At 45.4% G+C, this 288,358-nt stretch overlaps 3 protein-coding genes, 2 long non-coding RNA genes and 1 pseudogene across 11 annotated transcripts; 2 read left to right on the top strand and 4 right to left on the bottom strand.

Annotated features, from left to right (window-relative positions):
* Positions 1–3,663: 3,663 nt before the first annotated feature.
* LOC122452529 lies at positions 3,664–8,267 on the bottom strand. Of its 2 annotated transcripts, XR_006272737.1 has the most exons (6): positions 8,138–8,267; positions 7,676–7,775; positions 7,301–7,542; positions 6,538–7,052; positions 6,234–6,392; positions 3,664–3,847 (listed from the first exon to the last, which is right to left on the bottom strand). It is a non-coding gene; the product is annotated as an uncharacterized LOC122452529 (long non-coding RNA). The 2 variants fall into 2 exon arrangements; XR_006272736.1 differs by having other exon boundaries at positions 7,301–7,775.
* A 131,550-nt stretch (positions 8,268–139,817) lies between these two features.
* NENF (neudesin neurotrophic factor) lies at positions 139,818–147,161 on the bottom strand. Its single transcript, XM_043485726.1, has 4 exons — positions 146,917–147,161; positions 142,250–142,310; positions 141,304–141,407; positions 139,818–140,358 (listed from the first exon to the last, which is right to left on the bottom strand). The coding sequence occupies exons 1-4, from the start codon at positions 147,082–147,084 to the stop codon at positions 140,182–140,184; spliced, it is 510 nt and encodes a 169-aa protein (XP_043341661.1). The 5' UTR covers positions 147,085–147,161; the 3' UTR covers positions 139,818–140,181.
* Positions 147,162–156,152: 8,991 nt separating this feature from the next.
* PACC1 (proton activated chloride channel 1) lies at positions 156,153–187,846 on the top strand. 5 transcript variants are annotated; one of them, XM_043486208.1, is made up of 10 exons: positions 156,331–156,345; positions 161,355–161,451; positions 163,534–163,623; positions 164,216–164,998; positions 177,142–177,351; positions 178,694–178,845; positions 181,194–181,336; positions 182,474–182,615; positions 185,187–185,294; positions 187,101–187,846. In XM_043486208.1, exons 5-10 carry the CDS (start codon positions 177,240–177,242, stop codon positions 187,260–187,262), a joined length of 819 nt encoding a protein of 272 aa, XP_043342143.1. In that variant the 5' UTR covers positions 156,331–156,345; positions 161,355–161,451; positions 163,534–163,623; positions 164,216–164,998; positions 177,142–177,239; the 3' UTR covers positions 187,263–187,846. The 5 variants fall into 5 exon arrangements, with proteins under 5 accessions (XP_043342139.1, XP_043342138.1, XP_043342143.1 ...); XM_043486206.1 differs by lacking the exon at positions 164,216–164,998; XM_043486203.1 differs by lacking the exons at positions 163,534–163,623; positions 164,216–164,998 and having other exon boundaries at positions 156,154–156,345.
* Positions 187,847–189,703: 1,857 nt separating this feature from the next.
* PPP2R5A (protein phosphatase 2 regulatory subunit B'alpha) lies at positions 189,704–287,669 on the bottom strand. Of its 2 annotated transcripts, none has more exons than XM_043486202.1 (13): positions 287,647–287,669; positions 227,127–227,323; positions 222,285–222,386; positions 206,189–206,281; positions 201,776–201,906; positions 201,202–201,261; positions 200,178–200,286; positions 199,327–199,380; positions 194,149–194,199; positions 193,734–193,853; positions 193,529–193,656; positions 192,628–192,729; positions 189,704–190,905 (listed from the first exon to the last, which is right to left on the bottom strand). In XM_043486202.1, the coding sequence occupies exons 2-13, from the start codon at positions 227,250–227,252 to the stop codon at positions 190,773–190,775; spliced, it is 1,209 nt and encodes a 402-aa protein (XP_043342137.1). In that variant the 5' UTR covers positions 227,253–227,323; positions 287,647–287,669; the 3' UTR covers positions 189,704–190,772. The 2 variants fall into 2 exon arrangements, with proteins under 2 accessions (XP_043342137.1, XP_043342136.1); XM_043486201.1 differs by lacking the exon at positions 287,647–287,669 and adding an exon at positions 249,524–250,422.
* On the bottom strand, positions 243,067–243,167 carry LOC122452619 (annotated as a pseudogene).
* On the top strand, positions 250,500–251,575 carry LOC122452517. The gene is made up of 2 exons (XR_006272718.1): positions 250,500–250,876; positions 251,372–251,575. It is a non-coding gene; the product is annotated as an uncharacterized LOC122452517 (long non-coding RNA).
* Positions 287,670–288,358: the final 689 nt, after the last annotated feature.

Raw genomic sequence — 288,358 nt, 5'->3', positions numbered from 1 at the left:
ACCTGCTATCACAATGCCTCTGACTAAGTTGGTGCCATTGGTGTTCTTATGCCTGCAGTGATGACCTCAGTTCAAGATTCAGCAGGTGAAATTAAACCCAACAGTTCTTCTGATGCACGTCTAATACAGAAACAAAATGACTGCCGCGTTTTTGAGAGAGCCTTTTCCAAAAGAGTTTCTGAGTGGAGTTGTTGTACTTCCATCTGATTTTAGTGGGTAGCCCCGAGGAAGTGAGCAGTTACTTTTCCTTATTAGTGCTGGTACCTCAGTAGACAAGTCTATTTGCTGAGCCCCCCCAGCCCTGGGCAGAAGGAACTAAAGGTAGGAAATCAAGGCAAGAAGACCAAATAAACAGAAGAGCAGAGCTCTCAAGTTGAAAGCTCTTATTCATTAATTCTGCAAACACTTACTGAGTACTTACTATGGGCAAGTTCCAGGTCAGACACCGGGTTGGGGGGGGGGGGTGGGCAGTACAGTAGACAGACTGTTCCTGCCCTCCCAGAGCTCAAGCTTCATCCTCTCCGGTAGGCAGAACAAGTGTTATTAACTTTCCCATTATGAGACCAGAAAACTGAGGCAGAGGCCAGACATATAGGTCTGGATCACAACTGGAGCTCAACTTTTCTCTCCGGAGGTCTAAACAGTCGGCTAACAGAACTCAACTGGCTGTCAAACTTTTCTCTTACTAACTACACAAAGCTGCTTTAAGAAAGTATTCACCTCACCACAGGCTTTTGCTCGGCATCTTTAATATTCAGGAAATGATTTGTGCCCCTATTCCTGTTTTAGAAGAACTAGCCTATTTTTCACACAACTTTAGAATTGTTATTATTATTAATGCTGGTAATTAAGCAGGTTTAAGAAATAATTTGCTGAAATCTTTAAATCCATCTTTCCTTAGAGTCGGTCATATGAAAACTAAGACTGTGAAAAAGCTTTAAGGAAAACTTTTAACACAAAATGATCAGGCATCCAGGTATTCAGCTAAAAAATGCTCCATCTGGACCCTTCTTCAGAGAAATCTGCGTTCACCTGCCTTTCAAGAAATCTGAATCCTTTCCAAGGAAGAGGAACCCAGAAAGGTTCTTTTTCCTGAGAGCATTTTCCTTATTCCTTTACTCCCTTCAGCTGTTAGCAGCAGCTGGTGCCCTCAGCGTGCTGAAGTGCTGCCTTGTAAACATTCTCTCTAATACCTCGCATTACTCATAGTTTGAAAATCACTTTGACTCCCGAAACGTAATTATGTTAATGTCAGATGAGTCAGCAGGGGGACCACACGCTGCTCCTATGGCAGTCACGCCTCCCGCCAGCCTCTCAGCTCCTGAGGCTTGGGGTGGGGGGGGGGCGCGGGCAGAGGGGCAGAATTTAAAAAGAGAGAAACCCCCTTTCGGGGAGGAGAGAAGAGAAATGAATGCTTACGGCTCAAAGAACAGCTTCAAAGAGCGGCTGATTTCATTTTAAATGCAACATGAAAGGGAGAGTCGGAATAAAATCGCTAACCCTAGGTTAATCCTTTTACGTGAAGAATAAACAAGAATTTGGCGAGTTTCCTCTAGATGAGCTGTAATTTTCCCGCCAGGATGGGTTGAGACAGGTCACTCTGGTGAATACACAGTCGTGATGGTATTTCCAGGGCTCCCCTGGACCTGTTTTCACACCCGTAGGAGGTGATGCCGGACAGCCCAGGAGGAGCACAGAGGACGAGGGACCATCATCCCGGGACAGCCAGAGGAAATCCGTGGCCCCGGACGCTGCCCGGCTCCCCTGGGCCTTTTAGCTTTGGCGCTGTGCCCACTGGGGAAGCGTGACCCGCCTCGGACTAGAGTCTGCAGCCACTCTCTTGGGCTGTGCTCAGCATCACTTACAAGCTCTGGATTGTTTCCCATCCCCTAGCTGCTGGGAAATGAAGAGGAACCGAGTAGCACCCGGTTGGAGGTTTTTTGGGGTCTCAGTAACCACACTGCCACGGCCCCCTGCTCTAGTCCTGGTCACAGCCCAGCCTGCCGGCAACCCCAGCGTCCCCTCTCAGCCTGCCTTCCCTCTCCGAACTCAGGAAATCATTTAAATACATGTTTACAGTGCCTCCCTCCCGAGAAGGCTTCCAGGTTCCTTATCTCACCCCTGTCTCATGATAATGCCTGTTTTATGAGTGGGGAAACAGAGGTTAGGGAAGGGGTGTCCTTGTGCAAGGTCACACAGTGAGGGGCAGAGCCGCACACTCAGACCGTGGGGCCCTTTCTGCTCTGCCAACAGAGAGCCGGGAGTCCATACCTAGAGGACTGGACAATGCCAGTTAGGGTTAAAGGACCCCAAGAGTATATATATTTTTACAGCTAAGTAAGATTCTTAGTTGGCTGTAATCTACAGAGAGGCAGTGACCTGCCCAAGGTCACAGGCTCAGAAAGTGACAGGAGAAGCTGCCAGACAGGGTCTCCTGACCCCTGATCCAGGGTTTTTTCCCTCTGGCCTCATTATTTCGTCACTCTGGACTTACCCCAGGTTAGACCTGGGAAGAGTCTGTTTTCCACAGTTAATCTAGACATCTACACTGCTGATAAAAAAAAAAAAAGCATTCTATTCCTAAAGCACAAGGCCCCACAGGAGGCAAAGATGTCAAGGAGGAGAATTCACTGGAAGGAAAGGGTTAACAGTATCCAGTGGCTTCCCCAGATGGTATGACTGATCAATACCCCAGATTAACTACGGCAATGATCGGTAGTACCCCCAAACAGTGGCTTCATCCAGGTTCATTTCAAAGGCATTTCAACATTGCCTTCATTTGACCCCACTGTAGTTACATAACCTATGAGGGGTAAAATGCCCAATCTAACCTAGAGATTCTTCAGCACCCTCACTCTAGGCCTTCTGATCCCCTACCCTTGGACCACTCCTTTGGGTGACGTAGAGGTATCATGGGGCTGGTGCATGGAACTCACTTTCCAACTTCTGTCCAGGGTGAGGTTGACCTTGGCCATGCTGGGTATGCCCCCCTAGCTAGAGGTTTCCTGACCAAACACCTTTCTGCCATGGCATTTCCCCTGCTTGGCCCCAAAGACAAAGAAAAGTCAAGACTCACATTTTGAGGTGGGTGCCGAAAATCCTTAGGGAGCTGCGGAACACCCTGTTTAGAGGAGGATTTCTCCTCGGCATGTCTCCCCTTCTGGTGCCATCCAATTTATCCTTGAGGCATGGTTGGTCGAGAAGAGCTGACTCCGCCCCCTGCCCCCCAAAGCAACCAACAGCTGTTACTATATTGAGTGGCAATATGATGTCATATCATAGGTGACTAACTCATCGAGCCTTCTCTGCGAGCCATCAGCTAAATATGATAGACTTCCATCATCCTGACCTTTTCATGGGAGAAAGCTGAGTGAGGGGCTTGAAGCTGCCTCTCAGGGCTCAAGTCCATGCCTGGCACTCTGTGGCCAGCATCTGTGACCGAGCATGTGAGCACACACATGTCCAGTCCCATACACAGGTGCCCTTCCTGGGAGAAGGTCACTTTCACCCCAGACTTTCCTCCACTGGCCTGACTTTGAAATTAGTAGCCATCACGATGTTTAACAATCAGAGTCATTAAGCAAGGAATTGGGGAGGGGTTTGTATATATTTACTTGTATAACCTAAGTACTGAGTTAGACATTTTACATATAGTTTTTTATTTAATTTTCCAAATGCTCTGAGGAAGACAACACAATCCTGTGGAGTTAGAGAAACTGAGGTCAGAGGGGTTAAGGACTTTCCCAAAGTTGCAGAGCTGATCGTGGTGGGGCTCAGACTCCAGCCCAAGTCTCTGTGACCCCAGGATGGACTGAACTCTACATACAGAGGAGTATCATCACCTTACCTGAATTTAAAAAAAAAAAAAAGACTTTATTTTGTATAGCAGTTATACATTTACAGCAAAACTGAGCAGAAAGTACAGAGTTTTTCCCATATGCCCCTTATCCACCCTCACCTACACTCTCAACTTAGATGGACCAGAATGGTATATTTGTTACAACTGATGAACCTACACTGACATATCATAATCCCCAAAGTCCAGTTTACATCACAGTTCACTCTTGGCGATGCACATTCTGTGGGTTTGGACAAATGTATGATGACATGTATACATCACTGGATATCATAGAGTAGGTTCACTGTCCTAAAAATCCTCTGTGCTCCCCCAATTCATCTCTCCCTCCCTTCTAACCCTTTGCAAGCACTCACATTTTTACTGTCTTCATAGCTTTGTCTTTTCCAGAATGTCATATAATTGGAATCACACAGTATGTAGCCTTTGCAGGTTGGCTCCTTTGACTTAGTGATGTGCATTTACTGTTCTTCTGTGTCTTTTCATGGCTCTCTCTATTTATTGTTGGTGCTGAATAATATTCCATTGTCTGGAAGTACCACCATTTATCTGTCCACTCACCCGTTGAATCACCTAGCTTTTAAAATTTCATTCTGTGTGTGCGTGCTCAGTCGCTCAAACTCTTTGCAACCCTTTGGACTATAGCCCGCCAGGCTCCTCTGTCCATGGGATTCTTCAGGCAAGAATACTGCAGAGGGTTGCCATTTCCTTCTCCACGGGATCATCCCGACCTAAAAATCAAACCCGAGTCTCCTGTGTCTCCTGCACTGCAGGCAGATTCTTTACCCGTTGAACCATTCATTCTGCTGTGGTTCACATTAAAGACAGAGACAGCCACAGGAACTGGCCTTGTCTCCCGGACCTCATACCTGCCTCCTCACTACTGCCACCCACATGCACCTGTCAGGGGGTGCCACTTTGGTCCCCCTTGCTATGCATCCTTTCGCAGCCTGGGAACCAGCTATTCCTCCAGAACAAGCACTAAGGCAATCTGAGGAGCACTCATACATGCACATGGCCAAACCATCTCACATTCCTTCTTCCTTCAGCCCAATGTTTATCCTCCAGCCCCCAAAACAGTCATTCCTAACATGTCTCACCAGTTACCAAACGGGTTTTCTTTTCTTTTTTTAATTCCAACCATCCAACCACTCAAAAGTATTTACTGAGCACCTCTTATATGTCGGTCTTAGATGGAAAGTCTCTAGAGGACACTGAACGTGTTTATGTAAATTTGCATGCAGTCACACCTATCACAGCACCCCGCTCCATGAACAAAGACTTTTTGCTGGGGTGCGTTTGTGTGTGTGAGTGTGGAGACAAAAACAAAAGCAAACACAGTGACTAAAAATAAGCCTGTGAGACCATCTGAATTAGCATCATCCAATTATAATATAATTATACTGATTACATTTGACATTATAATAAAAAAATTATTGTTATATTCATAATAAAAGCCCTTATATAGCACTTTCTATGTTTTGGTGTGTTTTTGTTGTTGTTTAGTCGCTAAGTCGTGGCCAATTCATTTGTGGCCCCCATGGACTGTAGCCCGCCAGGCAAATCCATGAGATTTCCCAGACAAGAGTACTGGAGTGGGTTGCCATTTCCTTCTCCAAGGGGTCTTCCCGACCCACAGATTGAACCCATGTCTCCTGCATTGGCAGGCAGATTCTTTACCACTGAACCACCAGGGAAGCCCTCTAGTGCTTTTACATAGATGGTAAACCTCCTTGTTGCCTGAAAACGCTGTACAAGCGGAAATAAAAATAGATTAAAGAAAGTTTCAAATAAATTCCTGGAGGGCAGATCTACAACACGTTAGTAAAGTGGAGTTAGGAATAACCAGATGCATCCTTAACCAAGGAGGATGACATCACGAAGGGCAAGTGCCATAATCCCGCCCAACCATCTTAGTGGCTCCACTGGAGGCTGGTGCCCAAGGGAGGCAGAGCTCAGGGTTAACCCTGCAGCCACTGCTAAGGGGTCATCGAGGACCCGGGTGTACCGAGCCCGCTGGGCTTCCGCTGTGCTGGGAGCCTGCCGGCGGCTCCCTACACCACTACCCCACTTCTGTGCCCTTCTCTGTTTCTCCCCCACAAAGAAGTGCTTTGCTTTGTATCATCCAGTGAGTCACCGGCACGGTTGGGAACAGACCCAGGACCCCTGCCCCTTTCTTTGCTGGGGCTGTCTGCTGGAGATCACACTCCTTCCAGGTTAGTGGCCAATTACACTGATGGTTCTTAACAACATATAATGGGGTTTTGGGGCATAGGAAAATGATGGGAAGTGAAGGCTGGGAGATAAAATAATCAAAACCTGAAATGACACACAACATCTCGATTACCGAAGATTTAAAAGTGGCAGTCCAACTCACTGTTGTTCTCATTCCACTGGGAATCGCGCCTAAGTTGGCTCCGATGGTAAAGAATCTGCCTGCAGTGCGGGAGACCCAGGTGTGATCCCTGGGTCCGGAAGGTCCCCATGGACATTTATGTTCACCGTTTCACCTGAGACTCCTAACAGAGGCGTGAACCTTGAAAGAAGCAGTAAGCTGCTTATCAAGTGACTAGGACTCTCTACATAACAGGCCATGTGGCCCCGGGCAGGTCACTTCACCCAGGCCTCAGTTCCCTAGCTGTAAAACAGGGGCTGGCCTGGTTGGCCTGAAGGTCCCCTACCGCTCTAAGCTTCCACATCTGCGTGTCCAGCCCCAGTACAGAGGGAGAGCCGCTGGCCACAGCTGAGGCTGCCTGAGGTTTTCTCCATCTTCTCCCAAGGCTGCCATGGGAGACACACAAGGTGTTCGGTCAGAGGCGCCAGAAAACCCGGAGAACAGGAAGAGCAGTGGGCAGTGACTTCATCAGTCTGATGGAGGGGCCAGGAGCAGGGCACTCAAAGAAGAGAGCTGGGTGGTGGGGGGAGACTGGGTATGAGGGGAGAGGGGTCAGTTCTAAACGTCTCTGGGGGGTGAGCCGGGGGAGGAAGGTACCCCTGACAGACCTGGCAGGTGTGCCCTGAGGATGGGCTTGTGACGCTCAGCCAACGACCAGTAACGACCGTCGGAAGAGACCAGTGACAGCGCTCGCCGCCCGCCTCCACTTCCAGTATACAGGCGCAGCGTTTTGCTCAAAACTGTACGAAGCTCTTGTCTCATTTCGTCTTGGCATGACGATGCTGTTTCAGTAGGAAATCGCTGCTTTACAGAGAGGAGATTATGATGCAAGAGAAACAAGGTATTTCTTCAGCACTGGGGCAGAACCGGACGCTGGCGTGCCAGACCAGGACGCATTAAGCGGGATGCCCTCTCTAGTTTCCAGAGAGAAGAACGAGCCAAGGGTAGGCGTGGCAGGGCTGGGACGCAGGTGTGGTGAGTGAGGTGCCCGCTCTCAGGGCCCCGCAAGTACAGGACGGACACCCGAGAGGAAGCGCCTCTTCACTCACCTACCCTCATCCGGGTCAGGCCCTGAGGTCTCGCCCTCCTGTATCCGCAGGCTGGGGTTACTTGTGGGTTACCTGTTCAGGGGCACTGGAATTGCGTTAAAGGGAAAAACTACTCTCCAGGACTCAGTACACCCAGAATAAAACATACGTATCACAGCCCACCTTCATCACCAAAAACACTGACTTGGAGTCCAGCTGACTTGGGAGTGGCTTTCAGGTTGCTGTTCCTTAAGCTGTGTAACCTAGGGAAACATGCTTAATCCTGTGCCCGGATTTCCTCCCTCATCCGTAAAATGGGGACAATAACCACCACCTCAGAGAGAAGAGAGAGTTAAAAAGAGCCGAGGGAGGATTACGAACAAACCTGCCACACACCTCAGTGGACTGTTAGTCCCCAGTGAGATTGTGATCGAGCTCAATGGCGAAGAACGGGACGGGGTTCCGGCCTCCGGGAACGTCCACAGGCAACATTAGCCTAAAAGGAGGGGTAGATACCAGTTCACAAAGTTCATATACAGTTTCTTGTTCCAGGTCACACACCTAGCAAGAGAATTTGGACACAGTCAAAAAATACTGATAAAAGAGCCAAGGTGGCCCAAGTTGATGAGTTACAGACAGACATTCAGACCACAGCCTTTCTCTGTCAGCAGAGGTGTAAGTGAAGGGGTAGGCAGTGACGAGCCATGGAAAGTTCCTGAGAGAACTTTCCTGCTCTTTGGGTCAAGAGCAGATTCTGGTTAATCAAGGAGGACTTCCAGGAGGAGGTTCTGGGGCTTCTGGGCGCCTCCAATGAGGCTCAGTTGCTTTCCTTTTTTTCATTCCTATCTCAGCAATCACCTTCTCTCCGGTCAAAGGGATATAAAACGGGCTCCGACTCTACAGGTGGGTGAGCGGGGTCACTGCCCCACATCTTTCACGATCCGAGGCCTGGTCCCTTTAAGGCATCGAAACTCAGTGAACATTCTAGGCCGGCCCCGCGGCCTTCCCGAGGCGCGCTGACGTCACCCTTCGGGGAAGCGGCTGACGTCAGCGCGTCCTCTGCGGGTGGGGGCGGGGCCGTGACTCACTCGGGCCGCGCCCCTGGCCCCCGTGCGCCGGGTGCACGTGAGCGCGCCCCGCGCTCGCCTAATTTTAGCTCCGGCAGCCCCCGTGGGGTCGGGTGAGGTTAAGGCCGGCAGAGGGGACGCGGGGGCTGGGGGCGCGGTTCTGTCGGTCCCTTGCTGGCCCGCCGTCGATTCTTCTGGAGGATGGGTCCCGGCCCGAGTTGCTGGAGTGCTGGCGATTGCAAGCCCAGTCCTGAGCTTGGCGTAGGCGCTCAATAAACAGAATCGGGGTTCCCTCCTGGATGCGACGCGGGACTTCCCAGAGAGGGCCAGGGTTCTGGAAGGTTACCTGGGGACTGAAGTCAGAGCAGGAGCAGGGCTCGGGCGTCAGCCCTCGGTGACCTCCCTGGGCGATCGCCTGGCCTCTCTGAGTGGACCCCGGGCTTGGCCGGTGTGGCCAACAGCTGGTGGCGGTGGTGGGGTGGGCAGGGTTCAGGAAAGGCGGCCGGGACCCTCAGGGAGCAGCCGCGCCGGAGTCAGTGACAGCGGTAGGGACGGTGCCCTCAGTGGTGTGGTGGCCATCCAGGGATCGGGCTAAGTACAGAGGCCTCAAGTTGAGGAGGCAGCGGAGATGCTCAAAAACCCAGATGATCCATCCCGAGCCCCGGGAGTACCCAGGTGACCTTGCTGGAATCAGGTGAAAGCTTCATTTTAAAGAAAGTGCCCGACACCTTGTGAAATTGATACTCTTGTGTTCTTTGGGAGGTGGGGGACCGACGTGAGGGACTTGAGTTTGAGTAAGTTCCAGGAGTTGGTGATGGACAGGGAAGCCTGGCGTGCTGCAGTCCATTGGGTTGCAAAGAGTCGGACACGATTGAGGGGCTGAACTGAACTGGGGGGTAGTTCTGGAAAGAGGCTCTGTCATCATAAAGTGAACAGCAATTTTGACTTTACCTGGTCTGCTGTTCCTCAGTGGACCTGCATTCTTGTTGGCGTGGCATCCTCAGATTTCACAGGGATTGTCTCTTGTTCAATCGCCAAGTTGTGTCTGACTCTTTGAGACCCTGTGGACTGCAGCACGCCAGGCTTCCCTGCGTCCTCACCATCTCCTGGAGTTTGTAGGTAGCTTGTAAAACTATTTAAGGTTCCTTTGACCTTGTTAGGTGAAGGATCTTAGATGTTACAAAAGAATATTAAATAGAATGATAAACTGAGAATGTCAAATGGTGGTAGGGGAACTTTTTCTAATTGTTGGATCATTCGAATTTACATATCAAGTTGTTAAATGCTATAACCTTAAAAACTTTGCATATGTCCTTTTCTTAGAAAGAAATGGTGGAAAGTTAGTTGTGGAATAAAAGTAGCCTTGAGGATTGTAACATGAATGAATGACAAATTTGTAAATCAGATACGTAATTTTCATTTTTTCCCCCAAGAAATACCACTTTGGCTTTGGTAAATTGGAGATTTTTTCAGATATAAATATGGAAACTGCAAGAGTGTTTATTCCCCATTCACTATCCATCTTAACAGTTTAGAAAGGACTAGCGGCTTACAGTCTTCACAACTGAATACATCCAGAGGTATGCATAGTGTTTTATATTGTTCTTCTAGCAACAGAAGGTTCTTTGTCCTAATTTTGGACGGTTGCTACCACATATTCCTCAATGGTGCCTGTTTGGGACTTCAATTGAGCAGGTGTCAGTGTTGATGAATCACGGTCTCAGACTGAGCTAATTTCCCTTTGTGTGAGGTTATTGTTGTGTGTGTATATAATATATAAGAACCTGAACGTCAAGTTTTTCACCTTCAGAAGTTAAGGTTTTTAGTCCAGAAACTTGAGTTCTTGCTTTAAAAATACTTCACCTTGAAATGGGCCATGTGCATCCTGAAGACGGGTTTAGCGTTTTTGTGAGGTCTTCCCTGCCCCCACGTGTCCCTGCTTTCTTTGAGTCATCTGCTCTTCAGGTGTTCCCTGTGCCCTGATTATTCACTTACTGGTTTGTTTCTCCTGCTAGACTAAACTCTTGGGTCCAATGAACTAGTGTCTCTTTGTATCTCTGGCATCTAGAATAGGGCTGGCATGTAGTAAGAGCCACATTGGTGGTGTTTTGTTTCATTGAATAAATGTGAGTTTTCCAAATCAAATCGCACATGTTGGGAGGTTTTGTTTTGTTTTGTTTTTAAATAGCTGAGAGGATGTGGCGATGGACCTTTATTGCTGTTGTAGGGCAATCAGTTCCTTTCTTTTCCAGGTCCGCTGTAACCTCTCCCCTAGCACCACCACCACCACCCACGAGCAAGAAGCCAAGGAAAATAAAACCAACAACCAGACTCTACATTATTTTGGGATCTCAATAGTATGCTGTACTTCTAGAGTCAAGATGATAGAACCTTGGCTCTCCCGGCCAGAACTAATCCACACACTGGCATTAGTCAGGTTCTTTTCACAGAGTTGACCAGTCTTTACCCTTAAAAAATTGGGAAATTTAGGACCTCTGCTGTGACTGTGGACAGCTAAGACTGGTTGGTGAATGGAATGTTTACATTTGAAACAGAATGGGTTCTGCACAATGATGCTTAATGCTTACCCTGAGAAAGGATTTAAGAATATAAAATGAAGATAATGTACTTATTCTCTTTCTAAGGTCAAAGGGAGGGGATTTTTACAGTAAAGTTTTACTAGCCAAAACTCTTAGCAAACTGGAATTGATGTCAGACACTGAATTTTATAGAAGGCTGACAGCAAAATAAGTTGCTATTGGAGATTTCGTTTTGAAAATACATACATGCTACATAACAGTGATTACTAATATTTTCTGTAATATACTCAGTACCTTTGCAACATTCGAAATCAGATGGTCCACATTTTTACACCCACTATGTTTAAGAAACAGTGATGTATATTTGGAAGATTTTCTAACAAGATTTTAATTAGGGTTTTAGAAAGTGGTTCAGCTGAATGCCATACAAAGAGTTACATTGGTGAGAGGGATGAAACAGAAAAGTAGCTTTTTGTTGAAAACAGAAGAGAAGAAGGGACTCTTTGCTGGTGACTAGGTAAAATTTTAACAATTCCTACTCACTTTCCTACCATCCTTCTCACTGAGAATACATCCTCAGGCCCTGTTTTACCTGTATTTTTTCCTCAAAAGAGAGTCTTCTCTAATAGTAATAAAATGGACAACAACTTTCAGTTACTGAGCACTGTGTGTCAGACACTGTGCTCAATGCTTCATGAAGTTACTTCAGCTTATCTTTGTTACAATCCTGTGCTAAACGGATGTTTAATTATTTCCATTTTATAGGCTCAGGGAGGTTAAAGGGCTTACTTAAGGTCATATAGCTATTAAACAGCTGTGATTTGAACTGAGGTGGTGTCAGGGTTCTCTGAAGAAACAGAACCAACAGGATTGTGTGTGTGTGTGTAATATATGTTGTTGGTCAGTCGGTAAGGCATGTCTAACTCTTTGCAGCCCCATGGACTGCAGCACACCAGGCTTCCCTGTCCTCCACTGTCTCCTGGAGTTTGCTCATATTCATGTCCATTGAGTTGGATGCTGTCTAACCATCTCATCCTCTGCCACTCCCTTCTCCTTTTGACTTCAATCTTTCCCAGCATCAGAGTCTTTTCAGTGAGTTGGCTCTTCGCATCAGGTGGCCAAAGTACTGGAGCTTCAGCATCAGTCCTTCCAATGAATATTCAGGGTTGATTTCCTTTAAAATTGACTGGTTTGAGCTCCTTGCAGTCCAAGGGACTCTCAAGAGTCTTCTCCAAACATACATGTATAATATATGTGCACGTGCAGAGTCACTTCAGTTATGTTTGACTCTTTGCGACCCTTTGGACTGTAGCCCACCAGGCTCCTCTGTCCATGGGATTCTCCAGGCAAGGATACTGGAGTGGGTTGCCATGCCCTCCTCCAGAGGATCTTCCCAAACCAAGGATCAAACCTGTGCCTCTTTATGTCTCCTGCATTGGCAGATGGATTCTTTACCACTAGTGCCTCCTGGGAAGCCCGAGTAATATATGTATATAACACATACATATGTTGAGAGATTTAGTATAAGGATACAAGGAATTGGCTGATGGCAAGTCCCCAAATCTGCAGGGTGTGTTGGCAATCTGGAGACCCAAGAGAGCCAAAAGTATCATTCCATTCTGGGTCCAAAAGGCAGGAAAAAGCTGATTTTCAGTTTGAAGGCCATGAGGCAGAAGAATTCCCTTTTACTTTGAGGAGAGTCAGCCTTTTTGTTTCTTCAGGCCTTCAACTGATTGAGGGCCATCTACATCACACAGGGCAATCTACTTTACTCGTCTACCAATTTAAGGGTTAATCTCTCCCCAAACCCCCTCAAAGAAACACCGAGGATAACATTTGATCAAATAGCTGGTTAATAAATTGTTATTCAGATCCATTTGATTTCCAAAGCCCTGGCTTTTAATGTTATTTCACAACATCTCCCTCCCACTCTAGATTTCACAAAGTTGCTTTAACCCTGAGTCTTTTCCCCCCTCACCTGGAATACCTGTCACAATCCCCGCCCCTCTTTACTAGATAAACACTCCTAATTAGTACAGGTGTTTGAATATCAGTCACCAACTCAAGAATCCTTTTCTGAAGAGCACACGCAACACAACCATTTGCTTCCTTAGAATAACTTCCCAGCCTTCGAATTATACTCCAAGCTTTCTGATTCTCTATGCATGTAACCTTTGAACTAACTCCCACCACACTAGCAAGTCTTACCTGACTCCGGGTTCATCCTCTTCCTTGGCGTCTTTGAGGATACCAAGCGCTGGTGGTAGAACCCAGCGAGCCCTTGAGCTTCCCTTCTCTCAGCCACCTCCTTTGGACCACCCTTTCTTATCGTTTACTTTTGACTGCCATCACTGTTACTGTCATTTTAGTTCTCTAACTTCTCTACCCCTCCCCCCAAAAGAAGGCACTATCTCTGCAGGGGTTTCACTTGGTCGAGTTCAGTCTTGTGAACCCACAGCCCACAGATTGGCTATTTAAAAGTATTTCCATAATCTATTATATGTACTTTAAATAAATACTGTTTATAAAATTTGTTGGTTATCATACTGAAAAGAATAAAAACATTAATTTTTGCCTGATTGGCACTATTCTGTTGCATCCTAGGACACTTTATACAGTTTTCATGGATATCATTATGCTAGTTCTCCATCATTTGTTCATGAACAGTCTTAGAGCATTTGTGTTTTGTTTTTTTTAGTTTTGCATCAGCTTTATTCAAATATAATTTGCATATCTTTCAAATTATCCACTTTCAAAGGGCAGGAGTTAATAGTTTTAGTACATTCATAGATTTGAGCAAGAGTCACTAGGATTCATTAATTTTAGTACATTTCCATCACTGTCTCAAAAAATCTTGCACCCATTCCCTCTAAACCTTCCAGCTGTGGGCAGCTGTTTTCTAAAGTGGCTCATATACCAGAAGTATATGAGGTTCTAATTTCTCCATGTCCTTACCAACACTTGCTAGTCTGAGCATTTGTTTTTAGCAAGTTAATTGTCCTTTAATATACAGAGCATGGTCATTCCTAAAAAGTAGTACTTTCTCTCTCAGAGAGATTTATGCTGTTTTTCATTGTTATTCAAGACAAAAATATTAGAAAACATTTTTAATGGAAAAAATCAGATTTTTATTGATATTATAGAGATATATTCAAGCCTGACAAGTTTTTAAAAACTGAACATTTTAAGATAGATTTTGGAAGATGAGCTTCTTTGAGAGAGGACAGTTGCTAACAGATAGTTGTCACATTTTCACTTAAGGGATATTTCATTCTTCCAAAAGTTAATTGACCAAGCACAATACATTTAAAGGGTATTTTTTATCAAAACTACAACTAAAAATATTGATACATCCTTCTCCCATATTAGAAAAAAATCAAGTATGTATTTTTTGATTGACAAATGACATCTGCCACAAGTATATTACTTTAATCAAGGCAAGAGAATTCCTCTTCCTGTTGCAGTCTGTACTAGGGTTTCCAGAACTTGGAATTACATTCAGTTCAGTTCAGTTCAGTCACTCAGTCGTGTCCGACTCTTTGTGATCCCATGAACCACAGCACGCCAGGCCTCCCTGTTCATCACCAACTCCTGGAGTTCACCCAAACCCATGTCCATCGAGTCGGTGATGCCATCCAACCATCTCATTCTCTGTCGTCCCCTTCTCCTCCTGCCCTCAATCTTTCCCAGCATCAGGGTCCTTTCAAATGAGTCAGCTTTTCCCATCAGGTGGCCAAAGTATTGGAGTTTCAGCTTCAACATCAGTCCCTCCAATGAACACCCAGGACTGATCTCCTTTAGGACGGACTGGCTCAATCTCCCTGCAGTCCAAGGGACTCTCAAGAGTCTTCTCCAACACCACAGTTCAAAAGCATCAATTCTTCGGCGCTCAGCCTTCTTTATAGTCCAACTCTCGCATCCATATATGACCACTGGAAAAATCATAGCCTTGACTAGATGGAACTTTGTTGGCAAAGTAATGTCTCTGCTTTTTAATATACTGTCTAGGTCATATTACATTACTCCTCTTAATTTAAATGGACTTGGTGGTCTTTGGTATGTCTGGGAGAATAAAAACAGAGGGTATTAAAGTAGGAATCATAAAACTCTGAAAAGTCTGATGTGCACTTTTGTACTATTTCACAAGCAAATTCCAGTGGCAAGGGAGTGATTTTGGTCTCTAAAACAATTCTGAGGCTGGGTCCTTTGTAAATGGTTTCTTGGGTATATTTGTTTCTACTGAAGCCTTAGTAAAGAAGAAACATCACTTATTTACCCTTTCTTGTGGATTTTTATTTTTAATATTTGTTTATTTAGTTGAGCCAAGTCTTAGTTATGGCACACAGGATCTTCAGTCTTCATTGCAGGATCTTCAGGTACAGCATGTGGGCTCTGGTTCCCTGACCAGGGATTGAACCCCGGTCCCCTGCCCTGGGAGCATACAGTCTTAGCCACTGGACCATCAGGGAAGTCCCTCCTGGGTTCTTAATAGTGTTTTGTTTTTGTGTTTTTCTTTTTAACCCAGTTTTGTTTGGAAATAATCATTTCTTTTTCTTTGACTTTCTTGGAAGCTGAGCTATCATTATGTTTTAGAATGCAATTGAATCTATCAAGGAATGAAGCTAGCTGATAATTCTTTGTCCTTAACTATTATATGAGGGGTTTCAGTATACTATGTAAGCAGAATTTATGGTAGTATTCTAGAAGTTTAAATCATTGAAATTTTTAACAGACTTAGATTGTTATTTTCTGAGATTTTTTTTAATAGCATTGCTTTAACAACATTATGGTTATAATAAATGTTTTGCAATCCAAATCCTTATTTTTTAAAATACAATATTTTAATATCCCATTTAAAAATATTGGTATATTTATTGAATTATATTGGATTATTAGCATTATAAATAAATACCAAAAAGTTACTAGCCCTCCTTCATTTATAAAACTAATTTTGTACCTATATTGTACATTGTACTTTAAATTTTATTTTATTTTAGCTGTCTAGTTAAGAGTTCAACCTTTTTAAAAAAAATCAGGCGTCCTGGGGTAATTTACATGCAGTAAAATTCATCCTTTTAGGTATAAAATTATAAGAATTTTGTAAAATACAGTCATTTAATCATTCCCACAATAAAGGCCTAACATTTCCACTACTCTAGAAAGCTCACTTATGCCTCTTTGTAGTCAATCCTTTCCCTGAAAATAGAATTTTATATTAAATTAATGAAACAATACTTAAAAAAAACAGACCTGATACACTGGTTTGAGGGCCATTATTATTGTAACTGGATAATAACTTTAGTGGGAAGGAAGATGTAATTGGAATAAACCAAATTTTGAATATATGACTCTAAAGTGATTGGCTAGAAATGTTCCAAACAAAACATAAAGCAAAAGATTGATTTTATTGTGTTTTATTCATTTCCCTGATGTATGTTTACTTTTTTCACCCTATGTCCATCTCCCCAAATGTCTCAATATGCCGAAATCCTTAAGACATTTTCTCTTGCTGGCTTGTGTTTTAGTCTATTCGGTGAATATTAGAAGTGGAATATTATTTCTGCTCTCCTGAAATAAATTATTGGCAAGGACCATGTCATCTTCATTTGTTTATTCCCATCTCTTCCATAGAAAAGAAGCTGAAATATTTGATAAATGGTGAATGAAATTTTCCTTTAACTTGGATGATTTCAAGCTGAGCAGAGAGTGATCTGAGAATGACTTGGATATTCTCAAGTAAATATTGAAAGTATTGTTAATACTAGGTTAAATGTAAAACTCAGCTAAAAACATAGGTGACAGAGTTGGATCTAAATTTGAATACTGCCTTTATCATTTAATTGTGGAACTTCAGGCAAATTCATTTCTCATAATATCAATTTTTCTGTCTACAAAAATCATAATAAAAAATGAAACAAAATACATATCTCATTAGAACTCTATGAGGAATAACTTGAGATTAAAACCCTTGGCACAGTGTCTTGCTCATAGCCCAAGTCTTTAAAAAAGTTTTTTATGTAAATCAACTATGAACTATACCTCATAGTTGATTTACAAAATCATGTCAGTTTCAGGTGTACAATGAGGGATTCAGCTCTCTCTCTTTCTCTTTCTCTCTCTCTCTATATATGTATAGATATAGCTTTCATATATATATATATATATATATGAAAAACTGAAAGACGCTCAGTCATGTCTGACTGCTTGCAAACACGTGGACTGTAGCCCGCCAGGCTCCTCTGTCCATGGAATTCCCCAGGTAAGAACACTGGAGTGGGTAGCTATTCCCTTCTTCAGGGTATCTTTCTGACTCAGGGATCACACCTGGGTCTCCTGCATTGCAGGTGGATTCTTTACCATCTGAGCCAGCAGGGAAGCCTATATATATATATATATACACTTTTCAGATTCGTTTTCAAATTCTTTTGCATATAGTTCCTCTGCTGTACAGTAGGTCTTTGTTGATTATCTATTTTATGTGTAGTAGTATCTGTTTGTCCCAGACTCCTCTAACTTATCCCTCACCTGCCTGTCCCTCTGTAACCATGTTTGTTTTCTGTGTGAGTCTATTTCTGTTTTTAAATAAGTTCGTTTGTATCCTATTTTAAATTCCACATGTAAGTGATATCATATGGTATTTGTCTCTGACTCACTTCACTTAGTATGATTATCTCTAGGTTCATCCATGTTGCTGCAAATGGCACTATTTCATTATTTTTACAGCTGAGTCATATTCCATTGTGTATATGTGCATACAGTGTTAGTCACTCAATCATGTCTGACTCTTTTTGATCCCATGGACAGTAGCCCGTCAGGCTCCTCTGTCCGTGGAATGTTCCAGGCAAGAATACTGGAGTGGGTAGTCATTCTCTTCTTCAGGGAATCTTCCCAACTCAGGGGTTGAGCCCAGGTCTCCCGCATTGCAGGCAGATTCTTCACCATCTGAGCCACCAGGGAAGCCCCTATGTGCATATGTGTGTGTGTATACATATATGTATGTATATATATATATATCATGTTTTCTTTATCTGTTCATCTGTTGATGGACATTTAGGTTGCTCCCATGTCTTGGCTATGGACATGGCTGCTATAAACATTGGGGGTGCATGTATCTTTTCAAATTAGAGTTTTTGTCTTTTCTGGATATATGCCCAGGAGTGGGATTGCTGGATCATATAGTAACTCTATTTTCAGTTTTTAAATTAATCTCCATTCTGTTTTCCATAGTGACTGCACCAATTTACATTCCCACCAACAGTGTAGGAGGGTCCCTTTTCCCCACACCCTCTCCAGGACTTACTGTTTGTAGACTTTTTGATGATGGCCATTCTGACTGGTGTGAGTGATACCACACATAGTTTTGACTTGCATTACTCTAATAATTAGCAATGTTGGGCCCACATGTAGAGGAGAGAATTGTCTTTAAGAACACAGATGCGGGTGGCTGGAGCTGGCCTATGGGCTTGAGGGAATAATTACTCGCCTAATTTGTCTTTTTCAAGCTTTAGGAGTTGGTGATGGACAGGGAAGCCTGGTGTCCTGTGGTCCACGGGGGTCACAAAGAGTCAGACACGACTGAGCAACTGAACTGAACTGACTGAATTTGTCTTTTGGTTAATTACAGGCCTTCATTCCCCCCCCCCCCCCCCCAGAGGGAGGAAAGCCAAAGGGAAAACGTGCTCAGCTGCAAGTTGCCTAATGTCTTTAAGATAAGAAAAAAGCAGTTGTTTCCCAAATGACTTGTTGCGGAGCTTATGAAAGAATCCTTTGCTCTTAATTTTGCAATAGAGTACTGTGTTTCATGTGACTGTTTCTTATAGCATACCTATGGCTTCAAACAGTTATTAAATAAAGACAATTCTGGAAGGACTAAATAATGCTTTTTGAGGTGAACCAAGGGCATGTGAATGGCTCGTCAGGTTACTATTTATTGGTTCCCCATTAAACTTCCTGGGAGGCTAGAAGGAAGTTGGCAGGTTAGTTCGTTAGCTCTTTTATCCTGAACAATTTAACTCTTGGCCTGCACTGCCTCCTCGGTGCAAAATACCCTCTTTTAACTTCACTTGCCCTCCTTCAGAGGCAGTTTAGCAAGTGTCTGGTTACTAGCGCACATTCATTTGGAGTTCATGTCCCACCTCAAATGGTTCTTCAAAGTATGCCTTCTACCTTATTTTCTTAGTGAAAATTTGGTGAATACAATTTTCTCTATTGCATCACATTTCCAATAATGTCTTAGAACCTTTAGACTGGATCTTCTGGCCTTCCCATCAATCTGACTCTAAAGACAATCTAGATAGAAAATTTTCTGATGGCCTTCTTCCTGCAACAGGTAATATTCAGGTTATTATATCTCTCAAACAATCTTCCATTTATTTATTTAAGCATTTATTTCCTGTAGCTGGGGCTTATATTAATAATTAAGATTGCATTTAGTTAGAAGCTACAAAGCTTGAACAGCTAACTAGGATTTTCAGTTATCTGTCACATATTATCCCCTAACCGCTGATGAGAATTTACTGTACCACCTGGATTGTTCTTGATTTGGAAAAATTTAACCCTTTATCTTTTCATTTGATATATTTTCCATTAATGACCATTCTTAATGAAAAATCAAGTGTAATTTTTATAATGCATTGAGTGATTGCCGGTATTTTTAAAAAATTATTTGTTTATTTTATTTTTGGTTGCACTGGGTCTTCTGTGCTCTGCCAGGGCTTTCTCTAGTTGTGGTGAGCGGGGGCTACTCTCTGTCGTGGTGCACAGGCTTCTCACTGCGGTGACGTCTCTTGTTGCAGAGCACAGACTCTAGGCGCGCAGGCTTCAGTTGTTGCGGCGCATGGGCTTAGTTGCTCCGTGGCACATGGAGTCTTCCTGGACCAGGGATCGAACAGTGTCCCCTATGTTGGCAGGCAGATTCTTTACCGCTGAGCCACCAATTTCTTCCAATCACTGGAAGATCCAGTGATTGCCTTTCTTTAACCTATAGTTCACTAGTTGTCAACAAAGCATTAGGAAGAAATATAGTTTTTATTTATTTTATTTTATCTTTGTGCTCAGTCGTGTCTGACTCTTTGCTACTCCATGGACTGTATCTCGCCAGGCTTCTGTGTCCGTGGAATTTTCCAGGCAAGCATATTGGATTGGTTTGCCATTTCTTACTCCAGGGGGATCTTCTTGACCCCGGGATCAAACCGGTGTCTCCTGCATTGGCAGGTGGATTCTTTACCACTGTGCCACCTGGGAAGGCCCTAAAGTGTAGTTAATTTACAATGTTGTGTTAGTTTCTGCTGCACGGCAAAGTGACTCAGTTAAATACACACACACACAAATATTCATATATATACATGTATGCATATTTTCTCTTTCATATTCTTTCCCCTTATAGTTTATTGTAAGATATTGAATATAGTTCCCTGTGTTTGTACAGTAGGACCTCGTTGTTTATTTTCACATAGTACTTTACATCTGCCCATCCCAAACTCCTAATTTATACCCCTCTTTGCCGATTGGTAACCATAAATTTACTTTTTATGTCTATAAGTCAATTTCTGTTTTATACAAGTTCATTTGTATCATATTTTAGATTTCCTGTTGTTATTGTTGTTCAGTCGCTCAGTCATGTCTGACTTTTTGCTACCGCATGGACTGCAGCCCGCCAGGATTCCCTGTCCTTCACTGTCTCTCAGAGTTTGTTCAAACTTATGTCCATTGAGTCAATGATGCCATCCAGTCATCTCATCCTCTCTCTCCCCCTTCTCCATCTGCCCTCAATCTTTCCCAGTATCAGGGTCTTTTCTAATGAGTCAGATCTTCACATCAGATGGCCAAAAACTGGAACTTCAACTTCAGCATCAGTTCTTTCAATGAATATTCAGGATTAATTTCCTTTAGGATTGACTGGTTTGCTCTCCTTGCTATCCAAGGGACTCTCAAAAGTCTCCAGCACAAAAGTGAGTGACTTTCACTTTTCTTTGAGATTAGAATGAAAACTGACTTTTCCAGTCCTGTGGTCACTGCTGAGTTTTCCAAATTTGCTGCCATATTGAGTGCAGCACTTTATCAGCATCATCTTTTAGGATTTGAAATAGCTCAGTTGGAATTCCATCACCTTGACTAGCTTTGTTCATAGTGATGTTTCCTAAGGCCCACTTGGCTTCACATTCTAGGATGTCTGATCTCGGTGAGTGATCACACCATTGTGGTTATCTAGGTCATTAGACCTTTTTTGTATAGGTCTTCTGTGTATTCTTGCCACCTCTTTTTAATCTCTTCTGCTTCTGTTAGGTCCTTACAGTTTCTGTCCTTTATTGTGCCCATCTTTGCATGAAATGTTCCCTTGGTATCTCTAATTTTCTTGAAAAGATTTCTAGTCTTTCCCCATTCTATTGTTTTCCACTATTTCTTTGCATTGTTCACCGAGGAAGGCTTTCTTATCCCTCCTTGCTATTCTTTTAGTTCAGCTCAGTCACTCAGTCGAGGCCAACTCTTTGTGACCCCATGGAATGCAGCATGCCAGGTTTCCCTGTCCATCACCAACTCCTGGAGCTTGTTCAAACTCATGTCCATTGAGTCAGTGATGCCATCAAGCCATCTCATCCTCTGTCGTCCCCTTCTCATCCCACCTTCAATCTTTCCCAGCATCAGGGTCTTTTCCAATGAGTCAGTTCTTCGCATCAGGTGGCAAAAGTATTGGAGTTTCAGCTTCAGCATCAGTCCTTCCAATGAATATTCAGGACTGATTTCCTTTAGGATAGACTGGTTGGATCTCCTTGCAGTCCAAGGGACTCTCAAGAGTCTTCTCCAACACCCAGTTCAAAAGCATCAATTCTTTGGTGCTCAGTTTTCTTTATAGCCCAACTCTCACATCCATACATGACTACTGGAAAAACCATAGCTTTGACTAGATGGACCTTTGCTGGCAAAGTAATGTCTCTGCTTTTTAACATGGGGCTTCCCTGGTGGCTCAGAGGTTAAAGCGTCTGCCTGCAATGCGGGAGACCTGGGTTCGATCCCTAGGTGGGGAAGATCCCCTGGAGAAGGAAATGGCAACCCACTCCAGTATTCTTGCCTGGAGAATCCCATGGACAGAGGAGCCTGGTGGGCTACAGTCCACGGGGTCACAAAGAGTCGGACAGGACTGAGTGACTTCACTTTCACTTTCAGGTTGGTTTTAACTTTTCTTCCAAGGAGCAAGCGTCTTAATTTCATGGCTGCAATCACCATTTGCAGTGACTTTGGAGCCCCCCAAAATAAAGTCAGTCACTGTTTCCACTGTTCCCCCATCTATTTGTCATGAAGTGAAGGGACTGGATGCCATGATCTTAGTTTTCTGAATGTTGAGTTTTAAGCCAACTTTTTTTTTTCTTTTGCTATTCTTTGGAACTCTGCATTCAGATGGGTATATCTTTCCCTTTTCTCCCTTGCCCTTTGCTTCTCTTTTTTTCCTCCACTATTTGTAAAGCCTCCTCAGACAACTGCTTTGTCTTCTTACATTTCTTTTTCTTTGAAGTGGTTTTGGTCACTACCTCCTATAGTTTTTCAAGCACTCTGCCTCTATAATGGCTCACTGCAAAACAAGTGCTGAATGATATTTTTACCTTTTATCTTCTTTTTTTTTTTTTTTGTAAAAATGAAAATGCCCTTTGGATTTCTTTAGGTTAGTAAAAAACAAGTACTAATGTAAGTCTTTAATAAAAGGAAAATTGCGTAAAGCAAACTTTCAAAAAGTGGGGGATACCAGTATGTGGAAATTAAACAACACATTTTTGAATATCCAATTGGCCAAAGAAGAAATCTAAAAAGGAAATTAGAAATACCTTAAGATACAGACTTCCCTGAGGGGTCCAGTGGTTAAGACACCATGCTCCCAATCCAGGGGGCACAGGTTTGATCCCTGGTTGGGGAGCTAACATGCTGCAGTCCATGGGGTTTCAGAGTTGGGTATGACTGAGTGACTGAACTGAGCTGAACTGAAGTGGGGAAGTAAGATCCCACATGCTTCACAGCATGGCCAAAAAAGAGAGAAAGAAATACCCTAAGATAAAAATGAAAATAATATACCAAATCTTAGGGGATGCAGCAAAATCAGTATTGAGAGAAATTCATAGCAACAAAGACTTATGTTAAAAAAAGCAGAAAGTCCTCAAATAAATGACCTAGCTTTACACTTCAAGGAGCTAGAAAGATAGCAGACTAAGCCAAAAGTTAACATAAAGAAGGGATTGACAAAAATTTTGACAGAAATAAACAAAATAGAAAATAGGGGAAAAGAGAAAAATCATGAAACTGAGGATTAAATTTTTTTGAAGATAAAACTGATGAATCCTTAGACCAAAGGGGAAAAAAAAAAGAAAGTGAAAGTTGCTCAGTCGTGTCTGACTCTTTGCAACTGCATGGACTATACAATCCATGAAATTCTTCAGGCCAGAATACTGGAGTGGGTAGCCATTCCCTTCTCCAGAGGATCTTCCAAATCCAGGGATTGAATGAGGTCTCCCACAATGCAAGCAGATTCTTTATCATCTGAGCCACCAGGGCACGGACAATATACCAAGACTACATCATGAAGAAGTAGAAAGTCTGAACAAACTTATGAATGGTATGGAGACTGAATCAATAATCAAAACTCTCCTAACAAGTTTGACTTCGCTGGTGAATTCTACCAAATATTGAAAGAAATGAATATCAATCCTTTTCAAACTCTCCCCAAAATTGAAGGTTAGGGAACAGTTCCAAACTCATTTTATGAGGTGACAATTACCCTGATGCCAAAGCCAGATGAAGACACCACAAGAAAAACAAAACTAAATGAAAATTTCCTCATAAATATAGATGCAAAAAGTCCTCAATAAAATACTAGCAAATCAGATCCAGCAGTGCAAAAGTATATCGATGCATATACAGTGAACTGAACTTTGACAAGAATGCCAAGAATAGACAGTAGCAAAGGGATAGTCCCTTCAATAAATGATGCTGGGGAAACTGGATATCCACACATGAAAGAATAAAACTGGACCTGTCACTTACCCCATACACATAAATCCACTCCAAGTTCAGTTCAGTTCAGTTCAGTCGCTCAGTCGTGTCCGACTCTTTGCGACCACATGAACAGCAGCATGCCAGGCCTCTCTGTCCATCACCAAGTCCCAGAGTTCACCCAAACTCATGTCCATCGAGTTGGTGATGCCATCCAACCATCTCATTCTCTGTCATCCCCTTCTTCTCCTGCCCTCAATCTTTCCCAACATCAGAGTCCTTTCAAATGAGTCAGCTCTTCGCATCACGTGGCCAAAGTATTGGAATTTCAGCTTCAAATTCAGTCCTTCCAATGAACACCCAGGACTGATCTTTAGGATGGACTGGTTGGATCTCCTTGCAGTTCAAGGGACTCTCAAGAGTCTTCTCCAACACCATAGTTCAAAAGCATCGATTCTTCAGCGCTCAGCTTTCTTTACAATTCAACTCTCACATTCATACATGACCACTGGAAAAACCATAGCCTTGACTAGATGGACCTTTGTTGGCAAAGTAATGTCTCTGCTTTTTAATATGCTGTCTAGGTTGGTCATAACTTTCCTTCCAAGGGGTAAACGTCTTTTAATTTCATGGCTGCAGTCACCATCTGCAGTGATTTTGGAGCCCCCCAAAATAAAGTCAGCCACTGTTTCCCCATCTATTTGCCATGAAGTGATGAGACCAGATGCCATGGTCTTAGTTTTCTGAATGTTGAGCTTTAAGCCAACTTTTTCACTCTCCTTTTTCACTTTCATCAAGAGGCTCTTTAGTTCTTCCTCACTTTCTGCCATAAGGGTGGTGTCATCTGCATATCTGAGGTTATTGATATTTCTCCCAGCAATCTTGATTCCAGCTTGTGCTTCCTCCAGCCCAGTGTTTCTCATGATGTATTCTGCATATAAGTTAAATAAGCAGGGTGACAATATACAGCCTTGATGTACTTCTTTCCTGATTTGGAACCAGTCTGTTGTTCCATATCCAGTTCTAACTGTTGCTTCCTGACCTGCATACAGATTTCTCTGGGGCAGGTCAGGTGGTCTGATAGTCCCATCTCTTTCAGGATTTTCCAGTTTATTGTGATCCACACAGTCAAAGACTTTGGCATAGTCAATAAAGCAGAAATAGATGTGTTTTTTTGGAATTCTCTTGCTTTTTTGATGATCCAATGGATGTTGGCAATTTGATTTCTGGTTCCTCTGCCTTTTCTAAAACCAGCTTGAACATCTGAAAGTTCATGGTTCACGTATTGCTGAAGCCTGTCTTGGAGAATTTTGAGCATTACTTTGCTAGCATGTGAGATGAGTGCAATTGTGCATTGGTTTGAGCATTCCTTGGCATTGCCTTTCTTTGGGATTGGAATGAAAACTGACATTTTTCAGTCCCGTGGCCACTGCTGAGTTTTCCAAATTTGCTGGCATGTTGAGTGCAGCATTTTCACAGCATCATCTTTTAGGATTTGAAATAGCTCAACGGCTGTGTGGCGCTGGAGTGGCAAGTGGCCGAGATGAGCTATCCCACATCAATTCCAAAGGAAATAAATATGTAAACCTAAGACCCTAAACTGTAAAACACCTAGAGGAAAACAGAGGGGGTAAGCTTCATGACATCAGTCTTGGCATTGATTTCATGGATATGACACCAGAAGCACAGGCAGCAAAAACATACATATATACAACTAAGTCCAACTAAAAAGCTTCTTCACAGGAAAGGAAACAATCAAGAGACTGAAAAGGCAACCTGAAGCATGGGGGAGAATATCTGCATACATCTGATAAGAGGTTAGTCTATAAAATATGTGTGATAGTTAATTGTGTCCACTTAACTGGGCTAAGAGATGCCTAGATAACTGGTATAACGTCATTTTCTGGGTGTGTCTGTGAGAGTGTTTCTGGGAGAAATTAGTGTTAGAATCAGTAGAGTGAGTAAAGAAAATTCACCCTTACCAATCTGGGCAGGGATCATTCAATCCATGGAGGGCCTGATTAGATAAAAATATGGAAGTGTGACTTCTCTCTCTTCTTGAGCTGAGACATTCATTTTCTCTGCCCTTCAACTTCAGACCTCCTGGTTCTCAGACCTTTGGACTCTGAGTGAATTATACACTAACTTTACTGGTTCTCCAACTTGCAGATGGCAGATTATGAGACTTCTTGGCTTCCATAACCATGTGAGTCAATTCGTATAATAGATCTCCTCTTATATACTTATCTTTATGTCTATTGGTGCTGTTTCCTTGGAGAATCCTAATACAACATATAAAGAATTCCTAAAACTCAATGTTAAAAAAACTAATAACCTGATTAAAAAGTAGGCTAAGGATTTGAATAAACGTTCTTCTAAAGACATAAAAATAGCCAACAGATATGAAAAAAATGCTCAATATCACTAACCATTAGGGAAATACAAATTGAAACTACAAAAAGCTATCCCCTCATGCCTTTCTGAATGGTTATTATTATTTTTTAAAAGGCAAATGTTGGTGAGAATGTGGGATAATTGGAACTTCTGCATACTGTTGGTAGGAATGCCAAATGGTACAGCTGCTGTGGAAAACAGCACAGAAGTTCCTCAAAAAATTCACAATAGAACTACCATATGATCCAGCAATCCCACCTCTGGGTCTCTTAAAAAATCAAAATCAGGATTTCAAAGAGATATTAGCACTCCTACGTTCACTGGAGAACTATTCACAGTAACCAAGATGTGGAAACAACCTAACTTTGCTCATAGACAGATGAATGGATAAAGAAAATATGACCCATATACACATGTAATGGAATACTGTTTAACCTTGAGAGAAACTTTCTGCAGTCTGCAACAGCATGGATGAAACTTAAAACACTATGCTGAGTGAAATGTCAGTCACAGAAAGACAAATACTGCATGACCTTCATTAATATGAGGTATCTAAAATAGTCATACTTACAGAATCAAAGAGTAGAGTGACGGTTGTCAGGAGTTGGGGAAAGGGAAAATGAGGAGTTATGTATCAACAGGCTTGAAGTTTGTTAAACAAGATGAATACATTCTGGATATCCGCTGTCCAATAAAAAGAACTGACTCATTGGAAAAGACCCCGATGCTGGGAAAGATTGAAGATGGGAGGAGAAGGGGACGACAGAGGATGAGATGGTTGGGTGGCATCACCGACTCAATGGACGTGATTTTGAGTAAACTCTGGGAGTTGGTGATGGGAAGCCTGGCATGCTGCAGTCCATGGGGTCGCAAAGAGTCAGACATGACTGAGCGACTGAACAGACTGACGGTACAGTATTGTACCTATAGTCACTAATAATGTATGCTTAGACTTTTGTTAAGAGCACAGGTTTCATGTTGTGTTCTGGCCGCAATAAAAATTGTAAATGACCTTTGTTAGGCTGTGCCAGATCTCTGTTGCTGCGTGAGGGCTTTCTCCAGTTGAGGTGAGAGGAGGCTCCTCTGCAGTTACAGTCTGAAGGCTGCTCACTGTGGTGGCGTCTCTTGTGGCTCTCGGGCTCTAGAGCACAAGCTCAACAGTTGTGGCGAATGGGCTGAGCTGCTCTGAGGCACACGGGATCCTCCTGACCCAGGGCTTGAACCCACATCTCTTGCACTGGCAGACAAATTCGTTACCACTGAGCCACCAGGGAAGCCCTAAATGACTTTTTAAAAGTAATTTTCAGTTGTTGGAATCTTGTGTTTTCTCCATCCAAAAGTTCTGAAGCTCTCTGCTATATAAGAATAGCACTTAAATCAATAGAAAAAGTAGTTAACTTGGATGTGAGGAGAAAATCTATAGCCATAGGAGCGTATAGCTAATAACTGTGACTCATTGCTCTCCACAATTCCATCAAATTCAAAAGCATATATTAGAACTTCAGTTAAACTAGCTAAAGGCTCTCCTGTGTGTCACCTACTTATGAGCAGAACCAATAATAGTCTTTGTTGAGCTGACTGAAGCTTCTCAGTGTTAAATTCATTTTGTGAATAGAGTAGAAATAAAATATTCTTAAACACTTTAGAAACTGACAAATAGGAAAGCTGTTCAAGTCCAATGCTTTTTTTTAGATCTTTGCTTTCTAAAAATCAACTGGCCAGCTAATCGAAATGTTAGCATGTGAAACCCATTCTGCTTGCTGCTTCTACTTCTCTTCCAGATCATGAGCTCCATCAGTGAGAAACTGTGTCATTTCCTATCTGATACCTTACAGCTTATGAAACAAAGACAGCACCCAGTAAATTCTTGAGTGAATTTGAATAGATACAAAAGTGAAGTATTATCAGCAGTATTTTGGAGTCAATCAGATAAGGTTGTCTACTCCTCTCTCCTACAATCTCTACTTCATACTCTTGAATAAGTATGGTTTGATTTTGCCTATATGCTTGGGGGGTGTGTGTGTGTGTATATTATGAATGTTTCCGTGGGGTACCCACCTTACAAACTCACCTTCTCTTCCATCTCTAGTTTAGGATCAGAAAGATGTAAAAGGCGGTCATAACTTTCCTGCACCTTCCATAAAAGTAGTGTTTTACATAATTTATATGTCCATTAAATATTTTCCTCAGGATATACAATTCCTTTATATTGAATTTATAATTTCATATAATTAATTAGTAGAGGGAAAAGATAAACATAAAAGTACTTTTTAAAGAGGGCATTGGTGGGACTCCCCTAGAGGTCCAGTGGTTAAGAATATATGTGCCAATGCAGGGGACACGGGTTTGATCCCTGGTCCAGGAAGATTCCACCTTCTGAAGGGCAGTTAAGCCTGTACGCCAGAACTACTGAGCGTCCACGCCCAGAGCCTATGCTCCACAGTGAGAAGCCATTGCAGTGAGAATCCCACGCACCGCAACCAGAGAGGAGCCCTTGCTCACCGCAGAAACTCTGCAGGCAGCAAAGAAGACCCAGCTCAGTCAGAAATAAAGAAATTAAAATGATTTCTTAAAAAAAGAGGGCAGTGACATAAGCTGGGCAAATATCAGGCCACGAGCAATAAACATTCTATAGGAGTCGAGGCAGGAACAGAACCTGAGCATGAACTTGGAAAACCTGGGTTCTAGGCCAGCTGCCCCTCTGACTAGCTGGGAGAACTATACTGGTCCCTGGGTCCTTGTTTGTGTCCTCATCTGGAAAATGAGGGGGCTCAGTGACCTTTAAGATTCCTTCCAATTCTGTGGTTCCATGTGTCACGTGACTTTTAAATAACAGAGTACTTGAATTGCCAAAACTTAAGCCTTTTCTGTTTTGTTCTATTGTTCCTTCACCACATCGTTGTGATGTAAACATGAGTTTTCAGAATTTCCATTTTTCAAATGGGAGTCTGAGCCGGGTGACTTTGGGTCATATGATAGATTGCCTAACCTCATTTTAGACAGCTTCCTTAGATCATCAGATGTTTAAGAGAAAAACAATCTAGTCTCTTCAAGACAAGAGAGCTTATTCTATACCACTGTTATGTTGGTCTCATCAGTTATCCCCTAGTTTTTCCAGTCACGTTAAATTGAGTAACCCCACTTTTCACAGTTCCTCCACCAGCCTCTGTTATTTGCAGTGATCTCTAGAACAACTGCCAAGTGAAAATCCCCGTGCATGTTTCATAGGATAAGTTCTTATCATAATCCCCCTTTTCACAAGGAACTCCCCAGTTTTGTCTCCTTGCCAATATTAGAGCACTCTTCTAGATTCTTAAAGTTTACCTACTTCTTCTCCACGCTGAATCCCCCTGCAATGCAGAAGACACTGGTTCAATTCCTGGGTCGGGAAGATCTGCTGGAGAAGGGATAGACAACCTATTCCAGTATTCTTGGGCTTCTCTTGTGGCTCAGCTGGTAAAGAATCCACCTCCAATGCAGGAGACCTGGGTTCCATCCCTGGATTGGGAAGATCCCCTGAAGAAGGGAAAGCCTACCCACTCCAGTATTCTGGCCTGGAGAATTCCATGGGATGTATAGACCATGGGTCACAAAGAGTCAGACACGACTGAGCAACTTTCACTTTCACTTTCTCCACCCTAAACACTGGATCACTACTCCTTCCATTAGCATTTTAAAAGTTTTGAGGGATGGACCATTCATGGGGTTCTCAAGGCAAGAATACTGAGTAGTTTGCCATTCCCTTCTCCAGTGGACCACATTTTGTCAGAACTCTCCACCATAACCTGTCTGTCTTGGACGGTCCTACATGGCATGGCTCATAGTTTCATTGAGTTAGACAAGGCTGTGGTCCATGTGATCAGATTGGTTAGTTCTCTGTGATTGTGGTTTTCATTCTGTCTGCCCTCTGATGGAGAAGGCTAAGAGGCTTATGGAAGCTTCCTGATGGGAGAGACTGACTGAGGGGGAAACTGGGTCTTGTTCTGACGGGCGGGGCCATGCTCAATAAATCTTTAATCCAATTTTCTGTTGATGGGTGGGGTTGTGTTCCCTCCCTGTTGTTTGACCTGAAGCCAAACTATGCTGGAGGTGATGAGGATAATGGCGACCTCCTTCAAAAGGTCCCATGCATGCACTGCTACACTCAGTGCTCCCAGCCGTGGAGCAGGCCACTGCCGACCTACGCCTCCCCAGAGACTCCTGGACACTCACGAGCAAGTCTGGGTCAGTCTCTTGTGGGGTCTCTGCTCCTTTCTCCTGGGTCCTGGTGCACACAAGCTTTTGTTTGTGCCCTCCAAGAGTCTGTTTCCCCAGTCTTGTGTAAGTTCTGGTGGCTCAATGGTGGGGTTAATGGCGACCTCCTCCAGGTCTTCTGCACCCAGAGCCCCTGCCCCCGCAGCAGTCCACTGCTCACCTGTACGTCCACAGAAGACACTCAAACACAGTTCTGGCTCAGTCCTTGTGGGGTCTCTGGGTCCTGGTGCGCAAAAGGTATGTTTGAGCCCTCTGAGCATCTCTGGCGGGTATGGGGTTTGATTCTAAATGCAATTTTGCCCCTCCTACCATCTTGCTGGGGCTTCTCCTTTGCTTTTTTTTTTTTTAAATTGTAGTGGTTTTTGCCATACATTGACATGAATCAGCCATGGATTTAAATGTGTTCCCCATCCCGATCCCCCCTCCCACCTCCCTCCCCACCCCATCCCTCTGGGTCTTCCCAGTGCACCAGCCCCGAGCACTTGTCTCATGCATCCAACCTGGACTGGTGATCTGTTTCACACTTGATAATATACATGTTTCGATGCTGTTCTCTCAGAACATCCCACCCTCACCTTCTCCCATAGAGTCCAAAAGTCTGTTCTATACATCTGTGTCTCTTTTTCTGTCTTGCATATAGGGTTATCTTTACCATCTTTCTAAATTCCATATATATGTGTTAATATACTGTACTGGTGTTTTTCTTTCTGGCTTACTTCACTCAGTATAATGGGCTCCAGTTTCATCCACCTCATTAGAACTGATTCAAATGAATTCTTTTTAATGGCTGAGTAATATTCTATTGTATATATGTACCACAGCTTTCTTATCCATTCGTCTGCTGATGGGCATCTAGGTTGCTTCCATGTCCTGGCTATTATAAACAGTGCTGCAATGAACATTGGGGTATGCGTGTCTCTTTTAGTTCTGCTTTCCTCGGTGTGTATGCCCAGGAGTGGGATTGCTGGGTCATATGGCAGTTCTATTTCCAGTTTTTTAAGGAATCTCCACACTGTTCTCCATAGTGGCTGTACTAGTTTGCATTCCCACCAATAGTGTAAGAGGGTTCTCTTTTCTCCACACCCTCTCCAGAATTTATTGTGTGTAGACTTTTGGATAGCAGCCATCCTGACTGGCCTGTAATGGTACCTCATTGAGGTTTTGATTTGCATTTCTCTGATAATGAGTGATGTTGAGCATCTTTTCATGTGCTTGTTAGCCATCTGTATGTCTTCTTTGGAGAAATGTCTGTTTAGATCTTTGGCCCATTTTTTGATTGGTTCATTGATTTTTCTGGAATTGAGTTGCAGGAGTTGCTTGTATATTTTTGAGATTAATCCTTTGTCTGTTTCTTCATTTGCTATTATTTTCTCCCATTCTGAAGGCTGTCTTTTCACCTTGCTTATAGTTTCCTTGGTTGTGCAGAAGCTTTTAATTTTAATTAGGTCCCATTTGTTTATTTTTGCTTTTATTTCCAATATTCTGGGAGGTGGGTCATAGAGGATATTTCTGTGATTTATGTCAGAGAGTGTTTTGCCTATGTTCTCCTCTAGGAGTTTTATAGTTTCTGGTCTTACATTTAGATCTTTAATCCATTTTGAGTTTATTTTTGTGTATGGTGTTAGAAAGTGTTCTAGTTTCATTCTTTTACAAGTGGTTGACCAGTTTTCCCAGCACCACTTATTAAAGAGGTTGTTTTTTTTTCATTGTATATCCTTGCCTCCTTTGTCGAAGATAAGGTGTCCATAGGTACGTGGATTTATCTCTGGGCTTTCTATTCTGTTCCATTGATCTATATTTCTGTCTTTGTGCCAGTACCATACTTTCCTTTGCTTTTGGACATGGGTATCTTTTTTTGGTGAGGTCCAACATTCTCCTGTCTATGGTTATTCAGCAGTGAGTTGTAATTTTGGAGTTCTCACAGGAGAAGATGAGTGCACATCCTTCTACTCTGCCATCTTGGAGTCAACCAAGTTGTGGCCAAATGTGGTCCACTGAAAGAGGGAATGGCAAACCACTTCAGTATTCTTGCCTTGAGAACCCCATGAACAGTATGAAAAGGCAAAAATGTAGGACACTGAAAGATGAACTCCCCAGGTCGGTAGGTACCCAATATGCTACTGGAAATCAGTGGAGAAATAACTCCAGAAAGAATGAAGAGACGGAGCCAAAGCAAAAACAACACCCAGTTGCGGATGTGACTGGTGATGGAAATAAAATCTGATGCTATAAAGAGCAATATTCCATAGGAACCTGGAATATTAGGCCCATAACTCAAGGCAAATTGGGAGTACCAAACAGAAGATGGCAAGAGTGAACATCGACATTTTAAGAATCAGTGAACTAAGATGGACTGGAATGGATGAATTTAACTCAGATGACCCTCATATCTACTACAGTGGGCAAGAATCCCTTAGAAGAAATGGAATAGCCATCATAGCCAACAAAAGAGTCCAAAATGCAGTATTTGGATGCAATCTCAAAAATGACAAAATGACCTCTGTTCATTTCCCAGGCAAACCATTCAATATCACATTAATCCAAGTCTATGCCCCAACCAATAATGCTGAAGAAGCTGAAGTTGAATGGTTCTATGAAGACCTTCTAGAACCAACACCCAAAAAGGATGTCCTTTTCATTATAGGGGACTGGAATGCAAAAGTAGGAAGTCAAGAGATACCTGGAGTAACAGGGAAATTTGGCCTTGGAGTACAAATTGAAGCAGGGCAAAGGCTAATAGAGTTTTGCCAAGAGAACACACTGGTCATAGCAAACACCTTCTTCCAACAACACAAGAGAAGACTCTACACATGGACATCGCCAGATGGTCAATACTGAAATTAGATTGATTATATTCTTTGCAGCCAAAGATGGAGAAGCTCTATACAGTCAGCAAAAACAAGACCAGGAGCTGACTGTGGCTCAGATCATGAACTCCTTATTGCCAAATTCAGACTTAAAATGAAGAAAGTAGAGAAAACCACTAGACCATTCAGGTATGACCTAAATCAAATCCCTTATGATTATACAGTGAAAGTGACAAATAGATTCAAGGGATTAGATCTGATAGACTGAGTGCCTGAAGAACTATGGGCAGAGATTCTTGACATTGTGCAGGAGGAGGTGATCAAGACTATCCCCAAGAAAAAGAAATGCAAAAAGACAAAATGGCTGTCTGAGAAGGCCTTGCAAACAGCTGAGAAAAGAAGAGAAGTGAAAGGCAAAGGAGAAAAGGAAAGATAAACCCATTTGAATGCAGAGTTCCAAAGAATAGCAAGGAGAGATAAGAAAGTCTTCCTCAGTGATCAATGCAAAGAAATAGAGGAAAGCAATAGAATGGGAAAGACTAGAGATCTCGTCAAGAAAATCAGAGATACCAAGGGAACATTTCATGCAAAGATGGGCTCAATAAAGGACAGAAATGGTAGGGATCTAACAGAAGCAGAAGATATTAAGAAGAGGTGGCAGCAATACACAGAAGAACTGTACAAAATAGACCTTCATGACCCAGATAATCATGATGGCGTGATCACTCACCTAGAGCCAGACATCCTGGAATGTGAAGTCAAGTGGGCCTTAGGAAGCATCACTACAAACAAAGCTAGTGGAGGTGATGGAATTCCAATTGAGCTACTTCAAATCCTGAAAGATGATGCTGTGAAAGTGCTGCACTCAATCTGGCAGCAAATTTGGAAAACTCAGCAGTGGTCACAGGACTGGAAAAGGTCAGTTTTCATTCCAATCCCAAAGAAAGGCAATCCCAAAGAATGCTCAAACTACTGCACAATTGCACTCATCTCACACGCTAGTGAAGTAATGCTCAAAATTCTCCAAGCCAGGCTTCAACAGTACATGAACCATGAACTTCCAAATGTTCCAGCTGGATTTAGAAAAGGCAGAGGAACCAGAGATCAAATTGCCAACATCCACTGGATCATCGAAAAAACAAGAGATTTCCGGAAAAGCATCTATTTCTGCTTTATTGACTATGCCAAAGCCTTTGACTGTATGGATCACAATAAACTGTGGAAAATTCCGAAAGAGATGGGACTACCAGACCACCTACCTGCCTCCTGAGAAATCTGTATGCAGGTCAGGAAGCAAAAGTTAGAACTGGACATGGAACAACAGACTGGCTCCAAATTGGGAAAGGAGTCCGTCAAGGCTGTATATTGTCACCCTGCTTATTTAACTTATATACAGAGTACATCATGTGAAACGCTGGGCTGGATGAAGCCCAGGCTGGAATCAAGATTGCTGGGAGAAATATCAATAACCTCAGATATGCAGATGACATGACCCTTATGGCAGAAAGCAAAGAAGAACTAAAGAGCTTCTTAATGAAAGTGAAAGAGGAGAGTGAAAAAGTTGGCTTAAAGCTCAACATTCAGAAAACTAAGATCATGACATCTGGTCCCATCACTTCGTGGCAAATAGATAGGGAAGCAATGGAAACAGTGAGAAACTTTATTTTGGGGGCTCCAAAATCACTGCAGATGGTGACTGCAGCATTGAAATTAAAGCTTCCAAGCTTGCTCCTTGGAAGAAAAGCTATGACCAAGCTAAACAGCATGTTAAAAAGCAGAGACATTCATGTGCTGACAAAGGTCCGTCTAGTCAAAGCTATGGTTTTTCCAGTAGTCATGTATGGATGTGAGAGTTGGACTATAAAGAAAGCTGAGTGCTGAAAAATGGATGCTTTTGAACTGTGGTATTGGAGAAGACTCTTGGGAGTCCCTTGCACAGTAAGGAGATCCAACCAGTCCATCCTAAAGGAAATCAGTCCTGAATATTCATTGGATGGATGATGTTGAAGCTGAAACTCCAGTACTTTGGCCACCTGATGCAAAGAACTCACTCATTAGAAAAGACCCTGATGCTGGGAAAGATTGACGGTGGGACGAGAAGGGGACAACAGAGGACAAAATGGTTGGATGGCATCACCAACTCAATGGAGAAGAGTTTTTAGTTTGAGTTGGGAGTTGGTGCTGGACAGGGAGGCCTGGCATGCTGTAGTCCATGGGGTCGCAAAGAGTCAGACACTACTGAGCAACTGAACTGAAGCCAATTATCCAGAGTTGTCTGGGAGATGTGGTATGTTACTACAGGTTTTGTTTTAAGTAAAACAGCACCCCCCTCTTTAGTCCCAGCCAAGAGAGGCCTCCACCCTGGATCCTAGGTTTCAGAGGGTGTTGCAAACACACAGTGTTCTATAGAACACCCAAGCACCTCTATCTCAATATCTGGTGCTCAGCGTGACCTACTGTAGCCTATAACCCTACATATCTGCTCTAGTGACCAACACAATCCCAGGGAAACACCTCATCACATCTCCTGCTAGAAATTTTGTAAGTCACATTGCCCTGAACTTCGGTGTCAGATATTCAGCTGGGTATGAGGAAGATTTGAACGCAAGCAGTAAATTCATTAGGTAATAGAAAAGACAAATTCACTTGTCAAATCCTTCTTCTCAAATATCGTGAATACAATAGTTTTTTTTTTTTTGGCTGCACTGGGTCTTCGTTTTAGTACTAGGGCTTTCTCTAGTTGCAGTTCCTGGGCTCCAGAGCACACAGACTCAGTAGTTGCAGCACACGTGGGCTTAGTTGCCCTGAGGCATATGGAATCTTAGTTCCCTGACCAGGCGTAGAACCCACACCCCTCTTCATTGGAAAGTGGATTCTTGATCATCAGACCACCAGGGAAGTCCCTACAATAGATTCTTGCAGGAGAAATACCCTTTCTTCCCACTGCAGATCCTGAATCCTTCTTTCCAGAGGTAATGCTTTTGAGTTTTTGCCACAATTCCTCTTTTTCATATAAGCCATATACAACTATTTACATAGTGTTTCTATTGTTGTTATTGTAAGTAATCTTGAGATGATGTAAGGAACATGGGAGGATATACATAGGTTGTATGCAAATACTACACCTCATAATATCCACGAATTTTGGTATCTACGGGCAGCCCTGGAACCAGTCAGCATGGATACTAAGGGATGATTGTATGTCTTTATTACTCATCCAGCATTGTCAGCTCATCAACAGAGCACCTAGGTATTTCCCTAATCAGGAAATTCTGTTGTCTTTCATACTCTGCCCATATGAAAACCACAGCTTTCACCTACTTTTTCATCTTGGATGTTGTATTAGTCAGCTTCGGTTGTCATAAGATACCACAGACTAGGTGGCTTAGACAACGTTTATTTTCTCCTGGTTTTGCAGACTGAAAGTCTAAGGTCAAGGTGCCATGGGATTGGTTTCTGAGGAGGCTTCTCTTGGTTTGCATATAACTGCCTTCTTGCTGTGTCCTCACATGGCCTTTCTTCTGTGCCCTTGCAGAGAGATTTCTGGTGTCTCTTTGTCTTATAAGCACACCAGTCTTAGACTAGGACTTCCTTCTTTTGACCTGTTTAATTACCTCCTTAAAGGCCCTACCTCCAAATACAGTCATACTGAGGGTTAGTGCTTCAAAATGTGAATTTAGTAGGGGACACAATTCAGTCCATTAGAAGTGCGATATATGAAGGTGTATTTGTCGAGGTAGAAACATAATACATGCTTAACAGTTTTTTAGCTTAATTTACATTTAGATACTTAGACATACGGCTTGTGGTTCTCCATTTGTACTTTTGACCTTGACCCTACAAACATAAGGAGTAGGCCTACAACAAAGAATATACTACAATTTGTGGCTAAGAATGGCTTTCATCAAACCCAAGGGGTATTTCCAGAAGAATTTGTCAATGAATAAAGCTGTCTTTCAATGGGATGAGCTATATTATGACGCAGTAAACTCCCTGTTGGGGTTTCCTGGTAGCTCAGATTCTGGTAAAGAATCTGCCTGCAATGTCGGAGACCTGGGTTCAGTGCCTGGATGGGAAGATCCCCGGAGAAGGGAATGGCAACCTACTCCAGTATTCTTGCCTGGAGAATTTCCATGGACAGAAGAGCCTGGCGAGTTATAGCCCAGGGGTGGCAAAAGTCGAACATGGCTGAGCGACTAACACTTTTACTTTCAAACTCCCTGTCACGGGATCTATTAAAGCAGATGATGGATGACTAAATGGCAGAAATGTTGGGAATTGATGCCCACACAGAGCAGAAGGTTAGCTAGTTGATTGCCAAGACCCCTTCCAACTTTAAAATCCTGCGCAGACTCTTTTTTCCTAGAATTACAGGCTCTCTTCCTTAGCTATATCTTTTCAAAAACATTAGCTTTTTAATGCTGAAATCAGAGAAGTTTTTCTACAGTTGTTAGTTTCTTCAGAACATTTGGCTTAATGTCAGCCACAGTTTTTGAGTTGCATGCGCTTTCAAAGACAAGAAGATTTTTGGCATCAAATATTTCAGATTAAGTAGTAAAACCATGGCTTAACAAAAACAAAACAAAATGCATCACTTTCTGTAAGGTTAACTCAGATATCTAACATCTAAATAAGGTATTTGCTTCTGATAAAGTCACCATCATGAGAGGACATTACAACAGAAAATACCATTCTCCAGAAAATAGCTCATAAACACATATGTGGGGAACTTGAATGTATTATTTAGCAAGAACTGACTATGTAAAGGCTGGAATTACTGATGGTCTTTGCTACCACAGAGAGCTTTTTTTAGTAATGAGAATTTTCCTAATTTGTACAGGAGAGGGGAAAACAGTGTTGTACTAAGAACTGTGAAGTATAAAAAGACCGCAATTGTAGGTCCCCTAATCCTTTCAACTCATTGTACCCGTAAGGAAACATTCTCAGAGAGGAGTTACACAGCTAGTTACTAGTGGAACCAAGACTGATCACTGGTCTCCTACTCCCAGTCCAGTATTTGTTCCATACACTACATAGGCATGGCCAGTTCATTAAACAATTTAGAACCTGAAGTGAAAGTGTTAGTCACTCTGTCATGTCCAACTCTTTGTGACCCCATGGACTGTAGCCCACCAGGCTCCTCTGTCCATGGAATTCTCCAGGCAAGAATACTGGAGTGGGTTATCATTTCCTTCTTCAGTGGATCTTCCCAACCCAGGGATTGAACCTGGGTCTCCTGCATTGCAGCCAGATTCTTTACCACTGAGCCACCAGGAAAGCCCATTTTGAACCCAGACTCCTAATATTAAGGATCAAAAGCATACTATTAAAAAAATGGCTTTTTTTTCTAAGCAAAACAAAACAAAATTTACTTAACAAAGTACCTAATGTTGTGATGATCATTTCTGTTTCTGAGTTCTATTATTCTAGGTATTGAATCATATGAATAGTCCAGAATTCTCTGACTAGAGGACCATCAATTTCTCTCTCTCTTTCAACAAGTTGACATTCAAATTCTTCCATCCCTCTTCTCTCAGTCACTGTTTATTCTTTCTTTATTAAAAAAAAAAAAAAAGCAAGCAAAAAACCTGTAGACATATATAACCCTTTTCAACAAAATGTTCTAACACATCACAGCACTTAAATCAGAAAATTCTGTTTGAAGTTTAATATAGAGGGCTCCAAAGGAAATCCCTTGAAGATAAATATCCATAAATCCAAAATATCCAAAAATATAGGAAAACTACAAAACTTCCAGTGAAAACAAGAGTTGGAAGCCATAAAAGGTAACTTCATTTGCGAAACACAGACTATGGAAGGAACTGAAACACAAAGGGAAAAGCACCAAAAACTGGAACTTAAGTTAAATCCTCCTAGAAGGGGAATGAGGCAGACCAGTACTGAAGGCTCAGAGTGGTAAAAGCAGAAAACCCAAAACAGGAAATGAAAGTCAAATGACAAAAGACAAAGGGAAATTAAGAATTCTTTATATAAGGAACTAGAGGAATAAAAAGGAAAATATTACCTTATTCGGTGTTGGAGGGGGAAAAGGCACACTCGCTAGCCCATCAACACAGAGATTCCGAGGGAGTCAGTGCTGCTCCCTGGGAACAGGCCAGCCGCCCAGCTCCCAGGAGACCTCCGGCCTGGCATTTGTTGCTCAAGGGGAATTATCTCCAAAAGCCCCAATTTCCTGAATTGTGAGTTGAAGTTGGTAACAGTGGTTCCTAAAAGATTAATTCAGACAATGTTCATAAAGCACTAAGCATAATACCGGTTCCCAGTAAATACTGGCTGTGGAGTAGCTCTTATTAACATCATTCCAAACTTATTTCTCCAAATTTTACTCTTTATGTGATTATTTATTATAGATAATAATATGGTAGTTATATGACCTTGAAATACGTAGATAACTACACTCCCAGGTCATCATTTGTAATATTAATATGTTTTCATCAACACCCTTGACAATGGACCATTAGCAACTAATTTTCCTAACTTGAATTTATAGTAACAAAACAGAAGCACCTTAAGCAGTATTACCGACGTGATAACAGTAAACCAGTGGCTTATCTGAAGACAAGACCTACACTTCTGAGTCCCGTACTCTAGCCAGGATGTCCTGCTAAGACAAAAATAGCTACTTAGTTATTTTACATTCTTATTTATAACTAATATCAAGAAGCATAATCTCAACGATGATTTAGACTGATTTAATTTGTAGAAAGAAATCTACATTTGCTTGTCAGTATTAAATACTTCTTAAAAGGAATGCCTAAAGCACCATTTGCATTTGCAAACTGAGGACAGCAACCATTAAAGGTACAGAAGCCTTTAATAAATAATTATTACGTATTATAACAAAAATATTACTATAAAAATTCCACAAGTTGACACACTCATTAGAAAAACCTCCTGATCTTCCATACCCTAGAAATGTTTATGTTGTATTTATCTTGGCTTATTTTCTGCCCCTCCAATATACTAATATAAATAGTAGTGATGTGAATAGCTAATCTTCTTCCTTTTTCCTTACACTTTCCCTCCCTTGCAAGTCTCTGGCTTTCAGTTATAAGACATTACATAGAAGAAGGATGTCAACTGGTGATGGGTCTATTGAGTGAGCATTTATCTATCCCAAATACTATAGTAGAGACCAGAAAAGCCAGACAACTAGAGGTGGTAAACATCCAGACTTGGGGTTCACAGATTTAGGGTTCTGGGCTCAGTAAATTTTCAAAAAAATTGAGGGGATGGGCATCAAGATGCTACCATCTAATTTGCCAAGTAAGGACATTTAAAACAACTACTACCATATACTACCATTCTTTACTAAAAAACGTGAACTTTAAGAAACACCTAGTAGGCAGGACAAAAACATGAGTAAAGGCAATCAACAAGAAATGATAAATGATAACCTTAAGACTTTTCCTCATTTTGTTGGAGACCAGTAAAAATGGACTGGTCTAGTTCTGTGGACTGGTCTCTGAGAGCTGCTCCAGAGACTTCCCAAGAATCATTTTGGGGCCAAATAAATGTAAAATAGCTTCCCTGGTGACTCAGCGGTAAAAGAATCCACCTGCAATACAGGAGACGTAGGAGAAACGGGTTCGATCCCTGGGTCAGGAAGATCTGAAGGAGGATACGGCAACCCACTCCACTATTCTTGCCTGGAGAATCCCATGGCAGAGGAGTCTGGTGGGCTATAGTCCATGGGGTAGCGAAGCGTTGGACACAACCGAAGCAACTGAGCACGCGCGCGCGCACACACACACACACACACACACACACAAATGTATAATACAAACCTAATCAGATGACATTTATTGAGAGGTCACTGTGCTCCAGACTCTGTGCTAAGGAGAGATGACCTTCTGGTGATGTTTGAGTAGAGGAGGGTGCCCCTGCTGCTATCTGATTCTAATCACCATGAAAACCAGGACGACCAGAAAGATCTCATTGGTGAGCTGCTCTTTCCAAAAACATGATCTCCATAGGAAATTTTAAAACTCCAATGTAACAAAGACTTGAGTAGCTCTTGGGAGTCCGTTGTAGCGGGATCTAGCCACAACTAGGACTGGAAGTTCTTTCACAAAGGGACAGAAAGTTAACCCATTTTTTTTGTCACAAGCGTCTGTGCTGTGATAAAGCACTGCTTTGACCAGGGTACCGGGCCTGGTCTGAGACCACAACAGCCAGACCGTTATGACAAACCAAAAATAGCCCCATAATCTAAATTAAGACACATGGCAAGTGACCCCCCTGAGTCACCCAGACCCATTTGTTACATACTTTATTTTTGGATAACTTCAGTGGGTACTGAAAGTGTTTCATTTGCTTCTTTTTCCTCTCCAAATAAGAGGGCGAAGAAAGGAACTAAGTCATGTGGTTTTGTTTAACTTAGCATGAAGTTTGCAACCAGTATAGCTGATGTGATTCCTCAGTTTTGCAAAGCCCACAGCTAATTGGTTGGGATGATGTGTCTCTCTGGCCTCAGTAACTGCCAAAAAAAATCTCAGCTCACAGTCTGTTGCATAAAAAATTTTTGCTCCCAGAAATACGTGTTTAAGAGTCCAAGATTTTTGTTGCCACTCAGGGTGAGAAAGTACAAGTCAATGAGACTTTCAGTGTGGAACAGAATGTAGTGGAGAGCTTATTTGCCTTATTTAGGCTTATTTCAGATTTAAGATGTGAATTAGTTGTCTAAGTGTTTATAATTTGTCTTGTAAATCTTGTAAATGTTTCATTTTAGTGAATGTGTTATATTATTATCTCAGATTGTAAAGCGTCTGCCTGCATACAGGAGACCCGGGTTTGATCCCTGTGTCAGGAAACTCCCCTGGAGAAGGAAATGGCAACCCACTCCAGTATTCTTGCCTGGGAAATCCCATGGACAGAGGAGCCTGGTGGGCTACAGTCCATGGGGTTGCAAAGAATCGGACATGACTGAGTGACTTCGCTTTCATCCTTTAACGTGATTTCCCTGAATCTTCACCATCGTCTGGTCCTCTTACCACTGCAGATGTATATCCTAGCGTTCTCCTTCCATTCACTGCCCGTCGGCCTTCTCTTTTTCTTCCAAGACGTCAAGGTCCTTCTCACCGCAGAAACTTTGCATTTGCTATTTCCTCCCCCAGCACGCCTCAGTATCATCCATACATAGGTGGCTCCTTCTCCCTTAAGTCTCTATTCAATATCATTCTTTGGAGCAGCCTTCCCTGACCACCTTGGCTAAATAAACCCATCCCTATGAGTCACTCTCTAGTGCCTCACCTTGTCTTGCTATCTTTACAGAATATCTGAAAAGATCTTGCTCACTTATTTGTTAACGTACAGTTTACCTTCTCTATAATGAAAGCCCTATGAGAACCAGGAGTCTGTCTTGTTCATTCCTACAGCCCAGCACTGAAACAGCGTCTGGCACGGAGCAGCGCTCGACAAATATTTGGTGAGCAAATGGATGAATGAAAGGATAGAAGGATTCCCCAGCATTTTCATATTTTGTGACCCTTATCCCACAGAGTTCATGACAAGATGGCACAAAGGCTAAAGCATGTTCCTTGATTCTCTTGATAATTGTATCAATAAATATAGGCCAAATGACTCATGATGTAAGTTTTCTGGCATGGCTACCTGTGATTGCCACATCTCTACTTCACTGAAGTTTATATTGCTCAGTTGGAGAGAGCAATCAGATAAGAACACAAATAAAATTTTAATATAAAAAGAAAAGGTTAGATGTAATGATTTAGAATAGGATAAAGACTTCTTTTTTCCTTCTTCTATGTAGCATGTAGGATCTTAGTTCCCTGACCAGGGACCGAATCCATGCCTCCTACAGTGGAGGCTTGAAGTCCTAACCACTGGACCACCCAGTAATTCCCAAAACTTCTTAAAGTACAAATATCTAATTTAAATCAACAGCTAACCTGATTATTATTTGTAGGGGATAAAACCCACTAAAATCAAAAGGCCCATCTTTTTTAATTTCTAAAATATTGATATGGAAGTTCCAACCAGTTGGAAAGATAAGAAAAGGAATAAAATGATATAGCTATTTTAAAGTAAAGACAAAACTATCTTTATAAATAATAATTACCTACCAGGAAAACTTAAGCTAGTTTTATAAAGGGAATAATAATGGAGTTCAGTGAGGGACAGTTAAGAAATTATAATCCGAAATATTATTTAGAAAACATGAAGGAAAAAAGTAGCTAAAAAATGTTATAGGTGCTAATAGACTAGAGTTTTTTCCTTTTCCTAGTATCCAAACATGGTATTAATCTTAGACTGTAGAATATGACTGTGGATTTTAATATAATATTGTGTTTTCCTATGAAAAAGCATAACATCACTTGTTCATTCTGCAAACATTTATACTTCTACTCTATTTATAGTTCTGTAAATAAGACTTAAAGAACCATGTAGAAAATAAAAGAAAAGGAAGAAAATATGATCCCTGCTATTGAAGACTTTATAATCATGTTGGAAAGAGATAATGTATGCATGTGAAATTATTAGAAAATTGCTTCTGGTAACATTTATTTAGTAAATACTCATTCAGCATCTGTAATGAAAAGATCTTTTTGCAAGTTGTATGTGGAACAGTGGGAATACTTACTATAAATATGATTAGAACTCAATCATTGCCATCTTGCAAGCCATTAGGGGGAATAAGGCATGAATCTTTATATTGATAAGGCAATTAAGTCAAACCTGGAAAGAGAAAGGAAGGCTTTCAGTGAATAGAGATAGAACAGATGGCATTTCAAGTGGAGGGCATGACTTTGGGTAAGAAGAGAACGTTTAGGACATGTTTGTGAATGCTGAGTAGTCTTGTTTGACTGGAAGACGTATACAAGAAAGGGACTGGGAGGTAAGACCGGAAGGAGAGATTGGAGCCCAGGTTTCAGGATGGGGGCAGGAGGGGTCTTGCATTCACAATCGCAGAGTTTAGATTACAATTTTTGAGCCTACAAGCATTTCAAAATAACGGAGGATTGGCACTTCCCTGGTGGTCCAGTGGTTAAGAATCCACCATGGAATGCAGGGGACTCAGTTTCAGTTCCTGGTCAGGGAACTGAGATCTCACATGTCATGGAGCAACTACGTCCGTGAGGTGCAACTTCTGAGACGGCATAGTCTGAAGCCCATGTGTTGCAACTACTGAAGCCCATTCACTCTGGAGCCCGCGCATCGCTACTATAGAGCCTGTGTGCCACAACTAGAGAGTCTGTGCTCCACAACAAATATCCCGCATGCTGCAACTAAGACCTGATATATAAATAAATACTTAAAAAATAAGAAAGGACCTTATAGCTTAGTTTTAGCAATATTTCTCTGACGGCAGCATATGGGTTGAGTCAAAGCGTGAAGAGACAGAGGATGGAGGGTCTGTTAGGAAGTTTTGGAAAAATAAAAGAACAAATGAAATGTTCACATATGAAGGGAAAGTTAGTCATATGATTTAAGATAGGCAAACCTGCAAGGAGATCCAGCCAGTCCATCCTAAAGGAGATCGTCCTGGGTGTTCACTGGTGGGACTGATGCTGAAGCTGAAATGCCAATATTTTGGCCACCTGATGCGAAGAGCTGACTCATTTGAAAAGACCCTGATGTGGGGAAAGATTGAAGGCAGGAGAAGGGGACAATAGAGGATGAGATGGTTAGATGGCATCACCAACTCAATGGACATGAGTTTGGGTAAGCTCTGGGAGTTGGTGATGGACAGGGAGGCCTGGCATGCTGCAGTCCATGGGGTTGCAAAGAGTCAGACACAACTGAGTGACTGGACTGAACTGAACTGAAACACATCTTTGCTGACGTGATAATTACTAGTAGGGAAAAAAATACAATACTAAAGGCAAGAAGCCCATTTTTCCCATTTGAAAAATATTGATGTGGAGGTTCTAACCAGACCTGAATTAGTGTGGAGTAGTTTTGAGAGACCCTGCAAAGGTGACATTGAAGCACTACGGCACCCAGAACAGTGGCTGGCTTTTAGTAGGTATTCGGTAAAAATTCAGCACATGAAAGTTTTGCTGTCCTCCTGTGTAAGTTCTCAGGGGTAAGACCAATCTCCTCTCCCCTTCCCTTCCCTTCCTTTCCCTTTCCTCTCTCTCTTCCCCTTTATTTTTTCCATACTACCTCCCCAGAGTCTGCCATTCAATGAATGTCCCCTCATTAAAGATGTCACCTCATTGAAAGATGTCCTCAATGAAAGTCACTTCATTGGGTGTGGGGTTGAGAGAAAGAGAGGAGTGCAGAATTATTCACGTTTGAACTTTTCCCAGTGTAAGCAGCATGTTTTCTTTCACAAATATTCATAGGGAAGTTAGGAGACGGGGCTGGTTTGGGGGAGATGATTCACTTTTAAACTGAAGCACAATGGTGCGATCACTCACCAAGGGCCAGACATCCTGGAATGTGAAGTCAAGTAGGCCTTAGGAAGCATCACTATGAACAAAGCTAGTGGAGGTGATGGAATTCCAGTTGAGCTATTTCAAATCCTAAAAGATGATGCTGTGAAAGTGCTCAATATTGCAGCAAATCTGGAAAACTCAGCAGTGGCCACAGGACTAGAAAAGGTCAGTTTTCATTCCAATCCCAAAGAAAGGCAATGCTAAATAATGTTCAAACTACCACACAATTGTACTCATCTCACACGCTAGCAAAGTAATGCTCAAAATTCTCCAAGACAGGCTTCAACAGTACATGAACCGTGAACTTCCAGATGTTCAAGATGGATTTAGAAAAGGCAGAGGAACCAGAGATCAAATTGCTAACATCCATTGGATCATCAAAACAGCAGAGAGTTCCAGAAAAACATCCACTTCTGCTTTATTGACTATGCCAAAGCCTTTGACTGTGTGGATCACAACAAACCATGGAAAATTCTTCAAGAGATGGAATACCAGACCTCCTGACCTGCCTCCTGAGAAATCTGTATGCAGGTCAGGAAGCAACAGTTAGAACTGGAACAACAGACTGGTTCCAAATAGGAAAAGGAGTCCATCAAGGCTGTATATTGTCACCCTGCTTGTTTATCTTATATGCTGAATACATCATGATAAACGCTGGGCTGGATGAAGCACAAGCTGGAATCAAGATTGCTGGGAGAAATATCAATAACCTCAGATATGCAGATGACATGACCCTTATGGCAGAAAGCAAAGAAGAACTAAAGAGCCTCTTGATGAAAGTGAAAGAGGAGAGTGAAAAAGTTGGCTTAAAGCTCAACATTCAGAAAACTAAGATCATGACATCTGGTCCCATCACTTTGTGGCAAATAGATGGGGAAGCAATGGAAACAGTGAGAAACTTTATTTTGGGGCTCCAAAATCACTGCAGATGGTGACTGCAGCATTGAAATTAAAAGATGCTTGCTCCTTGGAAGAAAAGCTATGACCAAGCTAGACAGCATGTTAAAAAGCAGAAACATTAATGTGCTGACAAAGGTCCGTCTAGTCAAGGCTATGGTTTTTCCAGTAGTTATGTATGGATGTGAGAATTGGACTATAAAGAAAGCTGAGCACTGAAGAATTGATGCTTTTGAACTGTGGTGTTGGAGAAGACTCTTGAGAGTCCCTTGGACTGCAAGGAGATGTAACCAGTCCATCCTAAAGGAAATCAGTCCTGAGTATTCATTGGAAGGACTGATGTTGAAGCCGAAACTCCAATACTTTGGCATCTGATATGAAGAACTGACTCATTTGAAAAGACCCTAATGCTGGGAAGGATTGAAGGAGGGAGGAGAAGGGGATGATAGAGGATGAGATAGTTGGATGGCATCACCGACTCAATGGACATGAGTCTGAGTAAACTCTGGGAGTGCGTGATGGACAGGGAAGCCTGGCATGCTGCATTCCATGGGGTCACAAGGAGTCAGATATGACTGAGTGACTGAAGTGAACTGAACTGAACCAATACATTTGAAGGACTAGGAGAATTAGCTACATGATGCGACCCAATAGATGGTTGAAAATATGAAGATAGAACTCTGTAGGTAAGTTGGACTAGGGCTAAATATCTGGGACTATCTGCATAGAGATGTTAATTGAAACACTAGGATAATTTGAGGCCACCAGAAAGGAAGAATAGAAAATGAAGATAAACTGAGTTGAGGAGAAATTTTGGGACAAACCTGTGTTTTAAATGAGACAAAAGAAGAGCCAACTGAGGAGACAGAAGTAAATTAGAGTTGGGAGGCAAAGTATTCCAGTCACTCCGAAGGGAAGTGAAGAAAATTTTCAAGAAAGTAGTGCACAGTTGCATCAAATTCATTAGGAAGATAAGTGAGGCTAGAATTCAAGGGAAGTTATTACTGGGTTCACCAACGAGTTCCTTCTGTATTAAGTAAAAATAAAAGATGCCATTTTTAAAATTTTCACCAAGAACTTTATTGAACAGTGTCTTCATCATTTTGTTCTACTAGCTTCTGCCATTTTTCAGGCAACCTCATAATTTATTCCTAAAACTTTTTATCTTTTTGAGCAAAGATCTGTTTCAGGTGTCTTTTGCAGTCTTCCAGGGAATTGAAATGTTTTCCATTAAGATAATTTTGTAAATACCCAAGTAAATGGAAATCTGAAGCTGCAATGTCTGGTAAATATGGGGGATGAATCAGAACTTCCCAGCCAAGCTGTGACAATTTTTGCCTAGTCATCAAAGAAACATGCAGTCTTGCATTATCCTGATGGAAGAGTTTTCTGTTGACTGATTTTTCTGTTTTCCATTGACTAATTCTGCATGCTTTTCATTGATTGGTACTTTTAGTTGGTCTAACTGAGAGCAGTACTATTAGAATTAATCGTTTAGTTTTCTGAAAGGACCTCATAATAGAGGACTCCCTTCCAATCCCACCATTTACACAATATCACCTTCTTTGGATGAAGACTGGCCTTTGGTATGGTTGGTGGTGGTTCATTTCATTTGCCCAATGATCTCTTCCATTCCACATTACTCTACAGTATCCAGTTTTTATCGCCTGTCACAATTTGTTTTAAAAACAGAATGCTTTTGTTACATTTAAGTAGAGAATCACATGCAGAAATACGGTTAAGCAGGTTTTTTTTCACTTATGTGAAACCCAAATGTCAAAGTGATTAACATAACCAAGCTGATACAAATGATTTTCAGTGCTTGATTTGGATATTCTGAGTATGTTGTTTATCTCCTGTGTGGTATAATATTGGTCATTCTCTATTAATGTCTTGGTTTGATCGCTGTCAACTTCAACAAATCTACCCAACTGTGGAGCATCATCCATTTAGAAATCTTCAGCCTGAAACTTCACAAACCACTTTTGACACACTCGATCAGCCATAGCACCTTCTCCATACACTGCACAAAACATTTTTTGCTTTTCAGTTGCGTTCTTACCTTTCTTGAAATAATAAAGCACAATATGCCAAAAAGGTTGCTTTTTTCTTCCATCTTTAACATTCAAATGGCTACACAAAAATTCACCACTTTTGAGTCTTTAAAAAATGCACAATGATATGAAAACTGTCAGAATACGGTCTAACAAAATTGTTTCAAATGAAGTTAAAGACAATTAAGTGCTACTAGAGCCATGTTATGGGAAAAAACTGATTCAACTTATTGGCCAACCCAATTCATCTGGCAGTTAGAGTGAGCATTTCAGAGTTTGCATATGTGTGGAGGGAGTGTAGGAAGGGAAATCAAATCTGAATGGACAAGGTATGAGATAAAGGTTACTCTCTCAAGAAATTCAGTGGGAAAGGGAGGGAGGACCAACCTAGACAGCATATTTAAAAGCAGAGACATTACTTTGCCAACAAGGGTCCATCTAATCAAAGCTATAGTTTTTCCAGTAGTCATGTATGGATGTGAGAATTGGATTATAAAGAAAGCTGAGCGCCAAAGAACTGATGCTTTTGAACCATGGTGTTGAAGGAGATTCTTGAGAATCCCTTGGATAGCAAGGAGATCCATCCAACCACTCCATCCTAAAGGAAATCAGTCCTGAATATTCATTGGAAGGACTGATGCTGAAACTAAAACTCCAATAATTTGGCCACCTGATTCGAAGAACTGACTCCTCGGAAAAGACCCTGATCCTGGAAAAGATTGAAGGCAGGAGGAGAAGGGGACGACAGAGGATGAGATGGTTGGATGGTATCACCGACTCAATGGACATGAGTTTGAGCAAGCTGAGGGAGTTGGTGATGGACAGGGAAGCCTGGTGTGCTGCAGTTCATGGGGTCGCAAAGAGTTGGGCACGACTGAGCAACTGAGCTGAACTGGGAGGGAGGAAAGAGAAAAGACAGAGGTATCTGACTAGTATCTTTGTAGATGTCTCACCATTAAGCAGATAACTTGCCCAAATTTTCAAATTACACACCAGTGCTATTTAGGATCTGTCTATAAAGACCGTGATATATTACATTGCCAGCAAATAGTTCCTGCTGACCTCGTGGAGCAGCAGCATGGACTGGGTTCAGTGGAAGATGATGCAGAAGTGTAAATATAAAGACAGCAAGAGACAGCAGGTTGAGAGAAACTACTGTGAAGCAGCAAAGAACCACACAAAGTGCAGAGCCAGAAGTAACAGCTTGGTTCCTTGGCATCAGTGACCCCATGTTCTGTGCCAGCCACTGGGATCTGGTAAAGGGATGACTGTGGAGGGTGCGTATGGCCTCTGCTTCATGGTGAGATGTCTACTAATAGCTTCCAACATGGAATGTTGTGGGGCTGGAACAGCAGGAGAGGTGTCCCCAGCTGGCTGGCTTTTATGAGTCAGAGGGGGAAGAGAAGGCAACCTTCAACCTGTGTGACACCAGCACGAGGATTGCCTTCCTGTGCGTGTGTGCCAAGTTGGTTCAGTCATGTCCGACTCTTTGCGATCCTATGGGCTGTAGCCTTCCAGGCTTCCTCTGCCCATGGGAGTCTCCAGGCAAGAAGACTGGAATGGGTTGCCATGCCCTCCTCCAGGGGATCTTACCCACCCATGGATCGAACCAGTGTCTCTTATGTCTCCTGAATTGGCAGGCAGCTTCTTTACCACTAGCACCACTTGGGAAGCCTCCCCGTGAGCCAGCGTAATTCCCTCCTAACTACAGTGGATGTCGGGGGTTTAAGGGTGAATAAGATCACAAAGGTGATACTGAAAGCTATTCATCAATCATGGAGGCAGCTACCCCTCCTTAAAGCCTGAAGAAGAAAACAACTTTTTTTTCTGCTTGATTTTTGGTCAGTCCACCACTATTTCTCTGAGTTGAAAGCAGAACTATTCTTCTGTGTCATGATCACACCACTGATGAGGAAAAACATTTTCTGCCAAAATAAAAAATAAATACATGTTCCCAATCTCTGATTTTCGCATGAAAGTCCCTCTTAAGACCAGGCAATGCTCGACCACTCACCTTTCTGGAATAGGAAGGAGGAAGAGCTCACCGTAGTCATCAGAACCAACCCACTCTTTACCCACAGACTGCAAGGAGGACACAGCAGCCTTCCCAAATGCCCTGTCATCTTGTCATCTTTGTCATGAGACCAAGACTGTGCTTCTGGGAGAATCCATGTGATTCAGAAAAGCTGGTTGAACTTCACCCTTCTTAATACCGCTTGATATCCGGCCTTTTTCTTAAAAGCCATTTCATTTTTAATATCAGGGCTAATTAAGCAAAATAACCTCTAAGATCCCTTCTAAGTTTAAAAGATATTACAGGCTGGCAGTTAGCTGGTGAACTCTATTGGGGGTGGAGGGCACTATTAGCTCATTTACTTCACTAAGGAAAGTCTCAAATAGAAGGACATGAGGCTTCCAAAATTCAGGAGAGCATGGTTGTAAGGAAGTGGCTGTGTAATGTTCTACCACAGGCCCCTGTTTCCTCAGGATAAACGGGAAACAGAGATGGCCACTGAAGACTGAAGGCTGTGGGTCTAGGCAGTAATTGAGTGGACCCGTGGGAGGTCTTCCATCTCTGGTACTCCAGAATGACATCCTTGAGCTTAATGCAATATGTCACACATCTTCTTTGGTTAAAAGTTTACCAATAAACCCGAATTTTCTGGAAAGTTCTGAAGACTTGGAAACTGTGGAATTAGTATGAGATACTCAGTGAAGAGTGGCAAAGAATCCTGTCATCCGACGAGTCTTTAATATCCATGAAATGGATGTGCTAACAGCTGTTGTCAAGAAAATCACAGCCATCCCCATGAAGGTGCCGGGTTAACGAGTTTGGAAGAATCCATGGCATGACATTTCTATTCAATATGGATCAGATAACTAACTTTTGCAATTTCTCCGGGGTCACCTGGGACTTTTAGTGTATAAACTCAAGGGGGAGGATTTAGGAAAAGACCTGCTGCCCAGGAGCAAAAACAACACAGTCTTCTTAGATATCTCAGCTCAATCATCTCAACTCTGGAGAAGGGACCAGCTAGGTGAGCATGTGTTTCTGGTCTTCAAGTTTTACCTAAAAATTTGTATCAAAGACTCAAAAGCAAATGGTGCTGTTGTGCTATGGTGATGAGCATGTTGGAGATAGACACAGAGATTTCTTTTGGCATTGCTGTTTCTGGCAACTCTGGGCTCATGGCTCAGGGATTCAGGTTGTTGTCAACGAGATGAACCAAAACCATACACTTTCTGAAAAGCAGTCTCTGTTCCTGAGTAGCATCTAGATTCCCTTAGCAGAGGCTGAAGCCAGGAAGAATTCTCACTTTCATTTACAGTGGGGCATTTCCTGGTTTCTTCACTTTTTTTCCTTCCTTCTTTTATGTCCTTTGGCCACCTGATGCAAAGAGCCGACTCACTGGAAAAACACTCTGATGCTGGGAAAGACTGGCGGCAGGGGGAGAAGGAGGTGATAGTGGATGAGATGGTTGGATGGCATCATCGACTCAATGGACATGAGTCTGAGCAAACTGGGCGATGGTGAGGGACAGGGAAGCCTGGAGTGCTGCAGTCCATGGGCTGGCAAAGGAGTCAGACAGGACTTAGAGACCGAACAAGAACAAAGCCAGGGTGTAGAGACTCAGAGCTCTTCCTCCCCGTGGGCTATAGGTTTCTCACCGGCTCTCTCTCCAAGCTTTACAGAGAAAGCAGCCGCCCCTTCGGACGTTACCCCTCCCATTCCAGACTACCTGCTGACCTTTGTGTTGTTTATTTTCTCCTCCAAATTGGTGCGTGAGGCTTATTTTAATTCAGTTTCACCTGGACACAAATATTAACGAGACTAAAGCACTATTGCTGGACTTGAGAGCATGGGTCTTTCCCTCTGTCCAGATCTAGAACATGAGGCCCGGTGGAGACGCAGCAGGGGACGGTTTGCTCTGACTGAGCTTTCCCTAGAGACTCTCCGGGTTGCTCCGGCCACCTGATCAAGTCTGGAGTTACAGGGTTTCCTCCTTGCCACCTATTTTGGCGTGAGCTTGATAAAGCACATGAATTCTTAGAGGTGGCCATGTGTCTCAGGTATTCAGTTACTACCAGGGTAAGAGGGGGGAATAATGCTCCCCTTCTCTCAGGGTTGTTATGGGAATCACGAGCTAAGATATTGGAAAGTGCCTGACACAGTGCTTCTCAAGAGTTTGGCTTTTGTCAGCTTTCCTTTGAGCTGCTGAAAGCACTCTTTCTCCTGAAAAGTGCCCGAGGACACAAGTTAGAGTGACACATTCTCTTAGTATCATGAGGAATACGATTAATGGGAAATGACTTCAGTTTACTGCATCTTCTAGTAATCCTGTGATGCCATCGCAAAACAAAAAGCACATGACTACTCGTAAGCCCGTGGTACCTGAAAAAGAAATTGAATTTGACTCAGAAAATCAGGCCGTACAGCTAATCGCTCTGATCCAATAATGCTGCCCTGCAGAATGGCATCATCAGCCCTGGGACACGGGGATGGGGGAGGAGGACGAGCAGGGAGAGTGGGCCCTCAGGGAGGCAGCTGCCCAGACACTCAAGCCAATGAAAAATTCATAAGGAGATGTCTTATAGCCAATGTCTGATCTCACTGCTGGGGCACAAGCTGCTCTGAGCCAATCAATAGTGTCCATCCTCCCGAAAGGAACTAGTGATTGTACGTTTATGAGAACTGGGAGGTTTCCCAAGCCAAGACCAGTTTCTGGTTACTTGGTATGTGTCACCCTTAAAAATATAGAACTTATTTTGAAAACAGAACCCTAGACCTTTAAGAAATTATACAGAGAGGAGGCGGAGGGGTACTTTTCAAATCTGCGTGGGGGAAATGCTTGAATTCTCTTATAAGTCGAACTAAGGACTGGTTTTTCAGTTGAAGCTACTTTTTTGGGTTTCCATTCTTTGTATACAGTTTCTTTATACTTAGATCTAGAATTCTGAAAATAATACTTTCCCATACGTGTTAAACTCCAAATACAAATGGAAATGTATGAAAATGAAACCATAAAAAGAAAAATAAGTGGAGTCAACTTTATCCTTACACATGACTAAGTTCCAGGTTGTTTTGATTTTAAAATGATTTTAAGGATCATAGAAACTTCAACTTCAGTTTGAGGGTTTGCTTTTTACACAGGCAATGCTGTAAAGGCAGAAGTGTAAAGGTATAGAGGCAGCAAGAGGAGTCTTAAAGGTTATGTGCTCACAAGTCTGCTGAGGATTTCAGGGGAACCACGCCACAGTCTGGTTAGACGGGAAACGCTCTAAGAAAAGCAGGGCTTCCAGGTGGGGCTAGATTAGAGCCCTCCCTGAGGTCTTCAAAGCAGATCCCATTGAATACCATCTCGCCCACCCTCACTCACAGGCGCATGAAACATCAAGCGCTCACAAAGGAAAAGTCTCGGAAAATCAACCTGTGAAGTAGGAAGGCAGGAGAGGGAGAGGAGCAGAATGGGATAAGGAGTTTCCTCCTCTTCCCGGTGATGGTGTCAGGAAAGAAGCTGCACTCTTGCATCTGTGTAAAGAAAAAATATTTCTTTTAATGGTCGTGAAAGTAGCACCACATCATTGTAAAGCACAGAAAGTAAAAAATAAGAAAATAAAAACCATACATAAGCCTGCCATCCTAAAATGTCTATTTAACAAGAAGGAGTATTTTCTTCCAGGGTGTTATATCTCTCTAGATATAGACATAAAGATATACTATATTGGAATCTTACTGTAAAGCGTTTCATATCCTGAGTTTTCAGTTTATGTTTATTTTGTAATCATTTTCACATGTCAGAATTTTCAGATGTGGTATTTTATTGTTCTGTTGTTTAGCTGCTCAGTCATATCCGACTCTTTGTGACCCCACGGACTGTAGCCCGCCAGTCTCCCCTGTCCATGGGATTCTCCAGGCAAGAACACTGGAGGGGGTTGTCATTTCCTTCTCTAATTGTTCTGTTAGAAATCTGTTAAAAGTATGTGCCATCCCTCGGTTTTTTAATTTGATTTTTGAAAATTGGAATGTAATTGCTTTACAACGTGGTACTCGTTTCTGCTCTGCAGCACTGTGAATTAGCTGTATGTACACATATACTCCCTCCCCGTTGAGCGTCCCTTCCACCCCCGCCCCACTCCACCGCTCAGTCATTCCTCTGTTGACAGATGGGTCATGCACTCTCAAGTCTCAGGAGTTAGTTCCTTCAGGTGTATACAGCCTGCCGGTCGATGTGCACTGAGCCGGATCCCACCTGTGCTGAAGCCGGCCCGTTTCCCCACTTATCCTTAATCCCTCCCAGGAGGCAGAGGGGCAGAGTGGGAAGAGTTTGGGCTTTGGGGACTGCCAACCTGCGCTCCATACGTGGGCTATGACCCAGTATTGCTTACCAGTCGTGTGACCCTGGGAAGCTTGTTAACTAAGCTTCAGTCTCCTCACCTATAAAATGAGAATAACTTTATAGAGTGTTAAGATAATGATGGAATGAAAGAATGTATGTGTCAGTTTCCTCCCCTCTGCCCTTCTTCAGTTATCCAGCTTCTCCCAGAAGCAGCTATAAAGCAGTGTTTGAGAGCCTGAGCAAGTGATCTCGGCTGTCTGTGCCTCCGCTTCTTCATACGTGTTTTGGGAATAATGGTGCCGATCGCTGCAGTTGTAGGTTTTTAGGGAGGATTCAGTCAGGTGACCCACAGAAGGCACTCGCTGCCTGCACAAGTAGGAGCACAGTAAATGTTGGTTCTTCTTCTGTCATAATCTTGCAGGACCTTTCAGAACGTCACTTCATTTTCACCAGAGCGTGAGCTCCCCTATGGCGTCCCCTATGGGGATGGTCAGTTCGCCCTGGTAGCCGCCTCTTGGAGTCACTGTCTGGTTAGCCCCCCAACAACCCAGCAGCAGGCCTGGACCCCACCTCACAGCAGCCACACCCTGCAGCCGGCTCTGGCCCCAGACACCCCTGGCAATCTCTGCCTGACCAGTACCAGAACCGAGGAGCCTGTGGAGGGAGTGGCCTGAGAGAGAGAGAATACCTTGGCCACAGCTCGGCATCCGGGTACCAGTCAGAGGGAAGAAAGTTGCGCTGTGAGAGAACCTCCTCAGAACTGAGTCAATTTTCAGAAAAAAAGGCCCTGAGGGGGAGAAAGCCTCAGGGAAAGGCCAACACAACCTTGTCCCCATCTTGGGCCTTTCTTGGGGAAGCCTCTCCTTTTCACAGGAAGTGCTAACATTCTTGCCCTGGCGCCACCATGCAGGATTACAATGAGAGGAGAGAATCCACCCAGAATCCGGGGCGTGGTAGCCATCTTGGAGGGTGTCTGCGCCGCCCCCAGCCCGCCCACTGTACTCCAGCACACCGTCTGACAGCGTGGTCCCTGGGTCAGCATCACCTGGGAACACAGGAGGAAGGCAAGCTGTCGGTCCCAGCCCAGACCTACTCAGTCAGAATCTGGGGGATGGGCTTCCCAGCCATCAGCGTTTTCATGTGGGTTTGTCCCTCAGAATTCAGCCCAATGAAAAGATCAAGTATGGGCACAAATATTTATGTATTATTACAAAGATGTTCATCTTGGTGTTATTTATATAGGACAAAATAGAAGATTGGAACAACCCAAATAGCCAAGAGTATAGGTTGAACAAATTATGGTATATCCATATAATGGAATATTATACAGCCACAGAAAATGACATTTTAATAAAACACTCAGTGTCAAGGGGGAAATGGTACCAAATGTTAAGTGATAAAAGATGAATACAAAACAGTATGTAAAAATTAAACCCATATGTGTGCATAGAAAAAAAGCTAGAAGTAAACACAAAATGTTAGCACTGGTTATCATCTCTGGGTCATAGTACTGGAGAGTGTTTTTATTTTTTATTTTTCTTTGTACTATTTGGTATTTTCAAATATTCCACAATGAACATGTATTACTTTTACAAAAAGAAAAAAAAAAGTAATGACAGTATGTGAACTTGGTTGGTCATTTTACTTCTCCAAGCCTCCATTTCTTGTACCTCCAGTGGCACCTGCATAGGCCCCCTTCCTCCAAGCCTAGTGGAGAGAGTGTGATCATTGGCAGCTCCTCCCCAACAAAATATATTCTCCTGTGATCTCCACTTTCACCGTATTGTTTATCACGAATCAGAAGGATCTAAGGGCTGTTTCATTTCTTTCCCATCCTCTGACAGCCTGACTTTGGGCACAGCAATGACTAAGATGTCATAACTGGAACAGGCTCAGAGGTGACCATGCCAGTCCCAGACTGCAAACAGATATGGCAGAAGAGGACAAGAAGCAGGCCACGAGGGGCCCATTAATGTGCAGGGGAAATAGAGAGGGGTTCAGCTGTGTACTGGGGTTGGTCTGAGTTGGCCACAGGCAGCTCTGCCATGGTGCCCTGAGGACAGAGCAGGCTCTGGCAGCCAGTGATCCTTGGAGGTCAGCAGGCCTGGCTGTGGGCTGTGGGCAGATTCAGGAAACCAGAAAATAACACCGCAGCCCAGCGCAACACCTGGCAGATACAGGATACTCAATAAACATCTGTTGAGTGGAGGAATAAGTGAAACTTCATCATGGTCTCTGGAGATCAAGACCCTCCATCAGAGGATGGCTTCAGGGCCTGCGGTCCAGGCACAGAAGAGCTTGCAGGGAACAGGGCTTGGGGAGACAGCTCAGCTGCATGTATAGAAATGGTGTCAGTGGGCAAGGCGGGAGCCTTGGAGTCCAAGCCAGGTTTGAATCCCACCTCCATCACTAAGTGACGAGGTGATCCAGGGGAGTTTGCCTAACCTTCCTGGCCTCACTTCGTCCCTGGCTTCCTGGGGAGGACTTCCCCACCTTGAAGGGCTGTTTTTGGATGTTTCCATGAGATGCTGGAAAGCCTGTGGACAGTTACAGGTCTGCTCCCGTGGCTGGCGGCAGCCTGAACACAGATTAAAGCGGGAGCTGGGACCCAGGCTAGCGCCGGTCGGGCAGGGCATGCTGCCACTCGCCCAGGAACCGAGGCAGGTCTCCGGCACCGGCATCAGCTCTGGTTGGCAGCGGAAGCCGCAGCCTCTGCACCACCTGGCTCAGAGACTGGTCAGTGCAGTCTGGAGAAGGATCCAGCAATGGGCTGGGGAAGACAGAAGCTAGGGAGACAGAAGCTGGCCCAGAGGGCTAGGAAGCTGGAGTAAGGTGAAGGCATGGCCACCCAACAGGATCCTCAAGGCAGAGGATATAAATTGGGTTTCTCCTTCTCAAGGGCAGGTTTGGGATCTCATTTACTTGAGGTGACCTGTCTCCATGAGGAGTTGGTGCAGCTCTTTGCTGGGCACGCTCAAAGCCTCCTCAGACCTCCTCCCTCGCACACACCATTTTCAGAATGGCTTCCTAATGGCGTCACAATGACCTGAGGCAACTCATCGTCAGAGAAGAGAGGCCCTTACCCCTATACAGGCATGCCTCCTTCTCATACCCTCTGGCTCGTCTTCCTGGAGCTTTCTCATGGCCAAGCCCTGCCCTCATGTCTTTGGGTTTACCTTTACTTGGAAAGCACACCGTACTCATTGTTACATGGATAACCCACCACCCTGTCATTCCCACCAGCGTCTTGGGCAAGATTTGCTGGCAAAGCACTCTCCGCCCTCTTCTGACTGCCTCTGACATGATCACATCTGCGTCGTGTCAGCCCGGGGCTGCCCGAGCTTACCTGGTGTGGGGGTTGTGTCTCACTGTCTATCTGCCCTCTGCAGATCCTAGCACAGGCGCTTGATAGCCACTGGGTGAAAATAAGGAGGGAGTGGGCATAGCAGACACTGTGGATTGGCCGCCCACATGCCTTTCATAATCTTCTCCCCTTGTGTTCTTCTACTGAGGAGTTGGAAATAAAATACATACTCAATTTTCCCAGCCACTCTTATAGCTAGGGGTGGCCAAGTGAAACAGTTCAATGAGGTGTTAGGGCAAGTCTTCAAGGAAGACTTTCCCGGATAAGAGGCACACCTCTCTAAGAAAAAGCCTTTGATCCTTTGGCCCTTCCGTTTTCTTCCTACCTGGAATGAAGACATGATGCCTGGAGGCTCAATAGCCATCTTGCAACCATGACGCAACAAGCCAACAGTCAGATTGGCCAAGTGAAAAAGAATAAAGTACTGTGTCGTTCTTTTTTTTTTTTTTACTGTGTCATTCTTGATGGTATTGTTATGGGAAACATATTGACTGAAATCATCCACCCTGATCAGGCACCGTATTAACCACTTGCGTGAGTTATTTTACGACAGGAGGTCCTGAGAAGGAAGGTGGACCTAACAAACTGTTGCAGGAAGGGGGACCCCTTCCAGGGCCCGAAACTGGGCTCTTGTCTAACACTCGGAAATGAATTGTCCGAGGAGACACATGCTGACAAAGCAAGAGATTTTATTGGGAAAGGGCACCCAGGTGGAGAGCAGTAGGTAAGGGAACCCAGGAGAACTGCTCTACCGCGTGGCTCGCAGTCTTGGGTTTTATGGTGATGGGATTAGTTTCCGGGTGGTCTTTGGCCAATCATTCTAATTCAGAGTCTTTCCTGGTGGCGCACGCATCGCTCAGCCAAGATGGATGCAAGCAAGAGGGATTCTGGGAAGTGGACGGACAGGTAGTGTCTCCTCTCGATCTTTCCCGATCTTTCCCGAACTCTTCCGGCTGGTGGTGGCCTATTAGTTCCGTATTCCTTATCAGGATCTCCTGCCATAAAACAACTCATGCAAATGGTTACTATGGTGCCTGGCCAGGGTGGGCGGTTTCAATCAGTGTGCTTCCCCTAACAAAACCGCCACCAACTGGAAGAGATCAGGAAACATCAAAAGGAGATGCCAGGTGTTCTTCCACCTCCCAGAATCCTCCTTGCTGGCATCCATCTTGGCTGAGCAATGCGTGCACCACCACCAGGAAGGACCCTGAGTCAGAAGGATTGGCCAAAGACAACCCAAAAACTAATCCCGTCACCATAAACCCGGAGACTGCGAGCCACGTGGCGGAGCAGTTCTCCTGGGCTCCCTCACCCTCCTGCTCTCTGCCCGGGGGGCCCCTTCCCAATAAAGTCTCTTGCTTTGTCAGCATATGTGTCTCCTCGGACAACTCATTTCCACGTGTTCGACAAAAGCCCACTCTCGGGCCCTGAAAGGGGTCCCCTTTCTTACAACAACAGCGTCACTGATGACCATGATTCCTAGGCGAACCAACCTCACGGCTTGTTTGGGACCGAGAGGTATCTAGAAATGCAGGACTTTTGATGCTGAAACAGAAATGGTCCTGGACAAATATGGACTTTGGTCACCTATCCTATTCTATCCGAGCCCTGAACTGCTTATTTCCAGAGATTTCTTATTATACAGTGAGAAAAATAAGTCCCATTTACCTCAGACATTGTAGTCAAGGTTTTCTGTTACTTGAGCGTGTTAGTCACTTGGTCGTGTCCGACTCTTTGCGACCCCACGGACTGTAGCCCTCCAGGCTCCTCTGTCCGTCAGATTTTCCAGGCAAGAATACTGGAGTGGGTTGCCATTTCCTTCTCCAGGAGATCTTCCTGACCCAGGGATTAAACCTGGGTCTCACGCATTGTGGGCAGACTCTTTACCGTAGCCACCATCTGTAGTCGAAAGCATTCCTGTGGATGTACGTAAAAGTTGGTATTTCTAAGATTCAGCAAGCAGACAGACAGAGTTGCAGGTCATTGAGGGCTAGTGTCACAGCAGGCGGGGCAGCTAGACCAGGGCAGAAAAATGGGGCAAGGACCAGATGGCAGGAAATCAGGCATCTTGTAAACAGCAGGGGTCCATAGTCAGACAAAGGAAAGCAGGCACCTTCAGACCAGCAGGAAACTACACATTTTGGGTGATAAGGGTCTGAGTAGCAGACAAAGAAAGCTAGGGGAAGGAGGGAATGTCCTGTGTCCAAATGTAACCTTTTGCTCACTGTGCTCTCATTAGATAAGATTAGTCTTACAGATAAGAAGTACTCCACCATGCTCTGATGGGAGACACTTCTGATCTAAGCTAAATGGGGACAGAAATCCCCCCTCCCCTTGGTCAAATGGAGCTGGGATGAAAATGAGGAAAGTCGACCCCCAAACTCCGCCTTCCCCAGTGAATATGCCAGCCCTTCATTTGTTGTTGTTCAGTTGCTCAGTCATGTCCCAGTCTTTGTGACCCTGTGAACTGCGGCACACCACGCTTCCCTGTCCTTCACCATCTCTCAGAGTTTGCTCAAACTCTTGTCCTTTGAATCAGCAATGCATGTCCCTCATACCTGGCTAGGCAAAGAAGCTCAGCAGGGCAGCTCTTCACTTGCCTGACGCCTGCTCTCCCTCCCTCTGAGAGTGTATCTTTGCTTAAATAAACTTTCACTTTATTTTCTTAATCTCTCTGCTTTGTCTCCGAATTCTTTTGCATCGAAGAAAAAAACCTCAAATTCACCAGCAACACTACCTACCTTCACAGAGCTTATCTCAATTGAGTTTTATAATGATCTTTTATGATAGGTTTTATTATACCCATTTTACAGATGAAAAAACTGAGGCACCTGGTAGCTCAGATGGTATACTGTCTGCCTGCAATACAGGAGACCCAGGTTCGATCTCTGGGTTTGGATGATCCCCTGGAGAAGGAATTGGCAACCCACTCCAGTATTCTTGCCTGGAAAATCCCATGGACAGCGGAGTCTGGCAGGCTAGAGTCAATGGGGTTGCAAAGAGTTGGACACAACTGAGCAACTAACACCAAGAAGTTTAGCCCAACTGGAATCCATGTCCTGTACATTAATGTCATATGCCCTTCTCCCCCATAGCCACTCTAACTCATTTTCTTTTAACTCAATTTGTGATCACTTAATGTTATTCAGGAGTGGGCAACATTCTTTTTGAATGAATGAAGTCACTGTGAGATGCAGCATTGCCTTCTCTTTATGGTTTCTTTCTGGACAAGTCAAAAAATCCTGGCGATTTGACTTATTTCTTCATCATGACTGTTAATGGATAAGAGAGAATTGGTTTACATAGATTAAAAGATGTTGTTTAAATTATTGTTGAATGATTCAAAAGGTACAAAGGGGAATGTCGTAAAAAGTCTCCTTTCCACCCCTGTTGCTTTATAGATGAATATTAGAAAAGCTTCCATCAGTTTTAATTGATGGTTTTTTTCAATGTGGACCATAATGAATAGTCCCTTAAATTTGTATTCAGCTTTAGAAAAGATAAAATACTTTCAAAGGCACAGTCTCTCTCTCTCTCTCTCTTTTTCTTTCCAGCTGATTGAGGGAGTTTTCTTTAGATTCCATTCATAATCACAGCTTTTGGCAGATCTTACTTCCCCCTCATCCTCCCAACCCTACCCACTCCCTTCCCCTTTCCCAGAGGCCAAGACTTCCCTCTGGGTCCCTCACACCCTGGCTGGTACTGAGTCTCCTGAGTCCTCCTGGGTACAACCATAGGCTCTTCATATATTCTTTGTATCACTTGCTGCACCAGGAACAAGTCTCTCCCAGAAAGATGCTCTGAAGATGCTGTTGATGGGCCCACTGGCTGGCCAACCGACTCTTACACGAGTGGCCTATGAAATACCCTCTTCAATCAGCACGTCTGACTCATTTTCTCTGATGATTTGCATATCTGTTTATCGTTTGTCCCTTACTAAAAGTTTTGCCTACGAAGAGTCTGTAATATAACGGGAAGATATTATCATATTCGTTGAAAAAACATAATGTATCTATATCTATGTATACCTACATCTAGTGAAAGTGAAGTCGCTCGCTCAGTCGTGTCCGACTCTTTGCAACCCCATGGACTGTAGCCTACCAGGCTCCTCTGTCCATGGAATTTTCTAGGCAAGAATACTGGAGTGGGTAACTATTTCCTTCTCCAGGGGATCTTCCCGACCCAGGGATTGAACCCGGGTCTTCTTTTGCATTGCAGGCAGACACTTTACTGAGCCACCAAGGAAGCCCACCTACATCTATGTGTACCATGCAATTAAGACTCTTATTACAAAATCTATATATAGAGCAATTTCTGGAAATAACTCATTATTTCCTTTCTCTCTCTTAGCTCAATTGTACCTGTCCCCCAAGGTTTCCTCATCTCAGTTCGGATGCACCAGTTTCCCAAGCCAGGATTCTCAGCGATTTCGTCCTCCACTCTTTTTGCTCCAGCCCCACCACAAGCACAGCTGGCTGCCTGTCAATCCCAGCTGTCAGTAAGCCCTGTCTATTCTTCTCTTTAGCTCTCTCACATCTCCTTGCTTTTCTCCATCCCCTCAGCCACCTCCCTAGTTTAGCCCCCATCGGCTCATACCCAGGTGGTGCTAGTGGTAAAGAAGGCACCTGCTAGTGCAGGAGACACAGAGACCTGGATTCGATCCCTGGGTCTCGAAGATCCCCTGGAGGAGGGCATGTGAGCCTGTCTTTGATCCCTGGCAGGGCAGTGCTTCCTCTTCACGGCACTGACCATGTGACATGATGATGTGTTTGTGAGCCTGTGATCTCCACCCCATCATGACCCTTGAGAACAGGGTCCAGAATACTCACTCCAGTATCCTTGCCTGGAGAATCCCATGGATGGAGGAGCCTGGTGGGCTACAGTCCATAGGGTCGCACAGAGTCGGACATGACTGAAGTGACTTACCACGTAACACTGCACATCTCATACCCAAATTTTGGTAACATCCTTACAAAGAGGCTCCCACCTTCTCTGTCTTGCTCTAGCTTGATCCATTCTCTATATTCCAGTCAGGGTCCTTTTGCTTTAAAATAGGAAAAAACAAAACAAAACAGTCTTGCAACACACCCCGCTTACAGGTTCCACTTGTGTTCCATTATCCTCAGGATATTGCTGAATTCCCTTCTCAGCCTGGCTCCGGCTCTTCTCCAGCCCCTGGCTCGCCTTTGCAGACACTGCCCGTCACCCACAAGCTGTTCCTGAGCCCCTCGCCTCCTGCCCTCACCCTCCCTTACCTCCAGGCCTCACGGGGCTGTTCTGGAAGCCGGGCGCCCTCCCCTGCGCTGACTCCTGCAGGTCCTTCGGGTCTCAGCCTCACCAACTTTCAACAAATAAGGTTAAGATGTAAAAAGTCAACCTAGTTAGCTGTATAATGATCCTGGGTTTTCCTCATCATGTATATATTGACCTGGTCACTCCATCGACCATTCATTCTCAACCCACTCGAGAGCTGCTTCCTTCACAAAGCCTTCTGGGACTATAAACTGAACAGACAGGCACTTAATGCCATTCTGTTTTTGTACATTGCCATTCAAAGATTCCATAACAGATCTCAGCTTCCTACCAAACTGTAAAGTCCTGGAAGACAGGAACTATGATTTACACTTACTTTGAAATTTCTCTGGGCATCGGGGCAAAAAACCTGGGATTGCTCCATGAATGCTGGTTGAAGCAACCCTCGAGGCCGGGAAAGGCAGTGCCCGTATCCCTAACCTCAAATCATCCCCAGTGAGTCTCTTAATATATCTCTTCCATCTTCATTCATCATCTGCTATGATATTGGCTTACAGTCTTGTGCTGAGAACAGATTAGATGCCATTAGCCTGGGTTTATGATTCTCGGAGAAGAGGTAAGTCATGATGCTACCAGGAATGTAAGGGGATTCCCATTAGAAGTCTCTAGTTCTAATCAACCTTTGAATTTACTGTTAATTAACTTCTCACCTGTGAAAAGTAAAAATGTCATCTGTGAAGCCCCCTGAATTGTAGACAGAAGAAGCAGGTCTTTGTTCCATCTCTACCATGCATCAGCCTTATGACTTTGGACAAGTCACCTGTACATTTTTAAAACCTCAGTTTCCCCATCTTTAAAATGGGAATGATAATACCTCACAGGATTACAACTGCTCTCACAGGGGTATTGTAAGGATTAAAGGGTGTCATGAATGTGAACTTGATTGGTAATATGCAAAGTGTCATTTAAAACTCAGAGAGCACTTTTAACTTTATTACAAATGAAAGTTCTCGCCCCTGTTTCATTCACAGCATTCACAATCCAGACACAAGCTCTCCACCAGGAAGTGGGCTGTACTGATTTTAAGGAGAGAGAGTGTCCTTCATCTCCTATCTAGGAGATCTACTGCAATCACCTTCTCAGACCCCTGTAAATGTTGGGATACTCGTGTCTACCTCCCTCAGAACTGCAGGTCCTCAGGCAGGCCGGCTGCATGCCATGGGAGCTGCCCACCATGCTCAGATCCCAGGGAATGGCACCCACCAAGGAAGCTGGCCAGGCTCAGCTCCTGAAACACTAGCTCTTTCCGGGGAGAATTCCCTATTGCTGGCTGTCCTCTTCAGAGAGCTCTGCTTAGATTTGTCAGGGAAGGTGGTTACAAAATGCAAACAACAAAAGCGGGCCCCGAACCTAAGATCCTAAAAGAGAAAGGGAGAAGGGGACTCTGGAAGGAGAGACAGTCACGTCTACACAACCGGCAAGAATCCAACCAGTTATCAGAGTTCACACGTGCTCAGTTCAGTTCAGTTCAGTCACTCAGTCATGTCTGACTCTTTGTGACCCCATGGACTGCAGCACGCAGGCCTCCCTGCCCATCACCAACTCCCGGAGTCCACCCAAACTCATGTCCATTTAGTCAGTGATGCCATCCAGCCATCTCATCCTCTGTCGTCCCCTTCTCCGCCTGCCGTCAGTCTTTCCCAGCATCAGGGTCTTTTCAAATGAGTCAGCTCCTCACATCAGGTGGCCAAAGTATTGGAGTTTCAGCTTCAACATCAGTCCTTCCAATGAACACCCAGGACTGATCTCCTTTAGGATGGATTGGTTGGATCTCCTTGCAGTCCAAGGGACTTTCAAGAGTCTTCTCCAGCACCACAGTTCCAAAGCATCAATTCTTCGGCACTCAGCTTTCTTCACAGTCCAACTCTCACATCCATACATGACTACTGGAAAAACCATAGCCTTGACTAGACAGACCTTTGTTGGCAAAGTAATGTCTCTGCTTTTTAATATGCTGTCTAGGTTGACCATAACTTTCCTTCCAAGGAGTAAGCGTCTTTTAATTTCATGGCTGCAGTCACCATCTGCAGTGATTTTGGAGCCCCCCCAAAAATAAAGTCAGCCACTGTTTCCACTGTTGCCCCATCTACTTGCCATGACGTGATGGGACCAGACGCCATGATCTTAGTCTTCCGAACGTTGAGCTTTAAGCCAACTTTTTCACTCTCCTCCACCTTCATCAAGAGGCTCTTTAGTTCTTCCTCACTTTCTGCCACAAGGGTGGTGTCATCTGCATATCTGAGGTTATTGATATTTCTCCCAGCAATCTTGATTCCAGCTTGGGCTTCATCCAGCCCAGCATTTCTCATGATGTACTCTGCATAGAAGTTAAATAAGCAGGGTGACAATATACAGCCTTGACGTACTCTTTTCCCGATTTGGAACCAGTCTGTTGTTCCATGTCCAGTTCTAACTGTTGCTTCCTGACCTGCATACAGATTTCTCAGGAGGCAGGTCAGGTGGTCTGGTATGCCATCTCTTTCAGAATTTTCCACAGTTTATTGTGATCCACCCAGTCAAAAGCTTTGGCATAGTCAATAAAGCAGAAATAGGTGTTTTTCTGGAACTCTCTTGCTTTTTCGATGATCCAGCAGACGTTGGCAAGTTGATCTCTGGTTCCTCTGCCTTTTCTAAATCCAGCTTGAACATCTGGAAGTTCATGGTTCACGTATTGCTGAAGCCTGTCTTGGAGAATTTTGAGCATTACTTTGCTAGCGTGTGAGACTAGTGCAATTGTGTGGTAGTTTAAGCATTCTTTGGCATTTCCTTCCTTGGGATTGGAATGAAAACTGACCTCTTCCAGTCCTGAGGCCACTGCTGAGTTTTCCAGATTTGCTGGCATATTGAGCACTTTCACAGCATCATCTTTTAGGATTTGAAATAGCTCAACTGGAATTCCATCACATCCACTAGCTTTGTTCGTAATGATGCTTCCTAAGGCCCACTTGACTTCACATTTCAGGATGTCTGGTTCTAGGTGAGTGATCACACCATCATGATTATCTGGGTCATGAAGATCTTTTTTGTACAGTTCTTCTGTGTATTCTTGCCACCTCTTCTTAATATCTTCTGCTTCAGTTAGGTCGATACCATTTCTGTCCTTTATTGAGCCCATCTTTGCATGAAATGTTCCCTTGGTATCTCTAGTTTTCTTGAAGAGATCTCTAGTCTTTCCCATTCTATTTTTTCCCTCTATTTCTTTGCATTGATCACTGAGGAAGGCTTTCTTATCTCTCCTGGCTATTCTTTAGAATTTTGCATTCAAATGGGAATATCTTTCCTTTTCTCCTTTTCTCTTTTTTCCTTTTCTCTTCTATTCACAGGTATTTATAAGGCCTCCTCAGACAACCATTTTGCCTTTTTGCATTTCTTTTTCTTGAGGATGGTCTTGCTCCCTGTCTCCTGTACAATGTCACAAACCTCTGTCCATAGTTCATCAGGCACTCTATCAGATCTAGTCCCTTAAATCTATTGCTCACTTCCAATGTATAATCATAAGGGATTTGATTTAGGTCATACCTGAATGGCCTAGTGGTTTCCCCCACATCCTTCAATTTAAGTCTGAATTTGGAATAAGGAGTTCATGATATGAGCCACAGTCAGCTCCCAGTCTTGTTTTTGCTGACTGTATAGAGCTTCTCCAACTTTGGCTGCAAAGAATATAATCAGTCTGATTTCAGTGTTGGCCATCTGGTATGTCCATGTGTAGAGTCTTCTCTTGGGTTTTTGGACAAGGGTGTTTGCTATGACCAGTGCGTTCTCTTGGCAAAACTCTATTAGCCTTTGCCCTGCTTCATTCTGTACTCCAAGGCCAAATTTGCCTGTTACTCCAGGTGTTTCTTGACTTCCTACTTTTGTGTTCCAGTCCCCTATAATGAAAAGGACATCTTTTTTGGGTGTTAGTTCTATGCTAAGTCGCTTCAGTTGTGTCCGACTCTGCGACTTTACAGACCATAGCCTGGCAGGCTCCTCTGCCCATGGGATTCTCAGGCAAGAAATACTGGAGTGGGTTGCCATGCCATCCTCCAGAGGGTCTTCCTGACCCAGGGATCAAACCCGCGTCTCTTACGTTTCCTGCATTAGCAGGCAGGTTCTTTACCACTAGTGCCACCTGTGAAGCCCAGTAATCAGAGGCCTTGAGTCAAAGCCTGTCTCTGCTACAAGCTGGCTGTGTGACTTGAAGAAACTCACCCAACCTCTCTGAGTCTCTAAAATTACATCCTGTAAAATGAGTATAGTAATGTCCATCTTTTGGTGTCATTTAAGGATTAAGTTTCTATGAACTTTACCAAAGGGAGAGTACCATGTGACTATGAACCAACCATAAATTTATCTGCCTAAAGGAATTGTTCATAATAGCCCAGATGAATTGTGCATCTCTGGACCTCTGTGGGGTTGTCCCTTAAGAGACTTTAAAAGCAATTCCAAGAATCACCTCAAGGTGTGAGAAGGCATCTCCCTCCCGCAGGTGAGGGGTGTGCCATGAACGGCAGTTGGCTTCCACAGGTACCCGGAGGCCACCCCCACCACCCCGCCTTGGTTCCCTATGTATCCCCCGTCCCTGAGAGGGCCCAGTGGCATCCCCCCACGCCTAGATGCACTCTAGGCTTTATGGTTCCCAAGGCCCTTCTACTCTTTCATTCTCCCAGTAAACCTGTTAGGTTAGCAGAACAGGTAAACCTTCCTTCACCCACACGTGCTTTTTATGGATGACTTGCCTGGGGCCACAAAGCTCAGAAGCAATGTTCCTCTGCAGCCTGTAACCACCGGCTTGAAGGGTCAGCTGGGACTTGAACCCAGGTTTCTAACATCCTTGCTGCCCACAGCCCAGGCCATGAGCCCAAGCTCAGCGAAAGCCCTCTTGGCTGCAGTCTTGCGAGTACACAGACCCTCCTCCCCGGCATTGACACAGAACTCTTTGGCAACCCCGGCGAGACCTGGGCACCTGTTTCGACCCACGGGTTTTTATGTTCTTGCATTTGTTTCCAAGGGGACCAGTAGGCACTTGCGCTCCCCTCTTTGGTCCCCTCGCCTAGTGGAACTGGGAGCGCCCTGTTGGCCTCGCGCCGTGATGAATGGGCTTCCTCGGGCAAGCGGGCAGTGACTGAAGCCCTGCCAGACTGTGGGCCCTCGTCTGCAACAGCGCACTCAGATGCGATTAGCCCAAGTGTCACAATGCTTGGCAACAGGTCCGGGAGGCAGCGAGGGCCTTTGTTCATGCCACCATCCTGTCAACTGGCTACAGTTCATTTGGCTGCCAGGCTGCTTGGCCTTTTGCATCATCCCCACTCCCTTCTCCCTCAGCTGGTGGTTAGTCCATCACCCCAGATTTTTCAGGGAAGATTCGGGGTGTGGGGGTCAAGTTGCTGTGTCTTAACCTAAAACAGCTCTGGCACCGTCTAGACAATGAACAAATGCTGCATGGCTTAGGAGGGCGGTTCCTGGGGGAACCTCTCCTGTGAGTTGGTGCAGAGGAGAAGGACCATGTGTGGCAGAATTTGGCCTAGCACTCAGGCACTTGGGTCTGTCCCAGAAAGTGTTGTATTTGGGGTGGGGAGGAGGTTTCACCATTTGTTGCTTCAACACATTTTAATGGAACACATATTATGTGCCTGCACTGTTCTCAGTTCAGTTCAGTCACTCAGTCGTGTCTGACTCTTTGCGACCCCATGGACAGCAGCACGCCAGCCTTCCCTGTCCGTCACCAACTCCCGGAGCTTGCTCAAACTCATGTCTGTTGAGTTGGTGACGCCATCCAACCATCTCATCCTCTGTCGTCCCCTTCTCCTCCTGCCTTCAATCTTCCCCAGCATCAGGGTCTTCTCCAATGAGTCAGTTCTTCGCATCAGGTGAATAAAGTATTGGAGTTTGAGCTTCAGCATCAGTACTTGCAATGAATATTCAGGGCTGATTTCCTTTAGGATTGATTGGTTTGATTTCCTTACAGTCCAAGGGGCTCTCAAGAGTCTTCTCCAACACCACAGTTCAAAAGCATCAATTCTAGCACTGTTCTAGACCCTGGGAATAAAGCAGTGAACAATACAGATGAAAGTCCCTGCCTTACGGGGCCAACATTCTGGGGTGGGAAGGGGAGTGAACAGGAGAGCCAGGCAAACAAACCTAGAAACAGCTGTTAAAGGATGCTAGAAGAAAATTAAAACAGGCAAGAAGAACCTGGCCACAGGGGATGCTCTTCTCAGCTCCCAGAGCACATTCAGCACACAGTGGGTCCCCAACTGATCCGCCCAGCTCTGCTGGGCTGGGTCTGACTCCCACACCCCCTAGCTGCAGCTGATGGGGGCTGCTAGGATGGAAGAACCTCCTAGAATGGCCTCCTGCTGGCAGGAGTATCCCCCAGGAGACAGACTCCACCCAGTGCGGCCCCCTCCACCCACCCCAGCCAGGATGTCCTCTTCTGGACTTTTTCCTCCTCCCTCCCCCAAATGTAACCTGGTGAGCAGAGCGAGCTTCAACTCGGTAACACAGATACTATCTGAATGCAGCCATTCAGACATTCAGACATGCATAATCTAGAGATCTAGTGCAGAGACTAGTGGAGAGACTGTTGATAACAAACAGACCACAGCCATCTAGAGAGCTGGAGACCCAGCCTATGCAGGGCCAAGGCAGAGCTTTCTGTAAGGGGCTGTCCTGTGTGTTATAGCATGGCCAGCGGCGTCCCAGGCCTCAAAAATATCTCCAGAAAAGGAAAGAGATGTTCCCTTCCGCCAATCGCCCTTCACTTGAGAACCACTAGCTTAACTCAATGTCACTCAACTCAGTGGACCTAGAAGGACCTTTTATCTGGGGAGGACTCTGAACACTGCACAAAACTGGGTTATTCTGAAGACTCCGGAAAGTGGTGCATCCAGTTGAAGCCCACGTTCCCTACTACAGGGTCAGGGTCTTGGGATCTGGGCCCTGTGTGGCCCTCTCGCCATACCCTACACCACCACGGTCTCTACCTTTTACTTCAGTCAAGCCCAACAGTTTGCACCAGACTATATCCACTCTGCATTGAATGTCCTAGGCCTTTGCTTGGGCTACTCCAACTGTCTGGAATGCCCTCCCCACTGTCCTCGCTGTTACTGAGTCCAAGCTCACTCTGCTTGCCACAAGACAAGTCTATGAATCCAAGGTGCTGGGATCAGGAAGGGACTTTATTCAGGAGCTGGCAGGTGGAGAAGATGGCAGGCTAGTGCCTCAAAATAACCATCTTGTCAGGGCCTGGTTGCCAGGTCCTTGCATAGATCCGAGATGGGGTCGGGTGTCGGGGAAGGTGAGGAACTCAAGTACAAAGACTATTCAGTCCTTGCAAGTGTCCCTTAGAAGGACGAGCCTCATGCCGGGGGATGTATCAGTTTCCCCTCCTTACAGTCCTTCACAGGTGGGCCGCTCAGGTTATCTCCCTGAGGCGGGCCATTAAGTATGTTTATAAAAATAAAAAAGGGTGAAAGGCGCAGAAGCAGATCCAGCGTAAATTGAAAAGGAACCCTTCCGGTTACAGCGCCTGGCTCACTGAGTCCTTCTTCAAGGTGCACTTGGAGGGGCTTCCCTGGTGGCTCAGATGGTGAAGACTGCACTTGGGGGTCACCCCCTGCAGGAAGCCTTCCCTGATGTCCAGACAGGACTGAGGACCCACTTTGCTCACCAGTTCCCTTTGCACCTGACGCTTGGGCCTTCCCTCCTAGACAGGACCGGAAGCCCTCTAGCCCAACCAGTCCTATAGTGTCGGTAGTTTGGGGTTATGGGCCCACTTCTCCCACTTGACCTTCAAGTCAGAGACTCTGTGTTTTCATCTCCAGAACCTGGCAAAGTGTCTGATACAGAGTCGATGCTCCGTAGATGGTGAAATGAATGGACAAGTGAAGACAGCACAGAGATGGATGAGATTCAGAGCGAGCACAAAAGAACACCGGCTTGGAGGAGGGACGGAATCAAGGGGGAAACGTGTTTCTACAACAGAGGAGGGAATGATTAAGCAGCCTGCCCTTCATTCCTCTTCCCTTCAGGCTAAATACTTCAATTGCCTTAACCTTTCATCCCTCGTCCATCTCATTTCCCAGCCCTCTAATCATCTTTGTCTTTGCATTCCTCCATGCTTTCCCCGGGATTTCCAGGGGCCGCTTTTGCGTTTGATGTGCAGCGTTCAGAGTGGCAGGAACACGAGCCTGGTTCCCCCGAGAGCATCACTTCCACTTAATTAGCGTGGGATTCCACAGTTCCCAAACCTCACCACTGCTGGGCCTGCTGGCTTTGGGAGAAGCCCTGCCTCCGGGCACCAGCAAATGGTTTACACAGAGAAGTGAGGAGAGAGAATTGAACTGGTGATTATGCTAACGATTTCCTTTTCTGTGTCAGGCCTGCTCCACGGGGAGGCCGGCTTCTAGGACAGGAGGGTGGGCCGGGCGAGGTGCGGGATGTGGAGGAGCGGGTACCAGGCCTGGAGAGGCTCGGTGCTCTGGGCTGGGATGTGGACAGTTCGCACTAGAGGAGGCACCCGAGGGACGTGGGGCTTTGGCAGAGTTACTGCCTTCAGTTTTGACAGTCAGGGGCAGAGCGGGGTCCAGGGCCTTCTCAGATTCAAGCCTCTCAGATCCACCACCGTCCTGGGAAGCTGCAATGGACAGATGGAGGGACAGGCCCAGGGTCACTGAGAGCGGGTCACTGAGAGCGGCTCGCAGAGAGATTGCAAACCCAGATCTTGTAACTTCCAGCCCGGAGGGCTTCCGAGACCCCACAGTTCCTTCTCCTGGGTCAGAGACAAGAGAAGGCAGTGCTGGAGACAGGAGTCCTTTAGCGGCCTGATGCCACGTGACACAGGCCCACTGTGTGGCCAGGCAGCCTCGACGCCCAGACCTCCGCCCCCCAGGCCAGGCTGTCGGCCCCTCCCGTTAGCAGCGGCCTCAGCCAGTTTGAAGCCGTGCTTTCTGGAGTCCCCCTCACGCTCCTTCCATCGAGCCCGCCTCAACTCTCCACACCCTGTGAAGCCCGTCAGCCTTCAGTGGCCCAGCAAGTTCCTGCCACGCTGGCTCCTGCTTATCGCTGGGGCTGGCTGGTCCATCAGACCATCATCGGTCAGTCAGCGAAGGCCTGTTGAGGGCCGGGCACTGTTCTGGGTGATGGAGATGCAGTGGTGAAGGAGGCAGGGCTCCGCTCTCAGGGGCCTCGCTCCCGTCCTCATGGGGAGGGCCAGGCCGCTTACTGCAGAAAGAGGCAGAGGACCCAGGGGCTCCACTGGTGCCTCGCTCTTTAATCAAGTCCAGCACCACCGCAGTCCAGCTTCAAGGGGGCAGTCCTGAGGAGGCTGCCTGGCCAATGCCACCTCTGCCCCCTACTGCCGCCCGGGAGGCATGGAAACAGCAGGAGTAACCCCTCACTCACACTCGCACATCCATCCACACATCCATTCATCCACACATCCACTCACACATCCACATGTACACATCCACACATCCATACACACACATCCATACGCATTCATGCACACACACCCACACACACACACATCCATACACAGCCATACACACACACACACACGGACACATTCACACACACACACTCAAGGATGCTTAGTGAGAGGCCTGGGGGCCCCTGGAGGAACACAGGGCCCACCATTTCTGCCCCCGGTGGTGGGTTGAGGTCCTTGAGCCTGGATGTGGTTTGGAAAATTGACTGCTCTGGCCGAACTCGGTGCCACACTGCTGGGAGGCCCCGGGGGGCGGAGAGACGACCAGCACAGCAGGACACCCAGGCGCAGGCTGTGGCGTGGGGACTGCTCCAGGCCTGGCTAGCGGGAGCGGGTGCGGGTCAAAGATGCACCCAGTCAGCGCGGAGGGCACGCGGCAAGGGTTCGGTAAACAGCAGCTCCGTTGGCCCCCTGCCGCCTCCACAGGAAGTCCTCCTTCTGCTCTCTCGCGCACACCTCCTTGGCGACTGTCCAGAGTGCCAGGAGTGAGCTGCCCGGGAAGAATGCAGTGACGGAAATACTCGGCCGCGGCCGGGCGTCCCTGCTGGCAGCTGCTCTCGGGCCCGGGCCGCCCGCCCCCGTGAGCTGCGGGGCCGTGCGTTGCCCGCTCTGCCGCGCCCCTACTGGTGGGCGTGGGGAAGTCACCGGAACTCGCCCAGCCTCGGTTTCCAACCTGTTAACTGGGGATAAGAGCTCCCTCGAATACCAGTTGCGAGTATTAAGGGAGGAGTGGCCACCTTTCTTCATTCTAAAGAAAGAATCAGGGACTTCCCTGGTGGTCCAGAGGCCAAGACTCTGCACTCCCAACACAGGGGGACCCCGGGCTCGATTCCTGGTCAGGGAACAAGATCCCTCATGCTGCGACTAAAGAGTCCGCAGGTCACAGTGAAGATGGACGATCCCGTGAGCGGCAACTAAAGCCCGCACAATCAAATAAATAAATATAAATCCCGGGGGTCGGGGGGGAAATTTAAAAAGAAAAGAATGAGAGGATGGAGTGCCAAAGGAGAGAACGACCAGAAGCCAGGCGGAGCTGGTGGCGGGCTGAGGGAGGCACGTGGCATCTGGCCCGAGTCAGCACAGAATCCTAACAGCCGGCGTCCTCACTGCCTGCTCGCTGCTCTTAAAGCTCTGAACCCAACACGCCTCAGCAAACCTTCACAGAAGCCTCTCGAGGTAAGTAGTATCCCATTTCACAGATGAGGAAAAGAGAGGCCAGAGAGATTAAGGAAGCCGCCTAAGGTCATTGCCCAGCTTGGAACAGAGGTGAGATTCGCCCCCCGCCCCCACCGTGGTCCTCCACCTGCGGGGCCTCCCCAGTGCTGCCTGAGGGCCTGAGTCGCTCCAGCCCTCATCTGTGAAGTGGGTGTGAGCATTCCAGCTCTAAATGGAATCTGTGACATTGACTGGAGGGTCCTCACCCTCCTCCAGCCCTGAGAGGGAAACACATTATATAAACAGGGGATTACCTATTGGCCCCACTGCCCTGAGCCAGATCTCCGGTCCTGCCAAATTGTTGGAATGGTTCAGTGACAAGTGTGCTCTTAGGAAGAAATTTATGGTGCCTTATTCAGAGTGAGTCACCGAATCCCTGCGGTGAGAGGCTCGGGGGAAGGGCCGTCTGCAGACGCAGGCTAACTCCCCCTGGTCCCAGCTGCCCTGGGCCCGGCGGCCTCACTGGGCCCAGCCAGAGGCTGGGTGCTGTCCAGTGAGCTTGTGAGCAGGGGGCAGAGGGAGACAGCCTTCAGCCAGGCAAAGTCGATGCCCCGTGGTGAATCTGTACACGCCCCAAAGGGCTCCAGAATTCACTTTCTGCCTGCCACCGAATTTCCAAGGGTGTTGTCAAGTCAGGCTCCGGGTCACTCCCTGAGTCCTTTCCAAGGGCCCTCCTAGAACTGGATCAGCCAGAGAATATTTCACAGTTTGGGTGAATCTTCTTCTCTGCCTTTGACTTCTAAGAGAGGAAGGTGATTAAAAAATTAACTTTGAGACAAAGATTTAGCTTAGTGATTGCAGTTCTGTTGGGATTGTTTTTTTTTTTTCCCTTTAAAGACTATACACAGCCATGTTCATGAGGGGAGTCCCACCCTTAAACGTTGACGCTTTTGGTCTTACATGTGACTCTTAGAAGGACCAGGATGAGAAAATGTCTGTCGAGGAACAGCAGGTGATCTCCTTAGACAGATGTCACTGGAGGTCACCAGACAAGGCTGACCCTCCCCTGTCTGCTCCTGGGTGCAGTGTGAGAATTTCTTTGATGCATCCAAACCCATAGGTTAGGATGGAGCACGCACACAGGGCCCAGGACCCATGATCTGCAGACCCAGCATGGACACGGTGAAAACCAGTTCACTTCACGGGTGATCACTTGTGTAGTCATCCAGATTTTGCAAACGGCTAAAGGCCAGGATGCAAAAGCAGACCACTGGGCAGCAAAAAGTGGAGTCCATAGGGTTGTTCATCCTGAAACTCACCCTCTCTGCAAAAGGAGAGCCCAGCAGGCCTTGTCAGGTACTGTTGACTCCTACTTTAATCATAATGCTAACATGGTAAACACCTTTATCTCTCAGTCCAAACCACACGAGGGGGAGATAAACTGGAAGGACAGAAGAGCCTCTAGAGCTGAGATGTTCAGTATTTTGAGGGTGAGTGACCTCTCTGAGGATCTAACCTGTGAACAGTCGCCCCAGAGAGGCTTTCATACCCGTGTACTCTGTACCGTGTCAGGCGGCTCTTAGCCCCTGAGGCTCAACCACAACACACAGATTAAGATTCCCTGCCGAAGATATTGGGCAGATCTGTGAGCTGACCGCTCGGACCCTGGAGAGAAGACACAGCGACTTTAACCTGCTACCAGCCCCCACCTGATAGAACAAAGGCCCGCGTCGCTGACAGGTGGGGGTGGTCCTCCCAGGGGCCTTGTCAGAGCCCAGGTATGCTTGACGCATCCACCTAAGCAAGCACAGATGCACGCAAACACTGGGTGAGCACAATAACTGCTATCAAAGGGTTTACAAATGATGTGTCAGGCAGTCTTCTGGTGCTTTGTTTTAATACACTGAATCCTTACAAAAAGCCCTGGAGGGTGTTTCTGTAAGAGCCTGGACTTAACCTCTGTTTCTCAAATTCCATCTCCAGGGGTTAAATGACTAGAAATATAATATTTTCCCAGAAAAAAACACTCACTGGTACTATTGAACACTTGCTTTGTGTCAAACATTGTGCTAAGTACGGGTTTCCCATGTATTCATTTATTATTTTACACAAACCACACTTTACAGATGAGGAAATTCAGGTTAAGAGAGACTGAGTGATGTGCCCGAGGTAGCAGGGCTGCAACCAGTGGAACTGGGATTTGATCCAAGTTTCTCCACTTCTAAACCCTTTGATAGCAGTTGTTGTGCTCTATGGGGCTCCCAAGTGGAGCTATTGGTAAAGAATCTGCCTACCAATGCAGGAGACATGGGTTCAATCCCTGGGTCGGAAAGATTCCCCTGAAGGAGGAAAACAGCAACCCAATCTAGTATTCTTGCCTGGAGAATCCCCATGGACAGAGGAGTCTGGCAGGCTACAGTCCACAGAGTCACAAAAAATTGAACACAACCATGGACGGAGGAGCCTGGTAGGCTGCAGTCCATGGGGTCGCTAAGAGTTGGACACGACTGAGCGACTTCACTTCACTTTTCACTTTCATGCATTGGAGAAGGAAATGGCAACCCACTCCAGTGTTCTTGCCTGGAGAATCCCAGGGACGGGGGAGCCTGGTGGGCTGCCGTCTATGGGGTCGCACAGAGTCGGACACGGCTGAAGCGACTTAGCAGCAGCAGCAGAGCACATTGAGCCCTACTCCTCTCTCCAGTTTGGGGTTACAGTCTACATACTCACATATACCTAGAACAGTGGAGGTTTAGTTAGCAAAATTCTGAAAAGATCTTATGTTTATATCCAGGACACAGACCCTGGTGGTGTGGGTGATATCTGTATCACTTCCAGTTAAACATGGAGGCTTGATCTCCTACATTTATTTTTCTCTCCCTCGATCATAGATTCTTTTCCTCTTGTAAAGATGGCTACAACAATTTTTCTTATTCCTGAATACACGTCCCTTTACAATACAACTTTGCCACTCTTCTCGTCAAGAGAAAAGGTCTTGAATCTGGGTTGACTTGTTTTGACCTGTAGAATTCGGTGGAGTTCTGTGTGACTTCTAAAACTTGGCCTTAGGAGACCTTGCAGCTTCTGCCTTGAATCTTTTGGAACATTGCTCTGAGATCAAGAGGGAGGGGATATGTGTATACAGACAGCTGATGCACTTTGTTGTATAGAAAATAACACACCATTGTAAAGCAACCATACCGCAATAAAATTTTTTTCAATAAAATTTTTTTAATAAAAATAAAAGAAAGCCCCAGAAAGAGAAAGACCCCTAACAGGCAAAGGAGTGGTAATTAAAAGGGTATCAAAATTCTCTCCAGATATACTGAATAGAACATAATACCTTTAAAAATAGAAAAATACCTTTAAAACTCTGAAAGAAAATGATTTTCCACCCAGAATTTTATAATCACCCCAATGATCAATCAAATGTGATCAATCGAACTTCCCCCAGTTCCTTCAATGGCTCTATCAGTCCCTAGCAGTAATTTGCCTGCTGCTCAACAGTGCTTCATAGCCAGTCCTTGCCCTGTGTCCCTCACTCTAGAAACTTCCTTTCCCGTGCAGTTTCCACAGCTCAGTCTGGGCTGGCTCCTTGCTCTTGGTGCAGAGACGTCCCTCTCTCTTTTTCTCTGCTGGAGCCTTGGGCTTTGCTGGTGGCTCAGCAGTAAAGAACCCCCCTGCCAATGCAGGAGACATGGGTTTGATCCCTGGGTTAGGAAGATCCCCTGGAGAAGGAAATGGCAACCCACTCCAGTATTCTTCCTGGAGAATCCCATGAACAGAAGAGCCTGGTGGGCTAGAGTCCATGGGGTTGGGAAGAGTCAGCCACGACTGAGCATGTATGCATGCCTGTTCCTGGGTGCCACGGCTCCCTCTTTTATGATGAACCCAGGTTTTGAGAGTTGCTTGTCTAAAAACATCTTTATTTCCCACGGACAGAGAAGCCTACAGTCCACGGGATCACAAAGAGTCAGACATGACTGAACACAAAGGCACTTGCCCCGAGCTGGGGAGCAGGGCAGAGCAATAGAGAGCGGTGAGCTATGGGCCCCTGGATCTCACTATACCTTTTAGCCCTATTTGATTTTTTTAACGATGGGAATAGGTCACTTTAATAAAAATTACTTTTTATGCAAAAATAAACAGCTTGGGCTCTAGAGTCCAATTACCCAGGTTCAGACCTCTGGTTACTCTCTTACTGGTGGCAGGGCCTGGTTTGAGCCACTGGCCTTCCTGTTTCTTTATCTACTTTGTAAAATTGAGGTAAGGGTTAAACATACTGTCTGCAAAGGGCCGGGCACAGAACATATGCTCAATAAATCACAGCCGGTATGATTTGTTAGACTGCTGAGAAATTCCATGGGAGGGTGAAAGCAAACTCCGCTGCCCCAGATATGGGAGGAATTGAGAAAGCCTGAACAATATCACCCTTGCATTTGCCAGTAAGTTCTCCAGCTGTTGTAAAGCCACTCCCACCCCACCCCCTCCCTATCTTGGCCATTATCGATGTCCTAGTCTACCTTGCAGAGTGACTTAGGAGGCGCTGGACATGCAGCAGAAGTGGCTTTTCACATAAAGGCCCAATTCATTGCCAGGGGCCTGCTTGCAGGCTTTCCTTCTGATGCAATTGTCCCACACAAGCTATCTCCGTGGGAGGGGTCACAAAGCAGCTCCAGGATGGGGCACTGGTGCAGGGCAGGGAGAAGACAGCTCCAGGCTTGGCTGGGGGAGGGGAGCACACTGCATCAAGCAGAAAATCCAGCCCCTGGCCTGCCAGGGTCCCGGGCTCAGAGCCCCCACAGTGATCTGGGGCCCTACCCAACTAAGGGGGCCTCCAATGAGGGCCTGGGGATGAGGATGCTGACTCCCTGGCCCGAATATATACACATACTTATTTAAACGAACATATGAATAGGACAACATCCAGAGAGAGACAGGTACCCTAACATGTTAACCAGAGTTCTCTCTGAATGGTGGGATTTGGAGTGATTTTCATTTCTTCTTGCTTATCTATATGTTTCAACTTTGGTAAAAAAAAAAAAAAAAAGATCATACATTCCCTTTGGAGTTTTAATTAATAATGATGATAATAAAGAAGGAGGCGATGAATCCCTGAAAGGGAGTGGGTACATGAGGAGGGAAATTCCACGGCCCCTAAAACTAGGGGCCAAGAGCCCTCAGCCAGAGGGACTGGGTAACAGTGGAGAAAGTGCGGGTCCTCTGCCAGTCAGTGTTCCAAGAATTCAGAGACCCGCACTTAGGAGAGGTGCCGATGCCGGGGCGGGGGTTGGGGGTGGTAGAAAACGTCTAAATTTCAGTAAGCTGCAGCGTGTGCAGGTGCTGTCTATGCTAGAACTCACTGAATCCCCAGAGAGACCTCATGGGGTAGGGTTGCTTGTCATCCAAGCTTAGTTTCTCCAGTCAAACAGCGTGATTTTCTGTCTCCCATACATGACCCTTGGTTTCCACTTCCTTGGAATTTTGTCTCCATGCCTTCTTTCAAGTTCTTTCCTCTTCCTAAATGCCTTAATGTATGTGTGTGTGTTTGTGTGTGTGCACGTGCACTTACTCAGTTGCATCCAACTCTTTGCAACCCCATAGACTGTAGGGACTGGGGGCTCTGAGCCCCAGACCCTGGCAGGCCAGGAGCTTTCAGGGATCCATCACCTTGTTCTTTATTATCATCATTATTAATTAAAACTACAAAGGGAATGTATGATATTTTTACCAAATTTGAAACATATAGATAAGCAAGAAGAAATGAAAATCACTTCAAATCCTACCATTCAGAGACCCCAGGCTCCTCTCTCCATGGGATTTTCCAGGCAAGAATACTAGAGCGGGCTGCCATTTCCTCTTCCAGGGGATCTTCCTGATCCAGTGATTGACATCTCTTATGTCTCCTGCATAGGCAGGCATATTCTTTACCACTGAGCCACCTGGGAAGCCCATGTTAATATATATAAAATGCTAAACAAAGTAGTGTGCAGTGGAAGTGCCTAGCCATAGTAAAATAAGAGCTCCGCTGCTGGGCTATGTGCAGGCTCACTGAAAAAGGACCCGTGGGCTGGCTGGAGGTGTGTGAAGGTCAGAGTCTGTCTAGGATGCTGAGACTGCACACCTCGAGGCCAGGGGTCCCCACACCCCAGCTGCTTCCAGAGCTTGTTCCATTAGATCCTAGAGATCCCAGGAAAAATGCAGACTTGGCCATTACCTCTGGGCAGTCAAGAAATAAATGTTTTTCAAGTTCCCAAGAGGTAACTGGAGGATGGCAGAGATGTCAATTAGGGATACACTTCCCTTTCTCAAAATCGTGTATGTCATTAGTATTCCAAGCACCTATTCCCCTGTTAACATCTGTCACAGAGAAAAGTTAAGCGTCTCTTTGCCCACAGAAGGAAAACCAGTGGGAGAATAGAGCCAGCCACCACCTCTCCAGCCCAGGTGAGGACCTCTGGCCCTCCTCCTTCCCTGGGTGGGGCCTGCAGAAGGCTTGCTGCGGCAGGGCTGACAGCCTCCCCAGCCCCATCCTGAACTGGGACCAGCTGCCTCAGGTGCCTCAGGGGGCACCTGCAGAAGACCCCACGCCAGTGGCAGCTCAGGTAGGAGCCTGGATCCCATGTGCATCCTGGACAAGAGCTGGGAAAGGGTTTCCTGCTACGATCTGAGCACAGCTCCATCCTGCATCTTATAAGCACAGGTACCAGAGTGAGGGCTTCCCAGGTGACTCAGTGGTAAAGAATCCGCTTGCCAGGCAGGAGATGCAGCTCCACCCCTGGGTCAGGAAGGTCCCCTGGAGAAGGAAATGGCAATCCACTCCAGTATTCTTTGCCTGGAGAATCCCATGGACAGAAGAGCCTGGCCAGCTACAGTCCATGGGCTCTCGAAAGAGTCGGACATGACTGAGTGACTAAGCAACAATAAATCGACCTCCAGACTCATACTCAATTGCCCACTCAGCTCCTCTACTGGGTTGTGTAACAGCCATCTCTTTCCTCATGGGTCCAAAACTAGTAAGTTCTTTATCTTTTCTGCTCCCATAATCTTCTTCACTTGAATTCATGACAGTTCCATCATTGTTCAAGCTGAAAACCCTGGAGTCACTCCTGACTTCTGTCTCTCTCATACTCGCACCCACTCCATCAACAAATCCTTCCACACACGTGCAGATTCTGACCGCTTCTCCCTGCGTCTCCCTCACCCAAGCCCCCGTCAGCCCTGGCCTGGTTTGCAGTAGTCTCCTCAATGGTCTCCCTGCCTCCACTCTTGTACCCTGTGTTGTGAACATCCTAGACTATCCCGTGAAGACAGGGGTCAGGGCAGTGCCCTTCAGCAGGGCCCCGTGTCCACCTGCACTCCTAGGGTTCGCTCCCCCACTCACCCCCCTCCAGCCACAGTGGCCTCAAACTCACCAGGCACGCTCCCAACCTGAGGGCTTGGTGTTTGCAGCCCCTCTCTGCCTGGACACCTTTCCAGGTTTCCACGTGCTCCCTGCCTCTCCTCCTAGGCACAGCCTCATTCCTGTCTTTGTGCAAAAACTTCCTTTTCAGTGAGGTCTTCCCCAGCCTCCTTGCACCACCCTCCTCCAATTTCTGTCCTGTGTTTACTTTCTTTTTCTGCATGATACCTATCACCAAACATACTATAATATTTATTTTTTTTTATTAACTTTTAAATATTTTTATGTCTTTTTTTAAAATAAGTCTTTATTCAATTTGTTGCAATGTTATTTCTGGTCTACGCTTTTGGTCCCAAGGTATGTGGGGTCTTAGCTCCCAGACCAGGGGTCAACCTGTCACCTCCTGCATTGGAAGGCGGAGTCTTAACCCCTGGACCACCCGGGAAGCCGCATAATCTTTATTTATTTGGTTTACTGTTTGTCACCCCTACTGGGTAATCAGTGTTAAAGAATCCGCCTGCAATGCAAGAGACATGGGTTTGATCCCTGGGTCGGGAAGATCCCCTGGAGAAGAAAATGGCAATGCACTCCAGTATTCTTGCCTGGAAAATCCCATGGACAGAGAAGCCTGGAGGACTATAGTCCGAGGGATCTCAAACAGTAAGAGGAGACTGTGCATGACTGAGAACGAATGGGAATTTAAGTCCCTAAGGTTAGAGATTTTTACCGGACACACAGTTAAGTGCTCAACAAACACTTGTCAACTGAGTGAATGAACAGGAATCAACTGTTCTGGTGTGTCTGTGTCAGCTTTCGCACTGAGCCAATGAAAGGAGGAGCAAGCAAACACCTTAGACCGTCAAGTTCAGGTCTTCCTTCAGTTGAAGGACACTGAGCTGTAGCAGGGAGGCAGATATTCCCAACATCACAGCACGCTGGCTTTAGAGCTGGGCGGGGAATGGACCCCCTCAGCTTTCAAACAGAGCCTATTCTCTGGCCTTCCCACCACCCACGGAGGTCACTCCATTCTGACAGCAATTTCCAGTCTCCTGAGCTGTAAAATTAGAACAAGGAACCTACAAAAAACAAAGAAATGAGCTATGGGGCAAGGGTATTTTTAGGTTTGCTGGTTTCTAAGGGCACACATATAGAAAGGTCTACCCATATAGCTATATATAGCGGCCAAATCAGGAAGTCAGTTGAATGGTGGGTCAGCTTTTCTGGGGGTGGCTGAGTGGGGCTGTTGCCACACGATCAGTTTCCAGCCAGAGTGGCCGATTCCAAGGAAACTGACCCTGCTGAGTCATCTGGAAGCTGCATACCTCACATGGGGTGCTCAGAAAGACTCTGAGGAGTCAGATCCTCCTTTTTCTTCTCCTCAATCAGCCAGAAGTTACCAGTGAAACTCCAAGGCCCACCCGGCATCTTATGGTCCGAGTCTCCCCAGTGCTGGCTTGCTATGTTGGGGGCAGATGGGGCTTCCGAAGGGGGAGACTGAGCAGTAACCTGGAGCCTCTGTGTGCCCAGCTGACTGCAGAGGCCTCCTGGGCTCTGGTCCCTTTGTCCACCAGGGACTTCCTAAGACCTCAGACCAGATCTAAAAGACGAGACCTGGATTAGCATAAAGCACTTCCTAATGGTCAAACTTTCTGTTCGTCACGTATGGATCTCATTTTATACAACTTACTAGGGAGGTACTCGTAAAATTGTCTCTAGTCCAGTCAAAAAATAAAATTTTCTCCATTTTACAGTTGGAGAAACTGAGGCAAAGTGTGGGTAAGTGATATGCCACCCAGGTCTCAGCTTAAGTGGTAGAACCAAGCCATCTAGTTCCACAGCCCTCAGACTAAGTTGCACTGGCTGGAATGCAGGAAACCTGGGTGTGGGGAGAGTACTTCTGGGGCTTTGAGATTCGTGGCTGGATCTAGGTATTGATGCTGCAGGCCTTTAACTGGACTCTGAGCTAAGTGATGAACATGTAGCAAGCACATCAGTTGCTTATGAAAAGGAATGAGGGTAAGTCTGTTCCTCTTATCTGGGAAAAGCCAAATGATGGATCCAGAACCTTCATGGAACATGCTGGAAACTGGGGTTTTACAGTCGCTGTAACAGGAAACCATTCGACAGGGTGACATGCTGTGGAAATAGGGGCTAGTGTCCCTCTGCAAGGCTGGAAAAGGACCAAACACCAAAGTTGGGCTAGATCCTTGCCCTCATGTGGTTTATGTTGTAGTGGAGGGACATGGACGAGGACCACAAACAAATGAGATAACTAAGATGGTTATAAAGGGGCTAACCAAAATAAAACAAGGTAATAGGAATGGTTATGGGTTGAGCTGTGTTCCCCCCAAAGCTGTTGAAGGCCTAAGCCCCAGAGTATGACCTTATTTGGAGGTAGAGTCTTTATGGAGGTAACTGAGTTAAAAAGAGATCATTAGGGTGGGTTCTAATCCAACATGACTGGTATCATTATAAAAGGGAAAATGTGGAGACGGGCACACCAGGAGCACGCCATGCGAAGAGGAAGAGCGCTCAGTGTCGAGAACACCAAAGATGGCCCCATCCTCTGGAAGCTTGGAGAGAGCATGGAGCACGTTCTCCCCAGAGCCCTCAGAAGGAACCGACCCTGCCGGCACCTTGATCTTAGAAACTTCTAGCCCCCAGAATAGGAGACAGTAAGTCTCTGCTGTTTAAGCCACCGGTCTGTTGTGTTTGTAATGAAAGCCCTCACAAACTAATGGGCCCCCCTGGTGGCTCAGACGGTAAAGAGTGCGATAATTACTGCCTGCAATAACACAAGATAATGAAATGGGAGACCTGGGTTCGATCCCCGGGTCTGGAAGATCCCCTGGAGGAGGAAAATGGCAACCTGCTCCAGCATTCTTGCCTGGAGAATCCCACGGACAGAGGAGCCTGGTGGGCTACAGTCCATGGGGTCTCAAAGAGTTGGACAGGACTGAGCGACTAACACTTTCACTTTCAACAAGCTTAACATACAAAAAGAATTACTTTAGCTAACAGATCGGGTTAGGTCTATCTGAGGAGGTGACAACTGGGTTGAAGCCTGAATGTTGAGAAGGAAAAGCGGCAGAAGATCCACATCCCAGACACGGGAGCTAACTCAGCATATCTATGGAAAGGCCGTGTGGCTGGAGCAGGGCGAGCGAGGGCAGAGAGAATATAACCTTCATGGAACGTGCTGGAAATCGCGGTTTTACACCAACTGCAACGGGAAACCATTCAATGGAGTGATGTGAGACCCGACTTTTCCCTTTAAAAGATCCCTCCAGCTGTTCCATGGAAAACAAGCTGGAGGGTTGGGTAAGGGGAGACCAGTTAGGAGAGCGAGGTTCACGTTCAGAGGAGAAACGAGAACCCCTGGCTGAGAGCGCTGGCAGAGGAGAAGGGAGAAGCGCTCTGGTTCGTGATGAACTTTGGAGAATTCCAACAGGACTTGCTAGTCCTGGGGCAAGAGAAAAAGGGAGGTATGGAAGACGACTCCTGGGACTTTGGTGTCTAAGCAGCTGAAAGGACTGTGGTGCTTTTTACAGTGGGAGTGGATAGAGTAGGGAGTTTCTTGTTGAGAAATAGCCAGTCAGCTCCCACCCAAATAAGATTTATAAGATGAGGCCCAAACAAAGATTAATGAGACATAGACCCCCTCCTAGAACTCAGGGCTTGAAGGAGGCAGACGCATAAATAAATCATACGAATACACGACGTCAAGCAACTGGCTACACACAGCTAGGAGTGACTGGGGAAGTTGGCCAAAGGAGGAAAAGGTTTCTGTTTTGCTTTTTCAGAATAACTTCAGACTTCTATAAACATTGCCAAAACAGTACAAAGAATTCCCAAATACCCTTCACCTAGTTTCCACACATGTTAACACTGTACAAATTTACAGCACAGTCATCCAAACCAGGAAATTAGCTTTAGCTACAAACCTCATTCAGATTTCATCAAGTTCCCCATCTGGTCCAGGAGCCAATCCAGGATCACCCGCAGCACTCAGCTGTCATGTTTCCTTAGTCTCTCCTGCTGGGCCAGCACCTTCATCCTGCTCCATCATGGCCTTCATGCTCTTGAAGAATGCCAGCCAGCTGTTTTCTAGAATGTGCCTCCATGGGACTTTGTCTGCTGTGTCCTCAGGTTGTGCATTTTTTTTTCAAATTTATTTTTTATGTTTGGTTGCGCTGGATCTTTTTGCTGCATGGGCTTTTCTCTAGTTGTGGCGATCAGGGTCTACTCTCTGGTTGCGGTGAGCCGGCTTCTCACTGCAGTGACTTCTCTTGTTTGTGCACTATGGGCTCTAGGGCTCACAGACTTCAGGAGCTGCAGCATTCAGGCTCAGTAGTTGTGGCAGATGGGCACAGTTGCTGTGAGGCACGTGGGATCTTCCCAGACTAGGGATCAAACCCACGTCTCCTGCATTATTAGCAGGCAAAACTCTTTGCCACTGAGCCACCAGGGAAGCCCTGGGTTGTGCATTTTGACAAGAACACCGCAGAAGGGATGCTGTGCCCTTCTCAGTACATGACATCAGGCAGCACACGAGGCCAATAAGCTGTCACTTGTTGATTCTGATCACCCGAGTTAGCTGGGGTCTGCAGGTTTTTCCACCGTAAAGTTATTCTTTTGCCCTTTGAGTTAATAGGCATCTCAGGGGGAACTACTTTGAGATGATGTAAACATCCTGTTTCTCATCTTATTTTCACCCGCAAAAGTTTGTTTCCGCTGATGAGTCTTGCTTAAAACAATCACGACCGTGGGTGTCTGCCAAGGGGTGGTTTTCTATTTCCTTCACGCCTTCGAATGTTCAACAGTCAGAATTTTTCCTGTAAGAAGGCTGTCCCTTTTCCCTTATTTGTTTACTCAAATATTTACTATATCATTACAGACGTATTATTTCCTATTTTTTCCTCTTATTCTATAAGTGATAATCTATTGTGATCATTTTTGTTGTTGTTGCTCAATCTCAAGTTTGGGAGTCAGGAGCCCCTCCAAGTTGGCTTCTGTGTTCAAGAGGAAAATTTTGGAGCAAAACTTAGGACAAAGTTATGACGGGGAGGCAGAGGGAGAAGGCAGAGGAGAGGCTTCCCGGCCTGGAGGGCAACCATGGGCTCTACACCCAGTTCTCTCTGAGGATGCTGGCCAGCCTCCGGGCTGGCTGTTCCTGACCACGAGGGCCAGGAAGAGGCAGCCACACGCCTTGCTCAGGGGGAACAACCTCCACTGAAGGTGCCCTGCCTCTAGCAGGACCTCCCCAGGGACTAGCCAGCAGGCTGCCACACTTGGGCTGTTAAGGCATCTGCCTGGATCTGCTCGAGACGAGCCTTCCACCATGTGCACTGACACACCCTCCCAGCAGCCACTTCCTGCCTGACGCTGCTTTGTCAGAAAAGCCATCACCCAAGAGCTCTGGGGGTCCCCACTACTCAGCCCGTGACTGAAGGGTTCCTTTGACCTCCATGCCTGAGGGATTGTGTCCGGGGAGGTGGCTTGACCCTCAGAGCTATGGAGTGATGAAACCACTTGGCCTGGAGACCATCTCAGCGAGACTGGCTATCGTTTGGACTGGCTTGTTGCTTTTTCAACCCAGGGTCTTGCAGGGATGCCCAATAGGTAAAGTAGGTGGGAGTGGGCCAAGAGGGCAGGGGAGCGGCCCTTGGATTTCCATCAGTCTGGTCCAGGCCCTTGTCGACAGAGATGGAGCTGGGCCCCAAAGGGAAATGGTTTATCTAAGGTTATGGGGTCAGTGGGTGGCTAGGCAGGACCAGGACTCAGTGTCCGGAATCCTTGTGTCCTTCTCACCCGGCATGTTCCCAATCCACCGGTTTCTTGTTTATTGATGACTGATGAGGCCACAGCCTGGGTTTCCTTGTCCATTTCCCTTGTTTCCGAGGCAGGCAAAGAGATAGAGACCAGTCTTCCAGGCCCTTCTGTGGCAGGGCCTCTTGGCAGGTGAGCAGCACTGACCCTTCACCCTCAGGGAAGGGGAGCTGTCCTGGGTGGTTTAGCAAGTCAAGGCCAAACTCACCTGGCAGTCTCTCCTAGCTGGAGGCCCATGACCTCACCCAGGCCCATCGCTAAAGGGCTAGAATATGGGTACCATTTCTTCCTTCCCTCACTTCTCTTCCTTCAGGATGGGAAGCATAATTTTCCCCTTTTAAATTTCAAATTAAAAGCTTTAAGATAGGTTAAGCATTCACATGACTCAGAATTCAAAAACTACAAACATCATACTGCAAGAAGTCTCCTTTCCAACTCTGCCCTTTGGACTTCCCCTCCCCGGGGCAGTCACTGTGGTTAGTTTCTTGTGTAACTTTCCAGAGACCTTGTCAGGTTAACAAACTTTTTCTCTAAAGGATCAGATAGTAAAATATCTTCGGCTTTGCAGGTCATAGGGCCTCTTTCAACTCTGCCAGTGGTGGGAAAGCAGACACAGATGACACAGAAGTGAATAAACGTGGCTGTGTTCCAATGAAGCTTCATTTATGGACCCTGAAATTTGAACATCATGTAATTTTCACATATCACAAAATATTATTCTCCATTTTTTCCAAACATTTAGAAATGTGTAAGCCACGTTACCTCACATGCAATGCAAAAATGTAGTATTTCAATGTTCAGATAAACTGTAACATATGCAAACACTATTCTGTTGGTGGACTTTAAGCCTAGTTCCAGGCCTAAGCGATCACATAAAATACTGCAGTGTAGACACTTGCCCATACCTCATGCCACATACAGGTGACATCTCTGTAGGATACATCTGGGGACAAGTTTGATCAAATCTGAACAGGCTTTCTTCTCCTCCCACCCCGTTCCTCCTCTCTTTAAAGTCTTCATCTTGCTCCCTGAGTACTAATCAGTTAACATCACATATACTCAGAGCTTCACAAGCTTGAGCCCTGGCACGTTTCTGCAGAGATGCTCTAACCGCCTGGCTCTGCCCCAGGTCAGCCCCTGAAGTAGTTCTCACCCGAGCTCTGGACTCCTAGTGGGATCCTGACTTGAGTCTCACTGCTCCAGCTCTTCCTCAGGGAGGCCCCAGGGGATGCATCAAAGTCACCAGTCTATTTCTCATGGCTTCCCCTTGGCTTCTCCAAGGGAGGCCAGCGTTCACTGTGCAAGAAAAGCCACAACCCTCAGAGGGGCATTTAAGACCACCACCCCACCCATGGTCTGACCCTGCCTATGACAGCTTCCCTAGTGGCTCAGATGGTAAAGAATCTGCCTGCAATGCAGGAGACCTGGGTTCAATTCCCGGGTTGGGAAGATCCACTGGAGGAGGGCATGGCAACCCACTCCAGTGTTCTTGCCTGGAGAATCCCGTGGACAGAGGAGCCCAGAGGGCTTCAGTCCACGGGGTCGCAGAGTCGGATACGACTGAGCGAGTAAGTACCACACCACACGACAGCTTAGCGCCTAAGAGAGTAGACCATGGAGCCAACCTGGGCTCAACCCTGGCTCTTCTCAGAGGTCTGACTTTGAGAAACAAACTTGTCCTTGGTGAAAGCTCAGTTTTCTGACCAGTGAAATGGGCAGAGCAATAGTCCTCACCTTCAAGGGTGGTTGTGAATCAATCCACAGAAAGCTCTTAGAACCGTGGCTGGCACATATCACACACACAGTGTGTGCTCTGTCATTGTTTTCTTTTAAACTCAATCATAGCTTTCTCTCCCACACTCAGCACCCACGTTTCACCTCCTCAGGCTCCCGGCTCTGTAGCCCTACTAGATTATGGCCATTTTGAACTCACCCTACGCCCAGTGACCTTTCTGCATTTTATCCCTGCTGCTCCTTCAGGCTGGGCAAGCCCTCCCCACCCTGCTCTCTGCTGAAATGCTACCGGTTTTCCAAAGCCCAGCTCAGAGGCATTTTCCTTTCAAGGCCTTGGTCTCCTCCTCTCTTGTGTTTCCCCTTCCTTCTTAACTTGTATGATTGCCTTTCCACAACCTCCTGCATTCATGTGAGAATTGTATATGCTTTTGCCATCCCTCAAACTCGACTGCCAACTGCCTGAGGATCTTATTCATCTCCAAGTTCCCTGTAGCACTTAGCACAGAAACTTGAATGTGGGAGTGCATAAATGCCTTTAAATTTAATTGCAAACTTGAACTCATTGGGGATGCAGAATGTGGACATATGAAGAAATACCTATGCTGCCCGAGGTAGGACTCATTACTTCTCCATGGTCTAGAAGTCACCCTCATATAATCAGAAGGCACCAAGTTTCCCCCAAATCCCATAGGCAGGTTGGAGACCTGCAGGCTTCTGCTCACTCATTCCCTGTCATTCTGCCTTTGATTCAACAGATCCTACAGTCCTGCAAGGGCTTTCCTGGTGGCTCAGTGGTAAAGAATCTGCCTGCCAATGCTGGAGATGCGGGTTTGATTTCTGGTCCGGGAACATCCCCTGGAGGAGGAAATGGCAACCTACTCCAGTATTCCTGCCTGGGAAATCCCATGGACAGAGGAGCCTGGAGGGCTATTGTCCATGGGATCACAAAAGAGTGGGACATGACTTAGTAACTGACCAACAACAACTAAACAACAGTCCTGCAAACAGTGTTTGCTTTGCAATCAGCAGCCAGCTGTCTTGCATTCCTCCCATAAGATAAGGACCAGGTGAAAGAGAACCAAGCTGTGTGCAGGACCTCATTAGCTTTGGGGTGCAGCTACCTGACGTGAATCAGAAACTTTCTACTCCTCACATAATGGAACTCCAAAAAATCTAGATTGGTAGGCTACTTTGCTTATAACCAAAAATCTCCCTGAATACAGTTGTGACTATGAGTGTGACTGGAGCTCAGAGAAAAGAGCAAGGTCACCAAGCCATGTATCTGTGGGGACCATGTTGGCTTACATGTAATAGAAATCCCAAATACCTGATTTCTTCTCCCCTCGTGTAACATAAATCCTGAAGTCCTGTGGACCATGCCCTCCATGGCCCAGGCTCTTTCTGCTCTTCTGCTCTGCCATAAGATGTGACTTCCATCTTCAAGGTTGCCGTATGGTCATAACATGATCACTGTGGCTCCAGATATCATACTCACTCCAGACAAGAGAAAGGAGAAAAAGGCAAGGGGCAAAATGGCATAGTTGAGTCAACTTCCTTTCAAGAGCTTTCTCAGAGCCCCTTCAAGCAACTTTCACTTATTGGACTGCCCAAAAAGATCTTTTTTTTTGTAAGATGGCTCTAGTAGCATTTAGTTGTCTTTAACTTCATTTGGAACAATTTTGTTATACTATATTGTGATAGCTTTCATATTAGCATGCATTTAAAAAAAAATCAACATTGGTCCATTTTTGTGTAGCCATTTTAATACTGAAGATGGAAGAAAAACAACATTGTTGGCATATTATCTTTATTACTTCAAGAAAGGTAAAAATGCAATGGAAATGCAAAAAATGTGTTCAGTGTATGGAGAATGTACTGTAACTCATCAAAAGTGTCAAAAGTGATTTGCAAAGTTTCTTGCTGATGTTTTCTTGCTAGATGATGCTCCACAGTCTAGTAGACCTGCTGGAGTTGATAGTGATCAAATTGAGGCATTAGTTGAAAACAGTCAACCGCAATACACCACGAGGGAGATAGCCAACATACTCAGAATATCCAAATCAAGCACTGAAAATCATTTACACCAGCTTGGTTATGTTAATTGCTTTAATATTTGGAGTCAACATAAAAGAAAAAAAGCCTCTTGATTGGGTCTTCATATGCAATTCTCTACTTAAACGTAACAAAAATATTCCATTTTTAAAACAAATTGTGATGGCCGATGAAAAGTGGATACCGTACCATACTGTGGAATAGAAGAGATCATGAGGCAAGTGAAATGAACCACTACCAACCACACCAAAGTCCGGTCTTCATCCAGTGAAGGTGATGTTGTGTATATGGCGGGATTGGAAGGGAGTCTTCTATTATGAGCTCCTTCTGGAAAACCAAATGATTGATTCCAACAAGTACCACTCCCGATCAGACCAACAGAAAGCAGCACTCGATGACAAGCATCCAGAATTAGTCAACAGAAAACAATCTTCCACCAGGATAACGCAAGGCCTCATGTTTCTTGGATGAGCAGGCAAAAACTGTCACAGCTTGGCTGGGAAGTTCTGATTCATCCCCTGTATTTACCAGCCGTTGCACCCTCGGATGTTACATTTAGTTTGGTCTTTACAAAATTCTCTTAATGGAAAAAATTTCAATCCCCTGGAAGATTGTAAAAGGCACCTAGGAACAGTTCGTTGCTCAAAAAAAGATAAAAAGTTTTGGGAAAATGGAATTATGAAGCTGCCTGAAAAACGGCAGAAGGTAGTGGAACAAAATGGTGAATACATTGTTCAATAAAGTTCTTGGTGAAAAAGAAAAAAAAGTGTCTTTTATTTTTACTTTAAAACTGAAGGAAGTTTTTGGCCAACCCAATACATCTCCTTGGCCACACCTGTGTCCCATGCACACCATCACTTCAAAACGTAGTTTATTAGCTGGAAAACGTAGTTTCTTAGCTGGGCACTTTGCTCTCCCAAATAAACTTGGGGTTTTGTTAGTAATGAAGAAGGGGGGAGTAGAGATGGGGTTGGGAGTTATCTCTATCTGCCAAAATTGGGACAATCGAGGAAGACTTGCTGGAAGAAATGGGCCACAGTAGGGTCCAATAAGAACTTACCTCATGCCAGGCACTTCAAGTCCAGGTGGGGGAGGGGAGGCTTCTGTTATCTTCCAGTGGGAGGGAGCAGTTCCAGTTTCCCTTTTAGAGATAAGGAAAAGGAAAGCTAAAGCAGTTCAGTAGCTCACCAGGGTCATGGAAATGGCAGTTCAGATTCAAAATCCAGAATCCGCCCAGCTCCCTTGTCCCTGCCAGGCTCCGTGCGGATGTGAGAGGAAGGAAAGAAGAGGCTTCAGGGATGGGGAGGCTCTCGGTGCTTTTCCAGAACAGAACTCTGACAGGGTTAGGAGGAAAAGGGAGTGGAGAGGCCCAGATTGCTCCAAGTGGGTATTTCCAAATATAGGGGTTATCTTACTTATCTATGGGCTAATTGCCAGAATAATTGAATCTGCTTTACACTTAAAAAAAAAAAAAAAGCATTAGCATGAAATAAAAATCAAAAATCAAATGGAAAACTGAGACACGTGGGAGATGAGAGCACCTTTCGATGGGATCCCAGAGACAGGGTCAGGGAGAGGGTGGGAGGACCAGCGGGGCAGGGGAGTCTCTGCTCTGGCCAAGTTCCTCCCGTCGCCTGCCAGCACGGGGAGGTGAGACCTGGCAACATTCTAGCCTGGGGCTGGCGGCCAGCAGGGACACACGGTGCCCTCCTCCTGGGGCCTCGTTCCTGTCCCCCAGTCCCTGCGAGGCTCAACAAGTGGAAAGGGAGCTCGACTCCCCCCTCTTCCACAGAGCTGTCTCTAGACCAGGGAAAGCCTAGGGCCTCGGGTTTTACCCCAGATTTGGGCCCCTGGTGTTAGCGCCTGCCGGGAGGCCAGGCAGTGGCTGTGCTCGAGCGCCCCCTCTGGGCAGGACCTGGGACTGCACTCAGGGTGCTTAAGGGGCCAGGTGTGTCCGAGGCTCCTTAGGAGCTGGGTGGCCTGAAGCAAATTACTTGACTTCTCTGACTTTCACCTTCTGCACCTGAGAACCAAAATAATCCTACCTTGTGGGACTTAAGGGAGGAAAAAGACAAGGTGTTGCATCAATACATAGCCTTGTATTAACACACATGTAACCTACTAATTTTATTAACGTAATTGCTATTATTGCTGCCTAAGACCTGAAATACAGAAAGAGGGACAGGTTGATAGGGTTGGCAGGGGAGGCTGGAGATGATCAGTTACTGCCCTTTCAAAAAGAAGATAATTCCCATCCCTTGCCTCAGTGAATGCATAGAAGGGCCGAAAACGGAAAAAAAAAACAAACATATTCCAACACTATATGAATTAATCAGTAAACAGGGGCCTGGTAAGCCCCCATGATGTGCTCAGCATACTTATAAGCTCTCTGACAAATGTATAAAAAGTAGAGTGAAAACTCAGCTAATCCAATCATCGAGAAGTTGTGGCAGGTGAATTTTCTGGACACCTGAAAATTTACCAGCCCCACACACTTTAAGCACTTTTATTTTTAAAAAAATGTTAAATACTTTTGATGAGAATATTTTTTAAGCACACTATGCTCATCTCTGACTTCCTAGAGAGTATGGAATACATTGTGTGCTCTGCTGTCCCATGATATGATGATGGCCCTGGATCCACTGGATCATAGAAAAAGCAAGAGAGGTCCAGAAAAACACCTACTTCTGCTTTATTGACTATGCCAAAGCCTTTGACTGTGTGGATCACAACAAACTGCAGAAAATTCTTAAAGAGATGGGCATACCAAACCACCTTACCTATGTCCTGAGAAATCTGTATGCAGGTCAGGAAGCAATAGTTAGAACCGTACATGGAACAATGGACTGGTTCCAGATTGGGAAAGGAGTACATCAAGACTGTATATTGTCACCCTGTTTATTCAACTTATATGCAGAGTACATCATGCGAAATGCAGGGCTGGAATCAAGATTGCCGGGAGAAATATCACTAACCTCAGATATGCAGATGACACCACCCTTATGGCAGAAAGTGAAGAAGAACTAGAAAGCCTCTTGATGAAAGTGAAAGAGGAGAGTGAAAAACCTGGCTTAAAACTCAACATTCAAACAACTAAGATCATGGCATCTGGTCCCATCACTTCATAGTAAATAGATGGGGAAACAGTGCAAACAGTGAGAGACTATTTTCTTGGGCTCCAAAATCACTGCAGATGGTGACTGCAGTCATGAAATTAAAAGACACTTGCTCCTTGGAAGAAAAGCTATGACCAAGCTAGACAGCATATTAAAAAGCAGAGACATTACTTTGCCAACAAAAGCCCATCTAGTCAAAGCTATGGTTTTTCCAGTAGTCCTGTATGGATGTGAGAGTCAGACCATAAAGAAAGCTGAGCGCCGAAGAATTGATGTCTTTGAACTGTGGTATTGGAGAAGACTCTTGAGAGTTCCTTGGACTGCAAGGAGATCCAACCAGTCTATCCTAAAGGAAATCAGTCCTGAATATTAGAAAGACTGATGCTGAAGCTCCAAGACTTTGGGCACCTGATACGAAGTGACTTGTTGGAAAAGATCGTGATGTTGGGAAAGATTGAAGGCAGGAGGAGAAGGGGATGACAGAGGATGAGATGGTTGGATGGCATCACTGACTCTATGGACATGAGTTTGAACAAGCTCTAAGAGTTGGTGATGGACAGGGAGGCCTGGCGTGCCGCAGTCCATGGGGTCACAAAGAGTCAGACACGACTGAACGACTGAACTGAACTGAACTGGAGACTGTAGAGTAAGGGTGGCAGTTTATTCCACGCTTATGGTTCCTGGGCACCAGTCTATTTTTACACCTGCATTTATACTTTTTCATTCTATCACTGTCAACCTTTCATGTGTTGATTTTCTCTTTTTAAACCTCTCTCTACTACTTCTACTTTATTGCTTTTAATCTTCTCTAAGTTTGGAGACCAGGCACAAATGGTTCATCTTTCACAGCTCATCTCAGTCCAGGTATGGGAAATATTACAGTTTATCAAATACCTACTATGGGGCCTGTATAGCCACCCAGGTGACTTAGTGGTAAAGAATCCACCAACGCAGGAGACACAGGAGAGGCAGGTTCAATCCCTGGGTCAAGGAGACCCCCTGGAGGATGGCAACCCTCTTCAGTCTTGTTGCCTGGAAAATCCCATGGACAGAGGAGCCTGGTTGTAAAGAGTCGAACATGACCTAGTGGCTGAGCACTATGTATGAGTGTTTTACCAGCTGTTTTGCAGCCATTATTTCATTTTTCACAGCAGCCCTGTGAGTTGGACATTTTTATCTCCATCTTACAGATGTGTGGACTGGGGCTCAGAGAATGTTAGCAACTTGCCCAAGGTCACACAGCGGCTGGTGAGTGGCCAGGTTAGAATTCAGAGGCAGTGTGTCCGACACAGGGAGCATCCAAACAGTTCCTGCCGTGCGTCACTTCACTCTGTCTGTGGTCAATCACATGCTGTTGCCTGTCGCTTGTTCTTTTGTTGGGCTATGAGAGCTTTGTCTTCCTAAGTAGAACGCGAGCCCCTTGAGGGCAGTGACCTGGCCGCCCACGTACATACTGCCCATACCATTGCCTACTGCCAGGATCCAGGTGGTCAACAGTTGCTTTGCAAAGAGCAGGAGCCTGGAAGACAGGGGAGGAGAGAAGGAAGCAGGCCGTTGCCTCTGGGCACCCACCCTCTCATACCTCCCTACGGCCTAAGACCTTCAACTTGCCCCAGGCATTCACTCAGCGTCTGTGGGCCACTCTGGGGTGGGAGACAGGAGAGGCTCCCCAGGCCGCTGGCGTCTCCCTGGGGACGGACCGACCGACCACACAGAGGCTGAGCCTGGGTGAGACCCCAGAGGGAGGGGGCTGTCCAGCAGGGAAGGCGGGTGTTGGGTTCAGGGTTTCTGCTAAAGAAATTCTAGAGCTGGTGCCTCTGAGGAAACTCCTTCTTACACAGCTTCTTTCCTGAAAGGAGAGTGAGTGGAATTCCAGGGGACCCAGGTTTCCAACCCGAGCAAACCAGGCCAGCACCCCAGCAGGGCCTGATTTTGCTAAGTAATGCTGGCTCTGAATCTTCGCTTCTGTGACTCCAACTTTTGAGGCAGAAAAACAGCCCCATCACATGACTTACAGATTTTGCCCTGACGGGACACTTTCTGTTTGTGTTTTGGTTCTCTGGCGGTGGCTCTGAGCTCAGAGGGGAGCCCCTCCCCACCCCACCCTACCCCGCCGTGTGACCAGGGCGCGCTCGGGCCGTATCACGTGACCACGGCTGCCCGCGAGCCAAGCATTTCTCCAGGTGACATCACGGCCTTGCTGACCTCCCAGGTGTTTCAGGGCCTCCTGGGGCTGACACAGAATTTGCATCACTTCTGATGTTTGGCTCTCGATTTGTTTGTCTTTGGTTAATGGTAAATCTGGATTGGGGTTGAGGGAAGTTGTTGAGACGACCAGACGGTAAACACGTCTGACAAAAGCCTGGCGGCACCGGGACCTCCAATCCCCCTGCCCCTCCCCTATGCCGGGAGTCATCACAGGTCTTCCCGACCCTGCCTGAGGCCCAGAAACTGTGATCCGGACACTGTACATCGTCCTGGGACTTACTGCAGTTTGGGGACCTCTGTGCACCAGCCTCCAAGACCCAGAGCCAGGCGTTTCTGAGCCCTAGGCTTTTCCATGGCTCTTGCCTCACTTCCCTCTGGGTTTCTCTCCTCTCTGCTCAGGCCTTTTACCTGGAACCCCGACCCCCCCCCCCCCGCCCCCCGCCTTCCCACTAACCTTGGGCAATCCATGGGCAATCCCTTCAGACCAGCAGAGGGCCAGGGCTGAGGGACTCTGCACTGACCCCTACCCTCCATTACCTTATGGGGGAGGAGACCCAGGCTAGAGGGTCTCTTAATCCATTTTTCTCACCCACCCATTTCCAGCAACTTTCACCTCGCTGGCCTCAGTTTGCCCATATGCTGAGGAGTGGGAAACAAGCCCCATTCTTCCAACCAGAAAATGAAGACTGGGATGAGCTGGGTTTGCAAGACAGCATGTTACCCCATTGCTTCAGAGGTTCTTGAACTTGAATGTGCATCCGAACCCCCAGAGGGCTTGAAAACAGACAGCTGTTCCTCCCCTCTTCCCCAAGGATTCCGAGTCAGTAGGTAGGTCTGGGATGAGATCAGAGAATTTGCACATTTTTAGGCAAAGCTGATGCAGCTGTTCAGGGACCACACTTTGAGAAGCACTGCTCTAAATCTCCAGAACTCACCCAAAAGAGAGGCAGTATATGTGGAGGGGCTTCCCTGGTGGCTCAGATGGTAAAGAATCTGCCTGCAGTGCCGGAGACCCGAGTTCGATCCCTGGGTTGGGAAGATCCCCTGGAGAAGGAAATGGCAGCCCACTCCAGTATTCTTGCCTGGGGAATCCCATGGACAGTAGAGCATGGTGGGCTACAGTCCACGGGGTCGCAAAGAGTCGGACACGACTGAGTAACACACACATGTGTGGGAGCCTCTCAAGCTGGCTGAGGAAGCTGGCAGCTTGAAAGCAGCCATGATGGGCATATTCACACCTCGAAAATCAGTAAATGTTACAAACCAGAGCTTTTTTTTTTTTTTTTTGACAGGGATCTGGTTAATAAACATTTACCGGGGCACCGCTGGGTAAGAAGGCAGTCTTTCTCCTCCTCTTTGCTCCAAGACTGGCCTGCTGTGACTCAGGGATAGGACAGGAAAACTCAACTAGAATTCTTGGTGCCTCCCTTTCATTTTCTGTAAATTGGAAATAACAGCATCTATCTCACTGGGCCATAAGAATGAAGCAAGAAGATAACTATGAATCACTTAGCAAAGTACTCAGCACAGAGTAAGTCTTCAAAAACATTAGCTATTATTATTGTTACAGTCTTTTGGATTATAGGGACTCTGTCCTTTGTCCCTACAAGATTATAAAGTTCTATATAACTGTATACCCGGGAGGGGCGGAAACTGTGCCATTTGGGACTTCACAGCTTTGGGGCCTGCTGACGCACGGTCCTCCTTCTCTGGGGACCCCCCCCCCCAATGCACACAGTGAGCCCCACCCAGCCCCTGGCTTTGTGCATGCGACACGGTAGGCCACGGCTTCTTGCAACAGAAGAGCTCTTTCCTGGGAACTTGGACCTGGAATCCAGAGCTGGCCCATAACTCACCACCTCAAGGTCAGTGGGGCAAGCAGGCTGTGCCAGCAGCCAGAGGGCCCGAGGAAGGGCCGCAGAGAGGAGGGTGGAGCAGGTGGGAGGAGGCAGGCACGGGAATGAGCTGGGGAAAGAGTCCTGGGGACGCCCGCCTCTGAACCGGGGCTCCTTTGCAAGTTCTCTCATCCTGCCCCGAGCCTGTATCCTCTCAGCCAAGGTCCACTGTAGCTCAGATCAGATCAAGGTGCCTTCTGTTAGTTGAACCTAAGAGTCCCAACTTCTCCCCACTGCCCTTTGTGTATGCCCACACCTGCCCCAGCACAGGCATGGGGCCCAACGTCAGCTCAGCCCGTCCCACCTGGGGCCCTGGGCAGAGCTCAGGGCCTCTCTTCTTCCATCTATTCATTGCATGTGAACCTGGGTGGGAGCAAGCCTCCTTCTGAATGTTCCCCATTGTGTGAATAGAAATGAATATTTCCAGCATCACCTAGTCAGTCGCATTACCTATTCATCCGCTGCTGAAGGCCCTTCAGCAGCTTCCGGGGCTCGTCCAGCCGCCTCTTCTGCCCTGGAGCCTCTGCCTGCGTCTCCCAGTCCCACCTCCGCTCTCAGCCCTGGACACTGAGTGATCAGACCTGCTGGCAGTTCCCTAAGACCCCCGTGCCCTCTCTGACTTCCCTCTGCGTAAAACAGAATTTCCCCGAGGCTACAGCCAACTAGCAACCATTCTTCAAGCCCCCTGCCCCTCTGATGTCGCTTCCCCTGGGCCGTCTTTCCCCCTGGGACCCTGTCTGCCCACCGCGCCCCGAGCTGCTCAGCCTTGTTTATCTCCCTAGCGTCACAGCCCTCGCAGTGCCCTGCTGGTGTGCCCACCTCCTCCGCCACCCCGTGATTCCCAAGTGCAGAGGCCAGGGGCCGGCCCCCGTGTCCCCAGCTTCCACACTCTACGTGCTCGGCAGGTATTTCAGTTCGTGTGGTGACCTGAGGAAAGTGGGCTCCAGAAACGCAGGGGCCATCACCGTTGCCCGTGGCGACCCTCCAGAAAAGCAAGCTTTCCAGAGGAGAGGAAAGCAGACGAAGAGGGGAAGGCCGCCCTGAAAGGGGTCAGGCAGAGGTCACTGAGGAATCTGCCTGTGAGGCGATCGGATAGAGAGCTCTCGCTCCTGGAAGAGAAGCTGCAGGTTGCAGAAAAGGAAGTAGGCAGGAAGGAGACAGTGTGAGGGGCAGGGGATAGAAGCACCGCATCTGGAGGGGACAGGGGAACACGAGCCCTGGGCCTTGGACTCCCCTTCCTAGACCCTGGGCTCACACCGTGAGTGCTCCTTGGAGGCTCAGGCCCCAGGCGCTCGCAGACTTGCTGGTGGCTCAGCCACAGGATGGACATATGTGTCGAACCTAAAGGAAGTCCCCCGTCACCTAACCTAAAGGAAGCTGCTGGCAAGTTGCTGCAAACAGTTCTTCAGGGGCTCCCCTGCCCTATTTTTCCTGCTACATATGGTGTGCGCGCTAAGTTGCTTTAGTCATGTCCGACTCTGCGCCACCCTATGGACTGTAACCCGCCAGGCTGAAAATTCTATCCATGGAATTTTCCAGGCAAGAATACTGGAGTAGGTTGCCATTTCTTCCTCCAAGGAATCTTCCCGACCAGGGATCAGACCTGTGTTTCTTACATCTCCAGCATTGGCAGGGAGGTTCTTTACCACGAGCTCCACATTGGACTTCCTGGTGGCTCAGACAGTAGAGTCTGCCTGCAATGCAGGGGACCTGGATTCGATCCCTGGGTTGGGAACATCCCCTGCAGATGGGAATGGCAACCCACTCCAGTATTCTTGCCTGGAGAATTCCATAGACAGAGGAGCCTGGTGGGCTATAATCCATGGGGTCACAAAGAGTCAGACACGACTGAGTGACTTTCACCTCACTTCACATCTCAGCTTGCTAAAGCCCTTCTCTGAAACCAGCCCCGCTTGAAGGCCCTGGAGAGGGAATGGTCACGGTGCCCAGTGCCGGGCAGGACGTCACAAGGCCCTTGGCTTCGCCCCCTGGCTCCGAGCAGGCTCCTCTGCGAGGCCAGTCAGAGGGCCGGGTGGTTCACCTCCCTTGGGCACGGGTCCCATCACAGCGTTGCTCCAGTCACAGACGTCATTCCCCAGTGACCGCAAAGGCAGGCTACAATTTCTCCCACAGTGTGGAAACCCTAGTCTCTCTAACCCCTGGGGAAGCTCTCCCAACCAACTGGGCTGAATGCTGAAGTTGGGTTGCTAGTCCATTAAATTCCCAGTCCAGGAAGCCTACGGTGTGAGGCTTCCGTGTAATCTGTGATCTATTCTCAGAGCTGCCCGAGAAAGATTTTTTATTGGTTAGACATTAGGACTTTAATAGATGATCCTACTGAAGTTGGGTATACAAGAAGCTACCAGAGTTTAGAGAAAGCCTACACTCACCTGCCTTGCCTTCTCCAGCAACTTAAGAACTAGTTTTACCATTGAGAGCTTATCGTCTAGGTGGGCAAAGAAAATGGATGCGTATTAAATAAAATTGTGGAGGACAATTAAACATTAACTGGTGTGGTGCGTGCTGATTGCAACAGGACTGTAATGTAGCTCACGGAGCCAGTTCTTCGTCAGAGACTTCACGGAGTAGGGAGACCAGAGCCGGGCCTGCAGTGGGGAGGATTCGGGTCAGTGGAAAAGAGCAGGAAGGCACTCAGGGAAGGGGAATTGCAGCTGTAATTTCCTGCCGAGTACGCAGGAGAGGAGGCCTGGATCAACCAGAGACTGTACGTTAAAGACAGGACTATAAGATCCGAGACAGGGTCAGGGGTGTGTATCAGGAGGCAGAAGTGGGGGCAGTTAGGAGGCACCTGTGTGCCCAGCTCCAGGAATTTGGGCTGATGGAAATGATGGAAGGAAGGCACAGTGAGGGAGGCAGAGGACTGAGGGGCCGGGAGGCAGCTGAGGGAATTTCCAGCCATTGCTGGCCACCAGCAGGCATGGGAGGTTGACTGGAAGCCTGAGGGAGAGCTCTTCCCTCTGGGCCCACATCCTGCTGTGGCGGCAGGCACCCCAGCAGCCCCGCTGATCTAGGAGGCAGACAGGTCACCCGCTGCCCTGTGTGCCCAAGGTGGCCAGCCTGTCACAGGCCCCCGGGAGCCAGCGCAGGGCTGTCACAGGGAATGGCATGTTTCAGCACTTCCACAAGCATTCTGAGGAGAGCTGCTAGGTGCAGAGCACCTCCGGGGAACAGAGACAAGTGAGGTGGGCTTCCTGACCTCCAGGGACCCCATGCAGGGGAAGAAAACAGGATGTGGTGAACAGCCCTGAAGGAAGGCCGGGGTGGGCTGTGTTCACGGGCTGTGGGGGAAGCCGGGAGTTCAGTCCTGACTGGAGAAGTCACCTCCAAGGAGGGGCTGGGGTTTGCACACCTCAGAGAGTGAATAAGAGGCGTTCGCTGCCTGGTAGAGAAGACAGGCAAGGGGATAGACAGGGAGGGAGAGGTTCCGGTCAGAGAGCAAAGGGAGGTCAGGCAACGGGGTGCAGACCTTCCAACCTTCCCACAGGAGGGTCTGGCGGCCTTGTGAGGGAGTCTGGGGATGGGACGGGGGATCAAGGCAGATGCTGGGCCCGGGGGGGCAGGGCTGTGGGCACCCAGATGGAGCCAGATGTCAGGGCAAGAAGGAGAGCCGTGGGCCCGCGGACGAGGCTGCAAACAGGAACCTCTGCTCCCAGTATGGAACACGCTCCAATTCTGTGGGTGCACAGGGGAGGGTGTGGTGAACTCTGCCCCAGACCTGGGGTGCAGGGGGCCTGGAAAGATATGTGGGCTGGGCTGGGCGCCTTGGGGAGGCGTGGGGATTCCCTGGGTTGAGGAAGAGGGGCTTTCAGGCTGAGGAGTCAGCATGACCAGGGGTCGAAGCTGGAAAAGAGCCAGGCACGGGGAACAGCAGGGTGATGTAGCCGGAGCTGTGGGCTGTGAGTGTGTGAGAGACAGACAGACAGACAGAGACACAGAGAGACCACAGACAGACAGAGAGGGAGGGAGGGAAAGAGGCAGGGAAATACAGAGAGCTTGGAGGTGAGGCCAAAAAGGAAGACTGGGGGTCAGACTTGGGAGGCCTTCACCCACCCTCCCAGGGGACCCGGGCATCCCTCTTGGGCAGTGAGGAGATCACGCAGCGCTTGAAGAGATGTGTGTTAGAAAGTGAATTCTGACCCCTGCCTGGAGGAGGATGGAGGGAGATAGAGCCAGGAGGCAGGAAGATGTGAGGAGGCTGGGGCATTCCCAACTGATAGAAGAGGACTTCCCTGGTGGTACAGCGGATAAGAATCTGCCTGCCCACCCAGGGGACACAGGTTCGCTCCCTGGTCCGGGACGAAGCCTCGGAGTAACTAAAGCCTACGAGCTGCAGTGACTCCAGAAGCTGCAACTACTGCAGCCTGCTCGCCCTGGAGCCCAAGCTCTGAAATAAGAGAGACCACCGCAGTGAGAAGCCCTCACACCGCGACTAGAGAAGAATAACCCCTGCTCGCCACAACTAGAGAAAGCCCGCGTGCAGGAATGAAGCCCCAGCGCAACCAAAGACAAATAAATTTTAAAATAGAAATATAAGAAGGTCTGTGGGGGCAGGGTTCGAGTTCTGTCTCAGCCATTTCGAGTCTGAATTTTGTGGGGCGATGGCCAACAAGAGGCTGAAGACGCTGGAAATCAGGGCAGAGGTCAAGCTCCTGAGGAACACAGAGTCCAAGCTGGAATGGGACAAAGAAAACGTTTCTACAGCGGTCAGGTGCAGGGTGGCCCTGGGGGAGGAAACGGGGATGCCCTCGGGAGAGACTCAGGAGGAAGGAGGGTCACTGGTGAGGACATGGAATGTTGCTAACCCTGGAATAATGTCGGTGTTTTAGTGGAGGAGAGGTGGGTGTGGATACTGTTGAGTCTTGCGGGTGGGGGAGATGTTGTGGGCAGGATGTCCGAGCCTCATGCCCATGCTAAGGGCCGAGAGGAAGGGCGGGGAGGCTGAGCCTCTGGGGGGCACCCAGCCCCCTGCCCCTGCCGTCACCATGACCCCGTCCGTGTGTGAGCGAGTGAGCAAGGGTCACACTCAGCGGGTCCTGCTGGGGACGGACGACTCTGGTTCTCATCACCGAACCCCATCCCCCACCACAGAAGCCCCTTTCCCAAGAGCATCCCTTGCTGTTTCCTGGTGATTCCTGGAAATAACCACGAATAATGCGGGCTGGGACCTGGCAGGACGTCCAGGTGCGTGTCCTGCTGCCCGCAGGCTGGGAGGTCTCACTGAGCAGGGGGTACCTATGTCTCCCCTCTTCCTGTTCCCTGTCCGGGACAAGCCCACGTATGCCGGGGTGGCAGGCGGGCAGGCCACGTGGCACTCCATCTCTCTGGTGGGCAGGGGGTGTCCCAGATCCCATTTCTTCCCAGCAGGAATCGGGGCCCGACCTCACGGGCACGCAGACCTGTGACTGCCGCAGACTTCCTGGTTGGACGCGGGCCCTGGGTCCAGGCGGCCCTGCAGCTCCCTGGGGCCTGTTGACCTAATCTGTTCCAAACAGATTTGATTCCCGGGGTGGGGAGGGGGGGTCGAGGTGAAGGGACAGGAAAGGGTTGTTTTCATCCAGATCCGCTCAGCCCACCTGTCCCAGAGTCTCTTGCATTATCAAATGTTTTCTGGTTCCTAAGGCAACCGAATCCACACAACCCAGATTTGTTATTGTTCCAGGGGAAAAAAAAGGGAAGGGCCACAGGGAGGTCTGACGTCGGTGTGCCGTCCATCAGCCAGGCAGCTGAGTCACTACCATGGTCTGGTGAGTCCACGGAGTCACCTCCCTGTGGTCTGAGGCACCCGCTGGCCTTCTGGCTTTGGCAAGAGGCTGGTCCCCCGTCTGCCTGTGTCAGCAAGCGTGGGTAACTGGGCACCCTGGCGTGCTGAGTCCTGCCTTGGGCACCGCGGTGACTAGCAGGGGGTAGAGAGAGGGAATTTACGAACGAGGAAGAGTCCTGCCCTCTGTGGTGAGAGCTTGTGGGGCTGGGGACACATTCCCCATCCTTATAGAGCACACGTGTGAATTTACAGTTTCTAGGGCTACCTAGGAGTTGATTTACATCACAACCTTAGCCAAGTTGCCTGGTCGCTCCGTGCCTCAGTCTCCTTATGTACCACATGGGGAAGTAGGTTCTTGCTCATGGGTTGATAGGGGAGAGAAATGAGACGGCTTCAGGTCCTCCAGGACTTCAAGTCCTCCTCCAGGAGCCCCTGGTGGCTCAGATGGTAAGGAGTCGGCCCGCAGTGCGGGAGACCCAGGTTTAATCCCTGGGTCGGGAAGACCCAGGAAGATCCTGTGTCGGGAAGATCCCCTGGAGAAGGCAATGGCAACCCACTCCAGCATTCTTGCCTGGAGAATCCCATGGACGGAGGAGCCCGGTAGGCTGCAGTCCATAGGGTCGCAAAGAGTCGGTCACAACCGAGTGACTTCACTTTCACTTTCAAAGTCCTCCAGACCAGCCTAGTTTCCACAAAGGAATCGAGAATCGTGCACTTTACCTACTGCTGATCAGCCAGCTGGCTGCACATCTCAGGACCACCTGGAGGGTGAGGCAGAGGAAGGACCCTTTCTCCCTGAAAACAGGTACCAGCCCCCCCACATCAGGCAGCCATGGGTGCAGACGCCTCCACCCACCCCCACCAAGGACTAGAATGAGCAGCTTCACTAGCTTAGACCCAGAAGGGAACAGAGTAAGAAAGTGAGGGGGTGAGCCGGAGAGGATGGATCAGCAAGGGTGTTGGGACAAAGGAGGAGCCAAGAGGCAGGCACCCCAGAGAGACGGTGCTCTGGCCACCCAGACCCGCTCCGGTCTTCGAAGAATGCCCTCGCTCTAAGGCCATGCTGGCCTGGAGCCTTCTGATGACAGCCTGGCCTTCTGGATAGAATTTCCCTCCAGAGAAAAGGTGTCGATGGGTGAACATGGCTCTCGGGCCCCCTTAGATGGTTGCATCCTCACTGGGGGTGGCTGAATCAGGACACTGGTTGTATTTATTTATGCTCGCTGTGGCATGCAGGTCAGCCCTGAGCCCCGTCACCTCGCAATGTCTCACCAGCGCAGATTTCTAGCTTACAAAGTGGAAATTCAGCCCTTGGAATGAGATGACCACAGAAAGGAACTACTACCCAAGAGGTATGCAGCCTTCCCCCTGGGGAGTCCCATACGACACCCACTCTGCAGAGTCATCTGACAGCCACCCCCCTTCCTTGGCATATGCCACGCTGGCCTCTGCCAGGTGCCACAGCCAGGCCAGCTGACAGCTGCCTCCCCCGGGCTGGCCCTACACAAGGCTTTCCAAACTGGGGAGCAAGACCATAAATGAGTCATGGAATTAATTGAGTGGGTGAGATGAGCATCCTTAATAATTAGCCAGAATCAGGTCACATGTATCAGAATGCTTCACGGGGAGTCAGGGCGAGTATTATTACATGCATATTGTGTGTATGTGTGTTGTATGTATGAACACACGTGTGCTACATGGATACAGCAATAGAAAGATGGCACATTCTGACTGGGTCCCTGGTGGGCATTTAATAAAGGGACGATTTACAAAGACGTGGGTAGGGTGTAGGAAAGTCACAAGAGCTAATGTAGGGCCAGGTCTAAGAGTTGTGGGGCTTGGTTATCACCTTCAGGCTTGAAGGCAGAGGCGGTTCCAGGACTTGGAGACAGAGAGAGTGGTGTGGCGGAGGCTCAGACAGGAGCTGTGGTCACTGGCCCAGGGAGAAGGCCAGCTAGCCCGTGGCAGTCGATGGGGAATGAATACTTAGCCTCACTGCCCTGCCTCCTTCCCAGGTCCTGACGGGAGGCCCACCAGCTGGACCCAGGAAGGCCTGAGGGCCGGCAGCCACAGGCCCGGTGCACGTGTAGAAGAGGCCCGTACACAGGGCGTGCTCGGGGTGCAGTGTAAAATGCACAGCACTTCTGACTGTGAGTCTCAGGGAGTGAAGTCTTAAAGACCCTGGAGGCATCACTTCCAGGAAGAGGTGAAAGGCTTCTGAATGGCCCCGGGCCAGGGCTCTGGGCGGCAGCTAAGACCCGTGAGCAAGGGTTTGCCCTGTTCTCCCCTGCAGCTGGGACCACACCCACCCCCCACCCCCCAGATGTGCCAGGTTGGAGATGCCCAGCAGTGGGGCTGAGCCCAGCGTCCGCAGGCTGGGGCAAAGGTCACGGAGGAGGAAGGCCGGGCGAGAGGAATGGCGAGGAGAGGAACACAGGACTCTGTGGTCGGGCCACCCGCGCCTGGCAGTGGCCTCAGCCCCTCAAGCCAAAGGGCAGAGTTCTATTTTTGGCTCCTGTGGGAGCGGGAGACAATGGTCGTCTTGCTTTCCACACGCCTGCGGTCGGCTCGCTGCTCCTCAGCTCCGTGTGGTTGTTCTGGAGTCACACAAAACTGCCTCTGAGCCTCGTTTTCACGGGCCACACCGCTGGGGGTGTCACACGCCCACCCACAAGGTGAGGTCACATGCTGGGGACTTCATGCTGTCATCGCCAAGTGTGACCGGACTCCAAGGCCGAGTCTCTTGACCCCTAGACCATCCTTCGGGAGCCTGCCCGACACCTGCCTTCGCGTACCCAGTTCCCAGAAGACAGACTCTTCTGGAAAGAAAATAGTTTCCTCTAACGATTTTTTTTTAAAAAATGACAACATTGTTTATAATAACAGAGAACACTCACCTCGGCCTTGCTGTTTCCGTAGGCAATAGAAAGCCACCCTGCCTTCCCAGACCTGGGTCCCTCCCGGCTTACTCATCAATGCATGAAGCTAAGGTGTTTACTTGAGAGTTAATAAGGTAGAGAGCATTTTGCCCTTTGAACAGTCCTCCTCCTTCAGAATTTCATTTCCCTCTGCCACGTTCCTGGCACAGGTCAAGGTTGTACCAGAGTTTCAAGAACACAGTGAAGGTGGTTTCTGCCCAAACCAGCAGGATCTTGGGCCAGACCCTGGTGTGAGGTCCTGAAAGCACCTCCCCAAGGAAATGGCTTGCCAACGTCATCCTTTTAAGTCAACCAAACAAAAAGCAGTTGCTTGACTCTTTCCTCAGTCCTAACCGAGTCATTATTAAACCATAAGTTAGAAGAAAAGAAAGGAAAGTCCAAGAGGATCAGGGTTTTCCCAACACAATGCTCATCAGTTTGGACCATGACCTGTGGAAAGCAGCAGGCCAGTAGGAATGCCTGGTTAGCCTTCTTTCCAGTTCCGTCCAGTCGCTCAATCATGTGCGACTCTTTGCAATCCCATGGACTGCAGCACGCCAGGCCTCCCTGTCCATCACCAACTCCTGGAACTTGCTCAAACTCATGTCCACTGAGTCGGTGATGCCATCCAGCCATCTCATCCTCTGTCGTCCCCTTCTCCTCCCACCTTCAATCTTTCCCAGCATCAGGGTCTTTTCTAATGAGTCAGTTCTTCATATCAGGTAGCCAAAGTATTGGAGCTTCAGCTTCAGCATCAGTCCTTCCAATGAATATTCAGGACTGATCTCCTTTAGGATGGACTGGGTGGATCTCCTTGCAGTCCAAGGGACTCTCAAGAGTCTTCTCCAACACCACAGTTCAAAAGCATCAATTCTTCAGTGCTCAGCTTTCTTTATAGTCCAACACTCACATCCATACAAGATTACTGGAAAAACCATAGCTTTGACTAAATGGACCTTTGTTGGCAAAGTAATGTCTCTACTTTTTAATCAGCATCCCTTGACTGTGTCTCTTTATTCTTCACGGCTCTGCCATGGTCTTCATAGTGTTAACTCCCTCTCCACGTCCTGCACTTCCAACCACAGGTGGTCAGAGGTTGACTCTCTCCCTCAATAACTCGAGAGCATAGTGATGTCTTATTCATCTCATGTCGTCCCCACTGGCTGCACCAGAGTTTGCGAAACTCTCCATGAAGTATGTCTGGGGTGAAAGAATGCATTAAACATTCATTACAGCTTAGTTTAATGATATGGAAAAAAATTAAAGAGCTAGCTGTCGCTTTCTAAACTTATTTTTTGGCATTGAATACTTTGATTCCAAAAAAACTCTAACCTAAGCCCCCCCAAAATAAATAAAAGCAAAGCAGGACACCTAAATAACTTTTCCACGTCGAACAAATAGAAATGACAGATATACAGTTAAGATTGAATTTCAGAAAAATAAATAACTTCAAAAAGATAAGTATATCCCAAATATTGCATGGGGTATACTTATACTAAAATTTGTTTGTTGTTGGTCTGATGTTCAGACTTAACGGGGGTACCTTGGATGTAACTGGTGGTCCTCCACTCAGGCCCATGCACACCCAAGGGCGCCCTGGGGCTGTGCAGGCTGGTTGAGGACCCTTTTGTTAGGAAACACTGTCTTTCTCTCACGCTATCGTCCTGTCCTGCGTCTGGAGCTCCTCTCCCTCTGAGCAGGGCCAACGTCTACTTCCCAGCCCCTCTGCCTGCAGTCCAGGTGTCTCCATGGCCCTGGGCTGTGATGAAAGACTGCTCTAAAAATGCTTTGGTTTCCTGAAGCTTCAGAGGGCTAAGTGTCAGAATCATTGAAGAGGCAGGCAATATTAGTGACAAACAGTGAAGCCAGTTCACACGACCGTTCCAAGCCCAACATGGATTTCTTCACACCTGGTTTTCACCCCGATCCTGACTTGCCCTGAGACCCTGCCGCCTGTTCCGGGAAGGCACACGATGGAGCTGGGATGGTTCCACTTCCCACTTCTTGCCCCCGGCCAGTTCCTTCCCAGGTGGACAGAGGGGCCACCACGTCCAAATCCGTCACCCCGGCTCTGCCAGGCGGACACTGGTGGCCTCTGGGAGCCCAGAGCAGAGCTGATCAGGGAAATGGTGCACCTCCCTCTCTTCAGCGCTACCCCTCTCTAAAAAAAAAACCAAAACGGAGTGAAGGGGCTCCTTGGAGAGTCACGGGAACTCCTGAATGCCTTCTAGAACTAGCTCGCTCTGGAGAGGAAACAGGGGGACCTCAGTGGCTGCCGCCTGCTGAATTTTGTCTGCCCACCTTGAGCCCTCTTCTAGGGTAGCTAGTCCAGCGAGTGGTCTTGGTGCAGGGCAGACAGTTCTCCAGCCCTGGTGTGACCCAGACTCAGCCCCTGGGATGCTCTGCCTTGGGGCCTTGACCCTTGGGGGTCAGAAGGGCAGTTAGAAATGATGCTAAAGGACATCACCGGATGTCCCTCTGCAGCTCTTTGGTCCCGTGCTTCCCAAACACGCAGTGCTTTCTGAAAATAGAGACACGGGCACCACTTCCCCTTCCAGGGAAAGGTCACATAGGATCACAGCCCCCCCCCCCCCCCGCCCCGCCCCGTCCCCGTGGTGTGTGCAGCAGCCAGAGAAATGGGGGCAGAAGTCATGAGCGTCACTTCTGGGTGGAAATGGCATTAAAATCCAGTTTCTAATTCACCACGCTTCCCGCTTCTGTCACAGGAGCCAGCAGCTTTCCAGATGGTGGTCACTCCATCAGCTTGAGTCCCAGCATGAGGCCGACTCAGAGAGGAGGCCGGAATAGCTCCAGGCCACCTTTTGGAGTAAACACGAAAGAAACGTTTGTTGCGCCAAGCCACTGAGCGGTTGGGGTTGTTTGTTACTGTAGCATAACCTCTCTGATCCTGACTGATGGCCAGGCGATGTCCCAAACCTCCTGAATGTCAATCACCAAGGGAGCCCACCCTGAGGCATTTTTCCAAGTCCCGCTCACAGGCATGATTTTGGAGATCAGCCAGGTTTGGGGACCCCCCCACTTCACTCCACACTGACCCCAAGGCACAGCTCTGAGCTGTAGTGACTTGAATGGCAGCCCCCTAATAGATAGCTACACTTGAATCCCTAGAACCTGTGAAGGTTACGTTATTTCAAAGAAACATCTTTGTAGATGTAGTTAAGTTAAGAATCTTGAAAGAGAAGATCACACTGGATTATCTAACAAGTACAAGTGTCCTTATGAGAGGGAGGCGGAGGGAGATTTAAGTCAAGGAGAGAGAAGGTCCCGTGAGACAGGCAGAGAGTGCGGTGATGCAGCCTCTGCCAAGGAATGCCGGCCGCCACCAGAAGCAAGTCAGGCAAGGAATGATTCTCCCTTAGAACCTCGGAAGAGGATGTGGCCCTGGGGACACCGTGACTTTGGACTGCTGGCTTGCAGACCAGTGAGAGAATGCATGTCTGTTGTTTCAAGCCAGTGAGTCTGTAGCACTTTGTTACAGCTGTCGGTGGACAGACAGTGCCCACGAATCCTCAGGGAGCTTCCAGTCTCACAAGGGAAAATGGGCCGCACCAGAGAGGGCCGGGCAGCAGGAGCAAGGCTGCCAGAGCTGGGCTGACTGCTGGGGAGACGAGCTCTGGTGGTGGGCGGGTCTGAGCAGAGGGGGGATCTGCCATGCAGCTTAGTAGAGAGGGGGCGGGGTTCAGAAAGGGACTGGGAAAGGTGTGGACCCCAGGATGGGGGCCTGGCAGGTTCTTCAGCCCAGAAGAGCAACCCAGTCGGTGCTGGGGATCCGGAATGGAACAGGAGGGCTGGCAAACTTGGCCTGGAAACCTGAGCTGGCATTCCTTCACAGCAATATTTATAAAGCCAGAATGGTAATTTGAAAAAGTGTCTCTGAGTTCAAAATAAGCCAAAATAGTTAAATTCAAAATTGTATCTTTGCCCTGACCACAACCACAAATATATATACATATATTTGTATGTGTACACACACACACACACACATATTTGTATATGTGCATGTGTGCTAAGTCACTTCAATTGTCTCCAACTCCTCGTGACCCTATGAACTGTAGCACACCAGGCTCCTCTATCCATGGGAATCTCCAGGCAAGAATACTGTGCCCTCTTCCAGGGGACCTTCCTGACCCAGAGATCAAACCCAGGCCTCTTACTTCTCCAGCACTGGGAGGCAGGTTCTTTACTACTAACGCCACCTGGGAGGCCCATTTGTATTTGTATATATGTATTTATATACAGCCAACTCTTTGGAAAAGACCCTGATGCTGGGAAAGATTGAAGGCAAAAGGAGAAAAGGGCGGTAGAAGATGAGATGGTTGGATAGCATCACTGATTCAATGAACATGAACTTGGGAAAACTCCAGGAGATAGTGAGGGACAGGGTGCTGCTGTCCATGGGGTCACAAAGAGCCGGACACAACTTAGTGACTGAACAATAAGAGCCACTTGTATTTATAAAAAACAGAGAAAAAGAGACCAAAAATAAGAAAATTGTGGGATAGACTTGGGAATTTTTTTTTAAATTATTATTGAAGTTTCAACACTTTAAAAAACAAAAGAAACCCAAGATGACCAGTTTGGGGTTAATATAGAATTGATGAGCTACTGAGTGTTCTTGAGGAAGGGTGAGGTGGTTGGGGACGAGAAACGGTGATAAAACGAATGGTTAAAGCGGGCACCCTGGGCAGGCCTGTGCATAAGGGAGCAGACGCTCGCTACACTCGACTACCCTCTAGTGGCCAAAGCCGGAAAGCCAGTCAAGCCTTGCAGAACTGCCTCCTAGACAAGGTTGGGGTCAGAGTGTGGTGGGAGCGCGCAGAAGGAGCCCTCAGGGGCTCCGGTGCCAGGGAAAGCCTCCCAGAGGACACGATGCTTCCACTGAGCCTGGTGATTCTTTATAAGGGGGCCAGTCCAGCTGTTAGGGCTCTGACAGGGGATAAGGAAAGGTATGGCTTGAGCCTATATTGCATCATTCGGGAACGCAAAGCATTTGGCAGGATGAAGAGCAGGATGGGGAAAGGTAAGGCTGGGGAGGGGAGAGGAGGCTGTGCTTCCGGGAGGGTTTGAAACGCATCATACACAGTGTATGTATGTATATACAGCCAACTCATTGAAAAAGATCCTGATGCTGGGAAAGATTGAAGGCAAAAGGAGAAAAGGGCAGTAGAAGATGAGATGGTAGAAGATGAGATGGCAAGGCGTGCAAGGGTTTGAGCAGGGGTGTGATACAGGGATGACGGGAGGGAACATCTTCAACTTTGCCCTTTAGACCATCATTCTAGCAAAGGTGTGGAACCTGGGCTGGTGGGAGGGGAGTTAGTGGAGGACGAAACGCACACGGAGGGTAGAGAACCCCCATCTTCAGACAGCTCTTTGCTGTCCACCCGTTCACCCCCTGGGCTCTCTCTCCTATGGACTTGCAGGACTGGAGACATGGAAAAGTGGCAGAGAACTGAAAGACAGTTAACTTGTGAAGATAAGCACAGGAAACTGGTGACCCAGCAGAAACGTGCTCTAGAGCAGCCGTCCCCTACCCTCTTGGCACCAGGGACCAATTTTGGGGAAGACACTTTTTATGCAGACCCAGGGAAGGGGGTGGTGTGTGCCCTGGAATACATCTTCCTAAGAGGGGACTATGGGGGGAGTGGTTTGGGGATGATTCAAGCGCAGTACATTTATTGTGCCCTTTATTTCTATTATTATTACATCAGCTCCTCCTCAGATCATCAGGCATTAGGTCCCAGAGTTGGGCACCCCTGCTCTGGACAATGACAGGTGTTATATTAATCTATTGAGTGCTGTTGAGCCTGAGGACCAGCCTGCTGACTCTGGGTGGGAGCATTTTGAATCCCACCTTTGATCTCTCCTGGTGCAGAGCTCTTTGTTGCCATGTGGCATCGCTAGGGTTTTAACACTCGCCTTCTGTTACACTCCACTTAATAGGAGTTGCTGTCTGCTTTCTACTGCCTGTTGCCAGCTGATGGTTTTTGTCATTGTTGAGTTGTTATTGTTTAGTCACTAAGTCGTGTCTGACTCTTTCGTGACCCCATGGATATAGCCTGCCAGGCTCCTCTGTCCATGGGATTTCCCAGGTAAGAATACAGGAGTGGGTTGCCATTTCCTCCTCCAGGGGACCTTCCTGACCCAGGGCTTGAACCTGCGTCCTCTGCTTGGCTGGCAGATTCTTGCACACTGAACCGCCCGAGAAGCTGGCTGGAGTTGGAGCCTAATTTGGGAGGTGAAGTCAGCTGCCTTCCTGTGTAGCATCAACAACTGGCGTATTGATTAGGTCACAACCCTAACAACAAAATACTATTCTCTTCTCATTTTGCAGGTGAGGCAGTCAAGGCACAGAGCGGCAGAGGGACTCAGCCACAGTCACACAGCTGAGGTGACAGAGCCAGAAGTGGGAGGCTGGCTCCCGAGGCTCTGCTGTGAACCACTTGCCCTTTAACCCTCCTTGTGCTGGTCGCCAGGGACACGCAGAACCACACTGAGGAGTGTGTTGCCTTTAACTGTCTTCTTTCCTGTTCTCCACCCTCGTTCAACCTGTTTCCCACTCCCTGCAGGCTATTTAATGGCTAAGTGAATCCTAATGAGATATTAAGTGGACGAGAAACACCTGTACCTTCTCCCCTGAAACCTTCCCTTCTGCTCCGTGTCCCGGTGTTTGCCACAGCATCCGTGTGTGTTTGCAGAAGTTTCATGGGTGCAGACTCCCCAGTGGGATTAGTGGGAGGGCACAGCCTCTGATCTGGGGAAATTTATGTTCAAAGGGAGTTGAGGTGGATGAACTATTCAGTTTGCTGCTTTTGCTCACTATCAGTGTGGTGAGCTAGTGTTTTTTAAAGTGTGAGTGGCCGCACATTAGTGAATCATGACCAATTTAGCGCGTCTCAGGTCATGCTATATTTAAATGAAATTAACAGGGAGGCCTGGCGTGCTGCAGTCCGGGGGGTCACAAAGAGTTGGACATGACTGAGCAACTGAACTGAAATTACAGTTTACAGTTTCATGTGCGTCTCATGTGCTATGGTTAAGTATCGTCTTGGGAAATTTTGTTTTAGTTGTGTGCATCTGTGTGTGAAGGTGTGCACACACTTGACTATGATATAAAATATATTCTTTCTTTTAAAAGATTTGTTGATGTGGGCCATTTTTAAAGTCTTGATTGAATTTGTTATAATATCACTTCTGTTGTTTATGTTATATATATATTTTTGGCCCTGAGGCATGCAGGATCTTAGCTCTCCAACCAGGGATTGAACCCACACCCTCTACTTTGAAAGGTGAAGTCGTAACTGCTGGCTCACCAGGGAAATTCCTAAAATGTGTTTCTTACTGTGAGTTCAGTCAAAGAAGTTTAAGAACCACGTATATATTACCAAACATTTTTTCTCCTCTGGTTTCACAATGCTTGTTTACAAGAGTTTTACAACCCATGTTTTGCTCAAGTTAATATGAAAGTGAATTCCCATCAGCCAATATACACCGCATAATGGATTGGAGGCGGGGTGGGGGTGGTTGCTAACGAGCACATGGAGGGAAACTGTTGGGCACAGAGCGGGGTTATGCCCCCTCAGCCCCCAGAAGCTCCCCTCAGATGATAACCCAGCACCTCACTGCTTAACTCACCAGAGCTTCATCAAAACTGAGGCCTGTGAGCCTGGTAATTGTTTGAATTAACAGAATTTGTTTGGAGCCAAACTTAAGCTATATTTTCCCAGTGCGTGTTTGTCATTAAAATCCTGGAGTTGATTGCCATTCCCTTCTCCAGAGGATCTTCCCGACCCAGGGACGGGTCTCCTGCATCGTAGGCAGATTCTTTACCTTCCCTGAGCTACAGGGGAGTCCTAACATGCCACTATAAGATCCATATTTTAAAAATCCAGTTGATGAATTTATCATTTAGTCTTCCTTGCTTCTCATCAACCAGTCCTGGTCCATTTGTAGAACTTCCTCCTTGCATGCCAGGCAGGCACAGACCCCCACAGATGAGTGGACAGAAGGGTGGTCCAGCCAGCCTGGGTCCAGCAGGCCTGCTTTGGCTGCTTCTCGGAGGCCCCTCCTCTGCCCCTGCCCCACCCTACTAAGCCCCCACCCAGCTGTACCACGGCGCCCTGAAACTGGGTCTTTATTCAGCGAAGACAGCCTTCTCCTATAGGGTGCCCAGATCCTGGGGTCACTGGGCTTCTCTGTGCTGAAGCCAGGTAAGTGCTCACACATCTGTCAAAACTGACAGTCCTGACCCACCCTCTGGGCAGGGCGGATTGGTATGGAAGTTAGAACATGAAATCAGACAACCGGGATGCTCCTCTCAGATCTTCCACTGACGAGATAATGCCTTTGGGCAGGCAGTTCAACCAAACCAATATTCAGCCACCACACCTGTGAGACAGAGTCTGCTAATGGCACCTGTTTCATCATGTTGCTAGGAGGGTAAAGTGATGTCATACAGGTAAGGCATTTGAGCCCCACGCTTAGCAAACAGTAAGTGCTCACTGTATGCTGCTTGCTGTTACTGTAATGGTTCTGATTGTTATGGTAGTCTTCCGGGCAGCCTCAGGGTAGCTGTGTGTCTGAGAGCCACACAGGGCCCCTCCCGGTTAATTCCCAATATCTGTTACCTGGTCACCCACTGACTTTCCCACGATAAACCTCTCGCTTCCCACAGGGCCGCTTGTCCTCCACTGCTTTCCCACCTCTTGGTGGCCCACACCCACCTTTCAGCCTCGTTTCCTCATCCCCAGGCTAGCTTTGAGAGATGCTGGCTCCTGTCTTTCTGTGGTCTGAACACGACAATGTGGGGTGTGGTTGTGAGAGGCCCTGGGTTCTTGCTCTGCTACGTCCAGTCAGGAAGCATGGCTGTTTGGTTCAGGTAAGTCAGAATGGGCTGGAGAGGGGTCTTGAGTCTAAGACTCTGCTGATAGGGAGGGTCCCGCTGTTCAGAGTATGTGTGACGAGGGCTTCCGGCTGCAGGGCATCCGGCAGACAGAAGGAACGCTGCCTCAGGGAGGGAGTGGACTGGAGGAAGATGGTCAGTCCCTGCCGTCTCCTGGACTTCAAGGAAGCTTGAAAAGGTCACGGGACCCACCATGGGAACAGGGCCTCAATAGCGGAACTGAGGTCAACTCCCAGACACATGAACTGGGAAGATCTTGTTTTTGTGGAAAAACTCGGATGTACACCCAGGGTCACCATCTCTAGAATCCACTTGGGGACCGTCTGTGAGCGGAGGTGCCTAGGGACGTAATGTGGGGTTGACTGGCTGTAGCAGTCTGCGCTGGGCCCTGCTCTGGGGAACCATGTGGAGAGGGCCTCGCTGGCCCCGGGGCTTCCTGCCTCTGGACTAGACGGGTGTGAACCAGGAGGGACAGGGTCAGCGCTGGTTTGGCTCCAGGGAGACAGGGAGGCAGAAGCCTGGGGAAACAGAGTCACAAGGAAATACTGTGTTATTCAGAGACACGTGTCCCCTGAGCCTCCTTGAGCTCAATTCTGTGAGATGAGAATGGTGATAATCCCAATAACCTAAGCCTTTTTAGTGTGTTACAGAGGTGAACGTAAGAAGTGGTTTGGAGGGGCTTCCCTGGTGGGCCCATGGTGAAGAATCCTCCCTGTAGTGCAAGGGACCTGAGTTCAATCCCTGGCCCAGAAGATCCCTTATTCTGCGGAAGAGCTAAGCTCGTGTGCCCTAACCACTGAGCCTGCTCTCCGAAACAAGAGAAGTCACCGCAACGAGAAGCCCGCACACAGCGAGGAAGTGTGGCCCTGCTCACTGCAACTAGAGAAGGCCCAAGTATAGCAACGAAGGAAGACCCAGCACAGCCAAATAAATAAATGAACATCTTTAAAAAAAAAAAAGTAGTTTGGAAATAGCCGATCTAATGGTCTAATATTGTCGTTACTGTCCCTCCATAAGAACACAAAGATTTACTACAATTCACCACAGTGTAAATCGATACAACACATTGGGGGCATTCACAAAGGTCCCCGAAATCAAACAAGGGTTCTGAGCAGCAGTGGCTCTGAGAATGGGCCCAGCTGGGGTGACAGTGAGCATCTGTGAGGGAGATAAGGGAAGAGAGTTACCTGGGTGTGAAGCTGGCGACACAACAAGGTTTTGAAGCTTTCTGAACCAGGTGCCTGCCCGCTCTGGTGCTCAACTGGTGTTCAGAGGCGGTACTGTCGTGACTGGGGGTCCCAAACTGAGGCCTGCCTGCTCTGAGCCAGTCCAGGGTGGGGTTTAGGCCTTTGGTCAACATGGGCAGACCAGTTTCTGCTATGGAGCAGGAGAGCTGGTTCAAGGCTGCCCCTGGGATTAAGGAGCCTCACCAAGAGAAGGGGCATCATGCAGGCCCTTCCCTTCCATTTGAAGAGGTTCTGTGGGTTTACAGTTTTCGTATCCCCTCGTACATTTCATCAGAGAAGGCAATGGCAACCCACTCCAGTACTCTTGCCTGGAAAATCCCATGGACGGAGGAGCCTGGTAGGCTGCAGTCCATGGGGTCGAGAAGAGTCGGACACGACTGAGCGACTTCACTTTCACTTTTCACTTTCATGTATTGGAGAAGGAAATGGCAACCCATTCCGGTGTTCTTGCCTGGAGAGTCCCAGGGATGGGGGAGCCTGGTGGGCTGCCATCTATGGGGTTGCACAGAGTCAGATACGACTGAAGTGACTTAGCAGCAGCAGCAGCGTACGTTTCATCCTCTGGACAAACCAGCCCAAGTCTTATCCTATCTTTTAAAATATTTGTCTTATTTATTTACTTGGCTCCCCTGGGTCTAGAATCTGCCTGCAATGTGGGAGACCTGGGTTCAATCCCAGGGTTGGGAAGATCCCCTGGAGAAGGGAAAGGCTACCCACTCCAGTATTCTGGCCTGGAGAATTCCATGGACAGTAGAGTCCATGGGATCACAAAGAGTCAGACACAACACACCAACTTTCACTTTTTCACTTTCCTGGGTCTTAGTTGTGGTGTGTGGGGTCTCAGTTCCCTGACCAGGGATTGAAACCAGCAACCACCCCCCACCCACCCCTCCTGCCTTGGGAGCGTGGAGTCTTAACCAGTGGGCCATCTGGGAAGTCCCTATTATTCCATTTGTAACAAATAGGACTCAGAGTGATTTGCCTAAGGGCACACAACTCAGTTGGGACTAGAACCCAGATGCCAGAGCCCAGACCTGGCCCATCTCCCAGTGCATTTGGAGCTCAGTGTCCCAGGACGGGGCAGGAGCCTGGATCAGACCCCGGCTGGCCAGTAGCTTGGAGGGCTGGAACCTGGCAGTTTCAAGCACAAAGACACGTGCCAAATGTCTCAACGAATTAGAAACTGTGTCTGGTGGCAACCTGTGAGAGGTATGTCCTTTCTTTTTTACAGCTTTCTGTGCTGATCAGAATTTTTGCATAAACAAGCCTTACATTTATAATCAGGCCAAAGAATCTTTTTTTTTTTTTTCCCCTGGGGCTGGGGTAGTGTATAGCCGAGTAAGGGCCCTTCATCTACCAGCAGCTGCTCTTGTGGGCAGGTCTCTGGCCTCATCACTCCTGAGTCCCCTGATGCTCTTTTCCTGATGACGGTCTCAGCAGTTCCAGTCTCCAGTTCTCTCAGCTCAGTCCCCTTTCTGGCAACCACCGCTGCCCTCCCCTGTCCTTTGAGGGTTTCCCAGCAAACCTCTGTGCTCAATTCCTTGGCGGAAGATGAGGGAATCACATGGCTGAGTGACTGATGTTTTCTGAATCATGGAATGGAAAGAAACACTATACAACAAGCCAGCACACAGGGCCTCTGTTACAAGCCTAGTAATAGCACAGTGTGGACATGATTCATCCAAGACTGCCTGGCATGTGCACACGCGTTGGAGCGAGGGCAGTGCCATGCCCGCCTTCTCCGGTGACAACGGCGCTACTCAGAAGGCAGCCCCAGGCCCCTCCCAGGCACACCACGGAGCCCAGTGGCCCTGCAACCCCCTAGCTTGGGGGCTACCAGAGAGGTGTCTGGGGGAAGTCATGGACAGCAGCTGGGGGGCAGGAGATGAAGAGGGTGGAAGATTTGGAGGTGGGGTGAGGATTGGGGGAAGTAACTAGACAGACAGGTGTAGGTAGAATGTGGTCAGCCTCTCCTGCCAACCAGGAAACAGGCTCTGACTTCTTTCCACTTCACATCCCAGAAACACACGCCAGGGCCCACCAGGTACGGGAGACACACACCCACCAGTGTCAGAACACACCTAGTAAATAATTCATGGACCCACGCAGGCCTTACAAAGTCCAGGCAAGGTCTCAAGTCCTTGACCTCATCCTCCCAACAGCCCTATGAGAACTGCAGTGAGCCCATGTGAGAGATGAGAACTCCGCACAGGACATGAAGTAACTTGCCAAGGTCACACAACCACTAAAGGGAATTCTAACCCAAGTCATCCGGGTCCGGAGTCTGAGCGGAGTCCCTCCTATAGGCCAGGCACCACCCCTCACATTATTTGTTTTAATTCTCACAGCAACAATGCAAAGAGGTGTTATTAATGATACTCCAATTTTAAAGATGTGACAACTCAGGCTCAGAGTGGTCAAATATGTTTCCTGAAGCCACACAGCTGGTATGTGGTGAAGCGGGGTCTCATCCAGGTCTGTCTGACTCCAGAACTCATGACCTCTACTAGGACATCTTTGTTCTAGTCATTTTGGGGGGACAGTGCCCCTCTTTCCTGTGTCTCCTATTCCACAACCTGTGGTTTGGATTGGTTAGTTTGACCCAACAGTAGTAGACTTTTGGCTATTCCACACAAGGTCCCCCCATGTTGGAGAGGAAGGAGCGAGGTTGTGCCCAGGGCTAATGGGACGACTTCTCCAGGGGGCACTGTGAGAGTTTTGTGTGGGTGGGGAAGGATGATGGAGGTGAGGCGATGCCCGCGAGCCAGCAGGCCCAGTGGCTCTCACCAGGCTCTGTATCAAAATCCCCTTTTAGGAAACAGAGGCTAGATGTGGTTAGAGGTCCAGGGTGGGGGAAGGGTGACTCCAAGGGGCAGCCAGGGATCACCTTCATCACATTCAGGGCCTTTCCCTACCCTGTGGAGCACCTCCCCTTGGATTCACCATGAAACTAGAAGGTGAATATGGGATCCCAAAGTCCTAGTCCATAAGCCACATGGACAGATAAGATGTTGATTTTGTTTGGCTGGATTTATTGCTCTTACTGTCACTTAAAGTGGGTATCTTTTTTAAAATTAATTATCTGGCCATGCTGGGTCTTTGTTGTTGTGTGTGGGTTTTCTCTAATTTTGCTGTGTGGGCTCTAGAGCGAGCAGACCTCAGTCGTTGAAACTCTCAGGCTCTAAAGTGTGGCCTCAGTAGTTGTGGTGCGCAGGCCCAGCAGCCTTGCGGGTCTTCCCTGACCAGGGGTTGAACCCATGTCCACTCCATTGTCAGGTGGATTCTCAACCACTGGACCACCAGGGAGGTCCTAACGTGAAAGTGAAGTCGCTCAGTCATGTCCGACTCTTTGCGACCCTATGGACTGTAGCCTACCAGGCTCCTCCATCCATAGAATTTTCCAGGCAAAAGTACTGGAGTGGGTTGCCATTTCCTTCTCCAGGGGATCTTCTCAACCCAGGGATCGAACCCAGGTCTCCCGCATTGCAGGCAGACATTTTATCATCTGAGCCACCAGGGAAGCTGAGGAAGTCCTAAAGTTGCTGTCTTTAAGCAAGGTGTGAGTTCTCCAGTTTGCCACAGGCCCCCCCACTCCCCACTGCTTCACACCATCCCACTAACTCAGGCCAGTTGCCATGTTACTCAGGCTCATGATAACACTGGAGTCTGAAACCCTTGAGACATAATTTGTTGTCAGCATTTCACCCAGGCGGAAAAAAAATACATGGGCCTCCTAGGCCAAAATGAAGACACTGAGGTGCTGGGAGGTCACGGTCAGGTTGCCCCTGAGCAGCTGCTCCTGGAATGTTCAGCTGGAGCTGGGGAAGAGCCCAGAATTTATTACAGTCACTGCTTATCTGGGGCATGGACCCATGTAGCAGTATCCTATGGCCGCTGTAACAAATGACAGCAAATGTAGTGGCTTAAAACAACAGAAGTTTATCATCTTACAGCCTGGAGGTCAGATCTCCAAAATCAGTGTGTCTGGGCTAAACCCAAGGTGTTAACAGAGCAGCGCTCCTTCGCGTCGCTCTAGGACAGAATCTGTTTCCTCATCTCTTCTAGCTTCTAGAGGCAGATATCGTCATGGTCCCCAACATAAGGATGGGGAAACAAGCTCAGAGGGTTCAGTGATGTTGCAGGCAGTTCAGGGGCAGAAGACACATGCACAACAGGGGCTGAAGGAAAGGGGCTGATGAAAAGACAATGTACAGAAATGTGAGCAGAGTTGGGAGACCCACAAGGGCTGGTGGGCACCCAGAGCCTGCAAAGCAGGGGGATGTTGCCGCCCTAGACCTCTGGGATCTGGTATGTGCTGTGACCGGAGGAGACGGCTGCCCACGAGGAGCCGGGAGCCTCTGGAGAGACATCTGCCACTGCCAAATCCCAGTCCAGCAGGGAGGGCATCCAGGCCACACTCTCCTCTCGTCCAGCTAAAGCCAGAGGGTGAGGGAGCCCACCAGTGCAGCTCTAGGCCAGCCTCCGGAGCACAGAGCTGGAAGGGAGGGTGGGGAGCAGCCCAGCGTCTCCCCTGAGGTCACACAGTCTGTGCAAAACTGGCTCTGTTGTTGGTGCTTAGTTGCTAAGTCACATCCAACTCTTTTGCAACCCCGTGGACTGTAGCCCAACAGGCTCCTCTGTCCCTGGGATTCTCCAGGCAAGAATACTGCAGTGGGTTGCCACTTCCTTCTCCAGGGGATCTTCCTGACCCAGGGATCGAACCCATGTCTCCTGCATTGCAGGCAGATTCTTTACCACTAGAACCACCTGGGAAGCCCAGAGCTGGCTCTACGCTGGTTCTTGCTGACTCTGAGGAGGAGGTATCTGGTAGGGGCAGAGACACCTGGGGAGAGTTTGGCCTTTTGACTTTCAAATCATTTCATGCTGCTGAGTCTCCTCTCCAACTACTCTGCTAATCCCTTCCCCCCTCAAAAAACACCTCTGGGTTCAGGTCATCCACCCAACTCCACTGATTGGTTTGGGCTCGGTTATTCCCAAGTGGACTTCATGTCACCAGAACTAGGCATATCTTGAAAGCAAACTCGGCAGCAAGCACAAATTTGTAGAACCAAATATGCAGCCCACACTGAAGAGAACTGGCTGAGATGGCCTGTTGCTTTGGGTTACTTCAGCCCTTGATGCCCACATGTGTGGAAAACCTTGGTCCAAGTTTGTTGTGACACATGCTTGGAGTTAGAACTGGGGACCATCACACAGAAGGACATGTCAACGGACACACCCACAGGAATATAGACAGGTCAATGCATGTACTTGGCTTTGCCAAGTTAGGAATTATTTTATTGGACCTAGCTTCAAAGGGGGCCAGGAGACTTTGGCAGGCAGGGAGGAAAAGCTTCCTTTTCTTCGTGTATTTGTTTATCCCTTGCATGGTTTTTTCCTGCAAGCACCAATGACCTCTGTAACACAGAAAAGTTTCCAAGACGTCTGACGGTCCAGGCAGCCCTGGGGACACATGCAGCTTGGGACTCTCTGCTCTCCTGCTTCCCTGGTTCTATGTAAGGTTGACAGGCCTTCTCTGAGTGGACAGGTGAGGATGTGGGCTAGCACGGGGAGAGGAACAGGCTACAGAGGGACTTGCACGTCCGCAGCTCCCTTTCTGGGCTGCAGACCTGTTATCTTGCATTCCTTCGGCAGCTACTCAAACTGCCCCGTGCGGCTCCTGGTCCCACACCCGCGTCTTTCCCACCCCACCACCTCTCCAGTGTCCACGCTTCCCCCCACCATTTCCAGCCTCTGGCTCAGCTGACAGTGCTGGCCAGGCAGCCCACGTCCTGCCCCACCTCCCCTGGGATGGAGGCTGGGTCTCATACCCACCCTGGATTAGGACAGGAAGGTGGGTTAGCACCGCAGGTTGGAGGGTGGAGATAAAGGGATCCATGTCCTGGGGCTGACTCTGGAAGACCCAGCATTATGCCCAACAGAAAACCCCCGCTGTTCCCAAAGCCCCTCAGGGTGGCCAGGGACACCCACTCCCTTCCCGACAAAAGCCCTGAAACCCACACTGTAACAAGCATGGTAGGTCTGGCTGTGACCTCCCAAATAAACCCCTGCCCACGACTGAGCTGGCGACTCCCCGGTTACTGTCAAACTCAGCTCAGGAATACCAACCCGGGGTGGGGGTGACCTTAACGTCCCAGGACACCCCTAGCCTTCATTCTCACCTGGGGACAGCGCCCAGAGCCACAGAAGCACCTTGTATGTGAACACCAGACAATGTTCAAAACACCCTGAGATCCACAGGAAACCCCACAAGAAAGAAGATTCAAAGGCGCCACTTCCATCTGCACAGGTGAGGGGGCTGAGTCACTTACCTGGGGCCCCAGGGTCCCAGGCTGCTGAGTGGGACTGGAGCCCATACCCTTGGACTCCTCAGCAAGGGCTCTTTCCCTCAGAAAGAAGCACTTCTTGGTGTATGTGGTGCTCCTGGGGCCCCCCAACACCCCAGTGTCTGAGGGCCGGGGAAGCCTGATCCACGTCTGCTCACCATTCTGATCTGGCACTCGGGACACTGTCCACGCAGCTCTGGGCTCCCTGGGCACTGCCTTCTCCAGCTGACCGCATGCGGTAGGCTCAGGGCTGCAGTCACGCTGTGACGTGGCCACTGTGGGCACCTGCCTCCGGCCCACAGCCCTGGTTGAGGACCTCGAAGGTCATTTGAACAGAGGAGAGCTGTGGGCTTAGGATAGGCGGAAGGTTTGCCAAGTTTTGAGACTGCAGAAGCATGTTCTTCAAATGCAAGCCCATTAAAACCAGAGGGCCTACACAGACTGCCGTGAGGCTGGGTCTGGCCTCCCCCACCCCACCCAGGCCTCCCCTTGTTCCCCAGGCCCTGGGGCCACCTGCCAGGAACACGTGGCTCACATCGCATGAGTTTAAACACCACCCCAGAGCCCTCCTGGTTGGGGGCTCCCTGCCTCGGGGAAGCCTTGCCTGCTCTGGTTCAACGAAACCCACCTCTCTGCCCACCAGAGTCCCAGAAACCCATCTGGGGTGACCTCCCTGGGTGGGCCAGGCTGCAGGGGAGGGTGACAAGGAGGAAGGGACAGCTTTGGGATTCTTCTCCCCTAGAAATGCTACCTGGAGCCCTAAGGTCCAGAGGAAGGAAGGAGAGAAAGGATTCTGCCCTTGGGTGGGGGAGCTCCCAGTCTGCTGGGGAGTGTGTAGAGGGTGCAAACACACACCAGTGCAGAAGCAAGTCCAAAAGAGAAATCCCACAAAAGCAAAACCAGGCTCCTCTGGGCATGCAGTCACGCACCTCGGTGAGTGGCTGCTGGAGTGAAGGCAGGGCGGAGACCCCGGGAGGCAACAGAAAGTCCTCCCATGGGAGGCCTCGGTGTGGGGGGGGAAGGGAGACCCCTGAAGCCAGCGGGGTCACACTCCTCAGCCAGGAGGAGGACACCAGGCAGCCTGGGCTTGGTGCCCGGGGTGAGGGGAGACACTTCTCCCAGGTGTCCCCTGAGCTGGGGGGTTTGGTTGGGGTGAGTGGGAGGCACAGTCAGAGGGGACCCAAAGCCAAGGCATCAGTTGGGGGAGGAACCGGCTTGTACTCAGCCCTGGTACGGAAGGAGAGAAGGAGGCAGGAGGAAGGAATGGATCCATTTAGCTGGATCACTCTCATTGCTGAGGAAGGATAAGAAGAAATAAGAGTCATCAATGAGAGTTATTTTTTACTGAACAATTTTACTGAATACTTGGTTTCAAGCTTGTAAACATTTAGTTCAGTTCAGTCGTGTCCAACTGTTTGAGACTCCACGGACTGCAGCATGCCAGGCTTCCCTGTCCATCACCAACTCGTGGAGCTTGCTCAAACTGACATCCTTCTAGTCAGTGATGCCATCCAACCATCTCATCCTCTGTCATCCCCTTCTCCTCCCGTCTTCAATGTTTCCCAGCATCAGGGTCTTTTCCAATGAGTCAGTTCTTCACATCAGGTGGCCAAAATATTGGAGTTTCAGCTTCGGCATCACTCCTTCCAGTGAATATTCAGGACTGATCTCCTTTAGCATGGACTGGTTGGATCTCCTTGCAGTCCAAGAGACTCTCAAGAGTCTTCTCCAACACCACAGTTCAAAAGCATCAGTCCTTCGGCACTCAGCTTTCTTTATAGTCCAACTCTCACACCCATACATGACTACTGGAAAAACCATAGCTTTGACTATGAGGACCTTTGTTGGCAGAGTAATGTCTCTACTTATTAATATGCTGTCTAGGTTGGTCATGGTTTGTAAACATTAAACCCTCTGAAAAGAAGCAGTGACATGAACTCCAAGAGAGATGAAATCAAGGAGTTTCCTGAGAGGTTCTGAGTAAGAACTCCCACCCCTGAGACCCCCTCAACCCCCTGGAGCTGCAGTAACCCAGTGACAAGGGCTTCCCAGAAGGGCCACCCCACTGCCCCCAACCTGAGAGGTGGTCGGGAGCCTGAGCCTCCCGCCGAGGCCCAGCTGGGGCCCAGGGGTCTGTGGGACAGGCCTGACTCTCACACCTGGAGTGCAAAGCTCGTCTCAGAACCTAAGCTTGGCTCCGAGATCCTCCAACCCTCACATCCCGCTCATCCCCTTGGCCCCTGGAGCCACCTGAGGCCACTCCCCAGCAAGGCCTGGCCGGGACCCACGTGCTCCTTGGAGCCTGGACTCAGAGCTCCCAGGAGTGAGCAGGTTCAAGCGTGAACTCTTCCTGAACTGGCTGGTCAGGCCTCCACCCTGTTCGTGTCAAGTGGCGAGCAAGGGGCAGGGCAGACGGGTGGCCTGAGCACACAAGGGCTGGGATGTGCCCTGTGGAAAAATATACGTGCGCAAGATGAGCTTCGTCCCCACAGAGAACAAGATGGCGTGTTTATCGGTATCTCCTGGGCCCCACCCGGTGCCTGCACACCTCTGCTCACACCCACCCCGGCTTCAGTGGGACCTGGGGGACGCGGCCACCCAGAGTGTCTGAGGCAGGCGTGCGTGTTTCATCATGTGTCGGCTCCAGGTGGGAGGTGCGGGTCCCCACGAAACCAGCTCTGAGAGCTCAGCTTCTGGCCTACCATGGGCCTGACCGCATAGCTTCCTCTTTGAAAACCGGGCATTTTCTGCAGAGCCACCGGGCCTGTGGCCTGGGAGGATGTCCATGACAGTGGAAGGGAGCTGGTGGCTGCAGAACACCCCTTCCCTGGCCTGTCCACCTGCCCACCCCCAGATACCTGCCCCCCTTCCCCTCTGAAAACACCAGCCCTGGCCCTTACCCCACCTCACACAAGACAGACGTCTCCACCGCCTGCCCAGTGCACTGTCCTGGCCCTCCACCTGGGACCAGCCTTGAAGACCCCTCCATTTCAGGGCCCACCTGTTCTTACAGCCCAAAGCCCTGAGGAGGGAGGCTTGTTGGGGTGTCTGGGGGCTGGGGTGAGGGCCTGGGCCTGGCCCCACAAAGCCACCACTTTGTCTAATCAGGTGTGAAGTGGGCCTCCATGACCCAGGCTGGGGAGCAGGCCAGCAAAGGTGATTCCTGCAGGGAAACCAATTCTGAATACTGAGCCACCGTGCGCAGGCGCAGAAGTTCAGGCTTCACCTAAGGTGACTTAGGTGCCGAGTGGAGGCCGGAAGCCACAGCCCAGGCCCAGGGTACCTGCCCTCCGTGGGCCCCGGCCCACGCTGCTCTCCCAACCCCCCAGGGCTGCATCCTCACCCTCAGTCTGTACCCTCTGTGCCTCCCACCACTCCCGTCCAACTTCCACTGAAGGTCACCAAGAGATCCTGCACCTCGCTGGACCAACAGAACCCTCACTACTTATAGATAGATCATTTGCAAATTCACCTATTCTCTAAAACGTGTTTCCCTCAAAATCAATACTCAGGGCTCTTTCATGGTTCTTCACGAACACATGCAAAGTGGTGAAAATTGGAACCACCTGATGGAGACATTTCCAGATGACGTCACAGGCTGGGAAGGCTCTGCCTTCTCATTTCAACCCCCATACTGGAAACAAGTATTCTTTTAGTGTCTCATCAGTGTCATGTTTTTAGAGTTTTTGTGCTTTTCTGTTGATGATTTCTCAAGGATGCTGCTGAAGTGTCAGCAGGTGTTCCTAAGCATAAGAGGGCTGTGATGGGCTTTACAGAGAGAGGAAAGATGAACATTAGACAAGCTTGCTTCCCTGATAGCTCAGTTGGTAAAAAATCCGCCTGCAATGCAAGAGACCTGGGTTCGATCCCTGGGTTAGGAAGATCCCCTGGAGAAGGGAAAGGCTCCCCACTCCAGTATTCTGGCCTGGAGAATTCCGTGGACTGTATAGTCCATGAGGTCACAAAGAGTCAGACATGACTGAGCGACTTTCACTTTCAGACAAGCTTTGGTCAGGTTCTAGTTATACCGCTGCCTGTACTTCTAGCGGCAAAGGTTCCAGGCCTGGTGGGAGCAGAGTGCCCAGACGTCCCTATTCTCTCAGAAGCCTGATGCCACACCGCCTGGTCTTTCTGTCCACAGAGTTATATTTCTCCTGGCTTCAAAACCGGAAAAGCTAGACCAAAGGAGAAAATATACGAGGGTAGACAGCTGCTCCTGCCTGTGGCCCAGCGTCCTGCCACCGGTCCCAGCCGTTCTGTGAGGTTCTGGCGTCTGACTCTGGGCCACCCTTTCTTCTGAGACTGTCCTCCCCTCTGAGCCATCAGCTAACCAGACCTCAGGTGTCATACGTGAGACCAGGCCCCCAGTGCGGTGCCTGTCACATAGAGGTCCTCTGCACATGTTGGGTGTCTTGTCTTTTTTAGTATTTATTTTTACTTATTTGTTTGGCTGCTCTGGGTCTTTGTTGCAGCTCGCAGGACATTTGACATTCATTTCCGTGTGAGTGAGTTTTAGTTGCAGTATGTGAGACTCAATCCCAACCAGGGATTGAACCCAGACCCGCTGTGTGAGGAGTGTGGAGTCTTAGCCACTGGACCCCCAGGGAAATTCCTCTTCCCTTCCCCTTAGATTCCACCTCCTGGGTTTTTCTGGGAGTGAGAAACAAAGATTCAGCCAAGTAACTGCAGCAAAAGAGGTTTTCTGGGAAAGATAGGCTTTCCTAGAAAAGGAAACAGAAAGGCCCAGGATCGCAGGAGCCAGTCTCTGTCCCTCCCCCACAGGCATCGGAGTGTCCTGCCCCCGTCCCCCCTCTGCCCAGCTTCCACCTCGGTTCCCTCACACTTGGAGCTTATCTCTGGAGTGCTCCCCGCGGTGCCCTCAGTTTCTGGAATTTTCTAAGGCAGGAACAGATGGGTCTCTACCTGGCCCGGACACAGTTGCTGGCTGGCCAGCCCTACGGGTCAGCCGCAGGGGTGGGTGACCGCGTGGGGCCGGTGGCCACCCTGTGCCTCTGTCCTGCGATGGTCCTCCCACCCAGGTGGAGGGCACGGGGACCTTCGGGAGGAGCCCGGCCCCCAGAGCGCTTTGTGGGCGGAACAGGCCAGCCGGCAGGGGGGTGGGATGGGGTGGGTGTGCGAGAGGCTGGAGTGGCCTTCTCCCTGTCCTTCCTCCCTGACACGTGGAGGTCCTCGCAGGGAGGCGCTGAGAACTGACCCGGGGACCTCTCCGGGACAAGCCGGCCCGACCTGCTTTTGATCTCTCCAAGGCCCCGCGCTCCATGGCCCGAAAGGCCCCCAGAGGCCAGGACCGGGGCTGGGCCACCTGAACCCAGTGAGGAGACCCTAACCGTGTGTCAGGGAGGTGGCGGCCGCGGGAAGCACCGCCGCCCGGGGCCGAGGCCAGGGAGGGCAGCGTGGGGAATCGTTAGAACCCAGGAGCAGGGGTGCCCGGGCAGGGTTGGGCCCAGACGTCTGAGGTGGGGGCGGGCCGGCTGGTGGGCCTTCTCTGGGGTGGCGGGCAGGGCGACGACGCTGGTCCTGCCGCCCGGACTCGCCGCGGCGGCGGGGTTGGTGGGGGGGTGGGGGCGGGGGAGCCAGGCTCCAGCGGAGAGAAGGCGGGGCAGCCGCGCGGCTCGCGGGCAGGACGCGGAGCGAGGCGAGCCGGGCTCCCTCCAGCGCCTCTTAGCGGCAGAGAGGCGAATCGCGAGCCGCCGCCAGAGCCAGAAGCTGCGTGCCAGTCCCAGCCCCCGCGCCTCAGAAGGTGGGCAGAGAGACCAGCGCTCCGAGAGGGGAAAGCTGTTCTCCTGCACGTGTGTGTGCGCGCACATCGATATACACGCAAGCCACACATAGATACACGCATAGATATACATGCACACAGCTACACATGGAGATATACACAGAGATATACACAGATAGGCACATGTACACACACCACACAGAGATACACACATAGATATACATGCACACAGCTCCACACATACACACACAGATATTCACACACAGAGAGATATACACAGATATGCAGATACACACACACCACACACATAGATACACGCACAGATATACATGCACACAGCTACACATGTAGATATACACAGATATACACAGATATGCACATATACACATACCACACAGATACATACATAGATACACACACACACTACACACACTGATATGCACACACTATACACAGAGATATATACATACACACAGATACAGACAGGTACACACAGGCACACACGTCACACACACAGATGTACACATACACAGACACACGGATACACACACACATATACACTCACCACAAACACAGATACACACCACACACAGAGCTGTGTACACACACAGAGACAGATACACACACAGATACACAAATACACATGTAGGTACACACCACACAGATGCTCACACTGAAACCACAAGCTCCCTCCCTGCAGGCTGGATTGCGGGTCATGCCCCTTGAGTGTCAGAACCAAGTCAGCCAATCTCATGGCCTTGACCACGGTGGGGGATACTTTTCTGCTTCTGAACTGTCTGTCCCTGGACCCATTACCACCCCACCCCCAAACAGTCCCCTGGTTTGAGATCCTGTATTAAAAGGAATCTCAGCATTTCCATCTCTGAAGGGACATCTTGGCCGATGTGGGGGAAGTGCCCACCCCTGTCCTGGGAGAGAATCCTCCACATTTAAATTGCTCATTACACAGGAAACACGGTGAGACTCCTCTATCAACAGAAAGTGAAAGTCACTCAGTCATGTCTGATTCTTTGCAACCCCAAGGACTATACTGTCCATGGAATTCTCCAGGCCAGAATACTGAAGTGGGGAGCCTTTCCCTTCTCCAGGGGATCTTCCCAACCCAGGGATTGAACCCAGGTCTCCTGCATTGCAGGCAGATTCTTTACCAGTTGAGCCACAAGGGAAGCCCAAGAATACTGAAGTGGGTATCCTATCCCTTCTCCAGTGGATCTTCCCGACCCAGGGATCGAACTGGGGTCTCATGCACTGGAGGCCGATTCTTTACCAACTGAGCTCTCAGGGAAGCCCCTACCAATAGGAGGTATGGGCTAAAAGCCTTCTTCTGGAGTCCATTTAAACATCACCTCCTCGTAGAAGCCTCCCCAGCCTGTTCCATCTAATTGGGTCCCTCTGCCACCCTACTGTTCTCCATCCCCTTCGGAGCACCTGTCACGGAGGAGTTCTGTTTTTTGAGGTGTGTTGCCAGTCTCCTCCTCTAGACAGCAGGAGGAGGGTCATGCCAGCCCTTCACCTCTGCAGACTCAGGATCTAGCCCAGTGCCTGGCACGTAGTAGGTCTCTGTAAGTGTCTGTCAAATGACTCGACTTCACAATATCAAATAGTTCTAGATGAACTGTGATAAACTGATGGATGACAGATCTATGAATTAGCGGTGTGGGTGGCATAGCCAATTCCGAGAAGAATGTCGTGAAAGACAGTTCCTCTCCTCTCCCACAAACCATTTCCAGATTGATAGGATGGCGGGCCGAGGACGGTCCTGCCCTCTGCGGCATTTCTGCCAGGCTTGTGGTACACCTGTACGCCCACGGGGATGAAGACCTAACCTAGGCTTCTTCCACATCACTGCCTCACCTCCTGACCCTCCAAAGGCATTGGACTCCTTGAATGTTAGAACTGATGGGACCCCATCGATTCCGAAGACGGCTCCACAGCACAACTACCTGGGGGACATTTAAGAACACCACTCTGGGGACTTCCCTGCTGGTCCTGAAGTTAAAACTTCACCTTCCCATGCAGGGGTGCAGGTTCAATCCCTGGTCAGGGAGCTAAGATCCCACATGCCTCATGGCCAAAAAAAACCAGGACATAAAACAGAAGCAGTATTATTACAAATCCAATAAAGACTTTAAAAATGGCCCACATCAAAAATATTGGTTTTAAAAAAAGTAAATAAAATAAAAAGACCAATTGGTGGATCCTACCAGGAGCTTAAGTCCTGACTCTGCCACACACCCTGCGAGCTTGGGGAAGTTACTTAACTTCTCTGTGCCTTGATTTATTGACCTGTAAAATGGAAATAATAATAATCACAACCTCAGAGGTTTGTTGTACGGACCAGTCAGCAATGTATGTAAAGCTCTTGGTGCGACACCTGACTCAGTAAATACTGAATAAAGGTAGCTATTATTGTCTTGATTATCTCATCACCAGTTAGCGACTGACGTGGGGCGAGCATCCAAGCCTCCTGATCCCGGATCCAGTGTTCTTTCCAACACGTCACTCTGAATGTGCACACGGTCTTCCCTCTGAGGCCGGGCTCACACTCGGCAAAGTGGACATGTGGCCGCTGCCCCAGGGCCCTTTAGTCAAACTGAATGGAAGGGAGAGACTGGACCTGGGAATGAAAGACAGCTCTGACCCCCGGGGAGCAGACAGTTGGAGAATGTGGGGCTTCAGCAGGCAGCTTCTGAGCCCTTTGGGAAGCCCTCTGGCTACTCCTGTTAGCATTTCATTGTGGAAAAATTGGGAACCAAAAATAGATGTTCTTGAGGGGAGCTTAATCCTCAGGGCTTTACAAAACAGCTGCTGGAGAGTTCCATGAATTAACCACCAGGGGACACTACCATCCCATGCAATGGTGGCCGGTTGGGCCAGAACTGGCGCATAAAACTCCACCACCTCTGCACAACCTCATGCCCCAGCCTGTCCTGTTCAGGGCGCTGTGGCTAGGGTCCCGGAAGATCACGCATTCCTGGTCCTCTTTGCAACTGAGCCCACCGCTCTCCTCCTGGGGGACCTGTAAGAGCAGGGTCTTGCCTCTGTTTTCCTGGCTCCTTCCCTTCACCTCATCCCACGCCCAGCCTATCCCCAGGCCCAGCACAGCACTGGACACATAGCAGGCGAGTGTTTGGCCACCTGATGTGAAGAACCGACTCCTTGGAAAAGACCCTGGTGCTGGGAAAGATCGAAGGCGGGAGGAGAAGGGGACAACAGAGGATGAGATGGTTGGATGGCATCACCGACTCGATGGACATGAGTTTGAGTAAGCTCCAGGAGCTGGTGATGGACAGGGAGGCCTGGTGTGCTGTGGTCCATGGGGACACAAAAAGTCGGACACAATTGAGCAACTGAACTGAACTGAATTGAACTGTTGGTTGGTAGATGGATGTGTGAAGTCCAGTGTCACTAATAAACTGTGGAAAGGAAACTGCCTATGCCCTGTGGGAATGGTGAGAGTGTGGAGTGATACAGATCAGAGAGAGGGTTACGGCTGATGGTCAGGAGGAGGGTCATGGCTATTTGGGAAAATAAGGCGGAAGGCTTAGGCAAGGAGTCAACAGGGGTAGCTCAGAGATCCGATAATGAGAGACTGCTCACTGCCCAGGTCGAATCCTTACCTCAGAGCCCTGGGCAGCAGCACCAGGATTTGGGGGTGATGAACCCAAGCAGCCGAGCACCGCTTAGCTGACCTCCAGGGGGGCATCACTGGCCCCACGACCATCGTTAGCCTCTCCTGTCTTTGGAGTGGTTTGCAGCGGCCATGATCAGGCTGGGAGCTCCCGCAGGTGGCCTGGCTCCTCTGGCTTCCCTCTGGGTGAAGCCCCGGGGCTCAGCACCCTGAACCTGTAACACATACCAGTAGTCCACAAGTCTCATTCACAGGCAGGGTCTAGACTGAGCTGGGAGGAGGGTTGGCAGGAACAGAGTCGTGGGCCTGGCTGGAGGGTGGGCTTTGGAGACCTGGACAGAGACCCAAACAGTGCGGGTGAGGCCTGGGGCGAGCTCAGCATGCGATGGGCATGTGTGATCCTAGGCCTCTGGCAGCAGGACGGGTCTCCTGCTGGCAGCCTCCAATGTGAGGGCCTGGACGGGGTTGGGGGGTGGCTGATGGAGGACCCCTAGTGACCCACGGGGCAGGGACGGGGCAGCCACCTGGGGACTGACTGGGGGGATAGTCTGGGCAGAGGGGCAGCCCCTTTATGCTTTTCTTCCCTTTGGGCATCAGAGCGGGTGGTCTCCAGGAAGCCCTGAGAGGAGGGGCAGCTTGGATGGGCCCTGCCCGGCCCACACTGGACACCAACACTCAGGGCACGGCTTCCGCCCTCCACCCTCAGGCTTTCTGAGACTGTCCACTCTGGCTTCCATCTGCTGCGGTGGTTGCCAGGGGAACCACTTACTATTTTTACATGTTCCCACGTGACAAGCCTGTGGACAGGCGCAGGCGTGGTGGGTCGAGGAGGGACCCCAGTGATGTCCAGTGGGTTCTGGAGACCTTGATGGGAGGCATGAGCTGTCGTGAGGCCCCAGGAGGGGGTCTGGGATTCAGATCTACATCCCCGGGGGAGGGGCATGCCAAGGGGAGGGGTGCCCCAGGTGTGGGAACACCAATCCATTCACTCACCCGTTCATTTCATCAAACGCAGAAGGTGCTGCGTGGTGGGCCAGGTCGGGGAGAGAGCTGAGAACAGGGTGAGTGCATCTCAGCCTGGTGGAGAGATGGACAAATTAAACACAAATGCTTCCACAGGGTACCATGGGTACCATCTTGGCAGAGAGGGATCCAGGAAAACGTCCTTGATGAGAGGACATCTCAGCCAGGATAAGGCTTTGCAGGCAATGTGGACAAAGGGTAAGAGCATTCCAGACAGAGGGACCAGCATGGGCAAGGGGCCAGGGGAGACTGTGAGTGAGGCACCTTTGAGAACTGAAGTCACGTAACTTCTGCAGTGTGGGCGAGGGTGGAAGCTGGGCCAGACCCAGAGCATCAGGTGGCGGTGGGGTGGGACAGCTGCACCACAGCAGGTACCCCCAGGCACACCTGATACCAGGCCTCTGGCAGCAAGCCTGCAGTCCACACAATGCCCTGGCGGGAGGGGGTGGGCAGGGGCACGACTGCCCATTGCCCTTGGGACTCTGGGAGAATCTCCAGGGCTTCCGGGGAACCACAGAGTCTGAGCTCTTGGAGGCAGATTCCATCAGTGGAGCTGGGTTACTGCTCATAGTTCTGGGCTGAGCACTAGTGTCCCGGGAAGGGGGAGAGAGAGAGAGACAGAAAGTGCCATAGCTGGTCACCCTGACTTCCTCAACCCCAGCCTGTGCCCAAAACCCCAGACACACAATGAAAGGTTTCTCTCACCTTGGTCCATGATCCTTCTGGAAAGTCCAAGAAGCCATCCATCCTTAAGGTGGGGGTAGAAGGGGATGGACACAGGGCAAAAAAGTGACACCACCCAGGGTCAGGAGTCCACTCTCACATACGTGCACACCTCATGCACATATACAACCGAGCCTAATCCTAGCACCAGCCTTGTGAAATGGGTATTTTGACCCCACCCCACCCCCCCATTTTAAAGGTTAGGAAACTGAGGCTCAGAGAAGCTGAATAACTCCTCCAGGATCATACAGGTAGGAAGTCATGAAACCAGGATTCAAACCAGGTCAGTCTGATGCTAAACCCTATCTCTCCACAAGATGATTTACTCCACAATGTAACTTACGTGCTTGCCAGGCACCAAGCTAAGTGCTGCAAACCAAAAGGCAAGACACCATCTCATCTCTGAGAATCTAATGAGATCACGTGGGAGGAATGATCGCAGATTGTATTTTCCCAAAATGGCCCGTTGCCCCGGGAGCCAGGGTGGAACTCTGTGTCTGCCTCGGCAAGTAGAAGTCACACTGCCTGGTGCTGAGGCTGGGTAATAAAAGGAGGCACAACCCGGCCACCGCGCTGTGAGAAGTTACGCGTGGACAAGACTGGAGCTCCTGCCAGCAGCCAGGCTCACCACGGCCCTGTAGCCCACTGCGCACTGTCAGAGTTCCTCACACACAATCTCTGAGCACCAGAAATAGCCGGTTCGTGCCACTAAGTTTTGGAGTGAGTTGTAAGCCACGGTCACTGGAATGAGAGGTTCATAAACTGTAAAGTGCTATACAACAGTCAGATGTAGTTAGTAAACCTAAATTTGGCATAAGGGGATTGTGTTAACATCTTAGGAAGTAAATTTTGTCTTAACCAGGGTTCTCCCCCAAAAGCAAAAACAGAGCAGGGGCTTGTGTGCAGGGACCCATGTTTTAGAAATGATCCATGGGATCAGACTGTTCAAGAATGCATTATGGAGGACTTCCATAGCGGTCCAGTGGTTAAGACTGGACTTGTGACAGTGGAAGCGTGGGTTTGATCCCTGGTCAGGGAACTAAAGATCCAGAATGCTTCACAGTGCGGCAGAAAAAAAAAAAGAATGTATTATGGAGTGGATTCCGGCCGTGCATGGCTGGGGCTCAGCATCTCCTAGGACCCTTGAAGAATGGCTCTCAGCAGGTAGGATTGGTCTACTGGTTTCAGCCCTGCTGGTGGAGGGCTGCTCCCCAGATGTTAAGTCCTTGCACTTGCTGTCGGGAATGTCTCGGAGCAGCTTGCCTGGCCAAGAGCCGAGGGGAAAGGGCTGAGTCTGCACTGTGAGCTGACACCACATATGCTGGGCTGACAGTGAAATGAAGCATAAGAGGGGAGCAGCACACCGCAGCCTCAAGGCAGTGCCTACCTCCGCTGCCCCGGACGGAGGCCAGCAGGACCAACCTCTGCCTGGACGGCTTCCCCACCGGCCGTGGGGCAGCCTGCTCGCCTGTGCAGCTTCAGGCCCGTGTGAGGCCTGGGAGCCGCTGTCCCCCAGAAGCCTCTCTCTGCTGACAGAGCCCCAGCAGGCCATGCTTGCCAGAGCCTGGGGCTTTGAGGAGTGGACTTTTGAAGGAAGTCAGTGTAGAGGGTGAGGCTGCTTTATTCAGACCCTTGGTTTTTCTCCAGAAGCTTATGAGGTGGTGAGCAGAAGCCTGAAGGACACGGGGTGTCTGAGTCTGGGGGTCATCTGTCCAGGCTGGGACGAGGGCAGGGTGCCCTCTGCATGACCCCACCTCTGGGAGCTGGCTTGCTGGGCAGACCCCTCCGCCAGTTCCACTCATCTCCGTTATGGGACATTCTATACTTAGTGGTCTTCCAAATGGAGAACGAGATTCCCTGCTCCAGCGCCTTGCTTCCGGCCTTTACAGTTTTAAGCCTCTTCATCCCGGTTATGGGCCAGGAGCTGGCTCTGCACCAGCTGCAGGGGAGGCCTGGCAGCCGGGAACACACGGAGGGAGGAGGGCCTGACTGTGCTCCCCCTGGGGGACTGTGGAGGGGCTGCAGCTCGCTGGAGGAACTTAGATTTGGGGAAGGACTTCACGAATTACAACACCTAGCATAGGCCAGGAACTGAGCGTCCCCTCTGAGAGGTTGAACTTGAACCTGTATGCTTAAGAACCCAGCCTCCACCCACTCTCCCATCACCTTTACCTTCAGTTCTCCTAGGGCTTCCCTGGTGGCTCAGACAATAAAGAATCCGCCAGCAATACGGGAGACCCAGGTTCAGCCCCTGGGTTGGGAAGATTCCCCCGGAGAAGGGCATGGCAACCCACTCCAGTATTCTTGCCTGGAGAATCCCATGGACAGAGGAGCCTGGTGGGCTACAGTCCAGAGGGTCACAAAGAGTCAGGCATGACTGAGCAACTAACACTTTTCACTTTCACACTCGTGGGTATAGGTCATGGCTCCTTTCCTCCTGCTTCGTTCCAGGATGATGCGTGACCTCCCCACTAGACCCGGGGTCCTCCGATGGGAGGGGTCCTCGACTCGGAGGCTGGTGCAGCTCTATCCCTCAGGTCCGCTTAGGACTGAGGGGTTTCCTGGGATGTGAGAGTTTCACTGTAAAACCCAGAAAGTTTGGCAAGTTTAGCCACCCTAGATGAGTGTCTGCTTTCATGTTTGGAGGAGACAACCTCATCAAAAGGCAATTACAGGGTTTCCCTGGTGGTCCAGTGGAAGACTAAGACCCTGAGTTCCCAATGCATGGGGGGTGGGCAGGGCGGTGGGGGGGGTGCAGGTTCAATCTCGTATCGGGGAACTAGATGCCACATACCACAACTGAAGGATCCTTAGTGCCGCAACAAAGATCAAAGATCCTGCATGCCCACAGCTAAGACTTGGTGCAGCCAAATAAGTACCATAAAAATATTTTTAAAAACCTGGCAGTTACAAGGTGTGCGCTAAGCTCTACTGGACCCCAGAAGGGAAGGCTTCTTGGCAGAGATGCATCCTGGCTGAGTCTTGTTAAGAGGATATAAACCCTTAAAGTGAAGATGACATGACAAGCAAATGCGGGAGAAGGGATAAATGGGGCAGCAGGCTTTGGGCTTCAGGAATGTGTGTGTCCTACAGACGCCAGTGATGCAAATCCCCAGGCCAGGCTGCACCCCCTCCCCCAGCTGCACCCCCTCCCACCCAACCGCAGTGGAGCCCGTCTGGGGTGCCCAGATTTCTGTGTGCTCAGCCCTGACAGAGGCTTACTTGGAATCTGGTAATAAGAGACAGTCTTATTCAGAGAAGATCCTTGCTGGGGTGGAGGCGGTCTTTGAAGTGCAGAGCAGGGAAATGAGGCAGAATTGCCCCAGCAGTGGGGTTCCCCTGAAGGGAACCTGTGCTGTGATGGAGGCGAGGGGAGGAGAGAAGTGGGGGAAACAAGAGTTCTGAAAAGTCCCTGGGGACTGGGCTTGGAGACCTCACTCACCCTGCAGAGATGGGGCTCTAAGGAATGGAATCCTGGCCCTTCCATTGCTTGGTGATGCAGGCAGTGGGTGGCATGTAATTAAAGGAAAGTTATCTCTCGGGGGTCCCCAAGGACTTGTAACCATCATTATTCATTCACACATCATCTGTTTCAGGGCAAAATGTCCCAGTACAGACCACCAACATGAACAACTTCCTGAATTCCAGGCCAAAGAGTCTTCTGTCTGATAAGTTCTAGACCCACTCCCCTTGGATGGCCAGCAAGCTCCCAGCTTCTTGCGTGGGACCCAGGAGTCCACCATTAGTCTGGACACAAAGAGTAAAGCCAAGGTCAATCCTGGATCTTAGTAAGGATGGGGCTGAGTCCTCCCTGAGGTGACTGGTGAGGTAGTGCTCCTGAAAGTCCATCTGGGCCCAAGTGTTTCACAGTCTCTAAGGGAGCTCATTACAAATGCAGTTCCCAGGCTGTGTCCCTGAAATAGTAAACGCTAAGCCTTGGGGGTGGGACACAGGAATCAGCATCTTCAACGGTCACCCTAGGAGAGTCTTCTGCTTAGTATAAAATTCTTTCTTGTGGGGTAAGTGCTATTTGTTTTAATAAAAGACAAAGTTTTGTGTCAAAGAAATTAGTCTCTGCTATAAAATTTCCAGGATGAGTCTAACGCAGGATTTCTCAACCTTGGCACAACTGGCATTTTGGACCAGATAATTCTTTGTTCTGGGCATTGTCCTGTGCATTGTAGGACGTTTAAAAACATCCCCACACACTAGATACCAATAGCATCCTACAGTTGTAACAACCAAACATTTCAAAACAGCTCCAGACACTGCCTAAAGTCCCTTAAGGGAAAAATCCTGCCCTCAAGAGATTTTCCTTATGAAATCTGAGCTGAGTCTCGTGTGTTGCGTGTTCTTCACCGACGTTGGAATGACCTCCAGGCCAGGCCCTTGCCCACATGGAAACCCCGCCCTCCTCACCACTTTCCAGCTGCAGGTGGAGCTGAGGCCAGTTCACATCTTCGTTCTCCTGGTTGTGGTGAAGAGCCAGGCCCTTTAAGAGCTCCCTTTCTCCTTCTCCCTTGTGGCTTGTTCCCTGGTGGCTCAGATGATAAAGTATACTCCTGCAATGTGGGAGACCTGGGTTCGATCCTTGGGTTGGGAAGATCCCCTGGAGAAGGGCATGGCAATCCACTCCAGCGTTCTTGCCTGGAATATCCCATGGACAGAGGAGCCTGGTGGGCTAAGTCCATGCAGTTGCAGAGTTGGACAGGAATGAGCGACAACAGTTTCAGCTTCCCCTTCTCCACCCTTCTACCTAATGCACCCCCTTTCTGCCACATCTCATGGGTGCCTCTGCCACCTGGCCCCTTCGCTCGCCAGAGAGACAGAAAGCAGACCAGCAGAGACAAGTGGTGCTAATGAGGCTCAAAGAAATGCCCTGCGGGGAAGAATTCTCCTTTCGTGAAAACAGGAAGTTTATTTTGGTGCTTTAAGTACACACGGCCACAGGAGAAAATCTGACAAGTATAGAACAATATAAAGAAGAAGGCCACCTGTAATTCCACTGCCCACGAAGCCCCCGCTGACACCTAGGAGGCGTCTCCCTTCGGCCCCCATGACCTCCGTGGCTGGCGTGCAGGCAGGGCACCTGGGTGAACAGAACACTTGACCCAGGGCGATGAAAGCCATTCAGCATTCCAGGTGAAACGTGTGCTTTATTCAGAGCCGGTGGTGACCCGGAGCTCTGACTGCCTGTTTTGCAGAAGATCTTGTGTTGGAGGGTCTCCCCGCCTCGCCTTCCCAGGGCCAAGCTCCTGCCGATCAGAACTCATCCTTTATGTCAAAGTGGGGCTGGTCTTCAGGCTTGAAGTCCAGGTTGGGGCTGCCATCCTCATTGAGGATTCTTCGGGCCGTGTAGCCGACAATCGGGTACTTGGCTTTGTACACTCTGGTGAAGACGTCGTCCAGGGATTCCAGCTCCTCAGCCGTGAGGCCCGTCTTGGGGAGAAAAGCCCGAGAAACCCAGGGTTGGGAATGAATGAACTGGACTTGGCCCCGGCCTCTCATACCTCCTCCCTGCCTTCTTCTCCCCATATCCTTCAGGCAAGAGAAAAAAAAAAATCTCTCGAAAATCAAATCACGGACAGCTGACTTTTTAAGAGGCCACCCTGTGTGCTCATGAGTGTTGCAGGGGGAGGAGATGGGGGAAGCAGGGGCCACATCAGGTTGTGGGGTTTGATTGACATGGGAATGAAAGGGTCCAGAGAGCTCCCAGGCGGTGCAGGGGGGCCGCCGTGTGCGGTCTGCAGCCACCTCCTCCCCCCAGTGACTCCCACCACTCTCTACCCTCCCCCCATTATAGATCTGCACACCCTCCCCGCTCTGTAATTTCTTAATTTGCTTCTATAACGTTGTTGCTCAGGTCTGGCTCATCTGAGCAACACGGGAGTGAATGCCAGCCTTTCTGTCGGGATGACTAGGATGACCCTGAAATGGTCTTTGTAAAGGCTGTGGTCTCCTTCACAGAAATATGAGCACAGGGGAGCCTCTGCTTCATTCCCTGAGCGACCAGGAGTGGCTTGGGAAGTGGGTCTCAGAGACAAAGAGCAAAGCACCCAGGGGCTGGGGGTGGCAGGGCAGACTGTAAGGGGGACGGCCCTGCCAAGGCAGGCGGGGGCCAGACTGTGAGGATCACTGAGCTTGATCACAAGTGCCCGGGAGTCTGGCCTTGACTCTGTAGCCAGTGGGGAGCCATGGAGGACTTTTGAGCTTTAACAGTGAGATCTCTACTTTAAGAAAACAACTGGCTATCACACGGAGTGGACTGGAATGTAAACAAACTAGTTAGGAAGCTTTGCTATTGCCCAGGGGTGTGTGTGTGTTGGGGGAAGGCCATGGCCAAGGAGGTGGGGCACTCTGACAGAGGCTCAAAATCTGGCTCACAGTGTCATAGGTGAGGTCTGCAGGGTCCAGGGACATCTTGGCCACCCCTCTGGTGGAGTCCTTCCCGGTCAAGGCGTTGTAGGGGGCTCCTCGTCCATAAAACTCTGCAGTGGGGAGGATGGAAGAGGATATGAATGGGTGTGCCTACAGCAGCTAGGAGCGGGTGGGGGGGGCTTCCAAGACCACCCCCACCCCCCGAATCCTGGAAAGACTGGCCTGAGGGGAGGGACAGCAGTGAGGAGGGGAAGTCCAATAAGCCACCCCAGCTATCTGCTTGAGTCCCCCAGTTCAGAATAATGAATAAGTCATATATGCTGGGCCAAGAGGTGACTTTTTTAAAAATACAGAATGAAAACAATCTCTTAAAAATATCTAAAATGTAAACAAGAGGAATGTCCTGTCTGCCTAAATGCTCACTGAAACCAAGTCTATTTCCCTACATCTTTGGTTTGGTATCAAATAAACAACGAACCCTTACAAGACAGCTTCCACGATATCAGCTATAGTTTTCATCACGGAAAACACAGAAGGGCATTAAAAAGTTCTACAATGTTCTATGATCTCAATCCTTTGCTAAGTAAAGGGTTTTTTACTAAGGCAAATCATCCAGTTTGACTCTGACTGTATAGGCATCAGGGAGCCATAGAAGATTTTTGAGCAGGAGCGTGATATTATTAGAAAAACACTGCTGAAGAACAGCCCTGACAAAGACGGTGAACTCAGAGACTTCCCGGGCAGTCCAGCAAGGGTTTGATCCCTGGATGGGGAACTGAGATTTTGCAGGCCGCACAGCACAGCCAAAAAGAAAAAAAAAAAAATTACAAATTCACTCTGGAGGGAAAGGACTTGCCCGGTGTTCCCTCTGCTCCCTCACACCTAGAGCACCCACTCTGGCCGCCACACCCCCACCCCCAGAGGTAAGGGTCCATGAAACCAAGCCACTTACCCTTTCCAGAAGTGACATCGAACACCACCCCCTTGACTGCCATGTAGATGGGCTGATCTTCCTAGAAAGCAAGAGGGAAGGTGTGAGGAGGAAGCAGAGAACCCTACTCTTTTGGCTCAAGTTAGTAAAATCTCTTCCCATCATGGGCAGTGCAGGGGGCGGTGGGTGAAGTTACAAAGCAGCCGCTGTCAGCCAGTCCAGCCAGCATATGACCCTACCTACAGAATCGTGCCCACTCACGAAACCTGGGGAAAGCTAAGAAGCTTCATGACAAGTCTATGGCAATATCTTTCTTTTAAAGAAAAATCAGGAGCTGAAGCAGCTCTATACAGATAAAAATTCAAAAGAATATTCAAGGAGTTACTTAAATTGGTTCAAATTTCCTTTCATTTTCACCACACATGGATGTAATCAGTGCAAATGATCTATTGTATGTTTTGCTTCTTATAGGTAATATTGGTTCATACAAACATTGTCATGTGTTGAAATAACCAAAATAGCTGTCACTTAAACAGCTCTATCTTATTTTAGTGATGCTGTACCTGTTTACTATTTTTCTATTTTGGCTTATCTGGATGGTTTCCAATTCCTTAGCACCATAAATGGCAGCATTATGAATACCTTTCAAGTTACTATCTAATGAGTTATTTCTTTGAGGCCTATTTCAATATATCGAATTCTGGGGCCTGAGCAGATGAACAACACAATCACTTTTTATGTTTTACCAGCTTGTCCTTCAAAAAGTCATCTATGGTGCTAGAAATATACAAGCAATGCCGTTTCCTTGCAGCTGTAACCATGGGTTCTACATTTTACTTTTTGCTCTATTTGTGGGTATTCAAAAGGAAGGACAGAAAATAAAATGTAGTTCCTAAGTGACAGTTAAGGACTCTGGAGAAACCTTAAATTAAAAACAAATACTGTATATATTAACATATACGTGGGATCTGGAAAAATCGAACATGCTAAGTCACGTTAGTCATGTCCCACTCTTTGCGCCCCTTTGGACTGTAGCCCCCCAGGCTCCTCTGTCCATGAGGATTCTCCAGGCAAGAATACTGGAGTGGGTTGCATGCCCTCCTCCAGGGAATCTTCCTGACCCAGGTATCAAACCCACATCTCTTGCGTTTCCTGAATTGGCAGGCCGGTTTTTTTTACCACTAGCAGCACTTGGGAAGCCCCCAGAACACAGTAGGTTCTGTGAAAGACACCAGCAGCCGGGACCCCTGTGTTTTGTGGTCTCCAATCTGAAGCATCCATCGAAGCTTCTGTGCAGCTCCCTGCCGGGAGTCCGAGCTCTCAGCACAAATCACAGTGCAGAGTCTGGGACAGGAGGGTCTGCCCTGGCTCTCATCCAAAAGGATTTTCATACAAATGAGATCTCATCGCTAGGTACTTCAGGATAACTTGTTACACAAGGTCCACAATCCCACAGCAGAGACTCTTGGGGGTCAGATGTGTTTGGGAATTCAGAATTTGTCAGATTTTAGAAAGGTGTCTTAGGGCTCACATAGGAACACCTACAAGGGGTCTGAGGAAGCACCCCATCATCAAGGATATCAGTATTTCACAGTAAAGCATAAACGTGAATATTCACACTAAGTAGGATAAATAAAGTCTATAAATAGACTTGCATAGCTCCAACACTGTTCCATTACCAAAGGTGTTCAGATCAGGCGGGGTTTTGCTGTCAAATGATATTTAAAAAACCTTCTACTTTTCAAAGCTTCTTTTCTTTGATTTCTGAACTGCATAAGAGGATTATGGGTCTGTTATACTGCCTCTTATTTGTATCTTTAATAATAAACTAATAAAAATAATATTAATACCAGCTAAGATTGCCTAAGGTTTAATGTGCTAAGACTACTCCAGGCCTCAGCTAAGCACTTTGCACAGAACCACCTCATTTAATTCTCACAAAACCCCCACAGAGAGTAGGAACTCTTATTATAGCCAGTATGACAGTCAGTTTTTTGTGTCAATTTGGATCAGTGACAGTATCCTTATTCAGCACTTATCTAGGTATTGTACAGAGGTATTATGTAGATTCGATTAATATCTACAACTGGCTTTGTGTACAGATTACTCTGGATAATCTAGGTGAGCCTGATACTATCAGTTGAAAGGCCTTAAGAGCCTCTGAGGTTTCCCTGAGAAGGAAGAAATATACCACCAGTGGGCTGCAGCATCTGTTCCTGCCCAGAGGTTTCTCGCCAGCCCTTCCTGACAGCCTGACCTACTCATTTTAGACTTACCTAGCCAGCCTGCATGATCACATAAACCAATTCTTGCAATTAAAAAAAAAAAAATGTATATATATATATATATACACACACACACATATTTACACACATAGGGACTTCCTGGTGGTCCAGTGGTTAAGAATCCAAGCTTCCACTGCAGGGGGCACTAAGATCGTGCATGCCACGTGGTGCAGCCAATATATATATACAATATATACACACACATACATAGATATAAAATTTTTTTAACCGGTTCTGCTTCTGGTGGAACCCTGACTGATAACAAGTATCACAGATTAAAAAAAAGAAAAATTGAGACTTTAGCTATTTGCTCAAAGGGACTCAAACCCAGATATGATTCAAAGCTCTAATGCTCTAATGAGCATTAACAAACAGTTAACACTTCTGAGAGTGAAAGGGGATGCTATTAATAATTATCCCAGGACAACAGGCATAAACCAGAACCACCCAGGGCAAACCTCAGCACAAGGCGGTTAAACCCAGCTGCACTGAACTGCCTCTTTCCCCTCTTACTACAGACATCCTCTGGGCTTCACACCCTGAAACAATTTTTTCCTTAACCTGCTTCCATCTCAAGCTTCCCTCTCTCCTTCCCATGGCTGAGCATCCATCAATGATACCCGCATAAAAAAAAAAAAAACAAGGGTCTTTTTCTTGTAGCCTAGGCATGGCTGCTGGACATGACCGCCACTTAGAACTCTTTCTGCCCTTGGGTTCTGTGCTGGGGGTCCCTAGGATCACCCCTAGATTTGGAGATTCACTAGAAGGACTCAGAGAATTTGGCAGAGTCAGACTCAGAGCTAGTTTATTACAGCAATGCAGCGAGGATACACAGCTGGATCTTAAGGGGAAGGGACACAGGAGGAGCCTAGAGGAATCCACCTGTGGGCTTTCTTAGGCTCTCGCCCTCCCAAGAGGGGGTCAACAGAGCACATTCTTTCCCCCGCAACAAAATGCAGCAACACATGTATGACATTTCTGCCCAGAGAAGCCCGGGAGAGCTTCAGAGCCCAAGGTCTTTGCTGTGGGCCCACCTTGCAAGCCCTCTCTGCCCAGCACTGTTAACAGGGACACACAGTTTGTACAAAGAGCCCAGACTGAGCCCCCTTTAGCTGTTAGGGAGGTGCGGAACACCCTGGAAATCCAGACACCAAGCCAAGAGCCACTCTTGCAAGTGGGCCTATCTAAGGATGGCAGGCCTGCAATGCTAACTCTTCCCTGCACAGATTTCCTGGTTCCCTGCTGCTCCAAACGGGGGTCCTTTAACATGCTGCCACATCTCTGTCACCCTCCTTTCGCGTTCTCAGTGACTCAGGCTTCTAACCAACCTCTGTGTACAGTGATATCCAAACTAGCACCAGTGCCTAGGGCCCAGGTTTCTAAGTCCCTCTTGGGAACCTAGGCACGCTAAGGCTACTTGACTTGCGGGTTAGGGAGCCCACAGCAGAGGGTTTTAACAAGAGAATATTAGGTTCCTTCCTTCTTCTACCACTATCTGGTGGCATGCCTCCTTTTGCTCACAGTATAAAAGCAGGAGGTTGATTCCTATCTACTCTGAAACTTTATCCTTCCCTGATTTCCCCACCTAAGTCTTCCCCATCTCCTGACCTAATTCCAGACCCCATGGCCCTTCTCCTGGAGACCACCCTGTTCCCAGGCTCCACAGCCATCACACTGGGCCCCGCCAACCCTAACGGCCAGGTGACTGTGAGCAGTATCTGGGACACTTCGGGGTGGGACCCGCCACCGGGGGCTGTGTCTAGGGGTGGGATGTCTCTGTTTCTAACCTCTGACCTCCCCCTCTGCCTTCTCCCCCAGCTCTGGTCCAGCCCCAAGAGCACAGGCACTAAAAGCCAGTTTGACGAGTCCCGAGATAGGGAGGCCGGGAGACAGGAGAGCAGGGAAAGCCTGGAGCACCCCTGGGCCTGCCCCCACGCCCGCCTAGCCCAGGGAGCAGGCCTTGCTGCCCTCTCTCCCACCCGCCCCCACCCGCCCCTACCCCCCGGAGGAGGCAGATGTGTCTGTCCCTAGCTGATGCTCACACTGTAAACAAAAAAGTTTCTCCGTTTCCTGTACTGACTGTGAATCAGAAATGTGTCTCAAGGCAACAGCTCAAGGGAAGAGAGAGGGAGAAGCGCGGGGTGGGTGTTCCGACCCGAAAAGCGGGGAGCCGGGCGCCCCGACGGCTGGGGACCTCCCCGTGTCCCCAGGCGGCGATCAGGCCTGGACAGAGGGGCCGGGCAGGCCTCGCGCCCCGCTCGGGGCCGGGACTCCGGGAGGGGGCGTCCCCCGAGGCCTGCGCCTGCCCCCCCCCCCCGCACCCCGAGATCTCTCTCTGGCGCAGCGGCCTCGCTGGGGTCTCAGCTTGGCCGGACTCGGCCCAGTTCCCGGGCCCGCGCTCACCTCCTCCCCGCCGTAGCGGGCCAGCTCCTCCTCCGTGAAGAGCCGCACCGGGGGACCCCGTTCGGCGGGACGCGGCGCCTGCCCGGCCTCGGCTGCGGGGAGTCCCGCAGCCAGCGCCACGATCAGGGCGAGCGCGACCAGCCGCCGCCCCGGCGCGGGGCCCGCCATGGTGAGCGCGCCGAGCCGGGCCAGGGCCGGCCTGGGCGGCGGAGCCCGAGCGCGCCCGCCCCGCGGCCCCGGAGCCCCGCCCCGCGCGCGCCGGCCCAGCGCCTGGAGGCCCGGGAGCCGGGACCTGGGAGCCGGACTCCGTGCCTCGCGTGCGCGGCGTCCCGCGCTCCGCCACCCGGACCCCGAGACTGGAAACTTGGAGTTGGGATGCTGGGGTCTACAAGCTACAGACTGAAAATTTCTTCAAAGAGTGGCACGTGTCATAGCAGTGCCTTGTGTTTAGATTACAGAGTTGACCCAGCCCAGCATTCCAGCACCTGGGAAGATGTTATTTATAACCTAGGACCCCAACTTTCTTAATTCATTTTTAGTTTGGGCTGATTTTTTTTTTCTTCCCAGTTGTGTTTAAATTTCGGATCTCCGAAGGATTTTTGCAAAGGTTGGGCACATCAAAGACATACCCCGAAATAATAATAGCTAACATTTGTGCAAGGATTTATTTCTTCGTTGATTTATTCAGCAAATGCTTTTTGAGGGTCTCCACCTACCAGGTCACTGAAGAAGGCAGATCCACGCCCAACAGAGCCTACATTCTATGGGTGAAATAGACAAAAGTAGCATGTTAGGTGGTGATGAATGCTAGAGAGGGGGGGAAATGGGCAACAGAATAGAGAGCATTGGGAATTGGAATTTTAAATAGGCTGACAGGGGGAAAGCCCCAGGGAAGACAGTATCTGTATAAACGTCTAGAGGAAATATGCTCAGATGGTAAAGAATCCGCCTGCAATGCAAGAGACCCAGGTTCAATCCCTGGATGGGGAAGATCCCCTGGAGAAGGAAATGGCAACCCACTCCAGCATTCTTGCCTGGAGAATCCCATGGACAGAGGAGCCTGGCAAGCTACAGTCCATGGGGTCGCAAAGAGTTGGACACAGCTGAGCAACTAACGCACATACACATTTTGGGAAATGAGGGAGGCAGCCTGGAGGTGTGGGGAGCAATCCTTGCAAAGGGAAAACAGCAGAAATGCTGAGGAAGGAGAGTGTCCTGCTTGTTGGAGGAACAGCAAAGGGGGAAGAAGGGTAGGAGGTGAGTTCAGGAGGGTATGGGGGTCTCGGGGGCTGGAGGCAAGGGGCAGATCTTGTGGGGCCTCACAGCTTATTCTCTCTTTAATGACTTTGGCTTTTAGGCTGAGTGAATGGAAGAGAGGAATGAGTTAAAATGTTCATGGAATGACTTTGGCTGTCCTGTGTGGAGAAGAGACAGAAGTGGGAGCTTCTGTTATAATCCAGGTGAGAGATGATGGTGATTTGGCCCCGGTCCGTAGCAAGGGAGGTGATGAGAAGTGGGTGGATCACGGATTTGTTTTGCATGTGTGGCTCACAGGATTTGCTGACAGATGAGACATGGGGTCTGAGAGACAGAGAGGAGCCAAGGATGACCCCGAGGGTTTTTGGCCTGGGCAGCAGAAGGATGGAGTCGCCACTTACTGAGATAAGGAGAGACGGTAGGAGGAACAGGTTTGGGTGAAGATCAAGATCAGGCGTGTTCACTCTGAAAACACTTAGATAGCCAGGTGGAAGTCTCAAATAGACAGTTGGCTGTATGAGTCTGGAATTGGAGGGAGAGCTCAGGCTAGAGAGAGAAACCTTGGAACCCTTGGCATTTAGTTTGTATTTAAAGCCGCGGAATGGATGAGATCATCAGGAAGGGCATGTAGACGGAAAGGAGGCAGGACCGAGGACTGAGTTCTTGGGGCATGCCAACATTTTGTGGTTGGGAGAACCGGCCACCAAAGATGGGCTTGCTGTGTACCAAGCACTTTTACGTCTATTAGCTGATTTAATCCTCACTGTAACTCTATGAAGCTCCTCTGTCCATGGGATTTCTCAGGCAAGAAGACTGGAGTGGGTTGCCATCTTCTTCTCCAGGGCATCTTCCAGACCCAGGAATTAAACCAGGGTTTCCGGCATTGCAGGCAGATTCTTTACCGACTGACCTACGAGGGAATCCCACTCTTTGTACGAAGAGCTGTTGTTATCACGCATTTTACAAAGGATGATACTGAACTGCACAGACCTTACGTGCCTTGCTCAGTGTCACACCGTAGGTGGAAGAGCCAAGATTCAAGCATGGGCCCTGTGTCCCAGAGCCACCAGGCTATCCCTCCCCTCTGTGACTCTACCAAGTTCTCAGCCCTGCACTTCTTCAACAGAGTGGGCTTTGGTTACAGAGCAACCTAAACAGGACCTGTCCACAAACCATCTGAATCTTAATTTCCACATCAGTAACATACCAGCCTACCTCCTAGGTAGGACTGTGTTGAAACTAAAAGTGATACAGGTGTGAAAATCTGTGTAAGCTGTGCAATATCTGTGTCACACCATGTCACCAGGTCTCCGGGTTAGAAGAGGCCCTGCTAAGCCCTTAGAATATCACCCCCTTCCTGAGGCCTCTTGTTCCTTGGCATACAGGATGCAGCATCTCTGCTTGAGCCCTTTTCTCTTCCTACAATTGTATTGTTAGGAACTGCTCTGGGCCCAAGGAAACTCCCTATAATTTCTACTAATCAGATCTAGCTTCCCCGTCCCAGAGACGCTGAGTGTGAGCCTATAATGTACTAGCATGTTCACATGCCCTTGGATTTCTCCAGGCATCCTCCTGATTGCTCTTCCCTACTTGAACCCATGTTTGTTTTCCCAAACGAATCAGCCAGTGACCGTCAAGGAAAACAGAAACTACTTTGTGGCTGTAATGTAGGGAGTTGGTTACATAGGTGAAGGAAGAGGCTAAGAAGCAACCCTGGGGGAGCCCAGAGATTAGCTAAGCAGGAAGACTGGTAACATCCGAGACTGTTTTAGAGTTTAGGAGCCTGGGTCACCTGACTGAAGCTAGAACCACACACACACACACAGACACACAGACACACACACAGACACACACACACAAAACACTGGCATCAGCGCTAGAGCTGTGGAAGGGAAGCTGCTGGGGCAGAGCACAAGGGAGAGAAAACCCCGGCTTCTCTTTCTCAGCTCTGCTCCAGGCTTGCAGCAGAGCTTCCTCTGGACTGAGCCCAGTGGAAAGCCAACCATCAGGACCAGTCCCTGTAACCCAGAGCAGGAGAGGCAAGGATGGGATCTGAGGGCAAACACGCCCAGGATCAGCCCAACCCGGCCTCCACCGACCTGGCTTCTACCCGCTCATCTTGTTACCAAGTGCAAGCTCTCTCAGCTCACCGCACGACAGGCCAATGAATCTGAGAGACCAGGGGCTGAGGCGCGGAAGAGACCTTAATCGGGGAGCCAGCAGACCGAGAAGATGGCAGGCTAGTGCCTCAAAATGACCATCTTATTGGGGTCTGGATGCCAGGTTCTTTTGTAGAGTCAGAGAGAAAGAAGCAGTGAGGAACTAAAGTCAAAAGGCAAAACAGAGAGGGAGAGGCGGTGGGGAAGTAAAGTGAAAGGGTCTACAGTCTTGCAAAACATCTCCAAGGGAATGGCCGGCCTTCGGTAGGGGTGTGTTCACCTCTTCTATCCACAGGTGGGCGGGGACAAACCATTACTCCCTGAGCTGAACAAAGGCACTTTAGTTTACAGTCAGGCAGAGTGGGCAGGGTCCTCCAGGCAAGACAGTAAGCATAATTATAATAACAAAAGCAACGAAAAGCGAGTCAAAGAAACAGTTTCCAACATGGAGTAAGAATCGGCTTCCTTCCTACAACCATCTGACTGCCTCCTAAGGGCCCCTCCATCAGCCCCCTCCAGCGACATCACCTTCTGTTTGGGTCCCAGCCTGGGCCTCCATACTGGGGTACAGGTCCTCATGGGCCTGGGGTGCAGGTCGTCAGGACCTTCTTGTCACTCAGGTCTCAACTCACAGGAATCTACCATCTTGAGGCCTTTCTGGACTCCCCACGACCAGTGCCTCCTCCCACAGTCGCCCTGTCACTCGTGTGCTATTCCCGTATTCTCTTTTCCTTTATTTAGAGCTCTGGTCACTATGTGAAATTACTTTGTTCATTTCTTTATTCAACTACTCTGGGTACCAGCAACCGCCAATCATATCCTTGTCAGAGGCCCTGGGATATAGAAATGAGCCAAACACATAAACACCTCATCTTCAAGGAGTACCAGTACAAGGAGGGTGAAAATATTGGCGGCTAAAAAGTTCGTACGGGTTTTTCTGGACGCTGGTACAGAAAATTCCGGTCGACTGAAAAGTACTCACAACCTAAAAGTTGAGAGTTATGTTTCATTCGGTGGGAATCTTTAGGACTTGCAGCCCAGGAGATAGCATCTCAAGTGACCCTGGGAGAGCTGCTTTGAAGAGGCGAGGGGAGGAGCCAGGTTATGTGGAAGTTTTGCAACAAAGGGCAGGTAGTCCGAACATCAAAAGATGATTGTTAATTGAAGAAAGCCAGATAACCCAATTAAGGAATATAGCTCTTTTCTATGTATGGGAAGATGGAAGATCTGGGCTCACTGAAATCATCCCTTTCATATGCACCTCAGCTATCTGGGGCCAGTTGCGGTATTTTCACGTCCTATGCTTTCTTTTCTGAGGGTTTACCGTAGGAAGCGGCTGCAGTGTGATGGCTGCTAGATGGCAGGCCTTCTCCTTCCTGAGTTCCCTTAGGGCTCACTGGCTCATTGGGAGAGCTGGAATGGCTGATGGCTATGACATCCTTGCATTCTTGTTTACTGATATAGCAGGAAATATTCAATTTTTCAAACCCAATATAAGAAACTCAGAAGGTGGTACATACTAGGGCAAAAACTAAAGCCACATAGGGGGATGAGCTGGCAATGGGGTTTGCTGTTTTAACTGGGTGCTCAGAGGAGGTGATACTGATATAGATAAGGAGATACTGGGAGAAAGACCTGAAGGCAGTGAGGAAGTGAGTCAGCGAGCTCCCAGGATTAGAGCGGCCCCAGAGCAGGGAACAGCCACTGCAAGTCTCCCAGGCTCAGCATGTTAAGGTGAGGAGAGAGAGGGTGAGGGTGAATAACAGACAAGGTAGGCATTGCAGGACAGATCCTACAGTGCCTGGTAGGTCCCTGTCAGGACTCTAGGTTTGGAGGAAGCGAAGCAGGGGAGTGACGTGATCTGCCTTTGTCTAGCAGGCTCTCCCTGACAGCTGTGTTGGGAATTGGCCATCGTTGTAGCCAGGGTGGAAATAGAGAGGATCAGCTAGGAGGCGACTGAAAATAACCTACGAGAAATGCTGGTGGTTTGTACCACGATGGTGATGATGGAGGTGATGGAAAGGGGCCAGATTCTGAATAAAGTAGAGTCAGCAGGATTTGCTAATTTAGGTGTGGAGTGTAAGAGGAAGAGAAGAACCAAGGATGACTCCAGAGTTTGACCAAAGCAAATGGGAGGATGGAGTTTATGACATTGAGGAAGCCTGAGAGGGGAGTGGGTTTGGGATAGGAAGATCAACAGTTCCACTTAAAGCTTGCAGTAAACACTGACACTAATACACCATATCCTTACAGTGTGCTAGGTGGGATTCCAAGTACTTTACAACTGATGACTCACTGACTCCTTCAGAACTGTAGGGGCAGGTAGTAATATTCCTATTTTTCATGGCAGGTGATGGATGCACAGAGAGATTAAATAAAGTTCCTATTCAGTAAGTGGCAGAACCAAGACTTAGAACCAGGCAGTTTGGTCACAGCTACGCTCTGCTGTTGCCAGGTGGACATCCAGTGGAGAAGTTGCTTAGGCACCCGGACGGGTGAGCCTGGGCTCGGGGGAGAGCTGGAGGCTGGAGATATGCATTTGAATTCACTTGGAATACAAAATTCACACTAGAATTGTGCTCTGTTCCTAAGGCTGCTATATCAAAATGTCACAGACTTGGTTGCTTAAAATAACAGAAATGTATCCTATCATGGTTCTGGAGGCTAGAAGTCTGAAATCAAGGTGTCAGCTAGGTCATGCTCCCTCCAAGACTCTAGACAGAATCCTTAATTGCCTCTTCTTAGCCTCTGGTGGTGGCTGGCAATCCTCGGGATACTACCCATTGCCTGACTAAGGATGGAGCCTGGCCTCCTGAACCATGCACCAGCAGGTGAATTACAGCTCACCGTGGACTACAACTGCATTGGGCATTCTCCTGATGTGTGTGTCTTGATATCCTCTTCCATCTTCCTGTAAGGTCATGGGTTATAATAGATGAAGGGATTGCCTTGCTTAGCACGACTTCATCTTAACTAATGACATCTGCCGCAATCCTATTTCCAAGTAAGGTTACATTCTGGAATACCAGGAGTTAGGACTTCCACGCATCTTTTGGGGGAACACAATTCAACCCATAACAGGAATTCGCAGGGTATAGGTGGTAATTCAAGCCATGAGACTACAAGAGACCACTTTATTAGTCCCTCGGGAGTGAGAAGAAAGATCAAAGACTTAACTTGAGGAAGGCCACCCTGTAGAGTTGAGGGGATGAGGAGAAATCAGCAAAAAGGCATCTGGAGAAGGAGCAGCAAGTGAGGTGGGAGGCAAAATGGGAGTATGTGTGTCCTGAAGCCAGAGGAAGAGAGTGTACAGGAAAGGGAGGATGAGCCCGGCCAGTGTAGTCAATAGATCAAGAGAGAAGAGGGTGGGAAAATGGCCATCTGATTTGACAACTCAAAGGTCAGACCGTAATAAGCACCCTTTCAGTGGAATGGAGAACATAAAAGCCTGATTGGTATGTGTTCATGTGGAAATAGGAGGAGAGGACTCAGGGACACCAAGTATAGAAAATTCCATTTACATGTGCATGGTCTGTTTCTCGACTCTAGCATGGAAGAGCCAGAGAGCAAGGACCTTGGAGTACCCTATTCATGTCTATATCCCAGTGCTGACCACACTGTATTTAAACATTGTATTAATATTAAATATTTAATAACATTAATATTTAAATAATAATTAAATATTTAAATATTGTATTAATCAGTTTCTCCTTCAAATGCAGGAACCCATCATTTTCCAGTTTGGTCATATACCAACAGAGTAGAGAGAAATGAGGGCTGGACTGGACTTCTCTGGTTCCTTCTACTTATACATTTCTATGAATTCATGACTTGTTCTATCAACCCCCCCCTTGTAGTAATGTAGTAAGGCATTTAATGAGTTGTTTATTATTGTCTATTTTTTTGGTAAGCAACTGTTAAATGAAATGGCTGGAATAAGTGTTCCATTCATAAACCTAACACGTATTTGCTGATTGCCTACATTATGTTAGGTGCTATATATATTGTCCCATTTGATGATGTGAGAGGGGAGTTGGCGATGGACAGGGAAGCCCGGCATGCCGCAGTCCATGGGGTCTTAAAGAGTCAGACACAACGGAGCGACTGAGTTGAACTGAGAGGGCCTAGGCTTGGGTGGAGTGGTCAGAAGAGGTGGTGGAGGCCCCCCACTAGGAACACTGGAGATTCAGGGTGCTCTGATGTGGCTGGTGCTACGGTGGTTGCCACTGAGGAGGGAAGAGGCCCTGACTGGCCTGCGTGCCGGGGTCTGTAGAGTTGCAGCTGCACGGAACACAGAGCAAGCATTCACCAAGGCATAGGCACCCTCTATCCGCTGCACCACCGAGCAGCCCAGGGCACCGCACAGAACAGCTGTTCCGGCAGTGGGAGGAGGGGAAGATGTGAGTCTCACCGGCTACAGGGCAAACACCCAATTTTCCACCACATTCAGGGCAGGAGGCTTTTGCTGCTGCAAACAGCACATTTGGGTTTTGCTGCATGACCTACTTTGATTCAAAGAAGGACCTAGGAAGCAGGTAGCATTTAGCAGTTGCAGTCTAAGGCGAACAGAGGACAGCTCAGACCTGTGGGAGAGGGGCAGAGAGCCAGGATGAGAATCTAGAGGTCCTGACTCCATGGGTCTGGCCCAGGAATAATGAAAGAACTGGGTTCTGTCACTTGTTCCTGGGTTAAATAATCTTCATTTGTTTATGGCCTTCTCCCCATCCTTTCTGAAACAAGGTACCTCAGTTTCCTCATCTGTAAAACAGAAAGAAAAATGCCCTTCTTACAGGGTTCCTCGTGGGATAAAAGGCGTAATGGCCGTGAACTTGCTCCGTAACAAATTGCTCTGCAGGTATTTACAACAGTAATAAACCACCAGGCCAGGCTTCCTCTTGCAGTTATAGATTAGGATCTCCTACCCGTCTGAGTTGGCCCCCTTGTTCCACTTTCCATTCATCTTCTCCGTCCTTCCCCCTCCAATAAAGAGAGGAAGTAAGAGATGAGGAAAGCACGTGCGTCTAACGCGCTGGTGAACCAGTGGCTCTGGGTAACCCGCAGGCTTTGTTGTCCCAGGAAAGCGGACCTCGGTCGCCTGCATCTGGTTTCATCATTTCATGCCAAATAGATGGGGAATCAATGGAAACAGTGACAGACTTTATTTTGGGGGGCTCCAAAATCACTGCAGATGGTGACTGCAGCCATGAAATTAAAAGACGCTTGCTCCTTGGAAGAAAAGTTATGACCAACCTGCTTTATTAAAAAGTAGAGACATTACTTTGCCAACAAAGGTTCGTCTAGTCAAAGCTATGGTTCTTCCAGTAGTCATGTATGGATGTGAAAGTTGGACTATAAAGAAAGCTGAGTGCCGAAGAAGTGATGCTTTTGAATTGTGGTGTTGGAGAAGACTCTTGAGAGTCCCTTAGACAGCAAGGAGGTCCAACCAGTCCATCCTAAAGGAAATCAGTCCTGAATATTCATCGGAAGGACTGATGCTAAAGCTGAAGCTCCAATACTTTGGCCACCTGATGCGAAGAACTGACACATTGGAAAAGACCCTGATGCTGGGAAGGATTGAAGGCGGGAGGAGAAGGGGACGACAGAGGATGAGATGGCTGGATGGCATCACCGACTCAATGGACATGAGTTTGGGTAAACTCCGGCAGTTGGTGATGGACAGGGAGGACGGGCGTGCTGTGGTCCATGGGGTTGCAAAGAGTCGGACACGACTGAAGGGAACTGCCCTCCGCCTAGAACTACATTTCCCAGCAAGCCTTTCGCGGCCCCGGCGTCCGTGGGGCACGAGGCGCGTGGCCGAGTGTGGCCCCGCCTTGGTCCCGAAGCCGCTCCTCTCTCCGAACAGGTTTCGCGTCGCCGCCGAGAGTCGGCGAACCTCGGGGCCGCGGCGGCCGTTCTCGGAGAGCTGCCTCTCGCGAACTAGAGCGCGCTCAGGTGTGCCTTAGCTCCGGTCACGGCCATGATCCGCCAGGAGCTCTCCACATCCTACCAGGAGGTACACGCACGGCAGTGGCGGGGAGGGCGCGACAGCACAGTTTGCCGCGAGGCGGAGCGGGTCTCGGGGGTCCGGGCGTTTTCTGGGGTCCCTGGGGTGGGGGGCATCCGGGCGGGCAGAGCGCGCCGCCGAGGAGCGGTCGGGGGAGGGGTCCCCCCGCGTGCCGAGCTGCGGCGGAGCAGGAAGGAAGCGGGGCGCGGAGCCTCCTCTGGACGCGGCCGTCGCTGGGCCGAAGGATAGAGCGTTGGGGCCCCGGAACCGCGACCCGTAACCAGCCGGTGAAGGATTAAAAGCCTCGTCCGGACCCGGGCGGCAGCGCGGCCCTCCGGGCAGCACCCCGGGTCGCCTCGAGGACCGTGGGGTTCTTTGCAACAAGTGGAAGCACCCGCGCCCTTCTTCCTCCCCGGCCGGAGTAGAGGCGCGCTGGACGGCAGCCCCCCTACACGCCCAGGGCCTCGTGGCCCCTCAGCTGCTAGCGGTAGCGATCATCCCTGCTCGTCTGAATGGCCAGCAAGCTTTGAGAATGTGCTTTCTCCCACAGAGCTGCTTCTCGTTCCGCTCTGTTTCTCTCTCCTGCCTCACCTCCTCCCACGACTGTAACTCTCCCTTTCCAGTTCTTTGTCTCTTGTTTTTGCCTGTCCTGAGCTACCGACGAGCGGTTCCAGCTCTTCCCCCAGACCAGGTTCTCCTTCTGACTCCAGCTGTCCTATTCCTCCTCGAGGGTCCCAAACCCTGGTCCTCTCCGGTACTGTCCCCTCTCGTGCCCCTCACCGTGCCCCCCTCCCTTGGCAAGTCAGGCAGCTTACATCCTCCATCCTCAGGTTTGTGTCCCTGAGTCTGTCCTGATCAGCGCTCCCTGTTTGGTGTCTTCCATGCTGTGCACATTTGTTCAGGGTCCTACCTTGATCCTGGGCTGGTAAAGAATCCTCCTGCAATGTGGGAGACCTGGCTTTGATCCCTGGGTTGGGAAGATTCCCTGGAGGAGGGAACGACTACCCACTCCAGTATTCTGGCCTGGAGAATTCCGTGGACTGTATGGTCCATGGGATTGCAAAGAGTCGGACACGACTGAGCGACTTTCACTTCACTACCTTGATTCCAGAACATCCCTTTATACATACACCTGGTGCTGGCACTAGTCTGCTCAGAACAGTCCAGACTTCTTAGCAAGCTCTGACAGCCCAGCAGCTGTATCCCGTCATCATCTCCTCACCCACCTAGGTTCTGACCATGCTGGAAACACCGTTTCAAAATGTGTTCCTGCTATGCTTGTGCTCATACTGCTTCTTCAAGTCCTTTGGTTAAGATTACCTTGTTTTACAAGGAGGGAATCTCAAATCTCACGTGCTCCATGCAGTCTGACTTTCCAGACTTGTCTGAAGTTTCTGTCAGTCCCTCTCTTGGGACCGGCTGCTGCCTTGAGCAATACTGATCAATACTCATGTACATTTCACCCTTTGTAAATGATACTGTGTGGAGTCTGTAAAGCAGATGGCTTCTCCCTATAGTAGAAAGGGAAGCCAAGTTGAAAACAGGTGATATATTTGCCTGCGGTTTACCATTTTTTAATGCAGGATCTGAGCTAGAATCTGACTTTGGGACAAATTTCTGTGTTTCTCCTACCATTTCCTTTATCCCAAAGGAGCCTGTTGGATTTTAGCCAGTGCTAGGGATTTTGTGGCCCCTAGATCCTGTACCCGAGGCAGTGAGGGAATCCTGGGGAATGAGTTGTGTCTTTTCCTGACTCTGCAAGTTTTCAGGTTTATAGGGAATAGAGCATAATGGATAAATACTAGGACTTAAAATTTTTTTTGATTTATTAATTTTTGGCTCTGCTGGGTCTTTGTTGCTGTGCGTGCTTTCTCTAGTTGCGGTGAGTGGGGGCTACTGTCTGTTGCAATGCACAGGCTTCTCATTTCGGGGGCTTCTCTTGTTGCCGAGCACAGGCTCTAGGCCATGTGGGCTCAGTAGTTGCGGCTCCTGGGCTCTAGAGCACAGGCCTAGTCGTCGTGGTGCACAGGCTTAGTTGTTCCTTGGCATGTGGAATCTTCTCCAACCAGGGAGCGTACCTGTGCATTGGCAGGTATATACTTCACCACCGAGCCACCAGGGAACCCCCAAATACCAGGACTTTTAAGTCAAAAAGCCCGAGTTCCTATCCTTGCCTTGCCTCTTGCCATTTGTGTGACTTTTGTCAAGTCACTTCTCTGAGCCTCCAGTTTCTCTGTAAAATGAAGGTAGTGGTAGTCCTTATCTCATGGGCTGTGAGGATTGGCTGAGTTGGTATGTAGGGTGCTTAGCTCAGTGCCTGCAGTAGTGGCCCCTCAGTGGATGTTAGTTCTTGTTAACAGGGTGTGGGCAGCTCCTGCTTCTGGGAAGCTTTGGGGTCCTGGTTTACAGGACCCTGTCCCTCATCATCTGCACGTAAACGCTACCGTCCCCTTCTCAAGCAAGGCTCCTAACACGTTTGCTAAAACAGAGACAGTTATCCTGCTTGCAGGGAAAAGGCCACGGGTGGGTTCAGTTTCTGTTGCCCCATGGTGGGAGACACTGGAAGGATTCCTTCCCTTGCCTTCCTCAGTGGCCCATTCTGAGGGTCCTGTCTCACCTTCAGAAGAAGGGGGCCTCCTGTCTCTTTCTTGCAGGCGTCATGCTGGAGAACTTGGCCAGGGTCGGGCGAGGAGGTGGGTTTGTTATGGCTTTAGGTAGTCAGGAGGGGACCTGGGTTAGGGGCCTGTTAGGGTTATAGGCCAGAGAAGGCAATGGCACCCCACTCCAGTACTCTTACCTGGAAAATCCCATGGACGGAGGAGCCTGGTAGGTTGCAGTCCATGGGGTCACAAAGAGTCGGACAAGACTGAGCAACTTCACTTTCACTGTTCACTTTCATGCATTGGAGAAGGAAATGGCAACCCACTCCAGTGTTCTTGCCTGGAGAATCCCAGGGACGGGGGAGCATGGTGGGCTGCCATCTACGGGGTCATACAGAGTCAGACATGACTGAAGTGACTTAGAAGCAGCAGCAGGGTTGTAGGCTGAACTTGTGTGAAGCTTGGATGCTAGAGCTCTGGGCCTTTCCAGGACTTTCCCTTTGGCCAGTGGGAGCCCTGGGGTCCTCTTGGTCTGTGTTCCCACTGGGGGCCTGGGTCTCCTGGTATCTTCTTTAAGCTCCTAGCCCTCTTTCATGTGTTGGTTTTCCTTTTCTTTTGGGCTTGGAAGGCTTTAAACTAGAAGTTTTCCCTGATTCTAAAAGGACAGGTGTGGAGGAGGAGACAGAAGAGTATTAAGTACATGAGAACTTTATTTTAGCTCAAGTCTCATAGAGATGAATTTTTAATGAAAATGTCTTGAGGGACTTCCCTAGTGGTCCAGAGGTTAAGAATCCACCTGCCAATGCAGGAGACACAGGTTCGATCCCTGGTCCGGGAGGATCCCACATGCCACGGAGCAACTAAGCTCATGCGCTGCAACTACTGAGCCCGTGTGCCTAGAGCCTGTGATCTGGAACAAGAAAAGCCACTGTGATGAGAAGCCCACGCACCACGACTAGAGAGTAGCCCTCACTTGCTTCAACTAGAGAAAAAGCCTGAGCAGCAGTGAAGTCCCAGCATAGCCAGAAATAAATACATAAGTAAATTTATTTTTTTTTAATGAGAAAAAATATTTTTAAAAAAGAGAAAATATCTTGAAACCTTGAGTGTTGACATTGTGAACCTAAGAAAACACTGGGGAAATCTATTCCCTCCCCCACCCTCCCAATCCGGGGGATTGCTGGCTGCTACCTGGAGTGAGACACACTGGTCTTGGTGTTTCTTGCTCTTCTCCTTGATACTGTGGAGCCTTGTCGGTTATCACTGTATCATTGTCCCCATTTGACAGGTGAGAACACTGAGGCAGTGAGGTGGAGGTTGCCTGCTCTGAGCCTGCTCGTTAGCACCTGTCTCTGGGGTGGCCTGTCCTCCCCACTTTGTTCTGCATTTGCAGCCTGAGTTGGTGGACTTTAGCTCTGACGCCAACTTCACTGTTCCATCTTCTGTCTCAGTAGACGCTAAGCTTGCATTTCCTCCTCCTCCGGAAAGTGATTAAGAGCGTGGGTTTTGGAACTAGACTAACTTGGATTTGGCTCCTGTCTCTGTGGCCATGGAAAGTCTTGTGAGTTGAATTGTGTTCCCTGAAAAGATACGTTGACGTCCTCACCCCCAGCACCTCAGAGAGTGACCTTATTTGGAAAGAGGGTTATTGCAGATGTACTTAGTTAAGAAGAGGTTGTACTGGAGGAAAGTGGCCCTAAATCAACATGCTTGGTATTCTTACTAGAAGGATGACCGTGTGGAGACACAGACACTGTCTCCATGTAAAGATGGAGACAGTGTGGAGAGTGGATGCATCTACAAGCCAAGGAGCAAGGGGAATTGCTGGCATTACCTGGAGCTAGAAGAGAGGCATGGAAGAGGTTCTCCGTCACAGCCTTCAGAAGGAACCAGCCCTGCCATCACCTTGACTTCAGCGTGTTAGCCTCCATAACTATGAGGGGATAAATTCCTGTTGTTTTCAGCCAGCTAGTTTGCGGTGCTTTGTTATGGCAGCCCTGGAAGACTAACATATAAGAAGTTATTTGAAATTCCTGAGCTTCGTTGTGTTCATCTGTAGAGGTGGTATAACATTCCCTGCATCATGGGCTTCCCTGGTGGCACCTGCCCATTCAGGAGACGTAAAGAGACACGGTTCGATCCCTGGGTCGGGAAGATCCCCTAGACGAGGGCCTGGCAACCTAGTGCAGTATTCTTGCCTGGCAAATCCCATGGACAGAGGAACTTGTCCTTGGGGTTGCAAAGAGTCAGATAGGACTCAAGCGACTTCACATGCACGCATGCACATGCCCTGCAACATATGGTCTTCTATTTTTTTGGTGATAATTAAGTGAGAAGCAGCCTCTGCTTTCTTATTTTAGTCCAGAAAGGCCAAGCTGATGGAGCTGACGGCTTTGTGCTCTTTGTTCCTGCCTTTAGCTGAGTGAGGAGTTGGATCAGGTGGTTGAGAACTCGGAGCAGGCGGACGAGCGGGACAAGGAGACGGTCAAAGTCCAGGGTCCAGGGATCTTACCAGGTAAGTGGATTCAGTGCTGGGGGTGGACGTGCCCCATGCTGAGCCCTAGCTGCCGCTGCAGGCCCCAGTCCAGCCGGACACCTGTGTCAGAGGGGCAGTCCCTGCCCCGTGTCGGATCTCCAGTATCACCCTCGTTTTGCAGCCATACATATTTAACCAGCCTCCGGACAGAGGATGTGGTCATGCTGGCATCCGCTCTTTTCTGTCCTCTGGTTTGAGCTAGATCCTGAGGCCCGGTCATTGGATACAGTGGCAGGGACTTTGGGTCTCTGCTTTTCTGTTTCTTTTTCCCTGGGAAGCTGTTGGCAGTTGAGCCTCTGATACCTGGGTCACTTCCCAGGGTCCTCTGGGAGATTATCTGGTAGGCTCACGTCTCCGACAAGAGGCCTCTCCAGTTTCGTTGCCCCCCAGCTAGCTGGTCCCATCAGTAAGGTGGCATCCTGCAGAGCCTGGCAGTGACAGCGTCTGAAGCGTCCACCCCTTGTTCCTCCTGCCTACACTCTGCTCCCTTAGCTGCCATCATGTGACACTGCGCTGCTCAGACCGCTCCTTGCAGCCTCTTTTGCAGTCACCCTCCCGCTCTTGGGCATTAAATATTTACCAGACGCCCCTTCTTCCAGTCTCTGGTGGGTATCCTCACCCAAGCCCCCTCCCCTGCTTCAGTCACTGTTTGCTCACACGTGTCTGCGTGGTTTTATCTCTGGCCCAGAGGTACCTTTTTACATATGCTGTGTACCCTGATTCCCAGGTGATGGCTCTGCCTAGATGTCCCAAAGTTCCCCCGAACTCCACACGTCCAAAATTGACCTTATGGTTTCCCCACTGCCAGCTTGACCCTCTCCCAGTGTTTCCTGTTTCCAGGGACAATGCCAGCACCACCCAGTTGGACCTGAGAGTCATTCTTTTTTCCTTCCTTCCCCGCTTCCCCGTTTTCACTGCCCCTTGACCCTGCTGGGGTTTTACTTCAGGCCTCACTCCGGGCTTTTTTGTTGTTTTATTCCTCTGCCTGGAGTTCTCTTCTGTCTGTCATCTAGTTAACGCATAATCATCTTTCAGCTGTCAGCTCACTTTTTTTTTTTTTCCTGCAAAGCCTTGTCTGACTGCCTGGCTAGATCATGTCCACTGTCACTGGTAATCTCTGCATCTCTGGCTTGCAACTGTCGCTGATGGATGGTGTAAGAGTTTGCCTGACTGTTGGATTAATGTCTGTGTAATCTACTAGACTCTAAACCCCGCCAAGGTAGAAACCAGTCCTTTTTGCTTCCCCATTCAGCCCTGGCCGTGCGATAAGGATTTGTCGGATGAATGCCTGAGTGAATGAGTGAGTGGAGTCCCGCCTGACTACAGCTTCTTGGGTGGATTGAGGGAGGTGGGCTTCTGCTCCTCTGGATTCCCATATTTGGAGGGGTGGGGATGGGATCGGAAATTCTGTGGTTGTGTCTAATCCTTAGAGAAGACTTCGTAGAAGGAAAGAGGCAGGAAGGGCAGATAACATTTACTGACTGCTTCCCCCGGGCCAGGCTCTGTCATCCCCATGGCCATCTAATTCTCATGATAGCCCTGTGAGGCAGTCATCCTCTTGATTCCACTTGAAACGACTCAGGGAGGTTAAGTGCATTGTGGGAGAATCTTGAAGCTGGCCTGCAAACTGACTGCATCAGGCTCTGTCTGACCCCAGATGCTTTCTACTGCACCTGTGATGTTTTGAAAAAATAACTTACACATCCTTCTATTAAATTCTAATGTGCTAAAGGTTGGAGCAGGACTGCCTTCACTCTGACTCTGAACATTGCCTCTGAAGCCCTAAGGTCCTAGGGAGAAGGTTTTAAAAGCCTTGTGTATTAGTTTCTATCTTTTCTGTAACAAATTACCACAAACTTAGTGACTTAAAACAGCTCAGATTTATTATCTGACAGTCCTGGAGGTCAGAAGTCCAAAATGAGTCTCCCTGGGCTAAAGTTAAGGTGTCAGCAGGCCTCAATTCCTTTCTGGAGGCTCCAGAGAAGAATCTATTTTAGTGCCTTTTCCAGCGTCTCAAGGCTGCCTGCCTTCCTCAGCTCATGTCCCTTCTTCCACCTTCAGGTCTTTCTCAGATCTCCTCATTCTGACACTGACTTCTGCCTCCCTCTTCCATGCTTAATGAGCCCTTGTGATTATACTGGACCCATCCAGGTAATCCAGAATCATTTCATTTCCCTGTTGTTTTTTAATTAGTTGTCTATGTATTTTTTGGTTGTGCTGGGTGTTCGTTGCTGCATGTGGACTCTCTAGTTGCGGTGAGTAGGGGCTACTCTTTATTGCACTGACAAGCTTCTCTTTGCGGTGGCTTCTCTTGTTTTTGAGCACAGGCTCTAGGTGCATGAGCTTTCGTAGTTGGCAGCTTGCGGGCCCCAGAGCACATGGGCTTCAGTAGTTGTGGCGCACAGGCTCGGTTGCCCCCAGGCATGTGGGATCTTCCTGGACCAGGGGTTGAACCCACATCCCCTGAAGTGGCAGGCAGACTCCTACCCACTGAATAGGAAGTCCCATTTCCCCATTTTAAGGTCAGATAATCAGCAACTATAATCCCGTCTCTGCCCTGTAACTTGACATAATTATAGGTTCCAAGCTTGAGGACATGGACACCTTTGGTGGGTCATTATTTTGCCTGCTGCGCCCTGCACGGCCCTCTTACCCCAAGGCAGAAGAGGATGGCTGGAGGCAGCAGGAAGAGGATGGAGGCCAGACTGGGAAAGATGAAGTTCCCTGTTGTGTTTCCTTTCAGAGATAAATATCAGGCAAATGAGGACATGGCCATGACGACCTTCAACCTTAGCAGCCTCTCCTTCTGCCTCAGATTCCTGGGGCCTCAAAGCCTGCGATCAGTCAGAGCGGGAAGCCAGCCCCCAGGCAGGCGGATTTTGGGTAGTTCGTTGGCCAGCAAGAGCCTTCCCTGCTGTTGGGGGAACTCGGCTGGATGCATGTCCTGTTTAGACCATAGACAGTCCGGTGCTCAGAAGTCCCTTTAGCCGGTCTCAGTAGTGACTTTGGCGATGTGGTGTACGACTTTCTGAGTTCATGGCGTGCCTCTGAGTCCCCTTATGGTAATAAAACTAATGGTACTGACGACAACAGCCACACTGGCTAGGTGCTGTCCTGCACCAGGCCTGGGTGGGGCTTTCTACAGACTTTATCACTACTTTATAATCCTCCTAGCCACTCTCTGAGGGAGATGTTTAGTCCCAGCTGATAGACACACCCGGGGCACAGAGAAGCACTGTGCTCCAGCTGAATGAATGGCAGGGCTCGCGATGCACCCAGGCCTGTCTCTCTGAATGTACTCTGACTCTGGCTCAGTTGTTCCTGGATGAGGTGCTTTCTTGTCCCGAACTCCTGCCCATCATCCGCCACAGTCACTCATGGACTCGGACTCCTTCATCTTTGCGCCAAATGCCAAAACCACAAAGAAGGGGCATGAGACATGGCCTGCTTCCAGGATTTCAGGCCGTGTGGAGAGAGAAGAACTTAACCCTCCTTCTACAGAGCCTGCCCTGAACAACCGAATGGGGTGGGTTTCTCCCTGTTGCCTGCTTTCCTAGTGTTCATTACTTTTCTTTCGTAGCACAGCTGGGAGGGCATGTTTATTGACTGTAATTCTTTAGCTGTGTCAACCCCGTGGGCCTGCCCTTGAGTTCTGTGAGGCACGAAGGTTTGTCCCCTCTCTACCCTCACTGTAATTACAGTGCTTAGTAGCCTGGCCCTCTCTAGGAGCTCCATGTATATCAGTGCTCTGGGAGAGGGAGGTGGGGATTTAGAGCAGGAAAGTATCTTACATCTAAGCCAACTTGAATGAATGAGTGAACGAAGGCCAAAGAAATGCTGGAGACAGGGGCTTCAGGAATGAATGAACGAGGGCTGGTTGGTGAAGGAAATGGGATTAATCCGAAGGAAGGGTGATGTATGGGTGGAAAAGAAGGGCTGGCCCAGGAGGAGGGGTGGCATGTGCAAACACACAGAGGTGGAATGAAAATAGGGTGTTTCAGCACCAGTGGAAAGCAAGTGGTTGGAACAGAGGGTTGATGAGAGAAGTAGAGGGAGGTGAGTAGGAAAGCTTGGCTGGGTCAGACTGGGGCAGGGTTTCAGCATTGGGGGGTTTTGGCTTTCTCTAGGGAACAGCAGTATTTAAAGGAATTAGAACAGAACAGTAAGAAATGAAGTGGGCATTTAAGGAAGATGAGTGTGCCAGGGTGTGGGGCTCGATTAAGGTGAAGCAAGCCAACTGTGGAAAATTCTTAAGGAGATGAAATACCAGACCACCTTACCTGCCACCTGAAAAATCTGTATGCAGGTCAAGAAGCAACAGTTAAAACTGGACATGGAACAACAGACTGGTTCCAAATCGAGAAAGGAGTATAAGCAGGCTGTATATTGTCACTGTGCTTGTTTAACTTTATGCAGAGTACATCATGAGAAACTGGGTGGGAGGAAGCACAAGCTGGAATCAAGATTGCAGGGGGAAATATCAATAACCTCAGATATGCAGATGACACCACCCTTATGGCAGAAGGTGAAGAAGAACTAAAGAGCCTCTTGATGAAAGTGAAAGAGGAGAGTGAAAAAGGTGGCTTAAAACTCAACATTCAGAAAACTAAGATCATGGCATCCGGTCCCATCACTTCATGGCAAATAGATCAGGAAGCAATGGAAACAGTGAAAGACTTTATTTTGGGGTTCCAAAATCACTGCAGATGGTGACTGCAGCCATGAAATTGAAAGACGCTTACTGCTTGGAAGGAAAGCTGTAACCAACCTAGACAGCATATTAAAAAGCAGAGACATTACTTTGCTAACAAAGGTCCATCTAGTCAAAGCTATGGTTTTTCCAGTAGTCATGTATGGACGTAAGAGTTGGACCATAAAGAAAGCTGAGTGCCAAAGAATTGATGCCTTAGAAGTGTGATGTTGTAGAGACTCTTGAGAGTCCCTTGGACTGCAAGGAGATCAAACTAGTCAGTTCTAAAGGAAATCAGTCCTGAATATTCATTGGAAAGACTGATGCTGATACTGTAGCTCCAATACTTTGGCCCCCTGATGAAAAGAAATGACTCATTGGAAAAGACCCTGATGCTGGGAAAGATTGAAGGCAGGAGGAGAGGGGGATGACAGAGGATGAGATGGTTGGATGGCATCACTGACTCAATGGACTTGGGTTTGAGCAAGCTGAGGGAGTTGATAATGGACAGGGAAGCCTGGCATGCTGTAGTCCATGGGATCGCAAAGAGACGGACACAACTGAGCAACTGAACTGAACTGAAGGCAACTGTGCCATATCAGAGGCTGGAGGCTGATATGATAGGCTGCTTTGATGTGGGGGAGAGGGAAAAGGAAGAATCAAAGAAGATCCTGAGGTTTGGAGCCAGGTGAGTGGGAGAATAACATGCAGAGATAGAGTCCAGAGGGGCAAGTGGCTGGAAGAGAAGACACACCAGCTTCAGTGGGTGTGGTGTCTGGGTGGAGTTGGTCCAGAGGCTGTGAGAGCTACAGGATTGACGGGAGAGAGGTGAGGACTGGACCCATAGCGGGAGGTTTAGGGGCCTGGTTGAAAGCCACGGACACAGAATGTGGAATAAGCAGGGAAGGGCCGTGAGGACGGGAAGGGTCCTCACTTGGAGGCCAGAAGAGGAGGTGGGCTGGAGTTCGGGGTAGCGAGACAGGAAGACAGCACAGGGGCGCTGAGTGTTCAGCAGCCGAGGCTGGAGTTAAGCGCCCAGCGCTCGGGACTGTATCCCAGTGTGACTGTGAGGGAGGTAATTCCACGCCATGATGTGGTCAAAGCCTCAGTCTGTTCATTTCCTCTCTATCAGGGGGAGCACAACCGCTTATTATTCTTCTCAGAGGAAAAGATGAGACCAGACGTGCTAATTGAATAAGCAGTTTATTGTATTAGGGATGTAATCAAATCGAAGAGAACATTTGGCTAGTTAGTTCTCCAGGGAAACAACTATATATTAATAGAACAGACAAAGATAAGCAACCAAAGAAAAATAAGGTAAATTGAACCTCATCAAAATGAAAAACTTGCACATCAAAGGATATTATCATGAAAGTGAAAAGATAGCCCCTAGGATGGAAGAAATTTTCAAATTTTATATCTGATAAAGGACTTGTATTTAGCAATTATAAAGAACTCTTAACAACTCAGTAATAAAAGACAACCCAATTAAAAGTGGACAAAGGATGTGAATAATGTTTCTCTAAAGAAGGTATAGAAATGACGGATAAACACATGAATAGATGCTCAACATTGTTAGTCTTTGGGAAATGCAAATCTAAACCACAATGAGGTGTAATTTCATACCTACCAGGATGACTACAATCAAAAAGGCGATGATAAGCAAGTTTTGGTGAGGATGTAGAGAAATTAGAAACCCCAGACGTTGCTGATGGGAATGTATTAATAAAATGGTGCAGCTACTGTGGAAAATAGTCTGGCAGTTCCTCAAAAGGTTAAATATAGAGTTACCATATGACCCAGTGGTTCCACTCTTAGTTATATATCCAAGGGAAATGAAAACTGTATGTCCACACAGAAACTTGTAAAGAATGTTTATAGCAGGATCATAATAGACAAAAAGTAGAAACAACAGAAATGTCCATCCACTGATGAATGGATAAGTAAAATGCTGTGTTCACACAATGGAATATTATTGTGCAATTAATAGGAATGAAGAACTGATACATGCTACAACATGGATGAATCTTCAAAACATTCTGTCAAGTGAAAGAAGTCAGACACAAAAGGTCACATATAGTATGATTCTGTTTATGAGACTTGCCTGGAACAGGTAAGTCCATAGAAACAAAGTAGACTGTTGGTTGCCAGGGACTAAGAGAAAGATGGAGTGGCTGCCAGTGGGTATAGAGTTTCTTTTTGGGTAATGACAGTGTTCTGTAATTAGATAGTGGTTGTGACTGTACACTTTGTGAATATTTTAAAAACTACTAAATATATTCACTTTATAAAGGTCCATTTTATGGTATGTAATTATATCTCAAGAAAAAACAAAATGAAATTAAAACAACAAACCCGTCACATCACTAAAAAGAAGAAAAGGATAAACAATTCATTTCTTACTTGCAATCTGAATGCATCTTAGCCCAGTGCTGTCTGCAAGGTAGAGTTTTGCAGGGTTATGGTAGTCAGCCTGTTTCCTTTCCTGTGAATAAAGGTCTCACAATGTTTTCAGAAATTGAGTTGCTCATCACACATCTTAATGGACTGACTTACCAATACATTCTGGGGCACGTTTGGTTTTTGACACAATTCTGTTATGGGTTTTACAAAACTCATAAATTACTTTCCTCAAGAAAGTCTTGTGCATTCTTTTTGTCTTTCTACTACTCTGAGTTTGCATATATATGAAGGATGTATGGGTTTCCCAGGTGGTGCTAACGGTAAAGAACCCGCCTGCCAGTGCAGGAGACATAAGAGGCATGGGTTCAATCCCTGGGTCAGGAAGAGCCCCTGGAGGAGGGCATGGCAACCCACTCCAGTATTCTTGCCTGGAGAGCCCCACAGAAGGAGGAGCCTGGCAGGCCACAGTCCTTAGCATCACAGAGTTGGGCATGACTGAAGCGGCTTAGCACAGGGACACGTACTTTTAACAAGCACTCATCCAACTTGCCACAGAAGAGCCAGCGTTTGGTTTCTCTGACTGAAGAGTACATGGGGCATTTTATCAAATATCTAGCACCTTTTTAAAAATAATGGTAAAATGTAAAAATACTTTTAGCATTCAGTTAGTTCAGTTCAGTTACTCCATCGTGTCCGACTCTTTGCCACCCCATGGACTGGAGCACACCAAGCTTCCCTGTCCATCAGCAACTCCCAGAGCTTGCCCAGACTCTTGTCCATTGAGTCGGTGATGCCATCCAACCATCTCATCCTCTGTTGTCCCCTTCTTCTCCCACCTTCAATCTTTCCCAGCATCAGGGTCTTTTCTAATGTGTCAGTTCTTCTCATCAGGTGGCCAAAGTATTGGAGCTTCAGCATCAGTCCTTCAATGAATATTCAGGACTGATTTCCTTTAGGATGGACTGGTTGGATCTCCTTGCAGTCCAAGGGAATCTCAAGAGCCTTCAAGACCACACTTCAAAAGCATCAATTTTTCAGCACTCAGCTTTCTTTATGGTCTAACTCTCACATCCATACATGACTACTGGAAAAACAATAGCTTTGACTCTGCGGACCTTTCCTGGCAGAGTAATATCTCTGCTTTTTAAGATGCTGTCTAGGTTAGTCATAACTTTTCTTCCAAGGAGCAAGCATCTTTTAATTTCATGGCTGCAGTCACCATCTGCAATGATTTTGGAGCCCAAGAAAATAGTCTGTCACTGTTTCCACTGTTTCCCCATCTATTTGCCATGAGGTGATGGGACCGGATGCCATGATCTTAGTTTTCTGAATGATGAGTTTTAAGCCAGCTTTTTCACTCTCCTCTTTCACCTTCAGCAAGAGTGACTTAATCACTTTCACTTTATCACTTTCATCAAGAGAAACTTTAGATCCTCTTCGCTTTCTGCCATAAGGGTGGTATCATCTGCATATCTGAGGTTGTTGATATTTTCCCTGGCAATCTTGATTCCAGCTTGTGCTTCATCCAGCCTGGCATTTCGTATGATATACTCTGCATGTAAGTTAAATAAGCAGAGTGACAGTACACAGCCTTGACTTACTCCTTTCCCAATTTGGAACCAGTCCATTGTTTCATGTCTGGTTCTAACTGTTGCTTCTTGACCTGCTTACAGATTGCTCAGGAGGCATTGGAGTGTCACATATAGCATGTGTGGATGATAAACAGTTCTACGGTTTTTTAATTACATGCCAATTTGTGGATCACTGAAAGCCCTGTAAAGAAGCTAAATTTGGAGTCTAGGAGTCAGTATTCCAGGACCCTCATTCGATGTCCATTGCTGACTGTGGGGCCAGGATCATTGCACAAGGAATGGAGTTGGACCAGATGGCCTTTTAGGTCCCTAGCAACTCTTAAAAGATTCTGTTCAGATGTTAGGCACGAATTCAGTCATTCAGAGTTCCTTCACTGTCATCTTGTGAGCTTAGGATGTAGCACCCAGATGCCTGTGGCCACTGCAGTTACGAGCCACTCAGACAGTGAATGCGCTTTCACCTGCTTTGTTCCGAAGTGGACCTGTGGTCCCACATGGACCCTAGGGGCTGGGAGTGCCTTCCAAGCAAAACAGCTGCGGGCAGGTCCCTGTGCACAGACCGCTGTGCTTCTGGTGACCGATCAGGGCTCAGCACCTGAGCGAAAGGAAGCCACCTGCAGCTGAGTGTGAGGAAGGGCTGTGTCTTGTGACATGCCTAATGGGGAACCCTGTCCCATACGGGATACTCTCCAGAAGGTCTGAATGCGAGACTGAGAGAAAGACTTTGAGAGTAAAATGGAGCAGAGTTATGAGAGCGACACGGCGAGAAGGCAGGTGGCAAAGCTGTGAGGGAGCAGAAAATGGCACAGTCCCTGGTAACAGTAAGCAGCAGAAGTAGAATCAGAGACAACGCAAGTTGCAAACGTGAGTTGCTTTAATTCCTTTTGGAGAACTGGAGTTGCTCTGTACCTTGGCTTCACTCTCAGCTACCCAAGGAGTTTCCTAGGGGCTTCCTGCTTCCTCTTAAACATCCATTGTCTAGAATAACCTGTTCTTCACGACCTGAAGGAACCACACAAACACTTCTGCAAACTGGCATTCCTGTAAAGGAAGAATTTTTTAAACTTTCTGTCATTACTAGTAAGGCACACCAATTGGCTTATAGTTTTACTTGCCTGAAAAGTACTGACTAACCAGTTGAGAGGTAGCTAAGTTAGCACTGCACAACTTAGTTCATCTGGTTTTTTTTGGCTGTTCATCCGTTTAACAGACATGAAAACATTACATGCCTACTATGTGAAAGACTATATTCTGTCCCACCTCCATTTTATCTTCATGTATTTTTTCTCGTTAATTATTATGAGATTGTTGTTTTATGGTCTTCATCTTTGTTATCTTCATTGCTGAGGGCTTCATTTTTTGAGGGGTAGCGAGTACATTCTGTCTCTCCAGTTACAGTAATTCATTGGGCAGGTACTCAGTCATGCATTTTACAACAATCTCTCATTTGCTTCTCCCAGACATCCTAGAAAACGGAAATGATTTCCTTTTCACATGAAGCAAGTGAGCCGTAGGAGCGTCAGATAGCTTGCCTTGGGTCACAGAGCAGTGATAGTTGGTAGCAGAGCTGGGTTTGCAGCCCCTGCTCCTACTGTTCCACTGGGCTAGAGATCTGGTCTTCCAATTCACAAAACACATGAATAATGAACACAGATTATGTCTTCCTCAGAATCCTCCTGGTGCTTTAGTCCCAGAGCTGATGCAGGCTTCTCCACAAAGCCTCTGCTGACCTCTGCACTTCCCCCTGACTCCCCTTCTTCCCTCTGAGGAAAGAAATCTCACATCTTACATCTTCATAGCCTTTGGAGTTCTGTAGCACTTGTAGCACAAACCATCAGTCCTCCTCTCTTGGTTTCCTCTCTCGGAACCTCCCTGAAGCACGCAGTGCGAAGTGTTGCACGCAGAGTTGGTGCTCACTGTTTGTAGATGAGAAGTGAATGGTTTCCTTCTTTCTGACCACCTGGGACCCTCTGTAGTTCTGTGCGCCTTGCTTTTGTGCCTTTTAAATAAAAGAAAATGAGATAGTTACGAGCAAATACTCTTGTGTCTTTGTATTTGAAGTCCATCTCTTAATTACAGCATTTGGTTGGGTCTTATATTTAATCCAGACTGATAGTCTCTGCCTTTTCATTGGTGTTTAGTCTGTTTACTGTTAAGTGTTGATATGGTTGCATTTGGTTCTACCATTTTATTATTCTCTATTTGTCTCATATAGAGACAAATTTTGTTTGTTGTTTCTCTGTTGCTTCTTTCCTGAAAGTTAGAAAATTTGCAGTATTATTGTATAATTTTTGCTTTAGATAGCCTTAAATAATTAAAATTATTTAAATAGCTTTATATTTACCCACATATTTAACATTTCCAGGGATATTTGTTCCTTCTTATGCATCTGAGAGTTACCATCTAGTGTCATTTCAGGGTTTTCTTTAGCATACATTCTAGTGCAGATCTGTTGGTAACAAATTCTCTCTGCTTTTGTGTTTGAAAATACTTTAATATCACTTTCATTTTTAAAGGTTAGTTTGGTGGAATTTAAAAATTCTGAGTTGATGGAATTTTTTTTTCTTTCAGTACTTTAAAGATGTTCCATTGTCTTTTAGTAGTAGGAGTAGTGTTAGTTGCTCAGTTGTGTCCCAACTCTTTGTGACCCCGTGGACTGTAGCCCACAAGGATCCTCTGTCCATGGGATTCTCCAGACAAGAATACTGGAGTGGGTTGCCATTTCCTTCTCCAGGGGATCTTCCCCATCCAGGGATCAAATCTGGGTCTCCTGCATTGCAGGCAGATTCTTTACCATCTGAGCTACACGGAAGCCCCTATTGTCTTTTGGCCTTCATTATTTCTTTTTTTTTTTTTTTTCCTTCATTATTTCTGATCAAAAATTAACCTGTTGTTAGATATAATTTCCTGTATGTAATATGCACCCCCCTCCTTTTTTTCCTGGGTGCCTTCAAGATTTTTTTTATCTTTGCATTGGCAGTTTCAGTATGATTTGCCTAGAAGTGGTTTATTACTTATCCTGCTTGGCATGTATTGGGCTTCTTGAATCTATAAATTGATGTTTTTTCCTCCAAATTTTGGGAAATTTGGGCCATTCATTTTTCAAATATTTTTTGCAATCTATTTTCTCTCTCCAGTTGCCCTTTGTTAGACTGCTAGATGTTGTCCCACAGTTATCTAGGCTCTGTTAGCTTTTTCTTCAGTCTTTTTTGGATTGGATATTTTCTGTTCATTTAACTTCAGCTACACTGGCTTTTTGTTTTTCCTGCCATCTTTTGCTGTTAAAGACTACACAGTTGAGTTTTTCATTTTATTTATTTTTCTTTTCAGCTCTAGAATTGGTTCTTTTTTATAGTTCCTGTATTTTCCCTCTGTTCATTCCTTAGCCATACATTTTCATTTAAGTCCTTTAGGTGTTGTAAAATTCCTGTCTGCTAATTGCAACATTTGGGGTTGTCTTAGTGCTGCTTTGTATATACAGCTTTTTTCCTTGAACCTGGGTCACATTTTCTTGTTTCTTTGCACATCTAATGATTTATTTTGTTGAACACTAGACATTTTCAGTGACACATAGTAGAAGTTCTGAATTCTCTTATCATCCTGTGAAGAATTTTTTTTTTAGCAAGTAGATAAAATAGCAAGACTCAAGTTCTAATCTTCTATATTCCTTGCATGAAGAGCAGCTGAAGTCTATTGTCAATCTTGCAGTTTCCAGCTGCTGTTTTTTCTGGCCCTCCTGGGGTCTTCCACCAAGAACTGGAGCATGTTTTGTTTGCAGGTTTGGGAGTTCATTTCCCCATGTGGCTGCCTCCCTGTCAGAGTTTTCCCCTAACTTTCTGGCTGCTTCCCCAGCCTTGAGCTTTGTCCACTGCACCACACCTTGTGGAGACTGTTCAGCGCCCTCAGGCGAAAAGCTGCAAGTTGACCAGATGCAGTTTTTTTTTTTTCCCAAAAGAGGTAGTTTCAGCTTGCTTTTGATCATTTTCCAGTGCCTTCAAATAATTTTAAATTATTTTGTCCAGGTGTGTAATTGTGTTCTGTGGAAGGGTGGTGTGACCACGCAGCCTTGTCGCTGTTGGAAGCCAGAAGCCAAGCACGTAGCTTTGGGGGCTTCCATTCTGAGCCCCGTTCCTCCTCAGCCCTGTGCTCAGCGGCTGGGGAGGAGACAGGCCTTTTCCTCAGGGAGCCAGCGGTTTCAGGAGCAGAGACCCTCAGGGAGTGTCTCAGCTCGGCTGGTCCTAACCAGGTGCCTCAGGCTGGTGGCTGAAGCAGCAGAAACGTTTTTCTCAGTCAGGGAGGCTGAGGCTCAGGGTCCCGGCGCGGGCAGTCTGGAGTCTCCGAGGCCGCTTTCCTTTGGCGCCGGCCGCATGTTCTAATGTGTGACTCCTGTGTGTCAGCTCCCTCGTGTCGCTCCCTCTGCTCGCTCAGAGTGTGGTTCATTTACCGTGTTTTGTTAGTTTCGGTTGTACAGCAGAGTGAATTAGTTACGCACGTGTGTTCCTTTTCCGCTTCTCTTCCAGTGTGGGTTATTGCGTGATGCTGAGTACAGTTCCCTGTGCTTGCAGTAGGCCCTTGTTGTTGCCCTGTTTTTATACCATAGTGTATATGTTAATCCCACATCCCTAATCTCTCTCTCCCCACACGCCCTCCTGCTACCCCCTTTGGTATGAATTTGTTTTCTAAGTGTGTGAGTCTATTTCTCTTTTGTGAAGAAGTTCATTTGTGTTATTTTTTTAGATTCCACGTATAAATGATATCCTGTGATTGTCTTTCTCCGTCTGACTGATTTCATCTGGTCATCTGTGTGTTCATCCATGTTGCTGGAAATGGGGTTATTTCGTCCTTTATAATGGATGAGCGGCGTTCCATTATGTGTGTGTACCACATCTTTGTCCACGCACCTGTTGCTGGATACTTAGGTTGCTTCCGTGTCTTGGCTGTTATAAACAGTGCTGCAGTGAACGTTGGGGTGCATGTTATCTTTTCGAATCAGAGTTTTCTCCAGATGCAGGCCCAGGAGTAGGATTGCAGGGTCATGGAGAATTCTGTTTTTAGTTTTCTGGGGACGCTCCGTAGTGTTCTCCATGGTGGCTGCACCAGCTTACATTGCTACCAGTTGTGTAGGCCCTCCCTGTTCTCCACACCCTCTCCAGCATTTATTATTTGTAGGCCTCTTACAGCAATGGTCATTCTCTACAGGTGTGAGGTGATCATGTCATTGTGATTTGATTTGTGTTTCTCTAATAGTTAGCGATATTGAACATCTTTTCATGTGCCTTTTGGCCATCTGTATGTCTTCTTTGGAAAAAATGTCCGTTTAGGTCTTTTGCCCATTGTTTGGATTGTTTTTTGTTTTTTTGATATTAAACTATGTAAGCTATTTGTGTGTTTTGGAAATTAATCCCTTGTCAGTCTTGTAGTTTGAAAATATTTTCTCCTAGACCATAAGATTGTCTTTTTCATTTTTAAGCTTTTAAGTTTAATTCAGTTCCATTTATTTACTTTTGTTTTTATTTTCATTACTTTAGAAGGTGGATTCAAAAAAATATTGCTGTGATTTATGTCAAAGAGTGTTCTGCCTATGTTTTCCTCTGGAAGTTTTATAGTATTTGGTTTTACGTTTAGGTCTTTAATCCATTTTGAGTTTATTTTTGTGTATGTTGTTAGGGAATGTTCTAATTTTATTCTTTCACACGTAGCTGTCCAGTTTTCCCAACACCGCTTACTGAAGAGACTTTCTTTTTTACTTTGTATATTCTTGCCTCCTTTGTCATGGATTAATTAGCCACGAGTGTGTGGGTTTATTTCTGGGCTTGATATTCTGTTCTTTTGACCAGTGTTTCTGTATTTGTGCCCATACCATACTGTTTTGATTACCTTGTAGCATAGTCTCAAGTTGCTAGGAAAGATTGAAGAAGGGAGAAGGGGACAACAGAGGATGAGATGGCTGGATGGCATCACCGACTCAATGGACCTGAGTTTGAGTAAACTCCGGGAGTTGGTGATGGACAGGGAGGCCTGCTGTGCTGCAGTCCATGGGGTCGCAAAGAGTCGTACACGACTGAGCAACTGAACTGAACTGAAAGTCTTAAGTCAGGGAGCATGATTCCTTCAGCTCTGTTCTTCTTTCTCAAGATTGTTTTGACTGTTTGGGTGTTTTGTATGTCCATACAAATTGAAAATGTTTTGTTCTCGTCCTGTGGAAAATGCCACTGGGCTCCTCCTCTTCCTTGTAGACACTCGTCCTGTTGGATTAGGGCCCATCCTTACGACCTTCTTTAACTTCCTTACCTCCCTAACTGCCCCGCTCCAAATACTGTCACCCTCGGGGTTGGGGCATCACCTTAGGACTTTTGGGGAGGGGATGGCCTCAGGACACATGCCGTCATTCACCGTTTAGTTACAGAAGGCCCGCTGTATTCCAGGTACCGCATGAAGGGCTGGGGGTGCAGTGTGGACAAGAATGGCCCCGTGTCCGCCCTCATAGAGCTCATAGCCTGGGGGGATAAAAAGACATGTAGACAGTGACATTGCAGAGTGGGGACCGGGGCCATAGAGTGTCCTGGGGGCACCGAGGAAGGGCTGCCACAGTCAAGTTATGGGGTCAGGGGAGGCTTCCTTGAGGACATGCCTTTCTAAACTGAAACCTGAAGGATGAGTTAGGAGGCAGCCGTTGGGAGAACAGTGCTCCCAGGCCAGGCTTGGGGTGAGAGGGCCTTCAGGGCAGAGGAGGGCACACTGATACAGCTCGTCAGGGGCGGGCAGCACCCATGCTGGGTTGGAAGCGTATCTTGGGGGAGTCTCCTCCAGCTCAGGGTCCCCGTCCTGGCAGAGCAGGAGTGTGGTGTGTGGTGTTGATGGGTGCCAGGTGTTGGGCTTTGGGGTGGGGGGAGGTAAGGTGTGCAGACAGCCTTGCCTCTGGGGTAAAGCATGTCAGGGGCCTGGAGACGACCTCTGGGTCATGTGTGTGTTGTTGTCGGTCAGCCCTGGACAGCGAGTCGGCCTCCAGCAGCATCCGTTTCAGCAAGGCCTGCCTGAAGAACGTCTTCTCAGTCCTGCTCATCTTCATCTACCTGCTGCTCATGGCCGTGGCTGTCTTCCTGGTCTACCAGACCATCATGGACTTCCGCGAGAAGCTCAAGCACCCTGTCATGTCAGTGTCTTACAAGGAGGTGGATCGCTACGATGCCCCAGGTAGAGCCTGCCCCAGGACAGGCATCAGGTCCCGGGCAGTGACTTCTCAATACCCACTGAGCCACCGTTGCATTCCTGGCATAGTGCCAGGCACCACGGGCAGGGCAGGGAGTCCCAGCACAGTCTGGGTTGGTACCCAGCCAGAGGGTCGTGTGCTGAGGAGGGAGGCGGACTGAGCCTGGAGTGCTGGCTGCAGGGCTGGAGTGGGCACAGAAGGCTTCGCTCACAGCGGGATTTGATCTGGGCGTTGGCTAATGGAAGAGTTTCTCTGGGAGGCGGGTCTGTAGGAGCAGAGGTGAGCTTAGGGAGACAGGGCTTCTCTGGGGAGGTGAGTCTAGCCTGGCTGGAGCCGGGGCCAGTGATGCCGCGAAGTGGGAGTCCCGCGGGGCGGGGGAGGCACGGCCATCCAGAGGTGGCTGGGGCCTGCCTGGAGAGGGGAGCCATCTCTGCCGAAGAGGGGACTGCCTGCTCCAGGGCGGCGGTGCTGGTACTGGGCTCTGGCAGCGTGGTGTGAACGGAGCGTGGGGTGGGGAGGGCGTGAGCTCTGGGGGCTTGGACTCTGCCCACCCGGCCTGTGCCCGCACCCTGTGCCCACAGGACACCCCACGTGACCCTCCGGACGGACTGCTCACAGCGCAGAGCCGGAGTCTCGGGTCGCGGCGCCTTCGCCCGTTTTGTGATTGCCCCCCTCGCTGTGTGCCGCCTTGGCTTCCGTCTGGGGGTTTTGCCTGGTGGTCCCTTTTTCGCTCCCTGGCCTGGCGGGTTTCATCTGGTCCGTCTGCCTCTCTGACGCTGCCGGTGCCCGGGGTCACGTGCAGCCCTCAGTGAGGTTAGAGTAGCTGCCATCCTTGGAGCTTGGAGCGAGGTGCCTTGGCTGGGGAAGGGGAGGGACTTGGGAGGTGTGACTTGCACACTTGGGAGCTCCCAACCGGAGCAGGAGATGAGAGACGGGGAGACCTGGGGAGTCCCACCGCCAAGGGCCGCCTGGTGAGCCTGCAGGCGGGGGGCAGTCCCGGGGGCCTGGCCTCCCGGCTCGGTCTTGGGGGGCCCCCTGGGAGCACGTGGAGCGGGGCTCTGAATGGGGTGGGTGTTGGTGTAGACACCGGGGAGGCTGCGTCCCCGGCCAGGAGAGGGGCTAACTGAGAAGGCCCCGGCTGCCTCCATGAGAGCAGGGCTTTCTGAGGGCAGGGCGTGGGGCTCCCCACCCTCTGTAAACAGCCTCTTTCTTCTTCCTCCTCTGCAGTCACCCCGGGAGTCCTGGGCTTAGGTGATTGATGAGTGTGAAAAAGTATGCATGACGTGGTTTTAGGGGTGTGTTCACTTCTCCCTGTCCCTCCTCCAGGCATCGCTCTGTATCCCGGTCAGGCCCAGCTGCTCAGCTGTAAGCATTATTACGAGGTCATCCCGCCTCTGAGGAGCCCCGGGCAGCCTGGAGATGTGAACTGCACCACTCAGAGGATCAACTACACGGACCCCTTCTCCAATCAGACCCTGGTAACGCTCGTCTCCCAGGCTGGGGCTGGGCAGAGGGCTCCGTCAGCGGGTTCCCTGAGGGTCCCGCCTTCTTTCTGCCAGCTAGCCTCCCATGCCCTTAGTGTGGGCCCTTGCCCCCAGCAAACACGGGGCCATCCTCTGGGGTGTGGCCGTGGCTGGCTCGCCTGCATCCAGGGCGGGCAGTGGGGCCTGAGCGTTCTCTGAGTGACCCTCTGCGATTCCCAGCAGTGTGATGAGACCGCTCCTGGATGGAAGGAGGCAGGGCTGCAGAGTGGAGCTGGTGTGATGTTGCCAGGCAGGCCCCATACCCGAGTGTGCAACAGAACTGCCAGGGTCGTTTCTGATAATGCAGATTCCGGGTTCCACTTGGGCCCACCAGAATCATGGTTCTTTCCTGGGGATGGGGCCTGGAAATCCGTGTTCTGGAGTAACAGGGGCCAGTGTGAGAAGGAGCGCTGGTCCTGGAACAAGGACCTTGGCCCTGCCGTTACCGAGGCTCCGCGCAGCGGGAAGTGGACGACCAGGGTTCTGGAGGCAAGGAAGGAATTCTGTGTATATGTACATCTTCTCCTTTGCATCCTGTATCCTTGTTTCCTAAAGTACAGGGCTGCGTTAAGTTTTCCAGCTCAAAGCAAGGAAGGAAATGAAAGGCTTTCTAGGCAGAGGAACTCTGCACCAAAACATAAAGGGAGGCAGCGGCATGCTTGTTTGCGTCTCTGAGCAAAATTCCACAGGTGGGTGTCTCTGGAGAGCCAGGGGCACCCAAAGGGCAGTAGATGGTGAAGCTGCGGATAGAAGGACTGGCCGGACGAGGCAGCTTGCATGTCGAGTATGGAGCAGGACCTGCCTCTTGGGTGATAACAGAGCCCCCAGGTGGACCTTGAGATGAAAGAATTCCTCTGAGACTTTTTGTTAATATGTATTCTAGACCTCCTCCTAAACTCCTGCTGAAATGATTCCCACTACTGCACACGATAGCGTAAGATACAATAGCGATAATATCCCTGCCAACCAAGAACGGATAGGAGGACCAGAGATTTTGAGGAACTGGGGTAAAGTATAAACAGCCTGTTGGATCAGATCGATGGAGCAGGGCCTGGGAAAGCCCGTGCCTGGAAGCAGGTGCCACGGGGTCCCCGCTGTCGTGGTGAAGGCTTTCCTCCCACTCCCAGCTCTTTGTCATCACAAAGAGCCGGGCTGCCCGTTGGGCAGAGGGGGATCCTGGCTGTGGGCCCACCGGCCCGGCTTGCAGCCCTCGCAGGGCTGCTGGGGACAGTGTTTGCTCTGGGGAGAATGCCCCGGGGCCCTTCTCTGCATAAGCTCGGGGTGGGGTGTACCTGCCTGGGCATTGGGCCCACATAGAGGAACAGCAGAACTGGAGATGGGACGTCCACAGTGCAAGGAGGAGAGCGCTGGGGGAAAGGACTTCACGGCAGACGAGGACGCGGAGCGCCTGACCTGCTGGCCCGCACGGCCCACTGCCTCGGGGTGTCCTCCCCATCAGCCCCAGGCCGGGGCCAGCCTGCAAGAGCCCCGCTTAGGAGGAAGCCCACAGCCCAGACCCGCGTTTGTCAGCCTGGCCCTATACTCAGAATGGAGAATTCAGGGCCGCCGGACTGTGATGTGAGGCCAACAGCACGAAAGGATGGAGAGGAACGAAAAGAACTGACTCCAGGAAATGGAAGCTAATTTAAATGAAAAGAACTGTAAGAAATTTTAAGGAAGAGCTGGATAGGACAGTGCAGACACTATCCGGATGCCCTGCTGTCTTAGTTCCCTGGGTACCAGCCTGTGCCCACTGGGACGATGCTGCAGCTACAGGCTCCCTGGCCGTCCTTCCTCCTGGCTGCCCTCTGAGTGGGATGCTTACCAGGAGTCCTCGTGGCCCACACCTGTCCAGGCCAGTTGTATTTGTTATAGTAGTTATAGTTTAACTGACTATTATAGAAATTCATGAAGTGAGGGCTCAAAGGGAGAGTCGTTTCCGTGCAGACAGAAGCTGACTGCAATTACTGCCTGCGGTCCCAGCTGGCTTCTTGCCGTCCACGGCCGTGAACTAGAGAGGAGACACCTGTGCCCCGGGCCCCACGTCCCTCCCTGCACCAGGCAGAGCGGTGGAGCTCCCCCGAGAGGCACCGCCAGGCCCGGTGACGCCCCCAGGGTGGGACCTGTGAGGTGTGTCCTGCCCCAGCCTGAGAGGAAAGTCAAGGTGGGGCAGGGGCTGCCCCTTGGCGGAGACTCCTGTGTCCTGGGTTGCCCGGGCCTGGTCTGCTGGGGAACTGGCCTTGGTGGGTGGGCACGTGTGCCCGGCTCCCCAGGTTGGCACTCTGGTCTCTCTGTCTCTACAGAAATCCGCCCTGATTGTGCAGGGGCCGCGGGAGGTGCAGAAGCGGGAGCTGGTCTTCCTCCAGTTCCGCCTGAACCAGAGCAGCGAGGACTTCAGCGCCATTGATTACCTGCTCTTCTCGTCCTTCCAGGAGTTCCTGCAGAGGTGCCCTTCAGACCCCGCTCGACCCCAAGGATCTCACTCTAGCCGTGTGCATCGCAGGGCTGGGGGCGGGGGCAGGTGCCAGGAATCGGGGACGTCAGGTGGCCGCCAGGCTGACGGAGGGCCCCTGACCGAGTCTGGGGAGGCTGGGGGCGTGTTCTGACCCCTCACGCAGAGCTGGCTGCGCCCCGGAGGGTGGGCGCTTGGATCCACCGCTCCCTGACGGCGCTGTGGAGGACAGACTGGAGCTGCCTGGGTTTTGTGAGGCCCTGGGCGGCCAGCCTCTGCCCTGGGCTGCATTCCTGCGGTGTCTGGGGGCTGGGGCCGGCCCTAAGGGAGGGCCCGGTGCCCACATGCCACCCGTTTCTAGCAGGAGGGTGCAAGTTCTTGTCCATCTTGGGACACCCCCGTTGCACCACCTCTGGGGCCCAGAGTGGTCGTGGGTGGCAGGAGCGGGTCCTGCAGGGGGCCTGAGGGGGCAGTGACTCGGTTTCAAGGAAACAGAGCAGCAGCCGTGGCTGAAGGCAGGCCTCCCCATCCCTGGGCTGACGTGGCCATGAGCCGCCTCCGCCGGTCACACCTGTGGCCCCGTCCTGGGGTTCGGAGCCTCCACCTCAGCCTCTTCTGTGCCTTCTTCCAGCTGGAGCTCCCCGCCCTTCCCTGCGGATGCGGGCCACGTCCCCTCCTTGCCCAGTGCCTCCCTGTTGCCCCGCTTTGAGCATTCTCAGCGATGCCCTGTCGTTTCCTCTGTGACCCTGGGGCGGGCACTGCAGGTGCCTCCTCTGGCTGAGAGCTCCCAAGGGAGCCCTCCTCCCCTCTCTGGGCCTTTAGGGAGGCTGACGGGCAGTGAGGGCACCCCAGGGCTGCTGAAGCTGAGTTCTCCAGGGTGCTGGGGGGCCCAGCCCCGTCTGCAGGCCTCTGCTGGGAGCAGGTGGTGGAGAAGACAGGAAGTGGGGGCTCCTGCTGGGGGCTCCAGGGACCACACTCTGGCCTTGAGGCAGGTGACAGCTCCCCCTCCAGCCGTGAGGAAGGAGTGGGTGGGCCATGTCCTGCCGGTACCAGCAGAGGAGCTGGCTGGCTGTAGGGGCTGGAGTTTAAGTCTGGCCAGTTAACACGGATCTTCCTTCTCTGCCCTCCAAGCCCAGACAGGGCCAGCTTCATGCAGGCCTGCGAGAGCGCCTATTCCAGCTGGAAGTTCTCGGGGGGCTTCCGGACCTGGGTCAAGATGTCCCTGGTGGAGACCAAGGAGGACGGGCGGGAGGCGGTGGAGTTCCGGCAGGAGGTAGGTGGCGCTGGGCTCGCCTCGCAGCGCCCTGGGTCCACCCTTGAATCCCAGGTGCAGGGAAGCCTCTCAGAGGGGTCAGCTTTGCCCTGGGATCTTAAGGGTGAGTGGATGTTCACCAGGAAGAGAATGGGCCTGCCGCTGGGGGCTCGCTGCGTGTCCCTTCTGCAGGCCTGGCCTGCTCCAGACCCTTTGCTTTTGTCCCAGCAGCTCTCAGAGCGCACACGCTGGAGCGTTTCACAGAGCGGTGCCTGGCCCAGCTGGATCTGAGCTGGCATGTAGCTCTGCTCCACTCCCTCCTGCCTTCATAGCTGGTAGCTGCATTAAAAAAAAAAAGACTATTCGCAGAGATTAGATATAGTGAGTCACCTCTGAAGTGTTGGGTGCATGGTGACCCGTTGGGACACAGGGGGAGAAGTTTCTTTTTATATTTTAAAAATCTCATTTTTTCTTTTTGAGTGTTTTAAAATGCAGGTAACGTTAGGACAGTAATAGTAATGTCACTTGTAAGAGAGTGATAAATGTGTTGGGTACATGCTCAGAACTCTCTACTGATGGGAAGTGTAATCCAAACGCTTTCAGCCTGCTAACCTGAAGCCAGGAAGTATGCCGTGATCCAGGCAGGAGAGGGAGAGGTTCTTGGAAAAAGGCGTGGAGCAGGGGTGGAGGGAGGGGACCCTGGGGTTGCCTCGGCCTCAGCCCCTGCGGGGGCTCAGTCCTCCCGCCGGCATCCACGCCCAGGGGCCAACCATCCCGAGTGTTGTGTGTCGGTGGCTGGGGGCCTGCAGGGGCCTGGAGGAGACCGCTCTGTTCTCTCATCCTCTGCTCCCCATGGAGGAGTTCCATTTGGGTTGGACTCCGAGGGGCAGCGTTAGGGAGGGGCCGGGTTGAAGTAGAAGGACCCACTCCAGCTGACGGATGGGCCGATGGAAGCCAGGTACTCAGGGCCTCCTCTGGGTCTGCCCCTGCCTGCACCACGCTCCTAGGACTTCTCTAGGTGGGAGGCCTTTGGGAAAGGCTTGAAGCCAGTTGTCTTTAAGAGACAGTTTTTTTTCTTTCCTGCCATAGGTGGTGACGACCCCCTGGCAGTAGGTCCTTAAAATATTTCTGTTGTGCAAGATGGTTGTCATCGCCTGGATTTTTACACCACCCTTTTCTGCCAAGAGCTCCACAAATTCTTTCTTATCTGGCCCCCAAATCAGCTGAGAAAGGAGACTCGGCGTGTCCACCTTATGGTTAGATCTTCACCCAGGCCTCCCTGGGTCCCCTGGGAGCTCCAGCTGTGACCTGAAACCAGGGGGCCAGCCCCCTGCAAGCCTGTGTGCTGTGGAAGGCATGCGTGCCTTTTAGCATTGTCTGCACGGGAAGTCTTTGGCAGGGGATGTGAACACTCCTTTCAACAAAAATTTTTTAAAAATTATTTTTGTAATGTTTTTATATCATGTTGTAAGGTTCAAAATCCTGTGTGTTGTTTTATGAGAGCCTCACTACAGCTCAGTGAGATGGGCGTTTTGTCCTGTTTATGAGTGCAGAGGAGAGCTGACTCATTGGAAAAGACCCTGATGCTGGGAAAGATTGAAGGCGGGAGAAGGGGACGGCAGAGGATGAGATGGCTGGATGGCATCACCGACTCAGTGGACATGAGTGGACATGAGTTTGAGTAAACTCCGGGAGTTGGTGATGGACAGGGAGGCCTGGCGTGCTGCAGTTCATGGGGTCGCAAAGATTCGCATACGACTGAGCGACTGAACAGAACTGAACCGATGAATGCAAAGGAAGGGCTCAGAGTAGATGATGACACAGCCAGGCTTCTGCCCCGGGACCTGTCTGCTCTCCATCTCGCCTCCCAGCCTCTGCAGCAGCTGTGGCCAGGCCTCACCAAGCACGCCTGCTAACCGTTACAGGGAGTGTTCGGCTGGGCCAGGCTGTGAGGCTGCACTTTGTCCCGGAAGACTGGAAGGGTTGTAACACTCAGCTCTTCAGGTCAAGTATTTTGAAATGTGAGATTTTTATGTTGTGAGTTGAGTCTTACACAGTACTTTGAAAATGATTTAATCAGGAGTACAGATATCTGGCTTCCCAGGAGGCGCTAGTGGTAAAGAAACCCTCCTGCCAGTGCCAGAGACGTAAGAGACACAGGTTCGATCCCTGGTTCGGGAAGATCCCCTAGAGGAGGGCATGGCAACCCACTCCAGTATTCTTGCCTGGAGAATCTCAGGGACAGAGGAGCCTGGGTGGGCTCCGGTCCATGGGGTTGCACAGAGTCAGACACGACAGAAGTGACTTAGCACGCACAGGCATCTAGTTACAGATTTCGGTGAGTCCAGAACACCTACTGTGTACTCCAGATCCTGCCTGTTTCTTTCAGAAACTGTAGGAACCGAGCTGAAGCCTGGGCTCTGGGACCAGTCTCAGGACGTCATGTAGAGGAGGGTTTTTGTCTCTCTGCCTCCAAAAGATGGAGCAAGGGGAGCCGGGGTGTCGGATCCCCTGAACTGCCCTTTCCTTCCCTGGAGCCCCGGCCAGGGCAGCACACAGGCGGTGACACTGCTTTCTCTCCTCTGTACCTAGACCAGTGTGGTTAACTACATTGACCAGAGACCCGCAGCCGAGAAGAGCGCTCAGTTGTTCTTCGTGGTCTTTGAATGGAAAGATCCTTTCATCCAGAAAGTCCAGGACGTGAGTATTACCTCAGGTCCTGACCGTGAGCTTCCTCCTGAGCCGTTTTGGCTCATCCTCGCGGGCCGTCCTCATCTCCTTCTGTAGCGCTGATCTGTCGCTTGTATTTATGGCATGCGTCTTGTGTCTCATTTGTGTTTAATCTCAACTTCAGCTCTGGACTGTCTGCCCTGCGAACACGGGGGCTCCGTCTTTGTTCACCATTTAACTGGTGTCCACAGGTGCGTAGTCCAGAGCAGCCACTGAGTATTGGTAGTGAGTGAGTGGGGTAGCGAGCACGAAGTTAATCATCTAGTTACAGCTGTTGGAAGCCAGTGTTTTTTTATTGCTTCTCTGTAGAGTAAGAATCTTTTATTTGTCATAAGTCAGAGTAGAAAGGTACTCTTCAGGGGACTTTCCTGGCAGTCCAGTGTAGTTAAGTTAATGCTTCCAATGCAAGGGGCGCCGGTTTGATCCCTGGTCGGGGAACTAAGAGCCCACATGGCCTGTGGTGTGGGGCCAGAAAGGAAAAAAAAAAGGAAAGGTACTAATCGGAAATTAAAGGGAGCATCAATTAATGTCAGATTCTAGACTTACCGTCTCAAAAGGGGAGGAGTAATGGGACAGTTTTGCCAGAAGAACATTCCTGAGACGCCATCCACCAGAGCCAGTCCTGGATCTGATAACCAGTTGTTTTAAGATCATCACAAAGTATCTTGATGCGGTTGTGGGCTGGGGGAAGACATCGTACAGCTGAGGCTCAGACCGGGAGGGTCTCTGTGACGTGGTGTGTGATGCCACCCCGCTGTTAAGTCATGGGCCTAGCTGGGCCGTGCACGCAGTAAGTGTGCGCGGACTCCCTGAATAAAAGACGCCACACAGAAGAGTGAATGCCTTTAGTCCCACAGGGGAAATGTGTGATCACGCGTCTTCTAACCTGCTGTGTTCAGTGTTTTAAGTCCTGTTACGGGCCACGTAAAGCCCTGAGCTCAAGGTCGCTTGACTTAGGTCGTCTGTCAGCTTCACAGCCATCCTGAATGGTGGTGGTGGAGTAACCGCTCTCATAGATGAGCCCGATCCTGCTGAACCAGGACTTTGAAGTGCTGTGTGTTGACCAAGCGGGGAACTCAGACATACAAGCCGTGACTTCGGCCTTGAAGGAGTTTCAGTCGGTCAAAGGACCGTCTAAGCCATAAAGGAAGTAATTGCAGACCGTGAGGAACTGCCAGGGGAGATTGTGGGAGAAATCTCTCTGCTCACGTTGAGAGGGTTTGGCTTAGTGGCCAGCGGAAGCTGTGAGGGGCCTGGAAAGATGAGTGATTCAGGAAAGCAGCCCCGGCAGGCGAGGCGGAGGGGCCTGGCCTGCAGGCAGGCCGTCAGTGTTGTTTGGAAACAAGGTTGCATTGTGAATTAGGCCAGAAATTTAAAACGCAGCACTGATTATCTTATTTGTGCAGAGCTTTTTTGAAAAATTCCCTTTTTTTTTTTCCCTTTCAGGATCACTTTATTATCAGGAGGGACTAGTATTTTTCTCCTCAAACTGGAGCTATGAACGAAGCATAGAGTTATGGCAATGTAACAGTTTTTTGGCTGCACCAAGTGGCATGCCGAATCTTAGTTTCCTGACCAGAGATCGAACCCGTGCACCCTGCCGTGGAGGCATGGAGTCCTAACCACTGGATAGCCAGGAAAGTCCCAAGTTATGGCAGTCTTAAAGACCAGTTGTTTTTCTTGTTGTGCCAGTAATTTGGGGGGCTCTTTGACAATAACACTGAGAATCAAAAATGGAAGCCAGCTGAGAAACTTGTGTTTGTTTCCGTTTCGCAGATAATCACCGCCAATCCTTGGAACACAATTGCTCTTCTCTGTGGAGCCTTCTTGGCATTATTTAAAGCTGCAGAATTTGCCAAACTGAGTGTGAAATGGATGATCAAAATTCGGAGACGATACCTTAAGAGAAGAGGTCAGGCAACAAACCACATAAGCTGAGGTTGTCGGTGTTGTTCCTAGAAACTGCCCGAGTTGATGGAAGTTCTCATCACTTCCACTTTGGTAAACCAGGCTGCCAGCAATCCAGTCCTCACTTGAAGAAAACAGGCTTTGCCGGGGGCCTAGCCTGTCACACTGCAGCTTCTAACCCGGCCCCCCAACGAGACTATCTTAGAGCCCAGTGGAACAGATCCAGTGGATGACATAAACGTTATTTAAGTATTTAAATTATTGGTGAACATTTTTTGACATATGACATGAATATGTCAAATGGAAGATGGACTCAGATAGAATCCAGTGTTCTCAAGGTTTGTGGAAGCTGTCTTCCTTCTTCCTTGGTTTGGTGTATAGTTAAGGTCCGACAGGATGATTAAGGTTCTGACCGCAGGTCTTCTCCTTGAGGTTTTTTTAAATGAAGGGTGTGTGACTTTCTTCTCTCCGCACTGGTGACTTTCCGGCGGTGGAGGTCAGTGTGGAGCCAGTGTGCCATTTGCGAGCAGCAGAAAACCCCTCATATCTCTGGTGCCATGTACAAGTCTCTGACATACTCTCATGTGTTAAATATTAAATGAGACTTTTTAAAAACTACTGTGGATACTATAGTAATTAGATCACTTGTGGACTGAGCAGCCACCTGCCTGTCTGGCTAGAATATTGACGGATGCATGTCTGAGTTGGGTGTGATTAACATGCAGAGGCGCTAGGACATGTGTGCATAGTAGGTCCCTCCTCTGTGTTTTGATGATCTCATTAACAGGTGAATAAAAGTTAGGTTAATACAGAAGGAATCAGTGTGCCGGTGTGCGCATCTGCTACATCAGTAGGCACCGGTACGCGTTTATCCCATGACCTCCCAATAAAAGGAAGTGTTAGCCTGGACTCCGAGGTACGTCATGACCACGTGCAGGGTGGGCAGGAAGTGGCGGTGAAACCCCATGAATAAGCTGTTAACTCTGCTGTCCTGCAGCCCACCCATCTGAGAAAGGCACACTCAGCATGGACCCTCAGAGCTTTCAGCCTAGCCTGAAAGGAGTACCGTCTGGGTATTTTTCACATGGTAGCCATTGACTGATTTAAGGTTTTGGAAATTATTTTTTGGAGTTCTAAACTGTTTACATGCCCTTTGCATCCAGAGAGGACTTGGGTAGCACTTCTTCAATTTCATAACTTGGTTTTAGGTAATTCAAAGAGAAAAACTCCAATGTATGAGGGGTTCAATTTTAATCTCATGTCTAACTTAGCAAGAAACTGTGGTTTTTGGTTGAATTATTAAAAGTGAACTTGTGTAAGGAAATATTCCGTGCCATTTTTCTGTGGCACCGAAGCAGGCATACGAACTTTAACTGAGGTCTTGTAACACCTTTCTGTAAGGCAAAGTCCAGCATAGAAGCTTACATTAACAGTACTGAAAAACAAGTGTGTGTATTTTTAAAGTATTTCTAAAGTTGACACACCATTTTCAGACTAAGTATCTCACAAAATTGGCTCCAATGAACATACTAAAACTGCACTTCCTGTTATTTTAGGAAGTTGAGAAACCTCTTCAATATGCTTTAGAGTACCTGGTCGGAAGTGAGTGTTTCTAGCTCTTTAACAGCTATTAACTAACTGCAGTCTGCCAAAACCTACTCTAGCTGCTCTTAGTAAAAGGATATATGCTTAGACGAACAAAATAGACATTCAGACCCAGCCTTCGCCTCTGGGGAGGCTGGGTTTGCCTTCCGTGGTGTTCAGCAGTAGGATTCCTCTTCCTCTACGTGTGCTGCCCCCAGCTGTCGGTAATCCCAGCTGGCCTCCGGTTAGCGTGGAGCACTGGGCAGAAACACTGGATCTGGATGGTTGCAGTAAGGCTGCCACTTGGAAACAGTGTAAAATATGAGCCGTATCCTGAAAGAAAGTTTCTCCTGGGGCCACAATGAGTGGAACGAGTTGCTTTCGCAGTGACCTAGGGATAGTGTGCTAGAGTTTTTTATGGTTGTGAAAGAGCAGAATCAGGTATCAGTAGTGGAAAGCTTGGTAACAATTTCTGATTCTGCCACAATCTCCCTGCCCCCTATAAAAAACAGTGCCATTACTTACAGATTTTGAGGTTTTGCTCCTGGGTCTGTTTTAATTAACACTGTGTATGTATGTATACACATTTAAGGTAAGTTAAAACCCATCCTATTAACATAAAGGGACATGAAGGGAGATGGAGAGATATCCTCAAATTTAGAATTTTATGTACAAATTCTGTGAAACAGAAAACTTTGGTAAATGGCTGCAACACTCAACTCTGGCACACAGTCTTCCTATTCTCTAATTGGCATACAACTTGCAGTTTGCCTTACAAGTTTTCTCTGTATACATGTATTACATACGTTTGTACATACATATGAATGAATGGAGGGGGCGGGGCTTCTGGATGTCTCAGTGCTGAAAAAAGCAAAGGTGACATAAGGCAAAATACAAACATAGACTTTATTAAATGCTGCTCAATCCCCCAATAAAGATCTTTCATTACAAAACAGTTTTCCACACAACTGCAAGAGATTGGAATGGTACTCTGATAATAAAATGTGAGAAATACTTGACCAAGTAAAAACGTACATGGCTTCCTACTGGCCGCCTTTTCAGAACCCTACAGAGGACGCCTACTGCATCTCCTTTAAGTACAGCCAGGCAGTGACACGCGCTCCGCACCACCACACCGTGGGGCTCAACGCCTCCGTCCCTGTCGGGAGGGGCCGGAGAAGGGCAGGCTGCGAGGACTGGGAAGGCCCTGCCTTCAGCCTTTGGGAGGAAGAGGAGGAATGGACTGAGAGGCAGGCGGTGTTCACCGTGCTGCCTCCACGCGTCTGTGCTCATCACCCTGGGGAGTTGCAGATGAAGGGGGAGATTCATAAGGACTGATCAGAAACCTGGTTTACTTTCCCAGCTTTTATTTATAATTTGTGCTTTTAAAAGCCTGGAAATTAAGTTTTTGCTCAAATTCCAGAGTACAGTAATATATCAAAAGGAAGGCTTAGGGCAAGTAGTTCCCTCCATCATACTTCTGGAAGAGATGAAAGAAAGGATAAGAATTACACCTTAGTTTTAGTTTAGGAAATAGTCTTTTTTCCTAGGATGTAACAAAGGTCTGCAGCGATGTGAAAAGCACATTATCAAAGGGAAAAACACACAGAGCAGACTACTGTGCCTATGTGCAGCACAACCAAAACCAGGACTCAAGTCATGGTTCTTAGCACGCCCACAATTATTTCACTCGTATCACATCGATGATAAAGTCCATTCATTTCTGTGAAACTTCACAAGTGACACAAATCAATGATTAGGCAAGGGTTACAATATACTGTGGCCATGATACAGCACAGGGCTATGTTTAGTCCATATATTTTTTCATTTACAGTTGCCAGAAAAAAAATTGGCCTTTTAATTATATTATACCGATGAGGTTTGTTTCATAATTTTTACATATTTCAAAAAAGTGTACAAAACCGCCTAGCCAACAGAGGTGGCAGGCTTTTTTTTTTATTCATCATTTGTATTGCTGAGAATACTGTGCATGTTGTAAGCACTGTTCTGCTTTTCTAGAGCTTTCTTTAGCTTTAGCTCCTCCAATTTTTTCCATAATTCTTCTCGTTCCAATTCCTTCTTTTTCTCCCTGTAAACAAAGCAAGAATTTTGTAGTTAGAAACTTATTTCATAGCTTGAAGAAACATGCTGTTTGGCAGTTTGCTGGAAAATAGACTACTGACTCACGTTTCACTTAAACCCCTCCACCTAAAGCATTTGAGACTCAGGTTTACCTAGGGCACGGCGTTCCTTGCCATTACTCTCCTCAGTGTACTTAACCATGTCCGTGCATCTCCTGCACCAACTGAAATGGATCACCATCGCCATGGCCACTGTATTAGTGCTTTCTGGTTGACAAAGCACTCTTAACGTGGACTCAGTCACGTAAACCCCGTGCAGGGGCTATAGTGGTCACGACCACTCTTTTGCCAACAGACTGATGGGCTGGCCACGAGTCGGTCTGGAGCCGTTTCCTGGTGGACCCACGTCCTTCAGCATCCCATCTCTAAGCCACCAACCAGTCTGTGCCTAACTGTCTCTTGTCTCTTACACGTCAGATGGAAACTTTGGTCTGAACAATCTCTAAAAAACCCCACAGAACTCAAAACATGTTGCTTCAACTATTAATACTGAATTTTAGTTCTAAAGAGAACATTTTTGAATAACGTGGACCAAACTATTCTGAAGGGCTATATAAATGTGTGAAAAACCCACAGGCTTACAGTTCTGCAGTTACATATGCTTTAAGGGGACAAAAGTGCTGATTTACGCAGATAGTGAGATACAAGGATCAGTCTTAGTTATGTGAAATACGCATTTTTCAATGTAAGTTTCATATGATCCCAGTCATCTCTTCCTTCTTCCTACTGCTTCCGAGGGCTCTTAACTATGTAATTTGTATTCCTGCCTGAAAGGTGCTATTTAAGAGAAATAATGCATTGAGTTATTGATGGACTAGGATGACCTTGAAGAAGAGAGATCCCTTCTCTACTTGTCACCAGAAAACCAGGACCAGGAACTTACAGTCAAAGTAGATCAGTTTTTCCAAACATCATCAGTGATACACTTATTAGAAATAAAGGGGCTCAGGTACATCAGTTATTGTCCACCTTAAGTTTAAATATTATGCAAGAAACAGTTAAAGAATAAGCTCACTATGGAAGCCCATGTGGACAAAAGCAATTCTCATAAATGTAAAAATAAAATTGAGTATAATAGTATTTAAAGTTTAGTATAAATTGTATTTCACAATGTAGATGTTACCAAGACTGATGCAGTCTAAGGCTCACAAGATCAGAGTTTACGATCCACATTAAAACCATAATCTAACCATCAGGAGTTCACCCGCATTTGACGTTAAAGTATTACTGTGGTTCTTGTTTGGTCCACCTTTTTGCGACCCCCTGGACTGCAGCCTGCCCGGCTCCTCTGCTCATACGCACTAGCAGGTGGAACCTTTACCCTGAGCGACTGGGGAAGCCCATAAAGTGTTTATTTGCTAAGTCGCTTCAGTCTGTCTGACTCTTTGCAACCCTATGGACTGTAGCCCTCCAGGCTCCTCTGTCCGTAGGATTCTCTTCAGGTGAGAATACTGGAGTGGGTTGCCATTTCGTCCTTCCTGACCCAGGGATTGAACTCGTGTCTCTTGCATCTCCTGCACTGGCGGGCAGGTTCTAAACTACTAACACCACCTGAGATGTTCAAATTGTAATGACTGATGTAAGTGGCTTTTTAAACAACCTTATGGAATGAATCACATTCAACTAATCTAAAATGCACAGTTAGGTTTGTAATGTAAAATGTCAAATACCTCTGTCTCTCAGCTTTGTAAGAGCTGGTGAGGTCGTCGAAAAGCTTGCCGTTCATCTCCATGAGTGTCTTCAGCACATTGTACACCAGCGCTACAATGGTCCTAAAGTGAAGCAAGCCAGTGCTGGGTCACTGATGCCACTAACAGATGGGGAAGCGAACACTATCACCTCTGAGGTGGCTCTGACACTGACTGACTCAGTCAGTCCACTAGTGAGGATAAGCTGAAGCTCAAGAAGTTCAGTAATTTGTTGAAGGTCACCCAGCCAGTGGTAGCAGAGATGGTCTATCTGATTTCAAAACTTAACGTCCTTCCCACTGTGTCATGCTTGGGTTAAACCCTAAAAATGTTATGGCCAGCTTCCTGTCTGCTCTAGAGTCTACTACCACAAATCCTGAATAACAGCATTAAAAGAAGCTGAAAAAGATGCACTTACTATGACTTGTAAGAAGAAAAGTAGACAACAGGATAAGGATGTTACAGGATTTAGAACATACGCAATCTAAACATCACTGACACGACCTTGAGCACTTGACACTTCTCCCTGGGCTAAGCCAGCTGAGAGGTGAACCTGGATACTGGCAAAATGTCACACCAAACAGTCCCTAGGTTTGCAATTCTAAACTGGAATTAAGAACATGCAGGAGTTCAGAGTTTTTAAGGATGAGCCACCCCATTCTTTTCATTTAGCCCTGCAATAAACCTTTCTCTGCTCCAAACAAACAAACATACAGACCCACATATATGTACAACTTCATAAAACTCATTGCAGAATAGAACCATGTGATGTTAACCTTGGGAGTTCCAAATCTGTATAGGTTTCCTATGTATGGGTTATGAGATCAAATGACAAAGATGTCAGAAAAACAAAAATGACACAATCGACATAAAAGACACTTACGGATTCCAGTGTTCTTTGGAGATTTTGTACAAACTGCCAAACATAATTGGCAGAATTTTATCAATATTCTCCTCAATCAAACTAAGAATATATTCATTGTTCCAGAAGTACAGTGCCCTTTCTGCAACCTAAAAAAGACATTCAGAAACATCAAAACTAAGAAAAGTAATATAAAATATAAATGGCTTCACTGAAAACACCATACCTGAAAATGAGAACTGGATACACACTTGGATATCTGCTTAAAAAGGGGCTCTTCAATTTTTTTGAATTGTGTTGGTTCAATGACATCTAAGATTTCTTCAATTTCTCCTAAAAACATCACCTAGGTTAAAAAAATTTTCTTTTAAGAAACATAATGACAAATTATATGATGGTAATATAGAAAACACAAATGAGAAGGTTAATCTACAAATTAAACAGTGGACGAAAAATATCTTGACAGTATATGCAACTTACTATAATGTACAGCTCTTCTACCAAGAGTCTCTAATACCCGCAGAACAGTTCCCACTTGGTAGGTAGTGGTGGTGATATCCGCAACCCAAGGAAGCATGGTTTATAGCCATGAGATTGAAAAGTTCTAATAAAATGCACTGTTTTTGTTGAACAAAACTCACCTCTTTCTGACTGCATGTTTTTGGCCAAAATTTCAGCAATCCTCTGATCACCTGCAAAAAAGGGAAAAATTTAGCTGAATTAGGCAATGAAACTGGCTAACCTCAAGAAATTTTAAATAACTGATAATATTCGTTCTGAAGTAGAAGAGTATTATTCAACACCTCTGCATCTCCCCTTAATCTGCTCAGCTTTATTTAGGCTTTTACCCATTCAACAGATACTTGTTGAGTGCCTTTGTACCAAATACTGCTCTCGATCAGGGACACACTGATGAACAAGACGAAGATGGTCCCTGATTTTCATAAAGCAGGAAGACTGACAATAGTTAGCAATTAAACTCATAAATAAAGTAATTTTAATAGTAGTAAGGGCTACTTCCTACTAAGTAAGTATGAGATAATGACTTGGTGGGGTGAAGAATGGACGTTATTTTACAGAGAAATTAAGGAACAGATAATTCCCGTTTTTTAAACCATCATGAAGCACCCCCAAAAAAGCCAGAAAGCTTCCAAATTTATTTCATGGCTAGCACAGTTTTGATAAGCCAAATACAAGACAAGAGGTCATGAATTCAAGTAAACACAGTTGTAAAATATCTGTATTAAACTGAAAATAACAATATATTAACAGAATAATACTATCTACCCCATAAGTTATTCCAGAAATTCCAAAATGATTCAACTCTTTATAGTTATAGGTTAAAAGAGATGGAAAAAAAAAAAACTATATGATCATCTCAAAAGATTTTGAACAGTTGTTTGACTGACTGTATATTTTGATAACAATTTTGTAAGCCTGAACTAAGAATTTATCAGAAACCATCTGCAATCAACTTATATAATGATTCCTGGAAATAGGCAGTAAACCATTTGGGTCTGGTGCTTTTGGTAGAGGTAAATCTTTGACAGCCTTTTAAGTAAGTTTATAGTTATTGGTCTTGTCCAGTAATGAACACTCATTCAAATTAAAACTGGGGAAGAACACTGTTCTGGAGCCGATCCAGTAAGAACTTGATAAATAATGTTGGAAAGGAATACCAGAATTATACTTACTTGCCTAAGTGTATAAATATTAATTATATACCCCCCTTAAATAATAAAAGAACTGAAAAAGTACTAAAATGAGTAGGAAAATTCAGTATGTGGTCAGATAAAAGATAAATATATAAAAATCAATACCTTTAAAAAATATCAGTTATAATAATCAGATAATAATTAAAACAATTAAGGTATTAGCATGGAAACTGACAGAAAAGATATGACACAGAGGAGTGTCTAGACAGACTCAAGTATATACAAGGCTTAATATGTGACAAAGGTGGCCTTTCAGTTCCTGGAAGACAGCTACATTAGTCAATGAACTGGTGGTACTTGAACTGGTGGGTCACCAGTTAGAAAAAAAATGTAGCTCCTGTAGGAGGCAGACGCCTGAAAGAATCTCCTATGGTCCTGACTTCCTGAACTAACTCTCTTGTGTAGCCCTTCCCTTAAGTGTGGACTGGCCTGGGGACTTGCTTCTAACCAACAGAATGTGGCAAAAGGGACAGAATGTCATTTCCATGGGAAAGTGACAAAAGACTGTGACTTCCACCTTATGAACAGACTCTCCTGGGCCTTCTTGTCTTGCAAGCTTTGATGGAGCAAGTTGCTACGCTGGAGAGGCCCCTCATGCTAAGTTGCTTCAGTCGCGTCCGACTCTGTGACCCCATGGACTGTAACCCGCCAGGCTCCTCTGTCCACGGGATTCTCCAGGAAAGAAGACTGGAGTGGGTTGTGCTGCCCTCCTCCAGGGGATCTTCCCCACCCAGAGATCAAACCCATGACTCTTACATCGGCTGCACTGGCAGGCAGGTTCTTTACCACTAGCGCCACCTGGGAAGCCAGAGACGCCCAGGTACCAAGGAACTAAGGGTGGCTGCTCGCCAACTCCCAGTAGGAACAGCAGTCCCACAGCATGTGAAGAACTGGATGCTACCAGCAACCATCACATGAACTCAGAAGCCGCTCCTCCCTCATCTGAGACTTTACCTGGCCAACGCCTTGACTGCAGTCTTATGAAAGACCCTGAGACAGAGGACCCAGCTAAGTCATGCCTGGATTCTTGAGTTACAGAAACCATCCAATAATAAATGTTTGTTGTTTCAAGCCACTGAACTTTGTGACAATTTGTTATGCAGCAACAGAAGACGAATACAATTTCTTGTCCTTGTCACATGAAAATTTCAGTTTCCAATAGTGTGGTGGGTTGAATGGTGGCCCACAATCAGGTATGTTCATGTCCTAATTTCTATGAAATCTACTAATGTGACTTATTTGGAAAATGGGTCTTTACAGAATAATTAAGTTAAGGATCTCAAGGTGAAATCATTCTGGGTTATCTGGACGGGCCCTAAATCCAAAATGACGAGAATCCTTATACGATATTGGAGAGATGCAGCCGCAAACCAGGAGCGCCCGCAGACACCAGACACTACAAGGGGCAAGGAACCGAATGACCCCCCAGAGCACCCAGAGGGCACGCAGCCCCGATGACACCTTGTTTTTGGACTCTGGCTTTCAGAACTGTGAGAACACATTTCTGTCATTTTATTTTATTTATTTATTTTTTTATTTCTGTCATTTTAAACCACCAAGATGGTGGTAATTTGTCATGGCAGCCCTAGAAAAACATTATAGATGGAATAAAGTTTTTACATGTAAAAACTAAATCTGTAAAATAACTAGAACATGATACTAGAGAGTCTTTTTAGAATCTCAAAAGGTAGAAGGATTTTACTTAGCATGACACCAAAGCCAGAAGCTATAATGATGAATAGATTTACCAACATTACAAGTTTTTTTTAGTTCTTTAAAGAGGCAAATATTAAAAACAGTATATTCAAAGTTAAAAGGAAAACTCTAAATGGTTAAAAAAAATACTTGCAAAACACAACAGGCAAAGGCTTAAAAGTAGGCAAAGGACACAGAAATATAAATGACCAATAACTTTATAAGAGAATGGCTGTGATAATTTTAAAAATCCAATTAAAATATTTCATACCTATCAGATTAGCAAAAATTTAAAATACTGGTTGATGTGGGGAAACAGGCACTATCACATACTATACTCTGACCCAGAAACAGGTTTTAATTTCAGTAACTTGGTTTATTAAAAATATTACATACAGTAAACCTTATCTTTTTCTGGTGTGCAGTTCTGAGGCTATTTTAATACACACATTAAGATTTTTTTGCAACACTACAGACACGACAAAGAATAATTCCAACACACTAAAACATCTCCATACCCAGCAACATGTTTATAACAACAAAAACTCCAGTAACTCAAGTGTCCATGAATTGAGGATTAATTAAATATGTTATGGCAATTCATATAATGGAATTTGATGAAACTATGAAGCAGACTAATATGGCAAGATATCCATGTTATACTGAGAGGTGAAAAAACCCAGTCAGCATCTCCCACTGTTTACACATAAATATACATGCAGAAAAAATCTATAGAAATGTATTCACCAATTTGTATGGTTATCTTTAGGGGATCAGATTTCAAGGAATTCCTTCACATTATGCTTTATGATTTGTCTTGTGTGAATCGACACATTACTTTGATAAATGAATGTAACAATAAAGTCATTTCCATTTTGGAAAATAAAATAATTTCAATACAAGATCTAGGAACATGAAAAATGTAACAAACCAGCCAAACTTCTGACTTATTTACAATTTGTAGGAAGCCTTGATATGAATGCCAGACTTCTAGAAAATGATTATTAGGGCTCAAACCCAAGTACTATGGCCATAATTTTGGTGCTAGGATGGCCTAGAGTAGTAATTCCAAGATCTCTACTATCTGCAGATCTTAATGAATTGAAAAATATTTTCCTTTGTCAACTTGGACATTTTACCTCCTCGTGCTGCTCCTATTGCTATTAACTCAATTCACCTAAGTCAGATGTCTGGCCCTAATCCCTCTCCCTAACCTTTCACTCTTTAAAAAGAAATCAGCTATCTCCCAAATCCACTCCATATTAACTTAATCATATTTAATGTATATCTGTTTATTAGCCACCAAACATAAACCATATTATGGGCTTTCTTTCTCTAGTTCTAATATGTTATCATGGATTTCTATTAAGTTTTAATCCACTTTAGAGGTTAATGTGGTTTTATGTAAGTACTGGGCTTCTAATTCTCCTATTTGTCTTTAAAAACTGTTTTTAGCTATTTCAGAAAGAACTGCAAATCTAAAAAGTCTAAAGCTCTAAATATCAGCAAGTGGAAAAATACCTTTTGTTCCTCTACACACAAAAAACTCAAGTCAAAGGAAGACTAAGTATGTAATTTTTTCAAGTGCCCCTAGCCTCAGAAAGTTCTAATACGAAGAAAATCATATAATTTAAATCCTTCAAGCCCTGTGCTATTTGTCAAGAACTCTTATTAGTTTAACTATTTAGACTTAGAATACCTAGAAGACACTCTCTCAGAATTTCACCAAGGTTGAAACATTGTTTTCTAAGTTTTTATCCTTTCCTGTTTCTCCCTAAACTTATCTTTTGTTTTTCTAGAATCTTCAGTCAATTTTCATGGTAACATTTTTATTCTCTCCTGAATCTTTGTATTAATAGATAATTAGTAAGCAGGAGAATTCTAAGACTAAATTGCTATGCTGAAAAAGTAAATAATCTTTACTCCAAGATTATAGCTCAGTCACCAAAGACAAGGAAATATTTTCAATCCCTATCACATGGTTTATCATAAATAAGAGGGAAAATCCTATTTCTAAAGGTAAAACAAAATTCGAGGAAATAGTTTTGGAACCCTTAGAGTATGTTTTAATTTTAAAAGGTGAATGAAGATGAAAAAGACCACCACTGAAGATAGTAAATGTATAAAAGATTTCACTGTAGTCATTTGAGCCTGTCATCACACATCTTAACTACTATATATTAATTTTAACCTATATTTGTTATTCAAGACACATAATTCATGAGAACTTGCCATCCCATTCTCATTCTTTAAATACAGATTAACCTCACTTTCCTTCTTCCTTCTTTCCTGATTTTAATTTAAAATATGTTACTACAACTGTTTGGTAGAACTATAAGGGTATAAAAGGAAGCTAAAACAAAATGCTATGATATAGACCAAAACCATAAAAATAAATAAAACACTTACGGGTTCTGTTAGTGTTGTATCTTTCTCCAGGAACTGTACAACACAGTAGGCTAGCTAAAATGCAAGGGACAGTTTATAAATATTACTGAATGAAATAACATTTAGTAAGGCAGGATTTTTATATTTAGCTAACAAAACTACTTCATTTTAACAAACTTCAGTTTATGGCAATATATAAAAATAAATATACCCATAATTATATAAATAACTTCTACTTTAAAAAGATGTCCTTTTTTCAGTAGTAACTTCTGAATATTAACTGAACTATTAAAGAAAATGTAGTTGGGCATATCAATCTTTTGATATCATTGAGGCAGTAGACCAGTTCTTTGGGGAATTAAAAGTAACTGTCTTTGTCTTATAAATCAGAAATGTAACCATAGCCCACTAAATAAACAGATAGATGAGTAAGGCTGAGTGAAATAAGACTAGCGCTAACATTTTAGTTTTTTAGCATGTTTCTAACATGTATGCCTATGCTGATATGATATTCTCTGAGTGTTAATAAAAGAAACCAAAATCATTCTCTAACTAGGTCATGGACGCTAGACAGAACATTCTGCAAATATGTGGGATGTATTCAAAGTCACACAGTTAATTAGGTCAGGGTCTCGACTAGAAAAGAACTTGATTTTTCCTATATCTATACTTAAAATGCATTGAGCTTATTTAAGAATACTAAATACCATCATGCTTTAAAAATTATGATATAATTAAAAATTTGCTTTGGGCAACTTACAAAGCAAATTGCTTAAGTATACTTAAAATTTCCACCTCAGTATTTCTCAGTTTCTCTGCCTTTATATCGGTTTTTGAAACAATGTTCATTTCACCTGAAATCTGCTACTTACCTGAGCATGAAACAAAGCTAATCCTTTTGCAGTATGCATAGGAATAAGAACCTTCATTAGAAATTGTTTATGTTCTGCTTTCAGTGGCAATGCAAAGCCATTGATAATACTGGAGGGAAAAAAAGGCAGGGGAAGGGTTACGTAGTTACTACTTTATTTCTAAGTTATTACATCCCCAAGTACATAGGAATTGCTCTGCTTCAGGCCTGGTGTTGAATGACTTACTTATCTGCAACCTAAGTTAGACAGACTATCACTAGGAAGCCTGTTCCTCTAAGTCATGCAGTGGTCCCCAAAGAAAATGAGAACTGCCAATTTAATGTCCCAGTAAGAAATTTTACGTTTTCTATAAAGCCTATCACTTATTTATGCCTTTATTTTTCTTCTCTAAAGCACAGGAGAGTCAATATCAATATTGTTAGAATTTTCAATATATGCTGAAGTAAATGGGTAGTTTCTCTTACTTTACTGGAAGTTCTGAAATTAAGAACAGTTCTCTCCGTAATCATGCCGTAAATATTAACAGAGGAGACTAAAACCATTCTTTAAATAGAGGGTCTAAACTCTCAGGTTAATACTGCTATGTGGTGAACAAGAAGGCAGAAAAGTTCACAGAACTAAAATCAAAGGCTATAGATTCTTCTAAAAAGAACAGATGTATGGGAATGGTCCATCAACATTGGAACAAGAACTCCTATAACTTCATCAAAGATTCACTATAGCTTATTTCATCTCTTCCCAATCAGATCCTGTGAACTTCTGAGGCGGTCTGGCAAGATTAGGCATAAAATACGCCACAGTTTCAAAAGCAGGACGTCTGCTCTGAAACAGACGCTTTGTGTGGACCACTTTAATGTGCTGACCCCCTAAACAGCTACAGTAAGAATTCAGTTGAGAAACTATGCCTTACACCATATATTCAAATTCTAAAATGTGAAATAATTTCTCTAATCCCAGCTAATACTTTCATACATAAAGCATTCAAAGCTACTTAATTCTTAAAAAGAACAAAAAACTAACTTACCTTCCTAAAATTTCAAGGAGTTCAGCAACACCATTGAAATGTTCTGTTTCATATATAAACCTGAATTTAAAACAAAGATATAAAGAAAAATACCAGAAAACTAAACTGAATGAAAGATGCAAGACGGTACAAAGATTAAAGAAAAACCTAATTCTGAAGCACCTACTTAATGATTTCATTTATAAAGTAGTCAAGATAGGGTCCACATACATTTAATTAGCTTTGTCAGAACATCAACTGAAAATACTTTAAGAGCTATTGATTTAAACAGTATTTATACAGATTTTTTTTAAACAAGTGCTCAAACAAATTCTTCTCAATAAAATTTAAACATGAATAACATTTGTATTATCTATTAGAAACTGTCATTAGTACTATCCACTTAGATGAGAAGTTACAAGAAAAAGTTAGATGCAATCTAATGATATCCACAAAATAGGCTAGAAATGACTCAACTACTATCAGTTAAGTTTGTTTTTAAGTTTCAGACATTAAAAACTAACCTAAAGAAATTGGAATAAAAAAAATATGGAAGGGAAAAAAAGTGCTATATATGAATATACAAACAATATACCTGAGGAAAATGTTGTTAATTTGTTTTCTGATGAACGCTCTTAATCCAAGAAATTTCCCATAAATTCGATGTAGAACAGTCTTCAGGAAGTCACGTTCTCTGGGATCTTCACTATCAAAAAGCTCCAGGAGCTTTAAAAAAAATCTGAGAAATTACTTTTTAAAAATAATCGAGCTAACACTTCACTCTAATTTTGATTTTAAGATAACCCACAAAAATCTTTGTATTTTTTTAAAAGACTCTGCGCCTTATCAGATTCACTTAATTATTGCTAAATAATGGCACTAAAGAAAAGCTTAAGGAGTATTTCTTTTATTTCATTTTGAAAAAGAAGGCACAATAAATCAAATAAACACTTCAAAAAATAAAGTGTAATTTTTTTTTGCCTTCCCACTCATTTTAAAATTCTGTCCTACTCTTGACTACTAAACATAGCTCATAATTTTAAACTTGAAATTTGAGACTTTTTTAAAATGTTTTTTGATAGTATGTCAAAACTACACATAGAATCTTAAGCTTGTAGATTGCAAATTGTTAAAAAAATAAGTTTAAATTACTGTGTTTTAAATGAAAAGTTGAATTTTCTTAAGAAAAAATATATACCTATTTATAAAATACAATTACCTATAAAGTCATCAAGGAATTTTATGTTCTGTACTTTGGGATTGTTATTAGGTTGGTGCAAAAGTAATTGTTGTTTTGCACTGTTGAAACCTGCTGTTTGATATTGGAATACATTTTTAAGTAAATGTGGTTATGTTATATATCATTTTAACACATCTTTCTTGCTTTATGTTTTTTTGCTAATAAAGCCCAATGACTTATTACTTGCTGTTTATTCTATATTTAGACTATGGAAATGATGTTAGACCAAAAGCAAACTCGAGCGATTTTTCTATTTGAGTTCAAAATGGATCGTAAAGCAGCAGAGACAACTCACAACATTAACAATGCATTTGGCCCAGGAACTGCTAACAAATGTACAGGCCGTGGTGGTTCAAGAAGTTTCGCAAAGAAGATGAGAACCTTGAAGATAAGGAACACCGTGGCTGGCCACTGGAAACTGACAATGATCAGTTGAGAGCAACATTGAAACAGATCCTTTTACAACTACGTGAGAAGTTGCTGAAGAGCTCAACGTCGTTGACCATCGTACAGTTGTTTGGCATTTGAAGGAAATTGGCAAGGTGAAAAAGCTCAGTAAGTGGGTGCCTCATGAGCTGACCGCAAATCATAAAGATAGTCAGTTTGAAGTGTTGTCTTCTCTTATTCTATAATACATCAATGAACCATTTCTCGATTGGATTGTTGACGTGCACCAAAAAGTGGATTTTAAACAACAACTGCTGATGACCAGCTCAGTGGCTGGACTGAGAAAAAGCTCCAAAGCATTTCCCAAAGCCAAACTTGCACCATAAAAAGGTCATGGTCACTGTTTAGTCTGACCCACCACAGCTTTCTGAATTCCAGAGAAACCATTACACCTGAAAAGTATGCTCAGCAAATCAACAAGATCACCAAAAACTGCAATATCTGCAGTGAGCATTGGAACAGAAAGGGCCCAATTCTTCTCCATGACAATGCCTGACTGCAAGTCCCAAAATCAATGCTTCAAAAGTTGAATGAATTGGGCTACAAAGTTTTGCCTCATCTGCCATATTCACCTGACCTCCTGACAACCCACTACCATTTCTTCAAGCATCTCGACAACTTTTTTCAGGGAAAATGCTTCCACAACCAGCAGAAGGCAAAAAATGCTTTTCAAGACTTCGTTGAATCCTAAAGCATGGATTTTTACAGGAATAAACAAACATATCTCACTGGCAAAAATGTGTTGATTTGTAATGGTTCCTATTTTATTAATAAAGATGTATTTGAGCATAGTTATAATGATTTAAAATTCACAGTCCAAAACTGCAATTACTTTTTCATCAATCTAATAATTACTGTCATGATAGCAACCTCTGAACCTTAAGTTTTTTTTTCCATTCTGTATTAAATTAGATGTAATTGTTAATTTGTGTATCTCTTCTACAAGAGTGGGTATTCTTTGAGAGCAGTGATAACTTCAGTCATAATCCTAAAGTGTCTTGCTTATTGTCTGCATTTGGTGTTTGCCAGATTATTAAGTACTGCATGAGGTTCCAGCTAAAAATAATCCATAAAGCATAAGGATTTGTATTATTATACCTAATTAAGTCACTTCAAATTATTCTAATTAAAATAGCTAAGTTATTCACTTAAGACACTCAAATACAAGTTTCTGATGTTGGGTTTACTTGGAAAATATGCTTTGAAATTAATAAAAGGAATCCTTAATTATTTAGGTCACTATGTCTAATTCAAGAACAAATATAATATAATACAAGTTGATCCTCGGGGTCAACGTGAAGTATTAGAGAACAGTTGTTAGCTAAGTAGAAAATCTATTTAAGTAAATATTTTGAAATATTATAATATAAATAAAATAATTTGTTTTATATGATCAAATTTATAATCTATTTATATGTAATCAAATCCTGATTGTGCCATCTTCCAGCTCTGCAAATTTGGACATGATCTAGCTCTTTACATAACAGCAGATAAGGGCAGTGCCTGGCACATAAAAAGCACTAAACAATTCTTAGCTTCCTCCTTTGGGAAATGATTTGAGCATAACCTGGAATTATATACTTGTTTTCTTCTCTTACAATAACAAACGTCCAAATTTATACTTCAGATTTTTCTCCTGTACTTCTAAGTCTTAAACTTACCACCTAATTAAATAATTTCAAAATATAAAAGCCAAGAAATGTCATAGTAGTATTTATTAAAGCAACACACTATGAATACCTCAGAGCAATGATCTGTGAAAGCACAGTGATATAAACTGCTAGAAACAAATTACGGGGCCTTGGCTTCTCGGATAATTCAGGCATTTAGAGTAGAAGGTAGAAAATGGGTCCTATCCTACCAGCTTTCTTCCTGCTCCCCCTCAAAACCCCTGAATAATCCAGCAGCCAAAATACCTCAAGTTCCAGGGTGAAGAAGCCCTACGGCAACTATTCCACTCAACCTGATATTATCTTAAATACAATTTAACACAGCATTACTAAAGTTCCTTAATACACTGTATTTCCTCCATAGCACACGAGAACTACAGAAGGAAACATGCATTCATCTCTAATACCAAAATAACATAGCTCCATTTAATGACTGCTTCTAACTTGGTATTGAAATGAGATTAAGATTTTACAGTTAACACACACTTAGTATTTCTTGAAGAAATACTTGAAAGGTTAAAGGACAATGATAATGTTCTTCATTTATCAATACTTCACAGCAACTAGTGAAAATACTTTACGTGGTAACTACGGCAGATGACCAGAAATTAACTCCAATATGTGGAGCTCATGTTGGTATAAGCTTTATTCTAGGGGACACACAATGGTGGGAAGAAGGCAGCAAAGGTCCTTGTAATGATCTTTAATCCTGGCCTCAAAAAAAAAAAAAAAAAAAAAAAAAATCCTGGCCTCAGCACTTCATCACTACCCTTCCACTCATCCTCTGCCTTTCTTTAATATGCTAATTACTTTAGAAAAGGAGAGTATCAAATTCCTAATGAGACCTCACTCACAGCTAAGTACTTCAAAAGAGAAAATGGACTCAGAGAAGTTTGGTCCAAAAATTCACAATTTTGTCTAGGGCCAGCAAAGTCCTTTGTATTTGAAAGATGCCTTTTTTTTTTTTTTTTTTTTTTGGGAAAGATGCCTGTAAATTATTGGAAAGATTTTGAAAATAAAAATGAACACATTCTAAGAAACTAATTTTAAGTATTAGGTTACAAAAAAAAACCCCAAGCCCCAGCTAACAATCAACTTATAAAAAGAAAGAAGGTATCACATATATTTAGCGCCCTTCCTTCCTAAGTATTTTATCTGTGGTTCAGGAACTGGGAGGCTAGAATTCATAAGGTGGGAAGGAGTAGGGGAGAAAAGTGACATAGTGACATAAAGCCCAAACTTCTAAAAATAATTCCATATTTATTTTTCCCCCTCTCTGTCACAGTGCTTAGAACCATATGTCAAGTTCAAGCTCAAAGACTTAAAAATTTAAAAAATGCTTTCCCCTTAGTTATACCAAATTTTCTCAGTTAGATATTCCAACAAGGCTTGCTTTTCTGGTCTTCATAAAACAACTATGAAAATTTAGGATTTAGACAGGATAATTTAATTGATATAAGAGAAGGCGAATCTTGATTAAAAATATTCCTGTATTCTCAAAGCTACTTTACTTTTATTCTCATCATCTGGCAAGAATATTAGGTGCTGTTAAAAAGAAATCCTTAAAGTTTTGAAAGACCATTTTAATCCCAAGTTAATAAATCACTGCTGAAATGAATGTAAGGAAATTTAAGACAGAAGAATTCCTTACCTGTTGTACAAATTTCTGATCAATGTATCGCTTTGCAATGCTAGGTTGGAAATCAGGGCTCTCCAAAAATCTCAAGAAGAATTCATACACCAACTGAAGGACAAAATGAAATAAAAGCCAAGATGAAGCCTATCATAGAATTCACCCTATGTGAATTCATATCAAAAACACACCTCCTTTAACAACTCAGTAATGAGATTTCAGATCTCATTATAAAAAGGGGTGAATTGGTAACAGTTTTTTCAAAACTAAATATATACGCACAATTTGCTCTCCTAAGTTGGTACATTTTGGATTTATTGCTTTGCATCATTCATTGAAAATATTAACTTACAGGAGCCAGAAAACAAAGACGATGCCCATAAAATATTTAAGTCAGAAGACTATTTTGCACTCCATACTCACTGGGAACCTTTCTTCAGTGGTCTACCAAACTACCTCAGCTTAATTTCCAGAGTTCCTTAAATGCAGGATCAGGAACCTCCAGATAAGAATAAACTGAATTGTAAGGGACAGTGTATCAGTATCAGTTTTAAAAAAGAGAAAAATTTCAAGTCCTTCTATATAAAACTACAGTGGGAAAAAAGTAACTAAATCGAAACCAGGATATCTAATCCGCACTTTAGAAATAATTAACCAAATCACATAAGTGCAGGGCTCAGAAATAAATGTCTGTGCACCACAGCGAATAAACTAAACGCCCTAATAAGCCTCTACTTAAAAAGTGCTAAGCATCTTAAAAATACAGTACTTCCCTCTTAACCTTCAGTGCTAAGTTCTAAGCACCACCTCCCGATGACTGAAACCCTGAATGGCACTGGACCCTTTTCTGTTCATGGCTTCCCTCCACAAATTTAATGCCTTTTCCAGCTTAACTGAGCACTCACCACGCACTGTGGCCATAATTTTTGTAGTCTGAGGTGTGACGGCAAAACCAGCGTGATTTTTTTTTCCTTCCTCAGAATTTCACAGATAGAATACTTATCACCACAGATCTTAGCAACGTCAGCATATGCTTTCTTTCTTTCCTTATTCAATTGAGAACTTTCACCTTTTCCTTAAAGCACTTTACAGCTTCTCTCTGGCATACCTAAAGGTTGTTGTTGTTTAGTCGCTAAATCGTGTCCAGCTCTGCGACCCATGGACTGTAGCCCACCAGGCTCCTCTGTCCATGGGATTTCCCAGGCAAGAATATTGGAGTGGGTTGCCATTTCCTTCTCCCAGGGATCTTTCCAAGCCAGGGATCAAACTCCTGCATTGGCAGGTGCATACTTTAGCCCCAAAATCAGGGTTACTTGAAGACAAGTAGTGCAATACCATGACAGTCAATTTGGTAACAGAGGTAGAGCTGGACATGACTTAGTGACTGAACAACAATCACCACCATCAGAAACCCTAAGCAAAGGGGTCTTAAGAACTTCTGGGTTGGTGAACACATCAAGGTGCTAAGAGGGTGGCACATGGAAAACCCAAGCCCTTTGCCGCACCTTACAGTATGCATGCCTCTCTTCATTTGGCTGTTTCTGAGTTTTATCCTTTATAATAAACTGGTAACAGTAAGTAAAGTGATTCCTTGAGGTCTGTGAGCTCTTATAACAAATTACTGAACTGGAAGAGTGGGTCATGGTAACCTCAGATTTATAGCCAGTTAGTTAGACGGATGGGAGGCCCAGAATCATGACTGTCATCTTCAGTGAAGAACAGTCTTATTGGACTGAGCCCTTCACCCTAGAGGTCCTTGCTAACTGCGGGTAGTTAGTATCAGAATGAATAAACTATAGGACACCCAGTGAGAATTGGAGAATTTCTTGGTGTGGAAAATCTATATATTTGGCATCAGAAATGTTGGGGGTAGAAAAAACAAGTCTTCCTTTAGCTACATTTAGTATGAACAGATAGTAGGCACGGTAAAGCTCATTCACTTATTGGGGAGGTAAGACAAAAATAAAAACATATAAGATGGTATATACATAAGAACTATGAGTGCAGGAGATATTCAGAAAAGGGCTATATCACTGTGGCATAAGGTCAACAGGGAAAGTTTTAAGGAGGACACACAATTTGAGTCCTGCATGAGATTTAATTTTGGACAAGAAGAAAGAGGAGGGCTTTTATAAGATAAGTAGAACCTGTCTCAAGAAGACGATAGTGTAGGGGAGAAGCTGGTGGGTATGGAATCAAGAGATGCAGAATCTTTATGCAGATCCCAAGTTAAAAGCCATGGTAAGGTGGGACCAAGTCAATCCTGAGTCAAGGATGGCATACATTAACCTATATACTCTCCCTCTTAAGATGTGCATCAGAAATTAATTTTAACAGTAATAGCATGTCTTTTGGGAAACTTACATGACATCAAGCTCCAGATCAAAATGCACCCTCTACATCACATACCCAGTTGAAACCTGCACTTATCACAGATATGACATGTTATTTCTTATAGAGCTTTCATCAGCATTGTTTACCTGACACAGTGAACATTAATTAAGCAACCAGTCAGGATTCGCAGCGAATTGCTTTTACGCTACCAACTTAGCACCACTGAAGAGATGATGACAAAAAGTTAAACACATGTTGAATAATCCCAATCAGGAGCAGAATAAACACGAGTGATCTACAGAGCTAAGACTAAGACTAAGACTGGCACAACTAAGACTACGTTTCTATAAAACTGCATCCTATCTCCACAGTCACTCTCTCTATACCCTTTATCCTGAACTATTGTTTTATTTTATTGTATCTATCACACCCTGACATAGTATTAGTTATTCTTTCCCCCAAGAATGTAAGACAGTTTGCTTATTAGTTCAATACTTTACCCCCAATATTTAGAGTAATGCCTAAAAACAACAGATAAGTATTTGCTGAATGAAAACTCACGGCTGCTGAGAAACTATTTCTGTATTAAAGTTTCTCTATCTTCTTCCACATGAAAAATTGATTTGCCCCAAGAACCTAAGAAACCATACTGCAAAAGAGAACAGATACTTTCAGCAATGAGTTTAATGCTCTAACAAAATGGCAAACTTCATGCATGCTCAGTGTATGGCTGGTCTTCCTAGCCCTATAAGCCAAAAAGCACCCTAAAAACTGATAACTAAGACAACTAAAAACTATAAGGAATGAAGGATAATCTTCCCTTTCTACTCAGTACTGTGTATTTCCTATGATAGTTAAAATATATAAAATTCTGGTCTTAACCAATAAAAGGTTCTAGAAGGTACAACACAGAACAGCATAAATTATTAATGTATTTGTAATGTATTACTGTATTTGAAAATAAGACTTATACAGAAAGCTAAAGGAACTAGAAATGTTTGACCTAGAAAGGCAAAGATTTAAAAGCAACTTTAATGATTTGCAAATATACAAAAGGCTCTTTTTTCAAGGAATATGTTGACTGAACGTTTTCCAACCTCTATTAAGAGGAAGCTAACTTAAATGGAGTTTTAAAAATTCATCTAATATTTGATTGAATTTATGTAAGAATTAACATACACTAAACTAAATAAATTAGAGACAGTAAGTGCCTAGAACATTGCCTGCATGTGTGCCAAGTCGCTTCAGTCATGTCCAGTTCTGTGTGACCCTATGGACTGTAATCCACCAGGCTTCTCTGTCCATGGGATTCTCCAGGCAAGAATATTGGAATGTGCTGCCATGCAACCCAGGGGATCTTTCCAACCCAAGGATCAAGCCCACATCTCTCACATCTCCTGCATTGGCAGGCAGGTTCTTTACCACTAGTGCCACCTGTTGCCAAGGACATAGCAAACACTAACAAAATCCTAGTTGTGTAAGAATCTTTTTCTCCCCTCTGTAATCCTTTTAAAAGTAAGACATATTCTGCGTGAACCCTGAACAGCTTGTATAGGATCAACCTGTTTTCCTCCAGCTTTTAACTATAATAATAAAAAAGATAATTAACAACATATAACTATGATAAAAAGTTTAAAGTAATAAAAATATTTCTCAATCTTAAATAAGGATAAAAGATGTTTCTTTTCTATTTCTGTGTGTAAGTGTTAGTACATTAAGCTATGGTTCCTACAATTTTAGATTCTGAGAACATGCAAATATTTAAAATATAGTATCTGGTTGAGAAGTATTTGAACATGAAGGTGTACATTATAAAACATATATGTCCCCAGTTTAAATTTCTACTTAAACAGATCATAAAGAAGAGCCTCTAGGCCCTAAAGCCAAGTTATCTTAAAAAGGTCTATGTTCTATTCAGTATCCTACATAATTGCATCTTCTTTAAAAATTATTTTTCAGTTTTTTAATTTTTTTACTTTACAATATTGTATTGGTTTTGCCATACATTGACATGAATCCACCATGGGTGTACATGTGTTCCCCATCCTGAACCGTCCCACCTCCCTCCCCATCCCCTCCCTCTGGGTCATGCCGGTGCACCAGCCCCAAGCACCCTGTATCATGCATTGAACCTGGACAGGCAATTCGTTTCACATGTGATAATTTACATGTTTCAATGCCATTCTCCCATATCATCCCACCCTCGCCCTCTCCCAGAGTCCAAAAGACTGTTCTATACATCTGTGTCTCTTTTGCTGCCTCACATACAGGGTTATCGTTACCATCTTTCTAAATTCCATATATATGCATTAGTATACTGTATTGGTGTTTTTCTTTCTGGCTTACTTCACTCTGTATAATAGGCTCCAGTTTCATCCACCTCATTAGAACTGATTCAAATGTATTCTTTTTAATGGCTGAGTAATATTCTATTGTGTATATGTACCACAGCTTTCTTATCCATTCATCTGCTGATGGACACCTAGGTTGCTTCCATGTCCTGGCTATTGTAAGCAGTGCTGCGATGAACATTGGGGTGCACGTGTCTCTTTCAGATCTGGTTTCCTCAGTGTGTATGCCCAGGAGTGGGATTGCTGGGTCATATGGCAGTTCTATTTCCAGTTTTTTAAGGAATCTCCACACTGTTCTCCATAGTGGTTGTACTAGTCTGCATTCCCACCAACAGTGTAAGAGGGTCCCTTTTCTCCACACCCTCTCCAGCATTTATTGCTTGTAGACTTTTGGATAGCAGCCATTCTCACTGGTGTGAAATGGTACCTCATTGTGGTTTTGATTTGCATTTCTCTGATAATGAGTGATGTTGAGCATCTTTTCATGTGTTTGTCAGCCATCTGTATGTCTTCTTTGGAGAAATGTCTGTTTAGTTCTTTGGCCCACTTTTTGATTGGGTCGTTTATTTTTCTGGAATTGAGCTGCAGGAGTTGCTTGTAAATTTTTGAGATTAATTCTTTGTCCGTTGCTTCGTTTGCTATTATTTTCTTCCATTCTGAAGGCTGTCTTTTCACCTTGCTTATAGTTACCTTGGTTGTGCAGAAGCTTTTAATTTTAATTATGTCCCATTTTTTAATTTTTGCTTTTATTTCCAATATTCTGGGAGGTGGGTCATAGAGGATCCTGCTGTGGTTTACGTCAGAGAGTGTTTTGCCTATGTTTTCCTCTAGAAGTTTTATAGTTTCTGGTCTTACATTTAGATCTTTAATCCATTTTGAGTTTATTTTTGTGTATGGTGTTAGAAAGTGTTCTAGTTTCATTCTTTTACATGTGGTTGACCAGTTTTCCCAGCACCACTTGTTAAAGAGGTTGTCTTTTTGCCATTGTATATTCTTGCCTTCTTTGTCAAAGATAAGGTGTCCATAGGTGCGTGGATTTATCTCTGGGCTTTCTATTTTGTTCCACTGATCTGTATTTCTGTCTTTGTGCCAGTACCATACTGTCTTGATGACTGTGGCTTTGTAGTAGAGACTGAAGTCAGGCAGGTTGATTCCTCCAGTTCCATTTTTCTTTCTCAAGATTGCTTTGGCTATTTGAGGTTTTTTCCCATACAAATTGTGAAATTATTTGTTCTAGTTCTCTGAAAAATACTGTTGGGAGCTTGATAGGGATTGCACTGAATATATAGATTGCTTTGGGTAGTATACTCATTTTCACTATATTGATTCTTCCAATCCATGAACACAGTATATTTCTCCATCTATTTGTGTCCTCTTTGATTTCTTTCACCAGTGTTTTATAGTTTTCTATATATAGGTCTTTTGTTTCTTTAGGTAGATATACTCCTAAGTATTTTATTCTTTTCGTTGCAATGGTGAATGGAATTGTTTCCTTAATTTCTTTCTGTTTTCTCATTGTTAGTGTATAGGAATGCAAGGGATTTCTGTGTGTTGATTTTATTTTATTTTTTGTGTGTGTGTTGATTTTATATCCTGCAACTTTCCTATATTCATTGATTAGCTGTAGTAATTTTCTGGTGGAGTCTTTAGGGTTTTCTATGTAGAGGATCATGTCATCTGCAAACAGAGAGAGTTTTACTTCTTCTTTGCCAATCTGGATTCCTTTTATTTCTTTTTCTGCTCTGATTGCTGTGGCCAAAACTTCCAAAACTATGTTGAATAGTAGTGGTGAGAGTGAGCCCCCTTGTCTTGTTCCTGACTTTAGGGGAAATGCTTTCAATTTTTCACCATTGAGGATAATGTTTGCTGTGGGTTTGTCATATATAGATTTTATTATGTTGAGGTATGTCCCTCTATTCCTGCTTTCTGGAGGATTTTTATCATAAATGGATGCTGAATTTTGTCAAAGGCTTTCTCTGCATCTATTGAGATAATCATATGGTTTTTATTTTTCAATTTGTTAATGTGGTGTATTACACTGATTGATTTGCAGATATTGAAGAATCCTTGCATCCCATAATTGCATCTTAATTATCTGTGCCAAAAAGAGAATTGATAAAAGAAAACAAAAATACGACATAATCTGCCAGTATTCCAGGCTAGTAGAACAGTCATGCTTCTCTAATTATCTAAAAGGAGGTACATAGAAAATTACTATCTTTTTGGTCTTCAATAAATATAAAGCAATAATATTTAGGAAAGAAAATTTTAAAGTAACAGAACTTTTATATTAATAATTATCATATAATATTTAGTAAATTAAAAGATAATGACCAATCCACCAATCCCCTAGTACTGAAATGGCCTTTCTTTTGTTCTTTTCTTCTGTGTTTCTTTATTCCATTGTTCATTAGTATTTCCATTACCATGTGGAAAAAAAAGTAAAAAGAAACTGTAAATTAGCACATTTTAAGAAAATTCATGAAAAGGTTGAAGAAACAAAATTTTGAAAGGTTTTGAAATTATCTGAAATTATTCCTCTCATTAACTAAATTTAATGTTTATTTTTCACCCTACCAAGTTATTTTCTAGCAGCAAAGATCCAATAAGCTAAATGAATTAATAAAATGCAAACTTAGTACAAAACAAAAAATTTCAGGTGAATTGATTCAAATAATATTAAAAACCAGGACAGAAATTTTAATTAGCAAATTTCCTAAGTGCTACACTATAATTTCATTCATTAGAACAGCTTCAACATTTTACTGTAAAGAAAATATGATGACTAAATAATAACAAATGCTATCAATCAGTTCACTTCATATTTAGCAGGCCATCTGACTGCCAGATTTAAAAATTGTATACCAAATTTAATTACTAGAAATATTTTAAACTATAAACACATATATACAGACCAGAGCTTTTAATCAGAAGATGATGGGTGTATAATATTTCTTGTGTGTCTCTGTGAATTTGTCTCAGAGAAAACCCATTTTTAAAAAATCATATTTTGAAAGTAACTCACCATCCCCTAAAATTTAAGAACCACTAGTTTCAGCAAATTTAAGTGAAATTTCAAATCATACCAGTGAAAAACAGAAAGCACACTGTATGTATGGCTGAATTTTTACTGTTAATGCTCAAGAGCATATACAAATATCTTAATGGAAAAACTATTTTTCAAAATTCAAAGACTGAGGAGATTCTTTTGAGATTATCCAACTACATGTGATTAAAAACATGTACAACTTACCAACTAATAAGAATTTTGTGCTTTTAAAATCTCTGTATTATTTAACTTAGTATTGCTAATTTTACAGAAACCGTGGCATAAATTTCAGATGAACTGTGTGCAGTGCTACTAAAAAGTAGTTTACCACTTCAGATTTTCTATTCCATAAGCTCTATTGTGCTGATAAAAGTTTTATCAATTTACACTAATCCTAGGATTCCTCTTTCATTCTATTTGGATGTATAAGTGCTGCTGCTGCTGCTGCTAAGTTGCTTCAGTCATGTCCAACTCTGTGTGACCCCACAGACAGCAGTCCACCAGGTTCCTCTGTCCCTGGGATTCTCCAGGCAAGAACACTGGAGTAGGTTACCATTTCCTTCTCCAATGCATGCACGCATGCTAAGTCGTTTCAGTCGTGTCCAACTCTGTGTGACCCCATGGACAGCAGCCCACCAGGCTCCTCTGTCCATGGAATTCTCCAAGCAAGAATACTGGAGTGGTTTGCCATTTCCTTCTCTGTATAGGTGCTAGACAAATCAAATAAATAAGGAAGCACACTATTGCTTTAAAATGTCCCAAACAGTTTAGAATATAAATTCCTTTCTCTTGTCTTTTATAATAAAATATAAAATGAAATGTCACTAAAAAATTCAAGTCCTTGCAAAATAAAAATCAACAATACAATCTGGGGGAATTCCCTGGTGGTCCGGTGGTTAGGACTTTGTGCTTTCACCGACAAAGGCCTAGGAGGAACTAAGAGCCACATGCAAGCCACATGATGGGGCCAGAAAAACCCCAACCTTCCCCAAACCAAACAGTATAATCTGAAGCAACACTGTGTACCCATATATAAAGCAAGGTTCTTCTCTATCTGCCAGGAACTATGTAGAAAATAGCTGATGTTATCTATCCTATTGTCATTAACAAAGCTATCATTTTTCATTTTATTCAGGACGGACTCTTGCCTCCAATGGTTCAAGCCTGTGGCAGGCATTATAGATAAGCCAATATAACACCCATTCCCTTCCCCCTGTATGTCTCTACTACTGAAACTGGAAAAACTAAATATTCATTCTGTCAGTCTGCCTTTCAACTAGAGTAATGGAAAAATGAAAGAGTAAAGAAAAAAGAGAAATTAAAAACAATTCAACAAAACGAAGAAAGAGATAAGAAAAACAAGATTTCAAGGATTAACAGTAAATATTAAATACATTTCCTGTATAACTAATGACAAGTGATGGGCATATAGGTATTTACTGTGAGAGTAAAAGTGTATTGCTTTACACTAGAGCTAGAGAGGCAGGAAGTGGAGGAAGAAAAGACTACTTACTAATTTCAATATTGTTCATTCTAGAGAATCAATAAACTAGCTACAAAAGAAGGCACCAAGGGTATTTCTTAAGGTATCAGCATAAAGGCAACCATTAGCTGGAAAAGATTGAAGGCAGGAGGAGAAGGAGATGACAGAGGATGAGATGGTTGGATGGCATCACCGACACAATGGACATGGGTTTGGGTGGACCCAGGAGTTGGTGATGGACAGGGAGGCCTGGCGTACTGTGGTTCATGGGGTCGCAAAGAGTTGGACACAACTGAGCAACTGAACTGAACTGATATATATACTTCTTTCTTAATATCAAAAGTATGTCTTTTTAAAAATGGGGGGAATGCAAAGAAAACAGATACTAGAGTTAAAAAAAAATTGTGCTATGTTTTGTGCATGTGTTATCCCATTCAATTTTTATACAACTCTGTTTTATGCCAGCTTTGTAAAGGAGGATGCAGAGAAATTTAGCAGCTTAATTAAGATCATTTCCATAGGAAAGTTACTGAAACTGAGATGTGAGTAGATGTCTGTCACCAGAATCATTTCCACTTCACCATACTTTGTAATAATAATTTTCTTATATCTTGTTAGAATTGTATATATAAATTTCTGTACCATTTAACTAAGGCACATCTGTACCTGTATAATTATACCTTTAAAAAGTCATTTATGAGGGCTAAAAAAAAAAGTGACAGCTAGTGGGAGACCTTATTTATTGGTGTTAAATGAAGCTAAAAAGGTATGAATTAAAACTTCATAGGAATTTGTATGTATCTGTCTTGGACCGTAGATGGACTCTAGGGGAGGCAGTAAAGCTTTTAATAATGTAGGACAAAGACACTGGAGCAATATTTTGCTATAAACCTTATCCTACCACTTACTTTTTGTATAATCTTGGGCAGGATTCTGAATCTATTTTAGCTTAATCTCAAGCTTATCCATAAAATATGAATAATATCTACTTTTTATAGTGTTATTACACAGCCCGCTCCAGTATTCTTGTCTGAAAAATCCCATGGACAGAGGAGACTGGCGGGCTATAGTCCATGGGGTTGCAAAGAGTTGGACATGACTGAGCACACACACACAGACATACATAATTTAATTAGCTAAGCACGATCAGCAAGCCATCTGATAAACCAATATTATTGGTCGTATGTAGGCAAATACATTCAATTCTCTAGAATAACATTTCATTGTGCTTGCCTGCAGATTTTAGGTCACTATCTTAAAAATACACAAATCATCCTTTCAGAATAGCTATCATCAAAAAGACCACAAACAACAAATGTTGGTGAGGATATGGAAAAAAAAGGAAGACTTCTGCACTACTGGTGGAAATGTAAACTGATGAAGTCACTGTGCAGAATAATACAGAGGTACCTCAAAACACTAAAAACAAAATTACCATAAGACCCAGCAATTTCACCCCTAGGCATATATCCAAAGAAAACAAAAACACCAATTAGAAAAGATACATGCATCCCAATGTTCATAGCAGCAGTTTTAAAATTGGCAAGATATGGAAGCAACCTAAGTATCCATCAACAGATCAACAAATAAAAAAGATACAGTATATATATACAAGGGAATACTACTCAGCTATAAAAAGAATGAAATTTTGCCATTTGCAACAACATGGATGAAACTGGAGGGTATTATGCTAAGTGAAGTAAGTGAGAGAAAGACAAATATGGTATCAATTAAGCATGAAATCTAAAAAATAAAGCAGACTATGAATATAACAAAAAAGCAGCAGACTCACAGATATAAAGAACAAACGGGTGGTTACACTAGGGACAGGAAAGTAGGAAGAGGCAAGAAAGGGGTAGGGGATTACAAGGTACAAACAACTATTTATAATGTAAATAAGCTACAAGAATATATTATATAGCACAGGAAATATAGCCAATATTTTATAACTACAAATGGAGTATAATTTATAAAAATACCAAATCACTATTTATACACCTGGAACTAATACAATATTGTAAATCAACTATACCCCAATAAAAAATATTAAAGTCATTATAGTTGAAGCATTAGGCAAGAGTTCCTTTTACTTTCTCCCTCAGAGCTTTGCTTATTTTAAAAGTAAGAAAATATCTGTAACCTGAAGGCATAATATGGGTCTTCTCAGAGCATTTTAATTAGACAATCTGGAGAACAAAAATAAAACCTAATGTATACAATAAAAAAGCCAATAATCATAAAGACTAGCCATATAAGAACATGTGCAAAGAAACCCTGTAAGGGCTTCCCAGGCAGCACAGTGGGTAAAGAATCCACCTGCCAATGCAGGAGACATGGATTTGATCCCTGGGTTGGGAAGATCCCCTAGAGAAGGAAACGGCAACCCACTCCACTGTTCTTGCCAAAAAATTCCATGGACAAAGAAGCCTGGGGGCTACAGTCCATGGGGTTGCAAAGAGTTGGACATGACTGAGCAACTGAGCGTGCGCGCACGCGCACACACACACACACACACACACACCCATGCAGAAGAAACCCTAAACACACATAAGTATATTTCATAGCTATAATGGAAACTTTGTAACAGTTTTTAAATACAGCATAAGAGTTACAATATGTTCTGCTCTGAATCTTATCTGAAGAGCCCTAGTTATTTAAGTATTAAGTGTGGTAGCGCCAATGTGATTCAGTTAACTGAGTGAACCTTAGATGACCTTTTATTAAAGCCACGTATTTGAGGGGAATGTTTGAATAAAGAAGTTAGGGCTAGAAACAATTAGCTGAAGAGGGTTTAATGGAAGAATTGGTCCTACTTAAATAGTAAGTTTTTATTACCAGTTTTCCAATAATTATGAGGAGTGAGTTGTCACACAATGGCACTAAGGCAGGAAGACTATCCCTCCCTCAGTCTCAACTAAAAAGATGTGCTTCAGAGAGGACTTCTGCAATGGCAGAGTGAGGACTTCAGTAAAGTTGCTTTCCCACAAAAAAAAAAAAAAAACAATGAAAAACACTGAGCTGGCAGAGACAGGTCAATAGAGATTATCTAGTTTGAGGTGCGAAAAGAAAGACTGAACACAAAATGAACAGAGTTTCAAAGACCTGTGGGATACAATCAATCACACCAACATACTACACATAATGGGAGTCTCAGGAGAGGAGAAGGAGGAAGAAATAATAGTTGAAGAAATGGCTAAAAACAATTCAAATTTGATGAAAAGTATTAATTTATACAATGAACTCAACTGGAGCTCAGTGGCGCTCCAACTACAATCAAGTCAAAGACATCCATATCTAGAGATATCATAATCAAACTGACAAAAGTTAAAGACAAACGGAAAATTTTCAAAGCAGCAAGGGATAATGTATCACATACATCAGATCCAAATAAGATTAATAACTGACTTGGACAGAAAACCATAGACACCTGAGGATCAATGGGAGGACACCTTTAAAGTGTTGAGGGGAAAAGGCAGTTAGCCAAGAATTCTATATTCAGCCAAACTGTCCTTCAAAAATGAACGAAAAATTACGATATTCCCAGATTAATAGACCTGCCTTACAAGAAATATTAAAGGGAATCCTTCAGGCTGAGCCAAAAGGACACCATATGTAACTTGAATTCATAGAAAGAAAGAAAGAGCATGGGTAAAGGTAACTACATAGGTAAATATCAAAGAATGTAAATGTACTTTTATTTATAACTCTTTCATTTTGTTTTACAAGACAACCACATAAAGCAATAATTACAAAACTGGGTTGATGGATGTACAATGTACAGGCATACTTCGGAGATATTGCAGGTTTGGTTCCAGGCCACCATAATAAAGTGAATTTTGCACTAAAGCAGTCATATGAATTTTTCTGGTTTCCCAATGTATATAAAAGTTATGTTTATATTATAGTCTATTAAATATGCAATCACATTATGTTTTATAAAAACAATGTACATGCCTTAATTTAAATATACTTTATTGCTAAAAATGCTAGCCATCATCTGAGTCTTCAGCAGGTTGTAATCTTTTTGCAATAATAACATCAAAGATCACTGATCACAGATCATCATAAAAATATAACAATGTAAAGGCTGGAAATATTACAAGAATTATCAAAATGTCACACTGAGACATGAAGTAAGAAAATGGTGCTGGTAGACATGCTTGACACAAGGTTGCCACAAACCTTCAATTTGTAAAAAAATGCAATATCTGCAAAGCTCAATAAAATGCCTGCATAAAGATCCAATTTGTATGACAATACCAGCACAGAAGAAGGGGGAGGGAATGGAGGTATACTGGACCAAAGTTTTGTATGCTACTACTATTCAACCAAACTAGCTCGTTTTAAAGTGTAATCCCTAGGGTAAGTATAGTTAAAGAAACTTTATCTCAAAAAATATCTCAAAAAAGTATAGTTAAAGAAACAAGGGAATTAAAATGGTACTCCAGAAAATCTGTTATTTAATACAAAAGCCAATAATGGAGGGGTAGAAGAATGAGAAAGACATAAGACATAGAACAGCAAAATGTTGTTTAGTCGCTAGATTGTGTTCGACTCTGTGACCCCATGGAGCCTGCCAGGCTCCTCTGTCCATAGGATTTCCCAGGCAAGAATAATGGAATGGGTTGCCATTTCCTTCTCCAGGGGTTCTTCCCAACCCAAGGATAGAACCCACATCTCCTGCATTGCAGGCTGATTCTTTACCACTGAGCTACCAAGGAAGGCCGAAACAGCAAACGAACGTTAAGTTCTACCTTGCCAGCAATTACGTTAAATATAAATGGATTAAACATCAATCAAAAGCAGAGACTGTCAGAACTGATTAAAAAAAAACCACAGGTTTCAACCACATGCTGTTTACAAGAGACACTATTTACTTAGCCACACTGTGTGGCTTGCAGGATCTTTGTTCCCTGACCCTTGATTGAAGCTAGGCCCTCAGCAGTGAAACTGGAAAGTCCTAACCATTGGACCAACAAAGAAGTCCCAAGAGACACAATTTAGATTAAAAGAAACAAATAGATAAGAAGTAAATGTACAGAAAAGATATATCATGCAAACAGTAACCAAAAGAGAGTTATACAGTGGCTGTCAAATACTATATATAGTATTTATATAGTGGCTATAAATTTATGTAGTATTTATATAAATTTATATAGCATTTATATATAGTATTTAAATAGAGATTGCAGAATACTATATCAGACAAAATGAATTTTAACACAAAAACTATAAAATGATTATAAACATAATTTATAAGACCCCAAAATACATGAATCAAAAACTGACGTAACAGAAGAGAGAAACGGACAATTCAACTGTAACAGTAGGAAATTTCAATATTTCATTTCCAATAGTGGAGAGAACTAGACAGAAGATCAACAAGGAAATTGAAAACTTAAACAACCAACTAGATCTAAGAGATTTCAACACAACACTCCATCCAATAACAATAGTATACACATTCTTCTCAAGCACACATGAAACATTCTCCATGATAAACTATATGCTAGGCCCAATACATTTAAAAGGATTGAAAATTTCAAAGTATATTCACCAACCACAATGGAATAAAATTATAAATCAATAACAGAAAGAAATACGGGAGCCACAAATATGTAGAAATTAAGGTGAAAGTCGCTCAGTCGTGTCCGACTCTTTGTGACCCCTTGGACTATACAGTCCATGGAATTCTCCAGGCCAGAATACTAGAGTGGGTAGCTTTTCCCTTCTCTAGGAGATCTTCCTAACCCAGGTATCAAACCCAGGTCTCTGGCATGGCAGGGGGACTCTTTACCAGCTGAGCCATCAAGGAAGCCCAAGAATACTGGAGTGGGTAGCCTATCCCTTCTCCAGTGGATCTTCCTGACCCAGGAACTGAACCAGGGTCTCCTGCACTGCAGGCAGATTCTTTACCAGCTGAGCTACTAGGGAAGTCAGTCGTACCTGACTCTTTGTGACCCAATGGACGACAGTCCATGGAATTCTCCAGGCCAGAATACTGGAGTAGGTAGCCTTCTCTTCTCCAAGGGATCTTCCCAATCAAGGGATGGAACCCAGGTCTCCTGCCTTGCAGGTAGACTCTTTACAAGCTGAGCCACAAGGGAAGCCCAGAAACTAAACACATTCCTAAATAACTAATGGGCCAAATAAGTCACAGAGGAAATTAGAAAACATTTTAAAATGAATGAAAATAAAAACACAACATGTCAAAACTTATAGGAAACACATTAAACAAAAACTTACACATTCATACCAGTTCTAGTCACAACAGCCAAAAAGTAGAAACCACCTAACTGTTCATTTATTGATTAATGGATAAATGTGGTATGTCCACACAATGGAATATTATTCAGCCATTAAAAGGAATGACATATTGATACATGGTACAATATTGATGAACCCTGAAAATATTATGTTAAGCATATAAGGTCACATATTACGAGTCCATATATATTAAATATCCAGGACAGGCAAATCCACACACACACAGAGTAGATTAATAGCTGCCAGTGGTTGGGAGGTAGGGGGTGGGTAAAGAATGGGAACTGACTGTTAATGACAAGGGTGTTTCCATATGGGGTGATGAAAAGAGTGTGAATGATGAAAAGGTAATGAAAAAGTGGCTACTACACTAGGTAACAGTGATAACTGCATAGCATTATGAATGTACTTAATGCTATGGAATATACTTTAAAACAGTTTAAAAGGTAAATGTTAAGTGTAATTTACAGTAAAAAAAAAAATGAAAAGCAGTACTTTGGGAAAAGGAAATGTTAAGAAAATGTATTAAAAATCTAGTACTTTAAATAGACACTCAAATCTAAAACAGAGTTCCATGATTTCAGAAGAACAGCATAAATGTAAAAATTGTCAACATAAAATTATGGTCCATACTTGTATGTGAGGCCAAGAGGCCTCAAGTGTGGGTTCATCCTCTTCTGGATCAAAATCCGGATTATCACTTGGAGGAAGAGTTCGGAAGATGTTAGCACTGATCTGTAAAGAAAAATACATTTAGACTTCTATTCTGTTGTTCAGTTAAATTTAAAAATGCAAAATGAAATATTTTAAAGATAACATTAAGAAAAAAGTTGTGACTGTAAGTTTAACTGAAAACCTATAAACCTCTTCAAGATATGAAGGCAGCCATTTCTTTCTTTTCTCTACCCCGTAACTCTGATCTCTACAGACATCAAATTTCATACAGACTACCTCCAGATTCTGCTTCCTTAAATTACAAATTTTTGTTTTTCAAAGTTCTGCTTTAAAAAAAAAAAAAGTGGAGGGGAGGAAATTGGGGGAGGGGAGCATAAAGTTCCTAACTCTCCCTATCCCTAACTTATTCATCTTTCCACAATTTCTCCTATACTTTAACCCAGACTTTTACTTACCTTATAACTCAAAAGCGTTTGGTAAATATCTCTATTCTTATACACACTCCACAGGATGGGGGTATAACATTTTCACAGCCATTACAGACGTAGTTTATAATACCCCATGATGCTTTGATTTAGATGATTTGATTTCATTTACTCTGAGCCTTTTAAAAAATACTAATCTCTCTGAAATAAGGGTATGCTTTGAAACTCTTCATTTTAGATTATAACTCATCTCTCACATTGTCTTAGTACCAAAGTACGCTACAATCCTTCTTCTCTAGTAAAGAATAGATTATGAGCCCAACTCAAAATTCTCTGAAGAATGATGAACAGACTGATAGACCAAATGGTTCAGTAAACACGTAAAGCCCTAACACTTGAGGCATCAGTCACTTAAGATAAATTATTTGGGGAATAGGATGAGACAAGTGTTGTTTGGTGGTGTAAGCAAATTCACAATGATTCTTATGAAGTGGCATCTTCAGTTCAGTTCAGTCGCTCAGTCATGTCCAACTCTTTGCGAACCCATGAACCACAGCACGCCAGGCCTCCCTGTCCATCACCAACTCCCGGAGTCCACCCAAACCCATGTCCATTGAGTTGGTGATGCCACCAACCACCTCATCCTCTGTCGTCCCCTTCTCACGCCCTCAATCATTCCCAGCATCAGAGTCTTTTCCAATGAGTCAGCTCTTTGCATCAGGTGGCCAAAGTATTGGAGTTTCAGCTTCAAAATCAGCCCTACAAATGAACACCCAGGACTGATCTCCTTTAGGATGGACTGGTTGGATCTCCTTGCAGTCCAAGGGACTCTCAAGAGTCTTCTCCAACACCACAGTTCAAAACCATCAATTCTTCGGTGCTCAGTTTTCTTTATAGTCCAACTCTCACATCTATACATGACCACTGGAAAAACCATAGCCTTAACTAGACAGACCTTTGTTGACAAAGTAATGTCTCTGCTTTTTAATATGCTGTCTAGGTTGGTCATAACTTTCCTTCCAAGGAGTAAGCGTCTTTTAATTTCATGGCTGCAATCACCATCTGCAGTGATTCTGGAGCCCAGAAAAATAAAGTCATCTATGGTATGCCAAATAACTGTTAACTGTCAATTACTTTAACTATAAGGGGCTTCCCCAGTGGCTCAGCAGCAAAGAATATGCCTGCAAAGCATATTCACACGGAGACACACGAGATGTGGGTTCTATCTCTGGGTTGGGAAGATACCCTGGAGTGGGGCATGGAAACCATTCCAGTATTCTTGCCTGGAGAATCCCATGGGTAGAGGAGCCTGGCAGGCTACAGTCTACAGGGTTGCAAAGAGTTGGACACAACTAAACTGACTTAGCATGCACACACACACAACCGTAAGACTTAGAAAGTAAAAATCTAAAATTTGATTTTCTAAAACTCAAAACCTGTATATGGGGAAGAGCCAATAGACAATTTAATAAATATCAATTTCACAAGTGGCAGAAAGTCATAGCTAGAACTCAAAAAGGGAATACATCCCAAAGAAGGGCATAATTTGCCTTTGAAATCATACATTATTGTTTGTAGTAAAAGAAAAAGTAAACCTTGTAGCCACCAATAAAATTAACTGTGTATTGCAAATACACCAAAAAGCTTTAAACAACTGAGTGAGTGAGTAGGCTTCTTAACTAGAAATGAAGTACCCAGAAGTTAAAAGAAATTTTTTTAAAAGACAAAAAAAAAAACAAAACACACACACACCTTTATGCTTGAGAAAACAAATTAAATCCCAGAATTTATTAACATACGGCAAATTACAGAATAATTTGACTCAAATATGTTAGTATAGTTTATTTTGTTGTTGTTCAGCAGCTAAGTCATGTCTGACTCTTTGCAACCCCATGGAATGCAGCACACCAGGCTTCTCTGTCCTTCATCTCCTGGAGCTTGCTCAAACTCATGTCCATTAGTGATGCCATCCAACCATCTCATCCTCTGTCACCCCTTTCTTCTTGTCCTTAATCTTTCCCAGGATCAGGGTCTTTTCCAATAAGTCAGCTCTTTGCATCAGGTGGCCAAAGTATTGGAGCTTCAGCATGATTTCCTATAGCACTGACTGGTTCGATCTCTGTGCTGTCCAAGGGAACACATGAACACCCATGGCTGATTCATGTCAATGTACTGTAAAAACCACTACAGTATTGTAAAGTAATTAGCCTCCAATTAAAATAAATAAATAAATAAAGAGTCTCCTCCAACACCACAGTTCAAAAGCATCAATTTTTTGACACTCAGCACTTTTTATGGTCCAACTCTCACATCCATACATGACTACTGGAAAAACTACAGCTTTGACTAGACGAACGTTTGTTGGCAAAGTAATGTGTCTGCTTTTCAACATGCTGTCTAGGTAGGTCATAGTTTTTCTTCCAAAGAGCAAGCATCCTTCAATTTCAGGCTGCAGTCACCATCTGCAGTGATTTTGGAACCCAAGAAAATAAAGTCTGTCACTGTTTGCATTGTTTCCCCATCTATTTGCCATGAAGTGATATGAGCAGATGTCATGATCTTAGTTTTTTGAATGTTGAGTTTTAAGCCAGCTTTTTCACTTTCCTCTTTCACCTTCATCAAGAGGCTCATTAGTTGCTCTTCACTTTCTGCCATTAAAGTCGTATTATCTGCATATCTGAAATTGTTGATTTTTCTCTCCGCAATCTTGATTCCAGCTTGTGATTCATCTAGCCCAGCATTTCATATGAAGTACTTTGCATGTAAGTTAAATAAGCAGGGGGACAACATACAGCCTTGATGTACTCCTTTCCCAATTTTGAACCAGTCTGTTGTTCCATATCCAGTTCTAACAACTGCTTCTTGACCTGCATACAGGTTTCTCTGGAGGTGGGTAATATGGTCTGGGATTCCCATTTCATTAAGAATATTCCACAGTTTGTTGTGATTCATGTAGTCAAAGGCTTTGGCACAGTCAATGAAGCAGAAGTAGATTATTTTTGGAATTCCCTTACTTTTTCTATGACCCAGCATATGCTGGCAAAACACCCTCTTCCAACAACATAAGAGATGACTCTACACATTGACATTACCAGATGGCCAGTATTGAAATCAGACTGCTTATATTCTTTGCAGCCGAAGACAGAGAAGTTCTATATGGTCAGCAAAAACAAGATTTGGACCTGACTATGGCTCAGATCTTCAGCTCCTTACTGCAAAATTTAGGCTCAAATTGAAGAAAGTAGGGAAAACCACTAGGCCATTCAAGTAAGACCTAAATCAAATCCCTTGTGATTATACAGTAGCGGTAATGAATAGATGCAAGGGACTAGATCTGGTAGACAGACTACCCAAAGAACTATGGATGGAAGTTTGTAACACTGTACAGGAGGTGATGACCAAAACCATCCCCAAGAAAAAGAAATGCCAGAAGGCAAAGTGGTTGTCTGAGGAGGCCTAACAAATAGCTGAGAAAAGAAGAGAAGCAAAACGCAAAGGAGAAAAGGAAAGATATACCCAACTGAATGCAGAGTTCCAGAGAATAGCAAGTAGAGATAAGAAAGCCTTCTTAAGTGACCAATGCAAAGAGTATACTTTAGTTTAGATCATACTTGCTATAACCTTCTGTGTGTTAGTAGCTCAGTCATATCTGACTCTTTTGAAATTTTTTATAACCAACACAAGTTTAAACTGTGTGCCTGGTGACTCTAATTATTCCAAATGAATTTTTTATATTTTGTTATGCACTAAAATACAAAAATCATATGTCCTAAACAAATTTCTACAGTTTGAAGAATATGGTTAAATAATTCATAAATAGTACCCTAAACAATCTTTCTTCAATACTTTTTTTTTTCACATCAGATATTTCAAATGTTTGTTTATATCATTTAACTTAAGGGTCCTGAGTTTTGATTACAATTCAGTGCTACAGAATCTACATGTATGATATCAAAATGTCCTAAATAAGAGTGGTTTAGATTTGACTCCCTTATCTACTTCTGAGATATGGAGAGCCCCATATTTTTTCACTAGTCTTTTCTTCCCCCTTTAGATCTTCTTTCTCCATTCAGCTGCATGACATTAATTACCAACCCATATAATCTTGAGCTTACGTCTTTCTCCTAAGCCCTATATCCACACTCTCCAATGTGGTAGCCACCAGTCATTGTGGCTACTGAATTTCCAAACTATTATAAAGCAATGACAGCATCACTGGAATGTATCTTTCAAATGGATCATTTTAAAAAAACATTCTTTTGAGTACATCAACTATCGTACATTTATTAAAAATCAATCTCATGAAATTATAATTACACCTCAGATCTTACTTGAATTTATATAAATCTGAGGAACTTAAAGTCTAGAAGCTTACCATTTTTACTATATCAGAATACGCTGATTCAACAATTACACCACGATTAGTTGAAACATACTCAACCAGTTCATTCAATGTTGCTCTTTTAATTTCTTTGCTCTTCAAGTCTGAAACAGAGTCCATGAAATCAAACAGTATGCAACACTGCTGCAACTTCTGACAGAAAAGCTCTTGCTGTTCATTTGAGGTGGCATCTATAAATAAAAATAAAGAGAAACTTAGAAATGACCTACTCAGAAGTTACCTTCATATGTTTACTATTGTGTAGAAACTATTCACATACATAAAGTAAAATTTCTCTCACAAGCCTACTGAGAAATTTACCATATAATCCCATTATTCATGCCAGGAATAAAATTTTACGTTCCTCCTCTCTCACTACCCATAATAAATCATTAAATATTATTGATTCCATTTCTTTATCTGGAATCTGTCCTCTTCTTGTCACTCCCTCTGCCACTTTAATGACTCACACATTCATCATTTAGACTATAGCTGTGACATCCTAGGGCTTCCCACATGACGTGGTGATAATCTGCCAGCCAACACAGGAGACTCAAGAGACACAGGTTCAATCCCTGGGTTGAGAAGATCTCCTGGAGTAGGAAATGGCAACCCATTCCAGTATTCTTGCCTGGAAAATTTCATGGACAGAAGAGCCTGGCGGGCTACAGTCCATGGGGTCGCAAGAGAGTCAGACATGACTTAGAGACTAAACAACCACCATCACCACCACCTACTAGTGCCCTACTCCAAGGGGTCTTTCCAACTCAGAGAAGGTTCCTCAAGGGCAAGGATCATTCATTGAGCAGGCTTTCTTTTTCATCTCTTTTACTACTAACATGGGATATATAGAGGGTTTCCCAGGTTGACTCAGTGCTGAAGAATCCACTGGCCAATGCAGGATTCTCGAGTTGAATCCCTGGGTCAGGAAGATCCCCTGGAGGAGTAAATAGCAACCCACTCTAGTATTCTTGTCTGGGAAATCCCATGGACAGAGAAGCCTAGTGGGCTAAAGTCCATGGGGTTCTCTTACATAACAGGCTAGTAGCCTACCGCTAACATGTCAGAAGACACAATATGATCTTCAAGACTAGCAAATAGTAGATTCAGGAACATGTTACATATAAAAAGGAAGTTTCTTTTTCTGGGCACCTATCTCTTCAACCTCCTCTCAGAAGAAATTCATGTTTTTCATAGCTTCTCCATTCAGTAATGTGCTACTTAGTCTAAAGACTTCTTTCAAGTTGCTTTCTCCTCCAGAATTATGTCCCAGCATTACCTAATATTTGGATGGGAGAGGTCACCTTTGGATTTTACCAAACATTAGATGTATTTAGAAAGAAGTTAACATTTCAACTTGTTTGGACTGAGTTAAAATAGAAATGTCCAGTCCTCAAATTTTTGTAGGTACTGGGGAATAGAAAAATCTTTTCTTACCTAAACCCCTCCTATAAGTACATGTTCTATGGAGAGTCTGCGTGCTACATAACAAAACATTAGCACTTCCTTCATGCCAAATACAATTCTAAGTGTTTCCTATGTCTATTTATTTAACTTTTAAAGCAGTCCTTTGAGGCTAGTTTTGAAAGTTAGAGATGATTTCCTGTCTTCAAGAGCTTAGAAGCAAGTTGAAAAGGCAAGATATAAAACCTTAAAAAATAATGCTATCAGGCAACAAACAAATGTAAAAGATATTGCTGTTTACCACACATATATACACACATATACACACCCACACAATCTATTTTCTATATAACCTGGAGTCAAAAAGAATTTGAGAGTGCTTGCAAGATTAAATATAAACAGAACAATTAAAAATAAAATCAGGATTAATTAAAAGGAGGAAAGCTATACAAGGTATTTGACTGCTGTATTTAAGCACTTTGTGTTGAGTCTCTTGGAAGCCAAGGTAAAACAATGGTGGAAGAGTTGATCAGATTGTAAAAGGTTTAAGTGAGAGAAGAGAGGATGCTCCTGTCTACTGTTGGTTGGCCTACTTCTAGGTTCAAGACATGTAACATTTTTACATCGGTCAAAAACATTTTTATAATGGTTATCCTAGTAAGAAAAGATCAATGTTTACATCATTCAAAAATTAGAAAATATTTTGCACTTGCAGATGTTTAATATAGCCTAAGTCTTAGGGATCTTTCTGAAACATCAATTTTCAGAATTTTCTCATAAGAAAAAGAGACAAAAAATTTATTTCAATAAGCGGAAAAAATAAGACGACAGCCTGGCTGTATTTCATAAATATGAGTAAAAAGTAATTTGTGAGAAAAAGAATGTATAATAATTTTGTTCACTAAATGTAAAAAGTACTGACAGTGTCTACATTGATCATGTTATACTTCAGTTTCCCTATTACAAGCATGCTTGCAAATGAAGCATACTCAGTGGTGTTTCAATATGGCAATGTCTTAATTTCAGGTGGTAAGGTCACATATTGTTTTTACTTGAGTATTTTTACTAGGCCAATGTAATAGACTTGAAATATCAATATAGTCATACTTATTGTCATTGCTTCAAAATACCTCTGATATTGTTATCAATATCAGAGGTAAGGATATTGTGCTCTTTTAAAAAATATTATTAAATCCCCAATATAAGAAGCTCTTCATGTAAATTATTAGAGATACAAGAAAAGCTACATGATCAAGGAATCATCTAAAAATCAGGTATGTCTTGCAAAACACATAATTAGTTTAAATTTGGCTGAAAGATGAATTTTTAAAAAACTTAACTGTATTCTATTTTATTATGACTGAAACTTGATCCCACTAAAAAATTCTCACCGCTACTGAGATCCTTGCATGGCCTTAGGTAGACACAGAATCAAGGGTCACAACCAGAATTTAAAAACAAATATAAAATATCAGCATATTGTATGTAAGAGTGTTATTTTATGAAACACTATATGAGAACTGAGCTGTAAAGTAAAATGTGTTTTTTATTACAGTTTTCAGTCAAGAAACAAATTGAAAACCACAGCTCTACAATATGTAAAGTATTAATACTATAAGACCTCACACTACATAGTATGCCCAAGATCACAAAGAATGCTTGAAAAGAAACTGGGATTCAAATTACCTAGAATGAAAAGAGAGTAAGTATAAGACTACTGTCTTTGAAATATCAAGTGTTCCTTTAACAGCTATCTTCTACATCTTCACCCACTTAGCGATCACAATGCATATTACTTAAAAATGGCAAATTTGTTTATCTCCTTCCCTTTACTGTAAATGATTAGGCCAGAGACAGAGAGAGAGAGAAATTCACAATATCAAAGAGAATAGAAGAATGGTCCCCTATGCAACAGACTTAGTCAAATTTCTAGAAAATTTAAAGTATATGAAGTGGTAAGTGACAAAACTAAAAGAGAGGAAGTCACATCCTAGAATAAACAGAAAAAGGGATTACAGGTGAGGTTCCTACAGAACTCCAGATCAGAAAAGCCAGGTGAAATAGAGGATGGGAACTGAACTGAAAATGGCGGGGGGGGGGGGGGAGCGGCAGTATATAAAGCTGTTATGTGCTAAACAGTTTACTACCCCATTCCAAAAGACAGTCATTCATGCTCCAGGAAAAAACAAAAAGACCCGCTGCCACCAAAAAAAAAAGCAAACACAAAGAAAAACCAAACTTGGAAAGTTGCTCCTAAAGAAACCAAACAGTCCCAGAGAAATATTCATACATTTTAGCTTTTAACTAGTTCCCTGCCCAATTACTGTAAACAAAACTAGACCATTAATAAATCCCACCCAACTTCTAAAGTCATTTTTTTGTTCACTCATACATATCAATAGATTATAAAGAATCACCAGATATTCAAGGAAAAGACCTTAACATGAAAGAAAACTAAATAAACAGAAAAAAAAAAATCACAAAACCAAAACAAAGGGATAATTTAGCTAACACTGAAATTTCAGATGCCCAGGTAAAAAGACTAAAAGCCTTCAAATTAAAAAAAGTCACTCACAAAAGAACCAGAGGCAGATCTCCACCAGATTTCTTACCAGCAAGGAAGAAGCCAGCATATGATGGGACTCTGCCATTAGAATTCTTATGCCAATCTAGAGCGCTGTAATTAGCCAAGTATCAACAAGGTATACAGGTTCAAAAACGGCGCTTTCAGACATGCAACTCCTTGGAAAACTTAGCACCCTCAAACAACCTTTCACAGGAAATTCTGAGGACATGACACAGCAATAGGGAGAGAGGGAAAGGAATGGAATCCAGGAATTACGGAAACTCAAGAAAAGCAGACCTACTGCTGGTGGGAATGCAAACTAGTACAGCCGCTATGGAGAACAGTGTGGAGATTTAAAAAACTGGAATTAGAACTGCCATATGACCCAGCAATCCCACCTCTGGGCATACACACCGAGGAAACCAGATCTGAAAGAGACACGTGCACCCCCAGTGTTCATCGCAGCACTGTTTATAATAGCCAGGACATGGAAGCAACCTAGATGCCCATCAGCAGATGAATGGATAAGGAAGCTGTGGTACATATACACCATGGAATATTACTCAGCCATTAAAAAGAATTCATTTGAATCAGTTCTAATGAGATGGATGAAACTGGAGCCCATTATACAGAATGAAGGAAGCCAGAAAGATAAAGACCATTACAGTATACTAACGCATGTATATGGAATTTAGGAAGATGGTAACAATAACCCTATATGCAAAACAGAAAGAGAGACACAGATGTACAGAACAGAATTTTGGACTCTGTGGGAGAAGGCGACGGTGGGATGTTTAGAGAGAACCCCATCGAAACATGTATATTATCAAGGGTGAAACAGATCACCAGCCCAGGCTGGATGCATGAGACAAGTGCTCGGGCCTGGTGCACTGGGAAGACCCAGAGGAATCGGGTGGAGAGGGAGGTGGGAGGGGGGATCGGGATGGGGAATACATGTAAATCCATGGCTGATTCATGTCAATGTATGACAAAAACCACTACAATATTGTAAAGTAATTAGCCTCCAACTAATAAAAATAAATGGAAAAAAATTTAATCCAGTCCTGATCTCTAAAATACTTTTATATGTCAAATACCTAAGATATTATTCAAAGATAGTAAAAGTTTAAAGATCAATTACAGTTTAACGATCATATACACATAATAATCACATAAACTTCATTCCACCATAAATGTATGTTTACAACAGATGCTTAGAATATTCTTGTTTTGTCTTTATGTTGCCTATACTAATTTAGCATACTAAATTGGAAATTTTCATGGAACATGTAAATGAAAATTAAAAACCATCATGTAAGAGTTAATAATAAGAACACAGGCAAAACATTCTCTGACATAGATAGAGAAATACTGTACGACATTCCTTATATATAGAATCTAAAAAGAAATGATACAGTTGAATTTACAGAACAGAGAAAGACCTACAGACTTGGAGAATGAACTTATTGTTGCTGGAGGGAATGGATAGTAAGGGAGTTTGGGAAGGACAGGTACACACTGCTACATTTAAAATGGATAACCAACAAGGACCTAAGTTATATAGTACATGGAACTCTGCTCAACATTATGTGGCAGCCTGGATGGGAGGGGAGTTTGGGGGAGAATGGATGCATACATAAGTATGGCTGAGTTCCTTCCTTGTTCACTTGAAACTATCACAACACTCTTTGTTAACCAGCTATATCACAATAGAAAATAAACAGTTTTAAAAAAATTCTCTGACAGAAATTTTATTGGGGCTTCCCTGGTGGCTCAAACTGTAAAGAATCTGCCTGTAATGCAGGAGACTGGGGTTTGATCCCTGGGTTGGGAAGATCCCTTGGAGAAGGAAATGGCAATCCACTCCAGTATTCTTGCCTAGAGAAGCCTAGCAGGCTACAGTCCACAGGATCGCGAAGAGTCAGACATGACTGAGCAACTAACTTTCTTTTCTTTTCTGACAGAAATAATATCAGTGATTGATCAGTCTCCCAAAGCAACCGAAATAAAAGCAAAAACAAACAGGACCTAATCAAGCTTATAAGCTTTTGCACAGCAAAGGAAACCATAAACAAAATGAAAAGACAGCCCATGGAGTGGGAGAAAATATTTGCAAATGATGCAACCAACAAGGGTTTAATTTCTAAAATAAACAAATATTAAACCAACAGCTTCTATAATTCAGTAACAAAAAAACAACACAACTGGAAAATGGGCAGGAGACCTAAGTAGACTTTTCTCCAAAGACATACAGATGGCCTAAAGGCACATGAAATGATGTTCCTCATCACTAATTATTAGAGAAATGCAAATCAAAACTACAATGAGGTACCACCTCACACAGGTCAGAATGGCCATCATCAAAAAGTCCAAATAATAAATGTAGGAGGGGGTGTGGAGAAAAGGGAACCCTCTTACGCTGTTGATGGGAATGTAAATTGGTGCAGCTGCTATGGAAAACAGTATGGAGTTTCCTCAAAAAACTAGAATTGCCATATGATCCAGCAATCTCCCTGCTGGGTATATACCCAGACAAAACTTTAATTTGAAAAGATACATGCACACCTATGTTCATATAGCAGCATTATTTACAATAGCCAAGACATGGAAACAATCAAAATTGCCCATCAACAGATGAATGGGTAAAGCAGCTGTAGTATTTTATATATACACACACATGCACGTGTGCACGCGCGCACGCACACACACACACACACACAATGGAATATTATTCAGCCATAAAAAGAATGAAATAATCCCATTTGAAGCAACATGGATGTACCCAGAGATTACTGTACTAAATGAAGTACATTAGAAACAGAAAGACAAGTATCCTATGATAACACTCACATGTGGGATCTAGAATATGAAACAAATGAACATATTAAATGAAACAGGCTATAGATAAAGAGAACAGACTTGTAGTTGCCAAGGGGAAGGGGAGAGTGGGGAGGGGAAGGATTGGGAGTTTGAGATTAGCAGATGCAAACTATTATATATAGGATGGATAAACTACAAGGTCATGCTGTATAGCACAGAGAACTATAATCAATATTCTGTGATAAACCATAATCAGTTTCAGTTCAGTCACTCAGTCGAGTCTGACTCTTCACGACCCCATGGACTGCAGCACGCCAGGCCTCCCTGTCCATCGCCAACTCCTGGAGCTTACTTAAACTCATGTCCATCGAGTCAGTGATGCCATCCAACCATCTCATCCTCTGTCATTCCCTTCTTCTCCCACCTTCAGTCTTTCCCAGCATCAGGGTATTTTCTAGTGAGTCAGTTCTTTTCATCAGGTGGCCAAAGTATTGGAGTTTCAGCTTCAACATCAGTCCTTCCAATGAATATTCAGGACCGATTTCCTTTAGGATAGACTGGTTGGATCTCCTTGCAGTCCAAGGGACTCTCAAGAGTCTTCTCCAACACCACAGTTCAAAAGCATCAATTCTTTGGCACTCAGCTTTCTTTATAGTCCAACTCTTACATTCATACATGACCACTGGAAAAACCATAGCCTTGACTAGACGGACCTTTGTTGGCAAAGTAATGTCTCCGCTTTTTAATATGCTGTCTAGGTTGATCACAGCCCGTAATATTAATGATAATATATAATATTATCCATAATATTAAACCATAATATTAAAGTTAATATATATATATACATGTATGACTAAATCACTTTGCCATACAGCAGAAATTAACACATTGCAAAAAAACTATACTTCAATAACATTTTTCTTAAAAGAGATGATAATAATAGTTTATTAAAATGGCTATGTAAGGCTGGTTTTAAGAACAGTTTACTGAATAAAAATAATTACACTCAGAACAGTATTATAGCTTGGAGTTTTCCCTTGTCATATGGTTTTACTGGTACTGTCTTAAATGACTATTATCAGAAAACCTAGTCTACATTCATTTCTTTCAAGACCTCAAATACCGAGAACATTGAAATCTTAAAATATTCATTATTATAAAATCTTTCTCTTGTCCATTTTCATAAAAGTTAATATGATAAACTAAATTTCTTAGCGATGACTAAATTATTTCAAGTTGTTCATTGTTTTACATCTAAGAACAGTTTGAAGGTCTAGGTATCAGAACTCGTAACAGAAATAACAGTTTTATAGGTATAATTTTTCTTAAAAGAAAAAAGGTAACATACTCCCAATTACTGCTGCTCACATATTTGAAATCTTAAGTAGGCTCTCATATAAGATTCATGCTACAAATTATAGAACAAGCTCCGTATCATAGCAACCCAGCAATACCACTACAGTGACACGCTGAGGATGCAATCCAAGATTCTAATTTAAGAAACTGGCACAGAATATAGGACATGTAGCTTTTTTTGGCAATACCCCTAGAACATTAATAACCAGGAGTCTAAAATCAGCTTTTATTTGAAACTTTAGAGGATCAAGCTATTACAAAGTAACAACGGAAATGTTTATTAACAAATGATTCATAGCATTGTAACTAAATATGACTTAGTTAAGGGTCTATGATTTCATTAAAATTGAAAATGCTGGGAAAATTGTAGATATCACATTTTAGGAATCTGAATATATGCACCCTACCAGTCTGATAATGCATTCTAATATACAACTGTATATACCATTTTAAGAAAACCCCTAGAACACTATCTAAAACTTTAAAGAACATAAATATTAAACATGTCTTACTCAACTACCATTCAAATATGAGTATGTCCAGAATTACTACACTACAGAAGGGTTGACGTAACTGCTCAATCTTTATCTCAAACAATTCACTGTTACCATTTTTTTTAAATTAAAAAACCACTTTAAAGTAGATAAGAACAAGAAAGGAAGATAAGTTAGTGGGGCATATTAGATGGATTTCTTGGCATGTAGAACCTTGAGAAGCAGAATACTGAAAAACAGACTCCTAGGAGAATAAATGGAATATCTCTATCATCTGCTTAATTTGATTATAAAGCCTACTATTCATTAAATACAGTAAAGGTTTTTAGAAGCACCCTTGTTGATGAAAGTGAGAGAGGAGAGTGAAAAAGTTGGCTTAAAGCTCAACATTCAGAACACTAAGATCATGGCATCTGGTCCCATCACTTCATGGGAAATAGATGGGGAAGCAGTGCAACAGTGACAGACTTTATTTTGGGGGGCTCCAAAATCACCACAGATGGTGACTGCAGCCATGAAATTAAAAGACGCTTACTCCTTGGAAGGAAAGTTATGACCAACCTAGACAGCATTTTAAAAAGCAGAGACATTACTTTGCCAACAAAGGTCTGTCTAGTCAAGGCTGTGGTTTTTCCAGTGGTCATGTATGGATGTGAAAGTTGACTATAAAGAAAGCTGAATGCTGAAGAACTGATGCTTTTGAACTGCGGTGTTGGGAAAGACTCTTGAAAGCCCCCTGGACTGCAAGGAGATCCAACCTGTCCATCCTATAAAGGAGATCAGTCCTGGGTGTTCACTGGAAGGACCGATGTTGAAGCTGAAACTCCAATACTTTGGCCACCTGATGCAAAGAGCTGACTCATTTGAAAAGACCCTGATGCTGGGAATGATTGACGGCAGGAGGAGAAGAGGACGACAGAGTCCGATGAGATGGTTGGATGGCATCACCGACACAATGGACATGGGTGTGGGTGGACTCCGGGAGTTGGTGATGGACAGGGAGGCCTGGCGTGCTGTGGTTCATGGGGTCGCAAAGAGTCGGACACGACTGAGTGACTGACTGAACTGAACTGTTTCATTTGGGGCCTTTGGGGAACAAGAAGTATTAAGCATTTTTATAGATGGTTCTGATAGCTGTGATGAGTTTCGTCTTTTAGCTAACCCTACCTGCACTCCCTGAGAAACACCTGCTATTGTGTTAAGAAAAAGGATTACCTACTTTAACAGGGTTGTTGAAGTTTCCAGAGCAAGGCCTATGGTAGTCCACAAAACACCCTACCCATTCCCCTCCTCATCTGACCAGAGATGGGCTTCAGGGTGGTGGTGACAGTAGTACAATTCAAGGACCCTGAAATTATATATAAAATACTGTATATATTTTCTGAAAAGATAATGGATTCCTTTAATTAGATTTACTACGAGATCCATGTATAATCTCCCTAAAATAAAGTACCACTACTCTTAGAAATTATTTCCTCTCCTTTTATGGATAATATAAGGAATTTTCATAATCAAGGTTTAAAATTATTTGACTCAGCATTTCCAAAAATAATAAAATATATTCAGAAACAATTCTAAACAGATTTCACTGTTTCAGAAATGTGCTATTTATAATATTTTATTAAAGTCAAAGTAATGAATTATAGAACAGCATACATTATATGATCTCACTAATAGGAAAATCTAAGAAGATGCTCAAAATTTTAGAAGTTTCTTCTGGCTGGGGATTTTTACTTTCTATCTTTTAAGACTCTCTTTTGGCTTGTTTTTTAAGAGTGAGTCTGTAAGTTTATACAAAAATAATAAAGCCATTATACAAAAAATAGGGAAGTTAAGAATATGATATTTCTCATTGCACAGTCTTTAAATGAGTTTATTTTAGAAAACCATGAAAACTGAGATTACTCATGACTCATTGCAAGTATTGTATCCTAAAATAGTCATTCTTATTCCACAGGAGAAACTACTTTTCTAGATTTTTTTAAAACCAGTTCTCAAAATATTAAAATATGTTATGTGTAAGCTTACCCAGGTGGTACAAATTAAAAACAGAATTATCAAACTTTATGAAGTACCAAAATCAGTGCCTAGGTATCTGGTAGGTAGATAAAAGCTGGGTTATTTTTTTAACCTGTCTTACATGAATCATAGAAATTAAGAAAACACAATTGTGAAAATTAAATGCACCTTAAAAATATTTCACTGTTACATTTGCTACTTTATTTCCACTTCGGATTCAAATTTAGTCTGGGAGCACAAATGTATGTAGATAACTACTTAATGAGATGACATATTGTCTAATTTCAGTTTTTGGGGGGAATTTAGCAGGAGAATAATATCAGTCAAGTGATAAGATGAATTGGCCCAACTGACTTTTATTATATTCAAGTCTCAGTTATCTGACTCCAATTTATTTTCCTTCCTTGAATTGGGAAATAATGATTAGAAAGTACAATGTTAACGTGGTCACAGGTAAAAAAAAATTTTTCAAAAATTATTTGTACGTAGCATGTGTTAGCAGGGAACAGAGAGGAAAAAATAAGCGGACAGAATCTAATAAGTTTGTGATATCCCATAACAATTCCATAATTCCTCAAAGCTGCTAATTACAGATTATAACTTTTAACTGAGTAGAGACACCAAATTATAAATCTAGCTGACACAAATGTTCTAACCGATTTAAAAGTTCACTTCATCTTGCTTCTCAGTACTCATTCATAAAACAGATACTCTCCAATTTCTTCTACAGAAAAACTTTACATTACTTAAAAAATGGAAGAACTGTGCTAAAAGGAAGATCTGCAAAGAAGATCAACAAAGCATTTTTATACCAGAAGAATTTAAAACGTAAAGATCTTTTGCTTTACAGGGTCTTGGATAAACCTATGTTCAGTACTGGCCTACCTGCCCAGGTCCTGTAAGAAATCAGTATCTTTCTTGTAAGGCTTTCAACTATTTCTCCTTTGCACTGTTAGAACATAAAGTGCTAAAAATTAAAAAATAAAGTGCTAATTTTGCTTTACTGCAGACAATACATATCTTCAGCTTCACATTAAAGAGGAGGAATTAATTGAGAAGATGAAGTTATAAATGACTTGCACAAGAATATAACCTATATGTTTTGGTTTCTTCATCAACAAAATGCTCAATTTGGAGCTGTATGTAAACTAGCACTCCATTATAAATCATTATAAAATTATAAATTACTGCATGGCACAAAATGGTGTTTTTCTTTAAATCAATCAATAGCATTTGCTTCATTATTTCACTCAATAAATATTAAAACCAAGCACTAACTGCCTAAATACTGGGAAGGAAGTTATGGATCTTAGGTCCTAAAGTATTCAACTTCTAGTCTAAAGGCAGACTATAACCTACCTTTGTCTGTCCATCTCCTCTATACAATTCATTGACAGGTCCCAGCTTAGCTGTACTTTGAACACATCTCTTTTTCTCCATCTTTACTGCTACCTTCCCAGCCCTAGCCATATCATATCTCATCTAGCCTATTAAAACAAACTCTTGACTGGTCCTCCTTCTAAAAATCTAGTTCTGCTACAATCCATTCTCCACCCAGCAGCTTGAGTGATACTTTTTTTAATTGTCAAGCTTCTTGAAAGAGATGCCCATACTTACTGACTTGGCTCTCCATTTCCATTCACTCCCCACCTTAGAGAACTCTGGTTTCAAGATCATCAACCCTCTGAAATGCATCTTGAGTCACCAGTGATGCCTGAAGACTACCAAACCCATGGAAGCTTTTCAGTTCTTATATATTTGACCTGTCAGCAGCTCTTCTGACTGCTGCTAACCCCACCCCTATTTAAAAACATTTTCTTCCTTTGACCACCTTGTCCCTACTCTCTCCTATCTTCCACTCAAGCTGTTGCTCCTTTTCCTCTGATCATCATCTAAATGATGATATTCTTTGCCCTTTTCTTGGTCTATACATTTCCAGTAGGCAGTTGCTTCTACTTGCATCTCTTCAAAAACCATCTTTAATCTAAACTTTCTAAATGCTGATTCCTAGCGCAGCTCTTTCTACTTAGCTCCAGATCCAAATATCTAATTTCCTATTTGACTCTTCACTTCTATTTCCATAGGTAGTTCAACCTGTCCCACATGTAGAACCACTATCTTCTCCCACATATGATCTTCTACTCTTTTTCCCTTTCAGTAAACTGCTGCCATACAACTAGTTGCCCAAGTCAGGAATGTATCATCATTGATTTTTCCTCTTTCCAAGCCCCTGCTGTGATACCACTCATCCCCACTTAGACAAGGAGACCATTATCTCTTGCTTGTATTACTGTGCCAGCATTAACTAGGATTCTTCACTGTCATCTCCCAATACATTCTTCACACTACTGTCAGGAATAACTGCAGGACACAGCATCAAGGCTGTTACCTAGATCCTACATGTTGCTCCAATCTCTTCTCTAGCCAGTTCCCTATTCTAACATTCTTTATCAAAGTCACAGGCTTCCCTGGTGGCTCAGATGGTAAAGAACCCATCTGCAATGCGGGAGACCAGGGTTCAATCCCTGGGTCAGGAAGATCCCCTGGAGGAAGGCATGGCAACCCCCTTCAGTATTCTTGTCTGGAGAATCCCATGGCCACAGCCCATGAGCATGCAAAGAGATGAATTACATCACAGCCACTTACTTACCTCTAAGGATGCCCACGTTGTCCTTGACAGGCCTCTTAGAACCCATCTGTCTTGGTCTAATACGTCTAGCCTTGCAAGTCTCAGCTTACCTATCACTTCCTCCAGGGAGATTTCCCTGATCTCTCCTCACACACAAAACTGAGTTGGGTCCCTCAGACACTCCCCTAGGCTTTTACTGCTTACTCTTATCACAACACTTGTCGCTAACTGAAACCACCAGCTTACATGTCTAGATGTACCCCACCAGACCACAAGTTCCTAAAGACATTTCAAAAGAAAAAGTATTCATCGTTTTATTAACTTTACTGAATAAATTTTAACCTCTACAATGGTTCACCTAAAATTTAAGCACTATGAACATCAAAGAGGAAAATATTTCTGTACTAGATTTTGAAAGCAAAGCATATTTCCAGTTTCACAGCAGGCGAACAAAATATTTTTCCTCTGGCTAATTAAAAGAAGAATGGTACTGCAAGTGGGAAAAAAGCATATATTCCTATAGAAGTTATATTTTATTTTACTTATGACTTCCAACAAATATTTATCTTTAGAAAAGTCTGTTTGGAAAATCGTTTTAAAGACACCCAGCTTTGCTAAATCAAAATTCAGAGCTTATGACAAAAACTGTCTCATCATTTTTACTTTATAAGTTTAAAGGCACAGGATTAACCATAAGTTCAAATAATCATCATCTTCTGATAATAATTATAATTCTAGAACATCCTTTATCAGTGAAAGTGAAGTCGCTCAGTTGTATCCGACTCTTTGCGACCCCATGGACTGTAGCCTACCAGGCTCCTCCATCTATGGGATTTTCCAGGCAAGAGTACTGGAGTGGGGGGCTACTTCCTTCTCCACCTTTATCAGTGAGTGTGAATCAAAGGCAAAGACCAATTAAACAGAAAAAATGTATCATTTCTGAAGCTAGAGTCAATATTTTATACTCCTTTACTACAAGTTAAGTCCAGTCACTAAAAAATTCTGGTTTCATACAGATAACATTTTTTTTAGTTATTGTCTGTGCAGTTTACTCACTAACTAAGCAAATTCTGAGGGAGCGTCTAAGAGCTTAAAAACCCTATACTTTTTCTCCCTATCTTAAAGAAGGCTCTTCTGGTGAGAAAATAAGATAGCTACTTATTTTGTGTGTGTGTGTGTGTGTGTGTGTGTGCGCTCCGTCGCTCAGTCGTGTCTGACTCTTGCGACCCCATGGACTGTTGCTCGCCAGGCTCCTCTGTCCATGGGGAATTCTCCAGGCAAGAATTCTGGAGGGGGTTGCCATGCCCTCCTCCAGATCTTCCCAACCCAGGGATCAAACCCAGGTCTCCTGCATAGATGTGTTTTTTTTTTTTTTTTAAAGAACAACAGTAAAACTCTTTCCCAATGAAAGCTAAACCAGAATGACTCCTGAGGTCCCATTCAGCACTGGAAGGCTCAACTAGATACAACAGCACAGTAAGTCAATAGTAAATGCAATTAGCATCACCATTCCAGTAGGAGGAGTGAGTGCCCAAGAAATCCCTTGCCTTCAGTACCCAAGTTAGAAATAGGTTCTCTGGATTTTATAATGTGAACCTATGATACTCAGCAAACTACCAGAAAATCCTAATAGGTTTCTTTAAGAAATCTGATCAAAACTGCAGGATTTCTAAAATGCACCATTACTCACACAAAAACCCACATGAATAAATTTCTTCAGGGAAGAGTTCAAAAACATATACATAAAAAGTGGTCTGAAACTGCTTATTAGTGAATATCCTGCTCAGACAAGTACAGCTTATTTCATATAAACGTAGTCTGTCATGTAAAACTCTTTTGATACATCACGGTGTTACCTGTTACATAATAATGCACTAAAAGTAATTATATATTTAAAATCTGTTCCTTTCATCTCCCCAAGGACATCCTTATAAATAAAGACTGGACCTTAAATTTAGAAATTACTGGAAATTAGTTATTTCAGTTTATCTGGTATTTATATACAGCTGTTCACATCTGGAAGTCAACCCAGTATTACTTTTCCACACAGATCTTACACAATACCTTCCCTAGCAATAATGTTCCATGTCACACCAGTTACTGGCAAAGCCCCAAATACAGGAGCAATCATCTGTTTCAAAACTATATCTACTATTTATCATGGTATTAAAAATCCAAAATTAATTTATTTAAAAAAACCCTGAATAAAGGTGTAAAGGGAGGGCTAACAGGTAATTTCTTAATCAAAACAGTGACTATCTACATGATCACACTTGTTATGCACACAACACTGTATTTTGGTACTATAACAGGATATGAAAACACAGATGACTTCTGCTTTCACAAAAATCTTACCATCTCATTCTGGAGAGAGGACTTCACTACGTAACGACTGACACTGACTCAAAACAACAAATCAACAAATACGGTTATTATTCAAACTGGCTGATACAAAGACCAAAGACAAGAGACGGTTATAAAATGTGAACGGCCCCAGGTCATTGTTGCCCTACCTTCAGTAAAAGACTACGGTCACGGTCACGATTTAGAGGATAAAAAAAAAAATTTAGAGGACAGATGTGAAAACCCTCTAAGAAAAAATTTCTCTCTCTTCCCCCCCCCCACAAAATGCTCTGTTTATTCTGCAAAATTCTGAAATGCTTCACAAATATGTGTCATCCTTGTGCAGAAGCCATGCTAATCTTCTATAGTTCCAATTTTAGTATATGTGCTGCCAAGGCAACCACAAGAAAAACATTACTTGATGCTAAATAAATATAAGGCGTTACCAAAAACACAGTTATGATCAACAGTATCTCATTTGTTCAACACCAAATAGTCAATTTATACAGTAGTTATATTAGTTCTAAATTTTCAAGAGGTGGAACAATGCTGTGAATATACAGCAAATAGTTTTACATTTCAAACTGGTTGGGATTATGTTACCCTGAGATCCAACCAGTCCATCCTAAAGGAGATCAGCCCTGGGTGTTCACTGGAAGGACTGATGCTGAAGCTGAAACTCCAATACTTTGGCCACCTGATGTGAAGAGTTGACTCATTGGAAAAGACCCTGATGCTGGGAGGGATTGGGCGCAGGAGGAGAAGGGGACGACAGAGGACGAGATGGCTGGATGGCATCACCGACTCGACGAGCATGAGTTTGAGTTAACCCCGGGAGTTGGTGATGGACAGGGAGGCCTGGTGTGCTGCGACTCATGGGGTCGCAAGGAGTCGGACACGACTAAGCGACTGACTGAACTGATGTTACCCTGAATGATGGGATTAAAACTAGGCAAACTGCTTTCCTATGTTCTCACTTCTGCTTGACAACTCAGCCACAGCTCCAAAAATCACAGAAAATAACAAACCTGATCACCTTAAACAAACCTGATCACCTTGTATCAAAGGATAACAGAGGAGTTTTAATTACGCTAACTACAACAAAATCCAATAGATCACACCTAAAACTCCAGAATCCAACAGCATTCTCCCCCTTCAGGAAAGCAGCTGATTAGCCATAGGGGGCAGCAAAGTTAAGAGAGTGAAAAGTAAATAGCAGCAGGTGAAGTGAGAGCAGGAAATGTTAACAGGCTGGGTAATGAGCCATGAGTATCTAGAGAAAAGGACAAAGCCTCAATTAATGAATTAAATCAATAGATAGATAATGTCAAACCAGTGATTCTCAACTCTGGCTGCACATTAGAATTATTCTGGGAGCTTTCAAAAATACAAATGCCTTCAACCTACCTTAGACCAATTTATTTAGAATCACTTGAGGGTGAGACCCAGGCACTGATGCTTTTTAAAACTCTCTAAGAGTACAGCCGGGGTCGACAACTCTGCTAAACACATATAAATAAAAATAAGCTAGTCTCCACCCCCAGCTTTTTACAAAAGTTAAAATTCAAAGAATATTCAAAAATCTATTATTTCCCAAATGTATTATTTTTGTTGATAAACCTGTCTTTGTCATCCAAAGTCTTTAACTCATTAAAGACTAATTCATCTTTAAGACTGTATCAAGGGAAAATACTATTCTTACAAGTAAAAATTATTAACTGAAGTTCAGAAGGGTTAACCAACCAGCCCAAAGTGATTGTGACTCATCAATAATGCAGGAAGACAATTTCAGTCTATTTACAGGACGGTACTCTGGCCCAATGATCACACTATTTTACTTAAACACATTTAACTGGAGTCTTACTTTACAGGCACTTCATAAAAGGATCCAAAGTTCAATTAAGAATCAGAGGTGGCAATAAAACTGGGGGAAAAAGAAATCTGACCCTAAACAGGAATTCTGAAAATGTTAAGACTTAAATGGAAACATTTTTCCTTCATGTGAAGGCCAACGATGACACTATAGTAATTTCTCTAGAGGTATACCCTAACCTAAAAGTTTTTAAAAATTAAAAAATAAGTTGACTAGAAGAAATATGGTATTATTAATACTTCCAGAAGATAGTTGTAAAATGACTAAAATGTTATATATTCCTTTGTAAACAAACACTTTTAACATATTCAGGTGAATGTCAACTCTCCTTTAATGCTATCCCATTTACTAAAATGGGTTTTGGGTTTAGATGAATGAACTCTGGGTAAAAAAAATCTATAAACCTTAAAAGTTGAGTCAGTAGTGCTCCTCACCAGCATAAAAAAAGTCATTAGTTAGGAAATTTCAAATCATGTCAGTGCTCTTGTACCAGATACCCTAAAAGACCACATCAGTTCACTCAGTCATGTCCGACTCTTTGTGACCACATATATCAAGAAAAACAACAACAAAAACAAAAAATGTTCCCTATAGATAAGGGAACACTTCAAATGAACACCACTATTACAAGCCTCAATACCTCCAGGAGGACCCAACTTTTAAGAATGTAACAACCAAGAAACTGAGGAAATTTGGGAAATTCTTTACCTCATCTGAAGGGGACTTTAATCTCAACACCAGTTTCATTCTGTTCTTTGCCATTTACAGTCTGTCTCCTATGAGAGACGCACACCTGTGTAATTCTACTGGTTAATTCAATTTCTTTGCTTGATAAAAAAAACTTCTAACTATAGCATTCAACATTTTAAAAAGTCATTCTACCCTATTTCCATATCCACACTTATGCTGATGTATGGCTTCACCTCAGTGCACATAAATCATATCTGAGATCTGATTATAAATAATTAATACTTTACACTAGCAAAGTTGTACTATTTATGTGAACCCTTCATTTAAAAAATACTTTTAATTCGAATTTCCAAATATCAAGAGAATGGGAACTAATATTCTTTGCCTATTTTTAGGCACCAATTACCTTATTTCACATAAACTCCACAATCCTAGGGAGATAGAAGGTTTTATCCCCATTTTACAGATAAGGAAAGCAACTCAGAAAGATTAAACGTTTACCTTTGACCCAGGGCTGACCCCAATGACCCAACTTGATTATCATCCTGCTCAAATGTTCATAAAGCAGGTTAACAGCAAAAATACTGAAATCATTTAACCTGGGTGCCAGTGTCAACTGCCATCCAGAGAAATAATCACAGGCCTGAAACTAAGCTCTTTAAGTCTCAACGTCACATCTGGGAATAATATTGGTCTTGCACAGAGTTGCTGGGATGACACAATGATATGTAATTTTTGTAAAAATACAGGGTAGTGGATTCTCACACAACATTACCTCAGTAGGTGCGAAAAAGAAACAGATAGCCGGGATTAGGTATTACACAACTTTCTGGACTGTTTCACTTATTATGATTGATATTATTTTTATAATTTACAAATGTAAGGAAAAGTAGAAAATAATTTATAAATGCTGTTATATAACTGTATGACATCTATTATTCTAACCAAACCAATTCTTTCAGAGACACAAAACAGGTTAAACCGACAGAAAAACTTCCCATTAACAGGTTATTATTCTTTTTGAAAGTTAAACGTTTCCTAACTGTTGGTTACTAGCGGAAAATTTTAAGGTAGAAAAATTAAGGACAATACCAATGTAAATATAAATACAGAGAAATGATTAATAGAATGTCCCTACTTTTATTTTCTCATACTTAGTTCTCAGAGGAACTTATAGAACTAACGTAACAAATTTCAAGTGTTTTGGAAAAAACTTGTTTTTAAGCTATACAAGGCAGATTTGAGGGCCTACATAAGTTTCTCATTTTTAAAAACTCCTTTTAAACAAGGCTTGTTTTTAAAATACTTTCTTTAATAAAATAGTCTCTGAACATTTTTACCATTACTAAGTTATTTTGCACAAATAACTTTCTTTAGATGAAAAAATGGGGTTATTTTGTTAATCTTTACCCACAGTATGCTTTGAGGAAAATAGCTGGCACCTTTCCAGCTCAGATCTATGTGGACAAAGTGTAATATAAGCAGGTTGGTATAAACACTGAAAAGATCTTGGATGCCCACAAATATCTGAATCACTCCACTGTAAGATGGTATTTCAGAAAAGGAAGAAAAATTCTCTTTCATACACATATTACAGGGCTTTCCACTGGTTTCTGTAAAGGCCACAAATGGAAAAAACTACTACTGACAGAAAAAGCACACAACATGTGGTATCAAGGACACTGCCAAAGTACTAAGTGAAGCAACTGAATTTTTAAAAAACCACTTTTCAAGCATTTTGGCAACTGGAGTAAAAGTCATTTTTCCTATTAGTGGGTAATCTAAGTAAGAATCTTATTCCTCAATTAAATTTACATAAATTTATCCTGAATACATAAATTTCCTTATAAAGAATACTGTATTTTCATGTGAAACACATAGATTAAATCTAAAATTCTGATTTTTTTCTCTACTAGTGAGCAAAATACTATAAATAAAACATTTAATGGCACCTTCAACTTGTTGAACTATACACCATATAACTTAGATGATTACTGACTGTGTATTTTTGCTAGGCTTTTAAAAGCAAAATATACTAACGTTGCATCTCCTGGCTTGAAGTAACTATCAATATAGGTTTAAAATTCAATTATTTTTATTAAATACAAATAAATATTATATATAAAAGGACAATATAAGATGAACTTATTTGCAAAGCAGAAATAGAGACACAGATGTGGAGAACAAACATATGGACACCAAGCAGGAAAGAGGGTGGTGGGATGAACTGGGAGACTGGGCATGACATATATACACTGCTATGTAGAAAATAAACAGATAATGAGAACCCACAGGGACTTCTACTCAGTGCTCCGTGGTCTAAATGGGAAGGAAATCTAAAAAACAGAGGGTATATGTAGAACTGATTCACTTTGTTGTACAGTAGAAACTAACACAATATTGTAAAGCAACTATACTCTAATAAAAATTAATAAAAAATGAAAAAACAATATAAAGAACCACAATATCTTACTGAAAAGCAAAGACATATGAAAGAAAAACACTAACACTACCACCAAACCTTCAAAAATAATTTGCCAATTTAATGGGGAAAAAACCCAATAATGTAAAAATAACTATGATGTTTTAGTTAAGTTTAAAATTTAAAATTCATGAATAGCAGTTCAATGTCCTAACAAGTAAGATAATACTGTTTTATAGCTATGACATCACTCAAGAATTAAAGTCTTGGCAACATCTACCATCGTGGTCTACTGTAGGCTATGATATGTACGTCTGAACAATTTTTGTATACTAAAGAGCAAATGATAAACGCAGTACCACAGGCTACTCATCTTAAATAAAACTTTCTTTCAAAAGCCAGTTTGATTATGGCGGTGGGATGCTTAGAAGCACCCCAAGAAGCAGGGTAGTGTAGAATGTGAATGGGGCTCCAAAGTTACTGCAGGTCAACTGTGATTTGATCTGGGGTTTTCTCTAGACTCCTGGCCAAACCAAAACTGGATTCCTAGGCCTAAAGACAAATCAGAACCAAGCTGGCCTCGAACCGGATGCTGGAGCTCTTTTAAATTGATCGAAAAACCTCCTGAACATTATCTATTTAGGAACAGAAACTTTATTTCCTGGTCTTGCAAAACAGATGATCTAGATTTCAATCAGGTTTCTTTTGCAGAAGAAAGAAATTCAAATGTTTAGAACCATTATCATCTTGTTCCATGACAATGTCTATCTCATAAAAAGCAGACCTTAAAATTATAAAATTAAAAGGTAGTAATCCACAAAAAATAAACTAGAACGTCAGGAACCAATTTCTTTTTTTTTTAAATCCTCTAAACCTAGTGGGAAAAGTAAGTGAGCCAGAAGGAGTGCCAAGCTCTCCTGTGAGGCATTAGGCACGGACACCAATTTGAATTACTGTACAAACCTACAGAGTCCCTGGAATCACCGCTTGGCGAACCGAGTTCCCATTCCATTGCAAGGCACCACGACTACTCCTTAATAATTTTCCAACTCTACCGTGTGTTATCTTCTCAGACAATATTTTAAGCCTCCCCATTCTTTGGGCTAAAGAGTAACATTTAAATCTAATGACCCAGTAAGTAAGACACTACCCTGGTCAGATTCTTAGGCTTTTCCTTTATAAATCAATCTGAAGGCAGGCAACTCTTAACCGGTGTACGCATTAGGATTCCTGGTCCTAAGACTCTTTGGAAAGATCAGAGGGAAGAAAAAGAGTGCGCGCAAAGACGCTTTATAAGTGGAAAAGCAAAAGATTAGCTAAGAGAGGCCGAAAAGAGGAGGCAGGTCTCAGAAAAGTGAAGGTCGGAACGTAAGACAGGTTGTTACAACAAGATGGGGAAGGGCAAGATTCGAGGAAGAAGATTGAAAAAAAAAAAAAAAAGTCTACCCCTCCGAATTCAGGAGGAGAGTTGCAATCCCAAGGGCAGGAACCTGAGCGCGCAGGTGGGGAGGGAGGGGTGCTGGCCTCCTCCAAGAAGGGAAGAGTTAAAGTGAACTCAGATAAGTGAGGGGGGAGAAAAAGCAAGACTCTTTTAACATCCAACCTGTCTGAAATCATAAAGAGGGTGGGAGGACGCCAAGGAAGCTTGGGCAACGCGAGCCCCAAGTGGGCAGAAGGTACCCCCCACCTCCCGCCCCCGAGAAAGCAAAGACTCCAGCGGCGCCGAGGAGAACCCGTGCGTTCCTCCCCGGGCTGCGCCCTCGGAGGTTGCCTACCTTTGAGTTGGGGCAAGGGGTGCAGCTCCGGCTGGTTGCACTGGCAGCGGAACTGCGACGAGCCCTGCGAGCGCTTCTGCCTCTGCGCCTTGCGCACCGATTTCCGGGTGAAGCCGTCCACTTTCTCGGCGGCCGAGATGGCGGCGCTGGCAGCCCCCGCCGGCGGCGGCGGCGGCGACGACGACGACATCTCCGCGGCCCTGGCGCTTGGCAGCTCGGGCTGCTGCTTGCACGGAACGGGCAGCGGCACGAGAAGGAGGAGGCGGGGGAGAGGCGCCGAGGAGCTCGCGCCCCTCCGCCCCGTGCCCCCCGGCCGCACCGCCCTCCCGCTCCCGGGTGCCCGCCGAGCTCTCTCCTCGCCGCCCGCCGACGCCTCACGGCCACATCTCAGGGCCGGAGGTTCCCGGTCCCCGCCGCTCGGCGAGCTCCCCGGGGCTGGCGGGGGCGGAGGAGGGGTGGTGTGTGAAGAAGTTGTTGACTCCGAGTTCCGAGGGCGAGTGGATAGGAGCCCGAAGTTCAGACAACTGAGGCGAGGGCTGCGAGGGCGCGGACGTCGAACGCGCCTCTCGTCCCTGCCGGCCCGGGTCCCCGGCCGGCCGGCCCGCCAGCACCTCAGTGGCCGCTGCCAGGGCAGCCCGCCCTGCCTCGAGCCTCCTCCCGAGGCGCTGCCATCGCGGGGCCCTCCGAGCCGCTGTCTCCACCGCCGGCGCTCTTCCCTGTCAGCGCCGACCCCTCATCTCCCGGGGCGGTGACCCGATGCCCCGGCCCCGGGCGCGCACACACACACACACTCGCTCCTCGAAGCGCCCAGCGGGCCGAACCCCCTCCCCCACGCGCCCTTCCGCCGCCCACAGAGAACCCCTGGCGAGCGGCCGCTACAACTTGAGAAGGTGCTGGGAGAGGAGAGGGGCGGGCGGCTGCAGGGGGAGTGCGAGCGTGTGTGCGCGCGCGCGTTGGGGGCGCGCGGGCCGGGGGCGGGGCTTCGGGGGGGATGGGGAGGGAAGAGATTGACTGACAACTTCCGCGGGGTCCGGCCAGCCTCTCGGAAGCTAGGGAAGGAGTTGGGGAGTTGGGAGTAGGAAAGCATGCCAGCTCCCTCAACCAATCGCAGGGCGAAGCGGCCCAACGGGCTGAGGCGTGGCCTCCTGCAAGGTCTTATCAAACTGGGAGGTCGGGCGGAGCGAGGGGGGCGTGGTTACGTGACGGACCTCGGCCACAACCAATCGTAAGTGAAGACGGCTGAGCGGAGTGCCCCTCTTACGTCACAACCGCGTAACTCCTGAAGGCTTGAGGGGAGGTGCCGCTCCAGCAGCGAGCGTATGTGCACGCCTGCGCGACAGATCAAGTTGATGGGTACGTGGACAGCCTATGAGGAGACCGGGAAACTAGAATAGGGAGTTTAGAGAGCAAAAGGGAAGGCTCGTACCCTTTCCTCCCCTCTCTCCTGGCCAATAAGGAGCTGAAGCGACTGGTGGGGAGCTTGAGGGCGGGAGCGCGAAGGCGTGCCAAGTGTTATGTCACTGGAAAGGGGTGGAGCAACAAGCCGTGTGATTGATGGCTGAAATCGCCCCGCGGAGGAAGGCGAGGAAATGAGCTTGTCCAATGGGAGAGAGACGCTGGACTCTTGGGCGGGCTTTGGAGCCTCTCTGGCCCTGAGCCGCGCACTTGGAAGTTACCGGATAAATTTACAGCTCTCTCAAAGTTCTGGCAGCTCAGTTCCTGAGAGCTGTTTTAACGCGAGTTCGGACTGTCTGGTGCCTACTACTTCAAACCCTTTCCCAAATCCACATCCTCCAAGAAGAGGTTTCTCATTCCCAATTTAACATCCTAATTTTCCCTTTTCTTCAGCCGGAGACCTTGAACTGCTTCTACAGGACGAGTATGAATTCGCTGATCAGAAGTTTGTAGATTTGAGGACTGGCCTTTTACTCTTACTAGGATCTCTTACCGGTTACATCCAGATTTTTCGTAAAGACCGGAAATGCTGGTCATCTTAGTTTTTTGTCCGATTCTTTCTGTATGATGATGCCTAATAAAAATAAGTGAACTGCACAGCTTGTCTTTGGCTTAGTGGACCCCAATCTCCATTTCTCTTCCACCAGCCGCAGATCTTTTCCTTTCGACGTGCTAAAAATAGCTGCCATATATTTAAGCAACACTACCTGATGCACAGGTAAAGAAGGTGGTAGGAAGTTGAATTCTAGATCTAGAATCAAACGCTACCTTAAAATATTTCCCTCCTTATATTCACTGAGTAGTGAAATTGTACACAAGCGTCCTAGTCAAGGAGGTTCAAACTTCAGCAGTGTCTTAGACTTCTTTCTCATCCAATCAAGCTCCAGACTGTGTTGAATCTATCTTAACAAACGTTCAAACCAAGCTTTCCTTACAATTTGCTTAACCGATCCCCAAATATAGTTCAGGGCTTTCAAACTCACTGCCAGATAAGTCTTTTTAAATGCCACATTTATTTTATTGGCACGTGTGAAGAACCATCCAGTACCTGTGGAGTAAAGTCCCAATTCCAGGTTCTCCTCATTCTAACTCGCGGATGTCTTTCCAGGCATAAATTGTGCCATGTCTCTACACAAATTCTTTTTTCAATTTAGACACATCATTCTACATACTGATATCCTAGAAGCAGCTTCCTTGACCATCACTAGCTCTAATATCTTGAAATAATCCACTCCTCCCCCCCCCCCCATCGTTTTGAGGCCCATCTTTTCTTCAAATCTTAGCTCAACCCCTATCTTTCCCAAAGCCTTTCATGATAATCTGGCTCAAAGTGATGCCTTCCTTCTTTGCATTCCTAAAGCATTTATTGGGGCTTCCCTGGTGACTCAGACGGTAAAGAACGGCCTGCGATGTGGGAGACCTGGGTTCGATCCCTAGGTTAGGAAGATCCCCTGGAGGAGAGCATGGCAACCCACTCCAGTAGTCATGTTTGGAGAACCCCTGTGGACAGAGGAGCCTGGCGGGCTACAGTCCATGGGGTCGCAAAGAGCCGGACACGACTGAGCGACTAAGCACAAAGCATTTATCACCTACACCACTCACAAAGTCTGTCCTCATATAAGGTCAGAGATTGCAGATGCTATGTATGCTCTTTCTTCCCTGGATGTTTGTAAACATCGAAAGAATAAGGGACCTCCGGTGGTCCAGTGGTAAACAATCTGCCTGCCAGTGCAGGGGACGTTTCATCCCTGGTCCGGGAAGATCCTACGTGCCACAGAGCAACTCAGCCTGGACACCGCTATAACTGAGGCCACGAGCCTAGAGCCTGTGCTCTGCCACAAGAGAAGCCACCTCAGTGAGAAGCCCAAGCGCTGCAACCAGAGAGTAGCCCCCACTTTCTGCAGCTAGCAAAAGCCTGCGTTCAGCAATGAAGACCCAGCACAGCCAAAAAGAAATTAATAAATGAAATTAATAAAAAAAAGAGTAAGGACTCGGTTATTTTATACCTTCGTATCTCTTACTGAACAAAGTATAAATATGCAGTATGTACCAATCTAATTTTTAATTCTCAAGCACAAAGTTTCTAAAAGTATATTAATTGGATTACCTGCATAAGAATCCTCTGCGGGGCTTATTTAAAATGCAGATTCCTGGGCCTGACACACAGAATTCTCCCAGACACACAGAATCAGAACCGAAGGGAAAAGCACTAACTTTTTTTTTTTTTTGCCGCATGGCGTAACATGTGGGATCTTACTTCCCCAAGCAGAGATTGAACCTGTGCGCCCTGCATTGGAAGCACAGAGTCTTAACCACTGGACTGCCAAGGAAGTCCCCTGAGAAATATATTTTCACTAAGTTTCCTAGGTCATTCTAATGCACATGAACGTTTGAAACTCTATTCTCTAGTCACCTGGATGTTATTTAAAATAGATCATAAATGTCCAGAATTTGTAATAAAGAGAATTTGCATAGGCTAAGAAGGGGAAATAGATAGCAGAAAGCACACCAACAAAGGTAAAATTCATACTGGAATATGACAGATAATAAATAATGGAAAATAGAGACTGAACAGAACAGTTAGAAAATAGATACTGGAAACAAAATTCTTGGGAGGCTTGGAACCAGCAAAACTGTCTGGGTTTTCTGAAACAGCCTCTTGGAGAAGAATTTTGAGAAAAATTTTAAAGAAAGTGTGAGTCAAAACCGAAGAAGAAAGCAAGATGGCATTCTAGATTCAAGTTACCAAACATTTTCGGTGGGATGGAAAGGACCATAGCCAAAGACTCAAAAGGCCTGACTTTATTAAGTATACTATGGTCCCATCAAGTCACTTACCCTCTGAGAGGCTTGGTTTCCACATTTTTATGTCAGAAAAAAAAAAGTAACCAACCTTCTTTACAATATTGGCATGAGTTTTAAATATGATACATAAAATAACAACACTTGGAAAAGTGAATATCATGCACTTGATAATTTTATGAACATATGTATGAACATATGTATTATCATGTACATGATATTAATCACTTCTCTTCCATGCACTGTCTTAAGTAAATAAGGTATCTGACTCATAAACAGATTTGGTCCCTAAGAATCATCTAACAGAAAACCGCAATCTCAGTGCTGAACTGTTTGTACCCCTGACAAGCAAGAGTGTCAGTGATGATTCCATGCTGTAGAACTCCTGTTTTTCCCCATATTTGAAGAGCCATATATAAGTCAGAGGCCAAGACTTCATCACTGGCAAATTCTTTGCTTTACTTTATCCTTACAAGACTTGAATTCTTTACTGATTTCATTCTTTTATTCACAATGACTAGCTTGCTGGGGAAAATAAGCAAGGAGATCAAATCAGTCAATCCTAAAGGAGATCAGTCCTGAATATTCATTAGAAGGACTGATGCTGAAGCTGAAGCTCCAATACTTTGGTCACATGATGCGAAGAACTGACTCACTGGAAAAGACCTTGATGGTGGAAAAGATTGAAGGCAGGAGGACAAGGGGATGACAGAGGATGAGATGGTTGGATGGCATCACCGACTCGATGGACATGAGTTTGAGCAAGCTCCAGGAGTTGGTGATGGACAGGAAAGCCTGGCGTGCTGCAGTCCATGAGGTTGCAAAGAGTCGGACATGACTGAGCGACTGAACTGAATGAGATGACAATATCTACAATAGCAGAATCATGGTCTTTTAATGGTTTAAAGTGTGCATTAGAGGAAAAAACATTCCAGCAACTCTGTTGGCTAAGCATATTATTTATGCTTTAAATTTCAAGAATACTAGAAGCAATTTTTTTAAAGAGTGCATCAGAGACATTATTATGTGCAAATCACTGTGAAATTCTCTAAAGCATGTCCAAGCAAAGTTTTGGCTGCCAACATTTCTCTTTCCTTAAGATGATTCCCAAACGGTACTCCTATAGAACACCAAACAAATATGCTTTATCTGAAAATCAAATAGTAGTGATCTTTTCCCAATTTACAGAAACAAAATAAACTTTTTCCTTGTATCTTTCTTAGAATTTTGATTCTTACAACTGTGCTATTGTACTTGAATCTAAATCAAGATAGTATCATAAACCATTAATTTTTAATATATCATTCCTTCTTATTTAAATACATTTAAATTATGTAAAATTGCCTTCCTGGGAGGCAATCAATGCTATCAGATTCTTTTTTGTGTTTCTAGAGAGAGAATCAGTTTATTCTCTTAAGATTTAATAAATTAACATTTTTAGAGGCTCCACCAAAAGCTACATGATTTATAGGTATTTCATCACTGAAGATGGAGTAGGAAATGGCAATCTACTCCAATATTCTTGCCAGGAAAATTCCATGGACAGTGGAGCCTGGCGGGCTACAGTTCATGGGCTTGCAGAGTTGGACACGACTAAGCAGCTGAGCACGCATCACTGAAGAAGTTTGAAAACCACCGCTCTAGACTTCAGTGAAGCTTCCAGAGTTCTTACAGATTTATTCATATCTATGCATTCATTCTTTCATCATCTTATTAACTCACTCATGTTACAGACATTATACATGCATGCTATGAATCAACAGAATATGAAATTTGAAGGGACCTTAAATGCTAATCAGGTCAAGTTGTTACCTGAACCCAGGTAGACCAAGCAGGTCCTCCTCACAGACCTCAAACTGATCCAAATTGGAAAGTCCTTTTTTTTTTTTCTCAGACTTACAGGAGACTTTTGTTTCTTATACAATGAAATCTTCTGACTAATAACTTACTCACCAAGTGGTCAAAGATTTCAGGCACTTGGTTTTCATAAACTAAATTCAGCACTTTTTAGATTTTTTCCCAAGAACTCTGATTCTGTGTTGTCTTTCTGGCCACTGTTCAAACACAAGTGCACATTGAGACAAGTGGAATTTCAGCAATTTTCAGGAAGGACCCTTTGTCAACAGGGCAAGATCAGTAGTCATGGTTTTCAGTTGATGCCATTTTTGCTATAAATTGCTGTCAGTTAAGCTTGTCATGATTAAATAAGTTTGTTGTGGGCTATTGTACAGGCTATTGTGTTGGCCAACCAAGAACCCAGACTAGGTCAGTGGCTGTAGAGATGATTAGATTGGAGATTTATCTTAGTGGAGGATTACATAGGACTTTCAGAAGGAATGAATGTGAGCTGCTGGTACAGCAGAGGTATTACTAATTCCCCCAAAATATTTGCTGATACACTTACACTTTATGATTATCTCTGAATCCTTTTCCCATAGCTGTGAGGTCTTTTGCCCCATCTAAGTGGGCTGAGTCGAAAATACTGGATAACCCCTGATGTGGGCAATAATTTACCTGTATACTAGATGAGGAACTAGAATAGTTTGAAGGAGCTCAGCTCATGACATATCTTTTCATCCTTGCAGAGTGGGGTTTAAAAGACCGATATTGGTGAACTCTCCACTCTTTAAATCAACCCCGCAAGTATTTTCAAGTGCCATCCATGTGCCAGGCAATATGCCAGACACTAGGAATGAAAAGATAAATGAAGCAAGGACCTTTCAATTTAGTGAGGAGGGATAGCACAAACAAATGATCAAAGCATATATCCTAAGTGTTCCTTACAGCGCTGTGTAAACACAGTGGAAAGAGCAAATTTGGTTTGCAAAGAGGGTCAGAGAAAATGTAACAGAGAGAGTAGTGTTTGAAGTGAGTCTTGAAACAAAACAAAAATTTTATATGGATAAGGACAAAAACAACAGAGAATACTTGCCATTCAAGAAATTAATTTACCCACATTTCTTCATTACTAAAAAGATTTTCAGGGAGTTCCCTGGTGACTTAGTGGTTAGGATTCTGGGTTTTCACTGCCATGGTTCCTGGTTCAATTCCTGGTCAGGGAACTGAGGAAAAAGATTTCAATATCTCAGCCAATGAATTTACTTATTTCACATATGCTACCAAAAAAAAAAAAAAATTCCATTTCAGCAGAAGAATATATTATGCAACACCTTGAGTCAAAATTTGACATGGAGGTGAATGAGCAAAAAGAAAAAAAAAAAAGCATATTAAATTCAAAACAGAACTGCTCTCTGGCTGTATTTTGCAGCACAGTAATTCTAAAAATACTGTCATCATTCTTGCTCAGTCCTGTCTGACTCTTTATGACCCCATGGACTGTAGCCCTCCAGGCTCCTCTGTCCATGGAATTTTCCAGGCAGAATACTGGAGTGGGTTGCCATTTCCTTCTCTAGGGGATCCTGACTCAAGGATGAAATTCATGTCTCCATCTCCAGCGTCTCCTGCATTGGCAGGTGGATTTTTTTTTTTTTTCTTTTACCACTGTGCTACCTGGAAAGCCCATAAAATTACTATATGGCTCCTTACTGTTCCACTCATATGAAGATTTTGTACAAACCTGTAACTGATCTTCTTTCATCTGCCTGGAGGAAGCATATAGCAAGTTTTGGAGCAGTCCTTGTCTTAAAATACCTAGTGGCTGCATGCCAGCAATGTTTTTCCTCTTACTGGCTTCCTACTTTGGCTCAAACTTCCAAAAAATAGTCAGTCTGAAAATCTAAGAAATTAACCTTATATCCTCAATATCAGGTGATGTCTATGCTTTGAAGAAGCAGTACTCGTAACATTACAGGATTTTCAGGAATTATTGAACTGGAAATTCTCCAGTGTTTCCAGATCCTAAGATTTGACTTCTGTGCCAAAGGACACTGTTGTTTTTTTCTTTTTAAACTGTGTGTGTCTCTGGGTAGGTATATGTAATCACCTTCATAAATTTAACACCTGCCATACACCAGGCACTATTCATACAACGAATCTGGCAGAAAGAGATCAAACAAGATTATTAAGGTCTCTCTCATCTGTGTGACACTCATCTCTATTCTCCTAGGATTCTCCTATTCTCCTTGTTTCCAATGACTTCTTTCATGTCCTGGAACAGTTTTTTAATATTCTAGCATCTCTGGGTTTCTCTATTCTTCTCTTGTAGAAATCAGTAGAGCCTGGAGAAGAGAATGGCAAACCCACTCCAGTATTCTTGTCTAGAGAATCCCATGGATGGAGGAGCCTGGCAGGCTACAGTCCGTGGGGTCACAAAAAGTCAAACAAGACTGAGTGACTAACACTTGCTTACTTATTTGTGGTTGTAAGATAATCTAAAGAATTTCAGGCATCAAAACTTGTACACAGTGACACCCAAAAGTTAAAAAAAAAGAAAGAAGTGGAAATTCGAGTTCTGTTTATTCAGTCTGCATAGAGGCATTCACAAAGAAATTTAATTGACTGGATTGAACTCTCACTGCTATGACGCCTAGCACTGTAAAAAATTTGTAAATGTGACGCTCTGAAGCACTGTTACCTAGTGGGAAAATGAGCTTATCAAGAGATATAATGATGTCCAATGTTTCCTATTCATTCACTCAAAAAATATTCATTAATCTGTAATGTCCCTGGTTTATTCCAGGTGCTCGGAGGGTAGCTGTGAGTGACTTAAGGCTGACTTCCTGGAGCTGACCATCAGTGGGGAGAGCGCACACCAATCACAGTTCAACCATGAGGACTTCCCTGGTGGTCCAGGGGCTAAAATTCTGCGTTTGCATTGCCAGGAGCCGGGGTTCAATCTACGGTCAAGGAGCTAGATCCCACATGCCCTAACAAAGATGGAAGGTCCTGCATGCTGCAACTAAGACTCAGCACAGCCAAGTAAATAAATAAATGAATAAATATTTTTTTAAAAATTCAACTAAAAAAAAATTCAACTAAGAGAACAAAGCAGGGAATATACACCAGAGGAAATAGGGTATAATTTACAAACACAGATGGGCTAACCAGGAGGGCTGGTCATCCTATGGACCAAACAGGCACCATCACCGATTTATGAGGCCTGTTATAAACACACAGCTTATGGCTAAATATTGTGGTCCCAACCCTAAGGGAGCACCAACTCGAGAGGGAGAGATGAGGCATAAGCCCAGGAAAAGACATTAATGACTTCTCTCTCAGGACAGTATTTGATGAGAGCCAAGACAAAGTCCAAGGGAGCTCACAGGTGGTGCTGGTGCTGAGATCTTGGCTGGAGCCAGAGGAGTGGGCATGATTAACTAAGTAAAGTAGAAGTGTTGAGGGAGAGTGCCATTTAAGCGCTTATTACACACCTCTCCAACACAAAGGGTCCAGTTTATTACGCCCCACCTCCACCCACCCTCTGTCTCACTGCTTGGAATGAGTGTCCACCAGTCAGTGAGGGCAGGAAGGGTGTGAAGGCACTTGGGTTGGGAAGTATAGGCATGTAGATGTCTTGACTCAAGAAGATGATTTCTGAAGGAGTAGTGGGAGAGAAAGCAGGAAAAACTATATTCATTCAGTCATTCAAGAAACATTCAGTTCAGTTCAGTTCAGTCGCTCAGTTGTGTCTGACTCTTTGAAACCCCATGAACCGCAGCACCCAGACCTCCCTGTCCGTCACCAACTCCCGGAGTTCACCCAAACTCATGTCCATTGAGTCAGTGATGCCATCCAGCCATCTCATCCTCTGTCGTCCCCTTCTCCTCCTGCCTTCAATCTTTGCCAGCATCAGTGTCTTTTCATTTTTTTTTTTTCTTGTCCCGCCCCTTGCCCAGTGTCTTTTCAAATGAGTCATCTCTTCACATCAGGTGGCCAAAGTAATGGAGTTTCAGCTTCAGCATCAGTCCTTCTAATGAACACCCAGGGCTGATCTCCTTTAGGATGGACTGGTTGGATCTCCTTGAAGTCCAAGGGACTCTCAAGAGTCTTCTCCAACCCCATAGTTCAAAAGCATCAATTCTTCAGCACTCAGCTTTCTTTATAGTCCAACTCTCACATCCATACATGACTACTGGAAAAACCATAGCCTTGACTAAATGGACCTTTGTTGGCAAAGTAATGTCTCAGCTTTTCAATATGCTGTCTAGGTTGGTCATTCAATGATTATTGAATCATTCAAGAAACATTCAATGATTATTATTGCTAGTTGGTGCCCTAGGTTCTGGGGATAGGAAAGAAAGCAACAACAACAATAGGTTTTTCCCTCAGAGTGTCTGGGATAGTAAGCAAAAGGAAATCACAAAAGCAAAAAACCCCACAAACCACCATAAACAGTATAATAATTGCTGTGTCAGAAGTAAGCAGAGAAGTAGAATGCAGAATCTATGGGGGTGGGGAGCAAGACAGCTTTTCTGGAGGAAGAGGTTCTAGAATTGAGAATTGAAGCACATAAGGTGTTAGTCAGGAAAACGCAGAAAGGGGAACTTATTCCAAGAAGCAGGAAGAAGATGTTTAAGGCAAAGCCCTGAAAGAAGCAGGTACATACATCAGGAAGTTGAAGGGAGTTTGGTATGGAAACTTTGAGGAAGCAGCAGACAAAGAAGATGTATCAGAAGATGGAGTGTCTGTAAGTCTGGACTTCATGCTGGAGTCAGTGCAGAGATGTCAAAGAATGTCTGAATGGAAGACGTCTCCTGGAAAGCAGTGTTTTAACAGTGCTGGGTGGGGAAAGTGGAAGCCAATGAGATTAGGTGGAAGTGAGGATAAGTGTCCAGGATAAGGACTTGGCTGAGTGGTGCTAAGCAAAGTGTATCAGCCCCCTGTGGAGATTTTCTAAGCTCTACAGTATTTTGAAAAAATTCCCAAATGACAGTCCAGACTACCCAGCCCCCCACCCCATTCCCCCTTCCTTAATGACCACAGGATTTAACTTAAAATGGCCCTGAGAACAGGTATGAAAGACATTACAAGGGAATACCAGCGACACTGAATGGATGTGAGGATGGCAATTCAAAGGGAAGAATTACAAATGGTGCCAAGAATTTGAATTGGTGGACAACGTGAACTGGAGGCCTTTAACCAAAAGGTCAAAAGCTAAGCCAGTTTTCTCTTGTGACTAGGGAATGAAAGGAGTGTCAGAGGAAGGAAGGAAAGGGGACGCAAAGATGAATCTGAGGCTAGGCACGTCGAGTTAACAGAGTTTCTTAAGGTCACTGAGGCGGAGAGCTGGATCTTTATTTTTAAAAAGAGGCGATGATATGCTAGATATTAACAGAGGGAAAAATGAAGACTAGACTGGGCTGACCACCTGGAGTAGGCCAGAGCAAAGAGGGAAATTACACAAATAACACAAACCTCTCTTTCTTCTTCAAGGAAAAAAAAAGAATGACAGAAGCAAATGGGCAAAAGATGTGCAGCCTGCCGTGTGCCTCGGGGATCTCCAGGGCTAAACACGAAGAAGGGCTGCACTAGGAGAAGCAGGGCCCAGCCGCTGTGGCAGCGAGTCAGGGATGAGGAACACAGCGGCCCTTGCCGCTCACAAATAGGGCTCAGCAGGGACTTTCCTGGTGGCCCAGTGGTTAAGACTCAGCGCTTCCAATGCAGGGTGGCGCCAGCTAACTCCCCGGTCGGGGTCACTGTATTTTAAAAATGGTGAAATTGAGCTGAGCAGTTCAGTCCAGCCGGCCAGTCATGTCTGACTCTTTGCAATCCCACGGACTGAAGCACGCCAGGCTTCCCTGTCCATCACCAACTCCCAGAGTTTGCTCAAACTCATGTCCATCGAGTCGGCAATGCCATCCAATCATCCCATCCTCTGTCGCCCCCTTCTCCTCCTGCTGAGACTTGGGCATTTGTGAAAGGGGAAACCCAGACGCAGAGAGAATGCTCTGCAATGTGCGTTAGATCCAGCCAGCAGACAGACTGCCAACCTTCAGGTAGCAGAGTAAGGATTCCCCAAAGCGAGCTTGCTAAAGGAAGAAAGAGAGACTTGAGCACCACTTTAGAGAATGTCCACCCACAGGAAAAGTGACACTGAAGTAGCACCAGCAGAGTAAAAGCCAGAACAGATGGGTTGCAAAAACAAAAACAAAGGAAATGCATTGACTTAGATTCCTGGGGAGAAAGGAAGTAATAGCCTGTTAGTGACATCAAGGAGGAAAGTTAGAAGACAGTTTGACGTGTACAGAAAAATATTTTTATTGACTTAAGCAAGAGCTATTTTAGTAATGCAAAAAGAAATCACAGTGAAAAAACTTGCACTTCCAGACATGAAAATTAACTGAAACTGGATTAACCCTCTCACAGGACACAAGAAATTTGGGCAAAAATGCATGAAATAACTGTTTTCATCATACAACACATAGCGCAGGACTGTGATTCCTGGGAGGAGAGAAACAAAGGAAGTACATATCTGTACAATGTGCCTAACTTTCTGCCTGGGGGCACTTTCCAGATCACAAGAAGAGGGATCCAAGTAGACAAAACAGTCTTGCTAAAACGAGGGCAAAACGATCAGAGTTTGGGCAGGATGAGGTGGCTGTATTTTTTGAGGCAGAATACCAGAGAACAGGGAGGTATATGGAGAAAGAAATCCTGAGTCCCTCTGAATCTTAAGCTGAATGCTAAACTGCATAAGGTACAACTAACTCTATGGGACTTAGGAAAGAGAATTCAGATTGCTAAAAGTTAACCAAGCTTCTTAGCAGAGCTGGGGAACAATGAAGTTCCAACCAGGCAGAATGGAGAGAACTTGTTGAACTCCTATTGCTTTTAGAAGAGACTCTACAGCAGGGATCCCCAACAGGCACCAGTACTATCAAGAAGGTATAAGAATTTATATTGAAATTGAAAATTTTCACAATAATAATAATAATTTATTTTCATATTTTCAAACTTGAATTAATATACAGAAGATTTTCATTTTAACCAAGAGCATTATGTAAGTCAGCTGCAAAAACTAAAATAAAAACATGAATATTTTATATAAATATGAATATCGATGAATTCATAGTTGCTTTTCAATTTGTACAATTCTTCTTTGACTTGAACATTAATAATACTGGGTTTGCAGAAAAGTTAGTGAATTACTTAACTTAGATAGAACTGAAACTGATTTCAATTTGTTTCAAAGTCAGGTCATTTCTTCTAAAATAAAAAAACTAAGTTTGACAATACAGATGCCCACATTGGAAGAGTGATATTTGGAACTGAACTCAGTCATTGGAAAACTTCAGTATGCTTGAAATAATTTGAAAAAACTCTACTTTTTTAAACCATAAATTGTATGAAATAGAAGATAACTATTTCTGATGAAAATTTAACATTTGAATTGAAATGTGGTCTAAGTTTAAAAATGCACCCTGGACTTAGAATAAAAATGTGACATGAAAACTTTGTCCACCTGATGCAAAGAACTAACTCAATGGAAAAGACCCTGATGCTGGGAAAGATTGAAGGCAGGAGGAGAAGGGGACGACAGAGGATGAGATGGTTGGATGGCATCACCGACTCAATGGACATGAGTTTGATCAAACTCTAGGAGACAGTGAAGGACAGGGAAGCCTGGCGCGCTGCAGTGCGTGGGGTCACAAAGAGTCGGACACAACTGAGCGACTGAACTGAACTGAACTGAATATACAAAAATATAAATAATACAAAAAGATAATAATTACATGTTGAAATGATAATGTTTTGAAGATATTTGGTATAAAATATGCTATTAAAATTAATTTTACCTTTTAAACTTTTTATTTATTAAAGAAAATTTTTTTTTTTGGCTGCACCACATGGCTTACAGGGAGTTTCCTGGCCAGGATTTGAGCCCGTGCCCCCTTCAGGGGAAGGATGGGATCCTAACCACTGGACCACCAGGGAATCCCCTCTTTTTACTTTCCCTGATAGCTCAGTTGGTAAAGAATCTGCCTGCAATGCAGGAGACCTGATTCGATTCCTGGGTTGGGAAGATTGGCTGGAGAAGGGATAGGCTACCCACTCCAGTATTCTTGGGCGTCCCTTGTGGCTCAGTTGGTAAAGGATCTGCCTGCAGTGTGGGAGACCTGGGTTCAATCCCTGGGTTGGGAAGATCCCCTGGAGAAGGGAAAGGTTACCCACTCCAGTATTCTGGCCTGGAGGATTCCATGGACTGTATAGTCAGTGGAGTCCCAAAGAGTTGGACACGACTGAGTAACTTTCACTTTCACCAGAATGTTTAAATTTACATACATGGCTCATATCTGTATCTTGCATTGTATTTCTATTGGCAACTCTACTCTAGGGTAGAGACTTCAGAGACTAAGATTTAGGCTTCAGATAGCCTAAATTCAAGTCTAGACTTTGATACTTCTTAATTGTATAGCAAGTTGCTAAACATCTCCATGCTTCAGTTTTCCCCATCTAAAACATGGGGAATAACAATAGTTCCTACCTCACTATAAGAGTTGTTATAAGAATTCTTAAATAGTATCTAACACCTAGGAATTACTATGTGTAATAGCCATCGCTGTAGTTTTATTATTATTATTAACTATGTATCCTTGAGAAATTTCTTAACTGTTAATTCACTCATTTGTAAAATAGTGATAACAACATGTTTCTCACAAGTTTAGTTATTGAATTAAATGAGATAAGGGATGCAGAATTGTTTGATAGGAGGTAGGTGCCCACCACAAACTTGCTGAATCTTCCATGCATTAGCTGGTGTTCAGAAGTTTCTGTGATCTGGCTCAGCTCATGACTCTTTTTTTTTGTTTTTTGGAATATAGTTGGTTTACAAGTTGCATTAGTTTCATGCATACAGCAAAGTGAATTGGTTACAGATATACAACACACATACATATCCACTCTCAGATTCTTTTTTTAACACATATATACATTCTTTTTTTAAAAAATTCCTTTCCATCATGGTTTATCCTAAGGAGATTGGATATGGTTCCCCCTCTATACAGCAGGACATTGTTTCAGCTCACTGCTCTTAAATTCAATAGTGTAGGGATGGTAGAGGGGGGGAAGTACTTCTCAGCTTGGCTTTATTTCGAATCTCCCCAGTTCCACCGTCTTACCATCTAGTCTGAAGGTCTGCTTTCCTGTGGAGCCTTCGGTATGGACTCCAGCCCCAACATGATCTCTCTGTCTCTTCTAAATTCCTGAGACACCTCCTACCCGGTGTGTATGTTGCTGCTGTTGTCCCTAAGTCGTGTCCAACTCCTTGGTGACCCATGGACTGTGGCCCACCAGGCTCCTCTGTTCATGGGATTTTCCAGGCAAGAGTACTGGAATGGGTTGCCATTTCCTTGACATTTAATCATATATTACTTCGTATTGTTTTAAAGTAATCATGTAGGGTGTATGTTTTATAAATTGTGAGTTTTCCAACAGCACATGATAATTGCTCAAAAAATATTTGGTCCACAAGTGGGGAACATTTGAAAACATTAGAGGGAAGTTCTTTTTTTGAGATTGAACTCGGGAGACTCAAGTATCCTCTACAAAGAACATAGAGCATCACTGGAGAGAGGAAGTTTTTAGCAAAAGTTTGAGATAAGCTTGAACAGGCAGAACAGAGCTGATGTGGGAAGTAAGAGGGGCAGAGGTGGTAGCAAAGGACAGAGCAGAGGTCAGGAAGCAAAGCAGACACCCACCCTGCGGGACATTCCTAGAACTCAAGGCAAAGCTCCTTCTTTCCCAAGTCCCTCCAACAGCTATTTTTAGCCATGTCCAATTTTAGAAAGTGACACAAGGTCTCATTCCAATCAGTTCTTTTGCTGATCTCAGACAGCTTATTCCCAGAAATTCCTTCCTCTTGCCCTGGGAGCCTTCCCTATCCTCAGGTATTTCAGATGTTTGGAAATCCTCCTTTCCACCAGAGGCTTTGCTGACCATCTGAAAGTTAATGAGGTCGGGTGCCTTCTGCACTCACAAATCCCCCTGCTCACTCCATCAGGAGAAGACAACTTACTACTTGGGTTACTACAGGATCCAAACAGTGCCTGCTCCACGACAGAAGCCCCTGAATGCCACTCCAGCGCCACTGAGGGAAGCAACATCATTTTAATGACATTCATGGTAGCACGGGTGATTCTTGTTTGGGTTACAGTGGAGGAAACACAGCTAATGTGGAGAGAAAGAAGCTGTTGTTCAACCATGACTCATGGGCTTAGCTCTCAACACAAGGTTCAAGTTTGTTTTGCATTTTTGTGGCTTTAAGGTGATGGTGAATTGGCAAGGAGAAAGGGAGGCAATAAGGTAGAGACAAGAGAGACAGGATTCAGGCTTTATCACTAGGTTCAGTGTGAGTTTGGGTAGCAATTCATGTGGGTTTGAGGAGGTGCCTTCCCTCCTCAAAATTCTATTATTCTGTATAATGATATAATGCTATGAAATCTGAAAAGTATAACGAAGATGTTTTCTAAAAGGCTGACTGCTACATTGAGACAGAGAGGTAAATCAAAAGGAGGTACAAAGGAGTACATAGCAAGGGCAGGGAAGAGGCGGGGTTTAACCCCTGGAATATCTTCCAAGTTAAACATACATGTACATCTTTAAAACCATTCTTCTATTCTGAAGTTAGACTGTGTCATTAGGCCGAGTGCACCAATGACAATCATTCCCAGAAGGGGGTTAATCCTCCCCAGGGAAAAGGGTCCCTAATCACTGGACTTGGAGAAGTAGGACATCTCAAGTCTGGGGCTTTGGCCCCCAGGCTCAGAGACATGGGCCGACAGAGGCCAGCATGTGTGGAGAGGGACCCAGTTGTCTCAGTCCCTTGCTCTCTTTTCACCCAGACAGGTACAACCAGTCTCTTTCTCTTCCTTTCTAACTTTGTCCCCAGCCCCCAAGCCAAAATCTGATTACATAATTAAGTACTTAGTAAGTATTCTCTGATGCTGATTTTTAATGAACTTGGCCAGTACTGCTTCCTGTTTTCAAAGAAACCAGTCCATTTAAAAAGCTAGTCCGTGCCCCCAATACCCACTGTGTCTTAGAAATCAAATGGACATTTTAAATCATTTTAGAGGGAAAATAATTATATGTAAATAGGTTAAAGTTCTTACAACAGAGAAGGTAGCTATTGAAAAGAGAAACTTGGGTAGCAGAATATGATTGTGATACCAACAGTAGTATTTGCCCATCTGTTTATCTATCCATCCATCTACCTACTCTACCTATTCTCAGATTGTTCTGAACTAATATCAAAAATATCATGAACATGTGTTCATGTTCATGTCTCCTAGAGCCTGCCTTTACCCTGGGATTTTGGAGCAGAGGTAAGCGATATCTGCAAGACTTTGCAAGACATCTTCCTGCCAAACTACTTCTCAGTCTCCTGGGTACTTTTGAGGGGTACCTTGGAATGAAATCTAGAAATTCACATGGAGGCCTCTGAACTTGACCCCAAGCCTGCTCCTGTTCCTTAGCAGAGTAGAATCAAGATATAGTCACAACATTCTTGGTGTGGGCACTGAATAGTACAGGGCGAAAAAAGAAAACAGAAATGTTAAGGGAGGGGAGTAAAGATATTGGGAGAGATGGTGGGCATGCATTCAGGAGAGGCGCTGTGGTTATTCTCCATAAAACTATTCTCTCTTCTCACTCTAGACCCATGACTATCAACTGCTGAAGGATTAAAGCTAACACCATTATTTCCCTCCTTAAGATCTTTAATCCCAAGATGCTTGCCATTGCAACCTTGGTTTGACATTCAGTCCTGCCTGTATCTTCTTCCTCAACACTCCCTGCCACACCTAAATACTTCTAGTTCCCCATGTGCTCTCTCCTTTCAGTAGCATCGCCCATGTTGAACTCTGAGAATGCATTCTCCCACCTGGACCACTTCCATTTTCTGTTTGTTCTTTAAGATGCCTCGGGTGCCACCATCCCTGACACACCCCCAGCTTGGTCTCCTTCCTAGGTTATCTCTGAGCACCTGAGACCGTGTCTCTATCATTGTTCTCTATTACCATTTGCTGTGATCATCTCTTTGCTTTACTATCTCCCTAACTAGACTTATGGACCATAAGCTCTTGGAAGGTAAGACCATCTTTAAACTGTAATCATATTTCTGCTGTCTTGCACAATGCTAGTCACTTACTGAAATGCAATAAATGTTGATGAATTAATCAATGAGGTTATAGATTGGGGGTAAAACCATCCCAACCATCTGGCACTGGCATGGTGCCACAGAAAGCAGCTGGTCTCATCTCCAGTGTTCTCCTGGGCATAAGCCTTGAGGTCCACAAGCACTCTCTGACCTGGGCCCCGTGTCCACACACAGGGACACATTATTCTCCCCATCTAGGCTTAAACTGTTCAACTCCAAGCTCCATGCTCTCCCTCTTTTGGACATCTATTCTCTTTTTCAACCCACTGGGTTCTTTTCCCTTCATGTCTCGGCCCCCCTCATCACGGTATGTACTGTACTTTTGGGTGCACGTCTCCATGCCTATTTTCACCCGCATGAGTGTGTTCCCTGCCACCTCCACTCAGGTCGAAGTTCTGCACATGGCCCTGGCTCTCCACCAGGCCCTCTGCGGTGCTGTGTACACAGAGGAACTCACCTCCTTCATTGGCCTTGAGCCTGTTTTGGACAACTCGCAATCCCCACAGTCTTCAGCCATGGTTGCAGGAGGCCAACTTGTATGGTTTTCTCTGGAGCTGTTCATTTCTGCAGTACACCTAGCCCGAGACCAGATCTGTGCCAAGGTACTGAACCCTAGATTCTTCACTGCTGTCTCATCGCTGCTGTCTCAGGGATGTCAGGGTGTGGTATGTCATGACCTCAACAAGCTCAGAACAATTAAACAAAGTTTGATATCTCACCTGGGTTAGAACACCTCTACAGCTTCTCAGTATACCTTTAAGGAAAAAGGAGTAAATTTGGGAGTTAGCCTTTCAGAGATTAGGATTCAATGAGGTGCCAGGTCTCTATTGCAAATAGATAACTATCTTTATATAAAGTTGTAACTTTTGACAATTGATCTCTAGGGGACATAGTTTCATAGTTTATTGTTTATTTTTTTAAAATAGAGGATCATATTAAGCACTTCCATTGCCATCCAGGGGTCTACACTTGAGAAATGCTGGCCCAAGTTAGGAGTACCACATGTTACCACAGGTTAGATGGATGTGAACATGACCACGAAAGAATCAGATTTGTGACCTTGGCCCTATTACCACTTGCCCAAGTAGGATGTGGTCTGAGAGGCCTGGCAAAGCGGGGCCTTGGTGACTGCAAGCTTCAGAAAGAGCAGGGTTCCCTGCAGATGACCGGGTACAGGTCCCTGTGGATTCTGGGGCTAAGTATAACCCCAGACGTCTGGTGACCAGCTTCATTTTCCAAAGACCTTCTTGTTTGAATTGGTCTTCCCTACTTCAGTGGGTGGGAATAAGTTGAGCTAAATGCCATTTAAGCAGCGTAACATGACGGTTAAGAGCAGGGGATCAGGAATTAGGCATTTGAGTCTATATCCCAGCATGGCCTCTTGGCTGCTGTCTGGTCTTGGGCAGGTTGCTTAACCTCTCTGACCCTTACCTCCTTATGTTTTAAAAGGGGATAGTATTAGAGTTAGCAAATGATGCAGTAATCCCACTTCTGGGCATATATCCAGAAAAGACAAAAACTCTTATTCAAAAAGGTATCGGGTTGGCCAAAATGTCTGTTTGGGTTTTTCCATAGGAAGTTACGGAAAAACTCGAACAAATTCTTTGATCAACTCAATACATGCACCTCTGTGTTCATAGCAGCACTGTTTACCAAAGTCAAGACATGGAAGAGACCTAAGTGTCCATCAATGGATGAATGGATACAGAGGGGACGGTGACAGCACCTACTTTATGTGTTTCCTGGAAGATTCAATGAGAAGTCTTGTAAGGCGCTTGGCATGTAATCAGGTACTCACTCAATGGTAGCTTTTCTTCATATATTAAGGATATTAAGAGGAGTAATAATAGGAAGTCATATTTAAAATGATTCCAGCAAGACAGGGCCCAGATGGGCCGGGCTCTCAGGCTACCACCCCAGTCACTGCTGCCTGTCTTCTCCCAAGGTGACCCCTCTTGGCCATGCCAGCTCTGTACAGGCTGCTGAGTGAGGGCGGAATCTCGGCCAGGATTGAGCTGCCTGGACGTGAGCCCTGGGCAGGCAGCTGTGAGAGGAGGAGCGTGGAGCAGAGGAGAAATGGGGTGTCAGTGGGCGAGCTCAGACTCTGGGGAGGAAGTGGCTTTGCGGTGGGGTGAGGGTGGGGTGAAGAAGAGGGGATGAGCAGAGCTAGAGAGGTGTTCAGCAGGAAGGAAAGCAGTTGAGAAAAAAAATAACCCACCTTGGGTCTTACTGGCTCCTTGGTGGCCTTTTCCGGAAACAAAGAATCAGAAATAGAACCCAACACAAAGCTTCTAGGGTGTTGCAAAATATCAGGCCTTTCTCTCTCTCTTTTTTTTTTTCCTGGTGGAGGGTGGGCATCTCACCACTGTCCTGTCCACAGCTCCGAAAAAGGAAAAATGGGCTGTGCTTTACAAATGGTCAGACTGTCAGACCAAGATCAAATGTGTGTTTTTCACCCCAAAAGCCTTGTTGCACAACTTGGTGTTATTTCCACAGGCAGCTGAAGTAATTCTGGTCTTGAAATCTTGCCCCGTGTGACATTTTTTTTTTTCCTTGTTTGTTAGCCCAGTAATTAAATAGTCTTGACAAACAGTCCCCTAGTTCAGTTCAGTTCAGTTGCTCAGTCATGTCCGACTCTTTGTGACCCCATGGACTGCAGCACAGCAGGCCTCCCTGTCCATCCCAACGGCCGGAGTTTACTCAAACTCATGTCCATTGAGTCGGTGATGCCATCCAACCACCTCATCCTCTGTTGTCCCCTTCTTCTCCTGTCTTCAGTCTTTCCCAACATCAGGGTCTTTTCAAATGAGTCAGTTCTTCACTTCGGGTGGCCAAAGAATTGGAGTTTCAGCTTTAGCATCAGTCCTTCGAATGAATATTCAGGACTAATTTCCTTTAGGCTGGACTGGTCGGATCTCCTTGCAGTCCAAGGAACTCTCAAGAGTCTTCTCCAATACCACAGTTCAAAAGCATCAACTCTTTGGTGCTCAGCTTTCTTTATAGTCCAACTCTAACATCCATACATGACTACTAGAAAAACCATAGCTTTGACTAGATGGGCCTTTCTTGGTAAAGTAATGTCTCTATTTTTTAATATGCTGTCTAGGTTGGTCATAACTTTTCTTCCAAGGAGCAAGCATCTTTTAATTTCACGGCTGCAGTCACCATCTGCAGTTATTTTGGAGACCCCAAAAATAAAGTCTGTCACTGTTTCCACTGTTTCCCCATCTATTTACCATGAAGTGATGGGAACATATGCCATGATCTTAGTTTTCTGAATGTTCACTTCTAACTTTAAGTTGAAAAAGTTCAACTTTTTCACTCTCCTCTTTCACTTTCATCAAGAGGCTCTTTAGTTCTTCCCTTTCTGCCATAAGGGTGGTGTCATCTGCATATCTGTGGTTATTGATATTTCTCCCAGCAATCTTGATTCCAGCTTGTGCTTCTTCCAGTCCAGAGTTTCTCATGATGTACTCTGTATATAAGCAGGGTGACAATATACAGTCTTGACGTACTCCTTTTCCTATTTGGAACCAGTCTGTTGTTCCATATCCAGTTCTAACTGTTGCTTCCTAACCTGCATACAGATTTCTCAGGAGACAGGTCAGGTGGTCTGGTATTCCCATCTCTTGAAGAATTTTCCACAGTTTGTTGTGATCCACATAGTCAAAGACTTTGGCATAGTCAATAAGGCAGAAGTAGATGTTTTTCTGAAACTCTTGCTTTTTTGATGATCCAGCGGATGTTGGCAATTTGATCTCTGGTTCTTCTGCCTTTTCTAAATCCAGCTTGAACATCTGGAAGTTCACGGTTCACGTACTGTTGAAGCCTGGCTGGGAGAGTTTTGAGCATCACTTTGCTAGCGTATGAGATGAGTGCAATTGTGCAGTAGTTTGAACATTCTTTGGGATTGCCTTTCTTTGGGATTGGAATGAAAACTGACCTTTTCCAGTCCTGTGGCCACTGCTGGCCACAGTTTTCCAAATTTGCTGGCATATTGAGTGCAGCACTTTCACAGCATCATCTTTTAGGATTTGAAATAGCTCAACTGGAATTCCATCACCTCCACTAGCTTTGTTCGTAATGATGCTTCCTAAGGCCCACTTGACTTCACATTCCAGGATGTCTGGCTCTAGGTGACTGATCACAGCATCGTGATTATCTGGGTCGTGAAGATCTTCTTTGAATAGTTCTTCTGTATATTTTTGCCATGTCTTCTTAATATCCTTTGCTTCTGTCAGGTCCATGCTATTTCTATCCTTTATTGTGCCCATCTTGGCATGAAGTGTTCCCTTGGTTTCTCTAATTTTCTTGAAGAGATTTCTAGTCTTTCACATTCTATTGTTTTCCTCTATTTCTTTGCATTGATCACTGAGGAAGGCTTTCTTATCTCTCCTTGCTATTCTTTGGAACTCTGCATTCAAATGGGAATATCTTTCCTTTTCTCCTTTGCCTTTTGCTTCTCTTCTTCTCACAGTGATTTGTAAGGCCTCCTCAGACAGCCATTTTGCCTTTTAGCATTTCTTTTCCTCGGGGATGGTCTTGATCCCTGCCTCCTGCACAATGTCATGAACCTCCGTCCATAGTTCTTCAGGCACTCTGTCTATCAGATCTAATCCCTTGAATCTATTTGTCACTTCCACTGTATAATCAGAAGGGATTTGATTTAGGTCATACCTGAATGATCTAGTGGTTTTCCTTTCTTTCTTCAATTTAAGTCTGAATTTGGCAATAAGGAGTTCATGATCTGAGCCACAGTCAGCTCCTGGTCTTGTTTTTGCTGACTGTATAGAGCTTCTCCATCTTTGGCTGCAAAGAATATAATCAATCTGATTTTGGTGTTGACCATCCGGTGATGTCCATGTGTAGAGTCTTCTCTTGTGTTGTTGGAAGAAGGTGTTTGCTATGACCAGTGCATTCTCTTGGCAAAACTCTGTTAGCTTTTGCCCTGCCTCATTCTGTACTCCAAGGCCAAATTTGCCTATTACTCCAGGTGTTTCTTGACTTCCTACTTTTGCATTCCAGTCCCCTATCATGAAAAGGACATCTTTTTTGGGTGTTAGTTCTAGAAGGTCTTGTAGGTCTTGATAGAACTGTTCAACTTCACCTTCTTCAGCATTACTGGTCAGGGCATAGGCTTGGATTACTGTGATATTGAATGGTTTGCCTTGGAAACAAACAGAAATCATTCTGTCATTTCTGAGATTGCATCCAAGTACTGCATTTCGGACTCTTTTGTTGACTATGATGGCTACTCCATTTCTTCTAAGCAATTCCTGCCCACAGTAGTAGATATAATGGTCATCTGAGTTAAATTCACCCATTCCTGTCCATTTCAGTTTGCTGATTCCTGAAATGTCGATGTTCACTCTTGCCATCTCCTGTTTGACCACTTCCAATTTGCCTTGATTCATGGACCTAACATTCCAGGTTCCTATGCAGTATTTCTCTTTATAGCATTGGACTCTGCTTCCATCACCAGTCACATCCACAACTGGGTGGTGGTGTTGCTTTGGCTCCATCCCTTCATTCTTTCTGGAGTTATTTCTCCACTGATCTCCAGTAGCATATTGGGCACCTACTGACCTGGAGAGTTCATCTTTCAGTGTCCTATCTTTCTGCCTTTTCATACTGTTCATGGGGTTCTCAGGGCAAGAACTAGTCACCTAGTTCTGTGAGGCTCAAAGCTGGGAGCTCAGCAGCAGCTAGCAGAGCATCTCTAGAAAGCATGTTGCATCCTAGACCCTTGGGACTGGAGTAATAGATCGATCCCTGCCCTCTGGAGTTTCTAGCCTGGGGCTGTGTCCTTCAGCCATCAGTATCCAACCGAGATGCAGCGTGGTGCAGACCGATGCCCCCTAGAGCCATGCCCAATGGATGGAAGCCTAGGAAGTTTCTCCCATCTCAAACGGGAAGCAAACGCCACAGGAGAGCAGGGTTTCAAAAGCAGGGTTTCTTCAGCATCTTGGAAACACCCACTTGCCTCCCCCACTGTCCCCAGAGTTTCACTTCTTATCTCTGCTCAGCTGCTCACTTTTCCGTATTCTTTTTCAGACTAGTCTCCAAACTTTCATCAGGCTTTATTTACGTAACTGGTCTATTTACTTGACTCTGAGTTCCTCACTTCCCCTCAAATTGGCCTATTAGTTGGAACAGTCTATTCCCAGATGGCTCAGCAGGTAAAGAATCTGCCTGCTATGCAGGAGACACAGGAGATACGGATTCGATCCCTAGATTGGGAAGATACTGCAAAGAAGGAAATGCAACCCACTGCTTAGCAGCAGCAGCAGCAACAGTATTCTTGCCTGGAAATTTCTGGGGACAGAGGAGCCTGGCGGGCTACAGTCCATGGAGTCCCAAAGAGTTTGGCACAACTGAGCGACTAAGCATGCATGCATTGTTTGATATAACTCAGCTCAGTTCTAACCTCACCTTAGATTTTTTGCACCTTTGAAATCAACTCTTCATCCTCATCTCCCAAATCAGCCCAGTTTCGTCATTTCATTCCATGTACCCAATCCTTCAGGTGAATCTTTGACTCACACCTGCCACCGTCCTAAATTGTCACCAGCAGCTCTGTCTGCTTCTTGGTTCATCTTAAAATGTCACTCCTGTAAAGCCCAAGCCCTTATCACTTCTTCATGCCTGGACCTTGGTAACAGCCCCCTCCCAGATCTCTCCAGCTCATTCCATCCTGCCCAGCGTGTCAAAATGAATCCACCCAGAGCACAGATCTCATCACTGCATTTTCTGCACAGAAGCCTCATCACTGCCTACAACACAAAGTCCAGCCAGACACACAGCCTGGCGTTTCCCACACTCCTCTGCAGTCTGGCAGCTGACTTCTGCAACCACCTCCCCTCTCCCCAAAGGACACCTGCTGCTCCCATTGGGCTGCTTTTACTATACTGTACCCCACTTGGTATGTGGGAGGTGCTAACTCCTAGAGAGGGAGAGAGACAGGCAAGGAGGAAGGAAGTACTTGGCAACATCCCCTTAACAAATCTTTCTCTGGGGGCTCCAGTCCTTTCTCTAGCACCCAGCTCCAAATTGCTCTGCCGTTCAGGTCTACATCACTCACTGACATACAAGCAAAAACTTGGAGTATGAAGATTTCCAAACTCATATAAAACCCTCATGAGCTTACCAGCCAGCTTTAACAGCCATCAAATTTTGCCATATTTATTTCGTCTATCTTGTCTCCACATTTTGGGGGGGGAGGGGTATGTGTGGGGGGGGAGGGTAGAACACTTTAAATCAAATTGTAGACATAGTGCAAATTCATGCGCAAATACTTAAGCTTGCATCCCTCCAAAGGATGTTTTTACACATAGCCACAAGCCATGATCATACCTAATAAAACTGATCATAATTCCTTCTTAACACCTATTATTCAGTCTATATTCAAGTTTCCCAAGTTGTTCTTAAAAAAATCATTTTTAGAGTTGGCTGTGTTTTTTAATTAGGATCCAAACAAGGTCACACTTACTTATCATAATAGTTTTGTCTGTGAGATCTCTTTTAACTCCTTTTAAAGCAACGTGTCTTTCCCTGGTGGCTCAGATGGTAAAGAATCTGCCTGCAATGCAGGAGACCTGGGTTCGATCCCTGGGTTGAGAAGATCCCCTGGAGGAGGGCATGGCAACCCACTCCAGTACTCTTGCCTGGAAAATCATATGGACAGAGGAGCCTGGCAGGCTATAGTCCATGGGGTCACAAAGGGTCAGACACGACTGAGCGACTTCACTTTCCTTGTAGTATTGTCTAAATCCACTCATTTCAACACTTAAACCTTGTGTTACCTAGTCTTCAACCTAATTTTTGCATGTGCCGTGAGCTCTCAAAGATAAAGTCTGTGTGTGAATGTGTGTGTGTGTGTTTAGCTTCAGTGTTGTGAAGAATTTTTCACATACCAAATCCTCAAGAAATACTTGCTGATTAGCATTTATTATGCTCTTCTCTCTGCAGAATTGTGTACTAGGGTGAGAGAGACAGAAAAGATTCTCAACCTTGGTGTTTCCAGTTCTGTTAAAGATGCAGGACAGCAGCTCTGGAACTTGAACATGTGTCAGAACCACCCAGAGGGGCTTGTAGGATTCCATGCCCAGAGCTCCGGAAGCTGTAGGTCTGGGACCCACCTCGAGAATCTGCAGTTTTAACAGGCTCCTAGGTGATGCTGCTGGTCCAAACTTTGAGAACCAATAAAATCAGACTTGACCTTCAGAAGGTTTTCCACCAGTCCTCAGCGGCCAGGCTCTTTACACAGTCCCGGTTCCCAACACTGCCCGCTTCTGTGGTCTCTCTCTGGGCTCAGTGAGTAAGCCGGTTCCTCTAAATCTTTCCTGGGGAGGAGCTACTTTGAAAACATTCCTCCAGGTGGAGAAGGGGGAGGTGAGGATGCCTGACTGGAGGGTAGAGTTGAGGAGGAAGAGGTCAGCTAGGTTCTGTGAGTCACAGAGAGCTGGGGAAGAGTGCTGGGCGGCAGGGGCTTTCCCCAGGCTGGTTCCTGAGAGCTTCCGTCAAGGTTCTCCACGTACACGGCCTGCCATGATGCTCCGTACAGTGATTCACAGCAGTCCTGTCTAGACCAGTCGCCGGGCTGGGTGTGGCTGAGGCTTTGTGCCATGGCTCCTGCCCCCAGGTCTGCCATCCAGATTTGGAAGGAAAAGATGCCCTTTGAAAGGAGTGGGCAAGATGAGGGAACTGGAAAGTCTTTTAAGAGCACCGTTGAATCAAAGGGACCAAATTTTAAAAATCTGTTATTTTGCTCAACACTCTTAACCAGACCTCTTTCCATCCTGGGCTTGTTTCTTTCCCTGCAGTCAGTTATTTCTGAGTGTTTTCCTTATGTTAATTCCTGTTACTTTATTCTTTCTACTCTCTACCTCATTCTTGGGGGATAGACTCCTTACCCCCTGCCCCTTACCTGTGGCATTCGAATTTCTAGACTTGGCCCTCATCTCTTCTCACTACGTATACTTTCTCTGAGAGATACATCTACTTCTTTAGTTTCAACTTTCCACCTATATATTCATGGCTCCCATAAAAACATCTCCAGCTCAGACCTCTCTTGACTCCAGACCACGCATAACTCCAGTTCCTGTTAGATGCCTCTCTGCGTGGCCCTCAAGCACCCTGGTCAGTATGTCTAGCGTCTAGTCCGACTTGTTTCCTCCATCCCAACACTTCTCTTCTCTTTTCTCTTGCGTTGTACACTATTCCTCCTGCATTTCCAAACTCAGTTACAGCATCAGCACCACTCGAGTTGTTCAAGCTTGAAATCAGGGAATTCTCTTCACTTCTCTTTTCCTCACCCACCGTCTATCTACCTGCTCATTGAGCCCCATCCTTCCAACCCTGAAATGTCTTTATATTTCATATTCTTCTTGCCATCTTCCCTGCCTTTGACTCAGTTTCAATGCTCTTGGAATTGTAAATCACAGCAATATAAAAATAACTACTAGGTATTGAATGCTTACTATGTGCCAGGACAGTGATCAAATTCCTAGATACCTTACCTGATTCAATTTCAAGCTAATGAGTTAGTTATTACCATCTCCATTTTACAGATGAGAAGGCTTCTGAAAGCTTAAAGATATTAAGTAATTTGTGCAAGGTCCCCTGCTTGCTGGTAAGCCTTAGAGCTAAGAGCCTGTAGCCATAACCAGTACCCTGTGCTAACATGCTTCCAACCTTGTGGGCATAGGAGAATCACCTGGGGAGTTTTTAAAGCCTCCTGTTATCCAGCCCCACCCTAGGCTAATTGCATCAAAACATTATCTCCTTCCCTGGTGGCTCAGAGGTAAAGAATCTGCCTGCAACGCAGGAGATCTGGGTTTGATTCCTGGATTGGGAAGATCCCCTGGAGAAGGGAATCGCAACCCATTCCAGTATTCTTGCCTGGAGAATTCCATGGACAGAGGAGCCTGGCGGGCTACAGTCCATGGAATTGCAAACAGTCAGACACTACTGAGTGACTTCACTCACCTGAGTTCACCTCATTATCTACTTCTACAACTTCCAACTTTCCACCCATATGTTCATAGCTCCCAAAATCTTCCCAGCCCAGACCTCTCTCTTGAGCTCTAGGCTCCTTCCTCAGGCGTGCTCCTGGACAGTCAGGACTGAGAATCGTTGCTTTTCTGACTTACACATAACTATTAATACCATCTCTACTCCCTATCCCACTCCACTCTGAATCTTCCTGCAGGACGCTAAGTACTAGTTGCTCAGTTGTGTCCGACTCTTTGCAACCCCATGGACTATAGCCTGCCAGGCTCTTCTGTCCATGGGATTTCCCAGGCAAGAATACTGGAGTGGGTTGCATTTCCTTCTCCAGGGGATCTTCCCGACCCAGGGATTGAACCTGGGTCTCCTGCATTGCAGGCAGACTCTTTACCATCTGAGCCACCGCCTAGCTGTTCTTTTAAAACATCATCATGATCAAACACCCTTGTCGCTCCCCCCTGGCTATATAATGAAGGCCAAACTCCTCGGTGGAGCATCCAGACCCTCAACAGTCTTGCATTCCTATCTGTAAGCTACCCTCCAACACACACCTGCTCTGGCTTTTCTACTCTCCCTGCAGTCATACCACAGACTTGAGATTCCAGTACCTTTGCACATGCTATTTGTTCAGCCTGAAATGTCCTTACCCTTTAAGGTCCCCCACCCTAACTCTCTTGTAAATAGTTTCTCTTTTTCTTTCTTTTGAGACACAAGTAAAATGTCATCTCTATAAATTCTCCAGCTAGTATTAATGGCTTCCCCTTTGTTATCTCTGTAATCTGCCTTATTACTCTGAACTGCAATGATTTATTTACATATCTTCCTCCCTCAAAAGACTTTGAGTCTCAAAAAGATCTGGGTCTTATTCATATTTTTACCCTCATGACATAGCCCATGTCATTTAGGCACTCAGTAAATGTTGAATGAATGAATGAATGAACTCCCTTGCTGGCTTGTGTAATCCATGGCTGCTGGGCCCTATGGTGAAGAACAGAGTTCTTGAATCAGTTGAGTCCAAATCCAGGTTTTGCACCTTTACCAGCTGTGAGGCCACTGACTGGAGGCTAACATTGCTGACCTTCTCTGTGACTTAATCTCCTCATATGTAAAAGAGGGATACTGATAGTACCTACCTCATAGAATGGCCAGATATATATATATATATATATATAGGTACCAAAGAATTGATGCTTTCAAACTGTGGTGCTAGAGAAGACTCTTGAGAGCCCTTTGGACTGCAGGGAAATCCAACCAGTCCATCCTAAAGGAAATAAACCCTGAATATTCATTGGAAGGACTGATGTTGAAGCTGAAGCTCCAATACTTTGGCCACCTGATGCGGAGACTGACTCTTTAGAAAAGACCTGATGCTGGGAAAGATTGAAGGTGGGAGAAGAAGGGGATGACAGAGGAGGAGATGGTTGGATGGCATCACTGACTCAATGAACATGAGTCTGAGCAAACTCCAGGAGATTGTGAAGGACAGGGGCGCCTGGTGTGCTGCAGTCCATGGGGTCACAAAGCCGAACATGATGGAGAAATTGAACTATATATATATATACAGATATATATATATATATGGAGAGAAAGAGAGACAAGGGAGAATGTTCACTAAGGTGATGTTGAGTAGCTTTTCACTTACATTTTTCTTTATTATTAGACTGTTCTACAACAAATACTGATTTTTACATATACTTAGAACTTCACTTCCCAAAATACACACACCCATACATGCACATAAACTCGCCATAAAACTCCACAAACATCCACATAATGCACACAAGCACGCATATCCCCTTGGGAGGCAGAAATGCTGAGTCCAGACGTGCCCCAGCCACAGGGAGGCTGAGAATGTGGCTGCAGAGAGGATGTGTAGACCTCAGGCCATCTCTGGCTCGTAGCCAGCAGGAACGGCGGGCAGTCTGCCAGCTCTGCAACAAGGAAGTGACATTCCTATTCATCCAAGCCTTCCAGTCAACATCCAACCTGCGTGTCTGGAGACTCCAAAGTGCAGGCCCTGAAGGGGAGGCCCGGCTGTGCGGGCCTGTTTCTCTGCTGGAGGAGTGAGAGGCAGCGGGCTGTGCAGCGCTCAAAGGACGGCTGGGACGTGACGACCTTCCCGACCGGGCTTCCCGGAGCGGGGGGAACTCACCACTGTCAGAAATGATTTGTTTTTATTCCCGAAAGTTTAGGAAACGTAGGAGGAACTGGATGGAGGGAGATAAACGCTAACACGTTAATTGGAAGTTCCTTTTCCTTCCACTGAAAGAGAAAACTTGATAGAGTGGGAAATGGGCATGCGCAGATGTATGCTTTTATATATAGAATGGATAAACAAAAAGGTCCTAGTGTATAGCACAGAAAACTGTATCCAATAGCCTATGATAAACCATAATGGAAAATAATATTAAACAAAGAATGTATATATATATATATAAATAAATATATAAAACTGAATCACTTTACTGCACAGCAGAAATTAGCACAACATTTTATGATCCACTATATTTCAGTGAAAAAGTATCAATAACAAAAAAAGAGAAAACTTGTAGTGACTTTTGAACTGGCTTTGTTGCTTAGGCCTCAGTTTTGATGGAGTTTATTAATAATATCAAATCTATTATCATAATCAGCCTGCTCCATGTCGGAGTATATTGTGACCCAGAAGAAGCAGGTGACACATGACCTGCGGAGATCATTCTAGGTTTTCCATTGAAGGGAACAAATGATGCCAAGCATTAGGACAGAAATGAGGAAAAATCTCTGGTTCCGTGAACCATCCCTGACCTTCAGAGAAGAATCTGAAGAGATTAGCAGCAAATAGAATGCAGCCCTGTCCAGAGTTGAAGGCTCACACAGTGTGGGCCCTGCTGCCAGACTCCAGGTCTATATCCAGTTTAGAGTCAGCGTGAGAAGGTCACGTGATCGAGGACCACCTATGGGTGCTCAGCTTAAGGCAGGAGAAGAGAGAATTTCTAATTTTCTAAAAAGACACAGTTTCTACCCTCAAAAAGTTTACATTGCAGCTAGGAAAATAAAATGGACACTCAGGAAACAATTAGAAAAAAGTCTCCATCCCTCTGTCATGGGCAGTGGGGATTCTAAGCGTTGAAGAAGTTCGCAGAGATATAGGGCCACCATGGACAGCCACAGAGGTCATAACCCCTGTACAATGTGGAAGACCACACCTCCTTCAGTGCTTATGGAAAGCCATAATCCCAATCATCACCAGCCTAATGAGGAACAATTTGGATAACAGAAGAAGGTGCATTAAATGGATAACCAAAATGTTATTAGCTTGTAGCTCTGGTGGATTAGGACCTTGGGCCATCCATCTATCACCCCAAAGTTTCCCAATTCTTTCCTTCCTTTTTAAAAAATTGAGATATAATTTACATACCACAAAAATCTACCACTTTAAGTACACAATTCAGTGGTTTTTAATACATTGACAGGGTTTTGCAACCATCACCACTATCTAATTCCAGACACTGTCATTGCTGAAAATGAAACCCTGCACCCAGTAAGTGCGTGCTGAGTCATGTCAGTCATGTCTGACTCTTTGCGACCCTAAGGACTATAGGTTGCCAGGCTCCTCTGTCCATGGCATTCTCCAAGCAAGAATACTGGAGTGGGTTGCCATGCCCTCCTCCAGGGAATCTTCCTGGGCCAGGGATCGAACCCTCATCTCCCATGGCTCCTGCATTGCAGGTGCTCTTTATCATTGAGCTGCCAGGGAAGTCCATACCCAGTAAGTAGTCACTCTTCATTCCCTTCTCCTCCCAGCTCCTGTCAATCACTAATTTACTCTTCATCTCTATGGATTTGCCTCTTCTGGATATTTTTAAGTCAAGGGAGTCATACAATATGCAGCCTTGTGTGTCTAGCGTCTTTTACTTAGCATACAGTCGAGGCTCATCCATGCTGTGGCATGCACCAGCACTTTGTTCCTTTCCTCAGTTTCTTCTGGGCATCCTAGATGGTGGCCTGTGTGCTCATGGACACCTGCTCTCCAGCAGCCACTTGGGAGAAGTGCCTTCCAGCGGCTACCTCTGCCCTCTGTGTGGATGCTGTTTTCCATGCCTTGGTTCTGTCTTCCAGTTCTTTGAACTGGAAACACCTGAAACATCAAATAGCATTCAGTTCCCACCAGTTCTGCCCTCTAGGAACTGGAGCCATATCCCATTCAGACTTGGGGAAATGGAACACTGTATATACGTCTCTGGCTCTTTCCCTCTTATTGTACGTACAAAAGAAAATGAAGGTGGTACCTGCTGGATTGTTGGTGTGAAGGAAAGAAATGTATACACGTAGGGAAACTGACTTCATGCAGTTCCAGGTGACAAAGTTGATTATCAACACAGTGTCCAAGTTTGATAAGCCAGGGATTCAGGCTAATGTATTTCTCACCCTGGATTCTGGAAGGGCCTCTCTCTGGCATCTGCCATGGGTCTCCTTTTGTCTCTTTTGAAGCACAGAAGCCAAAGAAACAGAGAACTGAGTAGCTGCAAAGACAATTACTTTTAGGACTCCAATGAAGTCTGTCCATTGATTGATTAGTCAATCAGCATGTGATTTCTCTATCAACAAATACTGGGTCTTAGCACCATGCTACACGATAATATGTACTAGGTTCTGATACACTCGTGGAAGGGCTTCCCTGGTAGCTCAGTGGTCAAGAATCCACTTGCGATGCAGGAGACGCAGGTTCAATCCCTGGGTCGGGAAGATCCCCTGGAGAAGGCCATGTCAACTCATTCCAAAATTCTTGCCTGGAGAATTCCTTTGACAGAGTAGTCTGGTGGGCTACAGTTCATGTAGTTGCAAAGAGTCAGATACGACTGAAGCGACTGAGCATGCACGCACACATGTTTGTGGAAAAAGAGGATAAAAAAGAAGAAAGGATAGCAGAACCTGTGTGTTGTTTCACTCCCAGGAGTCAGCACCTGTGTTGCTATGTCAAAGGGCTGCTCTCAGGCCTCAGGGTGGCCTTGGCCTGGGGTCTCTGTAGGCTGAAGGGTCTGCAGTCTACACACCCGGGGAACGGTCCTCAACCAGGGACTGACAGGGCCGGCCACAGAGACCGAGTACTCTGACTGACTTGGGTGTGTCAAGTCCAAACATCTTTATATTTCCGTTTTCTCAGCTAATTTGCTCACATCCCGAGGATAACCTGGAGTAAGGATAACCACTCCAGTATTCTTGTCTGGAGGATCCCAGGGACAGAGGAGCCTGGAGGGCTAAACTATGGGGTTGCAGAGAGTCAGACACGATTGAGCAACTAACACTTCTCTTTTTTCCAAGGTATAAAGCTTAAATCAATGGATATAGAAGTTTTGAGAAACATACTCACAAATATAAAGAATTTTTTAAAAAATAGCATTTGACTGTTTTTTTAAAAAGAGAATCTTGGGCAACTAAGAGGGGATGTCTCAAAGAGTGAGGCTGAGAATGTCCCCTTGAGTCCTCAGCGGGGTCTGGGTCTTACCATGACCAGACCTGGCATGTGACCATGCCACCCACCAGCAGAAGCCTGTTTAGACCTTCCAGCAGGGCTAATCCATAAATGTCTATGAGAAATTAACATGTGCTACAGTATTATTAACTAAAGTACAGACTTTGTTCAAATTTCACAAAATTTTATGCTAATGTCCATTATTTGTTTTCATTCCTTACTCTATTCCCCTTTGTATTTAGTTGTATTGAGCAGCTTCAGCTGCATGCAACAATTCTGATAGATTCTCTTTTAATTTTTATTCTATTATAAATATTTTCTAATTTTCCTTATTATGGTTTCTTAGATATACCCGTCATTTAAAAGTGGACATTTAATTTCCAAATACATAGGGTTTTTAAAGTATCTTTTGTATTAATTTATGATTTTGATAGCAATTTCTCATTTAAATGTTTTCTTCTCTGCAATCAGTCTTTTAACTTTATTGAGGCTTTCAATGGCCAAGTCAAAGATGTCTCTTGACAAATGTCCAATTATACTTGGAAATATGTGGGTTATTTTCAAATATCTTTTGATACTGATTTCTAACATAATTCCACAGTGGTAAGAGAACAGACTGTGTGATTTCAATACATTTAGACCATGACATTTTTACACCTTGTTTTATGTCCCTGGATATGTTCTAGTGTCTCCTGGTTTATAGTCTATGGGAACTTGAGTAGAATTTATATCCTGCTACTGGGTGAAAATTGTATAAATCTTAATTATGTTGAATTCGTTCACAGTGTTTTTCACGTCTACTATAGCCTTCTACTTTCCTGTCTATTCATTCTATTTGTTTTTGAGAGTTTGATATTGAAACCGCAACTAAAAATCTTAATTTATCTACTTAAAAAATAATTTGTAATATATAATGGAACTATATGTAACTTTGTCCTGTATTTCCCAAGCCTCCTGTAAATGTGCTACCATTCTTTAACAATTTAAAAAATAAAAAAAGAAAGAAAAATAATAAAGGTCCATGAGGAGCCCCAGCAGAATTAAGAGTAGGGAGAGAAGGCAAAAGAGGAATAGAAGAAAGGGTGAGGGGAAAATGGGGGAAAGTGGATGAGAGAGGACAGGTGGGTAGGTGACAGATGAAGAAGTAGGGATAAAGGAAAGAGAGGGGAGAGAGTGGATCTTGCAGGAGGGTGATGGACTCCACTGGCAGCTGCTCCTGTAACGACCACATCCCATGTCCTGGGCTCCCCAGGCACTGGTGCTGTGGTGGAGGCCCCATTTGTCACACCCAACCCTTCTCTCAACTCTCTGGCTACCTTTCCAAATTTTTTGAGGAGGAAAAATTGGCTGGAAGGGTCTCCAAGGCAATCTGACCTTGCCCCCCACAGACCTCCTGCAGGCCTTGGGCAGAAGGTAGCCGGGAGAGTCAGGAAGCAGAGGCCCCGATCCGCCGGCAAACAGAGGGCCCTCAGTGAGCGTGCCAGCCTGTAAATTGTCCTTTTGTTTTGCAGGCTTTACTGAACACGGTTTTATTTCATGTGACTGTGCTATTTCAGGAGGAGTAAATATTGCCGGCGGTCTGTTTAAAAAGGCCAATGACCTGAAATGGTGGTTTTTTGGATTTTTCCCCCCCTTTTCTTTTCCATTTGAATTATCTCCAAGACACAGGTCTGCCCCAGCATCGTGCAGTTTTAAGTCCTTGGCTTTTAGTTCTAACTTTCTCTTTTTGTCTTGTGACATGCTGGACTGGCAAACAAAAGGGAGAAAGATACGAGATAAAGCCGTGAAGAGCTGACCGAGGCCCAAGGAGAAGAGCGGGGAGACGTCCAGGCTGCAACCCGGAAGAGGGCATGGAGCCACCGGCTCTCTTTTGCCTTCGCTGCTTCCGGAGCTGTTGTTGGACCTGTAATTACAGCCTCTTTCCTCTGATTTCCTCTGTGAAAATAGCAACATTCAGACTAAGCGCCGAGTAGAAAAAGGCACTACACAAAGGATCAGGGGTTTATAAATACAGTTAAAATTATAGGATTGTTACCCCCACAGTTTAGGTCTCTGAAAGACAGGTTGGGAGGAGGGAGGGGGCACAGCTCTTGAAACTTAAGTACTAAAATACCCAGGTGTGTCTCTTTGGGGGCCTTGTCAAGGAAGATTCACCATAGTCTTTTTTTTCCACTGGATGTCAATCATTATAAAAAGGAATGTCCCTGGTGAGGCACATCCCCTTTTCCAGATTTTTATTTTGATGTTTTTAAGATTCTCACTCACCTTCTAGTTTTTCAGTCTCTTTTCAAACTCATTATCTCAAAGGAGAGGGTGGAGCTTATCCTTGTCTCATTAAATACCTCCCAGTCTTCTGGGACCTGCTTTTCCTTTTATTTTATTTTATTTTGTTTTGTTTTTGCTTTTTGGCCCCATCGTGTGGCATGGAGGATTTTAGTTCCCTGACCAGGACTCGAACCCATGCCCCTTGCAATGGAAGTGTGGAGTCTTAACCACTGGACCACCAGGGAAGTCTGCTTTTCCTTCTAGACAACAATGTGTTCCTGCTGGCACTATCATGTTCTTACACATCCCAGCACCCTGGTCATGGCTCACCCACACCGGCCCTCCCATGGGATTTCTTAACCTGGGATGAGAAAAAATCATCAGGAAAGTTCATCTCTGGAGAAGGCTATTAGAAGAAATATGGCCATGGAAAGTGGAGCCAGCTTGTGCCATGAAAGAGAACAAAGCAATCATGAGAGAGAACCAGAGACACGAGGCAGGGACAAAGGCCTGGCCCTGAAGTCCTTGGTTCTAGTGGTTCTTGAATCCATGCATCCCTAAGCTTTGAAGAGGATAAGCTGGTTGGATGGCATCACCGTCTTGATAGACATGAGTTTGAGCAAGCTCCGGGAGTTGGTGATGGACAGGGAAGCCTGGTGTGCTGCAGTCCATGGGGTCACAAAGAGTTGGACACGACTGAGTGACTGAACTGACTGAAGCTTTGCTTAGTTTAGATACTCAACTTCCCTTGAATCCCATGAACAAATATATTCCCTTTTTTGCCTAAACTTGTTCCTGTGAGGTTTCTGATATGTGCAACTGAAAAGCCTTGACTAATATGGCTAGATGCCAAGAATTCTCTAGGGAAGTTGACAAAGTAATGTTATCAGTGCAGCTTCTCAAAGTTAGTTTCACAAAGGGTTAAGAGAAGTATTTATAGTATGCTGACTGAATTGCTGTCACTACCCTACTTCCCAGAAAGATAAATGGTGAAAATACCCCAAACAGTATTTATGACTCAACTACTGAAGAAGACAAAGGAATACGGGGAGAAGACTCATGGTCTGGCCCCTGCCTTCACGTGGAATCACATAGAAGTTTTCCAGATAGGAGATTCCCATTAAGATATCAACTCTCCCTGGAGAAGGAAATGGCAACCCGCTCTAGTATCCTTGCCTGGAGAATCCCACGGACAGAGGAGCCTGGCTGCTACAGCCCATGGGGTCCCAAAGAGTCAGATGCAAGTTAGTGACTAAACAACAACCTATAAGATTAGGTTTTCATCACTGGGGAAATGATGTTTTAACAATCAGTTATCCAGTAACGATAACCCTATATGCAAAACGGAAAAAGAGACACAGAAATACAGAACAGACTTTTGAACTCTGTGGGAGAATGTGAGGGTGGGATATTTCAAAAGAACAGCATGTATACTATTTATGGTGAAACAGATCACCAGCCCAGGTGGGATGCATGAGACAAGTGCTCGGGCCTGGTGCACTGGGAGGACCCAGAGGAATCGGGTGGAGAGGGAGGTGGGAGGGATGATCAGGATGGGGAATACGTGTAAATCTATGGCTGATTCATATCAATGTATGACAAAAAAAAAAAAAAAAAACAATCAGTTATCCACTCTCCAAAAAAAATACCTAGACGTTACAAAGAAATATGAGACAATTGTATTTAGCAGCTCTAATTATGAAATAAATGGCAACCCACTCCAGTATTCTTGCCTGGAGAATCCCATGGACAGAGGAGCCTGGCAGGCTATAGTCCATGGGGTCGCAAGAGTCGGACACGACTAAATCAACTTTGGCATGGCAGAAGGTGCCAAAAAGATGTAATAGACAACTGGCAGAAAATAACAATGCGTACAAATAGATGTGTCATTTAAGAACAGAGTGCTCTGACACATACAAAGCAGGGAAATAGGTGGTGCATGCCAACAGATGCGTCATGCTCGAAGAACTCGAATAAAGAACACATGTTGGGTTCTTAATCCCATTGGTCAGAAAATTACAAATTTAGTACAAATCTTGGCTCTCAGATGGGTTAAAATCTTACCTGGTTAATATGCCATACCTTTTCAGTGTGGAAAACAGGAGGCTGGTCATCATTACCCGTGTCAATGCGTCTGCTTTGGTTCGGGGTGGCAATGTGGCATGACCTGTCCGCTTTATAAACGTGTGTTCCTTTTGAAACAGTAACTCTAGATCTAGGAGTTTCATCCCACTGGAATAAATATATAAGTATAGATTAAAAAAAAAAGATATCAACTCTCACTATCAGATCTACAGTAAGTGAAACCCAATTTCCATGTCTGCTTCTCAGTAGACCTGAAAAATGCAACAGACCATCATCAGAAGAAAGCCTGTCCCCTGCCTAGAGTTGTCACCTCCACACTAAATGACTCCAATCCTCTCTGTGTGTCAATGGGGCAAATGGACTGGCATGGCATGATGGTGTAGAAAATGCCCTGAACTGGGATTTCAGTCAAGGTTTTGCCACCAAGCACTTAGAAGACCAGTTTCCTCATCTGCTGAACAAGGAACTGGGTGGGCTAGTTGTTGTTGCTGCTGTTCAGTCTCTAAGTCACGTCTGACTCTGCGACCCCATGGGCTGCAGCACGCCAGGCTCCTCTGTTTGGGCTGGATGACCTCTGAGATCCCTTCCAGCCCTTATATGCTGTGATTCAAAGGTAAGCTACTGGCCTAGTATCATTCTCCACAGTGACTACTATTTGCTTTCCACCAAAAGTGGGAGAGAGAAGAAGAAATTCAATCATTTTGCTTTC

This window comes from Cervus canadensis, chromosome 13, assembly GCF_019320065.1.
Source record: "Cervus canadensis isolate Bull #8, Minnesota chromosome 13, ASM1932006v1, whole genome shotgun sequence".
Taxonomy (NCBI): domain Eukaryota; kingdom Metazoa; phylum Chordata; class Mammalia; order Artiodactyla; family Cervidae; genus Cervus; species Cervus canadensis.
The sequence above is the reverse complement of the archived record's forward strand: the minus strand, read 5'-3'. Positions and strand labels throughout refer to the sequence as shown.

Coding starts and splice junctions, on each gene's coding strand:
- NENF (XM_043485726.1), bottom strand. CDS start 147,084: ATGGCGGGCCCCGCGCCGGGGCGGCGGCTGGTCGCGCTCGCCCTGATC. Junction 142,311..146,916: donor CCCGCTACGGCGGGGAGGAG/GTGAGCGCGGGC, acceptor CTTGCTTTCTAG/GAAGATCAGCCCATCTACAT. Junction 140,359..141,303: donor CAGACCTCACCTATGACACT/GTGAGCCAGATT, acceptor TTTCTCCCCAAG/ACGGGCCTCACGGCTGAGGA.
- PACC1 (XM_043486203.1), top strand. CDS start 156,310: ATGATCCGCCAGGAGCTCTCCACATCCTACCAGGAG. Junction 161,452..177,141: donor GGGTCCAGGGATCTTACCAG/GTAAGTGGATTC, acceptor GTTGTCGGTCAG/CCCTGGACAGCGAGTCGGCC. Junction 181,337..182,473: donor TTCCAGGAGTTCCTGCAGAG/GTGCCCTTCAGA, acceptor CTGCCCTCCAAG/CCCAGACAGGGCCAGCTTCA.
- PPP2R5A (XM_043486201.1), bottom strand. CDS start 249,713: ATGTCGTCGTCGTCGCCGCCGCCGCCGCCGGCGGGGGCTGCCAGCGCC. Junction 194,200..199,326: donor ATACAACACTAACAGAACCC/GTAAGTGTTTTA, acceptor CCTTTTTTGCAG/GTGATCAGAGGATTGCTGAA. Junction 193,854..194,148: donor AAACATGCAGTCAGAAAGAG/GTGAGTTTTGTT, acceptor TTTTTAACCTAG/GTGATGTTTTTAGGAGAAAT.